The sequence below is a fragment of the Corella eumyota genome, chromosome 3 (assembly GCF_963082875.1).
Source record: "Corella eumyota chromosome 3, kaCorEumy4.1, whole genome shotgun sequence".
NCBI classification, from domain to species: Eukaryota; Metazoa; Chordata; class Ascidiacea; order Phlebobranchia; family Corellidae; genus Corella; species Corella eumyota.
Window position 1 is genome coordinate 3,019,680 of NC_137492.1, and position 274,328 is coordinate 3,294,007.

At 30.2% G+C, this 274,328-nt stretch overlaps 45 protein-coding genes, 5 long non-coding RNA genes, 1 other non-coding gene and 1 pseudogene across 61 annotated transcripts in view; 25 read left to right on the forward strand and 27 right to left on the reverse strand.

Moving 5' to 3' along the window:
• Positions 1–1,952: 1,952 nt before the first annotated feature.
• LOC145744874 (uncharacterized) lies at positions 1,953–12,028 on the reverse strand. Its single transcript, XM_082562836.1, has 23 exons — positions 11,826–12,028; positions 10,651–10,798; positions 10,345–10,430; positions 9,886–10,102; positions 9,482–9,718; positions 8,687–8,827; positions 8,433–8,556; positions 8,053–8,224; positions 7,721–7,855; positions 7,407–7,511; positions 7,172–7,315; positions 6,854–7,028; positions 6,617–6,750; positions 6,370–6,526; positions 6,052–6,221; positions 5,806–5,949; positions 5,582–5,692; positions 5,366–5,500; positions 4,946–5,212; positions 4,581–4,664; positions 4,248–4,331; positions 3,913–4,009; positions 1,953–2,750 (listed from the first exon to the last, which is right to left on the reverse strand). Exons 1-23 carry the CDS (start codon positions 11,947–11,949, stop codon positions 2,621–2,623), a joined length of 3,321 nt encoding a protein of 1,106 aa, XP_082418962.1. The 5' UTR covers positions 11,950–12,028; the 3' UTR covers positions 1,953–2,620.
• Positions 12,029–13,454: 1,426 nt separating this feature from the next.
• On the reverse strand, positions 13,455–14,408 carry LOC145746070 (uncharacterized). Its single transcript, XR_014281279.1, has 3 exons — positions 14,273–14,408; positions 13,894–13,981; positions 13,455–13,782 (listed from the first exon to the last, which is right to left on the reverse strand). It is a non-coding gene; the product is annotated as an uncharacterized LOC145746070 (long non-coding RNA).
• Positions 14,409–15,398: 990 nt separating this feature from the next.
• Positions 15,399–16,558, forward strand: LOC145745878 (uncharacterized). Its single transcript, XM_082564057.1, has 5 exons — positions 15,399–15,426; positions 15,487–15,725; positions 15,846–15,996; positions 16,180–16,270; positions 16,417–16,558. Exons 2-5 carry the CDS (start codon positions 15,493–15,495, stop codon positions 16,488–16,490), a joined length of 549 nt encoding a protein of 182 aa, XP_082420183.1. The 5' UTR covers positions 15,399–15,426; positions 15,487–15,492; the 3' UTR covers positions 16,491–16,558.
• A 1,182-nt stretch (positions 16,559–17,740) lies between these two features.
• LOC145746147 (uncharacterized) lies at positions 17,741–18,850 on the reverse strand. The gene is made up of 5 exons (XM_082564341.1): positions 18,843–18,850; positions 18,669–18,765; positions 18,257–18,377; positions 17,976–18,051; positions 17,741–17,854 (listed from the first exon to the last, which is right to left on the reverse strand). Exons 2-5 carry the CDS (start codon positions 18,758–18,760, stop codon positions 17,838–17,840), a joined length of 306 nt encoding a protein of 101 aa, XP_082420467.1. The 5' UTR covers positions 18,761–18,765; positions 18,843–18,850; the 3' UTR covers positions 17,741–17,837.
• Positions 18,851–20,145: 1,295 nt separating this feature from the next.
• LOC145745786 (uncharacterized) lies at positions 20,146–24,114 on the reverse strand. The gene is made up of 7 exons (XM_082563945.1): positions 24,089–24,114; positions 23,909–24,011; positions 23,460–23,565; positions 23,161–23,236; positions 20,704–20,726; positions 20,409–20,484; positions 20,146–20,290 (listed from the first exon to the last, which is right to left on the reverse strand). The coding sequence occupies exons 2-7, from the start codon at positions 24,004–24,006 to the stop codon at positions 20,274–20,276; spliced, it is 396 nt and encodes a 131-aa protein (XP_082420071.1). The 5' UTR covers positions 24,007–24,011; positions 24,089–24,114; the 3' UTR covers positions 20,146–20,273.
• A 771-nt stretch (positions 24,115–24,885) lies between these two features.
• LOC145746052 (uncharacterized) lies at positions 24,886–25,862 on the reverse strand. 2 transcript variants are annotated; one of them, XM_082564233.1, is made up of 4 exons: positions 25,664–25,862; positions 25,452–25,554; positions 25,305–25,380; positions 24,886–25,044 (listed from the first exon to the last, which is right to left on the reverse strand). In XM_082564233.1, the coding sequence occupies exons 1-4, from the start codon at positions 25,756–25,758 to the stop codon at positions 24,965–24,967; spliced, it is 354 nt and encodes a 117-aa protein (XP_082420359.1). In that variant the 5' UTR covers positions 25,759–25,862; the 3' UTR covers positions 24,886–24,964. The 2 variants fall into 2 exon arrangements, with proteins under 2 accessions (XP_082420359.1, XP_082420357.1); XM_082564231.1 differs by having other exon boundaries at positions 25,305–25,383.
• A 334-nt stretch (positions 25,863–26,196) lies between these two features.
• On the reverse strand, positions 26,197–27,108 carry LOC145745874 (uncharacterized). Of its 2 annotated transcripts, none has more exons than XM_082564054.1 (4): positions 26,958–27,108; positions 26,746–26,848; positions 26,599–26,674; positions 26,197–26,331 (listed from the first exon to the last, which is right to left on the reverse strand). In XM_082564054.1, the coding sequence occupies exons 1-4, from the start codon at positions 27,080–27,082 to the stop codon at positions 26,252–26,254; spliced, it is 384 nt and encodes a 127-aa protein (XP_082420180.1). In that variant the 5' UTR covers positions 27,083–27,108; the 3' UTR covers positions 26,197–26,251. The 2 variants fall into 2 exon arrangements, with proteins under 2 accessions (XP_082420180.1, XP_082420179.1); XM_082564053.1 differs by having other exon boundaries at positions 26,599–26,677.
• A 1,269-nt stretch (positions 27,109–28,377) lies between these two features.
• On the reverse strand, positions 28,378–29,188 carry LOC145746110 (uncharacterized). The gene is made up of 4 exons (XR_014281287.1): positions 29,047–29,188; positions 28,880–28,982; positions 28,636–28,711; positions 28,378–28,514 (listed from the first exon to the last, which is right to left on the reverse strand). It is a non-coding gene; the product is annotated as an uncharacterized LOC145746110 (long non-coding RNA).
• A 1,932-nt stretch (positions 29,189–31,120) lies between these two features.
• Positions 31,121–31,930, reverse strand: LOC145746108 (uncharacterized). The gene is made up of 4 exons (XR_014281286.1): positions 31,789–31,930; positions 31,622–31,724; positions 31,377–31,452; positions 31,121–31,255 (listed from the first exon to the last, which is right to left on the reverse strand). It is a non-coding gene; the product is annotated as an uncharacterized LOC145746108 (long non-coding RNA).
• A 1,381-nt stretch (positions 31,931–33,311) lies between these two features.
• Positions 33,312–34,149, reverse strand: LOC145746084 (uncharacterized). Its single transcript, XR_014281280.1, has 5 exons — positions 34,114–34,149; positions 33,942–34,035; positions 33,766–33,877; positions 33,565–33,640; positions 33,312–33,448 (listed from the first exon to the last, which is right to left on the reverse strand). It is a non-coding gene; the product is annotated as an uncharacterized LOC145746084 (long non-coding RNA).
• A 610-nt stretch (positions 34,150–34,759) lies between these two features.
• Positions 34,760–35,556, reverse strand: LOC145746149 (uncharacterized). Its single transcript, XR_014281293.1, has 4 exons — positions 35,424–35,556; positions 35,259–35,361; positions 34,987–35,062; positions 34,760–34,892 (listed from the first exon to the last, which is right to left on the reverse strand). It is a non-coding gene; the product is annotated as an uncharacterized LOC145746149 (long non-coding RNA).
• A 1,526-nt stretch (positions 35,557–37,082) lies between these two features.
• Positions 37,083–39,384, forward strand: LOC145745089 (uncharacterized). The gene is made up of 10 exons (XM_082563079.1): positions 37,083–37,221; positions 37,296–37,381; positions 37,481–37,561; positions 37,691–37,901; positions 37,987–38,134; positions 38,226–38,361; positions 38,473–38,601; positions 38,765–38,925; positions 38,994–39,113; positions 39,259–39,384. Exons 1-10 carry the CDS (start codon positions 37,106–37,108, stop codon positions 39,382–39,384), a joined length of 1,314 nt encoding a protein of 437 aa, XP_082419205.1. The 5' UTR covers positions 37,083–37,105.
• Positions 39,385–39,520: 136 nt separating this feature from the next.
• On the reverse strand, positions 39,521–41,546 carry LOC145745509 (grpE protein homolog 1, mitochondrial-like). 2 transcript variants are annotated; one of them, XM_082563607.1, is made up of 4 exons: positions 41,412–41,546; positions 40,960–41,097; positions 40,748–40,883; positions 39,521–40,249 (listed from the first exon to the last, which is right to left on the reverse strand). In XM_082563607.1, the coding sequence occupies exons 2-4, from the start codon at positions 41,043–41,045 to the stop codon at positions 39,806–39,808; spliced, it is 666 nt and encodes a 221-aa protein (XP_082419733.1). In that variant the 5' UTR covers positions 41,046–41,097; positions 41,412–41,546; the 3' UTR covers positions 39,521–39,805. The 2 variants fall into 2 exon arrangements, with proteins under 2 accessions (XP_082419733.1, XP_082419734.1); XM_082563608.1 differs by lacking the exon at positions 41,412–41,546 and having other exon boundaries at positions 40,960–41,378.
• Positions 41,547–48,101: 6,555 nt separating this feature from the next.
• On the forward strand, positions 48,102–51,733 carry LOC145745556 (uncharacterized). Its single transcript, XM_082563670.1, has 2 exons — positions 48,102–48,312; positions 50,415–51,733. The coding sequence occupies exons 1-2, from the start codon at positions 48,154–48,156 to the stop codon at positions 51,483–51,485; spliced, it is 1,230 nt and encodes a 409-aa protein (XP_082419796.1). The 5' UTR covers positions 48,102–48,153; the 3' UTR covers positions 51,486–51,733.
• A 1,120-nt stretch (positions 51,734–52,853) lies between these two features.
• On the forward strand, positions 52,854–59,136 carry LOC145746468 (alpha-N-acetylglucosaminidase-like). The gene is made up of 16 exons (XM_082564758.1): positions 52,854–53,091; positions 53,261–53,352; positions 53,817–53,975; positions 54,335–54,490; positions 54,921–55,095; positions 55,184–55,272; positions 55,545–55,721; positions 56,143–56,227; positions 56,515–56,664; positions 56,869–57,032; positions 57,155–57,322; positions 57,512–57,650; positions 57,875–58,027; positions 58,183–58,298; positions 58,413–58,561; positions 58,897–59,136. The coding sequence occupies exons 1-16, from the start codon at positions 52,858–52,860 to the stop codon at positions 58,953–58,955; spliced, it is 2,265 nt and encodes a 754-aa protein (XP_082420884.1). The 5' UTR covers positions 52,854–52,857; the 3' UTR covers positions 58,956–59,136.
• LOC145746469 (serine/arginine-rich splicing factor 12-like) lies at positions 59,003–61,446 on the reverse strand. Its single transcript, XM_082564759.1, has 7 exons — positions 61,276–61,446; positions 61,023–61,127; positions 60,019–60,122; positions 59,881–59,926; positions 59,653–59,808; positions 59,425–59,538; positions 59,003–59,348 (listed from the first exon to the last, which is right to left on the reverse strand). Exons 1-7 carry the CDS (start codon positions 61,332–61,334, stop codon positions 59,309–59,311), a joined length of 624 nt encoding a protein of 207 aa, XP_082420885.1. The 5' UTR covers positions 61,335–61,446; the 3' UTR covers positions 59,003–59,308.
• A 255-nt stretch (positions 61,447–61,701) lies between these two features.
• On the forward strand, positions 61,702–66,197 carry LOC145746484 (leukotriene A-4 hydrolase-like). The gene is made up of 17 exons (XM_082564776.1): positions 61,702–61,891; positions 61,960–62,090; positions 62,557–62,677; positions 62,861–62,929; positions 63,092–63,202; positions 63,321–63,446; positions 63,531–63,671; positions 63,772–63,795; positions 63,884–63,954; positions 64,259–64,344; positions 64,422–64,447; positions 64,607–64,751; positions 64,835–64,938; positions 65,117–65,242; positions 65,308–65,403; positions 65,469–65,656; positions 65,947–66,197. Exons 1-17 carry the CDS (start codon positions 61,739–61,741, stop codon positions 66,059–66,061), a joined length of 1,833 nt encoding a protein of 610 aa, XP_082420902.1. The 5' UTR covers positions 61,702–61,738; the 3' UTR covers positions 66,062–66,197.
• Positions 66,198–66,814: 617 nt separating this feature from the next.
• LOC145744816 (uncharacterized) lies at positions 66,815–68,688 on the forward strand (annotated as a pseudogene).
• A 24-nt stretch (positions 68,689–68,712) lies between these two features.
• Positions 68,713–71,658, forward strand: LOC145744817 (uncharacterized). The gene is made up of 7 exons (XM_082562767.1): positions 68,713–68,832; positions 68,934–69,051; positions 69,423–69,589; positions 69,805–69,953; positions 70,121–70,207; positions 70,319–70,405; positions 70,701–71,658. Exons 1-7 carry the CDS (start codon positions 68,745–68,747, stop codon positions 71,067–71,069), a joined length of 1,065 nt encoding a protein of 354 aa, XP_082418893.1. The 5' UTR covers positions 68,713–68,744; the 3' UTR covers positions 71,070–71,658.
• A 7,480-nt stretch (positions 71,659–79,138) lies between these two features.
• Positions 79,139–83,477, forward strand: LOC145744552 (transcription factor Jun-like). The gene has a single exon (XM_082562426.1). The coding sequence runs from the start codon at positions 80,577–80,579 to the stop codon at positions 81,843–81,845; it is 1,269 nt and encodes a 422-aa protein (XP_082418552.1). The 5' UTR covers positions 79,139–80,576; the 3' UTR covers positions 81,846–83,477.
• Positions 83,478–85,018: 1,541 nt separating this feature from the next.
• On the forward strand, positions 85,019–90,843 carry LOC145745269 (acetyl-coenzyme A thioesterase-like). The gene is made up of 15 exons (XM_082563289.1): positions 85,019–85,097; positions 85,397–85,480; positions 85,720–85,807; positions 86,124–86,254; positions 86,410–86,511; positions 86,658–86,732; positions 87,015–87,154; positions 87,507–87,614; positions 87,956–88,075; positions 88,728–88,884; positions 89,049–89,252; positions 89,318–89,457; positions 89,709–89,843; positions 89,941–90,067; positions 90,253–90,843. The coding sequence occupies exons 1-15, from the start codon at positions 85,023–85,025 to the stop codon at positions 90,400–90,402; spliced, it is 1,836 nt and encodes a 611-aa protein (XP_082419415.1). The 5' UTR covers positions 85,019–85,022; the 3' UTR covers positions 90,403–90,843.
• A 911-nt stretch (positions 90,844–91,754) lies between these two features.
• LOC145745419 (uncharacterized) lies at positions 91,755–96,503 on the reverse strand. The gene is made up of 13 exons (XM_082563492.1): positions 96,297–96,503; positions 96,026–96,175; positions 95,406–95,612; positions 95,120–95,286; positions 94,920–95,020; positions 94,416–94,837; positions 94,266–94,334; positions 93,927–94,126; positions 93,696–93,801; positions 93,444–93,581; positions 93,268–93,366; positions 93,004–93,182; positions 91,755–92,885 (listed from the first exon to the last, which is right to left on the reverse strand). Exons 1-13 carry the CDS (start codon positions 96,432–96,434, stop codon positions 92,249–92,251), a joined length of 2,613 nt encoding a protein of 870 aa, XP_082419618.1. The 5' UTR covers positions 96,435–96,503; the 3' UTR covers positions 91,755–92,248.
• Positions 96,504–97,418: 915 nt separating this feature from the next.
• On the forward strand, positions 97,419–103,298 carry LOC145744793 (phosphatidylinositol 3-kinase regulatory subunit gamma-like). Of its 2 annotated transcripts, none has more exons than XM_082562740.1 (12): positions 97,419–97,616; positions 97,722–97,846; positions 98,065–98,282; positions 98,481–98,559; positions 98,824–98,956; positions 99,397–99,566; positions 100,513–100,650; positions 100,995–101,116; positions 101,279–101,455; positions 101,552–101,722; positions 102,007–102,111; positions 102,440–103,298. In XM_082562740.1, the coding sequence occupies exons 1-12, from the start codon at positions 97,592–97,594 to the stop codon at positions 102,663–102,665; spliced, it is 1,689 nt and encodes a 562-aa protein (XP_082418866.1). In that variant the 5' UTR covers positions 97,419–97,591; the 3' UTR covers positions 102,666–103,298. The 2 variants fall into 2 exon arrangements, with proteins under 2 accessions (XP_082418866.1, XP_082418867.1); XM_082562741.1 differs by having other exon boundaries at positions 97,734–97,846.
• A 244-nt stretch (positions 103,299–103,542) lies between these two features.
• LOC145745326 (DNA excision repair protein ERCC-8-like) lies at positions 103,543–110,813 on the forward strand. Its single transcript, XM_082563364.1, has 11 exons — positions 103,543–103,693; positions 103,931–104,014; positions 104,277–104,384; positions 104,729–104,861; positions 105,145–105,226; positions 105,435–105,500; positions 107,007–107,073; positions 109,308–109,408; positions 109,676–109,786; positions 110,040–110,257; positions 110,405–110,813. Exons 1-11 carry the CDS (start codon positions 103,602–103,604, stop codon positions 110,567–110,569), a joined length of 1,227 nt encoding a protein of 408 aa, XP_082419490.1. The 5' UTR covers positions 103,543–103,601; the 3' UTR covers positions 110,570–110,813.
• Positions 110,814–118,253: 7,440 nt separating this feature from the next.
• LOC145745352 (heparan sulfate 2-O-sulfotransferase 1-like) lies at positions 118,254–121,776 on the forward strand. Its single transcript, XM_082563403.1, has 7 exons — positions 118,254–118,444; positions 118,598–118,686; positions 119,088–119,258; positions 119,347–119,568; positions 120,075–120,172; positions 120,240–120,397; positions 120,857–121,776. Exons 1-7 carry the CDS (start codon positions 118,312–118,314, stop codon positions 121,093–121,095), a joined length of 1,110 nt encoding a protein of 369 aa, XP_082419529.1. The 5' UTR covers positions 118,254–118,311; the 3' UTR covers positions 121,096–121,776.
• A 220-nt stretch (positions 121,777–121,996) lies between these two features.
• LOC145745099 (tRNA-splicing endonuclease subunit Sen2-like) lies at positions 121,997–123,922 on the forward strand. The gene is made up of 4 exons (XM_082563093.1): positions 121,997–122,185; positions 122,668–122,906; positions 123,071–123,269; positions 123,680–123,922. Exons 1-4 carry the CDS (start codon positions 121,997–121,999, stop codon positions 123,920–123,922), a joined length of 870 nt encoding a protein of 289 aa, XP_082419219.1.
• Positions 123,923–124,305: 383 nt separating this feature from the next.
• Positions 124,306–127,227, reverse strand: LOC145745100 (chymotrypsin-C-like). Its single transcript, XM_082563094.1, has 10 exons — positions 127,158–127,227; positions 126,867–127,076; positions 126,430–126,570; positions 125,938–126,150; positions 125,707–125,864; positions 125,405–125,502; positions 125,094–125,236; positions 124,889–125,017; positions 124,533–124,678; positions 124,306–124,467 (listed from the first exon to the last, which is right to left on the reverse strand). The coding sequence occupies exons 1-10, from the start codon at positions 127,225–127,227 to the stop codon at positions 124,306–124,308; spliced, it is 1,470 nt and encodes a 489-aa protein (XP_082419220.1).
• On the forward strand, positions 126,968–140,503 carry LOC145746471 (pleckstrin homology domain-containing family G member 7-like). Of its 3 annotated transcripts, none has more exons than XM_082564762.1 (20): positions 126,968–127,063; positions 129,307–130,716; positions 130,868–130,991; positions 131,214–131,248; positions 131,637–131,686; positions 135,134–135,220; positions 135,411–135,502; positions 135,688–135,762; positions 135,882–135,925; positions 136,044–136,151; positions 136,507–136,770; positions 137,092–137,187; positions 137,586–137,684; positions 137,963–138,073; positions 138,315–138,489; positions 138,622–138,737; positions 138,939–139,032; positions 139,164–139,246; positions 139,764–139,994; positions 140,397–140,503. In XM_082564762.1, the coding sequence occupies exons 2-20, from the start codon at positions 129,316–129,318 to the stop codon at positions 140,451–140,453; spliced, it is 3,342 nt and encodes a 1,113-aa protein (XP_082420888.1). In that variant the 5' UTR covers positions 126,968–127,063; positions 129,307–129,315; the 3' UTR covers positions 140,454–140,503. The 3 variants fall into 3 exon arrangements, with proteins under 3 accessions (XP_082420888.1, XP_082420889.1, XP_082420890.1); XM_082564763.1 differs by lacking the exon at positions 126,968–127,063 and adding an exon at positions 128,912–129,011; XM_082564764.1 differs by lacking the exons at positions 126,968–127,063; positions 129,307–130,716; positions 130,868–130,991; positions 131,214–131,248; positions 131,637–131,686 and adding an exon at positions 133,066–134,327.
• Positions 140,504–144,542: 4,039 nt separating this feature from the next.
• LOC145746473 (ATPase GET3-like) lies at positions 144,543–147,805 on the reverse strand. Its single transcript, XM_082564765.1, has 7 exons — positions 147,587–147,805; positions 146,800–147,008; positions 146,442–146,532; positions 145,927–146,077; positions 145,657–145,767; positions 145,108–145,305; positions 144,543–144,874 (listed from the first exon to the last, which is right to left on the reverse strand). Exons 1-7 carry the CDS (start codon positions 147,721–147,723, stop codon positions 144,746–144,748), a joined length of 1,026 nt encoding a protein of 341 aa, XP_082420891.1. The 5' UTR covers positions 147,724–147,805; the 3' UTR covers positions 144,543–144,745.
• LOC145746474 (lysophosphatidylserine lipase ABHD12-like) lies at positions 147,781–149,367 on the reverse strand. The gene has a single exon (XM_082564767.1). It carries the CDS (start codon positions 149,351–149,353, stop codon positions 148,328–148,330), a length of 1,026 nt encoding a protein of 341 aa, XP_082420893.1. The 5' UTR covers positions 149,354–149,367; the 3' UTR covers positions 147,781–148,327.
• A 481-nt stretch (positions 149,368–149,848) lies between these two features.
• On the reverse strand, positions 149,849–156,902 carry LOC145745105 (uncharacterized). The gene is made up of 20 exons (XM_082563100.1): positions 156,792–156,902; positions 156,598–156,690; positions 156,123–156,440; positions 155,837–155,974; positions 155,431–155,637; positions 154,954–155,238; positions 154,527–154,711; positions 154,231–154,348; positions 153,936–154,074; positions 153,619–153,806; positions 153,081–153,260; positions 152,730–152,864; positions 152,485–152,664; positions 152,051–152,293; positions 151,652–151,973; positions 151,332–151,552; positions 151,044–151,152; positions 150,888–150,959; positions 150,668–150,741; positions 149,849–150,579 (listed from the first exon to the last, which is right to left on the reverse strand). Exons 1-20 carry the CDS (start codon positions 156,862–156,864, stop codon positions 150,011–150,013), a joined length of 3,849 nt encoding a protein of 1,282 aa, XP_082419226.1. The 5' UTR covers positions 156,865–156,902; the 3' UTR covers positions 149,849–150,010.
• Positions 156,903–157,175: 273 nt separating this feature from the next.
• LOC145744673 (ATP-dependent chromatin remodeler CHD3-like) lies at positions 157,176–171,855 on the reverse strand. Its single transcript, XM_082562586.1, has 41 exons — positions 171,701–171,855; positions 170,943–171,025; positions 170,445–170,648; positions 170,213–170,293; positions 169,800–170,061; positions 169,522–169,616; positions 169,241–169,427; positions 169,013–169,179; positions 168,491–168,739; positions 168,142–168,360; positions 167,770–167,918; positions 167,239–167,373; positions 167,057–167,135; positions 166,813–166,920; positions 166,606–166,689; positions 166,089–166,289; positions 165,506–165,651; positions 165,278–165,391; positions 164,980–165,097; positions 164,598–164,795; positions 164,038–164,169; positions 163,688–163,805; positions 163,156–163,373; positions 162,716–162,854; positions 162,231–162,397; positions 161,894–162,083; positions 161,725–161,826; positions 161,556–161,635; positions 161,228–161,361; positions 161,004–161,148; positions 160,697–160,943; positions 160,495–160,596; positions 160,343–160,405; positions 160,139–160,225; positions 159,810–159,927; positions 159,317–159,449; positions 159,094–159,194; positions 158,900–158,994; positions 158,461–158,615; positions 157,837–157,897; positions 157,176–157,753 (listed from the first exon to the last, which is right to left on the reverse strand). The coding sequence occupies exons 1-41, from the start codon at positions 171,750–171,752 to the stop codon at positions 157,542–157,544; spliced, it is 5,730 nt and encodes a 1,909-aa protein (XP_082418712.1). The 5' UTR covers positions 171,753–171,855; the 3' UTR covers positions 157,176–157,541.
• A 1,226-nt stretch (positions 171,856–173,081) lies between these two features.
• On the reverse strand, positions 173,082–177,298 carry LOC145745854 (dual specificity mitogen-activated protein kinase kinase 4-like). Of its 2 annotated transcripts, none has more exons than XM_082564029.1 (6): positions 176,646–177,298; positions 176,088–176,258; positions 175,583–175,789; positions 175,083–175,269; positions 174,634–174,743; positions 173,082–174,304 (listed from the first exon to the last, which is right to left on the reverse strand). In XM_082564029.1, exons 1-6 carry the CDS (start codon positions 177,111–177,113, stop codon positions 174,032–174,034), a joined length of 1,416 nt encoding a protein of 471 aa, XP_082420155.1. In that variant the 5' UTR covers positions 177,114–177,298; the 3' UTR covers positions 173,082–174,031. The 2 variants fall into 2 exon arrangements, with proteins under 2 accessions (XP_082420155.1, XP_082420154.1); XM_082564028.1 differs by having other exon boundaries at positions 176,085–176,258.
• A 479-nt stretch (positions 177,299–177,777) lies between these two features.
• On the forward strand, positions 177,778–182,573 carry LOC145745711 (PX domain-containing protein kinase-like protein). Of its 2 annotated transcripts, XM_082563860.1 has the most exons (17): positions 177,778–177,951; positions 178,078–178,128; positions 178,311–178,548; positions 178,926–179,077; positions 179,182–179,256; positions 179,328–179,432; positions 179,519–179,623; positions 179,697–179,748; positions 179,830–179,939; positions 180,175–180,292; positions 180,430–180,560; positions 180,668–180,745; positions 180,816–180,902; positions 180,976–181,027; positions 181,132–181,185; positions 181,479–181,498; positions 182,067–182,165. In XM_082563860.1, exons 1-16 carry the CDS (start codon positions 177,856–177,858, stop codon positions 181,490–181,492), a joined length of 1,518 nt encoding a protein of 505 aa, XP_082419986.1. In that variant the 5' UTR covers positions 177,778–177,855; the 3' UTR covers positions 181,493–181,498; positions 182,067–182,165. The 2 variants fall into 2 exon arrangements, with proteins under 2 accessions (XP_082419986.1, XP_082419985.1); XM_082563859.1 differs by lacking the exon at positions 181,479–181,498 and having other exon boundaries at positions 182,067–182,573.
• A 781-nt stretch (positions 182,574–183,354) lies between these two features.
• LOC145746054 (uncharacterized) lies at positions 183,355–185,008 on the forward strand. The gene is made up of 3 exons (XM_082564235.1): positions 183,355–183,455; positions 184,155–184,379; positions 184,656–185,008. The coding sequence occupies exons 1-3, from the start codon at positions 183,380–183,382 to the stop codon at positions 184,835–184,837; spliced, it is 483 nt and encodes a 160-aa protein (XP_082420361.1). The 5' UTR covers positions 183,355–183,379; the 3' UTR covers positions 184,838–185,008.
• A 151-nt stretch (positions 185,009–185,159) lies between these two features.
• LOC145745108 (meiosis-specific with OB domain-containing protein-like) lies at positions 185,160–190,084 on the reverse strand. Its single transcript, XM_082563102.1, has 11 exons — positions 190,016–190,084; positions 189,892–189,949; positions 189,241–189,369; positions 188,496–188,565; positions 188,227–188,416; positions 187,813–187,913; positions 187,329–187,477; positions 186,654–186,737; positions 186,395–186,548; positions 185,765–185,960; positions 185,160–185,333 (listed from the first exon to the last, which is right to left on the reverse strand). The coding sequence occupies exons 1-11, from the start codon at positions 190,082–190,084 to the stop codon at positions 185,160–185,162; spliced, it is 1,374 nt and encodes a 457-aa protein (XP_082419228.1).
• A 15,490-nt stretch (positions 190,085–205,574) lies between these two features.
• LOC145744883 (transmembrane ascorbate-dependent reductase CYB561-like) lies at positions 205,575–208,679 on the reverse strand. The gene is made up of 6 exons (XM_082562849.1): positions 208,446–208,679; positions 208,169–208,310; positions 207,908–208,006; positions 207,645–207,748; positions 207,233–207,387; positions 205,575–206,400 (listed from the first exon to the last, which is right to left on the reverse strand). The coding sequence occupies exons 1-6, from the start codon at positions 208,521–208,523 to the stop codon at positions 206,202–206,204; spliced, it is 777 nt and encodes a 258-aa protein (XP_082418975.1). The 5' UTR covers positions 208,524–208,679; the 3' UTR covers positions 205,575–206,201.
• Positions 208,680–209,366: 687 nt separating this feature from the next.
• Positions 209,367–219,684, forward strand: LOC145745730 (poly [ADP-ribose] polymerase tankyrase-2-like). Of its 2 annotated transcripts, XM_082563881.1 has the most exons (22): positions 209,409–209,471; positions 209,535–209,741; positions 210,012–210,218; positions 210,497–210,679; positions 211,057–211,218; positions 211,588–211,692; positions 212,100–212,284; positions 212,622–212,805; positions 213,131–213,328; positions 213,480–213,584; positions 213,710–213,844; positions 214,298–214,531; positions 214,819–215,019; positions 215,468–215,626; positions 215,999–216,247; positions 216,641–216,869; positions 217,004–217,250; positions 217,329–217,476; positions 217,547–217,685; positions 217,947–218,129; positions 218,475–218,602; positions 218,963–219,684. In XM_082563881.1, the coding sequence occupies exons 2-22, from the start codon at positions 209,613–209,615 to the stop codon at positions 219,035–219,037; spliced, it is 3,585 nt and encodes a 1,194-aa protein (XP_082420007.1). In that variant the 5' UTR covers positions 209,409–209,471; positions 209,535–209,612; the 3' UTR covers positions 219,038–219,684. The 2 variants fall into 2 exon arrangements, with proteins under 2 accessions (XP_082420006.1, XP_082420007.1); XM_082563880.1 differs by having other exon boundaries at positions 209,367–209,741.
• Positions 218,279–218,425, forward strand: LOC145746905 (U12 minor spliceosomal RNA). Its single transcript, XR_014281665.1, has one exon. It is a non-coding gene; the product is annotated as a U12 minor spliceosomal RNA (small nuclear RNA).
• Positions 219,685–220,133: 449 nt separating the features above from the next.
• On the forward strand, positions 220,134–222,848 carry LOC145744914 (leptin receptor gene-related protein-like). Its single transcript, XM_082562881.1, has 4 exons — positions 220,134–220,272; positions 220,687–220,762; positions 221,788–221,974; positions 222,056–222,848. Exons 1-4 carry the CDS (start codon positions 220,260–220,262, stop codon positions 222,170–222,172), a joined length of 393 nt encoding a protein of 130 aa, XP_082419007.1. The 5' UTR covers positions 220,134–220,259; the 3' UTR covers positions 222,173–222,848.
• Positions 222,378–223,973, reverse strand: LOC145744913 (jumonji C domain-containing protein 5-like). The gene has a single exon (XM_082562880.1). The coding sequence runs from the start codon at positions 223,928–223,930 to the stop codon at positions 222,983–222,985; it is 948 nt and encodes a 315-aa protein (XP_082419006.1). The 5' UTR covers positions 223,931–223,973; the 3' UTR covers positions 222,378–222,982.
• Positions 223,974–223,985: 12 nt separating this feature from the next.
• Positions 223,986–226,206, reverse strand: LOC145744915 (protein arginine N-methyltransferase 5-like). Its single transcript, XM_082562882.1, has one exon. It carries the CDS (start codon positions 226,139–226,141, stop codon positions 224,234–224,236), a length of 1,908 nt encoding a protein of 635 aa, XP_082419008.1. The 5' UTR covers positions 226,142–226,206; the 3' UTR covers positions 223,986–224,233.
• Positions 226,207–226,904: 698 nt separating this feature from the next.
• On the reverse strand, positions 226,905–229,547 carry LOC145744692 (transmembrane protein 245-like). The gene has a single exon (XM_082562605.1). It carries the CDS (start codon positions 229,527–229,529, stop codon positions 227,169–227,171), a length of 2,361 nt encoding a protein of 786 aa, XP_082418731.1. The 5' UTR covers positions 229,530–229,547; the 3' UTR covers positions 226,905–227,168.
• Positions 229,548–229,861: 314 nt separating this feature from the next.
• On the forward strand, positions 229,862–237,668 carry LOC145746516 (polyphosphoinositide phosphatase-like). Its single transcript, XM_082564812.1, has 20 exons — positions 229,862–230,026; positions 230,212–230,310; positions 230,525–230,651; positions 230,770–230,926; positions 231,113–231,250; positions 231,667–231,765; positions 231,891–232,009; positions 232,271–232,371; positions 232,483–232,651; positions 233,067–233,164; positions 233,240–233,338; positions 233,627–233,775; positions 233,882–234,076; positions 234,465–234,648; positions 234,889–235,075; positions 235,645–235,822; positions 235,898–235,966; positions 236,364–236,529; positions 236,799–236,905; positions 237,226–237,668. Exons 1-20 carry the CDS (start codon positions 229,922–229,924, stop codon positions 237,380–237,382), a joined length of 2,703 nt encoding a protein of 900 aa, XP_082420938.1. The 5' UTR covers positions 229,862–229,921; the 3' UTR covers positions 237,383–237,668.
• Positions 237,669–244,827: 7,159 nt separating this feature from the next.
• LOC145746155 (DNA replication licensing factor mcm5-like) lies at positions 244,828–247,238 on the forward strand. Its single transcript, XM_082564352.1, has one exon. The coding sequence runs from the start codon at positions 244,871–244,873 to the stop codon at positions 247,097–247,099; it is 2,229 nt and encodes a 742-aa protein (XP_082420478.1). The 5' UTR covers positions 244,828–244,870; the 3' UTR covers positions 247,100–247,238.
• Positions 247,239–247,634: 396 nt separating this feature from the next.
• On the forward strand, positions 247,635–248,874 carry LOC145746157 (peptidyl-prolyl cis-trans isomerase H-like). The gene is made up of 6 exons (XM_082564354.1): positions 247,635–247,760; positions 247,855–247,943; positions 248,020–248,107; positions 248,178–248,270; positions 248,491–248,578; positions 248,699–248,874. The coding sequence occupies exons 1-6, from the start codon at positions 247,707–247,709 to the stop codon at positions 248,809–248,811; spliced, it is 525 nt and encodes a 174-aa protein (XP_082420480.1). The 5' UTR covers positions 247,635–247,706; the 3' UTR covers positions 248,812–248,874.
• On the reverse strand, positions 248,304–250,341 carry LOC145746156 (testis-expressed protein 47-like). The gene is made up of 6 exons (XM_082564353.1): positions 250,200–250,341; positions 250,030–250,117; positions 249,739–249,926; positions 249,543–249,603; positions 249,393–249,482; positions 248,304–249,184 (listed from the first exon to the last, which is right to left on the reverse strand). Exons 1-6 carry the CDS (start codon positions 250,319–250,321, stop codon positions 248,990–248,992), a joined length of 744 nt encoding a protein of 247 aa, XP_082420479.1. The 5' UTR covers positions 250,322–250,341; the 3' UTR covers positions 248,304–248,989.
• Positions 250,342–250,702: 361 nt separating this feature from the next.
• LOC145745491 (UBX domain-containing protein 7-like) lies at positions 250,703–254,645 on the forward strand. The gene is made up of 10 exons (XM_082563581.1): positions 250,703–250,863; positions 251,269–251,379; positions 251,726–251,776; positions 251,920–252,018; positions 252,239–252,333; positions 252,451–252,597; positions 252,831–252,975; positions 253,055–253,119; positions 253,192–253,701; positions 254,062–254,645. Exons 1-10 carry the CDS (start codon positions 250,818–250,820, stop codon positions 254,221–254,223), a joined length of 1,431 nt encoding a protein of 476 aa, XP_082419707.1. The 5' UTR covers positions 250,703–250,817; the 3' UTR covers positions 254,224–254,645.
• A 31-nt stretch (positions 254,646–254,676) lies between these two features.
• Positions 254,677–258,079, reverse strand: LOC145744667 (vacuolar protein sorting-associated protein 33B-like). Its single transcript, XM_082562578.1, has 9 exons — positions 257,773–258,079; positions 257,275–257,456; positions 256,837–257,070; positions 256,424–256,566; positions 256,254–256,350; positions 256,021–256,168; positions 255,632–255,843; positions 255,283–255,551; positions 254,677–255,061 (listed from the first exon to the last, which is right to left on the reverse strand). Exons 1-9 carry the CDS (start codon positions 258,071–258,073, stop codon positions 254,767–254,769), a joined length of 1,881 nt encoding a protein of 626 aa, XP_082418704.1. The 5' UTR covers positions 258,074–258,079; the 3' UTR covers positions 254,677–254,766.
• A 309-nt stretch (positions 258,080–258,388) lies between these two features.
• On the reverse strand, positions 258,389–258,795 carry LOC145744668 (U6 snRNA-associated Sm-like protein LSm8). The gene has a single exon (XM_082562579.1). It carries the CDS (start codon positions 258,697–258,699, stop codon positions 258,409–258,411), a length of 291 nt encoding a protein of 96 aa, XP_082418705.1. The 5' UTR covers positions 258,700–258,795; the 3' UTR covers positions 258,389–258,408.
• Positions 258,796–259,162: 367 nt separating this feature from the next.
• Positions 259,163–264,255, forward strand: LOC145745853 (protein SDA1 homolog). Its single transcript, XM_082564027.1, has 16 exons — positions 259,163–259,377; positions 259,720–259,824; positions 259,980–260,078; positions 260,336–260,446; positions 260,534–260,605; positions 260,786–260,944; positions 261,093–261,199; positions 261,326–261,462; positions 261,624–261,785; positions 262,005–262,140; positions 262,315–262,489; positions 262,670–262,787; positions 262,858–262,922; positions 263,211–263,413; positions 263,667–263,829; positions 264,006–264,255. Exons 1-16 carry the CDS (start codon positions 259,294–259,296, stop codon positions 264,135–264,137), a joined length of 2,028 nt encoding a protein of 675 aa, XP_082420153.1. The 5' UTR covers positions 259,163–259,293; the 3' UTR covers positions 264,138–264,255.
• A 2,959-nt stretch (positions 264,256–267,214) lies between these two features.
• The window catches only part of LOC145745852 (F-BAR domain only protein 2-like), an 11,019-nt gene continuing 3,905 nt past the window's right edge, over positions 267,215–274,328 (forward strand). Inside the window, exons 1-16 of one of the 2 annotated variants that reach the window (XM_082564025.1) lie at positions 267,215–267,409; positions 267,809–267,900; positions 268,091–268,165; positions 268,286–268,427; positions 268,827–268,982; positions 269,344–269,448; positions 269,713–269,811; positions 270,407–270,503; positions 270,971–271,196; positions 271,260–271,305; positions 271,383–271,427; positions 271,512–271,616; positions 272,198–272,275; positions 272,579–272,597; positions 272,978–273,724; positions 274,223–274,274. In XM_082564025.1, coding sequence (XP_082420151.1) covers positions 267,317–267,409; positions 267,809–267,900; positions 268,091–268,165; positions 268,286–268,427; positions 268,827–268,982; positions 269,344–269,448; positions 269,713–269,811; positions 270,407–270,503; positions 270,971–271,196; positions 271,260–271,305; positions 271,383–271,427; positions 271,512–271,616; positions 272,198–272,275; positions 272,579–272,597; positions 272,978–273,724; positions 274,223–274,274 — 2,177 coding nt within the window. In that variant the 5' untranslated portion in view covers positions 267,215–267,316. The remainder of the gene's footprint in view (positions 267,410–267,808; positions 267,901–268,090; positions 268,166–268,285; positions 268,428–268,826; positions 268,983–269,343; positions 269,449–269,712; positions 269,812–270,406; positions 270,504–270,970; positions 271,197–271,259; positions 271,306–271,382; positions 271,428–271,511; positions 271,617–272,197; positions 272,276–272,578; positions 272,598–272,977; positions 273,725–274,222; positions 274,275–274,328) is intronic. The other variant, XM_082564026.1, reaches the window with a different exon arrangement.

Sequence of the window (274,328 nt, forward strand, 5' to 3'; positions counted from 1 at the left end):
GATACGTGCTGAAAACGTATTTTTTCAGCTAAATGTTTAGAATAATAACTTCGCTTAAAAACAATGCTAAGACAATAATTGTGGCCTGTAATTATAAGCGTGATTCAGAAAAAAATTTGAAAACTGCATAATCACGATTAAAAAAAATAAAAAAACGTTATTACTTTTGCGTAGGCGGATATGGAAATTCGAATTACTTTATGGAAAAGATGACACATAAATTTGATCTCTTAATTTTTATATATTCGGAAAATAAGTGATAAAAATAAACGGTAAATTTCCTTTGGATATTGTTAAATGATTTTCAATTTCCTGTGGAAACTAATCTTCTAATTGGTTCTTGGAATTTTTATTAAATAAAGGTTACTTAGATGTAGTTTTAGTACATGCCGGAATAAATGTCGAATATTATTAAATTTAAAAAAAAAATTAAAATTTGCACAAAAAGTTTTAAAAATTGCAATAACAACAAAAATATTTTAACAACATGTCATTTTTTATCCTGTTTTATGTTGAAACTAAATTAATTTAATATTTTTGGTTTAAAACAAATTTATTTTAACAAGACTCGACTAACGGTTTACAAATATTTTTTAAACTCTGAAACAAAACATTCTAGAAATTAAAAACTTATTTACAGACCACAGTAAACATGCTTGCAAGCCCTAAATTTAGCTATAACCAAAAAGTAAAAAATTTCATTCAGAAAAATCAGTTATAACGCTTACACCCTACAACTGCTACAATCTGATTGGCTTTGTGTTTTCAAAAACAGAAAGAAACTAAACACAAACTAGCAAGAATTTTACTTCCTACGTCACAAAATCACTTTTTTAACCGGAAAGAGACAGTTATGATTGCTTAGATTATCGTGACTGTTAAAAATATATTCCTGAGTTTATCGTGTCTGTATTTTTGTTGTCGTGACCAAATATTAAAAGAAAGTATAAGGTATTGGCGTCGGATGTAGATTTTCCCGTTGTGAATGTTACCTATGTCACTTCAAAAATCAACATAAGAAAACATGTAATACCTTAAATATTGATACAAATTCTTTAAAATTATCAACAACTGCTTATTTATTATAAAAAAAAACTTTAAATTTTTTATAAAAATTCCGTTTTTAACTTTAATTTACATACTGCGAAAAATGACAAGACAACTTTTATATAAAAACGAGTTCTGCCAAGTTCTATTTGAAATGTTAATGGCTTAAAAATTGGCTCTTTTACATTTTTTACTTGATCTTTAACATTTAACTTTTTTTAACTCAGCGAATTAAAAAAATCTTTAGAAAAAGGAAAAATTTGGTGCAAGTTTTGGTTGTTATAGCAAGCAAACCTTACTAGCAATCGCTAATGTATATCGTAAATGGTGCGTATAGTGGTAACGTACATACTACGCATGTGAAGAGTGTATATTTAACAAAATGTCGAGCCAACTGCTGACTTTTATTAACGATTTGTTGATCTCTGATTTTCGGTTTCGAGCAAAGACGTAAAAAGAAGCAGACCGCGACTACAAAAAAATTTTTGACACAAAAATTTTTTCGACGAAAAAACAAAAATTACAAAAACACGAAAATTAAAGGTTATATGTAAAACTATGTACAATTTTGCCCGTGGGCAATAGTTGTTTCCATATTAAGTTGACCTAAGTGCCCTTTAATACACCTTGCGGTAATAAAAGTTATTTTTTAAATAATCGTGTGTTTAGTTCGTGTTAATCTCTAAGCTGGGCTTTTTTAAGGAGCTGGAAAAGTTATAAAAAACAGAGATAACATTTAAACGATTAAATTTGGATGGCAATTACTAGTATAGACACATACCAATGACTTAAATTTACTAACAAAAAGGTTATATAATATTTTCATATTCAGATTCTTAAAAAAAAATTAATCTTAATAAAAAAAATAAAAAAATCGTAAAAAAAATTTTACAAAATGTTTTAAAATTAACAATTTTTATTTTTACATATATTTAAGTTAGTTCAATCTAATATAGCAGCGATTTAAAAAGAAACAAAACTAACCAATGCAAATAAAATCAGATGCTTAAACTTTTAAAAAATATCAGAAAAATGATTATTTATAATCATTCTTATTAGCACCAATAGACTTAACTTAACGAACCACCAAAAAATCGTAAGGCACAAATATAAAGAAAATGCACAAAAGTACGGTTTAAGATAAAAGCTATTTTTAAAATTACAGCAACAACAGTACGTTAAAGAAATCGGCACAAACACATAAAGATAATAGAAATTGTACAACTCTAAAATGAGAAACAAAAAAAGTGAATTTTTCTTTGGTTTGCTTGCTTTGGCTTTAATTATTCTTAAGAGCGTATTATAAGAAAAGTGCATATCCATTATAAAAAAATTACTGCATACGACAATGCGTTGTGATGGCAATAAAATAATTTTTCCTAGTTAATTAAAATGTAATATCCTGTTTATTTAAATCTGTTGATGGAGCTTGATACTGGACTGACCAAATCGGTTGCTTTTACTGAATTTTGTTTTTGCAAATTAAAATTTAAAAAATTTTGGCCACTGTTTGTGTCGGCTGATGTTAAGTCCTCGCCGTCACTGGCCACGTGACTGCTGGTCACGTGACCAACTAGGTCATCATCGAGTAGGGGTTCTCCGAGGTCGTCGTGGGGGCGACTGGGTCTCCGTCCTCGCTCTTCCGGTTCCAAAACACTGGGAAACTGAACCGGGAGATTTTCCAGACTGGCCGATTGCGAATTCTAAGGCAAAAGATAAAAAAGAAAATAAGTTTTAAAGCGAAAAAAAGATTACCACGTTTTGTTTGTTTAAAAATTGAAACGCCCAGTTGGATTTTTGCTTTTGCCCCAAAATTCGCAATAACTTATTTAAAAAACGGGTCTACAACAGAACCACCCTATTTTGCGACAACTTTAAGTCAATGCACCGAACGCAGCAAATTTAGAAACGCAACAAGAAAAAATATCATGCTATGCGCGTATCATCTCATTCACGAAATTAACGTATCTGCTGATATGTTTAAATTTCCAATCGCGCAATATTATTAAGATTTCATGCCACAACACTTGGTTAGGATTTAAAACGCTTCGGTTTAAACATGTTTTAATCTTTGCAAGGTTATTTAAGTTAGGCGGCCTCTCTATCAACGCAAAGTCATATGCAGAAAATCTATACGCCAAATGGTTAAAAAAGAGATTATGTAGAACCAAAGAAGAAAAAGAATTACAGTTCGTGCATTTACAGTTTAAAAACTAGAGGTTTTAGACAACTTTATGGCCATGTTTTTCAAAAACATAACCGACTACACAAGAAGTAAAAATCTACTTCGCTAAATTATGTAATCACCGCCCACAGCACGCGTTATGTAAAAATAAGTAAAAAGGTGAAGACGAATCGAAGAAAAGTGGGCATACAGAGTCAGTGTTGTTTGAAAAAGAAAGTTTGAAAGAGTGCGGCTGATTTTTACATAACGCTGTAATGGTTAACAGCGCTATCGTTATTTTGTAAATCAACCGTATCGTCTTTTGCTTTCCAAACAAATGGAAAATTTATCTTCGTGAGCCAGGGCGACCCTCTGCGGCGCATCCTGTGAGTTTTAGAAAATAAAATTTATCCTCAAAATCGATAGGTTGGTTTAAATGTTAATGAACACTAATTCCAACTTAACTAAACATACTACATGGATCATTACATGGATTTACATTAGAAATAGTTCAACCTTGATTTTATATATACATATTTTCAGGCATAACAGCCTCAGTTACTTTTAAATTTAAACCTAAAGTGAATTACAATATCTTATAAGCCAAATCGCTTCTGCCCCGACGCAATGTCCGCGATACTTTTTACCAAACAAATATTTTTGCCTTTACTATAGAAATCTAATAAAATAAAATTACTTACGTGACAACAACTACAGCGGCAATAATGATAACAAGAACTATGACCAACACAAGAATTGCCACCAAACCTCCTGTGCCCAAACCTCCGGCAGATCCTTCTAAATTAAAAAAGGTTAAATTTAATAGATTCAATTTGGGGGTTTTTATATGTAAATTTATATCCATATTCACATGCAAAATTTTAGGTTAAATGATCAATTTTGCAAACCATTTTTTAGAAATCAAAGTACTATAACACATGCATTTCTTTTACATTCATTTCCTTATGCACCATTTATTTATAGAATAAATAAAAGACATTCAAAAGTTTAAGAAAGATTTCATGTGAACACTTACTCTTTTTTTGTTTATTTGTGTTAGATAATGTATCATTTGGTTTAGTTGTTGTTGTTGATGACATTTTCTGTGTCGCTGGCGATGCTGAAAAACACACTTCGTGTCAATATTTTGTTAGATTTAAAAAAAATGACACCAATTAAAGTTTTTTTACATTTAAAAAATGAAATACTGTGTAATTTTTGTTTATTAAACTTTAAAAAGTGTAGAAAATAACGTTGTGTTTGTGAGAACACATGCGTTTTTTTACATGCATTTCCTTATGCACCATTTATTTTTAGAATAAATAAAAAACATTCAAAAGTTCAAGAAAGGTTTCATGTGAACACTTACTCTTTTTTTGTTTATTTGTGTTAGATAATGTATCATTTGGTTTAGTTGTTGTTGTTTTTGACATTTCCTGTGTTGTTGGTGATGCTGCAAAACACACTCCGTGTCAATATGTTGTTAAATTATAAAAAAACTACACCAATTAAAGTTTTTCTACATTTAAAAAAGGGAAGACTGTGTCATTTTTGTTCATTAAACTTTAAAAAGTGTTGAAAATAACGTTGTGTTTGTGAGGTCAACTTAACAATTGTTTTTTTACAATACACCATGCTATGAAAATTCTATGATTTTCAAAATGTTAGCTGGTATGACATCACTACAACAGTTTTATTAAAACATCACCAACATCTATTAAAAAAAATACTTACGTTTTTTTGGTGGAACAGTTGGAACCTTTACACTAACACATTCTATATCTTCTTTTCCATATAACCAGTTACCATTTTGCTGACATGTGTTGTAAAGAGTGTTATTTTTTGGAACTTGTCCTCCTTTGAAAGAAGGTTTCATGGTTGGATCTTTACACGATATTGCAACTATTGACCCATACTTCGAATTACAATATAACTCCGATGCGCCTTCTGCATTAATTGCATAGGTAGTGGTATCGAGTTCAAGACCACCGCAATCCACACCTAAAAGTTGGAACATAAACTGTAAGTTGAAACAAAAAGTTGCCAAATAAAAGCTTTACAAAGCTTTCGACAAATAACTATTAAATCATTGGTCCAAATTTTTAGCTAACTTAACTCTGCAGATAACTACAAAAATATGGAAACTAAATGTACCGTGGACAGTGATGTAGAAGGTACATATCGCGAATAGACCGCCAGCATCAATTGCTCTGTAAGATACTCGATGAATTCCTTCAGTATAAATTGCTGAGGAGGTTGCGGGTCCGGTAATTTTAAGATCGCTTACAGCTGATATAAAAATAAATTCGTTTAAATTTGTATAAAAATATAAAGAAAAATGCGAGTAGAAAAATGTAGGCAAACGTTTACCTTTGTCATCTGTCCATGTAGGTGTTTGCCATTGCGCTGTAACACTTGTTTCACATTTAGAAAGTTGTAATACTTGATCTATTGGGCACGTTTCGTAAGAAGGAGGACTATCTAAAAAGAAGTTTATACAATCATATTACTCAAATGCGACAATACCTTGACCTTCAATAGCCAAATCTTTAAGAAAATTGATGTAAATAACAAAATAAAACCGAGTAGCTTACTTGATGCTACATCTTGTCGACATGCATGTGTAAGGAATGGTTTGTAGCCATCTGCACATAAACACTTTGATTCTCTGGCCGACATTGGAACACATATTTGAGTACATGCAACCGATCTAGTCTGGCAAGGTTTGGATAGTTTGTCTAGTAAGAAAAAAAATTAAATAAGAAAATATTTATACAACATACAGGCGTGGTAATTAGCTATTAGGTATAGGCATGAAAAAGTAAGAAAAATACACTTACCTATATGTTGATTAAATGTGTCTTTGCTGTAGACAGCAAGTGAAGTGATTTTGTAAAATTCGCTTGGACTAAACTCTTTTAACGAAGCAACGCCAGTTGTGACATTAAAGAATTCAATACTGTTGTGTCTTGAATCAACAAAGTAAATCATGTCTTTGTGAGCCGCGATGCTATAGAAACAAATCATAATTTAAAGTTTAAATTGTTATTTAAGATGTCACCTATGTTAAGTACAAAATAGGCTATGAGTCATAAAAATTAGCCCTTATAAGCCTAGAATTTACACCTATTTTAAAAGAACAAGTAGCAATTACTTACTCAAGCAACGAATAGCTTAATCTTGACACAGATCCAGCAATGTCGTATTGTTTGATGTCTTTACTGTTGATAGATTTAGAGTCCGAAATTTTAAATGTATCAAGTTGAACTTCATATACCATGCCGGTGCTTCGTTCACTTACATAAAGTTTCTTTCCTATATGAAAAAAGATTAATTGGATTTAGTTGAGGCAAATGTAAATATATTGTAGTTTTTATAATTTGCTTTAAGTCAACTTTAACTTACCGGTAGAATCAACAGTGATTCCACGAGGTTGCTGTAACTTGTCGAAAACCAATTGCTTCTCTGAACCGTCCAAGTGAGATCTCCACACTTGACCTTTGCCTTCTTCATTCTTTGTGTCAGTCCAATATAAATGACTGAAAATAAATTAAATTAAAATAAAAATTAAAATCCGAACGGAAATATTTTTTATTGAATTTATGAATCAAATTTGTTGTTCAACAAAAAAATGTTGCTTACTTGTTAATTGGATCAATGGTCAACATTTGAATATCAGTTGCGTTGGCTTGATCACTGCTTGTTTCCACAATTGTTTTACTAAATTTTCCGTCCGAGTTCATTACAAAAATGGATTCATAGTTGCTGTCACAGAAGTAAATGTTTCCAGTTTGAGGATGAACGATCATACTACTTGCTGTAAAAATATGATAACTTAAAATATTATGTGCAGTCTTTTAGTCCTTTTTAAAAATATGATATTATTTAATTACAATCCAACTAGATAAAAATTTTGAATATATGAAAATATTTAGCAAGGTTACAAAATGTTTTACTTACCATGGTTATTGTTAGCAAGCGACTTTTGCCTTGAACTATCTATCGAAGATCTTTTGATAGATTTAAATTTTCTATCTGACCACAAAACATAGCTTGATACCATATCAACAGCTACGGTCGTAATGTTAGTTCGAAGACTGTTACCTTTAAAAAATAAAAACAAAAAGTTAAGTCAAGTCGACACCAAAATATGTCAAAGTTTAATTATTTGTCAGCTATGTTTTTGGTAACTTACCAATGGGCAACACTTTGTAAGGCATTGATTGGTTGTTCAACGAAAATTGGAAAATTTTTCCTTGGCCAGAGTCGGCAGCAAGTAGAAAATCGTCGTTCAGTGGAGCTAAAAATATTGGTAAAGTAATTTTAAGATAAATACTGAAACATTGCTTCTAAAGATGATATAATATCATTAATTAAACATTCACCAAAATTTAAAAATCTACACCAAGAACAATTATGCTGTGGCTTTGAAAAGTTTTTAAATTTTAAATTAACATAATAATATTGAAATTTATTAACGAAATATCTCTGTAACAACTTTGGTCTTACTTGCTATGCATTCGTATCCATTGACCAAGTCAAAACCTCTTGAACATTTACATTCTCTTGGAGCGTTAATTCTTGGCAGACAAATTTGATCACAAACTGCCATGCCAGGCAAGTTGCATTCTCCATTTGAGTCAACTGCAAAATAGAGAAGGTCAAGTTTTAAACCCAACAGCAGAATTAAAGCTCTTTACATAATATTTAACATTTACATAGGCTGAAGTATGCGTTAAAAGACAATATACTACGTAGAAACTTTGCTAAACAACATACACCAAGATTTTCAAGTATGAATATAGAAAATAACATTCAAACAAGATCACGTTTTTCTTCACCTTTATCAAATGACCTTTCTTCATTCTCACTAAGAACGTAAATGCCTCTGGGTTTTCCCGATAAAGAATATCTGTAAGTTTGTTTGGTGTGTTTGATGATGACCCAAACAGAATAATATTTGTTGGCAGTTTCGCTGTATCGGGCATGCACGTCCGTTACATAAAGATAATCCTGTCATAAAAAATAGCAAACTTGAAAGATAATACTTTATTTATTTATAGATAGCGCATTACCACACTGTTACTTTATACATATCAATATTACGTTACTCTAGATTATGAGATGCTTAATATCATTTTCAACACTTCGTATATACTCCAAATACCTTTCTTAATAAATAATAGTTATATATTGTAATATGTTTTTACATGTAACTTACCAAGTAAGCAGCAACTCCCCAAAAGATTGAACCAGTTCTGTATTGGAATTGAGATTTATCAGTACCGTTTAAAGCACTGCTAACAAGCAAGGCACCATATCCAGTAAAGTCAGTCCAATACAATCTAAAACCAAGCGTTTACGTTAAAGTATCAAAATTTCTGTAAAATCATAGAGAAACAGTAACTTAATAACTGTAAAGTAATATTGAATATTCAGTTTATAAACTATTACTTCACACGGATATATGTTTACCTGTCGTCGGTGTAGTCAATGGTCAACCCAGTTACATCAAATACTTCGGGAAATTTGAATAACACTTTTTCACCCTTGCCAGCCAAATCTGTTGTAATGATTTTTGTACCAAGTGCTTTATATGTGGAAAAGAACATACGTCTAATAATAAAAAGAAGATTGTAAATACCGTTTGTACGAAGAATATTTGTAAAAAATGTGCCTTTAGTTATTTGAAAAAACATGTCTAAAGTAAACCAAGTGACTTTATCGAATTTTCAACAAAAATCAACCCTTGATTGCGAGTTAATATTTCTAACCACTCATCAGCTCTCAAAATCTTTACAACCATTTTAATCTCTTTATAATTTAATATTTACCAGCCACCAAATATTAAAAACATCAGCCTGTTTTACTTAATTGCAAGATATAAATTCCAGCACAGGATTAAACTAATCAACTCTTGTGTTTTTTTAAATTTCTACGCTTTTCAGTTTTGCAATGCTTTTTTGTTTACGATTCACGCAGCTTTTAGCCTATTGCAACACTGTGTAAACGGTAATAGTGATGCCTTTAGGCTTATTAAACATAGCCAATAACACAAAGACTTAACCACAAATAAACGGTTAGGCCAAAACTATTCTTAAAAATACACAAAAATAGAAATTTTGTTAGTTAACTTCTAAAATCTTATTGTACGATTTCAACAAACACTAATACTAAGATAAGTGTGGGGGTAAAAAAAAGTTAATCCAACTCTGTGAAGTCGACATTTCTTTTTTTAATAATAAAGGACTATAAAAATACTAAACGTACCTTTGCTTGGAATGAATAGCAAGTCCATAAGGTGGATCCCCATTCTGGGTAATATAAATTGGGGCGTAATACAAGAATTTTTCTTCAGAGACCATGATCCATTTAAAGTCCGAATCAGTCCAATAGAGATTGTTGTTTACCCAATCGTATGCCATGCTTTCAATGCCATGGGCCATACCTTGATAATGTCTTTGAGTCAAGTTTTCCTTTAAGTATCGTATTCCGATGTATTCAGACCTAGAAAACACATCAAAGTGAAAACCCAAACCATGAAAAATTTTCCACTTGGCGATTTAAGTAAAATAAACCTTAAAGCATTTAAATTAAATTTTAATACATGTTTTCGTACAGTTCAGACATAATATACGACACATGTAATTAAATGTACAAGTGTATTAACATACCTATAATCAGTGTAGAAGAGCAAGTTTCTTTTATAATCACCGGTAACCGCCCAGAATTCAGTTTGTGATCTGTTGGAGCCAACCAACACGCTCACATTTAAAATTCCTGATTTATCGGTTAGTTTTTTAACAATTTCCGGGTCAGCCTTTAAAGCCAAAATGTGTGAGTTTTCTTGAGCGGAATCGTAGTTCGTCCAAACCAAAACCGAATTGTCATCTGCAGAAATAAAACAAAAATTTTTGGTCAAAGACTTGGTAAAAATAAATAGATCAGATAAAACATGATTCATTTTTGATATAGACTTGGTTGTATTGGTTCAACCAAGCCCAAATACCAGATGTGGTAAATGAGTGGGCGTTTATTTTTACAATGTCATTACTAAGGCCTAGATAGTGTAAGAACTAAAATGTGAAATTTTAAAGCCATTTAATCGACGAAAAAGTAAATAAACAACTTACTGCACTTGGGGATATTACAATGCTGCCACCTAACGGTTTTATTTGTTGTGTAACACCAAGTTCCGTTTAAATCACGATCTGGGTTTCTAAACAAAAACAGGTTTATATAAATTTAAGCTCAATATTTAAAAATAATGTATTGCAAAATTTAAAAATATGATTTGTTAAAATCTAAAAGTATAGGCTATAAGCACATGCTAAATATTTAGTACTCAAAATCAGCCTTAAGTTGTCTTTGGCAGTTTGGAATATTCTTAACCTTGTGATTTTGTATGGTCTTTAATAAACTGATTGGTATAAACGTACCTGCAAAAATTATGATGTCCGCCATCTTCAGGTCGTTGTTTTGGTATGTGTGGAACATTGACATCCCATCTTTGGCAAGGTATTCCACTGTAGGTATGATTAATCGTCCCTCTATACCAACCACTCGGCCCAGAAATACACTTTAATTCTGTAAAAAATAAACAATAATTTAAGAAAGAGTTTTGGATTAAAAATTAATGATTTTGATGTAGGCTAAACAAGTATCGCTTAGAAATTTTTGAAAAAAAAAGTAAAAATCATATTTAATTTGTCAGAATTTTATTTTAAACTTTTAATATTTCGGTTCTGCTTTTTTGCAAGCCTTTGTTTATAATTGAGGTTGTTCTATTATGTACACGTAGCCTTACAAATTATTGCACCATAGGTGAGTAAGGCATGATTTTTGTTTCCTTGTCTTATCTATCCTATAGTGCCATGTCATTATGTGGTTTACAAAACTTAAACAAATTTGAATTAGTCGTGATATTACAAAAATATTGGTTTTTAGTCTTTTTCGGATACTTGTGAGTGTACTTAACAGGCGAAGGCGATTCTGATTTGCCTTCAGGCATTTATCTACGTCACTGAGTCAGGAAAATACGTAGCAAAAATTACCAGTGAAGTCCAAATATTTAAGTTTTTATTTTTATATAGAAACGTAAATTTAATTTTTAAGTTTGTACAGGCATGCTTAAATTACTCGTTAAGGGTTATGAATTATTTAAGCAAGTCTTTGTAAATAGAGACTTGTAAATCGGTCTGTAAGTTGTTATGCGTACAATGCATTATAATGATAGACTGCAGTTTAACGACATCCAATTTTTAGTAATTCTTTTGGTTCACTAAACTATCAAATAAGTTTTTTGATTTCTAAAACACTTCAGTAAAAAAGGCCGAAAAATGCGAAGCATTACTTAATTAGCACTTCAGTTGTCGGACAATTATATCTGTTGATTTGCCCAAAGGCATTTAAATAGCGCAGGAAACTTCTCATTTAAAGTCCGGACAGCAAATTTAATATCGTAACTAGATTATAATTATACAATAAAATATTATCCAATAGCGATACAAACCGTGTTAAATTTTTTCATTTTTTTCCAGTTATTTTACAGTAATTTTTTTTATATTTGAAATTATTTACAAATTAATAAATATTTGAAATATAAGATTTTTACCTTGCGTTGCTGGGTCTGGCGTTGTGTTAGATATTGGTTCAGAAGTTGCCTTGACATTATACAAATGTACAAAAAACACTAAAATACTTATCGAAAATAACGATTTTCGAGTTGACGGTTTCATTTTTTATAAAACGAAAACGATTTCAGAATAAGGTTCAAGTTAAAAAGCAATTTTTTATCTCTTGAATAAAATATTTTTAAAATCTAAAATAGAAAAACCATAAATTTTAAACCAATAACCAAAGACTTTAAACTTAAGACACGTGAATCAGTCTAGCTATCTATCAGCCTATCAACTTTCCGTATCGAAAGGGTCAAGACATTCGGTTACCACACTTGAAAAGTTAAAGAGTTGGGCTATGACGTCACTAAGTTACTTTTTAACGTCGCCTTGAGAGGTTTTCCTAGGAAAAGATCTTAGAGAATAAAGCGTAAATAAATACTTATTGATATTAATTTTGCGAATGTTATTTTATTGTAAGACTTTTTTTTACATTTTCAAAAACACGGCTAGCACATTTTTAAAGTTTCAACTTTATTTTGTACAAATTATTGTTCAGTAAAAATACTATTAAGAATACTATCTTTACTAATCCAAACCTTTCCTAACTGGTATGCTTAGGTTTTAATTTAACTAATTCAGAGAGCATACAACATGTTTTAAGCTCGTATCTTCATTGTTCGTATTGCAACATGCGAGCAAAAAAAAGTTTCTCGTATGTCCCGAGGGCTCAAGAATTCTGCGAAGCGTTGTACTTTAAAACGCAAATTTTTATCATAAACTCCGATGCTTTTGTTAGCTTAATTAGCGCTTCTTTTATCAGTTTTTTTTTAGTAATTGTCAAAAAAATGGAAGGCCCTAAATGTCTATATACTTTTAATTGTCTATACTCATTTAGAAAAAGGGCATTTTAAAGCCTTTCAATAGACCAATAATAAACATTTGTTTTTGTTATCCTAGCGAAGATATTACGTAATAACGTTTATTGTAATTTTCTTATGCGTCATTTTAAGACAACTTAATATAACAATAGACTGTTTTGTGTACAAAATCACCTTCAAAAATTGTCAAAAATTGTTTTAATTTTTATGATATGTGTTTATCAATGTCGTAATTTTTTGAGTCTATTTTTGTATTGATTAGAATTTCCCAATCAAGTTATTTTTCGACGAAAAAATAAGCGCAAAAACAAATTAAAGAGGTCAATGCGGTTTGAACAAATAACTTAAAATTTAAAAAATAAAAAGGCATACTGAATACAAATACAAAATTAAATTACCACACTCTAATTAAAATAATAAATTATTATAAATTGATTTAATGATATTTTCTAGAAAATCTGCAATAAAAGCCTTTAAATTCTAGTATATTTCCTTTTAAATGGACATTGATTACAGGTATAAATCAATTTATAATATATTGACATAAATACGTTTATAGGTTTTATGTTTTAACTTTTGTTTAACTGCCGTAGGCAATGTAATAGTCTTAAGGTTTAAAGTGAAAACGAAATGGTTTTAATAAATTATTATTATCAAAATTTGTTCAAAATTAGACAAAGTAATTTTTTTAACATGCTATTTTTATAAGGTCATTTATTTACTGTCTTTGTAACTGTACTTAACTAAGTAAATGTCTAAAAATAAATGACAATTTGTTCATATTTAGATTTATAAGATTTAAAACTTTAATTTTATAGCATTTATTACAATAAACATAATGTATAACAATATTTTAGTAGTAAAACTGCAATTTGGATCATGTTTTAATTTGTTTTGACCATTTCTAGTCTTTGTTTCGATCTAAAAATATGACAAAAAAGTCAAAATTTCAAGTATTAAAACGAAAAAAAAAATTCTGTTATTTAAAAAAAAATAGAATGTTAGTACAACATTAAACATCTGTTTAAGTTTAAAAGATAACTGTGTGGTCGAGCTCTTGATCTATTGTATTCTGTAAAATAAAGTATAGGTTAAAAAATAAAACTGTAACTTACAATAAAAAAAATTTGTAAAAACAAATTTGTGACGTCACTTTCACAACGAAAATACGTCATAACCAAACCTCGGCATCTTCTTCTTTATCTGCTGCAACTTGGGGTGGAGGAGGCTCCCGTTTTCGGATGATGATTGTGTCTCGCCGAGTAGTTACTCTTTAACAATAAAAATTTAGTTTTATTTTTTTCAAGCTAGTTACTTTGATTAATCTCTACGTTTTGATTAAACTTTTTATCTTGGTATAAAAGCTATTATTTGTAGTTAACTAAGTTATTTGTAAACTGCAGATATTATATTAGGCTTTTAACTATATTCCTAACTTAAATGTACATGTCTAGACTTTTAAACAAACTAAAGCTTTAAGTTTAAAAAAGGCAATAGGCCTATGTTTATTATCCTAATGCTTTATTTGACATTTTTTTTAAATTTGTTATATTTTAACTTACTCTCTTCTACGACGCCAGGCATCAGTTAAACCCAAAAGACAAAAAATTAAAATTGATATAAGTAACTTGTTCATTCTCATTTTTTTAACCGGGGCTTAACACACAATTCTTTTCACTATTTATATTTGTTTTAATTTGACGATCAGGAAAGTTATGTACGTAAAAGGATGTTACATATTAAAATCAACAGGATACATGTAACTTTGATAAGTAAGCGATAACAAAGGAAGTTAGTCATAAGGTTAAAGGGACTTGTTTCATTGAACTAAATAATTAAGAAATTTTTTCTTTCTTTTTTAAAAGTTTTTCTGGTTGGATCCGACCCAATGCCACACTATTTACACTTATGTCTAGCGTGTACAAATAGCTCCAACACGTCACAAACAGCTTACCCTTCACCAAAAAATGTAAACTTATTTTCCTGAGATACTAAAGAAAAAAAAGAAAAAAACAAATTTGTTTTTTTAACAAAAAATCACGTGATATACTTACCAGAAAATATTTTTTAAAAGGAAAACGTTTTTGGACTGTGATGTTAAAGAAAAAGATAGCACTCGTTTCACGTGTCAAGTTTTATAATGTTTAGTCATAATTTTTGCCAAAATAGTTTTTGATTTGCTATGATCTAAAAAATACCTGTTTTGAATATATCGCAGTTTCTTGCTGCATTAACCGCCATTTTTGCATGAATTAGCGGCATAATTTGTTCATTGTATTCTAAGTGGAAGGAAGCAATCGATATACATTTTCAAGAAAACGAACATTAAGAAAATTCAGCAAGTTTTGAAAAAAACCATCAATAGCAGGAAAAGGAAGAGAATGCAAACTTCTTTGAATTTCTCGTTTAAAATGGAAATTTTAATATAATAAAAAACAAAGTTTCATATTATTTACAGGAAGTTTAAGCTGAATAAAAATAAAGTACGCATTGGAATAGACAATATGATATCATATAACCTATACATCCTTTTTGAAACAATCGGGTTTGTCTTTGCATTTTGGCTTTTAAAAAATGAAAGGAGCCATTGAAGATGCTTTTTGTTCCTGGAATTTAGTCACGTAACACCCGCCAAAAAAAACTATAAAAAGGCATCGTTTACGAAATAAAAATACAACTTATTTCTTATGTAAGAGTTAAGTTTAAACGAAAAAAAGTGAGTATTTTGTAGTAACGTATAACCTAAATATCATTTATGTATTTTGTTTGATCTTAGGTTGGTATGAAGCAACTTCTGTTGTTGGTGTTGGTTGTTGTGGTGGTCAGTTTGGTAACCGATGCCAAAAGTCGTCGGGGGGGTCAAAAAAGGTACAAATCTTCCAGTTCCTATTCGAGAAGACGAATGAGTTCCTCTTCCAGTTCCTATTCGAAAAGACAAATGAGTTCAAAAAATTCAAAAAAACAAAAATCGTCGAGTGGAAGCTATGGCGGAACAGGAAGAAGATATTTATCAACGTATTTTTTTTTTGATTGTTCTAAAAGCGTTTCGATCTTTAAGAAGCCTAAATTGTCCTTATTTTAACTTTTTTTATTTTATACTCTTAAAAATGTCAATTTTAAATTATTTTTTATTAGAGTGGGGAACCTTGCTCATGGCGCTTATCAGCACTATAATAATTACCGACACCAAAATGTTGAAGAATATGAACCGCAACGAGAATCAAATTACCAGCACTACCGTTATAATCCTCATCGACAACAATATTGGAACGAACCATATGACAACGTTAGTAGTTGATGTTATTTTTTCCTAAAAACAAAAACACTTTTTCTAAATCTTTTTATGTGCTTTAAATGTTTAAAAAAATCACTTTTAATATTTAAAAAAAAAAAAATTAATTCTAAGATTTTAACATGTTAAGTATTTAAACTTTTTTTTTAAAGTCAGAAAAATATTTTTTTTATGTAGCTTTCTACTGGAGAGACCATCAAGGATATAAGTGTTCCCATCACTCGTGATGATACGGACCTGGATTTGTATAATTTGCTTGACAAACTAGGTAAGTTCTTAATTTAAAAAAACAATATTAAGTTCGCTTTTTTTTCATTTAAAATTCACTTATAAATTGTTCAGTTTTATGCATGTAGTTGCCCGGTTGTCCTTAGTTGAAAATTTTCAAGATAAATACCTTACTTTTTTGTTAAGATGAAATGGATGAAGATGATCAAAACGACGAAGGCGAAGAAGAGGCTGAAGATGATGATGAAGATGAAATGTAAGAACTTGCAAACTATGGACGGCTATCACCATTGACCAAGATTTAATTTTAATAAATTTTGCATTCAAATTTGCGTGTTGAAAAAATAAAATAATATATATAGGTAGAAGCCATTCGACTATTAGAAAACAACATAAATAAGTTTATTAGAAATGCGAAGTTAATGTTCTGACAAAGAAAAAATGTGATGTCACGTGATTTCATATTAAAAATGCCACATCATACGCTTTCCTAATTTCAGAGTAATTAAGTTGATTAGAAAAAGGTTTTTTGAAAAGAGACCATATGCCATATATTCAGAATTTCTTCTTGTTTTTGTTAAGAAAGACTGAATAAAGTGAATTTCCATATGCACCAGCAGAAGCTGTTTTCCTGTTATTTATTAAACTAATCACGATCAAGAAATATTGGCGGATGTTTTTAAAGTTTTATCGGTTTCGACAAAATAAATTTCCTTAATAAGGCGCCATAAGTTCTCCCACACAATATTATAGTTATAAACTTGATTTCTATATCTTTTTAAGTAAAACTAAATGAAAAAATGTTTTAAATTGGAACATTTTCTTTACTATATAAAAGCTATTTTAAACTAGTATTATTACACTACTTAAATTGGGAGAATCAACATTTGCATAACAGCAATATAAAAAAAAACACTTTCATAAATTTTAAATATGAACTTTATAATAAATAATATTCGTTTTGCGGTTTAAATGAACAAGTATTTTATGCTACGTTTGGTCTTTAGAACTTCGCTCTTAGTCGTTACCGCTCAAAAAATAATAAGGTAAGTTTTAATTTAAAAAAATTAAAAATTAAAAAAAAAAGATAAATAATTAAATAAATAAACCAAAATAGTGTTTAAAAAGCTTAAAATGTAAGCCAAGCTTAAACAAACAAATTTATCATTCTTATTATTTGATAAAATAATTTAAAAAAAAACAAAAAACAAAAATTTGAGTGTTATGTTTTCTCCTCTAGAATATCTTTGCCTTATGCTAACGGTTCAACATTTAAGGCATTATGTTTTTATTTTGTTTAATAACCCTTAACTGTTTCCGTTTAACTAATTAGCGAAGTCACGATATATAGCTACAGTTTCTTTAAAAAAGAAATTTTTTAGCGAGAAACGAGAATGATCTAAAATTATTTTTTGGGTGGGGCGGTTAAATATATTTTTCGTTTTTTTCTAGAATAAATATAAAACTACAAAAAACATAGTTTACCCACAGGTATTTAAAACAACACAAGCATTTACATTTGTAGGTTTATTAAAACTTGATTACATAAAGAAACTGTAAAGACATTTTCAGAGGTATATCGTCAACATTAATATATATTTTTATATTTATTCTTCTTCGTTTTCTAAATTAAAATAAAATAAATAAAATTAAATAGTTGCTTGTACCTTTTTGTATATAGATTAAATTAAAAAAATGATGCAAAAAAATAAAAAAAATTATTTACAAGTTGTTTTTTTTTATACCTATGTCTGCAAAAAGTTGGTTCAGATCTTCTTCGTCCATACCCTTCATCATTTCATCCAATTGTTCCATGTCATTCTAAACAAAACGCATTTAGTGGTAAAAACAAGTTTGTTACTGCGTAGGCATTAATTTGCCAAACAATTTTTTGTAAGAATAAGTTAAACATTTAAAAAATTTTGTCTCATGCATTTTAAAAATATTATTAACTTATCATAAGATAGATAAGTTATATTACAACCAATATTGCAATGTATAAAAATATTTTTTTGTTTTAACATACCTGGTCCAAAGTTTCTTCGTCACCTCTTGAAATTAATCCACCAACTACAGCACCTGTAAGAGGGTGGCTAGCAACTTGATTAACTACTTTTCCAACGCTGCTTATTGCTTTTTTGAACCATCTAAAATACAAAATTATTACAAAGTTGTTTTAATTGTAAAAGCCTTATACTAAAGCACTTGGTCCTTGTAAGACTGCAAAATTGAAAGTATTCTGTTAGCAACTTAAAAACAAAGGCGGGCTTGGAAACTATTAACATTGTTACGAGATGTTGTAATACTTTTACATTATTTTCAAGAACGTTTATTAACGCATAGAAGTTCGTTATGTCTTAAAGCATTGCTAGATTGAATAACGTTAACTGAAATATGTTTGGACGACTTTGATCTCAAAACATTTGTAGTAAATTGACCTTCTGCGTCTGCGAGAGCTTCGTCGACGACGCCAAGCTTCAGTTGAAACCAGGAGACCAATGATCAACATTAAGACAAGTAACTTGTTCATTTTGCCTGCAAATTTTTAAACATAAATTTAATATAATAATAAACTGCACAGGTATATATTAACAATCTTAGTAAAATACTACCTTTGTATTCTTTTCAAACAACGTCGCAAGAATGAAATAAAATATTTTTTTTTTTAATTTTTCGATCCTTTTATACCGTATCTCAGAAAAAATATTTAAAAACAGGAAAATGAGTAAGATCTATGCTGAAAACAGAAAGCTTCCTCACATAAGGCGACTGGCCAAAAAAGCAAAAAAGGCGTTTTTTATAAGTTAGGTTTTTTATGAGTTAGGCTACAAAGAGTTTTTGATTTTTACATTTACAAACCAATATAATAATAAAATATATTTAAAATAAATAAAAAGGTTTTTAGAAAAAAGTCACAAAACATCTTTCAAAACCGCTTTTTATTTAATAAACAATATACTATACAACACACTTCAATACACAAAAAATATATATTACCATTACCCAATACAAACTTTTCAATAAGAGGAAGTAATTGGTAATTCTATATACAAGTATGAACTTTTTAATTGCCAGTATCAAAACTCAGCAAAAATACACCAACTAACACAAAGGCGAACTGTCTGCGCCCGATTTCTACAAGCTGTTAACAAAAAGAATTAAGTAAAACTGATAGCCTAATATACATTATAGTTTTAGTTTTGTCTAAAAAATAAATAAAATATTGTTTCTTTTAATATTATAATATATAACAGCTTTAGCATTGCTTATATTCTTAACCTAAATTTTATTGATTCAGCAAAGATATAATTCAAGAATCTTGTTCTGTAGATAACGACCAATAACTGATTAATAATATCCTTTCTCGTTTTAATCATCATGTGAAATACATACCATTCTACAAAACTTTTCTAAGGCGCCTAATCAAAATTTAAAGATAAGGATTGTCAATATAAATATACTAACACACAAGTAATTATAAATAAGAAAAGGTGGCAACAATCGTGTCTTTCGCTTATTGAAAAGACGATGACAAAAAACAGTATTTAAGATAGAGTTTGAAAAGTTTAAAAGTTAATAATTATCTTTTTTATAGGTATTTGAAAAAGATAAAATTTAAAAAAAGCAATTTTGTGTTTTCTGTTTTAGAGTATCTTTACTCTATATGCCAACGTTGCAGCATTTAAGCCAATATGTTAAGTTCTCTACTTAAACTTAATTGTTTCCGTTTATTTAAACAAGCAAGTCACGATAACTTTAGATTGTTAATAACAACAATTTTATAAAATATTTTTTTTTAACCAACATCGGGAAAAGTGAAAGAAAATGCTTTTTTCTAGAAGCGGTGAAATATGTAAAATCTTATTAATATTTTTTTTTAATCTGAATAAAATATAACCACACAAAAAACGTAGTTTAAATGCATTTATTTTTAACAACACAAGTATTATTAATCTGTTGATTTATTATATCTTGATTACATAGGAAAAAAAAAGCTGGTGGCATCGTTATTGTCAAAGAGTATTCCGCCTACATCGAAGTATTTATTGTTCTTCGTTTTCTAAATAAAAATAAAGCAAAAACGATGAGTTTTGGGACTCGTTTAAACATTTTATATCTTAAATATAGATTGAATTTAGCAAAAAATACCAAAAATATATTACAGCTATTTTTTATACCTATGTCCGCGAAAAGTTGGTTTAAGTCTTCTTCGTCCATATACTTCATCATTTCATCCATCTGTTCCATGTTATTCTAAACAAAATGCATTTAAAGAAATTTGTTTATACTCTATATATAATACAAAAGCATTTTTTTTCCAAAATGGCTTAAAAAACACAAAAAAAATGTCAACTAATTTTTTTTGCAGTAATAAGGTAAAATTTTGGAAAAATTTGTCTACATTTTTTTATATGTCAACAATTATTTTTATAAAAAAAATTTAAAAAAATTTATATTTTTTTTGTAACACACCTGGTCCAAAGACTCTTCGTCACCTACTATATGACCTGTAAGAGGGTGGGTAATAACTTTTTTAATTGCTTTTCCAATTTTCTTGAACCATCTAAAATACAAAACTTTTATAGCGTTGTTTTTATTATAAAAACCTAAAAGTTTTGTTTTAATTATAAAAAAAAACTTAAAAAAAGGTTCTTTACGATTGTAAAATTGAAAGTTTTCTTTTGGCAACTTTTTAAAAATTTGCCGAGCTCTTAAAGTTTATCAGAATTATTTATCAGATGTTTTTTTACTAAAATGTTAAACATTAAATAAAATAACGTTTATTAACGCAGAGCAATTTTAAATATCGCTTTATCAAATTACGTAAACAGAAATTTGTTTCAACTGCACTGTGGAAGCCCAGTCTTGTTTAACAACATATCGTAAAACATTTTTAACAACGTTACCCGCTTCTTCGTCTTCGCCGACGACGACGACGACGTCCAGCATCAGTTGCAATCAGGAGACCAACAATCAACATCAAAACAAGTAACTTGTTCATTTTGCCTGCAAAACATATAACAGATAACGTTAAAATAGTTATAAAAGGTACAAGTATATGTCACCAATCTTAGTGAAAACTACCTTTGTATTCCTGTCGAACAACTTCGCAAGAATGAAACAAAAGTAATAAATTTTTGCTTGTTTGCTCGTTTTATAGCATATATCAGGAAAGAAGTAAAACCAATAACAGGAAAATGAGTAAGATGCTTGCTAAAAACAGGCTTTCTAACATAAGGCCAATGCCAAAGTATTTAGCAGGCTTTCTAACATAAAGCCAATGTCAAAGCGTTAAAAAAAGTTAATTTATATAAGGAAGGCTAAAGATGGTTTTGATTCAAAATTGATTTGTATTGCAAATTGCAGCTTCTTACATTTACAAAAATAAATTAAAATAACTGAGTTTAAATAAATAAAAAGGCTTTTAAAAAAATGCACAAAACATCATTTGCTGTTTATTTGATAACCATTAAATTTACAAAACAATTTAATTTTCAAGGTTATTCTATATTAAAAACAAATATAAACCTTCAATGTCAGGAAACCTTAAAAAAATAGAAAGCATGGTTATTTCCTTATCTTAAATCAGTCGCTAATGATAGAAAAAATTTTAATAAAAACAACAGTTATTATATTTTGCAATATCTTTATTGTGTAAAGTTAAACACACAGTAAAACATGTTACATTTTATTTAATTTTTGTTTTTAACTTTTCCGACTTTTGGGTCAGCTTCTTCGTTGTAAGCTTGATCCATCTCGTCTCGCAATTCTGTAACCAAACAAAATAAGTTAAACTTACAAGAACGTGTTTTTTAACAAACATCTTATTTTGGACCTTAAAAACAAGATGTACAAAATAAAAAAGGTTTTTTAAGCCTATCTATTAATCAGGTATAACATTTTTTAACTAAACTCTATATAGAACGACCTAGATCGCCGTTAATAGTAATATTAAAAATTAGACACAAAAAACAATCTAAATTTAGTTGGACCGTTACAATTTTGATATTTTTCTAAATATTTTTTTAAACTCACCAAAATTGCTGATCATGTCTTGAATTTCGTCAACAAGCATATTGTTCTATATACAAACATATATATTTTTTTATTATCGCAAACAATTTTAAATTTCTTACAAACAGTAATAACCCATATACGCATTATCTTAAGGTAACAGTAAACATCTAAAATGTGTCAAAGGTTAATTTGCAACACCCCTAATCAACTTTTGTTAATATATATACTAACACACAAGTAATTATAAATAAGAAAAAGTGGCAACAATCGTGTCTTTCGCTTATTAAAAAAACGAAGACAAAAAACAGTATTTAAGATGTGTTTAAAAACTTTAAAAGGTTAGCTGATCTTTCAAACAAAATAATTTTTTAAATAGGTATTTGAAAAAAAAATTTAAAAAAAGAAATTTTGTGTTTTCTATATTGGAGAATCTTTACTCTATATGCCAACGTTGCAGTATTTAAGCCAATATGTTAATTTATCTACTTAGACTTAATTGTTTCCGTTTATTTAAACAAGTAAGTCACGATGTTGTTAATATTAGCAATTTTATAGTTTTTTTAATCCACGAGCGGGAAAAATTATATAAAACGCCTTTTCTAGACTTTTTTTCGTTTTTTTTAATTAAAATATAACCACACAAAAAACGTAGTTTAAATGCTTTTAATTTAACAACACAAGAATTATTAATCTGTTGATTTATTATATCTTGATTACATAAGAAAAATAACTGGTGGCATCGTCATTGTCAAATGGTATTCCGCCTACATCGAAGTATTTATTGATCTTCGTTTTCTAATGAAAAATAAAGCAAAAGCGATGAATTTTGAAGATTCGTTTAAACATTTTATATCTTAAATAGATTGAATTTAGCAAAAAATACTAAAAATATATTACAGCTATTTTTTATACCTATGTCCGCAAAAAGTTGGTTTAAGTCTTCTTCGTCCATATACTTCATTATTTCATCCATCCGTTCCATGTCATTCTAAACAAAACGCATTTAAAGAAATTTGTTTATACTCTATATATAATGCAAAAGCATTTTTTTTTTCAAAATGGCTTAAATAACACAAGAAAAATTGTCAACTAATTTTTTTTGTAGTAATAAGGTAAAATTTTGAGAAAATTTGTCTACATTTTTTTATATATCAACATTTATTTAAAAAAAAAATAAAAATTTATATAAAATTTGTATTTTTTTAACACACCTGGTCCAAAGACTCTTCGTCACCCTTAGAAGCTACATGAATTAAAGCACCTGTAAGAGGGTGGGTAACAACTTTTTTAACTGCTTTTCCAATTTTCTTGAACCATCTAAAATACAAAACTTTTACAGCGTTGTTTTAATTATAAAAACCTAAAAATTTTGGTTTAATTATAAAAAAAAACTTAAAAAAAGGTTCTTTACGATTGTAAAATCGAAAGTTTTCTTTTGGCAACTTTTTAAAAATTTGCCGAGCTCTTAAAGTTTATCAGAATTATTTATCAGATGTTTTTTTACTAAAATATTAAACATTAAATAAAATAACGTTTATTAAGCCAGAGCAATTTTAAATATCGCTTTATCAAATTACGTAAACAGAAACTTGTTTCAACGGCACTGTGGGAGCCCAGTCTTGTTTAACAACATGTCGTAAAACATTTTTAACAACGTTACCCGCTTCTTCGTCTTCGCCGACGACGACGACGACGACGTCCAGCATCAGTTGCAATCAGGAGACCAACAATCAACATCAAAACAAGTAACTTGTTCATTTTGCCTGCAAAACATATAACATATAACGTTAATATGGTTGTAAACGGTACAAGTATATGTCACCAATCTTAGTAAAACTACCTTTGTATTCCTGTCGATCAACTTCGCAAGAATGAAACAAAAGTGATAAATCTTCGCTTGTTTGTTCGTTTTATAGCATATATCAGGAAAGAAGTAAAACCAATAACAGGAAAATGAGTAAGATGCTTGCTAAGAACAGGCTTTCTAACATAAAGCCAATGCCAAAATGTTCAGCAGGCTTTCTAACATAATGCCAATTCGACAGTGTTAAAACATAAGGCCAATGCCAAAGTATTTAGCAGGCTTTCTAACATAAAGCCAATGTCAAAGCGTTAAAAAAAGTTAATTTTATATAAGGAAGGCTACAGATGGTTTTGATTCAAAATTGATTTGTATTGCAAATTGCAGCTTCTTACATTTACAAAATTAAATTAAAATAACTGAGTTTAAATAAATAAAAAGGCTTTTAAAAAAAGGCACAAAACACAATTTGCTTTTTATTTGATAACCATTAAATTAACAAAACAATTTAATTTTCAAGGAAGTTATTCTATATTAAAAACAAATATAAACCTTCAATGTCAGGAAACTTAAAAAAAATAGAAAGCATGGTTATTTCCTTATCTTATTTTGTTATTGTATAATTTCTATTGAAATCTATAAAACTTGACAAAACCTTATTAGGTTGTAACAAAATAAACAATAGTGACGTTGTAATATTTTTTGATAAAAACAACACCTACTTTTATAATTCTAATCTAAAATAAACATAAATTAAATTTAAATTGGCCGCTTTTTAGCACATTTTTCTGTTATACTGAATATAACAAAAGAATCAGTCGCTAGTGATAGGTTATTTTATAAAAACAACAGTAATTATATTTTGCAATATCTTTATTATCCGAATTGAATGCACATAGAAAAATATGTTACATTTTATTCAATTTTATTTTGAAAGTTTCCGACTTTTGGGTCAGCTTCTTCATCGTAAGCTTGATCCATCTCGTCTCGCAATTCTGTAACCAAACAAAAAAAGTTAAACTTACAAGTACGTGTTTTTTAACAAACATCTTATTTTGGACCTTAAAGATGCACAAAAAAGAAAGGTTATTTAAGCCTATTTATTATTCAGGTATAACATTTTTAAACTAAACTCTATATAGAACGACCTAGATCGCCGTTAATAGTAAAATTAAAAATTAGACACAAAAAACAATCTAAATTTAGTTGGGCCGTTACAATTACGATATTTTTCTAAATATTTTTTTAAACTCACCGAAATTGCTGATCATGTCTTGAATTTCGTCTTCGTCGAGACCGTTCAAAACAGCTTCCAGCTGCTGAGGATCTGCCTGCTTCAAAAAATTAAAAAAGTTACAATATAGTTTCACCTAATTTCACGTTAAAATACTTTAATACTTACATCCCCGAGTGAATTGGCGTCATCTCCGACTAAAAGGCCGACTGTTTTGACTATTCCACGCGTGATAGGATGCCTAATGACAGCAGCCAACTTGGTTAACAACCTGTCATATAGAATTGATTGTAATTAGTAAAATAAAGAACTTAAATGCCGTTTGCCTTAAACTAAATAAAAGGAAAATGCATAACAATCCCTTTACGAAAATTAGTTACCTTTTGCGGCCAGATGCCTTGGACCTACGCTGACGCAAGGCATTAGTCGAAACTAAAAGTCCAACGACCAACATCAGAATAAGTAACTTGTTCATTTTGGCTAAGTTTAAAAACGACGTTATGTACTTTACTCAAATACTGTAAATTCGTTTTTGAATTTCAAATAGTTTTAGAGGTTCCTTTAAAATCTTCTTCTTCCTTTTCCTGGTCCAGCAAAAAAGGCAATTAAATAAGTTGGGAAATTTATAGAAGAATGTAAATTTCAATAAAACCTTCATAGCTCTATAGAAAATTGTGATAACTGCAAAAAGTTAAAAATTAAAAAGCATTTTGTATAGACCCTTCACATAATGAATATCCTTTCATTCTTTTAACTTTAAGCTTATGAAAAGTTTTCAGAAAGAGGAAATAGAAAATAAATGATACAACGCAGGCCTAATCGAAACTTAAAAAATTATTACGCACTAATAAATATAACGAAAGTATTAGTGGCTAATGATAGAAAAAATTTTAATAAAAACAATAGTTATTATATTTTGCAATATCTTTATTGTGTAAAGTTAAACACACAGTAAAACATGTTACATTTTATTCAATTTTATTTTTAACTTTTCCGACTTTTGGGTTAGCATCTTCGTCGTAAGCTTGATCCATCTCGTCTCGCAATTCTGTAACCAAACAAAAAAAGTTAAACTTACAAGTACGTGTTTTTTAACAAACATCTTATTTCGGACCTTAAAAACAAGATGTACAAAATAAAAAAAGGTTATTTGAGCCTATCTATTAATCAGGTATAACATTTTTAAACTAAACTCTATATAGAACGACCTAGATCGCCGTTAATAGTAAAATTAAAAATTAGACACAAAAAACAATCTAAATTTAGTTGGGCCGTTACAATTACGATATTTTTCTAAATATTTTTTTAAACTCACCGAAATTGCTGATCATGTCTTGAATTTCGTCTTCGTCGAGACCGTTCAAAACAGCTTCCAGCTGCTGAGGATCTGCCTGCTTCAAAAAATTAAAAAAGTTACAATATAGTTTCACCTAATTTCACGTTAAAATACTTTAATACTTACATCCTCAAGTGAATTGGCGTCATCTCCGACTAAATGGGCGATTGTTTTGACTATTCCACGCGTGATAGGATGCCTAATGACAGCATCCAAGTCGATAAACCGCCTGCCAGATAGTATTGATTGTAATTAGTAAAATAAGAAACTTAAATGCCGATTGCCTTAAACGAAATGAAAGGAAAGTGCATAAATGACTCTCTAAGTAAATTAGTTACCTTCTGCAGTCAAATGCTTTGGACCTACGCCGACGCCGACCAAAGGCATTAGTCGAAACTAAAAATCCAACGACCAACATCAGAATAAGTAACTTGTTCATTTTGGCTAAGTTTAAAAACGACATTATGTACTTTACTCAAATACTGAAAATTCGTTTTTGAATAGCTACTAGTTTTAGAGGTTTTTTTATAGTCTTCTTCTCCATTTTCCTAATCCAGCTAAAAAAAGTCAATCAAATTTGCAAGTTGGGAAATTTATAGAAAAATTTAAAAATTCAATAAACCTTCATAGCTCTATAGAAAATAGCGATAACTGCGAAAATTAAAAATATTGAAAAGCATTTTTTGTATAAACCCTTTCACATAATTAATATTCTTTCATTCTTTAAAACTTTATGCCTATTTTAAGGTTTTAAAAACAATAAAATTAGCTGATTTAGTGTAATTAAAACCATTGTAATTTTTATGCAAGTTTGAGTAATTAATAAATAAGTTTTGTGAAAATATAAACCAAACCATGCTAAAATACATTTTCGGTAATTACTTAAGTCGCATAAGTTAATAGTAAAAAAACATATTTGAGATTCATATTCAAAAAATCATGTTAAATAGTTATAACAAAAAAGTTATCCTATTTGAAATTGTTTCACTTAGATTTACATAACAAAATTTTAAAATGTCAAAATACAAAAAAGGAGGGGAATTATAAACAAACTTGGCGTTAACAGAAAACAAAACCGGCAGCGTTGTGTAGTTGTAAAAACATTCGCTGCACCAGATGAGATTGTAGGTTCAATCCCCACTGTTCTAATGCTGTTGCGCCCTTGAGTAAGGCGCTATAAAAGGTTTGAACTCCCGCTGAGCCATCACTCAATCAGCAGCTCAATTATCGAACAACTATAGTCTATAATATCCTAATCTGCTACAGGCAACTCGAGATAACGTCGGGGTAACGGTTGTTATTCTATGTTGAGGTTGTTACTCTATGTTTGAACAGAATATCACGTGACAAAACCTTGACGCCTAAAGTAGCTTACAAAAGTTCACGCGAACCTTTCTCTTAAATTCAAGAAATAAACAAATAAAATTTAAACTTTATAAACAAATGTGAATATTTTAAACTAAATGCCACAAATTATTTGCCAAATTATTAGTTGAAAGTTAAAAGTTAAAGCTTCAACTTTGTATTTTTTATTTAAAGCTTCAAACTTTGTATTTTATTTTTTAGGAATATATTTAAGTTCGACAAATGTCTTAATAACGCTCATGTTTCTCTTATAAAGTGTACTATAAAATAGAAAAGACTTTGCCATATAGTGTTAAATATTTTTTTTAAATATTAATAGCTATTTTAAATAATAATAGTTTTAAAACCTATTTTTCAGATCTTTGCAGTTTATATTAACAATGCAGTTTTATACTGAGTACAATATTTTTTATTTAATTTTCGCAAACAATTTTAATTTTCTTTTAAATATAATTAAACAAAAATTGAGTTCCATGTTCAAGTCGTTTTCATTCAGGGTCCTTTATTTTACTCAAGATCATCTTCGTTGTCTAGAAAACAAAAAAAAAGTATAAAATAAAAATATACAAAAAACTTTGCGTTATATTGGAAAACAATTTTACAACTAGAAAAATGACCAGGCTTTAAGTATTTAATTAGTTGTGTTAGTACCTAATTCCTCAAGAAGATCACGCAAATCTTCCTCGTCCATTTTGTTGATCTGATCCATTTCATCGTTCATTTGATTCTAAAAAAACGTAAAATTGTTTGATTTTTAACATTAGAATGTTAATAAACTAATGTTAATAAACTTTGAAAAAAATAGTAATTCAGGATTAGAATTTGATACTAAAAGCCTGTTTGGGTAAAGTTTATTTATTCAAGCCTTATAGTCAGCTTTTGTACAAAAATTTACCTCGTGACTTAATTTTTCTTCATCGCCAACTGCTCCTATAACTGCATGGGTAATAGGATGTGTCGCGATCTTTCCAACTGTGCTGACTACTTTCTTAAACCATCTGTAAAATGATAAACGAAAATATTAAGAACTGTTAACTCTTTAAACATTTAAATTTGCGTTACCTTCTGCGTCTGCGGGAGCTTCGTCGACGACGCCAAGCATCAGTTGAAACCAAGAGACCAATAACCAACATCAAGATGAGTAACTTGTTCATTTTGAATTCAAGAAAGTATTACTAACTAAAAAGTGTTAATTCTAATACTACAATCTACATAAAAAAAAATTTAGTGAACATTTTTTACACATAATTCGTCTTTATAATTTAAAAGTTATTAGCAACTAGTAATTATGGTATATGTGGTGTAATGTAGCTTTATACGAGTCTTATATTGGACGCTTAAAGTAATAAATAAACGTAAAAAAACTTTTTTTTAGCGGAAGAGCGATTCACGGATACGCCCCATTCAGGATAGAATGAGCAATATGCTAATTTTACAACGCTGATTGCCTTAAACGAAATGAAAGGAAAGTGTATGAAAGACTCTCTAAATTAGTTACCTTCTGCAGCTAGATGCTTTGGACCTACGCCGACGCCGACCAAAGGCATTAGTCGAAACTAAAAATCCAATGACCAACATCAGAATAAGTAACTTATTCATTTTGGCTAAGTTTAAAAACGACATTATGTACTTTACTCAAATACTGAAAATTCGTTTTTAAATTGCAAATAGTTTTAGAGGTTCTTTTATAATCTTCTTTCTCCATTTTCCTGATCCAGCTAAAAAAAGTCAATCAACTTTGCAAGTTGAAAAATTTATAGAAGAATTTAAAAATTTAATAAACCTTTATAGCTCTATAGAAAATAGCGATAACTGCGAAAATTAAAAATATTGAAAAGCAATTTTTGTATAAACCCTTTCACATATTTAATATTCTTTCATTCTTTAAAACTTTTTGCCTATTTTAAGGTTTTAAAAACAATAAAATTAGCTGATTTAGTGTAATTAAAACCATTGAAATTTTTATGCAAGTTTGAGTAATTAATAAATAAGTTTTGTGAAAAACCATGCTAAAATACATTTTCGATAATTACTTAAGTCGCATAAGTTAATAGTAAATAAACATAATTGAGATTCATATTCAAAAATTCGTGTTAAAAAGTTATTTCAAAAAGAAAATATAAAATAACATCCTATTTAAAATTGTTTCACCTAATTAAAAATTAAAACCAATATTTATTTAGTCAATTCCACATTAACAAATTAATTGGCCTTTTTAAAAACAGGTTGCTTTTTTGTTAAGATTCATATAACAAAATTTTAAAATGTCAAAATACAAAAATGGAGGAGATTAAAAACGCACTTGGGGTTTACAGAAAACAAAACCAACAGCGTGATGTATTGGTAGGAATACTTGTTACACCACCATGAGGTCGTGGGTTTAATCCCTAATGAGAACGGCGCTATAAACGGTGTAAACTTCTGCTGAGCCAATACTAAATCGGCAGCTCAATTATCAAGCAATTATAATCTATAATATTCTGAACTGCCACAAGCATCTCAAGACTGGGTCGGGGTAACGGTTGCTACTCTATGTTTAGGTCGCGCATTCGACCTTCCCACATCGAGGATAAAGATATATATAAAAAAACAGAATATCACGTGACAAAACCTTGGCGCCCAAAAGGGCTTACAAAGAAAATTTATCCAATCATGCGAACTAAAAAAAAACAAATAAATTTTTAACTTTATAAACAAATTAAATGCAAAAAATATTTGCCGAATTTAGTTAAAGCTTTAACTTTGTATGTTTTTTAACGTATTTATTGTTTATAAAAGTTTTTCATATAGCTGCCTTTCTTATAATATCTCATTCTCTTAAAAGGATCTTTTGTAAAAAAAATAGACGTGATAAAATAGTAATTACTCTAATTTTTTTTTAAATAAGACGCCGTTTCGCTATTACAAAGCGGTTTATTTTAGGTACAAATATTCATTTATTTAATAATTTTTACTAAAACATTATCTTTTTTTGAGAATATATTTATTCTTAAAAGCCCATTTTTCCCTTATAAAGTGTACTATAAAATAGAAAAGACTTTGGCATATAGTGTTAAAAGCATATTTTAAATATTATAAGTTTTAAAATCCTTTTTTAAAGATCTTTGCAGTTTATATTAACAATACAGTTTATACTGAGTACAATATTTTTTATTTAATTTTCGCACACAATTTTAATTTTTTTTTAAATATAATTAAACAAAAATTGAGTTCCATGTTCAAGTCGTTTTCATTCAGGGTCCTTTATTTTACTCAAGATCATCTTCGTTGTCTAGAAAACAAAAAAAAAGTATAAAATAAAAGTATACAAAAAACTTCGCGTTATATTGGAAAAAAAATTTACGGTGTAGAAAAATGACCAGGCTTAAGTATTTAATTAGTTGTGTTAGTACCTAATTCCTCAAGAAGATCACGCAAATCTTCCTCGTCCATTTTGTTGATCTGATCCATTTCATCGTTCATTTGATTCTAAAAAAACGTAAAATTGTTTGATTTTTAACATTAGAATGTTAATAAACTAATGTTAATAAACTTTGAAAAAAAATAGTAATTCAGGATTAGAATTTGATACTAAAAGCCTGTTTGGGTAAAGTTTATTTATTCAAGCCTTATAGTCAGCTTTTGTACAAAAATTTACCTCGTGACTTAATTTTTCTTCATCGCCAACTGCTCCTATAACTGCATGGGTAATAGGATGTGTCGCGATCTTTCCAACTGTGCTGACTACTTTCTTAAACCATCTGTAAAATGATAAACGAAAATATTAAGAACTGTTAACTCTTTAAACATTTAAATTTGCGTTACCTTCTGCGTCTGCGGGAGCTTCGTCGACGACGCCAAGCATCAGTTGAAACCAAGAGACCAATAACCAACATCAAGATGAGTAACTTGTTCATTTTGAATTCAAGAAAGTATTACTAACTAAAAAGTGTTAATTCTAATACTACAATCTACATAAAAAAAAATTTAGTGAACATTTTTTACATATAATTCGTCTTTATAATTTAAAAGTTATTAGCAACTAGTAATTATGGTATATGTGGTGTAATGTAGCTTTATACGAGTCTTATATTAGACGCTTAAAGTAATAAATAAACGTAAAAAAACTTTTTTTAGCGGAAGAGCGATTCACGGATACGCCCCATTCAGGATAGAATGAGCAATATGCTAATTTTACATAAGCATAACAAAAATCTCTTTTTTAATGTTTATGAATTTTTCCAACATGCTATTTTGCATTTTATTATTTTTTAAATTTATGCAAACTATATAAGCCTGAAAAATTAAATTTAAGTATTATAAATTTGCTAAAAATTAAAAAAAAATTATATAATTTTATTATTAGATTTTTACCGTGTCGTTATAGTAAAAAATAATAATTTATAGTAAAAATAATAATAATGATGCTGATATTTTTTATTTTTAATGCATCGATATAACTATTATTACAAAAGTTAAAATCAAGGAAATTAAATTGTGGTTAACTGTTGTTAATATATAAACTAATTCAATAAGTTTTATTAATTTTCGTGGGTTGGCACCATTCTTATCTTATTATTAAAAAGACAATAACAATTGCCGTGTACTAATAATACCAGAGTTTAAGATAGAGTTTGAAATATTTTTTTTTAAAGAAAATTCGATTTTCAAGTCAAAAAAATTGTCATTTCTTAGATATTTAAAAAAACGAAAATTTAATCAAAATTTTTTCAAAGAATCTTTTTTTCAACATTAAAATATCTTTGCTCTATACCAACGTTGTAACATTTAAGGCAATATGTTTTTATTTATCCTACTAACACTTAATTGTTTCCGTTTAAGTAATTAGCCAAATCACGATACTTTTAGGTTGTTAATAACAGAAATTTTTTAGAACATATTTTTTTCAAACAACAAGCGGAAAAAATTAATTAAAATGTTTGGGATTTCAAAAACATTGGGCGTCCACGGAAAAAAACAAAACATGGTGTCACGTGACAAAACTTTAGCGCCAAAATAAGGTTACAAAAAATGCTATTTAGACCACGTGACTTATTCCTTTTACTACAATAAATAAGCAAATGAGATGGGTTATTGTATGAATAAATATCAATATTTTAAATTAGATGCAATCTAGTTCAAAAATAAAATATTTGACCAATCAAGTCAAAGCTTTAACTTTGTATATGGTTTAAGTAGTAACTCTGTATTAATTAACATAGTGTTGCATATACGAGCTTTCTTATAAAGAGCCTATTTGCTTTTAAAAGAGTGTAATTTAATATAACCCTGGCAAAAAAGTGCAATAAAATATTTTTAAAAAAGACAACGTTTTATTGACATGGCAGTTTATTCTGAGTACAAATATTTTTTAATTAACTTTCAAAAAATTTTAACTTTCTTAAGAATATATTAAAATGGTGGTGCCATTTTTATGTCGTTGCCATGCAGGGTCTTTCGTTTTACTCAAGATTATTTTCCTCGTCTAAAATACAAACAAAAAACAAATTTAAAAATAGACAAAGTTAATTTCCTACAGTCTATAAAATGACAGTCTATAAAAATAACCAGGTTTAAACGTTTAATAATTTGAGCTAATACCTAATTCTTGGAGAAGATTATGCAAATCTTCTTCATCCAAATTGTTGATCTGATCCATTTCGTCATTCATTTGATTCTAAAAAAACGTAAAATTGTTTGAATTTTGATATTAGAGTGTCAATAAGCTCTCAAGTATTTTTGCGATATAACTTTTTTTTTAATACCTCAAAGTCGGCCTTATACAAAGATATATTTACTTACTTCGTTGCTTAATTGTTCCTCGTCACCTACTAATCCTACAACATGAGAGGTCACTGGGTGTGTAGCAATTTTGTGCACATGTTTAACTACTTTGCCCACCGCCTTGAACCAACTGCAAAAAATACGAGGGAATTAAAAGCTTGGGATTTTTACAATATTTACAACAATCAGCTTACTTTCGTCTGCGAGAGCTTCGTCGACGACGCCAAGCATCAGTTGACACCAAAAGACCAATGATCAACATCAAGACAAGTAACTTGTTCATTTTGCCTGGAAAATATATAATAGATAACGTTAATATGGCTATAAATTGCACAAGTGTTTATTACCAATCTTAGTAATAACTACCTTTTTATTCTTCTCAAACAACTTTGCAAGAATATAATAGAAATATAAAGAACTTCCCACTTGTTTATTCTTTTATAGCCTTATCTCAGGAAACAATATATATGCAAAGCAGGAAAATGAGTCAGAACCTTGCCCTTTAAAAAGGCTTTCATACTTGAGGTAACTAACCACCCAAGTATATTACAAACTATTTATTTATGATTGGTGTGGGCTAAATTTATCTAAAGCGTCTTTTAAAGGTACTTCCATTACCAAATGATTTTTATTATTATAAACAAACCATTAACTCACGATAGATTTAATTTGTTTTAAGCATTTTTTATCAATTATTGCCTTTTATGCAGAAAATATATTAGTAAATCTTGTGAATTATCGCTACAATTTTAAACTAAATGCAATCGTGTTTTTAAAGGAAATATTCGCTAGACCTAATTAAAGTTTTTGCCAGTACAACAGATGTGTCTGTAATGCATATAAGCCTTGTGTTGCATATAAGCCTAATACTATTTATTACAATAGGCACTTCCGTATAAAGTGTATTATACTAAAAATTGCCCCGTAATTTAGTGTAAAACACCTACTTTGAAATATAAATAGTTTTTTACTCTTTTTTAAGACAACTTTTGTAGCAATGCAATTTATTCTGTATATAAACATTTTTTATTTTATTTTTGCAAAAAATTTTAACTCTCTTAAAGTATAATTAAACAAAAATGAGTTCCATTTTCAAGTCGTTGTTGTGCAAGGTCTTTCATTTTACTCGAGATCATTTTCCTGGTCTGAAATAAAAACAAAAAATAAAATTTAAAAATTTAAAAAATATTACGTTTTTTATACAGCGTATACAGCCCATAAATATAATTGTGCCAATACCTAATTCTTGAAGAAGATTGCGCAGATCTTCCTCATCTAAATTGTTGATGTGATCCATTTCATCTCTCATTTGATTCTAAAAAAACGTAAAATTGTTTGAATTCTGACCTTGTTATGTTAATAAGCTAAAGTATTTTATGATAAATTTCCCGCTTTTTTTTTAAAAAGTGTTAAAAAATGTATTCAACACAAAGGTTTTACAATTACAAGCTTCTTAGGTTTTTTGGTTTAGGCCTTGAAGTCAGTATTTATCAAAAACATGGCAAACAAACCTCGTGGTTCAATTTATCTTCGTCGCCAACTGCACCTATGGCTGCTTGGGTCAATGGATGACTTACAACCTTGGTTGCTGCGCTGACTATTTTCTTGAACCATCTGTAAAAAATACACAAAAATGTTGAAAATTGGACATTTTTAAACATTTATAACAACTTTACCTTCGTCGTCGACGACGCCAAGCATCAGTGGAGACCAAGAGACCAACAACCAACATCAAGATAAGTAACTTGTTCATTTTGAATACAAAAGAGTATCAATAATTAAAAAGGGTTAAATCTAATACTTTTATCTATGTATAAAAACAAATTTTAGGTCAAAATATTTTAAATAAAAGTCGTTTTTTAAGTTATCAGCACTTAAAGGTTGATGCGAAAAGTGGTGTAAAGCAGATTTAAAAGTGCCTTATATTGGATACTAAAATTAATAAATAAACGTAAAAATTGTTTCTTAACGGAAAAGCCATATACGGATACGCCTAATTCAGGATGGCAAGACCAGTATGTTAACTTTTTGCAAAGCGAAAACCCTTTTTTAAAATTTAGATTTTTTCGACACGATTTTTTTATTTTTTATTTTATTTGGTCTAAACTTTTAATTTTAAATATCATAAGTTTGCTAAAACTAAATTGAAATTCGAATCTATTTGATACAAATAATTTTTATTATTACATTTAAAACACACTCAAGATAAAAAAAAATAGTTCAAAATTAATGGCGCTAACAACTTCTTGCACAACTAAATAAAAACACAACAATTGTTCAATAATTTGTAGCAAAGATATTAGTTATAATATTTATACCGCATCATTTACAAATTTTTAGTAATAATAAGAAAGGTGATGCTGTTTTAAAAAAAAATTTATTTAACTAAATCAAAACTGTGTTATATATGATCAGAATTTATTAATATTAAGGATAAACAAACATTATGTTTTAATAAGTTTCTTGGTAAAAAAATAACAACGTTACTCATAGAAGGCCTTATGTGTTTTACCGAAAATAAGGAAATGTTTTTACGGAACATTTTTTGACTAAGCCAATATTGTCGGAACCTCTACTGTTGGCATAATATTAGTCATGACATACTGTATATAAAACATCTTCCTCATCTATAGAACATCGTGCCAATAGCTTCCTTTAATTAAGTACTTACTTGCAAGTTTTTTGTGTTTTTCTTACATGAGATAACACCACGTTTGCCGTATATTGTAAACCATATTGGCCAGCAGTAGAAAAACAACATATGTAGAGTGTTTTAACAATTTTCACAAACAAAAATTTGCAAAATCATGCTTTGAGCAACCGTGGCTAATATACCCTTATGTTTTTTTTTAGTAAAAAAACATATAAACATATTTCTAAATGTTCATGTTTTGCACAAAAAATTGCTATAATTAATCATAATATAACGTAGCCTCAATTAACTTCTAAATAAAAACATTTTATTAAATGTGTAATGTAAAAGCAATATTATGATTATACATTTTGTTTATTTTATAATATCACATCATATTGCTTTAAAGATTTAAACAAGTGTTTAGAATCTCAAAGTTTGTTGACATAGTTTTTTCTAACCACATCTGATGTTTTGCGGCTAATTTCACAATTTGTTAAGTTGCAGTTTCAAGTTTTGCCTCAATGCATAAACCTTGCTTAATCCCTGTACAAAAAGCAACAAATTAGCCGATTTATTTTCTAGTTTATTATTTAACTGTATAAACTCAGTTATTTAACTTGTATTTCTAGTTTTAAAAATAGTTTTTATGTCGAATCAGTTTAACTTGTAATACGTCAAAGTTTTTTTTAGATGTGTTATCTTTTTAAAGTGATTTAAAAGGTAATGAAGCATCTTATTTTTTGTGCGGTTTTCTTTTACTTTATTGTTATCTCAAAACAGCAAACTTTTCCAAAACTAGAAGAACGGTTTATGATCAATTGTATCAAGAACAGAAACAAGTAAGAACCATACAAAATAAAATTTTCGTGCTTATATTTAAAGTTATGTATACACAATTTTATTGAACTTTTAGTACAGGAAAGATTACTGCTATGCCTAGCATCTTAAAACGAAAAAAATGTTTGAATTATATCAAGAAACTAAAAAAGGCCTCTCTAGGTATATGCAAGTTTTTCTTAAATTATTAAAAGTCAAAAACAAATCTAAAAAATTGGTCTACCAAACTTATGCCTTTTTGAAATGATAACCAACTTTTAGAACAATCAAGTTATGTCAACAACAATTTAGGATTTTGGCAACACAAGATAATTGCAAATTCAATGTTTAGTTATATTTCAGGTAACCAAGAAATCATCTTTAAATATGTAAAATATTTGGAGTTGGCTAAGAACAGCAGAATACATATTTTAACGTCTCGTATTTATTGTAATTTGTTCGAGAAAATTAATGTAAATTTACGTTTTTCAGCTTTAACAAACTGGCGAAACGAAGAAGATAGCTTGGAAAATACTTTATTAGATATAACTGCTTCCTGTCATTCAGAATCAAAAAACGTTCATCGATATTGGCGTAACTTTTTCCACCTGCGTAAAAACTCCGCGACAGTCGTTCCAGTCGTTTTAAAACAGAAATGGGATCGCACAACTGGCGTGGTTAACATTAAACGTTCTGTTATAAAGTAAGTGCCAATACATAATGCTTTGGGTCAAAGTATATAGTTTAAAACTCTGCCCATACTTTATTTTAACGCTTTTTTACTATAGGTTTTTCCAAAGCCGTTTACTTGGTGCTGAACTTGTGTTAGTTAGATCAAGTCCTGTACATTTAAATGAACAATTAGGACGATACACAACTCTTGTTCAGATAAACAACGGCCAAACCAGTCCTATACAACTACATGCTGGAGCTCACGTAACTAATCTATTAAAACATAAAATAAAATAAAAAATAACAACTTGTAAAATCATTTAAACAAGGACTTATTATTTTGTATATTTTATAGAGTTCCTGTGGCATTGCTGAAGGTACGTTAATGGTGTTGGATTTACAAAAAGAAGCAGTCTCTGACTGGTACAACCAACGACGTGACCTTGAATTGAATGTTCAAGTTAAACCTAGGATTCAATATCTTCACCCAAGTAAAAATAATTCTTATTATATAAGTGAGAAATATATGCTCTGTAGCTTCACACATAGCCTGCTGTAGAGAAGTTTACCGATAAATTAATGCCTTTTAAAATGCAATTTAGCTAGTCGTGCTTATGCTGGAATTATAAAGAGAATAGTTGGGATAGTTCTGCATTTTGAACCTTTTGATAACAGCGCAGAAAACAACGAAGATAACAACAACTTTCGTCAGCATTTATTAAGGTTTCAAGGTAATTATTTTTTATCTTTGTTTTGCAAAGTAGCCTTGCTATTTTTACTTCAATAAAACAAAGATTTTCAACTTTTTTTTATGTTACAAGAGCTTGCAGTAAAAGTATAGGTTTGGTGTAGTTTAATTTATATGGCGCAACATAACTTTTTGTTAACCCCTAGAGTCCCTTACAAACGGGGGAAATGTTAATACTACCCAAACAAGACCAATATTGCGCTCAAGACGTTCAAGCCGAAGAAACGAAATATCAAAAAATTACCCTGCGTTGCAATCCTGCCATCTTGACTCCTTTTTTGTCAAAGCTCCCTCATTTTTTACACGAGTATTTCATAATTTTTAACAATTACAAAGTAGTAATTCATTTTAATTTGTAAATTTTTGTTGGTACAGGGCTTAAATATGAGTTGGGCAGAAAATGCGAAACGAGTTTGGGACATTGGTGATTGTTTTGGAGTTTGTCATAAACCTCTTCATACAAGTGCTCCAAATCATGCTATATTACTTAAATCAGTAAGTTTTGCTATGGCTTAATAAATTTATTAACAACTAGATGGTAAAATTGTTAAATTAGAAAAACCTGCAGTCGTTTTAAATCCTACCACTAGTAAAAAAAAGATTTTTCAATGTTAAAAGACTGTCTTCTTTTTTTTTGCAGAAACTGCTTTGTTGTGTGCCTATCAAATATCGTGGACACCACTACATTAAAAGAATTGATGGTGAAATACATTCAGGAGATCAACTTATTAGACAAGTTTATGCTACCAGCTGTGGCTGCCTTTAAGTTAATAGAAAGGTAGTTTAACCTATTATGTTCCAAATAAATCAAAAATTAATGAATTGCTTGTTTTTTTGCTTAAAATGGCTAAGGTTGCTATTATCACACAATAATTTAACATTCAGATGGGTACAAATTTGCAAAATTGCTATGAATTTATTTGAATGTAGGCATATCACACTATACAGTTGACAATTAAGTTATATTTTAAGCAGCATAACTTTAACAACCTTTTTTAAGAAAAAAAGACAAAAAAAGCTATTAATAGTGGTAAACCAGAAAACTTTAATCTAAAAATTAAACCGTAAGAGTATGTAATTGGTGTATTGGTCAATACACATTAAAAATGCCAACAGGTATAACAAAACTCCTGGATAAAGCAACCTCATTTTCTTATCAGGATAACCAAAATATAAAGAATTATATTTTACTCAGCGACTTTCTTGCTAACTCCAACTTGAGGGGGTCTTATTGTTCTTTGTTTAAGTTGATACCCAATTCTTTGTAAATGCGCTATATGCCCAGGTTCTAAATCAGTAGAAGGGACTTCAAATAATGCCTCATGTTCATTCGGGTTAAATTTATCCCCGATTTCGGGCTTGACCACCAGTAGGCCGTGTCTTTCGAATACTTTGTGCATTTCTTTGTCAGTTAAAACGACTCCGTTGTAAAACGATTTCCAAGTTTCGGAGGTGTTTTTATTTGTTATCTCTTCTTTTGGAATACTGTCTACTGCCATTTTAAGCACGTCAGCAACAGTTAATAAATCTTTGCAAAAGGATTGAATTCCATATGATTTGACATCAGTGATTTCTTTTCGTAGCCGCATTCTTACATTCTCGGTTTCGGCTAAAGATCTTTGATATTTTTCCTAAATTTGAAGGACGTTGGTAAAATTACTTATTTATATTAACTTAATGAGATCAAATATAAATAATACCCTGGATATAATATAAACACCCTTGACTACAGAAAATTAAATGAAGGTTGTATATATATGTAATATTAACCGACAGTGTGGTCTAGTATTAAGAACATTTGCTACACCACACATGAGGTCGTGGGTTCAATCCCCACTGCCATCAGCTGTAGCGCCCTTGAGTAAAGCCCTATAAACAATATAACTCCTGCTAAGCCAACACCAAATCAGCAGCATAATTATCGGCGATTATGGCTATATAATGTCCCAAACTGCCACAGGCAACTCGATACTGGGTCAATATAAATGTAACTCTATGTTTAGGTCGCCATTCGACCTTCCCATATCAATAATAAAAATATATACAAAAAAAATTAAATGAATATTTCATAAACAGTTTTTCAAATATTAATTAAGTCAAATGATTTTTATGTATAAACAATATTTTACCTTAAAATCTTCAGTTGATTCTTTCAACTTTTTAATTTCTTCCTCAAGTTTGTTATTTTCTTGTGTTTCTGGTTTTGCATCCTCAGCAGATTCTTTCTTTGAGTTTGTTTCAGTTGTGAACTTTGCTGAAGGAATTCTAAACAAAAAAGGCAAAAATTTGTAGAACATTTTTTTACTTTTTTAAATATTTGTAATCTAAATTAAAGTTTTACCTCAATACAGAATTCACTTGCATTTTTGGAATCATTCTTTTGGGTGAATGTCTTAAAATCATCAAACATGTTTGAGATAAAGTCATTCTTATCTTTATACGATTTGCTAATTCTAGTCTTTAGCTATATCAGAATAGGCTATACAAAAAATATACAGTTAGAATATAGACTATTTCTTTACTATGTTAGTATGGTATTTGTTAGTAAAATTTCAACTGTTACAAGGTAAGAAAAGGTCATTAATGGTATGAAAATGTTGCGTAATTTATTGCCGTTGTTTGGATCAATATTGCGTCATTTAGTTTAAAAGTTATTAAACACAATAAATCATACTAAGGTATTGCAAACTTTACAATTGAATTTCAAACTTCAATAGCTTGATTTTTAGTATAAACTGCCTTTTTGTTAAATATTTCTTTAAAATAAAATAAACAAACGTAAAACAAACTCACGTTTTCGCTCAACTTTATTACAGTACTTGGAGTTGTACATGACATCACGTGTAGTCGCTGTACTACAACACCACGCGTGTTTTAGCGCAGCTGCATTTATCCTCGATCAAAAAATGTTAATGTTTAAAAAATTGTAAACGTTTAAAAAAAGATTATCCAACCAAAATGTTATTTTTTTACACTTAATTCTATAAATTGTAAATTAAATAATATAAAAATTCCGATGGCAAAGTTTTAACTAAAAAAATATTAAAAATATGAACAATCTAATTTAAGAAACAATTTTCACATAACATTAAAAATAAACTTTAGTTACATAAGAACCACCTCACAATTGTTACTAATTTAAAGTTCACTCAGGGCAAAACAAAAAAATGTTCTTTTAACCACAATCCCACGCAATTTTTAAACAGAGATTTGCGCGGTAAATTTACAACATTATTCTAAAATATATTTTCCCAAAAAATCTAGATCGAAAAGATTACGTCTTACAAAATACATGCTACCTTCAATTCAAAGAACTGCCACGCAAAAATTTATTTAAAAAAAATAAAAACAAAAACGCAAGTTACACAAGTATTCTGTAATTCTATAAAACTTTAAAGATTAAAATAAAACACAATTCTATAAACTTTCAAATTTGTTTACATACCTATATACTATACCACCAACGTTGTTATATACGCTGTATAATCTTAAGTTGTTAAGTAAACCACGAAGTTATTATGGTTCGAAATCTTCGATTTCGAAACATATTGTTATTGTCATTATTATGGTTCGAAATCTTCGATTTCGAAACATATTGTTATTGTCATTATATTTATTATTGTTTTTATTCTTATTTGACGAATTTTGAAAGACGATAACTTTTGTTCTTTAAAACTAAAAGTTCTAAATTTTTAGTATGTTTGTTATTATCCCAACGAATCGCAAACCTCCTATTAACGACATTTAAATGTCACTAATTACTAATTAATATATTTTATTATTAAAATTTAAAGATTAAATTTGCTGAAATTTTAATATGTTGTTGGTATTATTATTTTGTATGTTGCTATTTAAAATGAAGATTTAACTCTAGCTAAATATCGTTTAATCATTATTTAAGTTTTTTTATAAAATAACGAATCAGTGTGAGTTTAACGCTTGAATAATTTAATAGCGTTCTGGTCGCCGTCAAAAATCGTCCTTTTCGCTGTCCATTAAAGTAAAAAATATTGGTTGAAAATTTAAGTGAAATGTTAAAATATAAGTAAACAATGTGTAAAATTTTAGTTTTAATTGTTTTGTTATTATTATATTTTAATACTTGTTTGATTACTAAAAAATTAAGATCGGTATTTTGCTTTTAAATTTAGTTTACTTTTATATTACAATATCAATGAGTGCGTGTTCGCTTGTTAAAATTAGGTTTAAATATAAAAAAGTTCATATTTAAATTTATAATTTAATTAATAAACCTACTAAATAAATTATATTTATAAAAAAAATCAAACAATTTCGAACCATATTTTATTTATCAAATAAATCTAGTATTTATTATTGTTTTTATTCTTAATCGACAAATTTTGAAAGACGATAACTTTTGTTCTTTAAAAGTAAAAGTTCTAAATTTTTAGTATGTTTGTTATTATCCCAACGAATCGCAAACCTCCTATTAACGACATTTAAATGTCACTAATTACTAATTAATATATTTTAATTTTAAAATTTAAAGATTAAATTTTCTGAAATTTTAATATGTTGTTGGTATTATTATTTTGTATGTTGCTATTTAAAATGAAGATTTAACTCTAGCTAAATATCGTTTAATCATTATTTTATTTTTTTTATAAAATAACGAATCAGTGTGAGTTTAACGCTTGAATAATTTAATAGCGTTCTGGTCGCCGTCAAAAATCGTCCTTTTCGCTGTCTATTAAAGTAAAAAATATTGGTTGAAAATTTAAGTAAAATTTTAAAATATAAGTCAAAAATGTGTAAAATTTTTTTTTAATTGTTTTGTTATTATTATGTTTTAATACTTGTTATTACTAAAAAATTAAGATCGGTATTTTGCTTTTAAATTTAGTTTACTTTTCTATTACAATATCAATGAATGCGTGTTCGTTTGTTAAAATTAGGTTTAAATATAAAAAAGTTCATATTTAAATTTATAATTTAATTAATAAACCTACTAAATAAATTATATTTATAATTGTTTTTATTCTTATTTGACCGAATTTTGAAAGACGATAACTTTTGTTCTTTAAAAGTAAAAGTTCTAAATTTTTAGTATGTTTGTTATTATCCCAACGAGTCGCAAACCTCCTATTTACGACATTTAAATGTCACTAATTACTAATTAATATATTTTATTATTAAAATTTAAAGATTAAATTTTCTGAAATTTTAATATGTTGTTGGTATTATTATTTTGTATGTTGCTATTTAAAATGAAGATTTAACTCTAGCTAAATATCGTTTAATCATTATTTAAGTTTTTTTTTTTAAATAACGAATCAGTGTGAGTTTAACGCTTGAATAATTTAATAGCGTTCTGGTCGCCGTCAAAAATCGTCCTTTTCGCTGTCTATTAAAGTAAAAAAAATTGGTTGAAAATTTAAGTAAAATGTTAAAGTATAAGTCAAAAATGCGTAAAATTTTTTTTTTTATTGTTTTGTTATTATTATATTTTAATACTCGTTTGATTACTAACAAATTAAGATCGGTATTTTGCTTTTAAATTTAGTTCACCTTTCTATTACAATATCAATGAATGCGTGTTCGTTTGTTAAAATTAGGTTTAAATATAAAAAAGTTCATATTTAAATTTATCATTTAATTAATAAACCTACTAAATAAATTATATTTATAAAAAAGAATCAAACGATTTCGAACCATATTTTATTTATCAAATAAATCTAGTTATTCTTAAAATTAGAATTTTAATATAGTACTTCTTGGTAAATTATCAAAAAATTATAATTTAAAATGTATTTAAAAAACAAAAAAGGGTATTTAAAAATATTGTTAAAAAAACAATATTGATTTTTTTTTTTAAGTTAAAATAAAATTTTCTTAGGGTATATATGCACATATGTTAAATAATTCGAGAAACACAAATAGCCTTAAGAATAATTTTTAAAAAAATTCCCCAAACCAGCTATTTAGCATAATGTGGTTGCTTAACAAAATAAAAAAACATCAAGCTTCCTAAGGCCAACTGCATTCCTAATAAAAAAATCAGGCGCGCAAATTCCTAGGGCAAAACAAAGAAAAAACTGCAACCACTTTTAAGTACTACGTGCTGTGGATCACACGCCTAATGGATTAAGCTTAATTAAAAATTGTATTCTACTGGTACTACTACTATGATTTGTATACAGATCCCAATTTACATAATGATTTTATCATACTTGTATAATAATATACACAAATGAATCACAATTGGCATTTATAAATGTCAAGATTGTAATGATGACGTTTAATTTAGATTAACATAATGTTTAGGCGGTATTTTATACAAAATAGCCATTTCAGGAAACCATTCCCTTTATAAAGTATACACCTACACACAATCTTGTAAAACAACTATAAATATTTTAATGTTAAAATAACATATGATTCTAACTTAAACATTTGCTAAAAATTATGATATATTAAAGCTATACTAAATAGGCAATTTAAAAATTCTAACTTTTAAAATAAATTTTTCTCATATAATCGTTTAAATTTTAAATCAAATAAACTCAAAAATTGACGTCATAACTAAATAGCGCGCAACTTTAAAACTCCACAAACTATATTTCCACAAAATCACGCATAAAAACTACCTCCCCGCTAATTGCATACCTTAACGAACAATTTTACACACATTGCCTATTAATAACACAACATCTAACCTAAACTTCTATTCTAAATATATCTAGCAAAAATTTTGCAATCTAAAAATAATCTTTAACATTTAAACAGTATATGCTGCCTATGCAAACCTATGCTTTAGATATTTGTGGTGTCATTAAATAAATTGCTTAAAGCATTATTCTGATGATTAATTTTTGATTTTAAATTAATTGGGTTTGTGTTTCTGCGTTGGAGATATGATTTATCCAATCACGTATTGGTTAAAATGTTACCATTAATGTTGCATATAAGAATAGAAATTTGTTAAAGCGATTTTATAATTAAAAAGAATAGTCCACACCTTATTTCTTTAACACCAATAATCTATTAATAGAATTCCAAGTTTGTTACAATATCTATTTACATTTGTGTGGCACTTGATATTTCACCCACGCATGTTTTATATTTTAAAGACGATTTTAAAAAGTACATAACTTACCTTTTATGAGTGTTTGTAGAAAACTGATTATTGTTTTAAAGGGCAGACTTAATATTTTGCTACGTAGGCGTATGTCAGTGCAATTGAGATGTGATCATTACATCATAGTTTTTGCGAATGCGTCATCAGTTTTACGACAACATTTCGCAACACAGAGATTAACATTTTCAGAAATTGTTTATTTAAAAGTAAAAACCGCAAAGAAAAAAATTGACTTGTAGGATTTAAATCTTAGTCAGCGGTCCAGCCTACTTTGACCTGTCAAAGACATCAGAAGCAAATTTCTTTGTACCAGCCTAACCTAACGTCAAGTTGTTGATGTTAGAAAAATATGTTTTTGTGAGCACTTGTAATCCGATTAACAATACGCCAACTCTAGGTTACATACACTTAAATGCAGCATCAAAAAATAAAAATACAAAGGCATTCCTAACTAACGTATTTAAGTGATTTTCGGTGAAATGATATTGATAAAAATGCTCGTTTATTTTTAATGTCCACATTGGTTATGGATGTCATTGCCGTCTTAAAATAAACAATACTCTCTTTATAAAAGGCAATCTGATGAAAATGTTTACGTTTGGGCTAGTGCAAAATAAAGAAAATCCGAAAATACTGGCGGTTTAAATGATTACGTTTCGATTTTTCTTAGATATCATTATTACCACACCTTGCTAATGCGATATCAACATTAGTCCAGCCGGATTTTTGATGCACTTATACGTTTGTTTTACTAATAAAGTGACGTTTTTTGAAGTTCGGTTATTTCCATTTAAACGCTTACGGGACGTTGAACAGCCTTGCTTATCTGTTTAACTCTTCCAAAGAATTTCTGTAACAATATTTTGATGTTTATCTTTATTAGCCTTTGCAATACATTATAAACAGGTCTAAAATCCATTTTTAATTTTTTTATTTTTTTTTAATTAAGAAACTACCCAACAAAAAAAAATAATTTTTTTTAAATTTTAAAATCCATTTTTCGATTTTAAATAAAGTTTTAAACAGAAATAAATATTAGAATATTTGTTAAAAATTTTACTATGTTAATTTTGTAGTGCAACAAAAAAGAAAAAATTTTTAAAAAATAAAATAAAAACAATGTTGCAACTTTATTTAAATTTTTATATTGCGCCACATAATTTTGGTTATCTGTTTACGTTAAAATTTAATTAGGTATCAGCTACAAGGTAAATTACACCGTTTAAAATAATTATAACAACTTTAAGGTTCGTAATTACAACATAAAACATTTAAAAAAAATTATAAAAAATATTCGAAATTTGTATTTTTTCTTACATTTCAAATAAAAATATTAATTTTATTTAATGATTTCTGAAAAATTTACTTCGTTGCGCAATATTTATTTTAAGTTTAAAAATTATTAAAAAAATGTAATAAACACATATATGTTGATTACAAAATGTAATTTTTTTCTATTTTAATAATTAAATTTTTGTCATTACCTCGTGACAGAAATTTAAAAAAAATGTTTTGAAAACAATTCGGTTTAAAAAACAAGATTAATTTTAGTAATAATAATGACGAATGATTTTTTGTAAATTTTTTGTTCTATTAAAACAAATTTACTAATTTAAAAAAGTGGCCGGAAATTTTTTTAAATAAATTTCTTAATATTGACGTATTACTTACCAAACGACCTTCGAAATTTTTTTATATTTAAAACAAATTCAGAAAAGATTACTGGGCTACCCTTACAGCATTAACCATAATATTAGCCCTTTAATTGTTGGAACACGCGCTTTGCTTCTATAATAAATTGCAAAAAAATTCCAACTTTGAATGTTTTTACGATGCGGTTGTAAGATTGGCTTTTTAATACATCACGTCTTCATTTCCAATTAACTGGAATATTTTGTCGGATTTTTCGGAAAAATTTTATAAAGCAACCACTCTTGTATTTAATTTTCTTATCGCGATGCGATGTACATTAATTAACTTGATTCGAAGTATTAGATGAATTACGTCAGGTGTTATAAAAATCCTCTTACATTTTAACATTGTAATCTTTTATGTAATATCCACATAAAAAACAAATACAAATTTTAATTTTCCAGAAATGTTTGATAGAATCATGATTGTGATTTTTTGTGTATAAATTTAAATCTGATTTTTATGCAAACAAGAGCCTATTCACTTATACTAAAAAACGACTAAGCCTTCCCGTAACAAAAACAATTTTTTCGCTTTCGCGCCGAGAGAGAAAAAAAGAGAAAAATCAAGGTGAATTTTTTCCGCGGTTCAACACCGAACTGTGAGGATGATTAAGTCATTCTTAGAATCCAAAATCGCCGAGCTTTATATAGAGAACGCCTGGCTTTAAACGCGTTTTATAAAGTCAAGCACAACTTGCGTCAACTTCAAAAAAAAAATCAAGAACTTAACAATTTTTTGAAAATGTTACAATCTCATCCTCCACCGTTAGTGTATGCTTCCGACTTGTTTAAATTCACCAAATTAGAGCAAAATGATGAGCTACAAAGTCTTCCGGACGATGAATCGGTCAGCTCCGTGGGATCTTACTCCAGAGGAAGAAAGTCTCCTCCGATAGAAGAGGTCAGTTAATTTATCTTATATTTTATAGATTTTAAAAGTTTTTAATTTTCAAACTTAAGAAATTTTTATATTTTTGTAAAGAATGTATTTATATGCTTTATGTAAACATAAGGTGTACAAAATAATTAATAAATACTTAAACATTAAACTAAATAAAAAAGCAGAATATACTACTTAGTTTTTAATAACATTTAATATGTTTTTATATGTTAAAAAAATTTTAGTTGCGTCAATAATATTAAAAGTAAACGCTATCTGATATGCATCTAAATATGGGGGTTTTACAATACGTCAAAATATTACTTTTAGATAATAATTTTAAAGTTAAACCTGTTTTTTATTTTAACCTATGACCGAAATGATTTTTTTACTAAAATTAAACGACAAAAATTACGATAACCACTATTACGCCCAGAAATGTTATATTTTTACGTAAGCACTATAGTAAATAACTAAATAAATAAGTCCCTAATTTGTGTATTATGATGTTTGTAAAGAAAATATGTTTTTTCCCATCTCGCTAGCTAGAATTGTTTTTTTCTTCGTTAAATCAAATTTTTAAAAATACGATAAAAAAAAGGGCTGAATTAACATTTTATTTCGTTTTGCAATTAATTAGATAATACTTTAATTTGCACCGGAGAAAATAAAGTAACCCGTAATTACTTAATATTCTATTTTCGTAATCGAAATTGTTACGTCATTGTTTTTTAAAGTTACGACATTTCTTCGAACTTTTTTTCGATGCAAAATATTTTTGCCGCGCGCGAAAAAAATAGATTAAGAAATTTTTTGAGTTACCCGAAACAAATAAAAAACAAATTTTTATGTTACGTCATTCCGCTGTTTTGAATTCCGTCGTAATTACGATTATTTTGATCGGAATTTTACGGTTTAAAAAAGAATAATTAAAGAAAGGGGGATTATGACCTTAATTCTTAGTCAAAAAAACAGCGTCATGTAATAAATATTGACGCCAAGGTCACTAATTTTTATTTCTCGAATTGCTCAAAAAAATTGTGGATCACGTTTTCTTTGTTTAACTTATAAACATCTCGTTCATGTTAATCAAAATGGGCGCAGTTTTAATGCGATTTCAGTGTAAGGTTTACACTTGACAACCGACCCGTTTGATCAGGCTGGATTTAAAGAAAAATAATTAACAATGTACGTCCAACTTAATCTTTTCGCAGTAAGAAGTTGATGACTTCCACTTTAGCCTGTGTACTTCTTAACAAATTTGTCGCAGTTCCATAACAAAAATAAAATGTTTTGGATAAGGATTTAAACATTATATACCTCGAGGCGTTTTAAACACTTTAATTAAACAGTGATTTCATTGTCTTAAAGATGTTGTTTTTCTTGCGCAATAATCAAGGTCCTTTACGTAGAATTCTAGGCACATGACTTCAAGGATTTTTAGTTCTTTGAATTGCTTGGGGATTTTCGGTGGCCATGTTAAAAATAAAATTATGTCTTACGGCCAAATTCGCATATAGCGTAAATATGGTTAGCGATTATTTTGGACCAATATTTATTTAATCAGATATTTATTTATACGTAACTGGCACATACTTAAAAACACGGTAAATAGCCTTATTATAGCCTATTTTTTCATATAAAAACTTTCGTGCGCTCATTAAAACAAAGTTGCGTCACTTGGCTTAATCACAATACAATTTATGGGCAAATATCAAAATAAATACCTAAAAACGTGACCGTAAAATTGTCGAAGCCGCCTGGCAAAATGATTATCACTAACTTAAACAATCGCACCGTTGATAGGACTATGTATAAAACATCAAGTCGTGCGCGTAAAGAACTATGCCCGATATTTATATTCATGTTCAATAACTTCGTCGATAGATCAAGTGTAATGCAAAATCGTGTATGTCTTCTGACAATGGGCGTGGATGTCACGTTTTTATTGTTTATGTAAATCGACACAGGCATTAAACTGTAAGGCAAGCTACAAAATGGCGATCGCTTAACTTTAAATTAAGATATTATCACAATGATATTGCAAAAAGGATGTAACAACCCATGCGTTCAAGTATTACCAAATGACATCACATTAAAATAAATTTTATTTTATATTTCAGGACCTTCCCTTGAACTTAAGTTGTAAAAGAAAACGGTCGGACGACACAGAACCAGAATCCACCAACTATGAGAAACCCAGCGAAGATATTTCGACAGAATTTCGAAGTCCAACAGTCGAGAATGTAGAAAGAGCGATATTGCAATACCGAAACCAGGTCCTGGCCTCAAATGATTTTATCCGAAATTACCTGCAGCAAAAATGGAAGGACGACTTGACCGCGAAAAATCAGCAATACCAGGCTAAAACTTCACCAAGTTCGTTTGTAGAGTTAAACGAAAGACGAGCACAATGGCTTGCTATGATGAATACCTACGGACAACGATATCTTGCCCAAGAAAATGTAATGTCAGACCAGGCTAAGGAACGAATGAGTGTGATTGTCCAACCAAACTTGTCACCTTCAATGCGTTTAAGCCCAAACCAGGCTATACCTGTTGAACGGTCTCATCCAATAGCCTCCCCACCGTTCGTGCCAGCAGCATTTTTTCCCAAAAGTTTACCAACCAACCAAGGCCCAATATCCCCTATTCAACCAGCCTCCCCGCCGTTAATGTACCGACCCAGCCTTAAGTTGCCACAAACTGAAGACCAACGGTCTATATCATTGGAACAGTTTTCCCCGTTGTCAAGCAAGTCGCCTGATGTACACCCTAAGAAAAAACAAAGAACCAAGCATAACGACATGTCAACTGATGCAGGAACTGCAGCCAACATCGAATCTTTTCCATGCACAGTATGTGGTGCTTCCTACCCTCACAAGTTTGAGCTTAATCGTCATGTCAAAGTCAGTCATATCAGGCCTCATCGTTGCGGACAGTGCGGCAAAGGTTTCGGCCACCGAAACTACCTAAAAGTTCATATCGAAACCGTACACTTAGGAAGAAAGTCGCACCAGTGCCGGCTCTGCGGTAAATATCTATCAACTGGGGGAAACTTAAACGTTCATGTCCGTACTATACACTTAGGCGAAAAGAAATACAACTGTCCGGTGTGCAGTCGCAGCTTTGGCCAGCAATGCAACATGAAAACGCATATGAAAAGACATTTTACTAAAAGCGAAGAATTGTAAATTACCTTTTTTACTTGTATCTAATTCGACGGTAGACGTTATGCGTTTATACAACAGTTAACCTATTTTTGAGCTTACTTTATTTAACATACAAGACTTATTACGTTTTTTTTTGTACTTATTTAACCGACCAAACCAGTAGTGTATGTTGCCTATTTTTGGTTTTCAGCTAAACGCCAAGCCTTTTTATAGTGACGTCACAAAAAATACCCGTTTTTATTACTTTTAATTATGCCTTACCTTTTTATAATAAAATTAAAAACGTTTTAACAAATTGAAGATTGATTCATTAGATATTTTAAATTTCTTAGAACGAAGTTACAAAGTAACAAAGACTAAAGTAAAGTTTTGTAAAACTTTTGCCCTATCGGATTTCGGTTTCGTAATTTTGGAGAAACAATTTTTACATAAACTAAAAAGCAGGTAAACTGATTGTCCCCGTATAAGGCAAGTCTATACCACGACAAATAACAATTATAAATAGAGATATTATTCGGTAACGATGAAACATTAAAAACATCCCAACATAAAATTTAACCTCCTTAATATTGTATTGCACTATATTGAAAGAAAAGGTTAAAAATAAAGTGTTATTGGTAGAATGTTTTAAGATAAATAGCGTAAAAAAAGTAAACTGAATATTTTATTTTTGTTTAAATGAGCTTATGTCAAAAATTTGGTTATGCAATAAGTTATTTTCTACTCATACCAAATCGCGTAATTTTTTGAGATTTTACCCAAGATAACTTATGAGTTAAATTCGTTTGTCTCGGCTATTTCTGGTGTATTTATTTTTATGCATACCTTGATTCGTGACCAAGAGTCCGACCAAGTCCAAAAATAAACTTATTCTAATTATAGCAGTCTTAACTTATTTATAAACTTGGACTTTATATTATTATAATATGTTTTTCTTAAAGTTTAATGTTAGAATATTATAAACCTTTTAACATTTTTATAAGAGGGTAAATTTTTTGTGATACGAGTTTAGTCGCGTATCCTTAGACCACCTGTTTTTTTCCATATGCATTTAACTTGTTTAAAGGCAAACTCATTTTCACAAAATTGATTAAGTGTTTTGCCAATAGAAAACAGGAGTCAAAAATCTTGATTTCTAATTTAAGTCACTACAGCCCGTAAAATGGACATTCGTTATCACCGTGCATTAACCTAAACAGGGGATTTTCCCAGAACAAACAACAGTTTTTTGTAACATAAAATAATATGAAAATAAAATAATATTTTAACTATTTGCAAAGAACAAAATGCATAATCATGCGTGTAAAAAAATTCTTAAAAGTATGCTATTATTTTAAATAACTAACTGATAAACTAATATTTCACTTTTTAGTTGTTTAGAATGTTTAAACTTATGTATACCAAAAGTTATGTTTCGTTAATAGTTCTAATTATTGTGAACGTTACATCTTTTTCTACTGGCCATAAATTCACAACCTTGAATGCTGTAAAGTCTTACACAAACTATCAAGATCAGACTTACGCTACTAAGCAACTTATTAATAGAATTTTGGGACAAGAAAGAAATGATATTGAAGTTAAAATAGAACCCTTATTTTTTAAGGATAACGACAATGAATATGTTTATGTATGTATTTTTAATTGTCATTTTGAAATAAAACTTATTTAAAAATTGAAATATTCTTCCTAAAAATATTTAAAATACACCAAAATATATAATTTTTTTTCAACTTTAACATATTGTGTTTTTTAGTTAAAATAATAAAATTAAAAAACCAATATTTAAATATTTTTAGCTCCAAACAACCAACAACAAATTAACAATAGGAGCAAGTAATGGAGTAGCGGCATCATACGGATTTAACCACTACTTGAAATATTATTGTCGGTAATTATTTGATATTTTGTCCAATTTTTTTAAATAATTTTTTTTTAAAACCGGCAGCCTGGTGTAGTGGTAAGAACTCTCAGACTCTTGGTACACCACACATGAGGTCATGGGTTCAATCCTCTGATCCTACTAACCTCATGCTGTAGCGCCCTTGAGTAAGGCGCTTTAAACGGTAGGAACTCCTGCTGAGCTAGCACTTAATCAGCAGCATAATTATCAGGGCAATTATAATGTATAATATCCCAAACTGCCACAGGCAACTCGAGACTGGGTCGGAGTAACTTATGTTACTCTATGTTCAAGTTGCGCATTCGACTTTCCCACATCGAGGATAAAGATATATACAAAAAAAAAATATATATATATATAGTTTAAATTTGGTTGCCACATTGTGCTTTATATAAAAAATCAAATAAAACTAGCATTGATGCATAACCTAAAATATTGCTGTAATTTTTAAGTAAACATATTTCTTGGGCTGGAGACCAAATAAAAGATGTTCCTTCGCCCTTACCTCCATTACCTAACAATGAACTTATGATAAATGCCGGTGTCAAATACAGATATTATCAGAATGTTTGTACAGTAAGTTATTCTTCAGTATGGTGGAATTGGACAAGGTAAGAAAATTGTGATAACGAAAACTAAATCTTACTAGTAATGATATATGTTGGAGAAATAAGAAAATTTGGTATTGCAAAGCAATATATTTGAAATAACTTCTTTTGTAAAAAACTTCAAAAATGAAAATTATTTTTACCTTACCAACAGGGCAATTATGCAGTAGAAATAAATTCCGGTAATTTATGCATTTTTAAAGGTACAATTAAGCAGTGGGAATTAAACCTTGCACCTCTTGTATTGATACCAAGAGTGTTTCCAAATCATGTCGCATTTAAAAAAAATCAATCCATATACATGCATAAGGTTAAATTATGTTACTAAAATATTGCATAAACCAATTTTATTTTGTTATAAGATGGGAAAGAGAGATAGATTGGATGGCATTAAATGGAATCAATCTACCTCTAGCTTTTACTGGTCAAGAGGCAATATGGGATCGAGTTTACAAAAAACTTGGTTGCACCCAAAACGATTTGGATATGCACTTCGCAGGACCAGCATTTCTAGCATGGTAAATTTAGTTTTTTATAATAATAGCTTTGAAAGTTTAACAATTGCTATACTACATGAGGTCCTGAGTTTGATCCCTACTGCTCTCATGCTCTAGTGCCTCTAATGTGGTATAAACAATATGAACTCCTGCTGAGCCAACACCTAAACAGCAGCTTTTTTACCTGCTAAGACTGGTATAGGGTAACAAATGTTACTCTACATAAAAGTCGACCTTCCCACAACAAGGATAAATAAATACAAAAAAAATATATATATAAATTGTGATAATATATGGTTAAAGTCATAATTTAAAGGAATACTTTATACCAGTGCCCCAGCTAATATATTTTATGTCACTCAATTTATTAATTTATGCATTACATAAATTGTGATTGTTAATAAGATCCAAGATCTGTAAAAAAATTAAATAAACCAAATTAACTTTGCAGGGGTAGAATGGGAAATTTATATGGCTGGGGAGGCCCGCTTTCCGACTCATGGAAAGCCTCTCAACTTGCTCTGCAACATCAGATATTAACACGAATGAGGTCGCTTGGGATGATCCCAGTTTTGCCTGGGTTTGCTGGGCATGTTCCTGCAGCTATTGGAAGGCTCTATCCAAAGGCAAAAAACTGATTACAATTTTTAGAATTTTTGTATTTAGTTACTAAAAATAATTGTATTATAAGGAACATAAATTTTTTTGTTGCAGGCTGAAGTGTCAAAGTTAACATCATGGAGTCATTTTAATTGTTCCTATTCCTGCACTTTGTTACTGGAGCCTCATGACCCTCTTTTCAAGTACATTTAAAAATTTATTAACTATTTATATAAAATATAATTATACCAAAAAAAAATTTAAAAAACTATTAATGTAGAAGTGACAAACCGTACCTTCAAAAATGTTTTGTCTTGATATGGCAAGACAAACTTTATGGCATAAACATAGAGTAACATTAGTTACCCAGTCTCAAGTTGACTTTAGGTTAATATTAAATATATTTTCCCAATAATTAACCGCTAAGTGATTATAACTAATAAAACTTTTTCTTATAATTTACTTTACACTTTAGTAAAATTGGAAGCATGTTTATTGACGAACAAATGAAGGAATATAATGGAACGAATCATATTTATAATGCCGATACATTTAATGAAATGACCCCGCGATCTGATAATATTGAATACTTGGCAAATTCAAGTAAAGCAATATTTGAAGCAATGCAAGCTGCCGATTCTAATGCTGTTTGGTAATTTGTTATATTAAAGTTTATAAAATCTCTTTTATTGTGTTTTATTAAATAATATATTATTTATCCTCGATTCGGGATGGCAAACTTCGCAATTTAAAGATAACTTTTAATTTTGGATATTAATAATTATCATATTCCAGTAGTGAGCATGCCAATTGGGTTTTGGCTAATAGAAGCAGTGGGGATCGAACCCTGTACCTTATGTAGTAAAGTCAAGTAATTAACAACATGCTACTAGTAAAATTAATAGTAATGAATATAAAAATTATGGTAATTTTAAATTTATTTGTTAATATCTTTAATAGTAGTTAAAATATTATGCTGTTAGGTATTTAAAAATGTTTACTTAAAATTTATTAAAAACAAAAGTAATATTTAACTTATTAATATTTACTTTGTTAATTAAATATTTGTTTAGGCTTATGCAAGGTTGGCTGTTTCATAACGAACCTACATTCTGGAAACCTCCACAAATAAAAGCCTTGATTACTGCAGTACCACAGGTCAAATATTAATTAATACAACTTGTATTTTTGTAAATAAGTTTTTTTTTATTGTAATTTAAAAGTTAATTGCTCATTCCACAGGCTGCATTTTAATTGTAGTAATATGTTCGCAATTATTCACTATTATGCAACAAAAAGCATTTTTTAAAGGCATATATTCTAAACATAAATTTATACATTGCCTACTAAGCTTCATCACAAACAAATTAATCTGTTTTTAATATTTACAATTAGTTAGCAGATTGCATAAATATACTTTCAGTTTTAAAAATTATATTTTACAGGGTCGCCTTCTTATTTTGGATTTGTTTTCTGAAGCCTACCCTCAATATGATCGTACATCTTATTACTATGGCCAACCATTTATCTGGTGCATGTTACATGACTTTGGGGGCAACATGGGATTCTATGGCAAAGCTGAAACCATAAACAATGTAAGATATTAAAAAGGAAAAGTAAATTTACATTTAATAAGCTTTAAACGTCAGCATTTTGGTACATACATAGTGTTTAAAAAAAAAACATGGAAAATGAATAATAACATTTTTAAGGTATTGTTTCTAAATTTATGGTATTTTTTTATAACTATCCACAATATATATACCATAGTGATAAAAGTTAATAACTGCTTTTTGCAGGTGCCTTTTAATACCTTGGCCAATGCAACAAACATGGTGGGCACTGGTATAACTCCAGAAGGTATTGACCAAAATTATGTCATTTATGGGCTTATGTTGGAACTAGGCTTCACAGTAAAGCCAGTTAACGTAACCAATTGGTTCACAGAATATGCAATGAGAAGGTAAGAATTTTTTATATGCTGTATCTGAATGTTATTACCATTTATTTTATTTCATAATCAATGTGTGCACTACAGAAATATTTTTGTGTTTAAGTATAATTTACATTGAAAAAATTTTTAAGGTATAATACAAGTGATAAAAATGCGATTGAGACTTGGATGATATTGGGTAATACGATATACAATGACAATACTCCTGGTTTTCCACCAAAAACTATGATCAGAGGAGCTTTAGTAAAAAGGCCTTCACTTAGTACAGTTGGTATGCCATACTGGTATAAGGATGACAGGTAAAAAATACTGAAACCAGATTGATTTTTATATTTTAATCATAATCAGTATTACTTTGAATTTTTAGATGGTAGAGCATTTTAGTAGGCAATAAATATCTTTTAATTTTCGGCCTAGAGTATTTTTGCTATGTGTTATATGTTAAATACCTATTACGGCTTAATAATGAGTTTTTTTTATTTTTTTAGTCTTTTTAAGGCTTGGGATAGTTTTATATTAGCTCTTGATAATCTGCAAGATATTGAAACAGTCAGATACGATGCTGTGGATATAACCAGACAAATTTTGCAAGCAATTCACAGAATCATTTACTATGCTATAGTAGAGGCAAGTAACTTTAAAAAGGGGCAGATAAAATATCAGACAACCAAAACCATTAATTTTCAAAACTACCAAAGACTATTCGAGACTGTGTCAATAAATGTTACCTAATGTTCGGCATTAAAGTCAGCCTTTCTACATCAAGGATAAATAAATAAAAAAATATTTATGTTTCAATTCTAAATTTACCTGTAAATATTTATTTAAAATAATTTTAATTTTGTTGACAGGAATATGATAAAAGAAATGAGGTCAAGGTGATAGAGCTGGGAGGAATGATCTTGGATGTTCTGGATGACTTAGATCGAATCCTATCTACAGACTCCCACTTCATGATGGGATGTTGGATCAGGGATGCAAGGGCTCTTGGATCGGATGCCAACGTAATCAATTATTTAAAATGTGACAAGACTTTCTTAAACTTTAAGAGTAACATTTGTTACCCTGGCCCAGTGTTAAGTTACCCTCAGTGGTCTTGGATATTTTTGCCGTTATAATTAACCAACTTGCTATATAAGGTGTTTATTTTATGTTTTAGGAGCAGAACCAGTTCGAATATAATGCTCGAAATCAAGTAACGTTATGGGGGCCAAGCGGAGAGATTGCTGATTATGCAAGCAAACATTGGGCTTCACTTGTCAAGCATTATTACAGGTAGAAATAAAGTACTCGATAGGCACAATTACAGGTTAAAAAAGAATACAATTTAATCATTTTTAATATCTAAAACTCGATACCTAAGGGTAAAAGTTATTTCTATGCTTTTAGACCAAGATGGAGTATGTTTATGGATTACCTTAAAGATGCAATTGAACGTGGGACTCAGTTTAACCAGAAGAATTTCAATGATGAATTGTTTTTAATTATTGAAGAACCATTCACAAAACTGCAATACACTTACCCTACCACTTCAACAGGTAAGTTTATAATAATTTTATTCTAATCAATCTTGCATTTTATTCTAATATAGATAGTAAAGGTTGATTTTTTATATTTAATTTTCCTTAATGTTGAAAGACCTATACAGCCTTACAATAGAGTAGCATTTGTTAGCCCTATCCACTATTAAAGTGCCTTTATCAGTTTCAGATATTAGTTTTTATTGCATTATTTTTAACACATTGAATGTGGCATAGTTGGATTTAGTATCACCTATAGCAATAGTACTACCTTACCCGAGGGTGCTACACATATTATTGTATCAAAGAATAGCCTATTAAACTTTTTTTAAACTTTATAATTTCTTTTGTAGAAAATTCTATTGATGTTGCGAAGGAGCTGCATATAAAATGGAGGGGAACATTCAAATAATATTTTAGTTAATTTTTTGTTTTTAAACTATAATGATCATGCTGCATGTTATTCATTTATTTTTTTTATCGAACTGCAAATGCAAATGTTGATTTTTTTGATCTTTTAAGCTTTCAATAATTGCCTTAAATCAGTATTGCAAGATTTTTTTTGAATCAGTATTAAAATAAATTTATATTGATATAAAAATGTTTATTATTCTTTTGCGTTACAAAACTCCGCCCAAAAAGAATATTTTTAAAAACATTTATTTACAAAAAGTTGCCAAACCAAATAGGGTTTACTATCTGAAAGGCAGTACAAAGCATTGTAAGTTAATAAAAAGACTGAAAAAGCCAATATTCTGCAAGAGTTTAACTGCTCCCTGAATGTGCGGGACTGTGTGATGGTGTTCTGCAAAACATAATTTTTTTACTTTTTTAATGAAGAATTCTTTATACAGAATATTTTAAAAATACCAGTTTTTTACCTGTTTCCATTTTGCGGGGTTCTACTTCTTGATCTCCGAGCGTTGTATCCATTTTCAGGTCTTTTTTCTGGAGAGAAACTTTGTCTTTCCGGTCTCTCATAAGATCGTGATCGACTATAAAAATAAACTTGGTAAAAACTCAATTTAATTTGTGACTCTCACAAGCTTGGGTCTGAAGTCTTTTCAGTAATCTTATCAAAAAATGACTTTTGGTATAAGATGACCCACCGATATCTCTCGTAACCACCATTTTCTGGTGACCTCCTGGCGTATCTTCCTCTCTCATGTGAGCGACTTCTACTGTAGCGTCGTCGCTCGTACGATCGACTTCGTGATCTACTGTGACGACGTCGTGGGCTACGACTGTAAGATCGCCTCCTCGAGCTATGGAAATCCAAAAATATAATATTTTCAAAATTTAGGATATTTTTATAAATATTGAAGACAAAATGTTACCGTGGTGGCGGAGTGTCATCATCTCTAGTTCTCATTTGATTAGGGGCTAAAAATTAAAATAATTTTAAAATGGTATCTAAAAGTTTATTCCCAATTTAATACTTCATCGAACTTTCTTAGCACTGGAAAATTTCTTACTTTTTCTGTCTCCTGATGCAAACTGCACTTCTATGTATCTTCCACAGATCCACTTTCGATCCATGGCATAGAGAGCATCTTCCGCATCCCTAACATCTTCAAACGTTAGCAAAATTAAGAAAAAAAACAGCGCACAAAAAAAGGCAAAATTATATGCAAAGTAAAGTTATAGCTAAGTTTATGATATACAACTTTTTGTATGCCAAGCATTAATTTAAAAAAATAAATAATTTTTATAAGGCCAGGCTAGATAATTTTATTGCAATTACAACATATAAAAGCTTATGTCTTTTGAGCATAAAAAATTGATAACTTTTAAAGATGTCTTTATTTTTCAATCTTTAAATCTTTTTATCCACAATCTTTATCTTTAAAATCCGATCTTTTAAAATGGGCCGTAAACTTTTAATCTTTATCCAATCTTTAATTTCAGAACTTTAAATTCACAAATCTTTAGTGTGCATCTTTAATTCTTTACTTTTTAAACTAAAATAACAATATATTAACTTAATTTTGTGTAATAATTATTAAGGTTTAGATTTATCAATTTTTAATAATGTCTTAAAATTAGGTTATTAATTTTACAAAACTAATAATAGTTTAATTTGGATTTTTCCAAACTTAGAAAAATTACATTTTTTTTCAAAAGCCTTTCCTTTAAATCTTTAACAGGACTTTTATCTTTAATCTTTTGTCTTTAGCGACCGTGGTCCTTTAACATTAACTGCACAACATTAAAATTAATTACAAATTTTTATAGTAATTAGCAGTTGAATATTTATCATATTTAAGATATATTATTTAGGCATTAATATACTTATCACGGGTAAATATTAACCCAAACAAAATTTTAAAAAAGTTATTCTATTTTACATTCGTCATTTATAGTTAAAACCCCCATTTTGTTTTATATTTTTGCTTCTACATAAAAACATAAACAATTAGTGGCCTATTTTAAATTTAAAAAAAATCACATTTAATATTTAAGTGTTGCGAAAGGATATTGAATATACGCAAATCCCCTTGGCCTTCTGTGGTAATAATCTAAAGGAATATAAACATCAGAAACTGGACCGAATCTTATAAATTCTCGTCGAAGATCTTCAGGTCTTGAAAATATTAAATAATAACAGGAAATGTAATATATATAATATATACGTAAGTCAGAAAAAGCTAACAATAAAGTAAAAAATTTAAACTCGTATTTTAAAATTTGCAATAATTTGAAAATGTTTTTAAAGTAATATTAACCATTACCTGCAGGAATCAGCAATATTTCGTACAAACAACGACACATTTGGTCTTCCCCTTGACATTGTTTAAGTATCAGCACCAATTTAACACAATAAAACTTAGTTTTAACCACGGAAAAACGCTTTTCTTATTTAACGAAAGCCAAGTCAAAAATCGAATACATTTCCGCTTTAAAAAAATTCGCCGGTGAATTTCAAGGTTTCCAAATTATTTAAATCGAAAATAATCGTAGGGTACTTCCCTACTTCCGTAGTAAAGAATACTATTTTGCTTTAAGCAGCATGTTGGAAAAGACATTTTGGTTATTGCAGAGAATTCAGTAGTATTTATGTATATTTACACACATATATATGTATATATTTAATTTTTTGGGGTAAATCAAGTATTTTATTTCATTAAATTTGTTATCTTTTTTTCAAAGTTTTTTGGTGAACTTTCTGATTTTAATTTAATTAAATTTGTAAAAATGGGAGTTTATGATCCGACATCTTACTCTGATCCATCCTCTGTTAAAACTAAGCACATTTCAATTGATTGGGAAGTGGATTTTACTAGAAAAGTACTTCAAGGAAGTGCCAGTCTTACTTTTATATCGCGGAAGAACAACATTTCTAATTTAGTATGTATTTGTATATACACCTTTTAATTTTGTGGATATTTTTTAAATTTATTCATTCTTTTTTCAAGGTTTTGGATACCAAGGACCTGAAAATAAAAACGATTTCACTTAATAATAAGGAATTAGAATATGAAATTGGGGAAAAACATTCTGCATTTGGATCCCCATTAACTATCAAGTTATTAAATCCTGCTAATAAGTAATTAATATTCATTAGTTTATTTTTTTTATTTTATAATTTATTTATTTTTATATATATACTTATATTTGAAATATATTTAAAAATAGATTAAGAATAAAATAGAGTTTGTTTGGCGAAGCTAATTAAACAATCAGCAGATTAATAATTTATTTTTTTAAAGTTGCGATTGCTAATTACTGCACTTTGTGTTTACTTTAAATAATTTACAATGTAATATTAGCAAGGTAGGCACACGAAAATTACTTAAAATTCGAAAAATGAAAATTAAAACATTGCTTTCATATATTTATTTTTGCATAAGTTTTTAAACACTTCTACACATATAACTTATCAGATTTTTTTAATAATAAAGTACACTTATACCTATTTCAGAATATTTTATACGCAATTTACAATACAAAATTTTATATTTAGTGAATTAATTTATATGGCGAACCAAATTTAATTAACTAATTTTTTCTAGTGGTGATGAATTTACAATAAACATTGAATATGAGACCTCCAGTGAAGCAAGTGCTTTACAGTGGTTGGATGCACAACAAACTGCAGGCAAAAAGCAGCCTTACATGTTTAGTCAATGCCAAGTAAGTGCTCTTTATATTTTGATGTTAAAAAAATAAATTAAAACAAATAAAAATATTAACTAAATTACCCAAAAAAATACGAAAATTGACAGTAGGTAAATAAAAAGAAAATTTTACTTTAAAAAAAAAATTAATGAAAAACATTTATGAAAAATTATGATAACGTATGTTTGTATTTTTTAGGCAATTCATGCAAGATCTATTCTTCCATGCCAAGATAGCCCATCTGGTAAAGCTCCATACTCAGCAAAGGTTTAATTTATTTAACCAACTAGTTAATTTTAACTTTCAATACTTTTTTCTGTTTTATCTTTCAATACCTTTTTTTTAATTTTAACTTTCATTAACTTTTCAATTCTAGTTAGTTTTAACTTTCAATTTGAATACAAATATGTAAGATAAGTTACTTTTTAGGTTTCTGTTCCAGAACCTCTGGTAGCTTTAATGAGTGCATTAAGATGTGGAGATGAAAATTACACCAATAAAGATGGAACTAAAATGAAAATGTACAAGTTTGAGCAAAAAGTAAATTTTGAATCATTTTATATATTTGACACAGCTTTAAAATTGTACTACAACATATTTAATAGAATAAGAAAGTTACTTAGTTAAAGGGTTAAAATTGTTGTAAATTTTTTAAAAGGTACCAATGCCATCTTACTTAATTGCCATAGTAGTTGGTTTACTAGAAAGTAAAGAAATTGGTCCAAGATCTAGGGTTTGGTCTGAGGCTGAGTTAGTGGAGAAATCAGCTCATGAATTTGCAGAGGTAAATAAACAAAAAATAAATCCTTGAACTAAAAATAAAAAAAAACTTTTTAATTGTAATAATTTATTTTTTAAAATTATTTAGACAGAGAAAATGTTAGCCACTGGCGAAGAGTTGGGGGGACCGTATGTTTGGGGTCAATATGACTTGTTGGTGTTACCCCCTTCTTTCCCTTATGGGGGCATGGAAAACCCCTGTCTCACTTTTGTTACCCCAACATTACTAGTAAGTGTTTTAGCAGAAAATGTTTACATAATAACATTCAATCATTGTTCAACTAGTTTCAATTTTGCTGTAATATTTTTGTAATTTTTTTTTATTTTAGGCAGGAGATCGTTCCCTAGCAAATGTAAGAAAAAGTTTTAAAATTTCTTTTTTGTAGCATTTTACTTTATGAAACTTAAATTTTTTGTCCTTTTTGTATTTATTTTCTTTAGGTTGTTGCTCATGAAATTGCTCATAGTTGGACAGGGAATTTGGTCACAAATCATACTTGGGAAGATTTTTGGTAAAAACTTATTTTTTTTATTAAAACAACAACATTACAACGTAATTATTGGACAACTTTTTATCAACCGACTGAGATGGGGTTGCCTTGTGCAGATTTTAATAACTCTATAGCACATTTAGAGCTTTACATAATATTATGGAAGTAGTGGGTATCAACTTATGACAGCATGCAATGTAGCCAGTTGTGTTCTAACCACCACAACAACCTTTTTTTGATTTTTTTGTCAATAAATATGAAATAAAAATATTTAATATAAATCTACCTAATAGTTTATTAATTGGTTTTTGGCATTTTTGTAAAGGTTAAATGAAGGTCATACTGTGTTTTTGGAAAGAAAAATAATGTCAAAAATGTATGGGGAGAAAACAAGACATTTTCAAGCACAAAGTAGGTTGATTTAACTTATAAAAAATATATAACAATGTATGTAACATAATAGGTAATAACACTAATGCTTTATTTAGATGGACTAAAGGACCTACATAACGCCGTAAGTGTATTTTAAAATGAGATTTTTTTTTAGATTTTAAAGCACCAATTTTCAAAGAAATATGTTGTAATTTTTATGTTATTGAAACTAATGTTATTACCTTATTAAAAAAAAACATACCTTATGCAAAGGCTAATCAACAAACTAATTGTGTAACAGGTTGAGATGTTTGGTAAAGATCATCCTTTTACCAAACTTGTCATTAAACTTGATAATGTTGATCCAGACGACTCTTTCTCTTCTGTTCCTTATGAGAAAGGACATACCTTGTTGTTCTATTTGGAGTCTATTCTAGGAGGCCCAAGTATAAAAACTGATAGATTTGTAAATCTTTTTTATTTAAAATTAGAAAAAAAAATTTATTAGGTTATTTTCTTCTTGTTTTAGGCGAGTTTGAGCCATTTCTTTTAAGCTATATTGACAAGTTTAAGTATGGTAGTGTTACAACAGCACAGTGGAAGGAATATCTTTACTCTTACTTTGCTAAAAAGGTAAATCAAATATAGGCTCACAAAATTGCCAAAAATAGGTTTAAAATTGCAAAAAATATGTATAAAATTGCAAAATTGCAAAAAAATATTAAAGGTGGAATTTTTGAGTATTTATTTCTTAAAAAAGGGTGCATTCATTTTTGCTAAATTTTTGTTCTTGAATGTTTTATTGTTTTAGAAAGCAATTTTAGATGGTGTTGATTGGAATGCTTGGTTTCATTCACCTGGAATGCCACCTTCTATTCCTGAATATGATCAAACTCTTTCTAAGGAGTGCACAGAGCTTGCTAATAAATGGGACAAGGTTAAAAAATTTACAAGATTTAGTAATGTTGCTTTATTTTAAAAATTTAAACTTTACTTAATCAGGCATTGGATCAAAATTTGTCTGAATTTACTACTGGTGATATATCAACATTTTCTAGTTGGCAAAAAATTGATTTTCTCAGTCAGCTTTTACAAAAGGTAATTTAACATTTATAAATTATTAAAAAAAAAACATTTTTTTTGATTATTTTTTTTTATTTTAGGAGCCTTTAGGCTGCACCAAAATTGCTGCCATGGATAAATGCTACAAGTTTTCTGACATGAATAACTCTGAGATTAAGTTCAGATGGTTGAAACTGGGTTTGCAGGCTAAGTCAGATTCTGCTATTGAACCAGCTATTAAAATGGTGCAAGAGCAAGGGAGAATGAAATTTACCAGGCCTTTGTATAGGTAAGGACATCCAAGTTTCTTATGTAAACATAGACGAACATCTGTTACCCTGACCTAGTCTCTAGTTGTCTTTGGCAGTTTAGAATATTATAGACTAATTTTATCCTTTAGTGTTCCTGATTAAGTTTAGGTTTAGCAAGAGGTTTAACCGTTTGCAGGACCTTACTTCAGGCGCTACAGCATTACAGCAGTGGAAATTTAACTCAGGACCTTATGTAGTAAAGCCAAGTGTTCTTTCTGACCATTACACTATCCTACCGATTAATATATTTTAAATTATTTCGCTTTAGGGCTCTTGGTAGCTGGGAAAAAAGTCGTCCAGTGGCAGTTGAATGCTTTAAAAAAGGACGATGTAACATGCATTCAACAACAGCTCAACTGGTTGAAAAAGATCTTAAACTGTGATTCATAAGCCTTTTTCCCGAACAAGTTCAATTTATATTTAATTACTACATGTTATATGCAAAATAATTGAATAATCTTGTAGTGTATTTTGTTTGCTGGCGCTTTGTTAAAATGCTCTTTTAATTAATAAAGAAATAAATTCCAATAATTAGCACTGAGTTGTTTTTAGTTACTATCATATATTCTTTTAGAAAAGTGTTACTTGATTTAAAATAAATTGGAAACACTGGTAATGTTTTTTTGTACCCGCCCACTTTTCCTAATAATAAAAGCACGTGCTTACGTTACTTTATCACGTTACGCCTTGCGTCAAAACAATGATGTGTAATGTAAGGTCCCGTTTATATTACGCTATCTGTCTGTGTAATTTACTTTACTATGTTATATAACACTTAGCGGAACTTATTAACAAACCGTGTAACATAATTAGAGCTGACAGCAGAACTTCTTCCGAAAGTTACACTTTTTTGAATTTATTTATCCTCGGTGTGGGGAGGTCGACTTTACCACTTCAACATAGGGTTACATTTGTCGGCCCCACTTAGTTTCAAGTTGCCTTTAGTAGTCAAGTTGCCTTTAGTAGGTAACTTATAGATAATAGTCAAGTGCGGTACAGCATAAGGGCATTGGGGATCAAACCCAGCACCTATTGTAGTGAAGTAAATTGTTCTAAGCAGTGAACTTGAGCATTACAACACACTGCCAGCACTAATTTCTAAAGTTTATTCTTTTGCATAGATTAAGATTATAAAATTAGTTTTTAAAAATAATATTTTTGCTAACCAACTTTTGATTATTCTTGCAATGGAATCTTGCTCAGCAGAAGAAGATATGCCGGAGTTAAATGATGTTGCAGATGAAGATCACAGTGATGAATGGAGTGATGAAGCTGAGGAGATTGCGGAGGACAACAGCTTTGTGTCCTGCATCTTCACCGGAAAGCAATTCTCTGACGCACAACAATATTTTTCCGCGCTAAAATTAAATGGTTTTGATATCTGGAATCTTGTACACGTAGACTTGGAATTAGACTTTTTTGGGTATGTTAAGCTTATTAATTACCTAAGGACTAACTATAAGAATGCAGAACCTCCTACTGTTAAAGAATTACTGGATTCTAAAAGTTCGTGGTGTTGTGGTGAAGAGTTTTTGAAACCAGTTGTACCGGATGACCCATTGTTGCAGTTTTTGCTGGATGATGACAATGACAATGGTGATTATAATGAAAACCATGTTAAAAACCATGTTGATCTCAGCGAGGTCGATTCATTAGGACTTAAACTTTTAGCATCGGAAAGGCGAAATCAAAACCTGGAATTTAGTCTAACAGAGGTCACAAACCAAATGTCAGAAATGAAATCATTTATGAAAGATGTTGTATTGAAGGGAGATATTTACAGACCTGTTTCTGCTTGTAGAAAACAGAATGATCTACTAGAAGAGGAAGAATATGAAGATTCTGGATATTATGGTTCCTATTCTCATCATGACATACATGCTGAGATGCTACAAGACAAGGTTCGGACGTTAGCATACCAAGATGCCATTATGCAAAATGGTGATGTGTTTAAAGATAAAATTGTACTTGATGTGGGTTGTGGAACTGGTATATTGTCTATGTTCTGTGCCAAAGCTGGTGCCAAGCATGTCTACGCCGTTGATATGTCGGATATTGCTTATCAGGCGATTGATATTATTCGTGAAAATAAATTACAAGACAAAATCACCGTCATAAAAACTTCGGTCGAAGAATTAACTTTGCCTGTGGATAAGGTTGATATTATTATTTCAGAGTGGATGGGATATTTTTTATTGTATGAATCAATGTTAGATTCAGTTTTGTATGCATGTGATAGGTTTTTAAAGCCTGGTGGACTGGCTTTGCCTGATAGTTGTGAAATGAAGTTAGTGGCAATACATGATCAAAGTATTATAGACACTCAGATCGGTTTTTGGGACAATGTGTATGGCTTTAAAATGTCGACAATTAAGAAAACTGTTTTTAAAGAGGCATCAATCCAAGTAGTAAAATCGTCGGCTGTAGTTTCTGATCCTGCCACTGTTTTTTCTTTTTCAATTCCTAAAGTCAAAACAAACCAGCTTAATTTTAAATCTGACTTTAAATTAATAATAACTAAAACTGGCAAATGTTCTGCTATTGTTGGGTATTTTGATATTGATTTTAAATCGGGTTTGACAAATCCAATTTCGTTTTCTACTTCACCCCATTGCACTGCCACACATTGGAAACAAACTGTTTTATATCTTTCTGATGCGTTTACTGTTAAACAAGATGACAATATTACAGGACATATTGACTGTAGAAAAAACCCTAAAGATCCTAGATCGTTAATTGTGTGTTTAAATATTTTCGGTCAAAAAATAACATATTCTGTATCTTAACTGGTGATATTAATGTTATAAATGCTAAAAAATTAATTTTTTTAAGATATAGTAATCCTAAGCACCTAAAACTATTATTTTTAACACCATTATATTTACAATCATATCATTAAAACTGTCACATTAATTTGGTTATAAAAGTTGTTTTATGTTTCAAAATTATCATTGCCATCTAAAGTAATAAAAGCAGGTAATAAATACAAGTTACAGGCTATCTTTAATAACTCAACCAACTTATTCTGTCTTTAGCTTACTATAGGTTGTTTAAATAACAGTTTGAATGACTGTAAAAGATGCTAATATCTATATTTCAAAACCATCACCAGGCAAAAGACTGAAAAAGAGGAAGGAATTAAATGCTTTAATAGGTAAATTGCAATTGTAGCTTCATGTTTATATAAAGGTTTAATTGTATATATACATAATGATCAGAAAAATATATACTTTTTAATTGTTTTTGTACTTGTAGGTATAAAAACTGCAGTTCCTGATCAGAAATGTTTATTGACGAGTAATTTAAAAATGTGTCAAGATCATGAGGTTCAAATTGAACCTGATAGTTTGTACTCAAAGTTTTCTACATACAGGTTAGTAAAGTAAAATTTACTATATATATTAGTTTTTTGGTATTTATTTATCTTCGATGTGGGAGGGTCAACTTTATGACCTAAAAATAGAGTAAAATAAGTTACCTAGTCTCAAGTTGCATTTGGTAGTTTGAAATATTATAGATTATAATTGTTTGATAATTAAGCTGCTGATGAAGTATTGGCTTAGCAAAAGGGTATAACATTTATAGTGCCTTACTGAAGAGTGCTACAACATGAGAGCATTGGGAATCGAACCAAGGACCTTATGTAGTGAAGCCTAGTGTTATAAAGTTCTATTCCACTAGTTAAGATAACAGGTCAGATATAAATTTTAATTAAATATATATACATAATATTTTTTTTTATAGGAATCACAAAAGAAAAGGTTGCTTTCGGAAAGGTTATTTTTTCTTTTGTCTTCTTGTTTGTGTAATGGCATTGATAATATCTTGCGTTGTCAGTTCTATTGGAATTGTTTGGATGGAAATTCAATTGAAACATGAGGTTTTATACATAAAAGAAAGACTGAAAAAATGTAAGCATTAATTATTGCCTTGTTTAGCAAATGTTACAATATGGTATCTTGCAAAGGTTTTTGTATTTTCAAACAAAAAAATATGGTTTTGGTTTTAGTCTATATTTTTTTTAAATTTTATCGTAAATAAATCACTTGATGCTGTAGGCATTGGTATTAAGAATAAGTTATAAATTATGTTAATTTATTCACATTGTGCTTCATATATTTTACAGTGGATAGTTTTGCATACCAAGAGACTGCTGAAATAGTTGATATTAAAAACCGAGTTGACATTTTAAAAAGTGAAATTAAGGAAATGAAATCAACGGACAATCAAAGAATTAAACATACGGAAGAAATGATGGATTCATTAATAGACAAGGTACACAATTTATCAAATATATATATTTTTATAAGGTTTTAATAAATAACTTGTCAGCCAGAATTGTTTTTTAATGTTATTGTATTTTTTTTAATATTATTTATATATATATCTAAATATTTTTTTTTATTTTGCTGATAAAATTTTTGATTATTTTTTTAATTTAGATGCCTCCTAGTCGAATCACAATCTTAGAAAATGATTACAATCTTTTAAATTCTACACTGATTAAAATGTACAATGCACTTTTATTGGTAAGTATAGCATCTAAACCCTATAAAAATTTTAACACTTACAACTTATTGATTCAAATTTTTTTTTTTGTAAAATTTTTTCTTTTTTTACAACAATTTTTCTTTTTTCAGTTGAACTCTCAAATTAAACCCAGTGTTCTTCTTGAGATGGAACCCAAACAACTAAAACTGCAACAACACCTCAACCTCCTATCCAAGGTAGGTTCTATTTATTTTAAACCGGTTATTATTCTGTTTTCGTCGATACGTTCTTGTTTTTCGCAACTTGCAAATTTCCGAGTGGCAAAAAAATATGTTTTTGATCAGAATCTCTCTTTTGATAAAATGCATTTGCGTCAATAGTGGTTAAATAATATTTATGCTACCTAGAATGCTTAAGGCTATTTTGTATTTGGTTTTAAACTGCTAAAATTGAAGGCATTTTAGTTAAATCCCATTTGGTCGTGAAACTTTATTATAAAAATAGGTTTTAATTTATGAAAATTATTTTTAGGAAATTTTGGAATTAAACAATTCTGTTTCTACATTGTTACTTAATGCTAAAAATAATGCCGAAAATTCTGCAAAGGAAAACCTATTACCCATTAAAAAAACCTCAAAAACTGTCCAACCTACCACTGGAAAAACACATTCAACCTATCCGGATGTTAAAAACATTCCAAAGTTTCAGGAAAGCCAACTACCTCAAACCGCTAAACATGTTGCCATAAAAGGCGAAGTTATAGCGAAAAAAATCATGCCGTCAGTGGGCGCTCGCGAGGTGAGCGAGAGCACCCATTTGGTCCACGATACCGATACAGAGGTAGGTGACACCACAACGTCTTTCACAGCACTGCCCATTGGAAATCACGTGGTAAAATAGAATCTATGACGTCACTGCCTATTTTTAGTCACATTTAAAAGCCAATGCGAGATTACTTTTTAAAAAGGTTAGCAATAGTTTTTTTCCCTAAGTTTTAGTTGACAAATTTTTGTTTTTTGTTCGTTTTAGAAATCTGTTTTAAATCATTTTAGCAGCATAGTTTTAAGAAAACGTCATCTTTTTTGTTACCCAATCAAAGGTTTAAAAAACTATTTTAAAAATAGGTTTTTATCCAAAATTAAAACTGTCATTTTTTTTCTTCCTACGTTCTGGATAAATTTAAATATCCAAACTGTATTTTTATTGTTTTTGAAATAGTTGTTTGTGTAAAAAACTCTTTAACATAAGTCTTGTTCCAGTTGATTAGGATTTGTTGGGGCGTTTAAATTTCCCGTGTGATGATTTATTTAACTCTCTTCTCCTTACTATGTCGGCCTATTTTTAAGCAAATTAGTTAAAAAAATTTTACGTCTGGTTTTTTTCATTTTTTTCCGTCTCATTTTTATTAAGTACGATTGCTAACTATTAACAGTGTTTTTTTTAAATCAATTTTATTTTTTTATCGAATTTTATTTTTTTTTTTTTTTATATTTCTGTCGATCAAATACCGTTTGTTTTTTCTTAGTTTTTTTAGTATTTTTAATTTTTTTTTATTTTTTGTTAAACTATTTTTGTTTTTTTTTGATTAATGGCATACCGACAGAGCCAATCGTTTTGAAATGTCGTAAAACCATCTATAAGTATGTTAAACCGCGTAATACAATACCTATTTCTATTAAACGCTTAAAAAATTGTTTTTTAAAACGTGCGTTTATTACGGGCTATTTAACGAATAACAATCGGTATTTTTGTTGCTGAATTTACGAAGTTCTTTCTAAAAATTTCATGTCATTGTTTTTTATCATGACTCAAACCATGTTTCGAAAAATTTTGGTTGCCTGTTAATTGTTAAATCAGGGTTTTAAAACAGAGTGGCATAATGGCTTGTTGATTGTAAGCGCATTATTTCTTCCGGCCTTTGAAGAAAATTGTCAATAGAAAAATTCCGTAAAAGTGGCACTATATTTGTATATTGTTAAACATAATTTGATAACAATATTTTTATAAGTTTAATTTTTTTTACTAACATATTTCTGAAAAGACAATTTATTTTATTAGGTGTCTATTTTACCTTCTCATCTTACAGTATTACCATGACAATAACTCGTTTTTTTTTCGTTTTTTTTGTTGTTTAATCATTCTTTGTGTTTTTGTGGTGGGATTATTAAATAAAAACGGGCACACGGTACTAAATTACGTGTAGTTTTTGTAATTATTGTGGAGAATAGCCTAATACGAATTAGGGGTTTGCCAACTTTAGACATTTTACCATAATAGTAAATACGAAAAAATTGGTAAAATTTTCGGATTTCACAATTTTTCAAAAAGGTAAAATGATTGGCAGTGATGTAATGTTTATGTGTTTTAATACAACACAATTGTCTTATATCCAATTGCTATTTAAGTATCTAAAACAATACGATAGTTGATCATTTAACTTCAGATATGGCCTCGTCCAATTTCAATTCACGATTTATGCGACATCTCGGTTGGTATACTTTATTTGATTGCTTAAGTACCGTTCGTCAGGCGCTAAAAAGTAATTGGCCTTGTACGATTTCGCTATCAATGGTCCCAATTGTAGTCAAACCACTGTTCAAATTGCCTAGCTCGTTTTTTTCTGTATTGTTTTCCGGTCCTCTTAATTCGCGGTGTGGGACTTACGTAAACAATAATTACGTCATTTCGGTGTCGCTTTGTACTGCCGGTAATCGTGTTGCGTTGCCTTTTCGTTAGCGGTGGACCGAATCGACTTAAAACTCGGTCATTTCGGTTCAAAATACAATTGTCATATTGTTGTGTTTGTTGAGTATATAATTTTAGCGCCTAACGGTTCCGCGTTTCTAATATCATCTCTAATTTCGGTGTAAACAAAATTTAATCAAGTGTAAAAAACAACAACACACATTTCGGACATTTTTTTGTTTATTTGGGGGACAATAAATTATTTAAATTACCTCGAAAAAGGAACAAAAATACATCGAAAATTGTAAAAAATTTATATGTTTGTTATTTGACATATCGAAGTGCTTATTTAAACTAGATTCTTCAACTATTTTTAGCATTAGTAGCACGAAATAAGATTTAAAAATAGAAGTCAAATTAGTCATTAAAATTACCTTAAAAGTCGCATCGCCCAAACAACTAATAAACATCGACAGTCAAATTTGTTTTCGCCGAATATTACCTTTTTTATGATTTGTTTTCGCGTATTAAACCTGTTCGGCAGGATCTTAACTTATCCGATAATCTCTATTTTAAGTTTACTGAAAACACACAACGTTAGTTTAGGCTGGGATTTGTATACATTGTCTGATTTTAGCCACCGTGTAGAATAGTACTTGGTAATTATTAGTATGCGTCATAGGGTAGATATTCCGATGTGTATTCTTTATTGATTGATCACTGTAAACTTAACCTTGGTTTCTATATGTTATGCCCTTTTTTTACCGGATTATGGTATTATGTGAATTTCTCTTATAAATTTATTATTTAATACTGTAATAAATAATGCTCTGAATTGATATAATGGATTTAAATTTTGAAAAAATGTTTTTTTTTGCAGTTTATCGTTGTGTACGTTATGTTAATAGTTAAACGTTTATTATTGATGTTAATTAATCATCAAAAATGCCAAAATAAAACACGACCTGTGAAAATATTTATTATTTGTTGATTTTTTCAAATTTATTTATGTTTACATTCGTGCTAAGTAAGGTGTTGTTAATTAATCTCAAATTTATTTTCAAATCGTGGAAATCAGTTTCCAAATTTCGCAATTTAAAAAAAAAAATTGACACAAACAGTCTTTGTTTAAATTTGGTATAACTCGTTGTAAACAAACTGGGTTTATTTATATGATTAAAAATACATCCTTACAAAAACCATGCGGTTTGAAAACCAAAGTGTTTCGTATCCTGGTTACAGTTTTACTCGAGTTCTACTTGTTCTGGTAGGAAGTGATATCATGGTATTAAGACTACAACAACACACTTTTCCAGCTAATCTACGTTAACGCCTTTTAAACCACCCCGTTTGAAGGTGTGGTGTGGTCTTGTTAAGCGAACCCAAGGGTTGTATACTAACGAACGTGTAATTAAAATACATGTAAATCATGTATTGGGTTAATTTTTAGAAAAAAAATGAAGGATTTGAAATATACAAGTGATTTAGTAGTTATAAAACAACCTGGTCACGCGGCCGTTTTTAAAATCTATTTAAATTATTTTTTAATACCAAAATTTTTGTTTGACTTTTTATAAGTTTTTATTTAAAATAATAAAAATAAAGGCCTTACCAGTACAAAAAAACTGTAAGTGCCAAGCTGTATGTTAATTACTTGTGTTTCGAAACTTGGTAGTTTACAGATCGTGCGGCCGGACAAATTAACTTACGCAAAACCAGAGGAAACGAAAAATAACACGAGGTCTAATCGACTTTTAAATCTCGTTCTAATTGTTTTAACTTCGTGTGCCGTTTTTAACGTTTGGTTCTATTACAAATTTTGTAATATCCTGTACTATTGCGTGGATTCGGAATTTTGGTTTGTGTTAATTAAAAGGTTAAATGTTAATTGCGGTCGTTTTCCATAATTGTATGTCCGTTTAAACTGTGGTGAATTAATGTAACCAGCTATTGGTGATTAAAGTTAAATGTATATCACTCTATTAAATAATTGGTGATTTAAAACGTAATAAAATTAAACCTTATTTTGTAAAATTTTTCTTTTTTACTAGTAAATGTAAAATTTTAATAACTGCATGTACTTAGGCTTTAGACAGCTATAAAATAGATTTTATGTTATTTTTACAAACTGTTTGATTAATATCAATATATCAAGGCTTTAAAAAAATCCCAAAATCTTGTTTTTACCAAAATATGTTTACCGGTAGACTACGTTTTGAAACCAGTTAATCTGATACCCGATGATTCACAACTGTTTAAACGTCTGCATATGAACGCTGTTAAAACGGTACGGTAACATAGCACACCAGGCACCTTACATTTAAAATCAAATGCCATCTGAAATTGATTTTCTGCAAGGCCAAAAACATGTCGATATTTTTCGATTTAAAAAAACGCGCGTAAATATTGAAAAAAATAAGCTAATTAAGGGTTGTTTACGCCGTTATTACTGTTTAATTGGCCACCACCAACTTTTTAAATATAGATGTGTTCTGTAGTTTAAAATTAATGGTTAACGGAACAAATATTATTGCGTAAAATGGAAGTTTAAAAATAGAATTGCATAAAAAGCAGTTTAATTTTAATTGCAACATTCCTATTAAAAATAGAACTAAAAATATGCCAACTTTTAAAATAAAAATCAAATAAAAAATAAACCATTTTATTAAATTGTTTTTTCAAATCTATAAAAATAGCATGACAAAATATTAAATCAAATATTATGTATATACAATTATCTAAAATTATTTTAAGCACTTTTAAAAGGTTAATCCAAGCCTGCAAGCAAAGATAGGTTATATAGGGATAATCAATTCAAAAATAACTTGTGACGCATTGAAAGGGTTATATATAGATTTCTAGCTAGAACTCGCTACGACACTTAGATGAAGGCTATGATTAAGCCACGTGCTTTGCCACGGCTTATACTCGGTTAGGATATTTTTGTACTTAGGTTATTTCTCGGTGTTGTTCAACTTAACAAATGTGCTTTTAATAGAAGTGTTTTTGTTTTAAATCCAGCCCTAGGCTTGGAGTAGTTGATTAGGTATTTTTCGATTCCAAATTCAGCAGAGCATCTATAATATAAACACCATTAGATTTAAAAATATGTTTTTACTTTTAATTTTTGATCATTTTTGCGTTTTTTTGTCGGTGGAAAAATACATGTGTTTCTTTGAAACGGCTTGTCAAACCCATCACGTGACTTGTCAAAGTGTCAAAGTCACCTGACGTGTCGAAACTTAGGTATGGCGTAAAGAACTATGTCCAAATATAGACGTGAGCTTATGATATTTGTTTGTAACTCGAGCCCGCTATTTGCTTTACCGATGTTATCTCGTATACTCGCTTCCGAACGCAAAACAACGGGGCGCAGCATCTTTGAAGATATACCGACTTGATTAAAAATATCGATCATAAACGTTTAGGCTGTCAAATTGTTTCCGCTTCGAGGCCAAAATACACGCATTTTCTGCCAGTCAAAAGCCGACACAGTCTTGTTTAAGCATTACGACATGTTCGAGCATTATAACAGGAGTTGTATTCAGGGCTTTTTGTAATAAAAAAGAGCTTAATGTTTGGTATAACAACGACACTTGATCGCCGGTCCTCGATGTTACATCAACAGACACTTAGTGTGATAGTTAGTAGGGGTACTTTCCATTAAGGGCCAATTATTTTTTGGTGGGCCCTTTGTCAAATTTTTCAGACAGGAAGACAATATCTGGCAGTTGTTTTTTACTTTGTTTGTTGATCCTTATACCGCAGCAGGTGATTTATCATCTGGACCTAAACTAGATAATAATTAATAATGGTGTCCAATTTTTGGGTCTAAATCGTACATAATTTTAAAAATTTGATCAAGTAATATTTAAATTTTAAAAAATTCCGATACATTTTAGTGTAACTTAATCTTAGGTATATTTTATGGTAAACAATTTGAAGGGATAAGGGTCAGCGCGTTAGTTTTATCATACCCTAACAAGAACCACAGTTTTAGACGAAGTATTACAAACCATAAATAAATTCTAATAACGATTTGATCGTAATAAGTTAATTACATCCGCAGTAAACAAGTGTCGGGTTGTCTTTCGCGGCCAGTCCGTTGGTTTAGTACACAAAAGACACCAAAAACAGATTGAAAGTGTGTGGCCCCTATCTGATTACACTGCGACGCTTTACACGGGTTAAGGAGAAACAGAGTTTAAAACGAGACACTTCTCTGTTAAGCTAACGCGAGGTGACGTCAATTGTCACGTGACTGGAAAGCCCCAAATCGGCCGAGTACCGTGCTTATAGCGAATGGCCTCGGGTAAACAAGTACCGATTTTTAACCGCGATGCGAAATTCCCGTTTTCAGCGCTATAAGTACAAGGGTCGCTCTACTTAAAACTTTTCTCATTTCGATGGTTCCTATCACATTAAATTAGGAGTAATATTTTCTAATGATAGTCAATACACTTTGGTTATGCGTGGGTTAGTTTGAATAGCTAACCCACGCCGCCTGTTAGTTAGTTATCATGTTTTTTTTTGCCTAAACCATCGCATATTAGTTTGTGCAATTTTTTTATTTAATTTTATATTACTAAACCAACACGTGGATAATTATGTTGAACTACAATGGCCTTATGGCAGGCTATGTTGTATGGGATTTACCAAACAAAATGTACCGCTTTAAAGTATTAGCACAATGGGCCGCTGGGTTTTGGCTTTGTGAATTATTCATTGATGTCGTAATGTTACAGTTTACAGGCTGTGAAAAATTCCCGCACAGCTAAAAATCCGAAAATGCCATCGAAATAATCGTGGTTAGGGTTCTGTACATTTTTATGATTTTTCTTAACCTCTAGGTTATTTTTTACGAAATTGTTGTTGACTCGGTTAGGGTGGCTTGGCAAACGTTGTTGAGAGCTGGAATTCGTGGAATTCGGGTTTCTATTACACCATAGACGATACTTATTTCTCCTTATCTCGATGAATGGTATGTTTTTTGTTGTTTCTGTAAACGTGGCAATATATGCGCAGTACGTTTAACAGTTAAACGACTTGACATAGCCAGCTAAGAGTAAAGTTAAAATAAAGAATATACAGTAAGAATCTGCGCTTTGAAACGTGTTATTTACTGGAATTAAGGCAGGATTTGTTATAGATATTCTAACTAGAAATAACAAACAGTTAGCTAGATAAACTAATCGCGGCTAAATAAACGTTTGAAAAGAGTAAAATAATAAGAAATCTTGATCCTGGATTTGTTATTTTGGATATGGTAACTCGTTTTGGGTATGACTCATTCTAGCATCGCCGCCCAATCGCTAGCTCGAACTTCAAACGCTACAGCCCGTCGCCAGTCTTTTATGTTCTAGCCTCCCTATCCCCTGGGAGAGGCGAAAAACCTATAAGACGACAGCGTTGAGTTAATTGTGTCGAATAACTACCGTCTGGAATAAGGTTTAAACAGGAAATCAAACGGGAGTTAAGTTAAAACTTCGAATTATCTCCGGTATTCAGTTTTTTAACATTAATTACTTCACATTTTATATCTTATGTATATCTGTTCAGTAATGTAGGCTTACCGTTACCCTTTTACTTTTAGTACATGTAGCCTATGCCAGTACATGTTAGAAAGTAAAATTATAGCTTATGACAGGTTACCATTAGGTTAAATATAGATTATATGTAATCATAACCGCATAGGCAGTTAAAGAGGTAATTGCATTAATTATATGTGAGAGTTTAATATAGTTTATGAAGTTGCTAAGGCGTGTTCGAAAGCTGTTGTTGTGTTATTTTTGATTTCGAAAGATAGGCTAAGGCGTATGTCGTTGTTTTTCTAGGAATTCGTAAACAGTTTTGGAATTTCCCCCAATTTCTTCGGGTTACGCTCTGTTGAAGACATCATTTATAAGCAAATTGGCAGACTGACAAACAAATATTTACTTAATAAGTAAATTTTCCCAAAAAATTTTAAATATATTGGGTATAAAAGTATCGTTTTGTTATGTACAAAATTATAAAATTTTAAGTACATTACCATTTAAATTTTAAAACTTTACATAAAAAAAATTATTAGATGGAAATTTTTTTGTGTTTAAACTCGAATAATTCGGTTATTGGATTAAATTTAGACCGCTTTAAAATTGCGGCCATTTGTTTTTATCTCGTATCTAAATCGCGTTTACTTATATTACATTTACGTAAGCAAGTACGGCAGTGCAGCCTTCTCCTTATATTTTTACGTGCGTTTTTGGACCTATAAAAGAGAGAGGGCTCGTTTATGGGCCATCAGTTTCATACTCAGGTGTAGTAGGGTGTGCTACGCGAACAGGTAGGCTTATGTCAATTTTTGGAAAACAACAACATGTTTTTGAGGTATTGTTATGCAAGTTAGTTCGACTTTCAGTTTTTTAGGACCGTTTTTTAATAATGATTGCGAAATTTTTTGGGAAATTTTTTTTTGGTTTATGATTTTCGAATTTTTAAATTTAAATTAGGACGTTAAAATTGTTGTACAAATCGAATGATTTCCGCGTATTAGGCTATTGTAATTCGGGTTTCCGATTTTGCTTGTGTATTTTCAGCTGGCAGAAAACTATTTTAATAAAGCAGTAATAACATAGACAGCCTGACAGTTCAACTTACTCAAATTAAAAATCTGTTATTTTTTAGTTTGATTTTGGAGGTATTTATAATTGATGATAAAAAGCAGTTGCCAAAATAACAAAAATTTAAGTAAGTTGTTATTCAGTCGCGGGCCTGGGTTCTATTTTCGCCTGGCTAATTTTGGCGTTTCAAAAATAACACTGTAAGTGTCGTAATACCTGTAGGCCTTGCCGTAGTATTTGTCCGCAGCGATTTTCTCCTGTTTGCTCTGACGTCAACTCAAAGCACATGTTGTCGTAAAGAGCCATTGTAAACGAGACCTCGAAAGAAAGTCGGCTTTTTTCTCGACAGTACTCAGTCATATGATAGGCTGACGTCATTTCTAGCCAATGGTAGGCTAAAACGGAGACGTAAGGGCCTAAAATATCTCTCTTTTCGCCATCGAAGTGCGTTCGATTCCGAAAAAGGTTCGAGTGATCAAATTCGAGAAATGGTGCACATGAGGTTTTATAACGTAAACTAGACAAGACAGTTCAGTCGGGTAGTTAACTGCGAGCAGTTAATGTATTTAATTCACAGCCTGACAGATATGTATTGAAAAAATTATCGATTTTAAAATGACTGTTTAGTCGTGAACGATTTGTCTAAATTTATTTTATTTTTATTTTAGCATTTAAGAATTTTTTTAAATTCCGAAAGTAAATTGATTCAGCGGAAGTTGATGCTGTTACGCATCTTGTAACTAACTACGTCACATCCTGTACGCATCAACTTTATATTTTTAAACACCGCGAAGAAAAGAACTTTTGTTTCAACTCAACAATCGACCGAAAATTTTGACAAGAATTTTGAAATAAATTTGTCAAATTGACCGTTTCACCTTCGACTGTTAGCAGCAAATCGAAACAGTTTTGATAGCTTTGTCATCGAGTGACTCACTGCTCGTTCTATCAGCCGAAGACAAGCAGAAAGGAAGAGACTCTCCCACTCCTTCTCTCACTCCCGCTCCTCTTTGTTTCTTTCAACGCGCGTTGGGAGCGAACAAAGTACTGCCATTGTTTTGAGACCAAGCTTCGGCCGCATATTTTATACCTACACTGCAGTATACGTACTGACGCAGTTATGGAAGTAGCGTTTTATCACGACGACCCGACTAGTAGAATACCGCTCGCATACGATCCACAGTCTTCGCCAGGCTCGGTAGATAGCATAAACAGTACAGACGCCGGCCCCGTATCGGCCATAGCAGCGGTACCACCGGCCTACCGTCAGCAGTATAATTCAGAATTTAACAAATCTGTTGCTTTGAAGGCAATGAACCTACCGTTAAAAGGTGGAAATTTAGCTTACCAGCAGATCCAGCAGCACAACAACTTAGGTTCAAACGTTGATTTAAGACAAGGTACTTTGCCTAGTGGCGGCGTTATTACCACCAACCCCAGCGTAGTATCGTCGGGTTCGTTTCAACATACCGGAGTAATAACCAACTCGTACGCCCAGCAGCAGCAAGGTCAAGTCTCAAGTTCGAATACCAACAATTTAAGCGTCACGATACCTGACTACACTGTGGCTAACAACAACAACACTCTGTCGACGCCAGACTTAGTGAACATGCTTAAAGCCGGCTCGCCCGACTTTGGCCAGAACACCCAGTCGACAATCCAACACAACACACCCTTTTTCCCGCGCAACGTTACACAAGAGCAAGAAATGTACGCGCAAGGTTTTGTTCGTGAACTTGAAAGGTTAAAAGCCCACGAAGGCAGTGACCCCGATTTATCTCACAGTCCTCATTCTGAAAGTGGAAATACCGAAGTTTCGCAATGTTCGGTTATTACGTCAGGAATGAACATAGCCCAACAACAGCAACAACAACACCCCCAACATCACCCCCATCACCCACACCAGCGACCCCACCAACAGCACTACGCATCCCCTGACTCCTATTTTCACGAGGGGCCTTCCAGTAGTGGGTTTGCAGTATCTACAATCCACCACATGGGTAACCCGGGGTTACACAACCCCAACCAACCCATGGGAATGTCCCCTCACGGCCACATGGTTGGTTTGAAAGAAGAGCAGCCACAAACCGTGCCTGTACTTACGAACTCTCCCCCCGTTTCTCCCATCAATATGGAGCACCAAGAAGTGATTAAAACGGAGCGAAAGCGGATGCGCAACAGGCTTGCCGCTAGCAAATGTCGCAAGCGTAAGCTGGAAAGGATATCGCGCCTCGAAGAAAAAGTCAACAACCTTAAAAATCAAAATTTAGAACTGTCAACCAACGCCAATTTACTTCGTCAACAGGTCTCCGAATTAAAGTCAAAAGTGATGGCGCACGTCAACTCGGGCTGCCAGCTGATGATGACCCAACAACAGGTCGCATTTTGAGAAGCCTAACTAGTTCAAGGTTTTATCAATACATAAAATTGTTGGCAAAGGTCAAGGGGCTCGACTGAGTGGTTGTTAAAGAGACGATGAAATTAATTGCTGACACTGTTCCAAAACACTTTTATTTATTTATTTCTTTATCAAATTTTTTGCTGTGTTCGCGCGCTGCTTTTTAAACCAATTTACATGGACGAACAAATTTTCTTAAAAAACAAGACTTTTTTAAATGTACCACACTTTTTAAGTTATTTGCACGTCACGAAAATTCTGTTTTACTATTTGTTCTTTTTATTTTTAATTTAATTTGTGCCTTTTTTCAAAAGCTTTTATTGCCTTTTAGTACCACTGCACCCAATGACTTTAAGTCATTTTACACCGAACTAGTGGAGATGTTATTTATTTTTTTGTTTGTTCTCATATATATATCATTTTCAAGTGTTTATTTTATTTAATTTCGACACTAAATCTATCCTTTTAACAACTAGGCATGACCAGACAAATTGATTTTACTATATCTGATTGCACTACTTCTTTTTATGCATTATTTTATGTTCTACTCCGTGAATTGAATAGAAAAATTATCAATCACAAAAATTTTAGTCTTTTTATTTTGATTTTTCAGTTACAGTTAATTTAATTTCAGTTAATAAGCTAGTTAAAAGCCCTAAGCATGGACAAAAAAGTGTGGTGCATTTTTTCTAAGTTAACACCCAAAAGCATAAAATATACATAATAAGTTAGATGGCCTAAGGCTAATAATAAACTGCATTTACGTCGGTAAGATTAACCTGCTGACGCAAGTCTTTTAATAAAGTTTTAAAACCATTTGACAAAACACAACAGTCCCTTTGTATTTTAAATGTATATTTGTATGTACCCAATACATTATACGCAAATTGGAAGCAAGGCATATGCGTTCATGTTAGAATAAGCTTCCAAAAACCATGTAAATTAACATAATATATTGGCCTATACACATGCACTGCGATAGTAGCAGTATGGTAATTTTAACTGATAACTGTATCCGGCTTAGTACCGAATGTTCCATATTTCGACCTCATATAATATCCGGTGTTGTTGTGACATAACAGTAACATGTCAGCTCGCCAAAGCAACTAAGTTGTTGCATTAAGCCTGTACTTTGTATACACACAAAATATTATGGTTGTCGGTTTTCAAGCCGTATTTGTTTACTATTTGAATATTGTCGATACTGAGAAATGGTATATCGATTATGGTTTGTTATTCAAAAATAAAGCAACCCTATTCTAAAGTTTAATTTTAGCTTATATTTACCAAGCCATTTTCGATTTTTTTGTGTTTACCCATTTTATTCATTAATTTTCGATTTTGAATTGTGCCTAAGCTTTTCAAAATGCCAAACAACTTTTCCACCGGAAGTGACGTCAGCTCTTTTAAATCGACTATAGTTTCCTAGTATCACAAGATTATTGTCATGTCGTTTATTTAAATGCTTTAAATAGTGATTTATATTTGTCATTTTTTATGTTGTTAGTACCTAATACAATTTTGATTAAACAGTGTTATACTTTGTTGTTTTGTACTTTGTTTTATATCTTATTCTATAAACGTTTTATACTTCTTACTGTCTTGATAACTATACTATAAATTAATTAAATGTGTAAACCTACTTGTTAATAAAATTTAAACTTAAATTCTGAGTATTTTGACATTAAATAAATCTATCGATTAAATCGTTAGCAGCCAAATCACATCTTCCAAATGACATTTAAATATTAAGCAAAATATAGTGAATCAAGGTTTTGGTGATAAAATCTATAGAAATCATAAATTATTAAGAGTTTAGAAATAGCAATGATATATGCACATTAAGAATATGTCGTGTTTTAACATTAAGTGGTTAATCTTCTGACATGTGCCATTTCAAGCCTGTTTTAGCTGCAAATGTAGCAGAAAAAGCAAGTCCAAGACTGTTAAACTAATGTTTTTAATTAATCTTGGCTGATCTAGTCATGACATATCAGCCTAATGTTTTGCCAAATCTATTGTTTACACTTAAGACGAAATAACAAACAATCGTGATCTAAAAAGGGATGTGTGTTCAGTAATTCTAACTTTCCAGCACGTTTTGAAACTTTATTGATTGTTTAAGTTTCTCTTATAAGTTAATAAAGCGATATTTTGGACCTGTTGATTTGTAGGTAGGAGCTCTTTTTTACGTCATAAAGCATCAAATTGTCAAAACATCCGGCTGTACACACACACAAAACTAGTAACGTAAAGTTTTGCCTCTGCTTGCTTATTCATAAGTCACGTGTTTTTACAATAACGTGGTCACTGTGTTTTGTTTTGCTACTTACGAAAAACAACACAAATGTCATAATTAAAATAAATTTAATGTACTGTGTGGGGAACGAAATAACAGTTGATCACTATCATGAAAAATGGAAGTCCAAGTAAATAAATTGTGGGATTTTATGCTAATCAATAAACCTTTGTTTGTAAATGTAAATATACACGCTGCTAAAAAAATTATTTTTCTTTTATAGCTTATATTTTTTCCAATATATTTAAATTTTTTTTATCACTCGTTCTTGAATAAGTCATAAATTAAAAAAATTGGCATATCAATTTTGTGAAAAATACTTTTTCCTTTTCCCTTTAAAGTAAAGGGTTTTAAATATTATTAAGTAATGGTGTAAAACTGTGATGTGTGAGGGATTCGTGACGTGTAATTTAAAATGTATCAAAAATACTATATTGCATAAAATTTAACCTCTTACCCCCCCAGTTTTCTCGCCTTGCTATATATTTTTACCGGTGGTTGGCGTACTTGATCAATGACTTTCAAAAACAGCATATTGGGGGAAGTACCGCACAGCGATTAAAAACAAATAAACAGGCTAAACGTGTGTCGTAGTAAAGTCGTATCGATTTATTAAACTATATGTAAGTGTTGTTTGCAGTAAAAGACCAAATCTCATTATACTTTGCATTAAAATAAACTGGACTTTGAAAGATTGATGAATTCTACGAAATCTGCTGATTAAAATTTACGTAAATTGTAACGTTATTATAATTATCCAATATAACTGCACTGCGTACGTCAGGCACGTTGTATCGCACGACTGGTTTTACGCGCATGTAAATAAGTAGTTAAATTTGGTTTGGTGCCTAGGGCTTGAAGCAATTCTAATGTTCACTGTAGCATATATGACAGACGCTATGCTAGGTAAGCTGATCAAAAATTTGGATGGAGGCAAAAAACAGGTAAGTTTATTAATTTTGTTTTTAAAATAATTTTTGCATTTTTAAAATTGTGCAATTCAAATTTGTCTTGGATGTTAAATAAATTTTTTATAAAATATTTGAAAAAATATGACTTTAATTACTTTTAACTTAAGTTACATAGTGGTTAAGTGAGCTATCTGTTATCTAAAGTATGTTTGCTAATTTGGTTAAAAAACAACCACTAAGCAAATAAGAAGGTTCTGTCAAAACAAAGTAGCCGGCTAAATTCCATAAAAATTTTTGCCATATTGATAAAAAATAGGCCTTTTTTATTTTAGGCCAAAATCGAAAAGTCCCAAATAAGGATAGAAAGTCAACCAGAGGCATTTTCACCAGCTTGTACTTTAATATGCATGAGTCAGGTGTTGTTATCTTTTAATACTCTTTAAAATTAAAATAATTGTTATGTTTAAATTTCAAAAAAATAAAAATTTGTTATATACAATTTCTTATTAAAGTAGTTTTCAATTTTTTTCAATACATGCATTGTTTGTAAAATAAATTTAAAATTATGTTTTTTATTATTTGGGTTATAATTAAATTTAAACGTATGTACGTGTATAAATTTAAATGAAATAAGTGCTAACTTTTATTATTTAAGGTTATTCAATCCATACATGTTAACAAATATAACCTCTTAGAAGGAGGACAACTTCTAAAATGGGTAGACATCTGTGCTTGTCTATCAGGTAACACTATTTTAAAGCATTGAGTTTAAATAGCTGTTAAATGTGAAGTCATATACTTACCTTTATAAATATTTAATGTTGAATGTAAAATATAATTGTTTTTTTTTCTTTATAAGTTATCTTTATTTTTAATGATTATCACTTTGTATAATTTTTAATGTTAAGTAATATGAAAGTATGTCTATATAATCCCCGATAAAATTAAATAAATACCCATGTATTTTTTTAAATTTTTCAACAACTTTCAATTTTTTATCATCAGAAAAAAATTTGCATAAGGTATATATATACATTGATTCAATTAACATTGTTTCAGCTGAAAGGCTTGCAGGGCATCCATGTGTAACGGTATCAGTGGATGATTTAACATTTGAGAGAGAGGTTGAACTTGGACAAGTGTTAAGCTTGAAGGCTCAAGTTAACCGAGCTTTTAACACAAGCATGGAGGTGGGGATAAAATTATTTATTATAATTGTTTTTTTAATAAAATTTAAAGAATTATGCAATTATCACAAATATTGAAATTATTAGGCCTTTTTTGTTTGGATTTTTTAGTTTTCACTATTTATAATTTTAAATTAAAAATTTTTTGTTTTTTAAAGGTTGGTGTTACTGTTTGTTGCGAGAGTTTTGATCAAAAAGAAATTAAACCAATTTGCGAAGCGTTTATGACATTTGTGGCACTTGATTCACAAGGAAAAAAGGTAAAAAAAGTAAAATAACAATAAGTCACTGTTCACAATTAACTATTTTTCACTAATAACAAATTCTTGTGTGTTTTCGTCCTTATTTTTTATTTTTTTTAAATGATATTTTTTTATTTTTAAATTTTTTTTTGCATTTTACTTAGGTTGCCCTTCCTACATTACAATGTATGTCGCACGATGAAGAAGCTTGTTTTTCACTTGCAAGTGAGCGCAGAAAAGTCAGTAAACATTATTTTAAATAAAATTGCAATATGCTTAAAACTCACATCTATTTTTATTAAATTTAAAATTTCCTCCAACAAAAACCATAGCATGGTAAATATTTATCTTAATTTTTGGTTTACTTACCCATGTTATAAAATTGTTTTCCTAATCAACCAATGCTATAAGCAAATAAAGTTAAGTGTGCTTATCTGGTTTTTATTTACCTATTATATTGACCTATTCCACAATTTTGTGGTGTCTTCTTTATATACGATATTCTATTTTTGAAATTTTAGGTTCGAATTAGCCATGCAAAGACTATGTCAACAATACTGAAAGAATATAAATTAAGCCCAGTTAGATCACCTTCACCTAACCCTTTATCCCAAAACGAAAATAAATTCTTTAACGATTGCATCCAAGGTTCCAAAACCAAGTAAGTTTTTTTTTATTTATTTATCTTTGATGTGGAAAGGTCGACTTCATGACCTAAACATAGAGTAACATCAGTTACCTCGACCCAGTCTCGAGTTAGTTGCATTCAACAGTTTTGGATATTATAAATTATAATTGCCTTATAGTTAGGTATTGGCTCTGCAGGAGAACATAACGTTTAAAGCACCTTACTAAAGGGCACTACAGCATGGGAGCAGTTGAATCGAACTCAAAACCTCATGTAGTGAAGCCAAGTGTTTTGACCACTACGCCACGCTCCGAGTAAAAAATTGCATTAAACTTATGTTACTATTGTAATCTTTGGTAATACTGCCATATTTTAATGTAAACAGGGTGGAGAGTGTGGAACTAGTGTTACCCCAACATGCAAATCACCATGGAAACACTTTTGGAGGTCAGATTATGGCTTGGATGGAAACAGTAGCTTCAATATCAGCGGGGTAATATATTTATACATTTTAATTAAGTTTTAGATGTGTATATCCACTGATTTAGTGTTGAAGTGCCCTAGGGTCATACTACATTAAAATTGCCCGATAATTAAACTGCTGAATAAGTGTTAGCTTTTATACTGTTTATAGTTCCTTACTCAAGGGCGCTACAGCATAAGGGCAATAAGGATCGAACCTAGGACCTTATGTAAGTAAACCCAAATGTTCTGACCACTACACCACGCTGCCAGTAAATCCATGTTATTTCGTGTATTAACTGAAAAGTAGCTTCCGCACATAGGGATTTATATATGCAAAAAAAACGTTAAAAATAAATTTTATCATGTTAGACGAACGTGGCATGGTATCCCTATACTAAGATCAGTTGACATGGTTTATTTTCGCGGACCCAGCACGGTTGGCGATCGAATCGTTTTGTCATCAATCGTTAACAACGTTTTTCAAAACAGGTAAGTTAATATTTTACTAATTAACTTATTATGTATACAATATTTCGGTAAAACAGAAAATAATTTTAAACTGATGCAAAGGGCGGATTTTCTTATTGGGAAATTTTCTAAGGACATTAAAATTGCACATTTTTTGTCTTTTAATATTAAAAACTATGTCCATTTTGTTATTAGTTATTTTTCACTTTATGTGCTTTTACCTTTCGTTAATAAAACTTTGTAAGGTAATACCAGGTCAACTTCATAATAACCCCAGGTCATTTAAATAACACTGACGACAGGTTGTTAAATTAATAATAAACTTTATGTGTTGATTAGTTAATGTTTATTAGTTGACGTTTTATTGGCGATGATTAATAATTTACACATATAAGTGACGTTTGTAAAGTTGTATCGTTAAGTTTATTATATTTAACAAGTCAATATTTTGATGTTGTTAAAAAAAATATTTTTTAGAATAATTTTTGGATGTTTTTTGTACTTTATTCCGCTTGACTAAACTAAGCCTATAATTGCCTGTTTTTTGAATTTTGGTTAGTTTCTAGAGGCTTTGGAAAAGTAATTGTGATGGTGCCTATCTTAAACATGGCTACATAGCAAAATTATTATTTTTTTATTTTGTTTTGAAAAATATATTTTTCTTTTATTTTAGTTTAGAGGTCGGAGTACGGGTTGAAGCTTACAGATACGATAACGGGAAAATCGGAGCACGGCGTCATATCAACAGTGCCTTTCTCACTTACGAAAAAAGAGAGTCTTCTTCTTCTTCTAATAATAATTCTCTACCAGTGTTCGCCCCAGAACCATTGGTATGCAAATTTACCAAATTAAAAAAAAAAATTTTACTGACTTTTACCTAGGGTTTGGTACCCCGATTTAGGCTACCATTTTGACATGGAAGCAGTGGGGATCGAACCCAGTACCCTAAAATTAGTACTTTGTGTATAAAATTCTTTAAATTTTTGTTTTTTAGGATGGCTCTCGGCGCCAACATGAGGCTGCTGCTCGCCGAAAAATTCGGTTAGATCGTCGTTATATTTTATCGTTACGAAGACAGGAGAGGTTATCAGTAAAATGGACAACTGCAAATGCTCTTTATATTTGTTATGGGAATATTAAGACCTTAAGTAGGCTGGCAAATAAAACTAACTGGCACGTTGCAGCTAATACGGACAATGTAGGTGTTTACTTTCTAAAAATAAATTTTGCAATTTATTTATTTATTTTTTTTTTAATTTTCAGATAACTTTATCGACTAGAGAAGAAGACGGGGTCTTAAGTTTTAAAGTTTCGTTGAAATTAATTGAGAATTACGCGGTTGAAGATGTTTTTGATGTTATGAAAAATCCACATAAGAGAGCTATATGGGATCCATTAACAATGTAAATTAGAATTTTTTTAATGTTATTTTTATATTTGTACTACAAGGCTTAGTTAAAATTAGGATTATTGGTCAAACTTTTGACTTAATTTTATGCTGACTACTAATTTTTGAGCTTTATTTTAGACTTCTATTTTTTAAGACCTTATTTTTTTATTTGGAACTTTTGGAATTTTTTTTGGAGCTCTTTTTTCAAATTTGTAAAATCAGAAAAAAATTTAACCTTTTTTTAATTTTTTTGTCTTTTTTTAGTTCGTGTAAATCAGTAGTAAAAGTGGGCGAAGAGGATTCAATTTATCATACAACAATGCGAGGGTTCGATCCTACCTCAAAGACTCCCAACGATTTTGTTATACTAGTATCTCATCGTAAACCTACGTCTGAAAGGTAACTTAAAATCTTATTATCTTAATATTTAAATAATTATAATATAACCCAGCAAAATTAAAAAAAAAAAAAAAATTTAATTTTTTTTAATTTTTAGTGACCCGTACAAAGTAGCGATTAGGTCTGTCACGCATGAGCAGGTACCAATCACAGCCGACTATTCTCGAACTGAAATTGCGTGCGCTGGATTTTTTCTACGCCACGAAAGTGGAATTTGCAAAGAGGTAAGATCAATTTTTACTAATTTGTCATTTTTGTCCAATTTTACGCTTTAGTAAAAAGTGGTAAAATCGACTGTTTTAATACTTGAGGACGTGAGTTCGATTCCAAATGCTCCCATTTTTTTTTACTGGCACGCTATAAAATCAAAATCAATCTTTATCAAATTTATTTAATTTTTTTTTATTAGATTTTGTATTATAATGAAACCAACCCAAAGTTAGTATCCTATGTAACTTGCGACATAGCCGGACTGAATGATTTGCATTGCCACGTGTATAATTGTCTTGTTCAATATCTGCGTAAGAATTTAACGCCGGTGAATAATGTGACATCATAATTTTAATTTTAAATTTTGAAAGTCGTAAAGTTTCAATTTTAGAATATTTTTAAAAATAGGTTTAGTTTTGTAAATTTTTTATGTTTTCTTTTTCTATAACACTTGGTTTAAATTTGTTTATTTTAAAGGACTGTTTGCAATATTTTATTTTATTGTTTTTATATTTAAAAACGTTTCAAAAAGTATATTCATATTTTTGTGTATTTTTTTAAGTTAAAATATATTTATGCAACAGGTATATATTTATATAGTACTTAAAAATACTACATAAAATATGCTTAAATAATATAGTGTTCATTTTTAAATACAATCTGCTGATTTAGTAAAATATATTTTATTATATATAGGTGTACTATAGCACAATCATTTAATAGCTTTTATTTTTGTATTGTATATGTTCCAATTTTTGTTTAAATTGATAATTTGTTAAGTATGTAATGTTTTTAATGTGTTTTATTATACTGGCAGATCCATATATATTTTATGCAAAAAGCAAAATTTTGTACACTTTCATTCATCGTAAAAGCTTACCAAAATTTACAAAAAAAAGGTATTTTTGCTTTCTAAAAAAAATAATTTTCGTTGTTGACATTTTAGGGACTTAATTTTGTAAGTTACTTTTAAAAAAAAATAAAAAAATTCAGTTTATTTCACGTAATATTAGTTAAAGATAACACTTGAGCACCGCTTATAGTTACATTTCTACCAGTATTCAATTTCAAGACAGCATTTCTTATTTCTGAGGTACTGTATATCATTGACCCCACGCCGAATACAACTATTGTACTTTCATTTCGAAATGAGTAAATAGTTACGTTAAGGTTTTGGTTAGATGTTGCAGCACTGTTAACTTCAGGTAGCTGATTTGTTAAAAAGTTGGTAATCTAAAAACATAATAATTTATTTTGTAAACAGAAATACTAGAAGTCAATAAATCGGAATTCGCATGTTAAATTTTTAATAACTACATTTTTTAAAGAGCTATATTATCGGTAAGTAAGTGGCCTTAATATTTTTAAATAAAAAAAGTGGTGCTGTTATTGGTAACTAAATTAACTAAAAATACTGATATTCAAGTTAGTTAGAATAATGTTAATTTTTCTTACATCTGTTTTAACATTTTGTTCTTCTTGTATGTAAATTTCACTTGTTGAATTTAAAAGCTCAGCTTCAAACGGTTTATCATATTTAAGTTTAAACTTTTCTAAAAAAAGAAAAAAAATGTTTTTATTTTTTAATATACTAATTATTAGATTTATTTTTACCTTTTTTATTTTCTTCAGTCATAGTTGAAACGAAAGAGACGGTCACAACAATAGTAAATACAATACATCCACCGCCTATTAGAGCCATGATTATATGGTTTCTATATTTCGAGCAGTTTAAGTTGTGGATTATAGCTACCACGCTGGGGACTTTGTGTCCTACATTCCTTAGCCTTGTGCTAGGTGCTTGAAATATTTTAGGCCCCATTTTTAATATCTTTTTAACTTATGCCTATGCTTACAATTTTCTTATTTGGGATTTTTTTAATGAAAATGTATTTTGAAAAGCGTCATAATTGAATGAACTGTTACGAAATACACTATATTGTAAGATAAATTTCCATATAATAGAAATAAATTTTCATATAACAATAAAATATTAGGGGTGTCGTTGAAATTTAGTACAACATTTTTAAACAGCAATTTTGACTAGTTACTTAGAATACTATTAATCAAAAAATCGGTGGTCGTAATATGGTCGCAATACAAGTAATGTTGCACACCATAATCTGTAATTTTAAAGCTCTATTTTGATAGTTTTATCAAAAAAAAATGTTGTTAATAAGGTATAGTTTTTTGGTTTAACTTTTGGTCGATGGTGTTTCACTGCTGTCTTTTGAGGTTGAAACTTTAGTTTTCGGTGTTTCAGAAGGTTTATTAGATACAGAATTAACCGCTTTCTTTTCAGGTTTAACTTGTGTCTTTTCTTTAGCGGAATTACTGTTACCAGTATTGTCGTTGTTGACATTTTTGGTTTTACTCGATGACGCGGTTTTTGACTTGGTGACGTCACTATTACCATTGTTTTCAGTATGTTTTGAGTTTGAAGTTTCTGATTTCTTTAAATTAGAACTGTTTGAGGTATAGGTATTTGATTGGGTTTTAGATTTTGAATCACCTGCGCCATTTACTGTTTTGCTAGACTCTGAGGTAGTCCCGTTAACCTTACTAGCACCAGTTAAGGACGATTTACGGGCAGTGCTAGTTGGTTTTTCACCAGGAACCTGTCTTGGTGTCCGGGGCTGAGATTTTACACTGCCACCGGATCGACTGGTACGAGACTGCGAACGTTCGTCAGCCTCTATTTCGTGATGATGGTAATGTGAATTGCTGGTATTCAAGGAGGAGACTGATTTGACTAACACGTGTCTACCACTAGCACAACGTTGTACCTTGATTTCTTTTTTTTCTGGCATTTTCTTTGAATTAGGTTTGCCTCTGTAAATTAAAAGAAGCAAAATTAGACCCTAAGAAAGCAAAAAACAAAAATTGTAACCAAATTGCGCATATTCAATTTTTATAACGTAACCCATTTAAATATATGTTTAATATTTACTTAGATTCCATTAATCCTTTGTAATACTCCATTTGTTCGGTTATTTTGCGCAATTTAGTTTCCATTGCATCTCTTTCACGAGAGACCAAACGAATGTGCTCTTCTTCCTTTTTGCTCTTCCGTTCTCTCTTATTAATTTCTCTCCCTTTTATGTTAACTTGCTTTTTAAGTTCATCCACCTAAATCATTTTAAGTAAATATTGGTTAAAAATGTTACATGTAAATTTGTGTAGCCTACAGTTTACTGGTTGACTATTTACAAACCTCTTGTGATAAAGATTTCAGTTTTGCAGTAACAGTATGCAGCTCAGTTTGTGATGCGGACAAATTTTCTTCAGCCATTCTCAATGCTTCGTAAACATCCTATAATTAAATTTATATTAATTTTTGTATAGTAATGTCAGCCTTGGCAAACTATAATTCTTCCTAAATTAACTTACTTTGTCCTGATGATCATCAGTCTGCGTTCCTTTACGGACTGTAACTTTGTCCATGGACTTTATTTTTGATTCTAGTTTAACAATTTTTCGTTTCATTTCTTGGTGAAGCTTGTTAGCTTTTTTGGCGTTCTGTTGTATCTGATAATAAATATATTTAAATTATGACAATATTTTTTAAAATTTGTATCATAAACGTTTAACTTTTAAATTATTTTAAGATGTGTTGTACTAGAAAAAGTGGATTTAATTTACTTGATAATTTCCCTGTCGCAAAGTATCGTGATCTTCTTTCAAGGATTTATGTTTTTGATGTAATTCTTGTAGTTTTTGTTGCAGTTCAAACTCCTTGAAAACGTATCTGGTAAAATAAAAGATAAATTAGTTCTTAGTTATTTAATAAACTTTGATTCGGTTAAGTCAATGTTTTTAATTTATTTTAAACACTGTTTAGGAAAAAAAGAAAAAGGCAAAATGTAATATTACTTGTCTTTTTCTTTACTCATTCTCTCCTTTTCCTGCTCCAATTTCTTGTATTGCTCTTTTATGTCCTGGATAATCTTATGTTGCGATTCCCGTTCAGTTTGAATGTCTTGATGTTCTGACCGTAACATTTTCCATTCGACAACCAGTTTGTCGGTTTGTAAATGACTGAGCGAGTCGAACTTGACTACTTCATTGTATAGCTGTAAAATATAAATGGCCTTAATATTTTTCTGTGTTCATTGCAACATTAAATTACTAATGATCCATTATTGAAACTAATAGCTCTATAAATCATCTTTTAAATTATTATTAAACTATTGAACAAAGCTGTGTATTTACTATTAACAGTTCGTCGCAAAGTTGTCTATGTGGTGGAAACTTGGATTGTGATGAATCATCTTCTGATAACTATAATTACAAGGTTTACTTTTAAACAACAGTAAAGTTATATTTAAATTTTATTCAGATACGACAAGTTGTATTATTTACGTTATCGCAGGACATCGAGTTCTGGTGCGTTAAGTTGTTTCCTTCAGACGACATTGCATCCTGAATAGTGATCTCAACATTTCTTTGTTCATCATTTTCACCCGCGTCTTTTTTCTTCTCTGAATTCTCACCATTCTCCTCCAGGTCATCTTCCTCCTCATCCTCTTCAACGGCGGGAACTCTACCCCAGTGCCCATCCTCCCTTACCTCTTCCTTGGTATTCTCCGGCGGATCAGAAACACTTTGCTTATCTCGCTTAACCAGAGGAGAGCTCTTTTCTGCTTTACTTCGTTTGATATCAGGTGATGCCTTCGTAGTTTGTGTATTATCCTGTTTAGTTTTACCTTCCTTGTGCTTACTTCCTCCCTCGCTTCCCTTTTTAACAACTTTATCTCCACTTTTATGTGGTTTGTTTTTTTCAGCTGTAAATTATAATTGATATCAAATGTCAAAATTCAACTAGCTTAATATGCTTTAGTGTTAAATAGCTACTTAATGTTTTACTTGTAGGTGGTGCCGCTTCTTCCATCTTCTTTGTAGTTGTTGGAGAAGCCGCGGGAAGTGTTTCTGAAGGTGGGACCGGAGTTGGAGTCTTTCTAGGACTTCTATAATTTAACCAACATTTATTGTAAGAAGAGCTGCTTACAATTATTAGGGCCAACATTTTGACAATTATACAATACTACAACTAAAATTAATAATACCTTTGTCCACTTGCATTGCTTGCGGTTTCATTTGCCTCGCTGGCAGCAAGTTGGCTGCGATACGCTTCCAGTCTCTTCTTCTCTTTTTCCACCCTCTCTGCTTCCTGTATCGTTCTAGCAGCTTCTTCCAGAAGAGGATCTTCCTTGTCATCCTTTTTCTTCGGACCCTTTTTAGTTTTTCTATAAAAACAAATCCCACTTTGTTATAGATGATTAAAAAATAGAAAAATCAGTCAAAATAGGCACATTAACAGCCTTTAGTTTTTGTCTTTTTTTTAATTTAAACTTGCCCTTGATTTTGCGTTGTTCCATTTGCCGTGGGTGTATTATTAGTTTGTGCGGGCGCCGGTGTTACTTCCCTTTTTTTAGTCATCTGAGCTCTGAGTTTGTTTTTCATATTAGAAGCACCACCACGTGCATTCTGTTGTCTTGGCGACGCGCCGTAGTGAACGTTTTTACGATCTTGAACTTGAGGGTGCTGTGCCAGTTGTTCCTGTTCATTAGTGTATATCATTTAAAATACAAGAAAAAAGCTGTAAAATGTGTTTAATTTATATGATGTATAACATTCATAAGATTTAGGGCGTGTTGATGGGCCTATGGAATTTTTAGTTATACCTTATATATACCTTAGCGTGGCTTTAAAAGTTTGTTTAGTGTGTGCTAGCCCTGTGATTATAAGATATCAGATTCTTCGAGTAAGTGTATAGTCCACTTAATAAACTGATACACGCAACAATAGAATGTGCGTAATAGGATAATAGCCAATTGTATTATGTGTTGCGCAACAACTTCACAATGTCCGAAACGAATTTATTGAATTTCTAATAACTAACTCTGGATAATAAACCTTAGTAATAAACACTGTAGTCTTAAAAATTAGACTTTTTAGGATTATTTTTTTACTTGTCTTATTCTTTCTTGCTCTTCTTGCAATTTGACTTGCTCTTCGTGAACTTTGGCGAGTTCAAAAAGGGCGCCAAACGCTCTCTTTCCTTCAGGGGCGACCAAAAACCCAAGCAAGGCAACGCGTTTTTCGTAATCGGTTTCCCATTCCTGTAACAAAACAATATAAATGAAATGTTAACTATAAAAGCTCATCAAGTTAAATGGTTACAACTTTGGCTGACAGGCCATGCAAAATAATTGACTTTGTCATTTAAATAGAATGTATTACCCTCATATCGTCTAGTACTTCTTTGCTCATCATTTTAGTTTGTCGAAGTCTTTGTAAAACCCGATCTACGCCTAATTCCTGCACCAAATTCATTATATTCTCCAACTTCTCCTGCTTTTGTTTAGAAAGTCGAACCATGACTACGAATTAGGAAGTTATTCAACAAAAATATTTAACCAAAACCGTTGATTTTAAAAGCTTTTTTACTTTTTTAAATCACGTTTAGTCTAAACAAAAGGTAAACACCTGTTAACAAAAAATAACAAAAGCTTGTTTGATATAATGTTAAACTACCATCATAAAACTTACTTTAATTAGTCAAGTCTAACTTTGATTAGTTATTCAACTGTAAATATTTCGATGACACAGCACTGTCTAATAAGCCACTACCTTTCATCTTTTTAGGCCACAACATATATCTCCTTTATCCGACTGTTTTCTAGTTTACTCGTACGAAATCAGATACTACGGCTTATTAAAAGAAAAAGAAATACTCTGCCTTCCTAAATGTATCACGAATATGTTTGTCAATTTAGTCTGCTGGTTTAGTACAAGGTTCTTTGTTAACATTTCCATGTTTTGTACACGCGACGGAATGCTACAGTATCAGGTTTCAAATCGAATATTTAAGCATCTTGTTTCAATGACTTGTTATATATTACTTGGTTATTAGGCTAATTAAAGTATTGTATCAATTTAAAAGAAATTTTTTTGTAGTATTTTTGTGTATTTTGTTATTATAACTTGTAAAATAAATTTTAAGAGTTTCATTTTCTAAATTAACCCGATATTCGACTTTTGGTAATTTTCTTGAGAAATGGTATAAAAAATGACCAATCATTGTCTGGTTTACAACATTAATTTTTATAAATTTTACCGTTTTAAGATAATTAATATTGGGAATAGAAATAAAAATCAGCACAACGGTTGTTAAAATGCCCTAGAGAGGATAAGTCAAAAAATAAAATGCATGACTGTAGGCAGTCAGTCAAAAACTCTGTTTCTTTACTCTGCATCAACCAGGATATAAAACGCCTGCAAATAAAAAAGATTAATTAAGGGGTTATTTTTAAAGATTTTAGCGCACATTTTTAAATATAGACAATAACTTAGTATACTTATTGTGTTAAGGTTAGATTTAAAGTAATATGTCAACCCGTGTTACGATTATTTAGTAACTTTATTTAAATTTTGATTGGCGTTTGACAAAGGAAAAAATTCAAAAACCAAACCAACAGACCAACATCACAATAAAATTATTTTTTTAATTCAATGTTCTCGTGAATAAAGTAATAATGTGGCCACATCAACAAAGATCAGGTAAGTTTTTTAACTTAAAATAGATTGCTTACAAAGCAGAATCTTTTTATGAAATTATATAGCTGTATAGGTATGTATATTTTTATACTTATTATAATTTTTTAGTTACAAATTTAGGCACAGAATATGAGATAGAATCGGATTGGTCTCCAACAGATTTATTGAAATGCATTCCTTGTTTAAAAAATGATATAATATTCGTAAAGAAACCATATGTTTTTGAATTTAAGGTAAGATATATATATAAAATTTTGTAACTTAAATTAGTTAAATTGACGATGTTTAATACAATTTTACCAGTAAATTTCTACATTAATGTTATTTATTTAAAAAAAATGATGCTACTTTTGACATCTATTTAAAATTCCAGCAATATAGAAATATTGTTATATTGAGGATAAAGTAAAAACGTAAAAAGTTAATGGTCATTTGAAATTAATTAAACCAGGGAACTGAAGAAGAACCAGAGGATTGGTTATATGGTACTAACCAGCGCACCAACGTATCTGGTTACGTACCATCTCAGTTTGTGAGATATTTAAGATCAGTTGGCCCCGTTTCAAATTATGCCCCACCCCCTGTACCCCCACAACTTGAAGTAATATCAGAGGATGTTGTGGATAAACCCCCTAGTGTACCCCCTAGACATGGAACAATGGCGACTGGGTAAAATGAATTTTTATAATAAACTGAATTTATTGTAATTTTTTAAGTATGCAAATTTTTTTTTTATGCAAAAATTTTTTACAATCATTGCTTTATGACTAAAAGTAATGATAAATAAGTACAGCTATTGGTTTATTTATTTTTATTTTTTTTTTATCATGTAAAAGTTATATGAAATAGATTAATTTTTGTCTAAAGGTCAAATTATGTAACACTTCGGGGTCAAATTGTTAATGACAATCAACCAGTTTTGCCCATACCAACTGCCAGTTTAAAAGTAAGTTTTTTAAGATTTTTTGCTTAGCTTATGCTGTATTGCCCACATGAACATTTAAACTCTTGTCGAAAAAAAAAACCAACGGCAAATCAATTTTTAAGCAATTAAAATCAATATTATTTCAAACTGACAATAGCAATTTAAGACTGGGTAAATGTTATCCTACATTATAGCTGTGAAGCCGACCTTAAATAATATAGTATTGCATTTAACTGTTCAATCTAAAAAATTTATGATTTTAATATTTTTATATTAATTACTAAGGATCAGGAATGGTATTGGGGGGATGTTACAAGAGATGAAGTGAACTCAAAATTAGCCGACGAACCTGATGGCACTTTTCTTGTACGTGATTCAACTAACAAAACCGGGGAGTACACTCTTACATTAAGAATGGGTAAGTGTGTTAGTTTTTGATAACAACTTTGTTTTAATAATTAACATTAATGAGAGACCCACTTTATAAGTTATTTTTTGTTGTTGTATGAATTAAAAGGTTGCTTTGCTGTTATAAGTAATATATATATATAATGTTTACAAATTTGGATTTAATATTTTTATTACTTACGAATTGTAACTACTTACGTATTATTAAACTAGTAATATTTGTACCTTGGTTTGTGGTTTTTTTCACCTTGTAAATGTTAATAATTAAACGGCTTTCTATAAACACAGTATAATATAACCTTAGGTATTTTTAATTGGGATATAAAAAATGTAGTAATAATAAAATAATACAATGTTCTTAAAATTTTTCAATTAAGAAACACCTGCTACTTAGTGTTTTGTTTACATATCTAAATAACTATTTTAATACTTCCTTCTCTTTTAATGTAGGTGGAAGCAATAAGCTGATCAGAATATGTAATCGAAATGGTTCTTACGGGTTTTCGGATCCCTACCAATTTTCTTCTGTCGTTCAACTGGTCAATAATTACAGAACCGAGTCATTAATTCGTTACAACCCTGATTTAACCACTACACTTAAATATCCTGCAATAAGACAGGTATACAATCAATTTAAGATGTTTTTGTTTTAAAATTGTATTTATCAAATTATAACATTGTTTAAAGTTTGATAATTTTAGTAGTTATTATTATTTGGTGTTGTATTTTTTTTTATCTTTGTTGTGGGAAGGTCGACTTTATGACTGAATCATAGAGTAACATCTGTTACCCCATACTTAACTTGCATCAGGAAGTTTGGGATATTATGGATAAGTATAAGCTGCTAATTGAGTGTTGGCTCAGTAGGAGTACATACTGTTTATAGCTCTTTGCTTAAGGGTGCTACAACATAAGAGCAGTGGAGATCAAACCAAGGATCTCATGCCAGTATTGCTTTATTGTTATGAATTTTTGCTTGATATAATATATTAATATACACAAAATTCATTGCATGGGTTTTAAGCCAGATTTTTTGTAATTGTTAATAGAAATTTTCAAACTTTGTACTGGTTCTATAAAAATTTTTTGAATATGAAATGTTATTCTCCAGTGCTAACAAAGGCACTTTATGATATCACCATGGCTTCCTGTCAGTTGGTTAAAACTTGAATTGAGTATTATGTTTGTAAATATAAATTTTACTTTTAGCAAGGAAATGAATGTTCTAGGTCAAATTTAGTCATCATTCGTTTATGTATCAAATATACCAGGCTTAATTTCTAACAAACGAATGTGTATTACCTAATATTTATGTCCATTTTTTGTATAATTTTTTTCTATAGTTGTCAATATATAAAAAGTAATATTTTTTAGGAACAATTTTTAAAAAAAAATTTAATATTTAATTTTCTTTATTATTGCTTTTTTAACACTGTAATATTAAAGTTATATTTTTTAACACAAATTATAGCTTAAAATGTATATACAGTATATCAAAATATAACTTTTTTTAGAACTAAAAAATTCGAAAATTTTACTATATTTATTTTACTAATATTTTTACAGCAAATCGTAGAACAACCTATAGTACCTGGCCAATCGATGGACGAATTATGGACCTCATTACGAAACGCTGACAACTTATTTGTTCGAGCAAGTAGCGAATACCAAGATATTTACAAAAATTTCGCGACTAGGCAACAGGTAGATATATTTTTATTTTTACACCATAATGATAAAATTTAATTTAACTTATGATGAAAACGAAAGTAAATTAACAAAGGTCAACAAATGTCCTACGCAATGGTTATATTTATTTAAGATTTTATATCAGTATTTTATTTATTTTGTCTTAAATGTCAATAAAATAGTGATATCATCCTAGCAAGTAAAGATTTCTGCAGTTATTTTTAATTTAATTTCACTTCAGCATGTCAAACATAAATAATTTTAAAAATTTTATTATAAATTTTGCAAAATATTTTTTTTGTTTTTAATAATTTTTTTTGTATTTTTATTATTTTAAATTATATATTAATTTTTTTTAGGAAATTCAAATTAAAAGAACGGCGATAGCTGCTTATGAAGAAACAATTAAGATGTTCCAAGAGCAATGTTCAACTGTTAATATTTATGTAGATCAAGCTAAAGGCACTAGAGAAGAACAGAGGTTATAACAGTTTAAAAAAAATTACCCCAGGCCCTCACCCCCCAAAAAAAATATTCAACGTATTTTCTGTTGAAAAAAGCAACATATGGCCTTACTTTATTAAATATTGAATTTAACTATAGCATTTTTTTATCTTAAAATATTTTTTTCTTTTTTTTTCAGACTTGTCGAAAATTTTCGTAAAATGCAAGCAAGGTTAAGAGACATTATGGGTCAACTTGATAACCTTAAAAATCAATTAAATGAAGATGTAATGGAAAATAGAAGAATTGACACTGAACTTAATGCCAGCAAAGCTGAATCTTATCGTTACAAGAAATTAAGGGATGCCAAAATACTGTAAGTCATTTTAGAATTCTATTTTAAAAAAATTGTTATATTTATTTATTCAAAAATTTACTCAAAAAATTATTTTTTTTAAATCTTCCTCCACAGGTACATCAAGTCTCTCCACATCTCGGATGAGCAGATCAATCGCAACCTCCAACTAGATGATGAGGATGATGAGATGGGGAGTATATATCATCGACCTGACAGCATTAACTTTCAGGCACAATATCCAGAACACTGTATCGAGGAAAATTGGTTTTTCCCAACTTATGGAAGGTCAATAAAACTGTTTTTTTTTTTTTAACAAAAAAAATTTTTAAAACTTTTTTTAGTCTATTTAAAGTGAATTTATATTGTTTTTAAAGAATGCTAATTAAACACTTGCCCTAAAGGCTGCATTTTTACCCATTTGAATAGATTTATCAGAGCTCCACAAACGGCATTTTTTTTAAGGCTATAGACATACATATAAAATTTGCCAAGTTAACAACTGTTTATATAGAACATGTTTTTGAGATTTAAATAGCAAAAATATTTATTAAAAATATTATGATTAACAGAAAAGAGGCAGAATATGCTTTATCCGACACTGAGACTGGCACTTTCCTGATCAGACCGCGTCGACAACACACAGCCGCCGATGCCCCATATGCATGCTCATTAGTGTAAGAATAATTTTGTTAACAATTTGTGTAACTAACTTTTAAGGTTTATATCCAGGGTCTCATAACATGAGGTCTTGGGTTTGATTCCCAATGCTTTTTAAGTCATAGCAACCTTGAGGCACAAGACACAATCTTTAAAATGCAATCAGAATAGTAATTATTAGGCATTTATCATTATTATATTAAAATTTAAATAGCAATACAAGATTTGGTTGATCAATATAGCAAAAAAAAAAACAGTCATTTTAACTATTTTAAATTTTTTTATGCAAATTAAAATTCCTAATTTTTTTCTTTAACTACATTTAATTTTTTGTAAATTTTACAGAGCAAATGGCCAAGTACATCATTGCCTTATAGAAAAAACGAGTGATGGTTACGGCTTCGCAGAGCCATTCAACTTACACTCTTCACTCAGCGACCTAGTCCTGCATTACGCACATAACTCACTTATCCCCCATAACCTGACATTAGATACAACACTCAGAATACCAGTGTCATGTGTAAAACAAAATTTAAGAGGCAGTAGAGTGCAAAACTTGAATTATCACTAATTTTTTGACGGTTTGCAATATACTTTTGGTAAATCCTGGCAACCTTATTTTAAATGCACTTATTTTTTTTTTTATTTCAGCAGGCAAAGTTCTGCTTGTAATATAGTTTAAACAAAGTGAATAATTATTAGATGGTAATTTTGCTGCTAATATTTTTTGTAATTGACTGTTATGTTAGTGTATAATAATTCTCAAGTTTCATTTATGTGTTTATTGCCTTCACCTTATTGTGTTTTTAATTGTTTTATATTTTATTCCAGAATCTGAGTCTATTTAGTAAAATAAGAAAGTGCTATTGTTATGTTTTTTGGTGTAGTTTTTTTAATAATCACCCTATAATTAAAGTTTATACTATATTTTGGCTATTGTTACTTGATTTCACTAGTTTGTTCTATTAGAAAGTACAAAATTTAACAAAAATAACATTAAAAATTAAAATTGTTAATTAAAAATAATTTGTTTTATTTCTTTACTGTCTTTTTTTGAAATGGACAGTTTGCCAAATTCTTTTGTTTGCCTATCTGTACTTGCTGGCTATATATTAGTTTGTTTTTTTTTGAGTAATTTCTTTTTTTTAAGTTGAAAAGTTATTCACGTTATGTTATTCAGAAATTGCGAATAAAAATGCACAAAATTAAATTCTTTTTAAAATAAATTGCGCTATATTTAGTATAAAGGGTCAATAATATTTAAACTTTAAAGGCAACTTAAGTCTGAGTTAATGTCTAATATTCTATATTTAAACTGTAAAAACGCTACGCCTACTACGAGGACAAATAAACATTAAAAAGTTAAAAGCTCTATTGCTAACCCGTTGAACGTAAATCGGTTATAACACCTCTTGCAGTTGAACTTCAAAACATTTGCACGTTGCAAGTATGTTACTGTGATTAATTTTGAAAATTCCACACTTTCTCGAAATTAAAGTTAATAAAAATGTCATTTCTTTCTGTGTTGCATTCATTGCAAATAGGAGAATATGACGTCGTTTCATTACATCGAAGTTTCGAATACAATCGTATTTTAAAGTAAGTTAATTTAATAAAAATATTACGTTTCAAAATAATAACAATTTGTTATTTTAAAATTAGACGATTTTTCTGTCAGGCACAAAGCTCCGAATAAAAAGTAACTAGGGTTAATACACCCACTGACTTACTGCAAAATTTTAAGCAATCAATCTACATTTACTGTGTTAATATATAAAATTACTGTTTTTAATATACTTCAAAAATTTAATATTTGAATTTTTTATTTGATTTTAGTCTTACAGTATCTGAAAAACATGTCCAATATTCACATGATGCTGGTGTATCATCTATGCAATTAGAAACTAATGAAAACAGATAGTAAGTTTAAGTTTGTAAAAATATTAGTACCCGATATTGTTTATTAATTTTAAGTAGTTAAAATCTTAAACACATACTATTGAATTTTATTAGATAAATATTTTTTTACTGATAGTATATAAAAAACTGTTATTAAAACCTTGTATTTTTGTTTTAAATATTCACAAAAAGGTATTTCATTTTTTTTTTGGTTAAGTATTATTCAAAAAAATAAAGGCTTTAATATAGAAAATACCTTTTAATAAATTCCTTGTTTTGACAGTTTAATTTCAAGTGGTGCTGATCGAAAAATTTGTATTTATGATACCTGGAATTTAAGCAATAATATTCAAACCAAATTTCAAATCCCACAAGTTGCTTCAGTTGGTGGGTTAGTCATGTAGCTTGTAGGTTAAAATATTTTTATATAAAGTTTAATTAATTTAAAATAAAAAAAAATTTCTAAAAAAATGTGCCTTTATATAAAATAAATTTGGTAGCTAGATAAAATGTTAAAGTAAATAATTTTTAAATATTACAGACTGTATATATATATATATGTATGTTTTGTATATATATTTTTTAGACTGTTAGCATAACAATTTATTTTACAATTTTTGCTATGTATTTTAATGCAGTTCAAGCACATCCTTGAAATTTTTTTACTATTCACCATGACAAAGTTAACTTTAGAAAATCTATTTAATTTTGTTTACAAATATTATATTTTTCTAGGAAAGAAAGACACTTTAAATTTATGCACAAAAAAGCAGTAAATTATGTTCAATGGTATCCTCATGACACCGGTATGTTTGTAACTAGTTCGTTTGATGGAACTATTAAAGTTTGGGACACCAATCGTTTAAAAGTAAAATTTTAAAAAAATTAAAAATTTGTTTGAGATTTTTTATTGGTTAAGTGTAATAGTAGAACACTTGACTTAACCATATAAGAGATGGCTGTGATCCCCTACCTCTTGGGGCCTTAAACCACTCAGTATAATGACTTTTGGGCTAAAAAATACAAAAAAATCCCAAACTGTTAAAATCAACCCTTGACTAGGTTAAGGCAAAAAATGTTACCTTATGATTGGGCTGCAAACTTGGCCTTTCTATATCAAGAATAAATAAATATAATATTGTATTTTTCAGCCAGCTGAAACAATGGACATAAAAAATCCAATTTACAACCATCATATTTCTACAATATCAAACCAACATTCACTTATAGCAGGTAAGCAGCTATAACAAACATGCTTTAATAAAACTACTACAAAATGCAGATAATTTTTGATTACATAATTTTTTTTAATATATAATTACATAATTGTTTTGATAAATTTTGTAAATTAAAGTATAATTCATTAAAAATTATTATTCATAAGTTACTAGATTAGTAATTTTATTAAAAAAATTAATAATATTTATTTTTTAATAAACAGCTGCTTCTGCCTCGCACGTAAGGTTAGCTGATATGAGGTCAGGATCAACTTCACATATTTTAAAAGGTAAATATTTAGTTTTATTTATTTGCGTAGCAATTTGAAATCTGTGTAAATGTAAAAACTATGTTAAAATATTTGTTTAGTCAAGTTGAAAGGCTACGTTGTGGTAATACTTTTTTATATTTATTCATTATTTATTTAATATATTTTTTACAATATTTTAGTGTTGTTTTAAAAATTATTTTTTTCTATTTTTTTATATCGTTTGAATATCAGCTAGTGTAATAAGTTTGTTGTTTGTTTATTATTAGCTATTGTTATAGGTCTATACTATTGTATTTATTTACAAAATCCCCCCGTTTTTAAATGTATTGAGGATAAGTATGGCCAACAGAATGACTAAATAGGAAATTCCATTATGTAATTGTCAATTTTAGCCCAATTTAGTAAAACAATGCATTGTTAACAACTTTTTTTTGGAAAAGTTTTTTTTTAATTTTATCGGTAATATTTACCGCCAAAATTTAAACGTTAATTTTTAAATGTAGTTGTTTTTGCGTAACTACTCTGCTCAAAATTCCACGATGGTTGTAAAGTACGGTCGCATTTGATTTAATATCTTTCCAAATGTTTAACCTGATAATGTTTGTTTCTTTTAAGACGAATAAAACGTTGTTTGCTTTCTAACTTCTGTTTACGGATCGTAAATCTGTGAAAATGAAACGACGTTTTATGCGGATATTCTAGTTGCCTGAATCAACGAAAAAAACTATTACAGGTTGATTTTGTTTGTTTTTACGCACACATGCCAGAAATGTGTTTGCTTTCTTGACTCTTTGTAGCATTTGTAATAAATCATAGGCAACATATGGAATGCATATAGCCACAAAATTTAACATAAAGTTTTCTTAATTCTCTAGGCCTAACTTAAAGTAGGGAACTAGATATCTATATTTAGTTTTTTTTAATTGGTATAATTATTTGCCATTAGTTTTGATTTGGCTATCGTTTGATTGTCAAAAAACTGCAATTTTTGCTCCATTTTGCCTGCCTAGCATTGGTATAGTATTGGTGCCTATGTCTTTTAGTTTGGTTTCTTTAACATACTAGGATTAATATGTTTGTTGAACCGTCGTTAACCAGTAATCGGTATCTCTATTTGATACTAACTAAAGTTTAATGTAACCTTTTCATTGGACCACTATGGGACGATATTGGCGAAATGTCGTTAATCAGTTGATGGAATAAAAACACTTTTTATTGTACTATTTTCGAGGATTACTTTTTGTCTTTTTTGAATTATAAGAAGCTTTCGGGTAAATAGAGGTGTGGTCTTCTTCAAATTTGCCTTGAAGAAATATATTTGTACTAGTTTTGTTTTCTTGTGTAACTTATAAAAATGAAAGTATTAATTTTGTCCTTTTATTGACTTTGTATATTTCATTTTCCTTGTATTGTTAAACTGCGTGACATATCTGTTGAATCTTTTTAATTAAGTTTTTTTTCTATTTGAACTTACCAAGGGCTTGGGTGATATTATTTAATTTTAAAAATATTTGATTTTTTCAGGCCATGAGAATAATGTTCTTTATGTCAAATGGTCTCCAAAAGATGAATATATATTAGCTAGTGGAAGGTAAGTGTAATTTTATTGTTAAAATATTGTTTTATTTTAGTTATTTTTTAACCGTACTTTCCCAGTACATTTTAATGATTATTTAAAATTTTATTAAAAAAAAAATTCATTAAATACATTTTTTTAATATAAATGTATTACTATTAAAAATAGCAATTCATTTTCCAATATAAAAAACGCAACATTTTTCGAAGATACGATTTACGCTAAACAAGCAAACGAGCTCGCTAATCATTAACTTGTCTTTGCTTAGCGTTTTTTCTCTGTTACTTAAACTGTGTTATACGGACGCATATATAGCTTATTGGCGGCCTTGCCTATATTTACCAGGCTCGGTTTTGCGGTATTCATTAAAGAAGGATAGACAACGAAAGATATTCTTCATTGGAGGGTAGTTTTTGTCCGAGCTAGTAGTCTAAACTTTGACACTTTTCGGTATTTTCTAGTTTGAAATAAAAAAGATCAGTAGTTTTGTTGATCAAAATGCGTTGCAAGTTAGGTTATTAAAAGTTTAGTAAGACCTAATGTATATAGCTATTATAAAAATTACAAACAAATTTATTATGCTATTGTATAGATTGTAAGATGAGAATTCAATGGTTTACACTAGTTTAACTTAAACAACCAGTGTATGTTAATGTTAGTTATTAACTTAATCAAAACTGAAGTTGGCTTTTTAGTGCAAGGAATAGGTAGAAGAGTAATTTACAGAATTTATATTCCCTTTTGCAAACCTGATTTCCTGTTTGCTTATATTACTGGCAGGCAAAGGTGACCGTGCTTATATTGAAACCAGGCTCATGCTATGAATCATGGCGAACGAAACGCAACACAATGCAGCTGAGGCACAAGGAAGTAAAACTAGTTTAGTTTACGCGGTAAAAATAAAGCCAAAATAGATCATTTCAAACGGGAATTTTACAGTAAGTTTTTCAGTTCTTCAAGTAAGTATTAAGACAGGCAATATAGCTACAACTGTTAATTTAAAAAGTGTATTTGAAATTATTTAATAGGTTTAAAATATCAGTAAAAACAGATTTTAAAGAATAAGTATATTTATATATTTTAGTGAAGTCCGACTTTAAGACAGTCGTTTTTAAGGCTGTTATTGAAGGTAGTACAGGTCAGCCACAAGATTTGCCCTGATTGTATGCCGGGCGGATTAAATGCATTACAAGTATAACACATGGTAGCCAGTCCATAGGTAAATCAAATTTCAGGCTGTTTTTAAACATATTTTAACAGCTTGGGTTTGTTACCTACAAACTGTCGAGCCGATTACAGCATCTTTAGTTTAAGAATTCTTATAGGTTATATTGCAAATAGCTTTTTATGTAATGATAAAATTGTGTTCTGTGTTAAAGCGTAAGGAATATTGTCATAAGAAACTGCTATTTAATACGCTACTTCCTGGTGTATTGTAAATAAGTTGTATGGCGCGCTGGCTTATTTCAGATTGCATAACAGCGAGTCAATTCAATACGGAAAACCATAGTCTTAATGCAAGTGCGTTTCACAAGCATTAACCAACTTAAAAGTGCGTAGGCTAACAAGCAATTTGCGTAGGCCGAAGTGATACATTATAAAACAATTGATGTTTAATTTTTCAGTCGTTGGGTGATGACCAATTCGTAGCCTTCCTATTGGTCAGCGCGTTTTTAAATAAGGCCACGCTATAAGTTTTATGCCATCGTGGTTTGTTTGCGATATATTGTTAATGTGGGCCATCTATGTTTGCATAAGGCGTGTTCTAGCATGAGGTTATCTGTTAGCGTTTACTATCTTTATTTTAAACTAGCGCCGTTCATAAAATAGCTCTCCGGTTAATCATTTACTTGGAGTCATACCAAAAGTCGTCAAATTACTTTTAGATCTTTCCTTACTTGCTCTCTTTCTCTCTTCTTTACGGATGCTTAGTGATAGTTACATTTTACGTTCGTTTTCATTAAACATTGTCAGCAAGAATAAATAAAAGTAATAAAAATGGTCGTTTGTCAAAATTTTTATTACCGTGTTAAACTGGCCGCTCTTTTTAAGAAAAATCAAAAATTCGCGCGGTTTTTATCGAAAATTTCTTGCCAGCCCACAGGTAAATCTTTCAGCTTGTCGTGACACGCTCACTGACGGCGAGCAAAAATACCAGAAGCTGTGGGCTTTGCCTACAGGCCGACGAGAGACAAGCATCTTTAAATACCGTCATGTCACTTTTTAAAAACCTTACAATTTTTACACAGCGAAGACAATCGGATTCTGGTGTGGGATGTTCGAAAAGCAAGGGCAAAATTATTTGATTTTGATCACCATAATGGAGATTCGACTGCTAGTTCAAAAGCAGGTAAATTTGGCTATGATTTATAAACTTTATTTAATTTGAATAAGAAAAAAAATATCTAACCATTTTTGTTTTTAAATGTAAAAATAACCCCTAACATATTTGATAAAAAGATAGACAATTTATTCAATATAAAAAGGAATTATTAAGAGCATATTATTTTATTTTAAATGTAGATTTTAAATCTTAAAGACATATTTTACAACAAAGTATTATTTTTTGCGCAAGCCTTTAGTCAAACAATTTTTAATTTAAGTTTTAATATTTTAGCTCACACGGCGCATACTGGCAGTGTCAACAGTTTGATGTACAATCAAGACGGTCGTTGCCTTATTTCATACGGAACAGACGATAGGATACGTTTGTGGGATATGTGCTCGGGTAGGTTTAAATTAATGGGTTTATTTAATGATAGGATATCCTTATGTGGGTATACCATTGTTTTATTGTAATTGTTGGTTGAATTTTATAATCAATTTTATGATTTTTTTTTCTGCCTAATGTTAATATTTAAAACTATCATTTTTCAAAATAGGGTTTTATGTAGTGTAGGCAAAGAAATAAAGTTAAGTTCCTAATTTTTTTTGGTAAATAATGCAATGCTCCTAGATATTTAAATTTTAAATTATTTTAGGCCAAAATACGTTAATTAACTACGGCTTTGTTGAAAATGATTCGATCCATCGACCATTACATATGAGCAAGTACAACGGTGGACCGATGTCGTCAGTCTTGTTCGTCCCTAGTGGTCGCCACGTGCTTATGTACGATATCTATGGCGGAAAACTAATTAGGCGATTGTCGGGCCACTTTAGTAACGTGCGATGCTGCGAATTTAATTCTTCAACACAGGTAAATTGATTTAATCAACTAGTTTTTTATAAAAAATTTTGTACTAAAGCATTTTTTATTTAAAAAATCGGTGTTAGATTCTAAACTTTGTCCATTTTTAGGTAACAATTTTAACACTTGCTTATTTAAGTTACTGGCTATTTTTAGGAGTTATACACTGCTGCCCAGACATGTAGCGTTTTGGTGTGGTCGCCCCAATCTAGCGACAGAACAACCATAGTACATCCATCTATAAATCAAATAACAAACTTACCTAGCACCAGTGTAACCGACTTACTTATACAAGATACTTGGAGCGACGACGAGGGTTGAAATTTTTTGGGGTGTCGGTTTTATATTTATCGGAAACCCTGTAGTTTTGGATTGAGGTTTTGTGAGCAGAGTTAAAAAGTGGATGGTAATGTTAAAGGACAGATTATTTTTTGAGATTTATTTTTTTTACCTATTTGTTGGTTATAGTTAGTACCTTGGCCACAATATTGGTTTTCGTTTGGTATTTTACGAAAACAAAAATGTTTGAATTTTATGATTTTTTATTTGCAATTAAACAAATATTTTTATAGCACGGATGTTTCTATTTAATAAGTATTAAGTTATAATTTCCATATCTTGCTTCTCATACATCAAGTGACTTTAAATCTAACCCAATTTCTAAGATACTTACGGAAAAAACGTCCAAATATATCATTTTCCTTTTTGACTCGACATGTTATCAACTTTTGGCAGGAATTTTCTTTTAAAAACAAATATGTCTATGTCAAAGTTGTGCTACTAAAAAGAGGTATTCTTTATTTCATCCAACGACTACTGCCAACTTTTTGTTGGATCTTAGCAAATTAAATATAATCGATTTTTGCCATCCAGACAAAAGACATAAATTTTGGATTTCAAGAAAACAATAAACTAACAAATAAAACTCCATATGGCTAGAAATCCAAAGTATCCAATAAATTCTGAAGTATGTAAAGGTTATTGTTACAATAGTAAGTTAATAAGGATCATTGATTGAATAAAATATACCTCGATTTTACATGTACAGCATAAAATAAATTTAAAAATTGGACACTTATTGGTTCCTTATTTTATAGGGAGGCGTTTTTGTGGGTATTTTATTTATGTCATACATGCTACCTTAACGGATTCTTAAACGTTAATTGCTTTCCGATAGTGCAACGTCGGTCGGCAATTTTTAATGCACGCTCTTGCATGTCAGATATGTCGATGAATATCTAATTTGGGTATGTATACAAGAAGTGTTATGGCTCAGAAGGTCTCGTTAAAATCCAGAACACCCCTCGAGACCAATCTATCTTAAAAACCGACATTTTACACGGTTTTAATATGTCCTGCTGGTAATATGCACGCGCAAAAATTAAACATCGTTAGTGGCCCTCCGATTCCCTTCTGCCTACTTTAATAAATCGTATTTGGATTATTATTGCGTTACGATGACCAGGGAATATGGAATGTTTTATTTATCGCTTGGATGTATATAACCATTAATACAAGGCTATCTTTAACCTGCGTGTATTATATAATAGATGAATACGTTATGTAGGCTAGTAGAGTTTAACAAGCGTATTGCGAATAAGGTTAGTCAGAATTTGCGGTTTCAATTTTTAATTTAAATTGAGGCGCTCGTAAAATTAGCCTCCGAAAATTATTTTGTAAAATTAGCGGCCTCATTACCTTTATCGCTATTTCAATTTACGAGCTAACAGGGCATCATAAAATTAAAACGATCTGTTAAAGAAAAAATTCTGAAATCAAAGATTTTTTAAAACTGTTCAAGTTTGCAATGCAATAAAGCAAAAAATTTCTTCGTTATATGAATAATGTCAATCATAAAATATAGTACTATGCAAAGAAAAAAGTATATTAGAGTTTGGCAGGCAGATTTTATGGATTTAACTAATATGTTTTTGTATGTAATGGTTAACAATACGCTATAGTAACATATGTAGCTTAGTGCAGAAATACCTATTAGTGTATTAAAGTATTGGCTTAAATTGAGAATAAGTTTAGTTTGGATTAGAAATATAGATTTATGTGAGAGTTATTTTTCTGATTTGCTAACTTAATAAATAATGCACGTGAGGGCCCGCACCGTATATATTTCAATAACGGCATATAAAGTAAAGGTATGCTGCAATATAACGCTAAAAACCAATTAAAATTTAACCAACCAGTAGTGGGAAAGCTTAAGTTAGGACTAGTTTGCATTTCGAATATAGCCGGGTATATTTTGAGCAGGTTTAGATATTTTTTTGCAAAGGATTGTTTTGGCCTAAACAGTTTTAATGAATCCGGTAATTTAGATGGAAAATATTGTGTCAAAATTCCATTACGTTGCTTATTTATAAAACACCTTCTTTTAAATTAATTAAATTGCATTAAACTATAAAAAATGGCTCAGAATATATTTCTTTTAGCAAAAAATACCATTAAAACTGGTATATATACTAATTGTAGATATATGAAATGTAAAGAATTCCAAATTGACAGTTGCATTTAATGGTATAGTAAAATGCAATCATAGAATTTTGAAAAGAATTTTAAATAATAAACTTACATAACAAAAACATCCACGTTATTTAATAGCAAAGAAGAAATCTATAGTGTTATGATTTCTGTAACTTAGTATAGCAATATTTAAGCAACTGAAACGCTAAAGCATTGATTGCGGAGATTATAGAAACCTAATATTGGATCATAAATATCTAATGACTGCTCATTCAAAACCAAAAAAATATGACAACTCATCAAAAATCTATGCCAACGTTAAAAAGCAAACACTGTAGGACTATGCATAGTACTGGATACATACAACCCCATAAGACCGAGACCGGGTCTGCAAATTCTACCTTTTTTATACAGCATAAAGGAATGTTGTATAAAGCCCGGTCTACGGTTACCAAACGGCAGCCCCAGTTGCGATGCTCGCGAATAAATGGAAATTGCGGGAAAATAATAAGAGATTACTGCTGTAGTAAAGAGATGAAGCCTTGTTTAAATACAGAATCCCGTTATTCTGGTGAATTAAGGACAAATTTAAACGGTGATATTCGGCAAATATCTAAGGAAAAACACGAGAATGTAAAGTATACCTGCAAAAATACTCCGCTATCAGACAAATATAGGTAAATATACAAATAAATCAAAAACTTGATTTTTTCTTTTCTGAAGAACTTGAAGAAAAATTGTTATTTAATCATTTTTTGTTAAACAATAAACCTATGATTAAAGTATTTAATTTGTGTAATGTAATTTATCCACATAATGCTACTATCGACTGCATTTTTGTTCCGCTAAGTCGTTTAAAAACTTAATCGATTAATTTAATGAGAGTTAGTGCTTTATCGTTATTCGATAGGCCGATTCTCTAACTTGCATTTATATCTTTACTAGCCTGTTTGAATAGGTAAGCTACGCTATGATACTGGTTTTAAAAAGTAAGTAAGGGTAATTTAAATTTAGGATATATAGGCATCAATTTTACAAAGCAGGAAAATTAGTTTTTTTTGGACGACATTTTTATTTTCAATTTTCAATAAACATAAAATTTCAGGTATTTTTGGATGTTCGACGTTGTATATCCGTTTTCTTTATTTGAATTGCCTTTATAAATAATGCATTAGATATTCATTACTAAACATGTTAATAATGCGATAAAAATGTGTAATAATACAGTAAACCTGTAATTATGATTTGACTTCAAGAAAAAAATGTTTTTTTATCGATTTTTTAAAGCGCAAGAAAATGCAATTTCAATATTTGCAAAATTAAATTTTCTGTCACTAATTTACGTGACAATTTTCTTGCAAAATATTGTAAATTAGATTATACAAATTGGCGGTTTGGTTATCGCTTTATTGAAAATTATTTCATGTAATTGTCGATTTTCGGCCAGCAGACAACGCTTTAACAAAGAAAATGCCATCAACCATAACCAGTGTAGGATTAGATGACCCTGTTGTTTATTATTATATAATCCATTATTATTTCATTACTATAACCCCTTGTTCCTTTTTTCCTACAGCGCATAAACGATATATATATCAAAAGATAATTTTGTCACGCGAGTTGATAATATCAATATTTTTCAGAAAATTTTTGACGAGTCATTCTGTTATAATATAAAATCCATGCTCTTTGTTTTTCAGAGGCTTGCATCAAGCTAGGGAACGGCCAAATACCTTGGATTTAGGCTTTGCTGGATTAGTACCTTCAAGTCAGCGACAGAATTATCGACCTGGCAGTAGGCTTGAGAGACTGGAACAACGAAAGTACCGAATAACAAAGTGGAGTGAAACCGACGAACTGTCGTTCAACAGCAGGACTGAAAACTTTGAAACTAGGCTACACAACTCTGACTCAACATCTTTGAATTACCACAAGGCCTCAAATGCAAGTTTAAACAGGGATTACAGTCAGACAGAGCAACGGCGAATTCGCGCTTTAAGAAATATGGAAAAAATGAAAGAAATGTTACCACAAGTTGTCAAAGATGAAAATGTGTCAAAAACTGATAAACTGCAAACAACTGATAGTGGTATTTGGTGCGGTGGAGGGTCAGAGAATAACAATTTATATTCGAAACCTAACGTTGCAAGCAAATTAATAACTAAAACTAATAAAACAGAGATTACACCAATAAGTAACTTATCAAAAGCAGTTAATAAAACGTTACCACAGACGTCACAAACTCGGAATATTACAAGTCATAGAAATGAATCAACCTCTAAAAAGGAATCGCGGTATCAAAAACAATATTCAACTACAAGCAAAGACCGAAATAAAACAGGTAAGTTATGAAATGTGTATTCTTGTTAAAAAAAGGTGCATACCCAACTAGGCAAAAGAAACTTAAGTTGCCATGTTTGGGCCTATATAATATCGAAGATAATTAATTACATTCATACAATTTATAGGAGTTTAGTCTTTTGCCTTGACAATAAAAAATTTATTTTTTATTATTGCCAAAAAGGCGTAATTAATTATTGATAAACATTTTTTAAATATGATTCAAGCTATTTCCTTTTCAATTTTATTCTACCGAAAAAACGTCTTTCTTAAATTCATAATTATCGATTTTTTTATTCATTACCTTTCGCTAGATTTTAATTGAAAATCCAACAGTTTTAAATAGAAAAATTATGACTAAAAAGAACTAATGGCGTATCCCCTCTTTTAGATTTCTATTCTCCTACTGATTATGACAGTAAGTCAACTCATAAGAAAACTTATAATTCGTCGTTTCATCGGATATCATCGGACAGTAGTTTAACTTCAAGTCGCGTTAAAAATCGACACAGAAACTCTGTTCGTTCGGATTACTACCGTAGAAAACATCGTGAAACATATGACTATACATCAGACGATTCAGAAACAACGCTCGAGCAAAATAGATCTTACAGGACATATAAAAGCAAGACAAAAACTTGCAGATTCGAGGATAATTTGGATTACACTCAAAACAGTCCTTACTCGCGTAGCAAAACATTTTCAAACTACCCACTACAGCAAACTACGTACGGGTATAGCCCCCGCCAAAACTTTAATACCCCTCAAAATTACCCCCAAAACACAACTAACTACGTTATACAGCCACAACCAAACCATACAACATTTAGAGTAACTGAAAAACAGCTGGTTAAAATCCAACCTAAATCGCTGCACAACTCAGAGCTTTCTAATTATTATAACTTGAACGCTGGGAAGGCAATAATTTACCAATGTGCGTGCGGGGAATGTAGAAAGTTGTACAGTTTTCCGAGTAAAGTAACTGAGAAGCCTCATGTTAAATTCAACACGAAACGCACCAGAAGCGAACAGAGTATGACATCCATAACTTCAGGGTAAGTAAATCCTATTATTTTTATTGTATTACAATTTTAAAAGTATATTTCAATAAAAAGTTACCCGAAAAAAAACACCAAAAATTGTAAAGAAAAAAAATTATTAATCTTTTTTATTTAATTTTATGCATTTTTATGCTAGCCAGTTGATTATAAATAAGTTAGATGGCAAAGTGAAGTATGTCTGCGTTATATGTGCGCGCTATTTAGAACTAAACTTGACAGCATAGATAAGAAACATCACATAATACACTTACAAACAATATATAAACAATTCAAGATATGATGGCAATTATACCCATACGATACTTAACCATTTATTGTAATAATAAAATCTATAAACTGAAAACAATTTTATTTAAAACCACACAGTTATGATTAACTTTCCAATTTTTTTAATAAAAAAGTTTAAAATGAAGTTTGCTTTTTTAGTCGTATGATCGAAATGTTTTCGCTTTGTTTTCGATGTTTTGACAGTGATGACGACAGTTTAAGTTCCGGGGGGTCGGATACGGGTTCCTGCGGGGGCGAAGAGGGGGACGGGGAAGAAGGTAAATCATTTTATCTTTATTCAAAATTTTTATCGACAGATTTCATGTAGCGATGCCCACAATTTTTAATTTCATTTGTAAATGTCTTTTAAGCCTACAATTTTACACGTTTAAAAAGGCTTTATCTTTTTTCTACCAAATTAATTACATTTTAAATTTTTTTTTGTTTATACAGAAGCTTACGTAGAGCATGGGGAAGGGGTTAGTGTTGATGGGGACTCAGATGGGGGCGATTCGGGAAGTGATTCTGGGGGTGATGTGAGTTTAAACAGTGCTGAGCTGTTTGATGATCAGAACAACCTTTTCGATATCAAGTAAGTTTAGTTAATTTTTTTATATTTATTTATACTCGATGTGGAAAGTCGATTCCACGATCTAATCATAGAGTAACATTAGTTACCCCGAACCAGGATGAAGTTGCTACTGGTGGTTTGAGATATTATAGAATATAACTGAACCATAATTAGGCTGCTAAATATAGTATTGACCTAGCAGAAGTTCACACTGTTTATAGCTCCTAATTTAGGGGCGCTACAGTATGAGAGCAGTGTGAATCGAACCCCGGACCTTATGTAGTAAAGCCAAGTGACCACTACACCACGCTGCCGGCTTAATGTACTTTATTTAAAAATAAAGTTATTATCAGGACTGCTCTTGGTGGAGAAGACGAATCAGACGATGGTCCTGGTTCTGCCGGTTCCGATTGTTCGGACTCCCTGACCGAGCTCCGTTCCCGCTCCAATAAGGGATCCGGAAGTTCAGATGGGGAAGGAGACCGAGATACGATTACTGATGATGACGATTTTGATGATTCGTGGGATTCGCTCGCAATTTTCGAGCGAGAATAATTGTTTTTTTTTAAATATTTGTTGAAAATAAAATTTCTAATTTATAAAAATGTTGTTAATAAATTAAGCGACGCTAGAATTATTATAAATATAGTATTAGATGCTTTTAAATTAGGTTTAAATAATTTACAATTTCTTTTAATTTCATTAATATATATCAAAAATATGAGCTTCGTTGTTTAAAAAAACATATTATTATACATGTAACTTGTTTGTCAACACAAGAATAACTTTACATAAAATAAACTAAATTATTAACCAAGTTGGTTAAGTTTGAAACTCATTTCGGTTAAAACTTATGCTCGGATAAGGCTGTGACGAAATTATGACTGTAAATGTCGTGTTAAAGTTTGCACTTGTAGTTTAACAGTTTTTAGGTAAAACTTTTTTTCACATTTATTTAACTTGATTTGTTTCTGGTGATTATACAGCGTTACAAGCAAAGGAAAACGGTTTATGTTTGCTTGTATATGAACATATTAATCACAAAAATAACTGCTTAATTTAAAACGTACTAAAAAAACAAGAAACTCGTGTAAAAGCATACATGAACAGACGGAACGTTTTGTAACTTTATTTAACTTAATGACTATATAAATATGATTTTAAAAACAAAATTTTGCTAGTTACTTTTCTTCTAATAAAGGGTTGGAGTAGGGCTTATAATTAAATCACCATATTTTATCTATTTTTTGACTTTATTTATGCACTTATAATAGTATTTAAATTTTTAGGAAAAATTATTTAATATAGCCTTTAAACTTTTTAATTTTTTTTGATACATTTTAATTATTGTAATGATGAGAATAACAAGAAAATTAACTGCTGGAAAATTATCAACTTTATACATCGCAATTTTCTTTTTTTTAATCACCATCGGATATTTTGAATTTCGTTTAACAGACCTCACTGCAAAAAATATTGAATTAGGTAAAAATTTTTTACTTAATAATTTTTTTTAAAGTCCAATTATTGAATTTATTTTTTTAACAATTTTATATCTTTTTTTGGATATTATTTGGTGTTTGTAAATTAAACCATATGCTGGACCTTAACATTTGAATTAATAAATTGTTATTATAGAAAAGAGATTACAAAAATATGCTTCAGAAATAATTGTACGAAAAGAAAAATCTTTTGAACAAGAATTACCAAATTTTGTTGCTGGTTCTGTAAGTTTTTATGACAGTTACTAAACATTTTTTACAATTTTTTAATTATAAAATTAATTTAAAAAGTATGAATATGTTTGTATAGACCTATATAATAAACTGATTATATACATTTAATTTTTAAAGAATTCAAAAACAGACAACACTTAAAATCTTAACAAATCATAAGATGACATTTCCTGTTTAAAATGTTAATATTCTAAATGCCTAGACTAGAAATCCTTAAAAAAATATGTCTCAGACAAAAACAAACTTAAACTTAAATTACCATTTGATTTATAAATCAAAAAATTTGTTTTTAGAAACAAAAAAATGATCTACGTTATATAATATTGAAATATATTTTACTGGTATTGTGTTTATATAATAAAATAGAAGAGTCTTGTGTTTGATTTTTTAAGGAATCTCAGGATGTTAGAAGTTTAGAACTGATAGTTGTTTACAATCGAGTTCCGAAAACTGGAAGCACCTCGTTTGCCAATATTGTTTATTCCATGACGAGAAAAAATCAAATGTATGTGCTTCATACAAACACAAGCGATAACAATTTAAAAATGGCACAAAACGACCAGGTTATTATTAAAAGGTTTTAGTTGAAATTTAAAAATATGGTGCATTTTTAAAAATTTTTCGCATAAAAATGAATGGATGTTTTTCTAGTACGAAATGGTTAAAAATATGACCAGATGGAAGGAAAGACGACCAGCTTTTTACCATGGCCATTTTGCCTACATTCCTTTCAGTCAATTTGGTGAAGTGGAGCCCTTGTATATTAACATATTGAGAGAACCGTTAGATAGGCTGGTATCTCATTATTATTTTCTTCGGTATGGAGATGATTATAGAAAAGGATTGAAAAGGACTAAGCAAGGAGATAAAACGGTATTTTTAAAATTAAAAATTTTTAATAAATTAAATGTAAAATATCATTTTTCATTTTTTGTAAAATTCTTTTTACTAAAACGTTTATGTAATAATAGATGACTAATTTTATAATATATATTGGTATTTTCTTTGTGTAATATTAAACATTTACTTATACTGTGTTTAAACATTTGTTAACCTTCAACTTTTGTCTAGACTAAAAAATGCATGGTTAAAATTTAAATTGTAAAAGCAGGCATCAATTTTGAAAACCACAACTATTTAATATCACATTACTACCATTGTGTTAAAGTAAAATAAACACTTTAAATATTTTCTCAATCCCTTGTATATTTACATAACTTATACACCCATATTTTAGTTTTTAATGAGAAATAACTTATCTTTAAAGATTTAAAGCTAATACTTTATTAAAATCTATTTTTTAAGTGTTTTTTTATAAGGCCCTAATGTATTAAATTTATAAGTTGTAGTTTCATCTTTTAAATTAATTTACTTTTTAGACATTTGACGAATGCGTGGCACAAAACGGTCACGACTGTCAGCCAGGAAGATTGTGGCTTCAAATTCCACTTATGTGCGGACAAACTGCTGAATGCTGGTTTGTAGCCAAATTTTTTTTATTAAATTGTTATTTTTTTTAAATAATATGATATTTGTATGTTTAGGAAGCCGGGTAGTCAGTGGGCTCTACAGCAAGCAAAGAATAATATAGCTGCAAAGTACACCTTGGTTGGCGTTACTGAGAGAATGGAGGAGTTTTTAGTTGTTTTGGAGGGCATTGTACCAAGAATATTTAATGGAATTTCTGATGAATATAGAAAAGGTAATTTAACATTTTATTGATTTAAAAAAAAAATTTAAGACTAGCTTTTCACTTTTTTTAAGAGTAGCTTTTAACTTTTAATATGTCTTAAACCGAAAGTGTGGTGTAGTGTTAAGAACACTTGGTTTTACCACATGAGGTCCTGGGTTCAATCTCCACTGCTTTATGCTGTAACACCCTAGAGTAGATGCTATAAACTATATGTTCTCCTGCTGAGCCAACACTTAATCAGCATCTTAATTATCGAGCCATCATAATTTATAATATCCCCAACTGCCAAAAGGTAATTTGAGACTGGGTCTGGGTGACTAATGTTACTCTATGTTTAGGTCTCGAAGTCGACCTTCCCACACCGAGAATAAATATAAAAAAATTGGACATATACATTACATACTTTGCCGACTATTTAAATGTTATTAAATTATACCAAATAAAAGGTTACAAAATTTTTATTTTTAGGTGAAAAATCCCACATTCGAAACACTATGCATAAAGAACCACCTTCTACTGAATCAATTAAACATTTAAAAAACTCTAAAGTTTACAAATTGGAAAGAGAGTTGTACGACTTTGCTTTAGCACAATTTGAATCTGTTAAACAATTAACTACAAAAATTGATAAAAAGGGCGTTTTGAGACCACTGCCTGTCAAATATTTTTACGAAAAAATGTACGGCCCTAATGGTAAATTAAAATAAATATTTTTTTTTTAATTTTTAAATGGTATTATATACAAATGGTATTACTTTATTATGCTTTAACTTTATTATCTGTTTTTTTGCTTTAGTGTATGTGTAGTACATTATTTTTTCATTTTATTTTTTGTACGGTTTTAATAATATCACAACACAAAATAATACCTATTTTTATGCCCTTTTTTAATCAGAAAATACTTTTTAAATTCTATTTATTTAATAGTTAAATCACCAATAATATTAAAGCATATTTTTGTTGGTACATACTAACAAGACACTTTTGTTCACTTTTTTTTAAATTATTACCTATGCTTTTCACATCGTAATTTCAGTAATACTTTGTGTACAACATTTGTTGTATGATTTTTATTGTGCCATTATGATTGTTATTGTGTCTCATTGTTTAAACTTTGTGTTACATTTTACTTTTTTTAGGCACAATATTAAAATTATTTTGTTATTATTTTTACTGAATTGGCATTTTTTGATTTTTGTATAAGACAGCTACTTAAATAATTTTATTCTTTTATTTTTAGTAATTTTTTATTTGCTTATGTTATAGTTTTGTCGTTTTTTTCTATTGGCTTTATTTGATTAAAAATTTAAATAATTCCTTTTAAAATTGTACGATGCAATGCTTCTATACTAACAAATTGGTGCAATTTGAAATGATTGTTTTTGTATTGTAAATAGGATAAAAATGGTTTATGCATAGGTGACACATTTTTTTAATATATCCAATTGAGGATAAACAATATAAGTTTTTATCTTTAAATTTTATTGACAACACTGGGTTTTTCGACACGTGACCTGACGTCATTTTGCACGTGTATGCTTAAAAGTAAATACTGATCTACAGCGAAAAGTTTAAAATTCATTGAATTCGTTTGTTTTTAAGCTTCTAATGGCACCTATAAAATTCCAAAAGAAAAAAAATCAGGGAAAGCAAATGGTTAGTCCGCTTCCAATTCCCATTTGCGCTATTACTAACGAAATACCATCACTGACAAATTGGAATTATTTTGATGGAGTCTTGAAAAATGATTACGTTGAAATTAGGAAAAAGGGGGATATTCAATATATTTATACTCAAGTAAGTTTTTAATCCAGGACTAATGTAATAATAAATATGCAACTTCTATATACATAGAATTATTTACGAACTTTATAAACTTTATTTTATAAATTATTTTATAAACCTTTGGCTGCTATAGTCCAATGAAATACCGGCAGCGTGGTGTAGTGGTAAGAACCATTGCTACACCACACATGAGTTTGTGGGTTCAATCTCCACTGCTTTCATGCTGTAGCACCCTTGAGTAAGGTGTTATAAATGGTGTGAACTCCTGCTGAGCCAGAACTTAATCAGCAGCATAATTACGGGGCAATTATAATCTATAATATCACAAACTGCCACAGGCAACTCGAGACTGGGTCAGAGTAACTGATGTTATTTTATGTTTAAGTCGCGCATTTGAATTTTCCACATCGAGGATAAAGATATATACAAAAAAAAATTACCAGATTACTATTCTTCTATCAGCTTAAAATTTTTTTTAACACATTTTTAAACAGGGATGTTTTGGGGAAATAACACATGCTTCAAATCAGATTTCTGAAAACAAAGAATATATTAGTACTAATATAAATAAAAATGCATCTGAACCATCAAGTTCTAACCATACCGATATAGTGACAAATGAAACCATAGAACAAAAGGTTCTTCACTTAAGTTTTGAAGAAAGTTTTTTCTTGTCTTTTGGATTAGGATGTTTGTTTATTAAACTGAACGAAGAATATATATCCATAGAACAGTAAGTGTTAATAAAAAATAATTTTTAAAATAGTTGATGTTTATATATTTTACAAGTTTGGTGATTTTTTTAACCAACATAATTATTTGAATATAACTAAATTACAATTTACAATTAAATATTATAAACTTTCATAAAGAAAACTTTTTTTATTTTTATTTTAGACAATGGAATCATTACTGCCAGCAGAATCCTTGTTTCCCCAATAAATATGCAGCTTACCATCATTTTAGAAGTAAAGGCTGGGTGCCTAAGAATGGTGTTCGGTATGGTGTTGATATGGTGTTATACAGAAAGGGACCATCTTTTTACCATGCCAACTTTATGGTTGTTATACAAACAGTGGATAGTGTATCTATGCAGGTAAAATATTTAAAAAAAAATACTTTTTAAATATTTTTTTTAGAATTAACCTGTTTTACTATTTTTTTTAATGGTTAAATTTATACTTATATTATTAGAAAAAAAAATAACATGAACTAGCAGCATGCTGTAGTGGGTAGAAAACTGGGTTTCACTACATAAGGTTTGATCCCCACTGTTCTAATGCTGTAGCGCCCTTAAGTCAGGCGCTATAAACAACTTGAGCTACTGCTTGGACAACACTGATTCAGCAGTGTAACTATTGAGCAAATATAATTCCGATAATAACCCAAACTGCCAAAGGCAACTTGAAACTAGGTCAGGGTAATTGATGTTACTATATGTTTAGGTCGTAAAGTCGACCTTCCCACGTCGAAGATAAATAAATATAAAAAGTTTATATTTTTTAGTTAATACCGTTCAACAACATAGAAAACAGAACTTTTGATTGGAGATCAATGTCAGGATTGTTAAGGCTATCCACAACTGTGTCCAAAGAAATTTTATTTTGTTATGTAGGGGTTCCTTCAGACCTAACTAAAGACGAACAAAAGTTGCCGACGTGTTTAAGAAAATTTAACGTAACTGAAAAACTGATGTCAAGATGGTCGTCATTAAAAGAAGGGGAAAAAGAAATTGTTGATATTGGTTAAAAAAGGTAAAAATAATATTAAATTTAAGCATGTTTTAAAGAATAAAATGTTGCATTAAATTCTAAGATGATGTTAAAATTGATGCTATTAAATTAGATATAATAACCCACAATAGTTAAATCATCCTTTATTGGATATTGAAAATCTGACTTTAAAAGCAATTTTAATTTTATAAACAGTAACTAAAGAGTATTTAAAATTTATTTATGGTCAAATTAACAATCTTAGTATGAAATTCATATTTATAGCTAAAATTTAAATAGACTTGCAGCGCAAAACATTTCTAGTTTATAAACCAAAAAAAAATTACAGTCTAGCCATTGAGAATTTGCTTTATTTTGTAGATCAATTTACAAAAAACATAAAACAAACGTAAGCCTAGTTTACAATGGCGGTAAATTGGCGTCGATAAAATTTCTGAGTTCCGCAACTCTTGCGAAAACTCCTGCGATATCGGTATCGCAATTCGCTTCACCGAAACTTACAATACCCATGTGGTACCATTTGTTGTTGACGTAACAATTAAGAGGGCCACCACTGTCGCCCTATATAAAATAATACAAGTTTAATTACGTACAAGTTTAAGGTGCATTTATTTTTGACCCCTTACATTGCATGCGCCTTTGCCAGCTCCCCCAGCGCACTGCATGTCTTGTGTGGTGTCAAGATTTGCTTGTTGGTAAAGATCGAAGCAATCCTGGTCGCTCAACAATGGTAGAGGTGCTTGTTGTAAGATACTGGTACCTCTGTTTCCACCTTAGACAGTTAGTTTATCGTTAACGGCAAGAAATTGTATAAGCTTACATCTAAAACATAGTTTTCTGTACAAAAGTTGGCCTAAGGCTCTTGGGATCCAACTTTAGCCAATTATATTCGTTACTAAAAGGATGATTTTATTGCGTTTGATCTTTCAATATTATTGCGCACATCTTTGTATTTGTTTTACGAGTTTGAAATAAAACAAACCTTCTACTGTTACTCCCCATCCGGTTACCACGCATTCCATTCCTGCGGGGAATTCCCATCCGCCATGGGCCATGCAAGCTAAGTTAACCGTGTCGCTCAAAACTGCAGGTGTCTTCATTCTAACCAAGGCTAAAGAAAAACAAAATATACAAATAATACCCTAGATTTTTGCAAAAAAGGGTAAGATGTAAATGTTTGTGCTTACCGACATCGTGGCTACGGTCTGGGGTATCGTATAGAGGATGAACTATAACTTGAGCTACGTCGATAAGTTGACGACCTGGTTCTGATTGCAAATTTTTGTTGTGATATCCAAGAGCGACTTGGTCAGAGCCGTATGTACCAACGCTTTAAATTTAAAAAAAAAACTGGTTAGCATTATGTTAGCATACAAAACGTTTGGTACAGCTTTATCAAGAGCAGCACCCGCAAATATACTTGACTTGCTACTACTACTACTACTACTACTACTACTACTACTGGCCGAACCTTTATTTAAGTTGAAGATGTACTTACAATATTAAAGCAGCGCAATGAGCTGCAGTAACCACCCATTGGTCTCTAACTAAAGTACCACCGCAGTAGGCACTTCCATACGATCCTTGAAGAGAAACCTACAACGAAAACTAGTTAAACATTAATTTCTAGCCTTACTTTAGTCCCTACAACCAAAAGACGACTTTAACCTTTATCCAGACTGTTCCTATGTAGTTTCCCTTCTGTCCCCTTATGATATATATACTGTTAGCCTATTGCACTTATAGTATTCTAAATGTAATGTCCAATGTTTTAACATGAGGTTGTCACATTACGCTTACCTGCCAAGGCCAGCTGTGTGGTACAGTAGTTTCTCCATTAACAACCATGGTGGAAGGAGCTTGGTAAGATACACTGTTACCTTGTTCTTTATAGTCAAAGTTAGTAATGACTGGTTCGATGGCTTGGTTGCCGCACATACTGTCATCCTGTCCACCAGCTTTAATATAATATATTAGTTTGTAGACAAAATATGATCTTTAAAAAGTCATCAGAAGCTAAAACCTTCTTACGTGGAAAGTTGCCTCCGGAAGGCGCGCCATTGGTTGTTGTTGTTTGTGCTACTGTTGTGGTCGTTCCTACTGTAGTTGTGACAGTTTGTCCGACTGTTGTTGTGACCTCTTGTCCGACTGTAGTTGTCTGTGGGGGTTCCGTTGTTACGGTTGGATCCGTTGCAGCTTCGGTCGTAGTAGTGGGAGGGGCGGTAGGTGGCACTGTTGGAATAGCTGTCAAAATAACAAAAATTTAAAAATGAAGAATGGTCCGGTAATCTGTTAAGCGACCATGGCATCAAACGGGCCGAAAGGTTCAGGGTTCGAGCCGCACCAATGCCTCACTATACGGCCTTAGCCCGGCGTTAACGGATAGCTCACACACGTCCAAACTGCACACCCTTCTTCAATAAAAATACGAAAACCTATCACCTTAAAATATAAAAAAACTAAAAATGAAGATTAGGACAAATTTTTTGGGGAGAGTTCTATTATAAATAGGTTAAAACTTACTAGCTCCTTCTGCTACATAGGAAAGACTGAACCCTGCTCCCCTTGTCATTCCAAAACTTGAGCCCGCAGTCATGAAGGAAACTGTCATTTTAGATGTTCTCATTATACTAATACCACCGGCTGGTTTATCACAGAAGTTTTCTGCAAAAACGAAAATTATGTAGTCAAGTCGGGTAGTATGGTTGGGCGGTCATGGCAGCGGACTACAGACCGAAAGGTTTTGGGTTCGAGCAGCACCGTTGTCACACTATTCGCCCTTGAACCCGGCGTTTACAGATAGCTCAAACACGTCACAATATCACAATTCTACCCAATAAAAAAAATGTAATCAAAAATACTTTAACTCTTTTCCACAAAAAATTTGGCACCACTTATTGGTAAATTTTGTCCTTATTAGAAACCTTACATAAAAACTTTTAAAAAATGAAATTATTTACGTCCAGGTGCCATAAAGTTTTCGTCATCGTACAACGTAATGTAGTCGTAACAACCATTACGGTCCAAGTCCATATCATGAAAAGTGATTCTGTAAGATTCAGCTCCGACAACTCTTAACTTCCAGCTCTCCGAATCTGATGACTGGTAACCGTTAGGATAACCAGGACTGGTTATTGTACCAGATGGGGCGTCCAAGGTAATAACGTAATCTAAACATAAAAAAGTGTTATAGTGACATAACATAACTGAACGTACATAACTGAAGATATAGATATTATGTAAAGCCTTACTGTCGATATTATTTCTTGGAAATCCGTAAACAGAAAGGATCAAACCAAGTAAAACGTAAAAACTTTTCATAATCTTATTTTAAAGCTAGAAACGATCCCAAGCACTAAAAAAAATTTAAAAAAAGTTTACTGAAAATTTCAAATGTTGTTTTTTTCCTTTTTTTTTGAAAAATTTTAAAAAGCTAATTTATGTTTAACTGAAGGCAGTCTACAGTTTATTACGCAAAACATGATGAGTGTTGTTTTATATACAAGTTCTTAATTGTTACACAAATAAATAAATGCTTAATTAGGCTGTTAAAAATAGACGTGGGAACAGAACATGTGTAAAAATGTTTTGCTTGCATTTTAAAACTAGCTTGAACTGGTTAAGGGTTGCAACTAGCCGGCAGCGTGGTGTAGTGGTAAGAACACTCGCTACACCACACATAAGGTTGTTGGGTTCAATCCCCACCGATCTCATGCTGTAGCGCTCTTGAGTAAGGCGCTATAAACGGTATAAACTCCTGCTGAGCAAGCACTTAATCAGCAGCATAATTACTGGGCAATTATAGCCCTATGATATCCCAAACTGCCACAGGCAACTCGAGACTGGGTCGGGGTAACTGATGTTACTCTATGTTTAAGTCGCGCATGCGACTTTTCCACATCGAGGATAAATTTATATACAAAAAAATACTAAGTCGAATTCACCAATGTTTTTACAACAAATATTTGATTGGCAATAAAAAATGTTTATTTTTAAAATTTAAGGATCGTTTGTGGTAAAATAGGTGTAAATATGCTGTTAAATATATTATTTTAAATGGACTAGGTTTTTAAAGGCGCTTTCTTTTCGAATTAAATGGTTTAACTTGTTAGTAATGGTTCGATTCCTAAAAATAATTAAAAAAATAATTCTAAATTTTTAACTTACTTGCCAATAATTAAAAAAAAATAAAATAAAAAAATACAATAAAAAATATTCGCAGTTAGAATATTTGTTATAATTTGTTTTTATTAACTGTTCTGTAGTGGCCTATCCCAATTTAAATGACGTAATATTTGTCACAAGAATTTCGTGACGCAGTTAGCTTTATTTATTGCGTCATAATAGTACGTATTGTGGAATGTCATAGGGAAAACAATTAATAATATCATGAGGTCATTTAAAAAATAATAAATTTAACATTTTTTTTCATTTTTTAAAACATTTAATTTAAAATGTGTAATGCCATTAGTTACTATTATACAATTCAATACATTTTCTGTTTAACAATTATTTTATTAAGTTTTAAATCAAAGAAATTACTTACAATTAACATATTGACTTCTTTACTAAATTCAAACCTCGCTTAGTGCACCTAAATAGAAATATATTGATTAATTTCATATACTGTAGCATTATATTATTACGATAACGGCCTTTATATTGGGTTAGTGTATTAAAGAATTACTATATTGCCTAAGTTAGTGTTACTTTATATATAGCCTAAGTAATTGCACGTAGGTATAAACAAATATAATTGGGTTGTTTTACAGTATCTGTCTTTAAAAGAAAATCGTATGTTAAAAATTAGGCTCGGATAATTATTGAGTAATAATATAAATAAAACATAAAATATTAAAGAAAATTTAAAAGGGATTTACTAGTATTATGTATTGTTAAAATTTTATGCGCTTGCTTATTCAAGAGTAATGTACTAGATAATTTATACGCCGCTTAAATCGGTATGACACATCGGAGTATATTGACCGGTAAATAGGCCATAAAACAAGGTTGACATATTTAACGGGCACAACATGTCAAAACAAAATACGACAGTCATTAAAAATTGAAAGTCACTTAACTTTTGAAGTTAGACACCTTGTCAGGTAGGCCTATTGTTAATAAGGCGCTTACTGCTTTGTAATACTAACGACCAAATCTTAGAAATGATAGGATAGGAGGAAATTAACTTAGGATAAATATTGACTTAAAAAGTTCTTTTATTAACGATGTCACGTGTCAAAACCGCCATAATGATATTCCAAGTATTATATGTTATGTAAAGAAAGTACATTTATGTAGTACGTATATAAATACGCTGGGACAGATTAAAAATATTTTATTTCTAAGATTTAACCATGTTTTAGTAAAAAACGTTTAATTAGCTTATTTTAATATCAGCCAGTATAGATGAAGGCTAAAAGTCGCCAAAATGTGACGTCAAAAAATGACGTCATCCAACCACCGAGTCACTGGGACGCACTGGATGCCCTGATGAGACCGAAGGAGACCGGAAAAATAATCCAACGCCATGTCGCTCCAGCTATATCGAAACCCAATCACATTATTTCAGAGCAAAAGGCTAATAATGCTTATAAGTTGCCTAGAAAGGATACTATCAAGCCTAGAAAGATTAAAATTGGAGATTTATCCAGCATTGGGTCACGACGGAAGGCTACGTCTCATTTAACCAGTAACTTAAGTTCGAAGACTGTGAAAGACAAGACCTTTAAAAACCAAAACAAAAATGCAAATTCGAAAATGCCAAGTGTCAAAAAAAACAACATCAAGTCTAGTAGCGCTACATTTTTATATCAAAAGTCAAGCTTATTGGACGCCAATGAAATGGGGGTGAAATCTCACAGTTTCCATGAGTTTCAGAGGGAATTCAAGCCCAACCAACTTTTTTACATGAGCAGCAAACCAAAGCCTACTCATGTAAATAAAAGCGAAGAATCGGAAATTGCGCGTTTAAAAACAACTGAAAATAAAACCACAGTCGAATCAACTAATCCAAATTTAGACAAAAACAAATTTGAGGGTAAAGACTTGCCAAAAAATAATAATCACACCAAACCCACATTAATTAAGAATCCCGGCTCAAAAAATGACAAGAGGGCGTCCAATGACAGCAGCGACAATCAAAGTTCTACTTCATCAAGTATTTTAACTTCCGTTAAAACGGTAAAATTTAGCGATGAAAAAACACGTCGAGTGCCTGCCCGACAAAATCATTTTGAAAGGCTTAAAATGAGGCGTAGGTCTAATAGCGACCCGCCTGCTATTAGACCAAGGTTGAATAGAGACAAAGGCGCAAGAAAAACAACCGTTTCAACAAATGCCGAAGCGACAAGCAGCGCCAATGAAAGTGACGGTGACATACCACGAAACGCGCCTAATTTTTTGTCCAATTCTTCACCAGAAAGCATTAAATCCTCGTCTTTCACAAATTCAGGCCACGAAATAACGCAGGAGTATTTATTTGGCCAGCAGGCTTCTTTAAAAACTGACTCAGAATTGCGACACGGTTTGCTATCACCTAAGTACGATAATGCAAAAAATAATAACAGCTCTAACTCCAGCCTTAGCTTAACTATTGAATCGGCCAAAATCAGTCGCCCGACGCCTTTCCTAATCCGTCCTGAAAGGTGTAAGGATTATACCGAAAAACAAATTGAAATTGTATCGAATGCGACAGCCTTTACCGAACCTTTAAACCAGTTGAAACCGCTAAGGGAAAGGCGGTCAGTCTCCGAGCCTAACTCGCCGACCTTCAACAGAAAAAACGACAAAGTTCAACCGAAAAAAAAGGTACACATCCTTTTCAAGCATATTACGCGAATTGATAATTTAATGGCTTTTGCATGTTAGCGTGTAGAGATATGACATAAGGTAGTAGTTAGAGTAAAGTGCGTGCTATATTATCGCTAGTGTTATTCTTATTTTCATTTGCTTGTTTAAGGAAATGAAACCAGTCGTAGAAAAGGATTTTTCTAACCCGTCGCCCATTATAGGATTCCAAAGAAAAATAAAAGAAAATTTTGACACAGATGGTTATATTTTCAATGGATTACCAACCAAAAATGGTCAGTAGTTTACTTTTTTATTTGTGTACTGTAATACATTTCTTGTAAGGTCATTTAAGTGGATTTTGTATAATATCCAAAAAAATAGTTAAAAATTACATTACACTAGAGAAATAAGATCGATAAAAATATATTTTGGTGACCTTATTTAGACAAAATTGTGATCCTATAATTAGGTATTACGAGATTCTAAATTTTAATGTTTTTTTTTATTTTTTTTAGGCACAAACTCACAAATTGCTACGAAAAAATATAAGGTATGTTTAATTTTTTAACTTGCAAAAAACTAAAATTAAAATTTAGAAATAAACTTCATTTTTATATTGTTCAAAATATTTATTTTTTGTTTTTATTTTTTTTAAAACTTTTAATAGCTACGTTAAACCCTTTAGCGACTGAATGTTATAATCTGTGTTTAAATGCTTGTTAAAACACGGGTATTCGCTCTTATAGAGTTCCTTAATTATGGATAGGCGTGAACAGCTGTAAACTGCTGTGGTTTAATTTCTATTTAAATAAACAACATTATACTAAATCAATAACCATATTTGGAAAGGGGTTAAATATTGTAAAACTATAGTCAATGTTTTTACAAAAATTTATTTTAAAGATATCAAGAAAAATTAACGTTTATTTTTTTGTTAGGGTTTTGATCAGAAGTCTAAAAATATCAACGGAAATTTGCCAAACGTAGGGTAAGTGAATTTTTATTTAAGGAATAAATATCCAATTACAAAGTTACTTGACCTTTAAATATTTGGTTTGTAATTGAAAAGCGACTACGTTATTGTTTTGGAAACAGTCAACTGTAAAAATAAAATACAACAAAAGTTAGGCGACCGTAAAAGTTTGGCATTTTGCTAGAAAATTTGAAAAAAAATTAAAAATATTTTTCGACAATATTTTTCAAATTTTTTTTTGTTCAATATATTTTATTTATTACAAATAAATTACATGTTATAGTGCCCTTGAGAGTGACTCTACGTCGTAATAACATATTCTCACGTTTTATTAAGGCATAAATACCACAATATTTGTCCCCGCACTTGAAAAACGTTACGGGCTTTTAGTATAACCTCGTATGTCAATTACGCGCGCATTTTTCCTTAAATGCAAGTAACATTTCGCTAATTTGTGACGCGCGTTGGCTAAGCCTTTTTCTGTAAATTACACCTAAAACCCACACATTATCATATCCTAACAGCTGCATGTTGTATACAGTTAATACCTGAAGCACAGGCTTATGTTTTAACAGGGCACTTGTATTGTATTTGTTTGAAATTAAAGAAAAAATGCATGACAATAAGTTCTTTTATTATAAAGTTAGAGCTCGTACATAAGAACGTAATTATAAGGTATTTGTATTGCCTGCCCCAGTCGTTTAACATTTCATCTTTACGCGTGATTACCCAATGATATATAACTATATATCCTTGATGTTTTGTCTTATTATTGAATCAGAAAAGTAACTGAGTAGTAACAACGTTTACTTTTTACAGTAGATTTTGTAAAAACAAATAAAAAACAGATTTCAATTTAAATTAAAAGGAAAAAAATCCCATGGTCTTGACAGACAATAAAATTGTTGTGAAATTCCGAAGCGAAATGAACTTTACCAGAATCGAAAAGTTTGAGTCGGTTTTCTAAACAAAACGCAGTCGATCAATATCACATTTAGTTGTTCTAAAACTCCAAGATGCTGAAATTTAATTAGCAAGTCAGATAGATACAAATGTAACGTTTTCGTAGTCTAGAATCGCCCAGTTTGAGCCAGTTTCATTAAATTCAGCAAGGCTATATTTGGTAACATTCAAAACATAAACATTTTTTATAAACGTAGTCAATTGGAAAGGATATGAGTGACATATTTATCTCAAATCATGCCAAGAAGGTTATTACGTCACTGTGTTTTGCAATTAGGGACGGTAATTGAACAATAGAGTCAAATATAAATGAGTTCGCTAATGAAGGCTCGGCTGAAGAACGAATTTAATTGTTTTTTTACGATATTGATATATATGTTGTTCTGTGCTAAGAGAATAACTATATAGCTTTTTACTTTTTTACATGTTGCGAATTTAAATTAGGCTTTAGCTTAGCTATGTATTATAACAGCGCAGAGATAATAGATTAGATTAACTATAGGCGTCAGATTATTTATTTAACGTAAAACTTCCTTTTATTAATATATTTTACGCTTTGGCAGTTTTCATTAAAACGGGACTTTAAAAATTAGATTATTTTTTTTCAGGCTAATACACTTGTTAAGTTTTTTTAAGGGCGTATGTAAATTATTATTAAATATCACTAAAAAGATGTTTAAAATTAGAATTTTGGATATTTAAAAAAAGTTTTAATTTAGGTATTATAGCAAGGGTGAGAGTATTAAGTTTTATAGGCAATAAATTATTCAGCTAAATTTCAGAATTAAATATTAAATTGGCAGCATTTGCGTCGTATTAGGTATTAGTGTATCCATTAGAAGAACAACTTAAGAGATAATACAATTTTATCTGTTCCAACTTTTATGTTTTATTTCAAAAAAGGGCTTTAAGGCATTTTCAAGTGCAGGTGGTAAGGCTTTAAAGCGAAAAATAGATAATAGTTAGTAAATAGGTGTAGTAACTTGTTTGTTAATTAAGTTCATGCAAGGGTTTGTTATATGTAAAAGCAAAAATGTATGTGAAGCGGTAGTTTAACCTTTTTTATGTGTAAATAAAATATCGTAAAAATAAAAAAAAATTGATACTAATGTAGTAAAATTCAATACATTGATTGAATTGCAATTAAGATAAAGTAATCCTAGGTTATATATAGCTTAACCTTCAATATATCAATATTTAGATTAGGCATAACTTTAAACGCTTATTAAAAAAGTTAGATTATAATGAAACGCATGGGCTGGAATCGTCGTTCGAAAACTAAAAAATGTCCCGATGACATGCTAGTTAAAACTGAAGCCCGTGACCTAACATCTAGGATTAGTAGAAGTGCAAGCATGTCGTCCAGCACACCAGTAACGCTGGGTCACAAGCCGCTACAGAGACTAAACAGTTGTTACGAGGCTAGGGTGGAAACTAACTGTTTCGAAATTAAGGAGGAGAACTCAGAGTTGCCAAACAATTTTACGATGAATTCAAACTCTGATAAATCGCAGCAAAATGTCAGACTCATTTGGCATCCCCGTGACGTAATAAGCAAAGATTTTAGTGCAGGACTGACAAGAAAAAAACTCCTAACACGGTCTGAAACTAACATCAATGCTGAATACTTAAACAACAACCGAAAGAAGCAGCTTTTTCGTACAATGAGTTATGATACTTCTGGCTTATCTAGGTTAGTTACCAACACCAAAACTATATTAAACGAAATTTATTTTGGGCACATTATGTATTTATATTATGAGTTTTATAACTTATGTGCTTATAAAATAAACTTTGGATTTCTTAATATAGTATTTAAGGGGATTTAAGTTTAGTACGTTTTCTGTAATACTATATTTAAATGTCTGTCAACCGTGGCCTACAATACGTGTAGTTATTTTGTTTATTAAACTGTTTCGTTTGTTCTTTAAAAGTGTGTGGTCTGGAATCAGGAGAAACTTAACCAAAACGCCAATATTTACGTTCTAGTAGTTTAGATTTGCTGATAGACCATGTTTTAGTGATAAACACATTCAATTTTGACCGTGACTGCATTTTTCGTGCATTTTCTAAATCAGCCCTAAAGCCAAAGTAAAATTGCTTTAACTTTTAAAGAAATTTCAAAAGTTGATTTTATCTTCCATAGACACCTTCTAATACAATTACAATGGAGATTTAAAATGGATAAGATTTTTAATCCAACGCTAGATTTAATTAATTAAAACCTATAATATATATATTTTTTTAAATTTAAAGATTTTGTTAGTTTTTTTTCTAATTTTTATGTAAGCGTATAATAACCTTTATTTAAATATGAAGTTAACTCAAATGTCAAGGCTGAATAATTACACTCTAAATGTTTACAAGTAAACGTCGAAATCAACATAACAGCAACAAACATTAAGACAACTTGTGCTTTTAGTAACCATATCCTGTCATGGCTAGTTTTCTCAAAAAAATTGAATTTTTTTGTTTTAAATTTATTTTTTAATATTTCAGGGGGTCCTTTGATCGGGTTGGACTACCGGAGGAGACTAGAAGAAGATCTGAAGTTGTTAAAAATGAAAATAACTCGCCAGTTATAAAGTATTAATTTAAAAAATTTTTAAACTTATTTTACAACAAAAAATCTGAAGACCTAAACTAAAAACTGCTTTTGCTTTAAAATTAATTTAAAATTTGCCCTTTGATACAATTAACTTTTACTATATACTATTATACAAAATAATAGTACACCACTTTTATAAAATCCCTAATAAATGGATTTTTTTACCAGTGACATCAAGGACAATTTAGATTTCAGCAATCAAATTCATGAAAGTTTAAGACCGGTTTCTCGCAGAGCAGCAGTGGTTGCAACATTGCCCGGTAAGTTATAACTTTATAAAATAAGTATGAATTTTAGAACTAATTTTAAATAGTTTTGGTGGCCACATAGTGTTAAATATTATGATTTGCAAAGTTATTTGATTTTCAATTAGTTAGATTAAAATAACATTTATCAAAAATAGAAGTTTGTATTTTTGTCTGATTTATTTTTTTTATTGATTCAGATTCTGATTTATCTGACCTGTCTGATACAATTGCAAATCTTCAACGAAATCAACCGTTTGGTTACTCTTTAGTCGGTTCGTAACCTTTCTAAACAAAACTTTAAAAATATAATTGTTTTTCTAAACTTATCATACATTACTAACTTTTTTACTTAATTCTTATTGCTAACTGCGTACTATTTTATACGTTATAGATTTAAAAAGATCTAAATGGAATTTTCCCAAATTAAACTTTAAGGTAGGCAACATAATATTTATATTTATTTAAATATATAAAAAAAAACATACGTTAACTCTAATATATCATGACTACAATAATTTACTTGTGGTTTTCCTTAAAATTGTATTTTCTTCAGGGTAAAGATAAAGAACGAATGAAATTAGAAGACGTCTTGGCAAATTGGAAATATAAGGATCGGGATAACACTTTGTCGAATCGACTACAAGCTTTAAAAGATATAAAGGTGGGATATACATCCAAAATATTTAAATAAATATTCTATCCAAAATATTTAAATAAATATTGCCAAAAACTTGGTGACCTTTTATTAAAAATAATGTTTTTTTGTCTAGTTATTAGGTTGGTTATGTAAAAAATATATTACTATTTTGGCAAAACATTCAAAATGTTAAATTTTCACTTAAAACATGTTTTAAATTTAATCCCTTATTTTGTGGTAACAAACACCTATCCCTAAACACTTAACATAATATTTGCATTATTTTGTAATACTAATTACTGCATACTCATGGATTAGGATTACCGTAAGCGATACGGTATTTACTTGAATTTTTAAATCCAATTTGACATTTTTGCAGAAAAGAGAAAATCGTACGATCCCAAAAGACGAATTTGCTATCAGTTTAAAACATTTCAACAATTTTATTTCCCAATTTCCCAATTCTCATAACACTGTGCCTAATCGCGTAACTGTAAACGAATCAAAGAACGGTTTCGTCGATTCAATATCCACGAATAATATATTCGATAATACTCGAAAACAGAAAAGACTTGAAGCGGTCTGGGAGTTATTTGACTCTGAAAGAACGTACTTGATTGACCATCTTACAGTTTTGCAAGAGGTAAGTTAAGTTTATTTATATATATATTTATTGTCAATGTGCCATAGCCGACTTAAAAGGATATATATATTATAACATTTGTTATTTTAACCAAGTATCAAGTTGGCAGTTTGGGATATTATAGATTATAATTGCCGGATAATTATGCTGCTTATTAAAAGCTGGCTCAGCATAAGTTTATACTGTTTATAGCGCCCTACGTAAGGACGCTACAGCATAAAAGCAGTGGGAATCGAACCAACGACTTCATGTAGTGTTGCAAGTGTTCTGATATAATGAATGTATTTAAACCTGTGTGATAAAAAAATCGTGTATTTTTAGATATACTTGGAACCACTACAAGAATTACAATGCGACGGATTCCTGTTATCAGTGGATGCCAGATCCGTTTTCGGAAATGTTGAACAATTATGCGAGGTACAAGAACGAACAAAACAATTTTTTATTTTTAAAAATAGGAAGTAGTTGGCTATTAATAGATTTTCAGGAAATAGGTGGATGTTTTTAGAAATGTATTGAATAAAGATTAGATCAAACTTGACGTAAAACTTGACAGTATTAACCTATTTTGCCAACTTTTTTTAAAGAATTTGCAGGTTTGTTATATAATCTACATTTAATTTGACATTTACTGACAGTCTTTAATTTTTTACTATTTTTCTAACCTTTTTGCTATAACCGCGCATCTTAACGCCTTACATAACGTACCATACAAACAAAAATAACACGCTTATGTTTACAATTTCAAATCATTTTGCCATTACCCTTAACAACTCTTCAATTATGGTTAAAAAGTCTTGATTTCTATCTGACAGGTCAACATGAAGTTCTGCCATGATTTGTTGAATGTGGTTGAAGGAAGCGATGAAAATGTGTATGGAAACACGAATGCAATACTAGCAGCATTTGAAACGGTAACACATTGGTAAACTTGTATTTTTATTATTTAAATATTAAAGTTATATAACTTAATCTAACCTTAATTAAATTTAAAATTACTTTAAATGGTAAAACCATGGTCACATATGCACCAAAATAATATTAAAGTTTCTTAAATAGGCTTTATATTTTTAATGTAAAAAGTAAAAACACAAGATTTGCTAGCATAAGGTATTAAGCAAGTGTGTTATAATGTAGCACATATTTTGTACTATGCAAATTGACTAAAATTTATATGGTTTTTTGTTTTTAGTTCGACAGTGTAATGTGCCCGCCCTACCAACGATATTGTACAACCTACGAGAATTTTATGCATTACAGAGATGAACTGAAATCGAACGCGGAATTTACGACCTTTATTAAGGTATTAGGTATTAATGGTCAAATCTTTAAATTACATATTGGGATTTACACGTAATGTTAATGGTGTTCAGGCTGACAATACTTTTGCACAGTTAGCTAAGGCAGAAATTTGAGATGTTTATTACAATATTTTTCTTGATAGCGCAAAGATATTTTTTTTTAGTTTTTAGGCAAATACATTTCAAAAAAAATTTTTTTGTGATTTTCAATTTTTTTTAATTTTTTTTTTGACGTATCAACAGTGGTGCGAGAGGAATGAAAGATGTCAACGACTCCAACTCATAGATTTTCTTGTATCACCAATCCAACATATCACCAAATATCCTTTGTTACTTGATCATATAGCAAGATACACCGACGACCAGGAACAAATTAATTCAATTGAGGGGACTTTAGGCATTGTAAAAGAGTCATTAAGTAAGTGGTAATATTAAAATTTCTAAAAAAAAAATTAACCTAAAGTAGAATTAAGTTTAGTTTTTTTTTTAATTTTATGACAGAAAATTATTAAAAAATTGACATTTATTTTTGTTATGTTTTTTGTTGCAGAGGCATTAGAAGGCAAGGTTACGTGGTTAACTAAGTTTCAATTACTTCAAGATATTCAGAGTTCTGTGATATGGCCTTCAGTCTGTGAGATTGACACCAAAACAGTGTTGCCAGAGGTAAATTATATTTGTTAATAATTGTAAATAAAAAGTCAAATATAATATTTTTTTTAATTGGGTTAAAAGTGTTAAAAGATATATTTAAAAAACGCGATTTACAAAAAAAAGAGCAGTCTTATTTTTTTATATGAAATATACCTAATTTTTATCATATTTTAATATCAATTTAATATTTAAAAAAATATTGCAACATTTCAGAACTTGCGTCAAACGTTATCTCAACAACCCTGTGATAAAATGTTGGCCAACCCAAACCGAGATCTTATATTTGAAGGCTCTCTGATCCTTGTCGGTAATATCTTTTCGTTTGATCTTTTCTTGTACTTTTTTGTGTTTTAGTTAAACATACCGCCTTTTTAATATACAAGGTCCCATTGTTCTAAATCCTTATCTCTTTGATCTTATTTTTTGTTTTTTTTGCAGAAAATGGTCGTTACATTGACATTTACGCTTTACTTTTCGACGACTTGTTGATGTTTACCACCAAAGTGAAAAAGGGAAAACGGGTTAGTTATAGGCTTAAACACTTTTTTATTCCAATAAATTGATTGTGTTGTTATTAAATGTAAATCTGTAATACAGATTTAACTATTTTTGTTGTTTCTATGAATGGCAACTACCTTTTCTAATGATTTTTGGGCCTCCTATTTAATTATTAATGTGTTTTTTTACATTAATTTAGCCTTGATGTGAGAAGGTCGACCTCACGACCTGAACATAAGGCAACATCAGTTACCCTGACCGAGTCTCAAGTTGCCTTGTCAGTTTTTGTTATTATTGATTATAATTGCCGGTAAATATAAGCTGCTGATTAAGTGTTGGTTCAGCAGGGGTTTATACCGTATATAGCGCCTTACAACATGAGAGCAGTGGTGATCGAACTCAGGACTTCATGTAGTGAAGACAAGTTTTTGGCCACTTTACCCCTGCTGCCCTTTGCTATGCCTTAAATACGAACACTTAAATTTACAATAAAAAATAATATTAACAGTAAACTAACCTTACTATATTGAAAATACGTAGAGAACAGCCGAAGTACCCTCCAGCCTTAAGCGCCACGAGATATTTAAAGACGGTAGCATGCTTGTTGTACATCGGCAACCAATTGCTTTAGATAGGTTTATGATATACGACGTTGACACAGAACAAGCTGGACAAATGGGCCTCAAAAACGCGTTTGTGATGGTACAAGAAAATCGCTTTCAACAAATGACGTCAATATCAATGATACAAGCAGCGTCTGAAGAATCCAAGGTAATATATTTAAGTCAATTTTTTTATATGTTCGTTACTAATTCCTTTTTTGTATTTAATTTATGGTAATCGTTAAATGTTATAGTCATACCTTGTTCCTACTGCTTTTACGTTGCGATGCCTTTAGGTTAGGCACTAGCGTACTTAGGCATACTGCTGCAGACCAATCCGCAGATTAATGACTAAAAAATCCTAACAAAAAAGTAATTTTAAAACATTCCGTTTGGGCCAAAATAAAAAACAAATATGTTATTAGACTATAATTATACCTAGAAAAACGGTATATATATAACAAAACGAATAAATGTTATTAATTATATGACATTTTTTGAATAGTTGTCTTGAGATGGCCTTTGACTAAAATTGGAATTATTTATTCACTTTATTAATTTATTTTTTCAGCGATCTTGGTTATCTCATCTTGCCTCGACTGCTTCTCGTTGGATTGAAAATCTTTAATTTATTTTCATTTTATTATTATTCTTTTAATACAAGCAATATCACTTTCACACGGACATGTTATATTGTTTATAGGATTTAAAAATTACGTTTACACCAGAATGTTTGAAGTCGACATTTTATCGAAATTTTGGTCCAATTATTTTTTATGTACCAAAGTGCATTACAGTAGCGATTTCGGTATTATAACGTAATCCGTTAGTTCCAACTTATTCTTGAAAAGTATATATTTTTTAAAGTTACAAATATAAATTCTGGATTTTATGTAACAGAATTAGTAATAGTATTAAGTACAAACTAATAATGTTAATTTTTTATTACAGCACAAGTGTTTTAATATAACACAACCCTTTTTCAGAAAACTGTTAATTGTATTATCAGCGCGACATTCGCTTATTTGCTCTTTAGGCTAACGATAAGAAGTCATTCGTGAAACTGGTTGCTAGTGTAAGGTTTGCCCAACAGCATTATAGGAAAATTGTTTCTACTTACCAGTAAAATATAAATTGTAGTTAAACAGTTGAAATAATTTTAACATTTATGTAATTGGTAATATATGTAGAATTTATATACACAAAATTTTAAATAATTTAGTTTAAAAATATATTACTAACTTGACTATTCTATACATTTACACGTATTTAGGTTGAGTTATAAAAATGCTATAACTTCTGTTCTACTGAATGTTTTCAAAAAGTGTTTTAACTTAAATCTTAGTTAGAACTATACCCTTTCTTTTTTAATACAAGATTTCAGTTTGGGCAACTTTGCAAAAATTTAATAAAGTTGTCATAACTCTGATATATATTTAATATTTGCTATAAAATAATTTCAAGAAATGTTTTATCTTAAATTTTAGTTGAAAATCACGCTTCCATTTAAATCTAAATCAATTAAAAATCATGTTTTTATCGAAAAATAAAAAATGAAAAAAACGACTCTCGTGCATCAAATTTAAGGTTTTGAATTTTTATAAATTTGTAATAAAAATGTCATAACTTTTATGAATATCAATATTTTCGAAAAATATCTTGTTAACACGTTTATTAGACCTATGCGGTTCTAACAGAACAATTAATTTTTAATTTAAAATTTTTAATTTTTTTACAAAAAAATTTGTATGCAATATCAATAGCCAAAAATATTACGTGACCGATTTGAACGCGAAATAAAAATTAGGTCAAACTTTTGTTCTACTAAAAATTTTCGCGAAATGTTTTATTTTGAATGTTAGTTAGGCCAATGCGCGTTAAGATTTCATAAATTTTTAATAAAAGTGTCATAACTTTTATGAATATTAATATTTTTTTTAAATATTTTGTAAACATGTTAATTGAACCTATGCGGTTCTAACAGAATAATTATTTTCCGATTTAAAATTTTTTTTATTTCAAAAATTTATATGCAATATCAATGACCAAATATATCACGTGACCTAATTAAACCCAAATAAAAATTAGCTCTAACTTTTTTGCTATTGCAAATTTTCGCAAAATGTTTTATCTTGAATTTTAGTTAGGCCAATGCGCGTTTAATAAAATATAATATTTTAGGTTTTGAGATTTCATCAATTTTTAATAAAAGTGTCATAACTTTTATGAATATTAATATTTTTTTTAAATATTTTGTAAACATGTTAATTGGACCTATGCGGTTCTAACAGAATAATTATTTTTCGATTTAAATTTTCTTTTATTTTAAAAATTTATATGCAATAATATCAATGACCAAAAATATCACGTGACCTAATTAAACCCAAATAAAAATTAGCTCTAACTTTTTTGCTATTGGAAATTTTCGCGAAATGTTTTATCTTGAATTTTAGTTAGGCCAATGCGCGTCTAATAAAATATAAAATTTTAGGTTTTGAGATTTCATCAATTTTTAATAAAAGTGTCATAACTTTTATGAATATTAATATTTTTTTTTAAATATTTTGTAAACACGTTAATTGGACTTATGCGGTTCTAACAAAATAATTATTTTTCGATTTAAAATTTTTTTTATTTCAAAAATTTATATGCAATATCAATGACCAAATATATCACGTGACCTAATTAAACCCAAATAAAAATTAGCTCTAACTTTTTTGCTATTGCAAATTTTCGCAAAATGTTTTATCTTGAATTTTAGTTAGGCCAATGCGCGTCTAATAAAATATAAAATTTTAGGTTTTGAGATTTCATCAATTTTTAATAAAAGTGTCATAACTTTTATGAATATTAATATTTTTTTAAAAATATTTTGTAAACACGTTAATTGGACCTATGCGGTTCTAACAAAATAATTATTTTTCGATTTAAAATTTTTTTTATTTCAAAAATTTATATGCAATATCAATGACCAAAAATATCACGTGACCTAATTAAACCCAAATAAAAATTAGCTCTAACTTTTTTGCTATTGGAAATTTTCGCGAAATGTTTTATCTTGAATTTTAGTTAGGCCAATGCGCGTTTAATAAAATATAAAATTTTAGGTTTTGAGATTTCATCAATTTTTAATAAAAGTGTCATAACTTTTATGAATATTAATATTTTTTTTAAATATTTTGTAAACACGTTAATTGGACCTATGCGGTTCTAACAAAATAATTATTTTTCGATTTAAAATTTTTTTTATTTCAAAAATTTATATGCAATATCAATGACCAAAAATATCACGTGACCTAATTAAACCCAAATAAAAATTAGCTCTAACTTTTTTGCTATTGGAAATTTTCGCAAAATGTTTTATCTTGAATTTTAGTTAGGCCAATGCGCGTCTAATAAAATATAAAATTTTAGGTTTTGAGATTTCATCAATTTTTAATAAAAGTGTCATAACTTTTATGAATATTAATATTTTTTTTTAAATATTTTGTAAACACGTTAATTGGACCTATGCGGTTCTAACAGAATAATTATTTTTCGATTTAAAATTTTTTTTATTTCAAAAATTTATATGCAATATCAATGACCAAAAATATCACGTGACCTAATTAAACCCAAATAAAAATTAGCTCTAACTTTTTTGCTATTGGAAATTTTCGCGAAATGTTTTATCTTGAATTTTAGTTAGGCCAATGCGCGTCTTATAAAATATAAAATTTTAGGTTTTGAAAAAAAAAAACGAAACATGGAGAATAAAACGTCAAAGTCGAGCGCTTTTAGGAAATAAAAAGATAACAGTATTTAAAAAAAATAAATATTCTAAAAATTAACATATATATTTATCTTAACAACAGGTTAAAACTTTTTTACTTTTTGCCAAATTTCATTTTGAATATTGGTAAATATGGTCTTGCGTTAAAAGTATACGCGGGCTTTACGCTGCACACTCCCCGCAGTTTAATTAAAAATTTTGCAGGCCGAGAGCGATTATTCGTAAAACTTTGAATGCCTAAAGCACTTATCTTTAATCCGTTTTAAAATTAGTTTTTAAAACATAAATCTAAATCATTTAAAAATCATGTTTTTATCGAAAAATAAAAAATGGAAAAAAACGACTCTCGTGCATCATCTTTCGATAAAAAAACGAATAACAAATAATTTAAAAAAGCAATTTCAACATTTTCTTGCAAAAAAAGGCACTTACAATCTACTGTTAGTCATCCAAAATTTCACAAAATCATTTTTTTAACAAATTTTGGCGATCTATTTTTTCTTTCCAAAACAGCGGATTTTGGCATTTTCTACAAGGGTATAATATAAGCCTTGGTATTTTTGCTAAATTTGGCCAAAAACCAAAAAAAAGTTTGCTAATTTTTTTTGCAAAAAAGGCACTTACAGTCTATTATAAGTCATCTGAACGTTTTTAAATTGATCGAAATCATTTAAAAATCATGTTTTTATGGAAAAAAACGACTCTCGTGCATCATCATTCGGTAAAAAAAAAACGGATAACGAAATTAAAAAAAAAAAAACTTTGATATTTGTTTTGCAAAAAAGGCACTTACAGCCTATAATAAGTCATCTAAACGTCTTTAAATTAATATAAGATTTTAGGTTTGGCAACTTTGCATATTTTCAAAAACTTTATTTTCGTGATTTTTAGTTAAGACTATAAGCTTCTATTTTAATACAAAATTTTAAGTTTGGCGATCTTTCAAAAATTTAATAAATTCATTATAACTATAAATATACCATACTAAAATTTTGTAAAAATTTTTAATAAAATTATTTTATTGTAAGCATCTCAAGCGTGTTTCAAAATAATATTACAAAAATTTACCAAAGACTATATTACAAAACCAGTAATTAAATAAATGATTAAACTATATCAAAAAAATAGAAAGATAACTTTATAAAGTATTAGGTTAAAGGTGCCTTATAAGGTTCAACAAGATGTTTAGAAAATGATTTAACTTTTTCAACTCCCCTTACTTCACTTTCAAGTAATGGGGTTTTAACAACATGAAAATCTTCATAGAGGTCTTCAATCTACAAAAAATTAACCAAAATTTAACATTGAAATAAATATATTAAGATATTAGTTTAAAAAAAAATATCTGTATATATCACTAAAATTTAAGTAACTTTTAGAATCCTTTAAAATATAAGAGTCAAATATAAAAAAATACTCACAAAAACCGTCCCAAATTTCAATAAACGGTTTTATACAAAGTATTTTTAAACATTTATATATGCTGAGTATACAACTAAATTTTGCTTACTTGTTCTAAATACTTGGCTTGTAATTTACACCGCGATGCACATAGACCACAAGGTTTCCCAGATTGAGGAAATAAAATTTGGTTAACAATAACATTGTGCGAGTCGATTCCTATTTTTGCCAACTCTTGAATTAACCGCTCGGTTTCATATAACGATAAGAATTCAGCGATACAAACACAGACAAATGTGGTCTGGTTCTAAAAAAATAAAAATTTGATAATAAAATTGAGAAGTTTTTTATGAAAATGTCTCTAAAACTTGCTAGTGATGTGGTGTAGTGGTTAGAACACTTGGCTTTAGTATAAGTGGCCCTGAATTCGATTCCCACTGCTCTAATGTAGGAGCACTTTAGAATAAAATGCTATAAATTATTTTCTGCCAAGCCAAAAATGTTTGGCAGTTTAATAACCTGATGATCATTAACATACAAAAGTGGCCAAAGTTTTTGTACGATAAATGTTTTAATACTGATTTTTTTAAGATTTTATTTATAGAACACATAACTAACTGTTAAAAACACAAGAGCAGCATGAAATTTAATAACTTACAGCATCTTTAAATTGTTTGTTTATTTCCTGAATGGTTGGTAAAATTTTCATTAGCTTTGAGCTCATGTTTTCAGCATTCATTTCAGGGCCAAGACCAACCATACCACCAAGCTAATAACAATAAATAACATATATTATAATAAACAAATAATATTATATAGGCATACTCTATATATACTGCTACAATCTTATTAACAAAAATTTTTAAAAATGAAAAATTTTATAAAATTTATTTTTTGTTTGTTTTTTTAAGTTTTGGATTTAATGTACCTGTGATATAAACGGGCTTAAAGTGTTTTTGACTTTGAGTAACTTTCCAAGACCCTGTTCAACAACAGCAGGGAACTTAAGTAATCGTAGAGTGTGACCGGTTGGTGCAGTGTCAAACACTACGACATCAAAATTCATGCCTTGAACCAATCTGAATAGAAATGTATAGTTCTTACATTATATATACCTTATACAACGTTAGTGAATCTATATGTAATTGAGCTTGGTGGACAACACACATATAAATATGTATGTCCGACTATAACCCTGCAAAAAAAACTGCCATTTGTGGTGCTTATTGCAAAAAAAATTGGTCGAAAGTTAAACCCTCTTATGTCAATTGGAATATTGAATGTAGGGCGGGCTATTGACTAGTTATAACCAGAGGTGTTCGTAGATAGTACCAATAAAACACACAAGTTAATCAAAATTTTAGTACATTCTATTTCTGATGAATAATTTAAATAAGAGTTGAAATACAAGTTTAAAAAATGAAATAAATTATGTTTTTTCACCTCATAACCTCAGCATAGCTCATTGCTTCATCAATACCAGGAAAAGCTGATACAAAATCTGAAAGCAATTTTTTTCCAGCACCAAGAATACCTAAATCAAAAATTATTGTTTACAAAAATCAAAAAAAATCAACAATTTAAATAGTAAAATAGCAACAAAAAACAGTATATATAATAAAGTTATGATATAAAGTGTGGTTGAAAAGGTAAGAAAATTGAAAATTTTTTAAATTAGAATTATGTAATATTATTTTATATATATATATATATTTTTTTTTAGGTCAAATCTATATTAATAACTATAAAAACAAATTAAACTATTAAGGGATCAATATGCAAATTTTGCTAAACTTCCTACCTGACTCTTCATCTAACAACTCATCCGGAAGTTCAGCGATCCCCAAATTGGGATCAATCTCCATCGCAAACAAATTCTCAAATCCAGTCACCTTCGTCGGAACTTTTGAAAACTTTTGACTAAAAGCGTCGGAGACATTATGAGCAGGATCAGTTGAGATGATTAGAACTCGATCTCTACATTTTGAAAGTTGTACGGCAAGACTACAACTAAGAAAAAAAACGAAATTAGTAGTAGAAAAATATTAATCTTATAAGTATATATATATACAATTTAACAAATGTTAATAAAAAATGTCTTATATTTAAAAAAAATTAAATTCATTCCAACGGCGTCTAAAAAATATTTTTATTTATAAGATAACAGAAATATGATATTAGCACAAATAATTTTTAATTAAAGTTTTAACAGGGTAAAAATAGTTTTGGAGTATCTAAATACAAAATCAGGTGTTTAAAATTAAAAAGAAATTCAATAAGCCTATCATTTCTATTAGGTTTATAGGAAAAATTGCAACATTGATAAAAGTGTAGTAATATAAAAAGTTGTTCAAATGGACATTAATACAGTTGACAAGAAAATGATATTTAAAATAAGAAAATGATATTTAAAATAGTTGCATTGTAGAAGTATAACAATTTTTAAAGCTTAACACAATAGCCTATAAAACAGATTTTAGGAAAAAAATCTTTATAACATGACATTTTGCCTCATCTTATGCCAATTGTGTTATTCTTAAAAGTTTTGTAATACACTTACTTTAAAATATGTAGAAAAATCAAAATACCTGCAAGTTGTTTTTCCCACCCCACCCTTGCCTCCAACAAAAATCCACTTCAACGAAGTTTGATCTAGAATATTCTGAACAGTTGGATCCAGACTTTCCTCTGTGTCAAAAAATTCTTCCTCTTCTTGTGCCGACATTTATAAAATTTCAAAAAAAAATTTTGAAAAAATTCAACAAATTTTTTTTATACACAATCTGAGTAAACATAAAATAAACAGTGTAGTAAGAATAACACAGGTATATTAAATATTGAGGAATTAACAATAGGAATAACTGTATACTACAGCCCAATACACATATGTGAAGAATATTAATGCAACAGCGTAATGTAAAATATTAAATATAAAAAAATAATCCATAGCATTTTTTATTGTTAAAATTGTTCTATTGAAAAAGGTAGAATGTAAAAGTTTGGTAGAAAACAATTCATTAACAAAAAATAAAACAACTTAGAAAATCGGGGTGTAAAACTATACAAAAAATTGCACAACAACACAGCTTCATAAATATTATACTACATCAAAACTTTTTTTTATCAATTTTTTTTGATTTTTTTATGTATTTTAATGGCCTAAGAAATGCAACAACAGTATAGTCCCTTGAACAGCAACGATAAAACAGTTTAAATGACCCATTGCTTAAAATAATAACAATATAAAAATAAAAACTACTATACATACAACATTTAATGAACAATAACAATGAGTATAAATATGATGATTAAAATTTTTAGAATGTAATTTAAACTTCCACAAACATGAACTTGTTACTAGAGATTTTTACATTTTCCATTTTGCCTATAAACTCGGGATATTTTTGAGATTCGTGAATATGATTGTGGCCATGCCCATGCTCTGCTTTAAACGCTACAAATTTAACTGATTTTGCTTGGCACTTTTCGCTACCCAACATCTCGTGAAACAACTTTTCACCAAGATGATATGGAACTGTGGTGTCATCTTTCGCATGAAATATCATGAAATGATGATTTAAATTCATGATCACTTCATTCGTGTTACATTGCAGATTATTTTTGGAGATCGCTTCGTAAAACATTTCGGTAAACCATTTTCCAGGGTAAATTTTGAACCAAATTTTTGACAAGGGGTAACCATGAACCATATCAGAAAAATTGGTAAATGGGGATTCTAGAAATATTCCTTCTGGCTGCTTGAGTTCGGAATTATTTTGAATTGCTAAGCATGCCTCAGTTGCTATGAAGGTACCTAAAGAATGGCCCCAAATATACAAATCACATTTCTGTTGATTAATCTGCTCCAAAACCCATTCATAGACTTTTATGGTGTCATATATTACTCCTTTTTCACTCACTTCTCCAGTTGAGTCTCCGAATCCACGATAATCAAATGCCACCACATGATATCCTTCTTTTCTGAAAATTTCGTAAATGTTCTGCCGATGGCCATATCCTCTATGAAACGCATTGCCATGACAATATAACATTACTTTTTTTGCAGTTGCTAAAGATTCTGTCGTATTCTGGGGAGAAATATGCCATAACCCTAATTTTATTCCTTTTTCGCTGTTGATAGTGTGATTAGTAACCCCCCTGACATTTTTCCATATTTTTTCAGGGGTGCATAGTTTCCGAGAATGAGTTGGGGGGCAAACAAAATTCAGAAAAGTACCGTAGGTTATAATTTTTGGGTAGAATTTAATTACAACAGGTATCAGACAGTAAATCAATAAGCCTAGTTTAAATAGAGTGCTTGACAAAATTACATTTAGAAGCCACAACAGTGCCATTTTCCTAAATTCTAATATCTGAATATAAAAAATATATTTACGTTTTTTTCAGACAGTCAGACAGTCAGAAGTTTTGATATTCAGGTATTACAGATGATCAATTATTTATTTACTTTTAAGTATATGATATTTTTCTACATAACACTTTCGATTGCTTTATTAATAATTGCTCTTAAGAATAATAGTTCCTTATTTATTTTTATAAAAAAACACATGTCGTTAACATTACAAGCAAATTTCAATGAGTTTTGTGGAATACGGAACGCTGTTAAAATTTCCCACTTATACGTGTACATAGAGTCATGAAAATCGTAATATTTTCTTTTATCCTCTTACTAAAACTTATGCAATTTATCTTGCTTAAACTGCACTTTAACAGTTTTAGTATGGTATTTTAATAAAATAAACTAAATATTTTCTTGTTGAGTTTATATATATGGTTTATTTATAAACTTAACTAACTTAGCATTGCAGTAATTATCGCGTTTACAAATAACACTTGGTAAGCATAGGATATTGCTAATCACATTGAAAATAAAATAGATTAAGTAGCAAAGGCTTTATTGCCTATAGTACAATAACACAAATATATTAAAATAACCAAAATAGATTAGCCATTTACAAATTTAAACACATTTGGATAATAAAATTTATAATTTACAGTTGAGTACTGGGTACAAATGTCGGACCTCGTTTTGGGCCACCTTCTGTTTCCCTACTGCGCCTTGCCATTTCATGAAACATGGTTAACTTTTGTCGAAACTCTTGTTTTTGTTCCTCGCTTACAAGCTCTTCAGGAGGATTGTTATGCAGAGGAGGGGAGGGTGGAGGGGGCGGAAGAGTCTCATCTTCATCTTCACTTTCGCTAAAGTCGCGCCCCCCTAAAGTAGAAGTCTCTGCATCTGTGCTTTCGAATCCAGTAAAGGATGAATTCATTCTGGATATTTTCCGCCCTCTGTAACGTAACTTACCGGTTTTCTCGTCAAATTCAAACCGCTTGTCAGTTATAGTTGTAGTTCCTATAGAACTTACACTGGATACACTTGACACTGTGTCGCTATCAGCGTTGTGATGCGCTAAACTTTCAGCGCGGTCTAGGTTGATACCGTTCCAGGTGTTTAGTTTGGGTTTGGTTACTGGTTCGCTTTGATGCTCTTCTTCGCTTCTTACTTCCTCTTCTTCTTCTTCGTTATCGTCGGAAGAGAAAAACTCGTGGCGATGCCCCGCTTTATAAAAAAATATACATTTTTAAAAATTGATCTAAAAATACATTTTTTAAATTGGTAATATTTATGCCTTAGAATGCCCCCTTACTTTGGAATGCGGATGGTAGCTCTATAGGTGAAGATGGATGATAAAATGAGGGCGTTGGGGGTTCTGGTTGTTCTCTGTAAAAACATTTTTACTATTTAAAATTAAATTACAAATTAAAGTAGAAATTGTGTTTACTTCAAGGTGAAAAATGATGTAAAAATTGCTTTTTACCCCGTTTTGAGGATTACTAAAACACTTGATATTTATTTCCCCAACTTACTTGTTTTTTGTGTTTGCATCTTGTAGGGTTAAACTTGTTTCGTCTTCATCTTTAATACAACGGTCCGCACATCTTAAATAAATATCAAATAGTTTATTTACAAATTTAGAAAACAATACAAACAAAAATACCAAAAATTAAATAACAAAAAATTACTTAGAGACTCCACATAAACCAGCTCCGCAAAAAAGAGTTAATAAAATCCCGGCAACAAAAGAAAGTGTAAGATACAACGTTACTGGAATTGGAGACTCTAATGGTAAACCTTAAATAAAAACATAAAAAACCTTGTTAGTAAAATAGCAGTTAAATGGTTTATAAAAGAAAATATTGCGAAGTGGTATTAGAAAATGTATATGCTGGCTATCAGTAACATAAGCTAGGCCTAAGCTTTTATATAATAGTTTAAACACACTTAAAAAGATATTTGAATTTTATTCTCACCAACAACACTAATTTCTACAAATCCCGCTTCTGTATTAGAAACTTCCGCCATTTGCTTTCCCCCTGTAAACAAAATGTAAGACCCCCCGCCTCCAGAATATCCACCCTCTGGGCCTCCCCCGCCACCACTGTAACCCCCACCACCTCCTGGGGCAGAAGAGAAACCCGAACCCCCTCCACCAAACCCACCCTCAGAAAACGTAAAATCTTCAAGTTCGTATCTGTATAAACAGCAACCATTATTTTTTGACTGTTAAAACCATTGTAAGCCTAAAACCATATATGGTTTGAATTTCACAAAATATAAAATGTTTTTTTACCTTCCCCCAACTAACGGGGTAATTCCCTCCTTTTCTGTTTCATTTAACGAGTTCCCGTTTCTAGCAAACGGATTAAACCCAACAGCGGGGTAAGAAGTTGACCCCGCTTCCAACACTGCAGCTGGGATTGCAACCCCATAAAACCCGGCTCCTCCAGAGCTACCCTGAGCTCCTCGCATCCCTGGGCTTCCAAGATTTGATTTGCCCCGACCTCCTAGCCCGAATCCTGGACCTACAGAGGACGCGTTTCCGGCATTTTGATCAAGTCTTCCGTTTGGGATGTTGCTTTTAGGAAGAGTTCTAATAGCTCCTCCACCTCCAGCTAGAAGATGGCATTTCAATAATCTTTCAAAAATATACTTTTCCAATTTATTTCTACTTAGTTGTTACAACCATTACCTCCAATTAGCATCGCTTCTTTGTTATCTGGGTCAACAAATCCCAACGAACTGTATTCATCTGCCACCACAAACGTCCCTCCAGATCCTCCTCTGATGATCCTTGCACCTCTCTGCTCCCCTCTTTGGCCAACTGCAATCTGGATTCCTGATCCTTGATTAAGGTGGAAGAGCCCAGACACAACTGCTCCAATCCCACCTGGCGAATTGCTTCCAGCTCCAGCGGCAACGACTCGATACAACCCTAACAATTGAATGTAATTCTTGACGTTTTAATATTTTAAAGGACAGTGCCTTATTTAAATAAGTGTTTTAGTCATCCTTGAACACCAAGTTTGGGAGATGATAGTGTGGCATTGGTGTATCTTCACCAAAAAAATTATTTAAGCCAGTAACCCGACGTCAAAACTTTATTTATAAGTCTATTTCATTTACCTTTTACAGGTGCCACCCAACGCTGTATACCATCCTTTACTACAACTAAATTCTCAAGAGTTGAACCGGTGTAAGCACCGTCGCATAAAACCTGGGATGGACCGAATCGACCGGTTTTTCCACAGGTCGTAAACTTCCAAGTTAAACGAGGGAACAACTGTTGGTCGTTGTAAGGATCCCCTTTAAATCAAAGTATATTTTTTAATAGATAACTTTTATTAAAATTTTATGTTTATCGTACTTACAAGTTTTAAATGTTCTAGAATTGACTCCATTTATAACAATACTTTCTTGAGTGTTACCATCAGCCCCGACTGATGTGGTTATAGTAAATCTATATTCAAGTCCTTTTGACAACTCAACTTCCTTTGAGGTTTGATCTTTAAAAGTTAAATAATATTTACTTAATGCATAAACCCGTTTAACTGATACTATTTTAATAAGTAACTGCTACCCCATTTACCTAAAATAGGTAAAAAGGGAATGTAGGAAGAAAGAAGAAACCAAATTAGTGTTAAAGTTTTGTTTTTGCCATATTTTGTTATTATTTCAAAATTTAATAATATTTTAGTATTTTAAATTTTACCAACACTTACTTTTACTCAACACGTATTCTAAATTGTTAATCCTAGCATCGTTGTCCCGTGCGTTGTTAGTTAATCCAATCCTCACCACATAATTTTCAAACGAACTAAGATCTTGTGGTGGATTCCAAACAAAACGGAAACTATTCAAAGTTATTTGTTTTATCAATTTAATTTCAGGATAGTCGGGTTCTGTAAAATACGTATTAAAAATAAATTTAATTCATATAAAAAATCACGTTCGGTCGACGTGGCGTTGTGATTTAAAAACTTGGGTTCATTACATAAGGGCTAGGGTTCGATCCCCACTGCTTACAAGTTGTATCGTACTTAAGTAAGGCGATATAAACAGCAAGTTAAATATCTAGAAACATGATCAATAATATCCAAAACTAACATAGAAAACTTGGGACGGAGTCGGAGTTACTGACCTTACTTTATGTTATGGGCGTGAAGTAGGCCTTCTCACACAGGGGCTCAAGATATAAAAAAGCAGTATAAATTCATCTTATTAACAACGAATAAGCCTAAAATATAATATATATCTTACGTGTGTATACTAGAATTTGATCCACTTGAGCGCTGTAAGTAACATCAACTTGGTTATTGTTTTGGGTACATGTTTGCCCAGCAACAGTAGAGATTGTAATGTAATAACCGGTACCAGGTTTCAAACCTCTAAGAGAAACTCTTTGTAAATTTTGGGCCCTTGGCTCACACAATTCAGTCGTATCGTTTCTGTATTTAAAGTAACAAAAATATTAGCAACTATTTAAAGTTCATGACATTTTTTAAACTAGAATATTTAAAAAAAAATAATCAATTTTTTCCCTTAAAGCATATTGAAATGGCTTTAAATATACTAACCGATTAAGGCTTGATCTTGGATAGTAAGATATCATATAACTCCATGTTGAGCCAGTGTACATAGTTAACGGCACCTCCCATGAAAGGTATATTGTCCCCTTTTCTGAACTACCAACAAAACTTCTAGGTGGACGAGGATCTAAAAAATAAATGTTAAAGTTAAAAAATGTTTTCACATTTTTCACATGACATTCTTCTTAAAGTGATTGTACAAAAATTATTGCCAAAAGTGTTTTTTTTTTAATATCCTTTAAAATGTTAAGAAAATAGGCATTCCATTTTATTTGCTACTTACTTGTTCTGGCAATTGTTTCTGCTGTGTTGTTTGTGAAATCTTCAAATATTCCACCGTTACTTACAGTAGTTATGCTAATGCTGTATAAAGCTCCAGACGCAAGGGCCGTTAGAGTTACCTGTAATCAAAACGTGGAATTTAGGTAAACAGTTTAATATTGACTAAACCTGTAATGACACATAGTGAGTAGTTTTAATAATTAAGCAGTTTACAAATTTAAAGAAACAGATCTCAATAAGTCTACAGAAGTGAACAAATTTTATTACGACTGCGCTTTTATTTTCAAGCAAACTTACCTTTTTTGTTAGTTCTGCTGTTGTAACTGTTTCAGGTTGCAAAAACACGGGGTTAGTTCTTCCATCGGTTGTTTGGTAAGACACAACATACTCGTTAAAGTCACCCTCGGAAGGTAACTGGAACTCGATTTGCAGTGTGGTATCACTTCTTGACAGAACTGTTAGGTTTTGTGCTTTTTCTGGATCTGCAAAAATAAAAAGGAAGATAAAGATTTATTCATCGAGTCGGTGAGGATGGCTAAAAATAAATTTTAAGTTTCGTTTCTTAAGGGGTTAGGGTATCTTTAACATAAGACATGTTGGATACTGTCTTAAGTACAAATTAATTATTATTTGAAGATACCTGAGGTTGATTTTTTGAATCAAAAATATAGAAATATATTAAAAATAGTGCTAATTAGAAATAAATAGACTCATGCTTGCTTGCCTGTTCTAAAATAAACCAGAGTTTTTTCCGTTCTTTTTCCGAATTCACTGTTACTTCTTAACCCAACAATCACGATATTATAAAGAGAGCCCGATACTAGATTTTCGATTAATAATTCGTTTGCAGAAGTATCTGCAGACGATTTATTATCGGCTGAGTCTCCAATACGAAACCACTCGATGTTGTAACCAGTAACGTTTTCAACTTGTGGTGCGTTTTCCCAAAAAATTAAAAGTGAAGTTTCGCTAGAGTTTCTTTTAGCAACGTTGGTTGGTCCAAGAACATCTAAAAAGTTTTAAAAGACAAAATTAATAAAACACTGGATATAACAATAAAATATTGCTCTGACTGCTTCATGTACAAATTTTAAATGCTCTAGGGTTTTGGTGTGTTTTTAAAATATAATACATAACTAAAAGGAGGGTCAGAATAAAATAAAAATATACATATAAACACTGTCTTAAATCAAAGTCTTACCAAATGTTTTGGATGTCGTTAGTTTTACGCTACTAGTCGGGTCTCTTCCGTCACTGAAAGCTACCACTTCATAGCGGTAAAGAGCACCCTGGATAATATCTGACAACACAAATCTTCCTTTTGGAGGTTCGTTGGCAAGTAAAGCTCGATTCGGAAAATTCGTTCGAGTTTGAGTAGGGTATATTTGTTGTTGGGCGTCTGTCAAATCTAAAAATGAATTAATTGTCGCTCATAAAACACTAAATATATAAGTAGAATTATTTTAAAATGATAATATTAATAATTGTATTTTAATACCTAAGTCGGTTCTTTCTATGCGTAATGCTAAACAATTACAATTCCCTTAGCTTAAAAAATGGTGGGCCTTTATGAACCTAAAATAAGAAAAAAATAAAAATTTAAATACCTTCAATATAATATGTCAATACCGATCTGTCGTACACATTTCCAAATCTTTCCATTGGGACCCCATCCCAAGTTACAACAATTTCTGTTGAGTTTAGAGTTAACCTTTGTACTTGAAGATTGGACAGCATTTTAGGAACTAAAAATCATAAAACAGGGTGTAAAATAATGTATGAGTATTGGAGAGTGCTTTAAATATGCAACTTTGCCAAAACATATTAAACACATATAAATCTTATAACACACTTTGTGTTATAGTATTGTTATAGTAAAATCAATAGGCTTACTTGTTCTTGCAAAAATAACTGGAGAAGGATTAGATATAATATATTGCCCGCGTTGATTTCTGCCCTGAGTTCGCATTCTTACATCATAAAGAACCCCGCTTGATAAACCCAGAATTCTGACGTCATTTGGATTAACTGTACTCTTTGATATTTCCTGATTTTGCCAATTGTCTACTCTGCCTTCATCGCTTCTTTTGTATTCCAACAGAAATTGTGAATATCGGTTGTCGTTTATAAAGTTAGCTGGCGGCCGAAACCGAAGTCGTAAAGCATTGTCAGTTGCTATTACCTTGCCAAGTCCAGATGGAATGGGCAACCCTGTAAGCAAAAAGGTTTAAAAACACAGCAAATGTAAAGTGAGGTAGATTTATAAGCTTAGTGTCTAGACGTTTCTGAAGTTTACTCCTTTTACAGCATTACATTATTACAGTAGTTTTAAACTTAAAAAAATGGTCTAACTATAAGCAAGCCTTACTTGGATCAACTAAAGGAAGCTGGGTAGTAGTTGTAGTTACTTCAGTTGTTGTAGGCTGTGATTCGACTGTAGTAGTTTCATTAATTTGGTTGACTAAAAATAATATTCAAATTTTTAAAGCTAGAAAGAAAACTCACTAAAACTAAGTTCATATTCTATTTTTAATGAATACTTTTACTTTAAGTATAGCTCACCTGTTAATATTGATTGTGTATTTACATCAAAAGCTAACGATAATACTAAAATAACTGAATATAATTTTCGCATATTTTGTTTTTAACTTCTACCACTACATCAAGTATGCGACAAACTAGTAAATACGAGTAATTGCTGGCTTGTAGGTACTAGAAACTTTGTGATACCTGCAGGGCATTAAAGGCGTAAGAGAATCGCACAATGGCTCGAACAATAAATTATGCATTCCATTTTTAAGTAAGTTTTAATAAACAACCTTCTTTTAAAAATGCTTAGTTTTTAGTTGTAGCGGTACTTAAACTACAAGTGATCTTAATATTAGCTCTATTATTTCTTTACTATAATTGAAAACCGATATTGAAATGCTTTTTTCTATTCTTGTGCTTTATTTATTGCCAGAAAAACGAAATTATATTTAACAAAAATGGTGGCTAAAAATGTCGCCTATATTACCTAGAACATGTTTAATACAACATGGAAATAAATAGAAATTACGAATATACATTATACGACGTTTCAGCTTCTATAATGATGCAGTCAATATGTCTAAAAAGCAGCAACGTGTTTTTAACTTTAATTTAAAGCAAAAATACTCAAAAATTAACATTTTAATTATTTTTGTTTAACATTATTAGCAGCAAACATATAAGAAACCGATTATAAAACCATTTTTTCAGATTTTTAATTTTTAAAAATTCCTATTTCATCTTGAGCTTGAAACGAAATCACGTGATACTGTATCACGTGACCTAATCCTCTATTGTAATCACGACGCTTTTTTTCTTGGCTTCGGCGTTGGCGACTGCCAGAATAGCAGCAGCTGTGTTGGCCGCCGAAGTGTGGCCGCTACCACTCGACCCTTGACCTTCATTTCGCTGTAGCATCTTCGAGTAGTTGACCTTGGGGGCGGAACCTGATTGAGTTTTCTGCTCGACTGTGCCTCGACTTAAAACTGGTTGGCCTGTGTAGGTAAAAAATAAAATGTAAAAATTTAGAAACCCATTAAAAAATTCAAAGGTGCATTAGAGGTCTATAAAAACTCACCTGAACAAAAAGGTCCGTTTAACATCTTATGATAAGGGGGATGAGTACTGGTCTGGTGGCCCTAAAAAAATAAAAAATTATTACAAAAATGTTAAAAAAATAGTTGAAGGCTTAAAAAAAAATGTTAAAAAAATAGTTGAAGGCCTCGGCCTTAAATTTTATCCTTAACAATTTATTGTCAATAGATTAAAGGCAAGAGTTAAATATGCTAAAAAATAAAAAGAATTTTAAATTTTTATAGACCTTTTTCATTAAAGTGTGCAAAATATTAAGTTACATTAAATAAAACCGGCAGCGTGGTGTAGTGGTAGGAACACTTGCTCCATCCATGAGGTCGTGGGTTCATTTCCCACTGATCTCATGCTGTTGAGTAAGGCGCTATAAAACGGTATGAACTCCTGCTGAGCCAGCACTTAATCAGCAGAATAATTATCGGGCAATTATAATCTATAATATCCCAAACTGCCACAGGCAACTCGAGACTGGGTCGGAGTAACTAATGTTACTCTATGTTTAAGTCGCGCATTCGACTTTCCCACATCGAGGATAAATATATATATACAAAAAATAAATGAGTCCATCAACATTTTTCTGCAAAAATATTAACAACTTTAAACTACTTACTTGGGGGTCACCATTCTGGTGGGTGAGTCTGCTTAAAATTCCTCGCTCTGACATTCTTAACCTCGTTGCTACTGATGGAATACGAGATAAAGTTGAAGGTAAACGACCGACATCTGCTTTCATGTCAGCTAGCAATTCTTCCAATTGATTTAAAACTAAAAAAGAAGAATAAAGCTCGTTAAATAAGTCCAATTTTAGGCTGTGAAAACAGATTTATTAGATAAAAAAAAATGTTAATCTAACTAAAATCTGCAAATTAATAAAAACTCTATAGTCTGCATATATTTTAAACTGGCAAAATACTTAGCCAAACTACATAAAAAATCTAATTTATAATGTCAAATATATTACTTATAGCATAATTAAAAAGAATTTTTTGGTAAGTTTTAAAATTTTCACTACCCTAAGAATGTTTTACATTTAAGTAGGCCTACAATACCTTTATGTAAGACAGCATTAGCTGGTTTGTTCCCTGCTAGGGATTCCTTAGATAAATGTTGATGACTTTCAGCTAAACATTCAACTTCAGCAAATCTGAAAAAAATATAGTTTTTTTTTTTAAATTATTTTTTTAGATCCATGTCATAATATAACAAGTCTTATCTTGAATAAAAAATAATAAAGTGGGCTTACCTGGCATTAAGGGCCATAGCTGGGTGTTTTGGATCTTGTAATAAACCTAAATACGAAGCTCTCCTAAGTTGTTCTTCAATTACTAACGCTTGCTCCAATAACTGATTAAATATTGAAATTTAAAAATACACAAAAAAAACAATAAAAAAATTATCTACTCAACATTAAAAATTTTTTATTTAAATATGTTAATGATTCTTAAATTTTTATAATCAAAAATTACTTTGTATCTTCTGGCAAGAAATTTATTTTGCATTTCCAGAAAATTTCCTTTTTCGTGCATGGCTCGAAACGGTTCGTTTACAATTGCAAACCTAATATCATTCTGGATATCTGACCATCTACTATAACCATGTCTAAAACAAAGTCATAAGTATTTAAAAAATTACAACAAAATTGATACAACAAAAACAATGTCATAGCATTTTTTTAAAGAACACTAGACTTCACTACATGAGGTCCAGGGTTCGATCCCCACTGCACTTATGCTGAACCAGCACTCAGTCAGCAGCTTAATTATTGGTCAATTATAATCTATTATATTCCAAACTGCCTTAGGTAACTCGAGATAGGGTCAGGGTAACTAATGTTACTCTATGTTTCACATCAAGAATAAATAAATTTAAAAAATAAAAATAAAAACAGTTTTTAAAAAATTTAACAATTTACATACCAATCTAAATAGCTATAATATAAACAATACAAGTGAACCTTACACAGAAATTCCTGAAATAAGCCAGTAGTCATGTTTGCGATGCCATATTTCATTGATTCTTCCTGATTGGATGGCAGCCTGTTCTTCAGTTTGCCATAATGTATGCAACTCAGTAAAACCTAAAAAGATAAATAATGTATCAAAAACTGTAATTTATTTTATTTTTTAAATTTTTCAGCTTATTGTCATAGACTAGTAGATAGCTCTTAACTAACAATTGACTATGATAAATTACCTGTGAACCACAAATGGCAGTTTTATTTATTTTGCAGGCTTATAAACTAAAAATAGGAATGGCTTTTTAAAATAACAGATTTTATAAAAACTAACCTCCATCAGCAATATTAAACATGAATCTCTGCTTGGGATTTTCAACGACTTCATCTTTTACATTTTCAACTTTTACTGCAGCTGAATCTAGAAAAAAAAACATAATTATTTCGGTAAAAAAGTTTAAAGGTAAATGTATATTTTAAATTTTAATGTAAAATAGATTATGTTTACAGTTAATTAGAATAGAAATTGTATAATTACCTGCAGTATTGCTGTCTTGAGTTTTACTTTCGTTCTCTTTATCTTTATCAGTTTGTGTCTTGTCTGATACAAAAAACGTAAAAAATTTAAAGTTAACTTCCACTATTTCAACGACAAAAATTTAAAGTTTTGGTAACAAGTTTAATTAATACCTTGTGCTTCTACTTTAATATCATCTACATCCATTTTTTCCACTTCATTTTTCTCTTTCTTTTCTTCTGAAGGTTTGCTGGCTAAGTCAACTGGTTTAACATCTGCAAAAAAAAGAATTTAAAAAATTATTTTAAATTAAAAAAAAATTTTTAACAATTTTAAATTTTTTTGAGATTTTAATTTTAAAAATAATTTAGAAACCTTGCTCTGTGCTGACCCCTGCTGGTTCCTCTTTACTTCCGGTTAGGATCGCGGAAGAGGAAGTGGGAGTTGCTGGAGAAGGAACAGCAGAGGAATCTGCAGATTTTAGGGAGGAGATTGCAGACAATGGGGTTCCCGATCTTGAAACAGCACTGGAGGACACAACAGATGCTGGTAGAGGTTTTTGAAGAGCGGGATTAAGATGCGGTAAACTCCACTCTCCATTAATGGATTTGAACTCTTTAACCTTAAAAATTTTTTTTCAAATTAAAAAAAAAATTTTTTGGGGGGAAATTTAAATTTTTACCTTTTTATTGATAAGCGACATAACTCCTATCCTTGTAAGCACGTGTTGCCGGGAAACTCCTTCTCTTGGTACTCCATCTGAGTAAGTATCAGCATTATCCGGTCCTGGTTCACATAAATGTCTCATAAACAAAGAAGTATAAGCCCTGAAAAATCCAAAAATTTAATTTTCTTTAATTCAATTTCAAATATTACACTAGTATGATAGAATGTCTGGATTTTAACCTAAATTCTTTCTCTGACTTGCATCTTAGTTCTCTGACGAGCCATTTGGATTGAAAGTTTTCGGAAGGTGGCATTCCGTATCTCATTACAAAATTTAAATGAGTTCTGCGTTGACGGACGGTAAATCCCAAAACCTAAAACAAAATATTAAAATGTAAATTAAAGGTAAAAATACCTGCTTTATTGTATGAAAGACTTAGTAATGTAATTTGACACTTTTTGCAAATTTAATATTTTTTTAGATTTTTAAAATTTTTGGAGCAAAAAAACTTTCTCATTTGAAAAAAAATTTAAAAAAAAAAAAAAAAAAAATTTTTTTTTTTCAAACCTCTATGTTGCCTCCCACTCTAGCCAACATTGGAGGAAGAGGTCGATCCTTGTCTCTTCTTCCTCTCCTGCGTCCACTTGCTGTAAATACAAAAAATTTAAATAATATAGGGAAATTTTGCTCGAAAAATTAAAAAAAAAAAACTTAAAAAATGGCATAAAAGACCCACCATCATTATTATCAAACTCCTCATCTTCTTCTTCTCCAGGATCACTGATCCCACTGAAGTCACTTCCATTATCCTCCCAACCTGGAAGACCACTCTGGACAACTAGAAAAAAAATCCAATTTAAAAAAATTGATCTTATAATTTTTTTTTAAAGAAGATTTCAACTTACCGCGGTCGACTTCTACCGTTGAGTTCTCTGCATGATAATAATTCACTTGCTTCCGAATCCTCTTTCCCTTTCCAAGAGTCGATGCAATTTCCTCCTGCTGTTGCTCGTAATGATGTCGGAGGAGCCTCTCCCAGTAGTTGGGATCAGGTTGATCCATCGTCTCTTTAATGATTTCTCGCTCTGGCTCTGGCTGAATTTTTAAGTTTTTTTTTAAATTTTTTTTTGGTTTTTTGAAAAAATTTTTTTAATTTTTTTAAGAAACTTTTTAAAATGTCCTTCCCTTATTTTTTATTTTTAGGTTATTTAGGGCATTTTCATCTAAAAATTTGTTATTTACCTCATGGGTTTCAGAATACTGGTACGTGGCAACTTTAAACGAACTCAAATATTCATTAATTTGTGGATTTTCTTTATTAGCATCATCCCCACTGACTTCCCTTGTTCGATCCAGTAAAGCTTCAATTGCTTTATCATCATAATGAATAAAATCTTGGCCCTCAGCATCTAAAAAAATAATCAAAATAAAATCGATAAATTTTTATTTTTCTAACCTAAGATTATTCATAATTATAAACTATTAGTTGATAGTCTTGCCTACAGTCGTTATTTTAGCTGTCATAATATGGTTGCGACTTTTAACTAATATTTGCCGGCGATAATTTACCCACACACCACAAACTGCAGTTTTATTTATTCTGTAGGCCTATAAATTGGACATATATATATATTTATATATATATATATTGTCCACTGGGCTTTATTTATATATATATATATATAATTTAAACGTTTTAAATTTTTTTATTTAAAAGAATATCATACCGTCATCATCTTTAAACAAAGTTTCGGTTCCAAATTTAAGAATATCGTCAAGTTCTTGTTTGGACATCATCGTTGTTTTGGAAGATCCCATTCCAGGTCTGACAACCAAGTGAGTTAACATCATCTTTCTTTTCGCAACCTTAAAATTATTATTAGTTTAAATAATATTTAAAATTTTAAGTTACATTTTTAACATAGATTTTTTGTTGTCTTGTCATTAAGAAAATTAATTTAAATATTTATTACTGAATTTCAATTTAATTTTAATTTGGAATATATTATTATAAAGTTTAAAAAAAATTTTGACCCAAAACACCCAAATTTGGGGTTAAAATAGCTTTTTTAAAACAAATTACACAAAAAATATGCCCACAAAGTGCATAAAAACTATCCCCACATTTTAACATTTACAAAAACCCTCCAAAATTATAAAAACCAACCTCTGCTACTCTTTCTTCGACCGAATTTTTGGTCACAAACCTATATATCATCACTTTGTTGGTTTGTCCAATTCTATGAGCTCTACTAAAGGCTTGTATGTCGTTGTGGGGGTTCCAGTCACTGTCATAAATAAACACAGTGTCTGCTGTGGCAAGGTTAATACCAAGTCCACCAGCACGAGTTGAGAGTAGAAAAGCGAAATGCTCAGAAGCAGGAGCTGAAAAAAAATTATGAAAATAAATATTATTATATTTTTACTGTAAAAAATAAATTTAATTAATAATTAATAGTATTAAATACTAAACTACCAAAAATTTAATACTAAAATACCAAAAAATTTATACTAAAATACCATTAATACTTAAACATTAATACTAAAATACCAAAAAATAATAACACCAAAAAATGTTATACTAAAATAATAATTCTAAAATACCAAATAAATATTAAATAAAAAAAAATTAATAATATTAAATCACATTCTATATTTAAGGAAATTTAAATAAAGTTATTTTTAGAATATACTTGTACCATTAAATCTGTCGATAGCTTCTTGCCTCAATGATCCAGTTATACTTCCATCAATTCTCTCATATTTATATCCTAAACCTTCCAGAAAATCCTCCAATATATCTAACATTCTTGTCATCTAAAAACAAAAAATATTAAAATAAAATTAAAATTCAATAATTTTTGGGCCCAATAGATAAATAAGTGTATTAAATATGTAGTAAATTAGGTATTTATTTTAAAATATTCAAAATGTTTGTTAAAAAAAATTATATTAAATGCATTATTTATAATAATAAATAATTTTGATTACTGTTGGTATTAGTTTTAATTTTTTTAATATTTTTTTACCAAATAGCTTTTTAACTTACTTGTGAAAAGATCAGAACTCTATTTCCCTTTTCCTTTAATTTTTTCATCATTTTTTGTAATAAAATAAGTTTTCCACTCGTTTTTGTCAATTCATTAATCTCAAAAGCTCCGTTCATAGCTTTTGGGGCTTCCTAGAAATAAAAAAGTGTTAATAGGTACAATAACATATCTACTACATTGTCAAATAGTATTTTTAAAATTGTATTTGTTTTTTTTGCCCTTAAAAGAGAAATCTTAGATTTTCTATTTAAAAATAACTTAATTTATATAGAGTAGGGGTCGAACCAAGGACCTCAAGTAGTAAAGCCAAGTCCTGAGTTTATTCCCCAATGATCTCATGCTGTAGTACCTTTAAGTAAGGTGCCATAAAGGGCTTCTAATTTGCCAATACTTTATTAGCAGCTAAATTATCGGACAAATATAATCAATATTATCCCAAACTGCCAAAGGCAACTCAAGATTGGGTTAGGGTAACTAATGTTACTCTATGTTTAGGTCGTGAAGTCAACCTTTTTTATATCGAGGACTAATAAATACAAAAAATATTTTTTTTATTTACATCGGCTGCTTTGTTAAAGAGATAAGGATGGTTACAACATTTCTTTAAATCCATCATAATATTCAACAAAGACGAGTTGTTAGGGCCCCCTCTTGTGTTGAGTTGTTCGAAGTTACGAGCAAGAATATAGCGATAAAATTTTCGTTGTAACGGAGTGAGATTTACACGAACGATAAATTCACTTTTCGATGCCAGCCCCTTAAATTTTAAATAAAAAATTGAATAATTTTACAAGTTACATAAAAAATGAAAATTATATAAAAAAAATAAATTTTACAATTTTTTTTAACTGATAAAAATTTAATTTCGCAAAGAAATACTAAATGGGTGTATTAATAAAAATAACAATAAAAGTTTTCAAGAAAGCATTGGTATTACTTACAGTTAAGACATCAGCTTTTAACCTTCTAAGCATATGAGAACCTAACATCTCGTGTAATTTTTTAACTTGTTCTTCCTGAGCTATTTCAGCAAATTCATCCAAAAATCCATTCATATCACTAAAGAAATACAAAATTTTTTTAAATATTTACCAAAAAATTTATTAAAATAAAATACACATTTTATAGATAAAAATAAAAAACAACAAAAAAAATATTTGATATGTTTGCAGTGAGATTTAAACCATAGACCTCATGTGTTGATTTGAATAAGTTTTTTTATTACAGTATAAATCTTACGTGAATTTGGATGGACATAAGAAGTTAAGAAGATGAAATAATTCTTCCAAATTATTCTGTAGTGGAGTTCCTGTTAACAACAACTTGTGACCGACATTATATTCTGAAAGAATCCTAAAAAAATATATTTTTATCTTTAAAAAAATTATGAAAGACCCTCTAAAATAATTATACATTTATTACATTATACAAACACAAAAATTATTTTTTTTTAATTGGCAATCTTACTTGAAAAATTTTGACTGGTTATTTTTCAGTCTATGAGCTTCATCTATCACCACCATAGTCCAATCAACTGATGATAAAGTATTGGCATCAATTGTGCACATTTCATATGAGGTTAACAACACGTGAAACTTTACAGTACAACCACTCTGTAGAAATAAATAAAAAATAAAATAAAAAATTCCCATAACAAAAATTTATTTAGTATTTAGTAATTGTGTATTTAGTAAAAAGCTATGAGTATGGAAATTGATCCAACTTTGATGAATATAACAACAAAATCGGAAATTCCTTAGGCAATTACGCGTCACTGCTCCAAAAGATCAGAGTAAAAAGAAAAAACTTATTGGGGAAAATTATTATTTTTAAATTGTTGGTTTTGTAGAAAAAGTAGATACGGCGTTGAAAATATAGAGAAAACAAAACCGTGCCACGAGCTTTATTCCAGTTATTATCATACTTCCGTCCTTCTTAGCCTACCATTTTATTTTTTTCGTTCTTTTACACCGTCATATGTGCCTTACTGTTCACAAATCTACGAGCACCATTTCTTTTAATTATGATTTACCAAATTTATTCACCCTACCTTCATTCTGTATGCCTTATTTCCAGATCTGATGGCGCTATCGTCGAACGAAAACTCGTTTTCTCGAATTACTGCTCTCGAGTCTTTATCTCCATAATAAGAAACAACGTAAAGATTAGGAGCCCATAGATCAAATTCTCTTTCCCAGTTGATCATAGTTGAAAGGGGGACTGAGATTAGGAAAGGACCTTTTGTGTGACCCTGTGAGGAATAGGATATTAACATAAAATGGGTTTTAGATATTATATAAGCAACATGGTTTAGTTAAGAAAGAAACTTGGTTTTACTACATGATGTCCTGGGTTTAATTTTAACTGTTTTTAAGCAATAGCACCCTTGAGTTAGCCTATATAAAATAAAGTAAAGGCCAACCAAAAAACAATTATTTGGTATCAACAATATCCAAAATGCTAAAGAAACTAAAGAATGGATCATCAAAGATAAAAATAATCGATAAAGTTGCTCACATAAAAATACCAATATTGAAAAAAAATTGCATATTTTTGCAGATAAGTACCTCAACAATTAGTGATTGAACAAAGACAATTGTTTGAATTGTTTTTCCTAAACCCATTTCATCAGCCAGAATTGTATCTGTACCCTAAAAAAAACAAAAAAAAAAACATTAGCAGAATTTTTTAAAAATAAAACCCGAGTCCCAATTATTTTTTATAAAACTACATTAACTTTTGAAACAAAAGTTTAAATAAAATGTACAGAATACCTGAGTCCATGAAAATCTAAGCCAGTTAAGTCCCTCAAGTTGGTATTCATGCAACGATAAATCAAGATCTGTTATATAACTTGGTTGCTCAAAATATTTCTCTGATGGCTAAAAACATAAAAAAATCCAATTTTAAATTCAAATATAATAAAGCTTAATGGGTCCAGTATACATACCCTTTAAAATAAAGCTATGGTATAATATATGTTACTTTATGTATGAAATATAATTAAAAATAACCTACATTAGGTCTGTCTTTATCTTCTCTTCTTTTTTTCTTATTCTTCTTTGATTTGTCTCGAAATGGAGGCTCAAAAGCTAACCTTTAAATTAAATAAAAAAATTTGATTATCATCCATATTGCCTAAACTAAAAGTTAAAAAAAAAATAAAAAAATTTAGAAATTATATTTTATGTTTAACTTACTTGTGCTCCTTAAACTTTTGTAGTTCTTCTTTAAATCCGGTTATTTCGTTATCCTCCGACTCCCAAGTACATTTATCATAAGGTTGTTGCCTCCACTTTACTAAATACTGAATACCTCCTCCCCTTCCCACTTTTCTAAAAAAAAGAAAAAAATTATTAATTTAACTAAATAATGATTTCTAAACGCCCATGGGTTTTTAACCCTCAAGTTGTAATGGCAATATTTAATGCCCAATCCCCCATTAGTTTTTGTACGAATGGGGTAAGTGGTAATTGTTAAAGGGTTATTGCACTGGCGCAATTGCTGATGTTGTATGGTGGGTTAAAGGGTAGCAAACTAAAAGCTTGATAAAAAACCTGGGTTAAAGGGTAAATGTCCCGGCATAATTTTCCATTTTGTATGGTTAATGTAAGGGTGCTTATGGGTAAATTGTCAAAAGTTTGATAAGGGGGTTCAATTTTTTGGAGATAAACGGCAAATACCCAGAGTTTTTTTATATCACAATTTAATACAAAAATTAATTTTTTTACTTGGAGTTAATAATTCTATGAATCTTCATCCACTCTGGGTTGATTCCGTATCTGTAATACTTCTCGATCATCTTCTTATCAGTCCAATCATCATCCTCATCCAGAGGAGTCGGCTCCTCCATGTCAAACCTCCTAGTATACAACCTCCACTAGAAAAAGAATAATGTATAATAATTTAAAAAAAAATAAATTCAGAGAAAGAGAAAAAATAAAAATTATAATTATAATTATTAAAATAAATATCTCTGTGATAGTAGTAGTATTTTATAGGCAATATAGGTTTAAGATTTATATTTGAAGACCTAAATATTTCTAGAAGACATTTAAATTTTGATTTAAAATGCCCTCTACAGTAAATTAATGAACACCCACCTGATAAGTGCAATGGATCTCCATCTGTAACTCAGTAATCCACTCCACATCCCAATAAGAAAACTCGTGATATTTGACGAGAAACTCTCGCTGTTTGTAGCCCCATAATTTCTTCATCGAACCCTCGTGCCCGGGTCTTTCATCGGGGACTTCTGTGTAAGGGGCATCCCTCCATTTCCAGGCTAATATCCGACTTACTTTGCCTCGTGTGGGGGGACACTGGGTAAAAAAGGGTGATAATAATTTTTTTATCAACTTTTTTTGGGGGGTAAAAAAATTATTTTAGGGTGATAATTAATTTTATTTTTTTTATAATAAAACTTTTTTTATAAAAAATTGATAAATTTACCGTGCAGCGGGGGCATGACCATTCCCCATCAGGTACCATGGCAACTGGAGGATTTAGACAATTAAGATGATAAGAATGAGGACACGTGTCACAGATCAATAAATCTCCTCCATCCTTGCACACGATGCAGAACTCCATGTGGTCATCCATGTTCTCTTCCTCTTCTTCCTCCTGGAACTCATCCAGATCAAAATCTTCTTCTTTTTCTGGCTTCTCGTCACGATTTTTCGGCTTTGTTCCATTCTTAACCTAAAATATAAAAATTCGATCAGAAATCAAATTGATAATTTTTATCCTTGATGTAGAAATAATAAAACAGTTTAATTTTTTTAGCATCAAGAATTATTAGTTTTATATTTACAACAAACAGTGCCGGAAGTGGGAATCTAACCAAACACATCTGGATCGAAAAAAAATTCAACTTTTTATATCATGCTGAATTTTAAATCAAAAAAAAAAAATCAACTAATTTAATTCATTTTTTTATCACAAACCTCACAGATTAATTTTAACAAGACTTACGCAAACAGGGCAAGGCCAGCTCCCTTCTGGGGGGGTGTCTAGAGGGGGTTCAAGACAAACAAGATGGTAAGCTCTTGGACAGCCATCACATAATATAATTTCACCTCCTTGCTTGCAAACCTCACAATAATCTTGGTGATCAGTTTCGTAACCATCCTCCTCATGAGCTACATAAAAAAATTAAATAAAATAACTTTGTGATAATTTTTAAAATTTTTTTTTATTTACCTGGTTTGGCTGGCTTTTTCTTTTTTGATGCCGTTTTCTTCTTACTCTTGCTCCTTGGATTGCTTCTTCTAGATGAAGGGCGGCTGGAGGAGCTGTCGCTCATCGGTTGTTGGATGGATGCTGCTGCGAGAGTTTGCTCAAACTCGAAATCCGAGTCGTTGTCAGAGACAGAGTTCTCTTCATCACTCTAAAAATTTGAAAAAAAAAGAATTTTTTAAATATTTTTAAGTTATTAATATTTGATTAAAAAAATATTTTTTTAAAGTTTAAAGTAAACTTACTGATGCTCCTTTCTTTTTCTTTTTCATTGGAAGTCGGATTCTGAGAGGGGCAACCTTTTTCTCCTTCTTACCCATTTTAGGAGTATTGCTTCGACCTAAGGTTAATAAAAGACATTTAAATAAAAATAATTATTTATAAGGAAAATTTTAAATAAAAATGCAATTTTTATGTTGTTCTTTGTCAAAAAAACGTGCATTCATTTTTTTTCAGTATTTTTAGACAATAAAATAGTTTTTTTAATATAAAAATAACACAAAAAATAAGACACAACACTTACTTCGGCTACGTTTTTCATTAACAGGTAACAAATCAACTGATGCAGTTGGTCCACGAATTTGTCTCAAAGTCGGTTTACTTTCAATCACCTCGGTGCTTTCTTCGTTATTATTTCCAGCTGGGGCAGGGTAATTCGGGGAATTTGAGAATTCCCTCCACATTGCAGCAACAATTGTAAGTGTCCTAGAAGTTGGCAAACGAGGGTAACTGCGCGCTAACTTCGGTTTGATGTGTAGACTAAATAACTTGTAACTTGACAGTGTCTAAAAAAATAGGTGGGTTTAGAAAATTTTAATTTTTTTCCGACTTAAAAAATATAGCAATGCTATCCTATTAAAAAATTTTGTACTTTACAATGCACTTTTTATAATACAATATTAAATATAAGTTTATTATTTTATCAAAGATTCTAACCAAGTAATCTTCTTCTGTGTACTCGTAAGAAAATGGTTCTAAATTCCAATCTGCAATTAGTTCGGCTGGCGATTTTAATTCCTAAAAATTAAACCAATTACCATATATTGCATATAAAAAATTTAATACTGCCTATACTAAATGGAGTTATTAAAATTGGAATTTAATTTAGCAGGCTTATGCTTATAGCATTTTTAAAACAGTTAAATTAATAATACAATAAAATGTTTACCTTTTCTGGTTTTGGTTCAGCTTTTTGTGGATTGACTTCAGTTTCATCGAAAGAAGAACTTCTCTTTTTTTCCTTCTTTCTCTTTTTTCTCGGCTTGTCTTCTGCTTCTTGTTCGATTGACATTGTTTCAAGTTCTGCATCACTGTTCCCATCCGACATAGCCAGAACTTCATCATTTTCAACTTGGTTATCATATTCCGTTTCCTACAGTTCAAAAACAACATTTTGTTTTAATTATTTACGTCAATAATTAGTATCGCTAATACCACTTTAACCTATAACATGGAAGCAGTGGGGATCAAACCCCATATTTCATGTGGTAAACCTAAGTGTACTAACCAACACATTATGCCAATATTACCTTAAAATGGGAAGTATTTTTAGGGAGTATAAGGAGGATAAATAACCTCTAAAATATTTAATTGGTTAAAGAAGATAAAGACCAATAAATAAATAGATTAAAATAAACATGTTAATTTTATAGTGTAAAAAACTTACAGGATTTCTCTTTCGCTTTTTAGACTTTTTATTTTTCCTTGATTTCTTTTTAGATTTATCTGTCAACTCCTCATAGGCATCATCTATTGAAAAAGACAACATTTACAAATGTACACCAAAACCATATAGCAAATCTTAAATACAGCACTAACATATGTAACATAAACAAAGGTTTTGTAATATACAATTAGCAGCAGTTGCCTTTTAAGTTATTTTAAATTTTAAGTTTTGTTCAGTTAATGAACATCATTTTTTAAAAGCACGTGGTATAGATAACAACTGTAATGAACGTAACGATTTGTTACGTAAACGTTTGATGTAAAAACGTTCAAAGCTGTCCACAAATAATGGTACAAGGAGTAGTTAATAACATACAAGCAAATCGAAAATTGTTTAATGTGTAAATATATTAACGACAAAAATCTGACGCATTGTTAATAATGGCGTAATACATTATGCTTATATAACAACGCCATAATAAAGCGCGCTATAATGTGTCTGCATGTATTTTCAATTTAAGTGAAACTTACCAATGTCTACATATATTACTTGAATTTATTTTAAATTAACTGAAATTAGCAAACACGAACGATGAAAATATGATGTACGCTGCGGTTTAAATATGGCGGTTATAAACCCTTTTACTACAGCGCGTGATTTTTTCTTTCTAAGTACTTGAAAACCGATATTGTCACATGAGCGTTAAAAGATGCGTTTAAAATTACTTAAATAAATGTATTAATATACTTTTGGCTTACCTAATCCATCGTCACTTGCATATTCTTCCCATGCGTCTTGATTGGACGCCATGCTTCAAATCTAGTCTTGTCACCAAATTTTTCTAAATTACATCAAACAAACAACAAACCGACCAATTCTGATTAAAATTCGGCGCAACTTTTATTCTCTTCGTTCCATTCCAGCGACCGTGAACGGTCACGTGCCCCCCGTTTCCACTGGCAACCGGTATCCCATAATTTAAATGTTAGTATTGCGTCTAAATTTGATTGGCCGGTTTATTACAGCGATTTCCCTATTGTCTATTAGGGTACAGTTAAGATAGTTATGTTTATTACAGACTAGCTTGTATCGCGCATAATTACAATAACGCTAATTAGGTGATTTTTAATACAAAAATATCATTTAGCTTTAAATAAGGGGCGCTAGTATATCTGAGTTGCGTTTGCTAATTCGTAAAGCTATCCCCCCTGCGTGTCTATTGTAAACCCGGCCCTGCGGCTGTGATCAGTGACGTCACTGCAAAAAATGGTTGGATAATTAGGCTTAGTTAATATTACACAACTAACTGAAAAATAATAAACGGTGGGCAAAATCTTTTAACAACACGCTCATAAGGATTCTTAACCTCAAAATATTACGTACGTTTTTATTAAAAAACGTTAAAACCCCAATAAAATAAACTTGTACGCAATTAATTGTGCCCGTGATCACGCTTTCGTCGCTATAACAACCGGTATCCCATAATTGCCCTTTCGCATTAATTCTCCTATTGAAATATTTCTCCTAAATCAACAATTAGGCTAGAAATGTCATTCTGAAGGTTAAGTACGGTTAATAGCTTGCCTATTTTTATTCGTAAGGGTTTATTTAAAAACAAAAAGAAAGGGAATTTATATATTTATATTTTGTATCAAAAAGCATATCTATTTTTTAAAAGCATTGTGTGCGAAACATAGCCAACCTAATGCTAGTAAAAAATAAACGATCTCATATTTGCATATGGTTTGATCAATTATTTAACAATTCTATTTACGACTTTGCAAGCTTCATTGTGGTTTATATTACCAACAAGCAAAGAGTAGCCTATATTAAATGCACAATTCCTTACAAAACCATTAATCATATCCATCTACAATAATACTACTTCATAACAATAGCTACGTTTCACTACGATAGGCTATACCAAAGTTTAGTATTTAAAATTTGTAATTCAGGATTAATTATCTTTTACAAAATTCCAATTTGAGCTACATCCTATATTTCTTAAAACGACCAAATTACTTATAGTCTATTTTAATCTAAAATTGCAAAGGAGTTAACCTTACATGACGTCTATTTTTGTTTCTAGTACTAGTCTATTAACTGCATATTACCTCTGGTAGAAACAATACCTTGATCTCGAAAACGTTGTTAACTATTTACATTACTATAAGTCAATTTTCAATATTGCTTGTTGTTTGGAGTAGGGCATAAATTTTACAGATAGAACAGCAAAAAAGAAGAAAAACATAGGAATAATTACGGAAATATACGGAATCTTATGAGTAAATAAGATCAACATTATTGGTGCCCCGTTTATAAGATACATAACACAAAAATAGTGCAAGTTACAAAGGCATTCACTCAGAAGTTCTATTGCTCAAAATTGGTTAAGTCCTTTGCTTATACATACATATTAATAATACCACATGGAATATATAAGAACAGTCAATTACATTAGATACTTACTTAAACAACAGAAAAGATAGATGAAGAATTAAGTTACATTCAGACTAAAAAGTCCAATTACGTTATAGAAAAAACACTTAAATAATCAAATTATATAACTCATAAATTTGAAGGGTAATAGCAAAGTTAATGAACTTTATATTTAAACAAGCAAAAAAACATAACATTTTGCTTAAAATATATATTACTGTGCTTCTTATAGACATAGCACTAGTGATTTTTTTGAAATAACAAATTATAAATTTGCTATCAAAAGTAGAATTTTAAAATCGATAAAATTTGTTCAGCTTAAAATAATTTTTGCTTTAATAGTTGTCGACATTTAAAATGCAAAGCAAAATATAATATATATGCACCATTTCTTAATTCTGGATTTGTTTTAGGTATCAGTAAAAATATTTTAATTTTAAATCTAAAGATTACAAAAAATGAAAAATATCATTTTTAACCCTTTTGAATGACCCCCAGTTTTACCAATTATAATTTTTTAGGACTAAATAAATATTGTTACTTGGTTGAGACATTCAATTGGTAGGAAAAAATAAATGCAGGTATATATTGCCCAATCATAAGCTTTTTATTCAAAATCAGAAACCCTAAGCTTTTATATTCCTGGCAAGTTAAAATCCCTGTTGAAATATAGCGCCATCTTCTGCCGGGTGGCCCATTAAATCAGCCTCGGACATTCGGTCAAGAACAGTACAAAAATAATGGGCCACATCAACATTCCGGTTAGCCATATGGGTAAGATAAGCAGTAGCAAGGAGCTGGCCGTACTTTGGACGTTGCTCAGAATCAGAAATGGTCAACATGTTAACGAACCCAACATAACCATCACTGAAAATGATATTCCCAACTTTGTTTCGTAACTTTGGTGGGTCTCCTTTAACAACCTAATATATATTAAGATTAAGCAAGCATTAAAACACTATTTAAACATTCTAAAGCAGCTTAAATATTTAACTACAACTCAAATGTACTGAGCTACTGATATTACAACAAAGTCATTAAGCAAAAAAATGTGGTAAAGTGTATTAACCATGTTAAAAAAGGATTGTATTTCCATTTTTTTTGCCTTTAAATAAAAAAAACTACAGTTTGTGGTATGCTGGCAAATTACCATGAACAAATTTTAAATGCTAGTTGGGACCTTATTACAACAATTAAAATGCAGCAAGTAGGATAGAGAATTGACTAGTATAAAAGTGATCAAATTGGGTACCTGTGTTAGTTGATCAAACACGTTGTTCCACTTCGGATAAGGAAACCTTCCAGTTGAAAGTTCAATTAAAGTTATTCCTAAACTCCAGACATCTGACCTTACATCGTAACCTGGTGATTAAAAATTGACAAATATAAAACTATTAAACCAATAGTAAATGATATAGCCGTTCAATACAAAAAGAAAAAACAAATGAGTCAATACCACCGCACATATATTATCCTATGGGTCCTAAGTTTAATTACCACCGGTAGCACCCTAAAACAACTAAAATGAAGGCGCTAGATTATTTTACAAATGGCTAACTTACAAACTTATAATTTTTAAACATTTTAAAAGACAACTCGAGTCTATGTAAGGTTATAAAATTTACTATGAGGTACATTAGAAAAAACAAATTTTCTATCAAGAACAAATTACAATATTATATTCGATTTGAGCTAACTTACCATTTCTGGATCTAGAAGTATCAATTCTTTCTGGGGCCATGTATGGTCGACAACCTGCATCTCTTGTCTTAGCAATTGAGTTAACTAGATGTCCGCTTATTCCAAAATCACACAACTTAATGTTTCCACGTCGGTCAATTAGAATGTTTGAAGGTTTAACATCGCGGTGAATGATTTGTAATTTTTCCTAAACAGTTATAAAAATTATTTAAAAATCTTTTTATTATAAAGCAGGGTAGAATAAAAATGTATGTTAAATTTAATTTTATAATTTGAAAGTTATGTTTTTTTCATATACTATATTTAAAGCTAAATAAAAACAGACGATAACACTAAATTTACTCAAATGTTTACAATAAAATATATATATTAATAGACAGTCCACATAACCTATAATTATAAACAAGTCAATTACCACCAGCAACTACTATAATTAGAATTACAGTGAAATCCACACCAAAACATACCAAAAAAAATTCTCAAGCTATAAATAAACTTACTTTTAAATAGTCCAGCGCCTTTACAGTTGCCACTGCAATTTTTCCCAGGATTTCTTCGGGAATGTGAAAGTTGTCAGAATGGTAAACAAAACGATAAAACTTGTCCAGAGAGGCCGACATTAGCTCCATACAAATCCAACAGTCGCCTTCCCAAAACAGAGCACCGAAAAATTTAACAATATACGGGCAGTCGTTACTTCGCATTACCTAAAAAAAAAATTTACATTTAATAAATGCCTTGACTCAACTGTTGAATATTTCAAAAAATTAATACTCAAATCTAAAATATTTTTAATATAGAAAGGAAGAATAATTATGGAATTGAAAACATTAAAACTGAACATATTGTTCACAATTTTATGTGTAGTGATTTGAACACTTACCTTAAAAATATGAGGTCAATGGTTTAATTTTCACTGTTTACATATCAAAGCACCCTTGAGTTAAACTTTAAGGTAGGTATATAATTAATCAAGAACTAAAATAATAAAAATCAACACACTACGTCAAGATCCATAAGCAATCTCTTTTGTTCAGTTTCATCAACAGTTGATCGAATTCGCTTGACAGCCATTTCAGTTTGACTTTGTGCATGAACCATTCTGTTTACTGCACCAAATGCCCCACGACCAATTTCACCTCTGTCTTTTAGATCAGAAGCCACAAAATCAAATGCCTAAATCCAACAAAAAATATAAAAAAATTTAAATTTTTAAAAGAAATACATTAAATAACTTATAATCTTTTGTTTACATTAAAAAACTGATTAAATAAACTAGACTGGTGTAAACTTTATCAGGTTTTTATTGGGTATATTCATAAGTTTTTTCACACTTGATCTTTTATACAACTTATAAAATTACAAAAAATTTAAAATTGAAAGTAAAAGTACAGCCATACAATGCAAATAAAATATTGCCTGTTACCTTCTAGTATGTTATAAAAAAAAAAAATTAGTATAAATATATGTATAATAAACCAATGATATATTTAACTAATAAAGTTCAAATTTAACTTGTTTATAAAAGTTTAAATAATTTATTATTAACATTATTTTATTTACCTCATGATGAGGTTCTATTTTCAATTTCCCGACACTTTCCTGACTGTAAGTCCTTATAATGTGCTCAGGAGTCATCCGGGAAGAAGTACTGATGCTAGTTGAAGAAGATGATGAAGAAAGGAATCTTCCAGAGTCATTTGAATGAGAAGAGGACAATTGAGTTCGAAAATTTGGCATCTCGGAAGGAGAGCCACCGTGTGACATTTGCGAAGCTACGGGCAAAGCAAAGTTTATCCCCGGTTGTCTATTGTTTTGATGTGTTGCCCCACTATAGGGGCTAAAATGGCCTAAAGACATTGGTTGGGATTGATTTTGCCGCCTTGAAAATTGATCAATAACAGTTCCAGGAGGTGCATTGTCCTCTTCCATTGGTAAAAATGACGTGTTAGAAATATTTTGAGGTTTTGGGGGAGGAAAACCGGAGAAAAATCCAACATTTGGTCGACGCCGAGTTTTTGATGGATCCATTTTTCGGCCGATGTTTTGACGAGTTTTGTAAGTTCTTGTCGCCAATCAAAGAATCATGATCGCAAAAATTAAACAAATTATTGTTTAAAACTGATAATTTAAATCTTGAAACCTTGACTATTTAAATAACTGAAACCTTGGAATTACTAATTGCCCAAAGACACGACAACAAACAACCTAAATAATCGACATTCAGGAGTGATTGTGACATAAATTTTTCGTCAGCAAATATTTATAAACTTTTTGGATGTATGTTTCCAAAATATTATAAAAAATTTATGTCTGTAGTCAAAATTTAAATCAACTTTATTTAGGTTCCAATTCAGTTTAATAACAGAATAAATTTTTTTATTAATAAAAGTTAATATAAACCTAAAGTAGATTAGTATAAACTTGAAATCAGTGAGGTTCTGACTATCGTTCTACAAGATAAAAAACAATAAAAAAATAATATTATAGTAAATAATAACATTTGCAAGCTGTTTTAAAATAAGTTAAACATTTTTGTCAAAACAGGTTGGTTTAGTTAACATAAATAAAAATGTTTTTTAAATTTCTAATGCAAAATACGTTTATTTGCCCGTGGTTTAAAATACCTTGGCAACACTACCTGAATTCTCATCTTTATTTAAATATTGTATTATTGACATTTGTTTGTCAACATTTAATGGTGACGTTGAAATAAAGCTCGTATGTTAGCATTTCTATTAGTTTATAGTGGTTTTCGTCTATTTTCTTTAAAATGTCTGTTTTAGAGAAGACTAAACGCGAGGTAATTGATGATACAGCGCTCTTAACGTGCGGCATTATTGGTACGGAAACTGTACAATCACACACAGTAAGTTACATTTTCACTTTTTTAATTTTTAAATGTAGCATTTTCAAACAGGCAAATTTGCTATTTTTTTTACCTTAAATACAAATTTTTATATGTTTTACTTAAAGCAAATTTTACATTTTTTAGGAATTTTGTTTAAGAGTTCAAAGAGGTCCTTTAAAAGAAAATTCCTGGGAGGTAAAGTTGTAAAACGAAAATTAACAAATAAAAAAATATTTAAATTTTATTGTAACTGATAACTTAAAGTTGCCCTAAAATTAACTATTGTCAACAAAAAATGCCATTTGTGGTGCTTACGTCAATGCAATCGTAACTTAAAAAATAGTAAATTTTTTTATATATTTGTTATAATTTTACAGCTTCGTCGAAGATACAATGATTTTGTTACCTTACACGAAACACTAAAAATTGCAAGCGCTGTCGACCTACCCCTACCCCCCAAAAAACTACTCGGAAACATGGACAGAGAATTCATAGCTGAAAGGCAACAGGGCCTTCAAACTCTTGTTGAAACCATTTTATTGCATCCAATTTTAGCATCCAGTGATGTTGTAAAAAAATTTCTTGACGTCAAAAATTATAATACTAATCACACAGGTAAAAGGAATTTGCAACCTTGGTATAAAAATTAAAATGCAAGCCATGATAAGTGGTGTAGTAAATAGGCAGCGTGGTGTAGTGGTAAGAACACTTGCTACACCACCATGAGGTCGTGGGTTCAATCCCCACTGCTCTCATGCTGTAGCACCCTTGAGTAAGGCTCTTTAAACGGTATGAACTCCTGCTGAGCCAGCACTTAATTAGGAGAATAATTATCGGGCAGTTATAATCTATATAATATCCCAAACTGCTACAGGCATCTTAAGACTGGGTCAGAGTAATTGATGTTACTCGATGTTTAGGTCGTGCATTCAACCTTTTCACATCAAGGATAAGGATATATACAAAAAAAGTAACTAGTATTTTTTATTTAGAACAATCCTTACAGTTCGTATCAATGTTTCTGAGATCAGAGCCACACTGGGAAGTAATCGAAGCCTTAAAGGAAATGGGATGGAGAATTAGAAAGAGTTTTTTTCTCTTAAAGCCGAAAGATCAACCGAAACAAAGAGCCCTTCTGTCATGGGTAAGTCTATTAGCATTGGTGTAATTTTAGGGGCCTTATGGTATGAAAAATTTGGAAAATTGTAAATAAATTTGTTCGACTTTTATACATTTCGTTTATTTCAGATTGATTATGGACCAGACCGATTGCTTTCAGACAAAGACCAGGCATCGGTGATGAAACTTCTACGCAATATTCAAGTAAAGTTTGAACAGTTTTTCAAAAAAAAAAGTTTTCAAAAAACCAAGCAAAAATATTTTTTGTTTTTTAGCATCCTTCTATTTTTCCTATTGAACAAGCCATGGCTAATGAAAATGGTGCTTTAACAATCAAGGCCTTTGCAAAGGACGGTTCTATGCGTGATTACCTCTGCAGAGTATGCATTGTTTTTTATATCAAATAACTTAATTTGATCATTGTGTAAAAATAAATTTATGTAAATTTTTTTTTGTTATTTTACAGGCTAAACCCAACAAGGGGTCATTTTTAAAGAAGTACTGCAGTAAAAAAGTCAATCAAGTGTATTCATTATCGGAGATCAAACAATATGGAAGACAAATTCTGGAGGTAAAAAACAAAAATCTAAGTTTGTAAAAAAAATTAAAAAAAACTTTTTAAAATTAAAACTTTTTTTTTTAAGGTTGTGAAGTTTTTACATGACAAGGGTCTAGCCTTTCATCATTTACATACAGGTAAATATCACTGACTGATATCCCATAAAAAAATCTAACTCTTAATATTTTGAATTTAAATTTCTTGGTTAATATTTTAAGGCAATGTTATAATTGAAGAAAAGGTATGCAAGATAGTTGACATTGAAAATTACATGCTTGGCGTTCCACCCTTCTACAAGCAGTTCTACAGCCAGTTTAGAAAGATACATGTAAGTTAAATATTTACATATATTTTAAAAGAAATCCGATTTCATTTGTGAAATATATACAAACTAAATTTAATTAAAAAAAGCAATAAATTCTATGGACATAAAAATAGAATAAATTATAAAAAAAAGCTATTAAATTCTACATATATAATTTAATTCTTTAGTAATTGGAATCTATTTTGTATATAAATTCCAATAATAAAACAGAAGTATCTAAAATAATTTTTATTTTTAGAGTTCTGAATCAATTGATGTTTACAGTTTTGGTCAACTTTTGTATGAAATGGTTTACGGACAACCACTTAATCAAGCAACAATTGATACTTTGCCTTCAAACAGTCCTGCTGAAATAAGTAAAAAGCAATACAGCTAACATAAATATAACTCTTAAAAGACTTAAAGTGAATCAAATTTTTTTAATTACAATTAATTTCTACAAAACAATTTGTATACACTTATTTCAATTGGAAATTTTCTGTTTTTTTCAAAGGGTCGGTGCTAGAATCTATTCTGAGTATGGAAGCATGTAAAATGGGATTACCCACCCTTGAAGGGTTATTAAGCCACCCCCTGTTTGCCGATGAGACCGTTACAACAGTGGGAGTTAAACCACAGCTCAAGGTAAAAAAACGATAACAAATATTGACCAAATGAATATTCTGTCACTAAAATTAGTATGTGGCCACAAATGTTAAATTCTAAGTACATCTGCTATTTTTTATATTTAGATTCCAAGCAAGCTAAAAGAAACATTTCGAACTTACAAGGAACAGTTAGAACGCAAGTTGAAAGAGGAACAAAAATTGGTAAAAAATTGTTTTGTAATGATTAATTTTCTAATTTTGATTTAAATGGTATGTTATGTTTTATGAACAGATTGGGCAAGTTAGAAGATTATCAAAAGCTAAAGCCCATCATAGTTCTGATAGTGAGCGCAGAAGAAGAAAACTGGAAGCGAGAAAGGTAAAAAATAACCTTTTTTGAAAAGTTGTATAAGGTTTTGCTATAAAAAATAATCTTACATAATTTATAACAGAAATCTATGAAAAAATTAAACGTAGTGGAGGAAAACGGAACGGAGAAAAAGGGTAAAAAAACTAACAGATATAATAAAATTTCTGAAAATTACATTTTTGAACTAAATTCGACACGTTAATTAACGTTACAAAACTATAAAAATATTAATTTTTAGAAGAGGTAACTACACCAGTAACGCCTGGGCTTTCAACTGATGCTACAACGCCAGGTAAGTTTAACATAAAATACATTTTATTTTACACTAACACACATACAAATAAGTCAACTAAAAAAAAACTTTTTTATTTTTGGGAATTTTTTTATGTGTTTTTACCATTATATGCCTGGTTTGAAAAATCATTTTTTATCACACAAAAATATTATATTGGATATATTGTGTAGTTTGTAGGTGTGTTAGGAATATACTAGTTAGTAGATTATTAAGCTGTTGTTATAGTAGGTAGCCTAAAGTTTTTTAATGTATTTCAAATATTGATTTTATTGATTTCTATATGCTCTTAGGTTCCACATCTTAAATACTGGTAAGAGGCTTTTGGCCCAGATAAGTTTTGCACTTGCATGGCTTATTCTTTTAAGTAGTTTTAATACCTGGTGTAGTTTAAATTGTGCACTAGATGTCACTTACACTAAAATTTAATGCTTCGTATTTTCGGTTTCAAATTTGAGCTAAAAACTTAATATTTTTTTAATATTAAACACTTTTTTGCTATGTTTTTTGGGTATATAAGAAACATACATTATTGCAAAAAAAAAAAAAAACAATTTAACAGTTATTAAACTAATAAAATCTTTAAAACAAGTTTTTTACTAAAGTTAACCTGGCAAAACAATAAACAACGACGCATGCTTTTTTGTTTTTGCCCGAAATCGCATGTGTTTTGGTTTAACCCACCTTAGAAAATAGTAAATCACATTATTACGTTTATTTCATCGCTGAACTAACTTTTATGTTACTATGCATGGATTAGTTAAACTAAATAGCAATTTTAAATCTTGTCTTTTTAAAATCACTAGCAAGAATTATTAAAAAAAAAAAAAAAATTTAAAGTACAAAAATCAAAAAATGTTATTTTTTTTTTATTTTAACAGAGGTTAGTAACATACCACCCCCACCAACATTACTCCCCCCACCCCCCAGTTTAGCCCCAACCAGTAATGATGTCACAGCACCACCACCACCACCAACAACTGTTGGGGCAGGAAGAGGGGCTTTATTGGGGTCAATTCAAGGGTTCAAGAAGGGGAATTTAAGAAAATCGGTCACTAATTAAAAAAATTTCTCTAAGAAAATTTTTTGATTAAAAAATTTTTAAATTAAAAAAAAAAGAACTTCAATATTTATATTTTGGTTAAAAATGACATAATATTATTATTAACTGATTTCTATTTTTTCTGTAAAATTTATTAATTAGTTTAACAGCATAATTTTATATGAAATTATTTTTAATTATAAAAAAATGTGATTTTTGTATGGAAAAGCAATAACTCTTGTTTCAAATCCAATTTCACATATTACATTGTTATCCATTTTATTTGTACTCGTATAATTTTAAACAAAAACTTGTTAATTTTGTGTGCAATATATTCTGTTATTATTCGACGTTTTGATTTCTTTAATTTTCAACTTTTCAATGTAATTTTCTATATTTAAAATTATCTTACTCTTTAAATCTCTTATAATCTTTTGATTTCAGTTATATTTCAATCATATTTTACTGTAAAATTACATTGATCTTCATTGAAATCATACAAACTTTGTTTAACTTACAAAAAAGAAGTCTTTAGGCATTTATTTTAATATGAGAAAGCCAACTTTAGGACCTAAGCATAAAATAACTTATCTTACTTAAGCCAAACCTTAACTTGACTTAGGCAATTCAAAAATTATTGATGATATTGCACAAAAATTTACCTGCTAATTGGCTAGGTAGGAGTTGGTATCGTTTATAGAGCATCAATCCTAGGACCCTATGTAGTAACCAAGTGTTTTAACCACTTTGCCACGGCGATTTTTGGTAATAATTATTATATAAATTGCGTGTTTTTTTTTAATTAGGAGCAAAAAATCGTTCGACAGTAAATTTTAGTTGACTTATCAAAAAAACTATTATACGCACTTTAATAACGGTGGGAAGTAACGCGTAAGGGCAGTGGGCCTCAGTTAAAAACGCAGGGGCTTAATATAATAATAACAAGACGCATACAAGGGCAAATCCACGACATAAGTACGATTTCAATTTTTTTCGACCGTTATCCAATGGCATTTCCAGTACCCGTAAGCTTTGCGAATTTAACCAACTAGTGGTATGTTAAAGTTACGAATACCACGGGTACTTGAAAAGGGGACTACTTGTTTGTTAATAAACAACGCTTACTATACTGCTACACGTAAATAAGAATACATGGACTTCTTACCAAAAAACTTTGAAAATTACACGTACTCAGATAACAGTGTATATTGTGGAGCGAAATTAAACGGTAAATAACTTGTATCGTAACATATTGAAGTAACTTTAAGTAATAACATATACAACCACGACATTTAGATATTAAATTGGCACTTAAAAAGTCAAATAAATTTGGTTTGACATTGCAAATGCATTTAAAAGCATGTATGAAGTTAGCTTAATAACATAGGGTCCTTGGTATAATCCTCACTGCTTTCATGTTGTAGCATCCTTGAAGATGGCATATAAACTGTGCTAATCCCTGCCAACCCAAGAACCAGTTAGCAGGTTGATTATCAAAAAAAATACTGAATATCCAAAACAACAAATGGCAACTTTAGACTGGGTAAGGGTAGAGGATGTTACTCTATGTTTAGGTAATGGGTTCCCACATCGATATTAATTAATAACAACCGGCAGCGTAGTGTAGTGGTAAGAACACTTGCTACACCACACATGAGGTCATAGGTTCAATCCCCACTGATCTCATGCTGTAGCGCCCTTAAGTAAGGCGCTATAAACGGTATGAGCTCCTGCTGAGCCAGCACTTAATCAGCAGCATAGTTATCAGGCAATTATAATCTATAATATCCCAAACTGCCACAGGTAACTTGAGAGTGGGTCGGGAGTAACTGATGTTACTCTATGTTTAAGTCGCGCATTCGACTTTCCCACATCAAGGATAAAGATATACACAAAAAAAAAAATTTCATATAAAAAATATTTGTAGGTTTAAGAAATGGGTACGGATTTCAGACACAAATAGATGGTGGATTTTATCAAGGAAACTTTGCTAATGGTTTGGCTCATGGACTTGGTTATCTTCAAACATCTAGTGGACATTCCTATTCCGGAGAATTTCAAAAAGGAAAGTTCCACGGTTTAGGTTTATTTGTGTTCAATAATCAAGAAAAATTAGAAGGTGATTTTGTGGAGGGAAAATTGAATGGAAAAGGTAGGCATTTTTTTGTTTTTTTAATATTACAAAACTTTTTTTGTTTAAATTTGAGTTTGGCATTGACTAAAACTTTATTTTAAACAGAAAAATAGTTAAAATGGAATTTAAAAATCCAAATCAAGCGGTTTAAAAATTGAAACCAAAAACGTTCAAAAAACTGAAGAGTTATTAAAAAAAAATGCAAATCCAAATTATTTAAAAAAATTTAATTTCATTATCTTAAAAATGCCATTTTATCATAGCTACAGTTGCTATCCTGCTATTTTATTCCAGGTATTTACACTTCTAAAGATGAAAAATTATGTTGTAGCGGTGAATTTAATAACAACAAATTAATAAAACCCGAGAAATGTGAAAGTCTCGCTGAGGCAGTAGCCAGTGTTGTCAACGAAGTTTTAATATTAATTAAAAATAATTCAGCCCCAGAGGAAAACTTAATTGAAAGCACCATTTAAAATATATAATGCATTTTGTCTGTTAACGATATTTAAAATTTGATAAATTGTTTGCGTTTTTTAATTATTTTCTTATATCTATATTTTTATACTGCTGAGAAACTATAGTGTTAATTAATGCCTTTGTAGTAACATACATATATTTTTATTATTTAGATTTAATAAGCAACGGGCTTGTTTTTTTACCTACTACATTAACAATTTAAAAACTTTAATAAATAAATATATATTTTAAAAATAAAATTATTCTCTCTAAAAAAACAACAGAAAAATAAATCAGTGTAAAAACGTAAGAACCAGTGTAAAAACGTACTTACAGAATTTAGTACATTTGTATTAGGTCGTTATGACTTGCAATAGTGCATGCTTCTAGAATTGTAAATGGATTTCCATTTCTTGTTAGGGAACATTTTACTGTCAGTTTACATCTTTCTAGCAACCAGTTCCATTTTATAGCAGTGCGCCTCTTATAACTTAATGTCATGAAATCTTCCAGCTTTTTAAAAAAATAGTATAAGATTATTTAAATGTTTTGAAAGTAGTACTCTACTTTCTATATAGCTATTCTAGTGTAAAAAACTGTGATTATTGCTTAGAACACTTGGCTTCACTACATAAGGTTCTCGGTTCGTTCCCCATTGATCTTATGCTGTATCACCCTTGAGTAAGGCGCTTTAAACAAAATGAACACCTGCTGAGCCAATACCTTATCAGCAACTTAATTAGCGGGCAATTATAATCTATAATATTCCAAACTGCCAAAGACAACTCGAGATTGGGTCAAGGTAATACTCGTTACTCTATGTTTAGGTTGTAAAGTCGACAATTTTATTAGGGATAGTGATTTAAAAAAAGCTATGGAAGAAATCCATCTACAGTGCACAATAATGGAAATAGATGTGATTTTAGCAGTTTCAATTTTCTTACTGGTATTTCAAACATTGACTCCGATACTCTAGAGTTGATTCTACAATGACTGAGTAAACCTGTATGGTCGGCAATAGAAGCTCTTATGTCATAATCTCTGGTAGTTGCCAGATCAACACCTTGGGTTGAAGTCAAACAACTCGAGTTCCGACATAAAGTCGTGTTTTCTTCATCGACTGTATAGCCACATGAGGTGCTATTGTAATGTAAAAAAGGTACCGGAATTAACTTAAGTCTGGGAGTGTAGTATATAGATTATGGCATAGGATTATAAGCCAAAATTTAGGTTAAATTCACCAAAAATTTTTTCTATTGTATGTTTGATAAAAACAGACAGAGTAGTGTAGTAATCAGAATACCTGGCTTCATTACATAAAGACCTAAGTTCAATACCCACTGCTCTCATGCTGTAGCCCCCTTGAGTAATGCACTTTTAACAGATAAAGTCCTGCTGGGTTAATACTTAATTAGCAGCCTAGTTATCAGGCCATTATTAAGAACATTCCAAACTGCCAAAGATAACTCGAGATTGGGTCAGGGTATTTTATATTATTTTATGTTTAGGTCGTGAAGTCAACCTTATCACATTTGGGATAAATATATATAAGAAAATGGAAACATACTACTTGCCATCTATAGGAGTGTAATCTGGACGAAAAAGAATCTATGTCAAGTTGTGTGATAGCACCATATACTACAGCTCTTATACTGGCTGGTCCCTGACAATCACCAGTAAGAAGTTGTTTTATTTTTTCAATAGTCTTGACTGTAGCTTCACTATTACCTTGTTAAAAATACCTGTTTTGATTAGTTTTTTTGCGAGAAGCTTTAGTTTGATTTTAAATTAAAATTTATTTTTTTAATCATAAATTAATAGTTATGTAGTTACCATCAACTTCCTCAATATTATCAACCACCATCGTTTTGGATAATTCTTGAGCATATTGGTACAAGTGATGAGCTTCATTTGTGTCTAAGAAACAACCAAAAAAATGATCAAAATGAAATTTTTTTTTTAATTTTTATTATACTTGATGTGAGAAGAATGATTTCACGACCTAAACATAGATAACATATGTTAACCCTGACCCATTCTCAAGTTGCCATTGGCAGTTTGGGATATTATAGATTACAACTGCCCATTAATTAAAATGCTGATTAGGTGTTGGATAGGCAAGAGTTCATAACGTTTATAGTGCCTTACTCAAGTGCTACAGCACGTGGGCAATAGGGATCGAACCCAGGACCTCGTGTAGTAAACCACAGCACGAAGGCAATTGAGATCAAACCCAGGACCTTGTGTATGAAAGCATTTTTGACCACTACACCATGCTGCCGGTTTTAATACAATATATATAGTTTATTACTTAATACAAAATTTATTAAGTTAAACGACATTAGTTTTATACAAAAAAATCACAATACACTTGTACTAAAAGTTAAATTGCCAATGCAAAATCTTACTATATTAGCTAACAATAAATTTATAACCCACCTAACGACAATAAGTATATAGTTTATCAAAAGTAAATTGTGAAAAGTACTTCTATAATTAAAATATTACCTGGATTACAAATAAACACTGTTTTGGAGGTACTCGATGCTGCCACACTTTTCCTGTAGTTATTATACCCAACAAGAACATCAGTGATGAAAATAATTGTACTCATTTCCATCCACCTTTGTGTTACACCACATGCATTTTCATCCCATCTTCACAACAGTTTGTAAAAATTTATAAACCTTATTTTAAAAATCTAACTTAACAGCCTAAAAATAGGCAGGGTACCTTTTGTTAACAGGGACAGTTTTAAGTTCGCTTTTTGAACTAGGCTGGAGAATTGCAAGTTTAACTTAGTTTTCTTTATTTTAAAATATAAATTTAAAATTGGGACCTGTAGTTGAAAGCTACAGCAAAAAAAAAACGGTTGTGATTAAGTGGGTTAGGAAAGTGGATAAATGTAAACCCCACCCCAAAGAAGGCAACACTTATTTGTTATTGCCATAAGTTTTTACTAAAAGTCCAAAAATTTAGCATTTTCACTTACATGGTGAGTGGGAATGAGTCTAAAGTTTCATCTAGTAATGTAAGTTCAACCTTACACAATTCTTTTCCTTGTTTTGAAGTGATATTTTGTACTTTTCCAACCTTTAAAGTCAAAATTAATAAAAAATGTTTTTAGAACCAATGTGTAAATATATGAATAATTAGGTGGTTTAGTGGTCAAAACACTTGGGTTCTCTACATCAGGTCCTGGGTTAGATTTCCACTGCTCTTATGCATCTTTTCCTGAGGCGTTATTAACAGTCTAAACTCCTACTAAGCCAACAAACTACCAAAGGCAGCACAAGGCTTGGTCGGGTTAACTAATATTACTTTACAGTACTAAAGTTAACCTTCTTACTTTTTGTATATATATACAATACAAATATCTGTAACTTAAAAATTATTAAATTCAAACCTTTCTGATGCACACCAACAGGTTAACATATTGCGAATTTTCTTGGGCTTCACTTGCTTCAAGAAGAGTGTAAAAATCATTTTCCTTACATATTGGAGCATGTTCAAACTTTGAACGAATTCTCAAAAAATGACCAGTGTGCTGAATAATTACTCCATTATTTTTTTCACTTAAATGAATGCTAAAATCACTAAAAAAAAACAACAAGAGTTAAAGGAATATTAAACGGTAATAACTGTTTTCGTGTGGGCTCTTTAACATTTATAAACCTTGTAGTAGTAGGGCTAAACTTTGCTTCTGAATCATTTTTAAGATGGACTTGAAAATTGGATACTTTCACTAAACAAAATTAGAACAAATAAAATTAAAAAATGTTGTTTTTACTTAACCCACTTAGAATACAAATTTAGGGTATACATAATTTACATTTTATTTAGCTAGATAAATGTACAAAAAAATGGTTAACAAGTAACCAGGATAACAGAATTGTGTTAAAAATTATTTTCAAGTTGAACAAGTAGATTATAATTGCCCAGTAATTATTCTGCTGATTAAGTGCTGGCTCAGCAAGAGTTCTTACCAGCAGCATGGTGTAGTGGTAAGAACACTTGCTACACCACCCATGAGGTCGTGGGTTTAATCCCCACTGCTCTCATGCTGCAGCACCCTTGAGTAAGGCACTATAAACGGTATGAACTCCTACTGAGCCAACACTTAATCAGCAACATAATTACTGGAGAATTATAATCTATAATATCCCAAACTGAGAAAGTAAACTCGAGACTGGGTCGGAGTAACAGTTGTTACTCTATGTTTAAGTCGTGCATTCGACTTTTCCACATCGAGGATAAATACAAAAAAAATTTTACAGTCTAATCATAAAATAACTTGCTAAGGCTTAAGCTACCTTTTTAGTATCTTTTAAATATTATTGACCCGGTATTATGGCCTTATCAATACATGAAGTCTATGAATTAATATTTTTATACACATAAAAAAGACAAATTCTCTTACCGCAATCATTTATACAAAAAATTTGCTCCATTTGCTGAACATAAACTTCAGCGCCCCAAACATGAACATTTGTGGTATCTCTGCGAGAGTCCCGCAAAGTAAAACTGAAAACGCGTCTGTTTGGGCCCCCTGTGTCACAAACAAAGACTGTTAGTTATTCAGGTAAACTAATATTTGTGAATGTTTTACTTCATTAAAAAATATAGCTTAAAATTATTTTTATGAGCGTGTGCTTTTTGTATACTAGACTTTGCTTATAGTATTCTTCAAGTTTAGTTTTCATGAAAAAATTATACTTTTAGTTGCAAGAAAAGTGGAATGCGCGACTTAAACATAGAGTTACATCAGTTACTGCAATTCAGTCTCGAGTTGCCTGTGACAGTTTGGGATATTATAAATTATAATTGCCCGGTAATTATGCTGCTCATAAAAGCTGACTCAGCAGGAGTTCATACCGTTTATAGCGCTTATAGTGCCTAACTTAATGACGCTTCAGCATGAGATCAGTGGGAATTGAACCCACAACCTCATGTGTGGTGTAGCAAGTGTTTTTAACGCTACACCACGCTGCCAGTTAAAGTAGCTTTAATAACTACAACTTGAAAATATTTTTGTTTCTAATAAAATCTACATAAAACTAACAAAAACAACCTTTACTATCTGGAAAAACTCGAGACTTGTGCTTTGCTATAACTAACCCAACCATGATCTGCAATAAAACAAGTCAGTAAATTCAGGTTGTTTAATTTACGTTAAATTTAAAAAACGTTTTTACCCCTCCAGCAACCGACGAATTTATTTCATTAATTTTAACAAACGAACTTTCTTGGCCTTCCCAATCCATTTTTATTTTAGCTTATTAGTAAAAATTAGGCTGTGAAGCAGATTCTTAGTCGTAGTTTCAAAAAAAAAATTTAAATAAAATAAGGAGCGCAAAAATGCATGACCTCACTCTAGCGTTCAATTTTTTAAAAAATGTCCTCAAATTCTGACAATTTGCCAGTAAACTTTATTTCGAGACAATAAAGTATCAAATACACATAAAATAAAGTTCATAAATATACACAGCACCGTAGTTATTTTACATGCAACTTAAGTTTGTTTTTTAGTTAATGTAATATAAAGGAGTGTATTAAATGCAAAAGAGAAATTGGTGAATAATGGTTAGCAAAATATTTACAACTCAACATTTTTTCCTTTCACTAAGACATTTTAAACAATTTTAAGGAACTGTCGAAGCTGCAGCAATTTCATATTCGTTAAACAGCATCGCCGGAGTGTCATAAATAGAACCCAAAATACAAGGAACGCCAGGGCACAAAACACTAGCATATTCTTAAAACAATATTTTTTTCAATTTTTTATATTTGTTTATCCATTATGTGGAAAGGTCGACTTTACAACCTAGACATAAAGTAACATCAGTTACTTCAACCCAGTCGCCAGTTGCTTTTGGCAGTTTGGGATCATATATTTTTGATTGTCTGATAATTAAGCTGCTGATAAGTATTAGCTCAGCAAAAGTTCATAGTGTCTTACTCAAGGGAGCCACAGCATGATAGCAGTGAGTATTAAACCCAGGACCTCTTACATCGAGATAAAATAAATAAACAAGAAAATTTACCTGTTGATTGGCTCATATACTGAGGATGGGTACGGGGAATTGCCAAGATGCCAAGAAGCAGTTCAGTATTGGACAAAACTAGATCCGCAAATCCCTCTATGATATGTTTGAATAACAATTTATTAGAAACAAACAAATACTACTTTAAAATTTTGCAAAAAAAAGTTTTAAATCTTGAAATATTTATATACTATTGGTCACCAATAAATTGTAAAACTTGAAAAAGTAAATTGATGACATGCTTTTAAATTTAAAAGAAATCTAGTATGAAAACGTAAGAAAAAGTTTATAAATTTTACCACCGCTCGCCAAGTCATTTAAATCCACTAATATAATAACAACAATGTTAGGTGCGGTCGGTCTATCTTCAGCCCCAAGAAACCCCACTTCAAGAGGACAGCCAATGGCTGTCACAATATCATCCTGCCCACACTCATATGGAATATTCGTGATCTGATAAAAGAAATGAAAAATTTAAAGTCATAGTAAAAGAAAGTATCACTAGATCTACCTGGAAAGCTGTAAAAAACAATTAAGGCCGAAAAAGGAAAAGTTAATATATTTCTAAACTGCCTAATTCGAGATAATCAAATTTGGAAGCATGGTGTAATGGTCAGAACATTTGGCTTTACAACATTGGGTATGATGTAAACTACTTAAGTAGGATACTATAAACGGTATAAACTTCTGAGCCATTACTTAATCACTTAATAGGAAGCTTAAATATTGTGCAATCATAAATCTAAAACAAGTTTAACTGCCAAAAGTAACTCGAGACTGGGTCAAGGTAATGAATTTTACTCTATGTTTACGTTGTAAAATCAATCCTTTTGCATCGACAATAAATAAATGTAAAAAAAAATTGTAAACATTATGTTACCAAGTATGGCCGTCTAGCACACGAATAAACTGCACACACCACAAAAAACTTCAAGTTAATTAAAAAAAAATTGTTTTTACCAATTGGCTAAAGGTGGGGGGTACGCTGCCTGAAGTGCTAAGTTGTTTAACAACATCATTGGATAAGCACATAAAATCATTGTGCACCAGAATTCCCACTCTTGTTTTGTCTACACCAGTATTTAACATGTCAATCAAACTAAAAAAAGGAAATACTTTATTTTGATCAACAGTTAGCCCAGCAAAGTAAATGTGTTAAAAAGACTTACAAATCAAATTTTTACCTACCCTAATACAGCAGTTTTTTGTTGAAAAAAATTTGGAAAATTGGATGCTGTAAAATCAGGGTCGCCAGGTCTGTAAGGGGGTTCGGTCGAAAGACTGAGTGACATACAACGATCCAGACCATTAGTAGAATCCAAAACAAAAAACACATCCATATCTAACGAAAAAAAAATTTCTTTTGTATAAAATTTGGCATAGTGCTTTAAAAAAGTTTTTATCAGAAAATTTGAATCCTTAGTACTGTTAGTACCGACGACATGATGTAGTGATCACAACACCTAAGTTCACTACATCAAGTCCCGGCAGCGTGGTGTAGTGGTAAGAACACGTGTTATACTACACATGAGGTTGTGGGTTCAATCCCCACTGATCTCATGCTGTAGCGGCCTTGAGTAAGGCGCTATAACTGGTATGAACTCCTGCTGAGCCAGCACTTAATCAGCAGCATAATTATCAGGCAATTATAATCTATAATATCCCAAACTGCCACAGGTAACTCGAGACTGGGTCGGAGTAACTGACGTTACTCTATGTTTAAGTCGTGCATTTGACTTTCCCACTTTGAGGATAAAGATATATACAAAAAAAAGTCCTGGATTGGATTCCCACTGCTCTTAGTAAAGCACTATAACAATATAAACTCCTGCTGAGCCAAAATGCAAATAGCAGATTATTATCGGGCAATTATAATCTATAACATCCCAAACTGCCACAGGCAACTCGAGACTGGCTCAGGCTAACAAATGTAACTCTATGTTTAAGTCAAGATCAAATCACCTATCTTACATCGAAGATAAATAAATTAAAAAAAGTTAAATCTCAATTTCCGAAAAGTATTTTTTTTTACAGTAATAAACAACAACAATATTAAAATTTTTCTAATTTTTTTTTAATATTTTTATTTACTTTTAATTTACCTGGACTACACATTGGAGCAACAGTTAAGGACCATAAACCATTGGCCATACACATATTAATTTGATTATTTCCAACTATAGATCTATTTATATCCATGCAAGTATAAGTAATTTGGTCACCAACAAGGTAAGTTGGTTGTGGTGTAAATGTGACCATAGAGTTAGTGGGTGGAGAACTGCACTCTAAATCACAATACAAAATTTTTTTTAAATTTTTAATATGGCAAAGTGGTTATAGATGTGGATATAACCACATAATGCTATAAGTTTACCTTTTTAAATTGGCATGTTACAAAATAATCGAAAACAAAAACTGCCTTATCAGCAAAAAACGGCAGCGTGGTATAATGGTTAAAACACTTGGCTTTACTACATGAGGTCCTAAGTTCAATTCCCATTGCTTTTATGCTGTAGTACCCTTAAGTAAAGCACTATAAAGGGTATGAATTCCTGCTGAGCCAACACTTAATTAGCGACATAATTAACGAGCAATTATAATCAATAATATCCAAATCTGCCACAGGCAACTTGAGACTGGGTAGAGGAAAATATTGTTACTCTATGTTTAAGTCGTGAAGTTAACCTTTCCACACCGAGAATAAAGATATGAAAAATATTGTTGCTGGTACAGCTATGGTAACCAACAATGTCAAGCAAAAATTGCACAAGACATACAATTCCAATTAAACATACCTCGAATGCACTGTTGGTCTAGAGGCTCAAAAACTCCATTTCCACAAATAGAATTCACAGTACCCTGTAGCACAAACCCTGGATCACAAAAAAACAGGATGCTCTCCATGTAATTATGCTGTTCTTGAAATGGGACAAATCCACCGTTAGCTAATACAGGTGCCGGACAAGCTGCAAAAATTTTTACAGATAAGAAAATGTTTAAAAATTTTCAAAAAGTAAAATTTAAATTATGACAAAGATAACAAACAAAAATAATTATTAATTTAAATCAATTATAAATTAAGATTTTTATTTAACTTTTTTTTTATTTTAACTAAAAAAAATGTTACTAATTTACTTATCATGGAACACAGTCTGGGATCGGGCGTGGGATCAGACCAAACAGGACCACTTAAGCAGGTATTCTCTGTTGAACCCGTTTCTATTTGAAACCCAGAAGAGCAAAAGTAATTGATGGTTTCACCAATATCATATGGAGGTTCTCGACTAATAAATCCCATTATAATGCCAGGCGGGTTGCCACATCCTATCAAGAAAAAAACGTTAAAGTTTTAAAACTGGGTTACTTTAATCTAGGAAAGACAGTCTGGTAAAGTGGTTAAAATATTTGAATTTACTACATGAGTTTCTGGGTTTGATCCCTACTGCTAGCCAAGTGTTCTTATCACTACACTACGTTGACAGTTAAAATATATGTTTATATATCTTTATCCTCGATGTGGGAAAATCTAATGCGCGACTTAAACATAGAGTATGACGGTAGGTCTGAGACTGTGGCAGTTTGGGATATTATAGAGACTATAATTGCCCGGTAATTATGCTGCTGATTAAGTGCTGGCTCAGCAGGAGTTCATACCGTTTATAGCGCCTTACTCAAGGGCGCTACATCATGAGAACAGTTATTTACTCAAGAGCGCAACAGCAGAGCAGTGGGGATTAAACCCAGAAACTCATGTAGTGAGGCCAAGTGTTTTGACCACTACACCATGCCGCATGAGAGCAGTGGGGATTGAACCCACGGCCTCATGTGTGGTATTAATATATTAATAGTGTATTAATATAAAAGTAAACTTGCCTGGTCTGCATCCTACTCCAGCTGGTAGGTTTTCGAAAAAACCTGTACTTAAACATTGCAGATCAACACCAGGTAGAGATTCTCCTAGCGAGTTTACCAGTTGAAAGTCGCCCGAACAGGTAATCGTGATTGTATCCCCTTCATTATACTGAGCTTGGTTATCACCGATCATTCCATTTGTGACGGTGGGTCTGAGACAAACTGCGAGAAATATTTTTATATTGTCATTTCATTTCAATGTTAACCAATCAATAAACTTTTGGCTTGAATCAAGTAATGGTAATTGCCAACTTCTTGAAGAGGCTTATTAATAAAAATTCAAGATTTAATAATTTAAAGCGAATTTATCCTTGAATTTAGGTTGTCAAATCTTTTTTTATTGTCATAATATTGTTGCAGGTCACGACTAATATTTGCCTGCACTTATTCACTCGCGCACCACAAATGGCAGTTCTATTTATTTTGGTGACCTTTAAATTGGACATACATGTATTTTTTTTTGTAAATATCTTTATCCTCGATGTGGGAAAGCAGAAAGCGCGACTTAAACATGGAGTAACGCCAGTTACTTCGACCCAGTCTCTAGTTGCCGGTGCTAGATTGGAATATTATAGATTATAATTGCCCGACTATTATGCTGCTGACTAAGTGCTGGCTCAGCAGGAGTTCATACCATTTATAGCGCCTTACTCAAGGGCGCTACAGCATAAGATCAGTGGGGATTAAACCCACGGCCTCATGTGTGGTGTAGCAAGTGTTCTTACCACTACACCATGCTGTCGGTATTATATTTATATCGTCAAATAAACTTTATTATATATTGTTAAGGTAATATGGAACAAAATTAAAAAAAAACTTGAAAATTTTTAAGTACCTGCTCTGCACCTTACCCCAGCTGGCAAAGGATCAAACATGCCAGAAATTAAACAAGTTCTCACAATATTCGCTATTTCCATGTTGGAACTGTCCACTAGAGTGTGCGTTGAAGCACAAGAATGAGTGACCATCATGCCCACTGAATACTCACTTAGATCATCTGTTATCAATCCATTTACAAGTACAGTTGGTCTGTCACAAACTGATATAAAAAAAAGGTCAAATTTTGTTACATTTATTTATCCTCGATGAGAAGAGGTTGATTTCTTGACCTAAACACAGAGTAACATATGTTACTCCAACCCGGTCTTGAGTTGCCTTTGGCAGTTTGAAGATATTATAAAACATAATTGCTCAATAATTAAACTGCTGATTAAGTGTTGGCTCAACAGAAGTTTATATCATTTATTGCACCTTACTTATGAGCACTACAGCATGTGAGCAGTGGTGATCGAACTCAGGACCTCATTAGGTAAACCTAAGTGTTCTGACCACTACACCATACTGCTGTTTAAAAATGTTGAAAAATAATCAGCAAACTATAAAAATCTTGTTAAGAAAAAAGTGCAAATTTACCAATTCTGACACAAATTCGCATGTTTATTTCAGCCCATACAGGTAAGGCATTCATACAGAGGTTACCAGATGAACCACCAGAAACAGAAAAACCAAATGGACAAGAGTAAGTTATCATGGCATTAATATCATAAGGACCTCCAGGAGAAATTGTACCCCCAATAATAGTAGGTGGATCACCACACCCTGTTAAATATAAAAAAAATTAGTTTTTGTACAAACCACATATTCAAACAAAAAATAATAAAATAAATAAATCACTAACACCATTAAAACTATCTCGGAATATTTTTACATTTATTTATTCTCGATATGGTTAGGTCGACTTCATGACCTAAACATAGAGTAATATTAGTAACCCTAGCCCAGTCAAAAGTTGCCTTAGGCAGTTTGAAATTATAGAGTTCTGACCACTACACCACAGTAACAGATTTAATTCACACTACTTTTGTTGGAAAAACTAACCAATATTCGGGCCTTTCAGAACATTCCTTTCTTGTTATAAATTAAAAACTAAATACAGGTATCAATTTTATTAAATAAGTTATAAACCGGCAGCGTGGTGTAGTGGTAAGAACACTTGCTACACTACACATGAGGTCGTGGGTTCAATTCCCACTGATCTAATGCTGTAGTGCCCTTGAGTAAGGCACTCTAAACGGTATGAACTCCTGCTGAGTCGATACTTAATCAGCATTATAATTATCGGGCAATTGTAATCTATAATATCCCAAACTGCCACAGGCAACTCGAGACTGGATCGAAGTAGCTGATGTTACTCTATGTTTAAGTCGCGCATTCGAATTTTCACATCGAGGATAAAGATATATATATACACATACAAACTAAAAATAGCCATAAATTTTGAAAAACTTACAAGTTACGAAAAAAATTTAAAAATTACCTATGGGATCAACACAACTTCTTTCACTCGAATCACTCCACAAAAAGGTTTCTCCACAAAGGTTGGTTAGGCTCCCAGATACAACCATTGGAGAGGGGCACTGATAGGTAATAGAATCACCTGGGACATAACCCCCTTGAATCGGGACAAACGAGCCCCCAGTTATGCCAGGTGGGGGGTTGGGACAAACTGCAAAATTAAAAATTACTTTTTAATTTTTTTCGCAACCCTAACATGGAGTAACATTAGTAACCCCGACCCAGTCTCGAGTTGCCTGGGCAGTTTGGGTTAATATACATTATAATTACCAGATAATTAAGCTGCTGATTAAGTGGTGGCTCAGCAGGAGTTTATACCATTTATATCGCCTTACTCATGGGTCCTATAGCATGAGACCATTTATTGAAAAAGGTAATATTGATAAAAAAAATAAAATAAAATTTTAGCATTTTGTATAATGTTGAAATAAACACAATATACTTACAACCCAGCTGGCAAGTTATAGGACTTGCTTGGCTCCACACACCAGAAAGTGTGTTAGATGGAGATGAACAAGTGTTGATTAAATTTGATCCTAGTACAGGTTGTCCATTAAAACAAGAATACATAATACTGTCTGGTCCATCAAACACACCAACCCCAACCGGAAAGTAATCAGGTCCAGTTGCTGGTAAAACAGGCTCAAAACCTGTGTCAGAGGAAGTTGGTGGAGAAGGGCAAGCTAAAAAAAAAATAATTCATTCCATAAGCGGAATATATATAGTGCCCCATAGTATAATATTCAGCGTCTTAACTTTTGTGCAAAATTACAGCACATTTCTACAGCACTATAAAGGCCCCCACTAGCATAGAAATGCTTGGCTTTATGCATGAGGTCCTGTGTTTGAATTTCAAAGAAACTACAGTATTTTTAGGAAAATATTTAAAAAAACTCGGGCCTATATTAGGAATGATTAACATAAAATGATTCAAAAAATCAAAAAAAAAATGCGCAAAAAATACTTTTATTGAAAAAAGCTTATTTTAATTTTTTAGAACAAATTTCGTGGACAAATTACCTTAAAAAAAGGAAAAATGGTATTTCTAATATAACAAGATCGTAAAAATTACCAAGTATACAGGCAGCATCCATTTCAGAAAACTCCCCACTTGATAAGCATTGTGAGGTAGTTACAAGTCCCGAGATTCTAGTTACCGGGGTACTGAGACAAAAGTAACTTAGAACAGCACCAACCGGATATGGTGGATATACATCAGATGTAAAGTCACCATTCAACAAAGTTGGTGGATTAGTACATAAAGTAGTAGAAGGCTCTGTTGTTGTAGCTGTTAAAACAGATTTAAATATATTAAAAAAAATTATTTTTTTGCTGTTATAAAACACTTGCTACACTACATAGGGGTGCGGGTTCAATCCCCACTGCTCTTATGCTGTAGCACCCTTTAGTACAGCGCTTTAAACAGTATGAACTCCTGCTAAGCCAGCAATGAATCAGCAGCTTAATTATTGAGCAATTATTTTCTATAGTATGCGAAAGGCAACTCCAGACTGGTCGGGGTAACTGATGTTACTCTTTTTTTAGTTCGTAAAGTCAACTTTCTCACATCAAGGATAAAGATATATATATATGCTTTAAATCAATCATGTAAAAAGGTAATCACATTATGTAACTACATAGTATCAGTTAAAGTTCACGATTTGTTTCCTACTGATTTACTGTTGCAGTGAGTTACAGTAATGCAGCAAAAAAATTTTAAAAAAATTTCAGGTTAATTAAATATCAGAGAATGAATAAAAAATTATCTTATTAAGCGACACTCACCCATACAAAATCCATCTAGAACTGGAAAATTGCCACTCGGTAAGCATTGTATGCTGTAAGCTCCTACAATGTCATAACCAGGAGAACACATATAATTTACACTGACTCCAGGTGAATAGATGGGTAGTGGGTTAACAATAAATCCATTCAGAAGAGAAGGAGGGTTAGTACAAGACACTGTAAACAACAACATGCTGTTATAAAATGTTAATTATCTCAAAAGCCAATAAAACTTTAAAGTTTAGGATTACAGGTTTTTGGGTTTGATTCTCGCCAACAGCACACTATTTACCCTTGAGCTCGGCATGTGCAGATAGTTTAAACGCTCACAATCCCAAATCGGCGGCGTAGTGAAATGGTAAGAACATTTGCTACACCTCCAAAAGGTCATGGGTTTAATTCCCACTGCTCTCATGCTGTAGCGCCCTTGAGTAAGGTGTTATAAACTGAGCCAGCACTTAATCAGCTGCATAATTACTTGGCAATTATAATCAATATAATATCCCAAACTGCTAAAGGCAACTTGAGACTGGGTCGGAGCAACTAATGTTATGTTTAAATCGCGCATTTGACCTTCACACTTTGACGATAAAATTAAATACAAAAAAATATTTCACCCTTCCCGATACAAAAAAAAACATAAAAACCTATTCCATCAATAAGACATAAAAAATAATACAAAAAAAAACTGCAAAGGAAAACATTTTATTAGTTTATAAAATCTAACCCGATACAACGCAGTCTTCGTCAGCTAGTGGATCTATACACACACAACGATGACCCAGAACTTCATCCACACATTTTCTACCAACCCCACAATCCACATCAATGCAGTCATTTATATCTAAAAAAAAAAATAATCATATTATTTAGCTTTTCTTTAAAAAAGTTATGCCCAGCAAGCAGTACGTGGTCAAAATTATTATTAAATATTATCTATTCCATATTTTCTTTTTATAAAATAGCATTTAATTTTGTTAAAAATTGTAATTTTTCCAACAATAAAATAAAAGGCCTTTGTAACAGATTCCTAAAAGCAATCAAATGTAACTTTGAATAATTTTTTTTGTAAAGCTTACCATCACATCGAGGTGGATTTTCAAAACCAGGGGCACAGTCATCCCTTACAGTTATAACTAAATCAAAAATATAATAAACATAAAATTTTTATCTGCAAAATTTTAATTTGTAAAAAGCACAAGGAGTAAATTTCTTCCAACAACCTGGACCTAAGTTACCTTTGGCAGTTTTTGATATTAGTAATCATACTGCTTAAAGTGCTATATTAAAGAGTTTTGCAATTTTGTAAGTGATGTATATAGCATGTTAGTATCGTTGACACTGAATCAAAAAATGCCTTTAAAACCTCTAAAAAATGCCGGTGATACTTACAATTTAGTTTTCAAAAAAAATGTAAATGATGAACACCAAAAACCAGATTACTATGTTTTTTTGTGTAACGTAGAAAGTACTAAGTTAGCGTAGTAAATGTATACAAGATAGTATTTTCTATGTCATCACAAACAGGGCTTCTCTTTTCCCTTTTTTAATTAAATAAATTTAATTTTTTTTTAAAGTTGTATAACTTAAAAAGTAAGTTAAAATATTCAAGTTAAAACGATTTTTGTGTTCAGCGACACCAACTTTATCAATTTTTAGGTAAAAAATATCGCCAATATAAGACTTAAATGGTTAATTATAACGCCTTACTTAAGGAAACTTGCAGGGGGCTAAAAAGCAGGGGCTAATATACTTAGTTTTTATACAACATTACAAGGTAAATTTACCTTCATAGTTTGGGTGATAGCAGGTTCCTAACAGAGCACTCCAGCAACAAAAACTTCTAACACAGTTTTCTCTGAATTGCAAGTACAGATTTTTATTATTGCTTTAAGAATATTTCAACCAAAAGTTCAACTAACGTATTCCATAAAAAAAAAAATTTACCTTTTTTTTTAATTTTTAAGTTAATTTAAACTTACGCAGTCATAAACGCAGCTTGGCCACAAATGTTCCCAATATTTGCTAAATCACAAGTTCTTTTAATCGAAGTCCCAGGATATCCATCTTCACCCCCAAAACTCACCTCGGGGTTAATAGTCGGTACGAACGTGTCACCCCCACCAAATTGGTCTTCCGTTGAACCTTGAATTCAAGTAATTGTTATGATTTAAGGCAATTAACATAATTATACGCCTTTACGAATTTAAAGGGTAAGCATAGTGTATTGGTAAAACACTTGGCTTTACTACAATCCTCACTGCTCTGATGCTGTAGTGCCTTTAAATAAGGCGCTTTAAGTGGTATAAACTTCTGCTGCGTACTTGATAAGCAGCTTTAATATTGGGCATTTATTTTTTTTTTTATTATCCCAAACTTTCAAAAACAAGTCAGGGTAATAATATTACTAATTTTTTCTTATTTTTAAAAATTATTACTTGATAAAATAAACAATTTTAGAAATTCATCAATTTTTATACCTGCTCGATAGCATACATTTTGGTCAAAACAACATCCCCTGAAATAAAAACAAAAAATTTAATTATAAAATATATGTTATGTTACATAAAATTCTATTGTGGACATGTTATATATTAAATAAGTTAACATACGCTGCTTGACATTGTGCTGCTCCCATATTTCTATCTCCACATAACTGTCTTGAAAATAATGATATTTGACATTCCCTAAAAACAAATAAAAGAAATAATTTAACTTATTGCAAATAAAAGACCATTCTCTTCATAAAAAATACAATACGCCTATTAAACAAAAAGAAAATCCAAAAATTGCTGTGATATAGTATAATGTAATAGCTTGCAATTGGAATATAGCTAAAATTAAAAAAAAAACTAGGTCCATAAATTATGGATCAAATTAACAAACAAATATAAATACGTAAAACAAAAAACTTTGGTTAAAAATAATTAAAAAAAAAAAAAATCAACTTACGGACACAGCTCATCATTGCATTGCTCCGTTTCTTCTTCGTTGCAGCTAGAATCGGAGGAAGGGCAAACCCGACTCCTGGTACTTGTTCCTCCACCGCACGATTTCGAACACTCGCTCCATTCACCCCATTCTCCTTCTTCACTTGCTAATATATTTTTTTTTTAAATAAAAAATTTTTTAATCACAAAATATTATTTTTTTTTATTTTTTTTGATACAACAATTTTTACCTCGCATACTCTCGGTTGGGAACACAATATTATTACAAGCCAGAAATGAGGCTTGCAGTGGAGAAGTCGTTTTTGTCAGGGCTTCCAACCTATATGGCCACCTTGGCACTTCTGGGTCACTTGTAATTGACTCCATTCCTTCACTATTACAATCTGGAAACTCGGGCCTAATGAAGTAACAGAATTTTTAACCTATTTATATAATTTAACAAAAAAGGTTAATAAGAAGAATAATAACAAAATTAATAACAGGTATAACTTAAACAGCTGTTTTGTAACCAATACACCAAACCCACTGCTAGATTTAAAACATTTCACAAATATTAAATTTAAATTATTAAATCTTTAAACTAGCTTAGAAGGAGTTCATATCGTTTAAAGCGCCTCACTCATGGGCGCTACAGCATAGGAGCAGTGGGGATTAAACCTACGGCCTGATGTAGTGTAGTAAGTGTTTTGACCACTACATGTTGCTGCCGGTCGATATTATAACCTTGTCAAAAACCGGCCTTGATAATTGGGTAGTCCTACTTGGAATTATTGTAAAACATAAAATATTACACTTACCCACATACAGTATGTCCCTGAACAAATTGAAAAACTGAGGGATAGTCCACTGCCATTCTATTATCAGGCAAAGCAACTTCTCTGTTATTACAAGCGGTATATTGTTGAACAACTTCCGAGAATGGAAAGTAAGGCTCAGAGCCAGCAGGTGTACAAAGTCCTAAAAATTCATTTGCATTTTTATGCAGTTTCAAAATGTAATAAGTAGCCTACCACAAAAATTTTTTTTTAATTAATCTTTACTTTCATTCATGATATTTGTCATTTGCATTGTGGGTTGAATAACTCCTCCTTGTCTTGATACAGGGTCTCTAGAAGCAAATTCTCTAGCTACAAATAAACACGTTAATTAGGCTATTTAAATTATTAATACAAAAATAGTAAGCTTATATGAAGACTATTTGCTATACTACTATTACAATGTTAAACTGTAAATTATTACTAAAGTGCTGTAATAACTCTAGCAAATCACAATCTTTTATAGTTTTTATGACAATCAACTTGTGGCTATTATCTATGCAATGTAAATAAGCTAGTTGCTATATAACAGTATAAGTCTATTTTAAGACTGAAGTTTAGATACATTTGTTCTAAACTTTACCTGTTCCATCTCTAGTATCTTGTGCATATTGTAAAATACATTCTTGAGTTGGATCATTAAGAAACGAATTTTCCTTGAAATATTCCCTTAATCGGCCGATCCAACAAACAGTTGAATCGTCGCCATCTGACGAACTAAATTCGAAATTTAAAATAGTTTAGAACGGTTTTGTTTAATCCAAGGTGTCAAATATTGTAAATCTATCTGAATTTAATTGATAGGAACTTAAAAGACAAAAGCATAAGGGCATTACTATAAAAAAATAAACTATTTTTAGTTGTTTAGTAACCAGTTAACCTGCAGTTGGATGTGTCGCCGTTCTCATACCAAAACGTATCCAATATTGTAACATCAACAACACTATTCCAATCCCATAGCTCACCAACCTACAAATAATCCATATGTTGGGTAAATATGCAAATAATTTCTTAAAATTAAAGTTTTTCCCGCCAATTTGTTTTTATTTTGACGACATCTCCCCGCGTGTTGCATGATTTCGCTCTCGGAAAATACCCTGCTATAACGTGACGTCATTAGTTTTTGCGTTTTAAAAACATAGGCCATCTGAAGATCTTAATAAAATAACGTTTTGTATAAATATTTATGTTTGATATGTCCAAAAAATTCCACTTACGCTGTCCTGTAAACATAACGAGAAATACCGTCGCAAAATCTCAGTTTCGTCAACGCTAATGTTATTGTCTTCCGCTGTTTGTCGTTTCTTTCGTTCATGTTGCGATGAGTGGCAAGCTAAATACAAAAACAATTTGCAATATTGAAGTTGTAAGATGTTTTTAAAACTATTTTCTTAATTTGCGATAATTGATACACTTATTTAACTGATCCTTTACGCAAGGACTTCACTCTACAAATGCGTGAGAAGGTTTAGGGCCTACGATAGCAATTTGCATATTAAAATTTAAATCAAACAAACAAATGGGGTTTAATAATACTATTAACATAGCAACTGTTTATCTCAGTTTTATTAAAGTATATACGTTATACTTTTAGCTAGTGCGTTTCCATATATCATTTTAACTCTTATGTCTATCTAATATTGACTTACCATGAACTGCGTAGTAACACAACGTTATAGTTAAACATAGAAAAAATGTGTAATTCAGCGTCTGCATCGTTTTGGCCACGCTATTATACCACTACCCCTTTTTAAATAATTTTGGCAGTGCCAAGAACAAAATTACAAATACCGCTTCGGGGTATATTTATATTACCTAAACACCAGGCTATTTCAAAATTAGCAGGCATATCATAGAATGCTTTCGATGCCAAAATTAATAACAAAAATATTACCTTTTTTATTTTTTTGACCTAGTTTAAGGGTATCAAGTGATTGACAAATGACCAAATGATAACAATTTAGACTTGAACGTCCAGCAAAGGTAGCGGAATATTATGTTTTGACCTGTAAAGAATGTTATCTGACACTATTTAAAAATAAATAAGCCAATCGCCGGGTGATACAAGATCCCACATAGGTATGCCGTACCTAAAATAACAAAAAAATATTTTCTAAAATGTTAATTTTCGAAATGGTAACACTTCTAAATTTTAGCTTGAAAAATATCAAAATAAATTTTTAAACGACTCTCTGTTTGAAGAAATGCGACAAACAAAATAAAGACAACAAAGCGAAAAGCACAGTAGATAATCATATCAAGAATGTAGGAAATTCCAATAAAAATGGGAACATATAAAATGTGTTTTAGTTAATAAATTTTAACTTAATTACAAGTAATCTGTTAATGGCAATTTAAATGGTTTTACGTATATTAAATCTCTATAATAGTACCAAATAATAAAATGCCATACCAACATAACGTTCAGCAATAACTTAAAAAAACATACAAAAAATTGCGATAATATTTTAAATGTCTTACAATAATAATTTTTTAGCATAACTTTAAAAAAAATGTCAAATATTAATGGTAAAAAATATTAAATTGAATTGACGAGGGAGATATAAAGAATAAGAAATTTGAAATTTTTTTTCTAGTCCCTCAAGCCAAAAATCGATAAAAGACGTCTATAATCAAAATATAATTTAATTGAATTCCTCAGACACCTCACGTCGATAAAATAAAAGAATAATATATATTTAAATATATTAGATTCGATTTTTAGTCTAAGGAAATAAATACTAAAGCAATAAAATATCATCGCTTGAAGTAATACATCATTTTTAAATTATTATTTAAAAAATGAATAAAATTAATATAGTTTACAGAATTTTAATACCAAATTCATAATTTTACTTTAAAAAATAAAAACTAAATGTACTTTATGGTAGTATAGCATAGATAATGGCAATATAAATACGTTAACCAAAAAAGTATTACTAAAACTGCACCAAAAATGCTATTTTGTCATTTAAATATATTTAAAATTGTGAATTTAAGAGTACAATCTCATATAGAATAACAGAAAAAATACAAAAATGGCAGCAATACATGGACAGTTAGCATGTTATTAAATAAATAGGCAAATAAAGGAAAGGGCCAAAATAAATATAGTGTAAAGAATTTGGTATGGTTTATAACCTTATTTAAAACAAATTACTGTTATATTACTGAAAACAAGTTTACCATATTGACATTTGACTGACAAATATATGCTTGCAAATGCCACTTTGCCTACAATAAGACATTTTTTATTAACCCCAGCCTAACTCAATCCTTCTCAAGTAAATCCCCTTTAATTTAAAAAAAAACATGACCTTGATTTTGGTAAAATGTTGTTTTCTAATTTTAATTTCCGTAAAAATGTCCATTTAGATAAATGGTTTTTAAATGGTAGGTAAATATGGTTGGATACTATGCAAGACAACCCTTAATACTTATACAAATATAGAATACCCTTTTTTTAAATTACTACCTCAATACTTCATCACAAAACGAAAAAAAAAATTGAAACAAAAGTTAGTCTGAGTCCTCTGATGACCTTGAAGTTAGGGTTCGAAAATGAACGGAAAGTTGTTCCCCATCTGTGGGTGATTGCCGCTTCCATTCCGGGCGTTGCACAATAAATAAAACACAAAGTATAAACGCAATAATAATCAGGCCACAGATATTGGCAAGTACTGCATCAGGGGGTAACTTTTGATAACCTGAACTCTTTCTGTAACAAAAAAATAATTAGTTAAAAAAATAATAATTTTAAGAAATTTTTCGAAATTTTAAACATTAAACAATATTTGAGTAATTGATACTAGACCATATTTAGTTTAAATTAACCATTAAAAATTAAACCCCATAGCAAATAAATATCATATTATTTTTTATGTGCTTCATTACATTTTTAATAATTAAATTATCGCAAATCAATTAAATTTTAATTTGAAGCTTATGCATAATTCATGGTTGCTTTTAGTTAGGCCCAGCATCTTTATTTTTATTTTGTTTTAAAACGTGAAATTTCTATCAATAATTTACGATAAGAATATAAGCATATTACATATGGTATAATTATAATAAACAAGCTCTTGAAAGATAATACGCCATATTTTAATTAAATTTAAAAAAATAATTAATTAATGATTATTTAAAAAAAAATCATATCCGGATTATATATTAAAAAAATAACACAATTAATTTATACAAAAAATAAATAAATTTGGTTCCTTTTTACTGAACATGCTGTTTTAATTTTGTAAAGTAATTTGTAGCCTGTTTAATAACTTCCTAACTAGAATGATTTATCATTATTTTAGTATCACTACGCATCAATAAATGATTATATAGCAACAATGTTATTTAAAAGCAACACAACTAAATGCATACTGTATATATCTTTATACAAAGTTTGTAATAAACATTATAATAAATACAACCAAAGTGATATTTAAATATTAATTCTGTAAAAACTAACTTAACAAAAAATCATAAATGAACTAAAAATATTCCAAAAATTGGTATAAAAATTTTAAAAAATAATTGTTTTTTTTACTTACAATTTGAAGAACATTTTTTCGTTAAGTCCTGAGATGCAACTGATGCCAGCAAGAACAAGAATAGCTCCTCCCCAATATTGGTGGATCGGAAGATAGAAGGATCTTAAAGTTGCTCTTGCTCCGGGAAGAAGAAAACACAAAAATCCAAAAAGCAACTAAATTTTTTTAATTAAACAAAAATTACATTTTCTGATTAAAAAGATTTTTTCTTGTTAATAAAATTTATAGTTTTATAGATTAAATAGACACCTAGATTTTTACTAATTAATTTAATAAATAAACACCAGTCAAAATAATTTTATTTATTCAACCATTATTAAAAGATTTTATAACATTCTTCTAGACACTGTTGATAAATTAAATATTACACATTATGTTAAATGCATATTTTAATTGAAATTTAAAGTAATACCTGAAGACCAAACAGTAGAAAAGTTGTCATTCCAAACCAACTGTGCAGACTGTACATGTTGGTATAATTATTAGCATTGTGGAATTGAAATACCGCGATCAGACCTATATTAAAAAATATCAATATTATTAATTTCTTAAGTAAAAAAATTGTGCAAAAACAAACCCCATGCATCAAGATTTAAAAGCGTTTTATTAAAAACAATTATAATAATAAATATATTTTGAACAGTTTAAATTAACAATCTAATTTAAGTATTTTACCTACAACAGCAGAAAAAAAAGCTAACAACAGCAATCCAAAATGAATTAACTTCGTCTTTAGTTTGTCAGTTTGTCGAAAAACTCGATAAATCATTATAGCTAAAACATAATAAAAAACAACTTAATATTTATAATAGTAAAACACAAGCTATACCATATATTACAAATTTTAAACTATACAAAAGTACAGACAATTTACATTTTTATACAACTATTTATAATGAGGTACTTATTAAGATAAAAAATTGTTTAGTTTTCTACCTTCTCCGTACAAAAAAACTATTCCACACACCATACAAAGTGGGTGCATATTGAATTCCTTTCTCGAACCATCCCAGGCAAACCCACCAAAATACTGGTTCAATAAAACACCAATTAAAACAACCATTGTAATACCAATAGCCTGAAAATAAACACAAAATACTTTAAAAGAAATGGTTTATCTGCAACTGTAGTTTAATTATATGCAAATATACCCATTTTAATTGCAATAAATACTCATTTTTGTACATATTTCAACCCTTAATGTATTACTAACCTGCGATAAAGCTATCATCCATGTTAACCCTTTCAGGTTATCTGGGTCTTCAAATCTTCCACCAGATCCAGAAGCCATAATCAAATTTAGCAAACAAACTGTTATGCTATAATAATTAAAAAATTATTAGTTTATTCAAAAATTTGCGCAATCTTTCATGAGTTGCCTGAAAGGAACCGCGTTTAAGTCAAATTTAACTATAATAAATGAAGTCGAACTTCTAATTTAACCAAAAAGAGAAGTCGGATTTCCCCGGTTCAGTATTTTGTTATTCAGAATACGGTTCCCGATTTGTTATTTAGCACACGGTTCCCGGTTCTCAAGTACATTTTGGTACCCGTTTTGAATCGCAATAATGTAACTCAACTATTTTGAACTTATTTTATTATTAAGTGCATCAAATTGTGTATATTTTTTAACTTTATTATCTATTTAATCGAAATTTAACATAAAAGTAACTGATTGTGCCGTGGCGCGCAAAATTTCGTGAGTTGAACCAAATTTCGACCAGTTACTTGTCAACGTGGTTTAAACTGCTCTTTAAAAGTAGAAATATATAATTACGGAACACTTTTGCATAATAAGTTAAACGAACTTAACAAAACGTTGTAGAAATGTCAGAATTATCAAAAAAATGGTTTGGAAATTGTGGTGCGCAAAACTCTAAAATTGCAATTATATTACGACATGCGACTTTTTATTAATTAAAGAAAAATTAAAATTTATAATCTTGTGTACTGCTAATGCTGCTACCAAGTTGTGCATTGTTAAAAATTCTAAAAATGTTTGGTTATCACCAAAATTTGAATTTTTTTAATATTATTTTTTTATTTAATGAGGATAAAGCAATCACCATTGTTAACAAATAAACTGACAGATCCGACGAGACGATAATAACAAGGTTTGGTGTCTGTCCTGTTTATTTGTTTTTTACTTTAGGAAACGAGTGGGTTAATTGAAGGTTCTGTTTGCTATCGGAATAAAGTGTACAGTTATTTTAAAATACTTAAAGGTTTAAGTATATCGGTAAGTTGTTTTAGTTATTAAGTTTGTACGATTGGAAAATAATTAAAAATTGCTAATTTTTAGGATTTTTTCTTAAAGCGTTCAGAAAATTAAAATCTGATTAATAAAATTAAAAAGCAGAGGTTAAAAATTGAGGCAAGTATGTCTTCACGACATAACATTGTGGCTGGAGGAGCCTATTCTCTTCCAGTAAGATCGGAAAGATCTTCATCATCTACATCTGTTGCTAGGGAACTCTTTGATGCATGTCGTAATGGAGATTTGATTAAGGTGAATATAAAATGTTAAGACATTCTTGTTACTTTATTATTGTATATAATAAAAGAAACTAATATAAAAAAATGCTGTTAATTTTAAAATCTTTAATTTGATCTGCATTAAAGTGTAGTGTTTAAAACAGTACATTAGATTTGGGGTTGGATCCCCACTGCTTTCATGCTGTTTTTGAAATTGGTTCAGAGTAAAAAATGTTACTCTATGTGTAGGCCATAAACCCCACATCTAGAATAAATTTTAAAAAATAACACTTGTTTATTTCAGGTGAAAAAATTAGTAAATGTTCAAAATGTTAATGCTCGCGATGTAGAGGGTAGGAAATCAACTCCTCTACATTTTGCCGCTGGGTTTGGTCGCAAGGATGTAGTTGAACATCTTCTACAGTGTGGTTCTAACGTTCACGCTCAAGATGATGGTGGTCTAATTGCTTTACATAATGCTTGCTCGTTTGGCCATGCTGAAGTTGTCCAGGTAATTGGATTTTTAATTTTGTATATTATTAAATGACTTGTTTTTCATAGGCCTATTTGAAATTTCAACATAGGCTTATTTGAAAACCTATTCTTACATAACCCTTAAAAAATATAAAAGTTTAGAAATAAAAAAAGTTTATATAAAAATAAAAAAAGTTAAAAAAAGTAAAAATCTATAAAAAAATTAAAAAATGTCTAGATATTAAAAACAATGAGATTGTGATTTTGGAATTTTTGTTTATTTTTTAATAAACATTTTGCCAATATTATTTATAGCTTCTTTTGTCTCACGGAGCTGACGCAAACGCCAGAGATAATTGGAATTACACCCCGTTACATGAAGCTGCCATCAAGGGCAAACTTGATGTTTGTGTTGTATTGTTACAAAGTGGAGCTGATTCCCATATAAGGAACACTGATCATAAAACTGCACTTGATTTAGCTGAGCCATCAGCAAAAGTAAGTTTAACATTGTTTCTGTCTTAGTGAATTGTCATTTTTACCAATAAGTTATAACCGTTACATACCAAATAACAATTTGCTTTTGCTTTTTATTTGTCTGTTAAAATATGGTGTCCAATTAAATATAGAGTTTAAATATACAAGTGTAGGGTTTATATGTATTAGCGGTTTGTTTACGAATTTCGGTAATCAATATCATAATGAAGACAAGAAATATGATTAATCATTTTTAAAATGTAACTAAAAGATATAAATCATTACTGTATAAATCATTTAATAATGGGTTTTTGTTTACCTTTTTATGTTAAATAAACTGTTTATCTTGATAAATTATTTTATTTAAACAAAAAAAATTTTTTTTTTATTTTTCTTAGATTGTGTTGTCTGGTGAATTTAAAAAGGACGAGTTGTTAGAAGCAGCAAGAGGAGGAAACGAGGAGGAACTGATGGATCTTCTGACTCCACTTAATGTCAACTGTCATGCTGCCGATGGAAGAAAATCAACTCCTCTTCATCTAGCAGCAGGATACAACAGGGTAAATGTTTGTAAAAGTAGCTTAATTATGTTTTGTTTATTTTAAAAATTTGATGTAAAAAAACAATGTATTAATTTTTAAGACTAATTTCAAGATACTTGCCTTACCAAAGTGTTTTAGTTTTCTTTTAATGTCATTTATTGATTATTTTTGCGAAGTAATTAAATTATTCAATGGCCTAATGCATTGCAGCTAAACCTTATCCAAAGAAAATTTTTTACTTTAATTCTTTTTAATTTATAAAAACAAGTTCTTTTTATTAGGTTGAGTAACAATTTTTTTGTAACAAATCAATTTTTTTTCTATAACTATTGGGCTATAAAAATACTTAAATTATTAAGTGTTTTATGCATGTTTTTATTGATTCAGGTTCGAATTGTGACTTTGTTGTTACAACAAGGTGCTGATGTGCATGCTAAAGATAAAGGAGGCCTTGTTCCTTTACATAATGCTTGTTCATATGGACATTATGAGGTAAGTCTGTGCATTTTAATACAAAACCTCGTTAAAATTGATTGAAAATTAATTTTTCGAAAGGTTCCAAATGTTATAATATTTAAAATTAATTCAATTATATCCTATTTTTAAAATTTTGTCAAACTTGGTAATTTAAGAATAATTTCTTGTTTAAAAAAAAAATTTTTAAATCTTTTACTTTCGTTTTGTTGTTTTAATAAAGTTTTTATAGTATGCATAAATTGTCATAATAGCTTTGATATTTCAATATCATTATTTTTGATTTACTAGACATTTTAAAATAAATAAAGTTTATAACACTAAAATATTAAACAAACAGACTGATAACTTTACAATTTCTAAAGAAAAAAAATACAACTTTTTTCGAAAATAAAAAAATTAATTAAAAAAAATTTTATTTTAAGGTGACAGATTTGTTAATTAAACATGGCGCTAACGTTAATGCCATGGACCTGTGGCAGTTTACTCCACTACATGAAGCTGCCTCGAAGAACAGAGTAGAAGTCTGTTCTTTATTGTTGGCCCATGGAGGTGACCCTACAACTGTTAATTGTCATTCTAAGACAGCAATTGATGTAGCTCCAAATCGGTAAGTATCAAAATTTTGTGTAAACCTTTTTAGTTGTGTCCTTTATGTAGTTAAAGAAAATACAACTATATGTAAAAATAAAACATTTAAAAATTTATTCGTTGCTTTGACACAGCCTAAAGTTTCCTTTTTTAAATGTTTTGATTTATATGTTGTGTGTGTTTGATTTATGTCTGATAATTATCCTTCTAATTAGCTCTTACTTAGGGGCATTACAGCATGGAAGCAGTGGGGATCAAACCAAGAACATCATGCTAAATGCCAAAGTGTTCTTACCACTACACTACACTGTCAGACTGTAAAAAAATCTTACCATTTAAAATGTTTTTATTTTCAGACAACTGCAAGAAAAGCTCGCTTACGAGTTTAAAGGACATTCGTTGTTGGAAGCAGCAAGACAAGGTGATCTGACCAAAGTGAAGAAGAACTTGACATCGGAAAGTGTTAGTTTTCATCATCCAGAGACTAATGAATCTGCTCTTCATTGTGCAGTGGGATGCCCTTGTCCTAAAAGAAAACAGGTAAAGAAATGATGTAGTAATTTTGATAAAAAAAATGGACGTTGATTACCTGTTTTTAGATTTATTTTCGGTATATAATTACACAACTGTAGCTAAGTTATAAGCTGCATGAGCTATTTAAAAATATTATAGATTAATATTTTGAAATATTTTTTACACTTTTACTATTCGGTATGTTGGATTATAGTTTTAAAATTGTCAAAAATTACCAAATTAGTTTAATAGTTTAAAACATACCACAGTTATTATTTTTTTGAAAAGTTTTAAATTTTTTATCACACTATAATTAGAAGACCTAACTTTATTATTTTATATTTAATCAAAGGTGACAGAACTGCTAATAAAAAAGGGTGCAAACATAAATGACAAGAACAAGGAATTCCTAGTTCCCCTGCATATAGCAGCTGACAAGTCACACATCGACGTCCTTGAGGTATTATTAAAACATGGAGCTAAGGTGAATACCCTGGATTGTTTGGGGCAGACCGCGTTGCATAGAGCAGCCCAGCTAGGTTTACCCCGGGTGAGCGAATTTTTTTTAAGTAAATTTAAAAATAAAAAATAAAAATAAAATATTTGATTTGACAGATTTTATTTCAATTTTTTTTTCTTTTTTTGTAAACAAGTTTTTAAAAATTAATTCTGTTTTTATTAATTTATTTACCTTTTTTAAGGTTTGTACAGTTTTACTGAATAATGGGGTAGACTCCGGAATTGTGTCCATTCAAGGATTAACCGCTGCTCAGATGGCAACAGAAAATATTCAACAACTTTTACAGGTAGTTAGAAGCACAATTCTGTAAATTAAAATTAAAAATGTTGTTTGTTTATTTTTAATTAAAGTTAAATTTTTTTAAATCTCACTTAATTTTTAATTTTTTTTATTTTTTGTGTTTTACTCCAGGATGCGATTGCATCGGCTGTGAACTCCGCTCCTCATCCGGAGCCAGTCCCACATCCAGCGGCACCACCTCCCACTCATCCCGCATCAGAGGAAACTTTAAATTCTGGAAGAACCACAACTGATGTAGAAATGCAGGTAAAAAAAAAAAAATTATCGTGAAAAATCTGAAAATAAGCGCTGAAAAATTCAACTTTTTTAGAGTATTGTATTAAACTGTATTTATACCAATGTATGGCTTTATTATATTTATTGATTATTTTTGGCTGTTTTCATTGAACTCAACCTAGCACTTGACACTACTTTGAAGTACTCTACCTTAATGGTAAAAACAACATTGTGGTTTTGGCTTATTTAAATACAGGACACATCAATATTACATATATATTATTATTTCCAAATACAAAATTTAGGTTTGTTAATGAATATACTTTGTGAGATTTGTAGATTTTTCGTTTATATGCCTCGACACTATTTCACAAGAAAAATAAGGACATTTTTTCAGGATACCGTTTAGTAAAATACTGTTAACTAATTTTAGAAAAAAAATGCTGCATATTTTTTAAAAATTTTATTTACACTTAACTACAGCTTCTAGAGGCAGCAAAAGCTGGTGACTTATCCATTGTCCAAAGTCTCTGCCAGGTCCACAATGTTAACTGCAGGGATATGGAAGGTCGGTTGTCGACACCACTTCATTTTGCTGCTGGGTACAACAGAGTGGCAGTTGTAGAGTTTTTGTTGAAGAATGGAGCTGATGTTCATGCTAAAGACAAAGGTGGACTGGTGCCGCTGCATAATGCATGCTCTTATGGCCATTATGAGGTACAATAAATCGAATAATCAATTGAAAAAATATAAATTTGTTTTAAATTACCTGTGCAAAAACAGAAAAAAATTAGTACCAATTTATGATATTTAAAAAAAATACTAACTTATTTAATATGTGTATACAAGCAAGAACAATAATTAATTTTTTTATAAATTGAATAAAAGCGTTTAAATTTACATTAACTTATTTAAAAAAGTAAATTTTTTTTTTAAAAAAATCTACATTAGAAGTTATAGTATTTATTAAAAAAATTATAAAATTAAACATTTTTACACTTTAGGTTACTGAGCTTCTAGTTAAACATGGTGCTGTAGTCAATGTTGCCGATTTATGGAAATTCACTCCTTTACATGAAGCAGCCGCTAAGGGAAAATATGAGATCTGTAAACTTCTTCTCCGACACGGGGCTGATCCTCTAAAGAAAAACAGAGACGGGAACACTCCTCTGGATCTCGTAAAAGAAGGAGACTCTGATATTCAGGTAGATTTTAATAAAAAATGAAAAAAAAAAATTTTTAATAAAAAAATGAAAAAAAAATGTGATATTAAAAAAATGAAAAAAAAATGTGATATTAAAATTTTTTTAGGCCTATATGAATTGTATATTTAAGTGGTGTTTGATGACTTGTAATGTCAATATAACACAGACTACAGTTAAGTGTGTATTGTATTAGTCATATATTCACTTCAGACAGCTATTAAACACACTTAATACATAATAGGAGCCCCTATCTAGCCTTATTACATAACTAAGTGCATAGGCTATTGATTTTTACTTTATTTCTCATTACCTTAACTATACCATTAATAAGAAAACCATGACAGAATTTAAGTTGGACAATTTAAAGATTTTTGACAATTTTAGTTTTTGTTTTAAAACATTTTTATTTTTATTTATTCAATTTTTTTTTCAAATTTTTTATTTTTAGGATCTACTTCGAGGTGATGTTGCTCTATTGGATGCTGCAAAGAAAGGTTGTCTGGCCAGAGTCCAGAAGTTGTGTACTCCTGATAATATTAACTGCAGGGATCAACAGGGTAGAAACTCAACACCTTTACACCTTGCTGCAGGGTACAACAATTATGAGGTAAATGTTATTACTACTGGTTAATAATTCATTTCGGATTATAATATATTCTATTTAGGCCTTTGATTCAGTTGTATCTTTTAAACCAAGGTATAGTGATATGACTGGCATAGTCCTTATTGTATTGGTAAGAACACATGGTTTTACTACATAAGGTTCTTCATTTATTTCAGATTTTTCTGTGTCGAAGCATTCTCAAGTAAGATGCTAATGGTATTACGTTTGCCAAGCTAAAAGACTGATAAACTGGTTAATAATAATTAAACTTACTCAGAATGTGAAGTCAGCCTTCCCACATCGACAATAAACAAATATGAAAAAATGCCAGATAATTTAAATTTTTTTAAAATAACTCTTTTTCTTTCTTTTCAGGTTGCTGAGTATCTTATTGAACATGGAGCTGACGTTAACTCACAGGACAAAGGGGGTTTAATCCCACTTCACAATGCCTCATCATATGGTCATGTTGAAATAGCTGCCCTTCTTATTAAAAGTAATGCTTCAGTTAATGCAACAGATAGATGGGCGTTCACACCACTTCATGAAGCTGCGCAGAAAGGAAGAACTCAGCTCTGTACTTTGTTACTTGCTCATGGTGCTGACCCTACAATGAAAAATCAGGTTTGAAATTTTTTGTAAAATTCAAAGAAAAACTTTAAGTAGAAAAGATAGGAATACCATTTAGGGTGTACTATTTGGTTATTGACATTAGTTTTACCTAGTTAATGCCCTAACAGTATATACCTGTTTATATATATATGTATTGTCCATTAAGTTTCATTATATATACTTTGGTCTATAGCCTAACCTATGGGCAGCCGTTTAATTGTCATTATATGGTTACAACTCTCAACTTACATTTGCCTGTGATAATTTACCCACACTACCATTGACAATTTTATTTATTTTATAGGCCTATGAATTGAGCATACATTTATATATTGTCCACTTAACTCCATTATATATAGAATAATAACTTAAGATAAAATAATAATTTGTTGTTTATTTTCTTAGGAGGGCCAAACACCGCTTGACCTAACTACACAAGATGATGTCCGCTGTCTGTTGGTCGATGCAATGCCACAAAGTGTTGTGCCACAGCCAACTTCTGATGGTAAGTCAGCCGGTCCGTCTGCATCGAACTCTGGCCTGACATCTGGCGGTGATGGTTTTGCCAAGTCATCGGACGATGCTAGTGCTTCAACAAAACTTTTGTTTGAAGTTGCTGATTCATCAGCAGCAAGTAAGTTTTAAAAAAAAAAATTATTGATCATATTGCTTTGTAATTAACCTGCAGGTATTTTATAATTAACCTATCTTGGTATACTTTTTATCTATTTTGTGTATTAATTTGAAATATTTTAATTTTTAAAATAGATGAGTCTGCAGTTCTTCAACTCTTAGCTCGTCTCGGCTTAGGACAATATCGCGAGATTTTCGAACAAGAAAAAATCACCACAGATGTACTAGCAGAAATGGGGCACACAGATTTAAAAGATATCGGTGTAGGAGCATACGGGCATCGACATAAACTCATTAAGGCTGCTGAGAGACTAGCGCTTGCTGCTGCAGATGGAGCAGTTGATCCAGTAGAAGAGATCACGATGGCATCAATTTTGCCACGGTATGATTTTTTTTAAATTATTTTTTTAGATTAAAATTTTCGATTATTTTTTTTAATTTCAAGTTTTGATTTTTTTAGCCCCACGCAGCAGGGGTCATTCTTGGTGGATTTATCAGTAGATGACAAGGAGTATCAATCAGTTGTGGAGGAGATGAAGACCACAATCCGGGAGCACAGGGATGGAGGTGTTGCTGGAGGAGTCTTTAAAACCTACAATATAATTAAGGTGGAACATTGTTTTAAATTTTAAAACTTTGTGAAATTTTTAAGTATATTTAACAAAAAAATTTGTTTAGGTTCAAAAAGTCCACAATAAAAGACTAAGAGAGAGGTGGAATCATAGAAGAAGGGAGGTAGGAGAAGAGAATCACTCGCACAGCAACGACCGAATGTTGTTTCACGGATCGCCTTTCATCAGTGCTATTGTACAAAAAGGTAAAATAATCCAAATATCTTTAAATATTTTTGATATATCTTTTTTTAAAAAGTTAAAACACACTATTATCAAGTTAAGGCCTACAGGATTTCCTACCTTTACCTTTATAAGATTACTGCACTTTTTTATGGACTTCATAAGATTACTATGGTTTAATTTGGACTTCATAAGATTTCTGTACCTTTATATGGACCCATGTACTGTTATATAGGCTACAGGGTTGACAGACTGTTATCTGATAGCATACTTTACTCTCTTAGGTTTTGACGAGAGACATGCTTACATTGGTGGCATGTTCGGAGCTGGAATCTACTTTGCTGAGAATTCTTCCAAGAGTAACCAGTATGTTTATGGGATAAATGGGGGCACAGGCTGCCCCATGCATAAGGATAGATCGTGCTACATCTGCCACAGACAAATGATCTTCTGTAGAGTAACTCTAGGTAATTATAACAAGTGCTATCATTATTTATATTGGGTGTTGTAAATTTAAGATTTTTTATAAGTTTTATGAAACAAAGAATTTTATTAGTCACCACAAATAGAAATATATTTTGTTGGTTTGGGCAATTCTCCCAGAATTTTCGTGGTTGTGCCGTAAACTAATGAGTAAGGAAAATAACGATTCCAGTTAACGCTGGCATCTTCAAGGATCTTCCTTGTAGAGATTTTTGTGGGCAGAAGATTTGCTCTTCTGTGGAAGCTCTACTTCGGCTATCTGCAGATTTGCAAGTCTGCCTCTTTCTTTTTGTAAAAAAATATTAAATTTTTTTTTAATGTATTTTTAGGAAAGTCTTTCCTACAGTTTAGTGCGATGAAAATGGCGCATGCCCCTCCAGGACATCACTCTGTGATTGGTCGACCAAGTGTGGGAGGATTGTCGCATGCTGAGTATGTAATATACAGGGGAGAACAGGTAGGTTAAAAAATTTAAATATTCTTCAAAATATAAAACAATTTGATGATTGATTGAAAAGGACAAGCCTAAACATTGTATAACATTTGTAACTGGGACCCACTGATAAATTGCCTCTCGCAAATTAGGAAATTATTGATTACATTACTCCCTACATTGCCGACTATTTATTTGTTTGGCAAAAGTTTGTACTTCCCTAGTTCCTTCTTTCTCTAAGGATGATATGACATGGAAAGCGGTAGGGAACAGCACAAAACTTCCCATAGTGCAGTGAAGCATTCTAACCACTGCCATATTTTTGTAACCACACTTAGATATCTTTATTTTTAATCCAACCCTATTAATGTTAACTTTTTTTAGGCCTACCCAGAGTATTTGATCACTTACCAAATTGTCAAACCAACAGACAATGCACCAGCTAGAAGCAAGCATTAAAAGTACATTTCTGCACAAAAATAGTTTAGTAATTTGCATCCTATTTTTGTCATGACAACTTTTGCCCAACGGAATTCAGTCTGATTGTTTTTATTGTGCTTTCTGTTTTTTATCATTTTTGACAAGGCTTTTTGCTTATAATAAGTGTACTACTATGGCTTGTAAAAAATTTTGTTCAAAAGGCATATTTTAAAAATGCTTGTAAACTTATAATTGTTTCGGTCGTTGGGCAATTTCATAAAATAGGATTCTTTTAAAGCATATTTAAATATACAACATTCCAAACTTTTTAATTTTAGGCAAATTAAATAAAGTTTCAAATTATGTGATACTTAACTACATGTAAATTTCTATAGGTTTTTACTATTTTTAAAACATTGTGTGCCATTTAAATCAACTAATTTTTCCACTGTGTTTAGTAGTTACAAATAGGCTTTGCTTGGTTAAAACAAAATTAGAAATTAAATCAAATTCTTAACTTTTTGGCATAAATAATTGTAAATTATATATTTAAAAAAAATCAAACTAAGCGTACTTAATTTAAACTATACAATTTGTTTTAATTAACCTGTATTTAATACAGGAGTAGAATTGTTAGAGTATTTTGTTGTGTGTCGTTGCATGGCGGTAGTATTCGTTGTTTCAAATTGTTTTCAAAATAAAATTTGTTTGAGGTGTGAACTTAAGTATTTTTGATATCTTTGATAAAGAAAGGTCGACTTCACATCCTAAACATAAGCTTAAGTGACCTTAATTTTATCTTGAATTTCTTTATTTGATATTACTGTATTTGTTATTGACTTCACTTTTTAGGTAAGCAATAGTCATAGCATAGTCTATACATAAGTATGAATATCCCCTAGTAGCTGTTTTAGGCCATGGTCAAATCTACAAGGGATCTTGGACTTTAACACATGCCTAATATCACTGGCTAATAATAAAAATTAATACTAAAAAGCACAAAGTTTAAAAAGTGTCTTAAATGAATTTATTTTGTTTTAAATAAGATTTTCAATTTTTTATTTGGAGGATAAGCAAAAATATCCGCCGATGCGTGACAATTTTTGATTCCTACCATTTTGGTAAATAATTTAATTAAATTACTCGAAAGAAACAAATCTAAAGTCACGAGACAGATTATATTAGATGCATTGACTAAATATTTTACATATAGAACAACCACAGACACCAACATTTAAATTGACATCTATATTTTCGAAAAATGACCATTAAAGGTAGGTTAATTTGTCGTTTAAGCAATTGTAGCGATAATATTTTTTTTATCTGTCAGTCTGTTTATTTAAACATTTGTGAATATGTAAAAACATTTACTAAATACGGCCTATCTGTTTCCATATTTAAAGTAATGCACAAATAGTACCATTATCTTATTATATTATTTGCTCATTTTTATATGTATTAACTTAAAATAAATAATTTTTTTTTATGATTTCTTTTTGACAATTTATCAATCACAACCTAATAAAAGGGTAAGCAGAATACTTTTGTTTGAATATATTTAATCACATTCTATTTTAAAAACTAATGTTATTCAAAATATTATGGTTAATTTGAAGATAAGCTTTAAATACCTTAACATAGAAGTGTAAAATAAAAGTAGAGGTAATAATTTATTCATTTTTAATTTAGACTTGTACTGCTGGCATTGGCAGGTTCAGCATCTCTCACTTTCTTAATGCTTGCCTGTGTTCTTCCACAATTTGCGTAAAACTTTTCTATTTTAGAATTATTTTTCTTAAATTATATATTTTGATCTGACTTGTTTACTTTTTTTACATTTATTTATTCTTAAAGTGGAAAGGTTGACTTGACAACCTCAACAGAGGACGCGGAATTTGAGGGAATGGAAAATGAAGGAACGGAAATTGAAGGAACGAAAAATAAAGGAACCAGAAAATGAAGGAACGGAAAATGAAGGAACCGGAAAATGAAGGAACCGGAAAATGAAGGAACGGAAAATGAAGGAACCGGAAAATGAAGGAACGCAAAATAAAGGAACGGAAAATGAAGGAACGGAAATTGAAAGAAAGTAAAAAAAGGAGAGGCGGAATCCTAAAAAAATAAAACGCGGAAATTCCGTTCACTGTTTATTTGTATTTAAGTCAATATTATTTTAGAAATAAACGGGCATTTTATAGAAGAGGGTTAGGGTATGCTGGGGTAATAAAAATTAACTCATTATCGCTTATCAGTTCTTGAATAAATGACAGTAAACCTAAATAAACAGTCAACGGTATTTCCGCGTTTTATTTTTTTAGGATTCCGCTACTCCTTTTTTCACTTTCCTTCAATTTCCGTTCCTTCATTTTCCGGTTCCTTCATTTTCCGTTCCTTCATTTTCCGGTTTCTTCATTTTCCGTTCCTTTATTTTCCGGTTCCTTCATTTTCCGTTCCTTCATTTTCCGGTTCCTTCATTTTCCGGTTTCTTCATCTTCCGTTCCTTCAATTTCCATTCCCTCATTTTCAGTCGACCCCCTCAACATAGAGTAACATTAGTTACTACCCCAGTCTTGAGTTGCTTTTGGCAGTTTGGGTTATTGTAGATTACATTTGCCTCAAAGCTGCTGATTAAGTGTTGGCTCAGCAGGAGTTCATACCGTTTATAGTGCATTACCACAGCATGAGAGCAGTGAGGATCGAACCCAGGACTTCATGTAGTGAAATCAAGTGTTCTGATCACTACACCACGCTGCTGGTATATTATAAACATTGTTTTGTTTTTTCTGCAGGTCATATTGGCCCCTATTTGTGCTATTGTTTTATTTTCTTTCCCCGCTACCAATATTTATTGCACGAAGACTAGGTGGTGACATTGATTCTAGCAGCACGGCTTGCAAAGAGCTCTCAATATTTTTCACAACAGGAATAGTGATTTCTGCGTTCGGGTTACCTATCATATTAGCTCATACTAATGTTGTAAGGCGATTTTTAGAAATGTATATACTTTTTCTTTATTTATTTGTGCAAAATATGTAAAAACAGTAAATATTTTAACAGATTGTATGGGGCCAATGTGCATTTACTTTAGCTGCCAATGTCATCGCCTTTTTAACAATTATGGGATTTTTCATGTATTTTACACAAGATTCAGAATATGAGTTTCAGCGATGGTAACCAAAAATTATTCTTCATTTTTTTTTAAATTTTTCTTTATTGTTATATTGTATAGGCTTATTATTTTGGTTGAGCTGCTATAAGCTAGGCTTAAATAACTTAGTCAGAAATTAATTGGTTTATTGGCTACTAGTTATCTATTTTGCAAATCAGTTAAAATATTAATAACTTAACCATTATTATCTATAAAAAATGATGCCCACTGTTATTCTTTGTCTGCTATTAAGCATCTTATACCCATTTAAGCCAATTTTTTTTCTTATATACTATAAAAAACAGGGAGCAAAAATATTTTGGGGGCTTGTTCTGTAAAATGATTGTTTAAAAATTACGTTTAAACCAGATTTGGTTGTTCATGGTGCAATTTGGTTTAAGATATATGTTGGATTTAAACATGAAATAGATATATTAGTTAATGATTAGATGTAAATATTTTTTCTATTTACATTAATGATATCAAAAATTAATTTTTGTTTTGTTGTAAGAAATGATGTATGTAAATATTATGCAGTGTTTTTTAATATGTTTTACATAAGTGATATTTGCTCTACATAGGCCAGCAATTGCAACACATTATAAATCTTTGTATATAAAATTATAATATAATTCCTATTTGCTTTGCATCCGTTTATTCCTATAAAAAAACAGTAAAATTTACACTAAATTGCACTTTTTAATCTCTTATAGGCAGTATAACGCAATAGTAAATCTATACAGTGAAAACATTACTTAATCTCTATTTATTCTAAAAATTGTTTTTTTTTCATTTCCTACAGGCTGGTAAGAAACCTTTTTTTCTTTTTTGATTATTTATAGCAGTACCTCAGATGCCGTCATCCGATGGCCTTCGCATTTAATCTCAGACGGTGACTCCTTCCTTAATTCCGCAAACTTTTTATTGTACCCGACAATGTCGTAAATATTTTCCAAACCGTCAAAGTTGAATACCTCCATCCAGATGTTAAAACCAATGTTAGGAGAATCAAAAGACCTAACGTGATGCCACCAGTACTCAGGGACATACAACATATCGCCAGGTCTTGTTATAACCTCTGAAAATTCAATATCAGCAGCTAAGGGATACAGAGATAGGTCAACTGCTTCGGGGTTGATAGGTGATAGACCTGGTTCTACATCATAATCATTTGCATAGGCCATCTCACTGTATGTGTGATTGGCCATAATCCATCTCTTACTGCCAGATATCTGAAAAAATAAATTATCAGCACCATCTTGATGGAAAACAGACGATGCATTGTAGGTTGTGTATAAAAGATTAGATGATGAAATAGTTTCGTACAACTCAGGGCAATCTATGCTGTAGGGAAGAGGTATGTATTGCAACATTGTACTCTGTAAAGGAATTAAAGAATCCCAATACAGTTCGTTGGGCAAAGTTGAAAGAAATTCGCTGAATTTAACACGAACTTCTAACGGCCAGTTCTTTGTCCACGTCAAGCGCTTGAATGCTTTTCCATAATAATCCCCAAGATGTTCCATCAAAATATCAGTGTCATTCCAAGCTTTTAGCATATTCCACCACGACTTCCTGTTTGGTCTTATCAATACTGGAACACCTGAATGAATAAAATCCCGATAAAAATCTTCAGGTCCAGGTTCATGATACAGTATCTGAATATCATGTCGTAACTTTTTATGTTCTCCTAGAGGTAGGTGGGTTTGCGAATCGACTTTTAATATCAACAAACTCAAAAATACTCCCACTCCAATGACGAAATAACTTTTGTAGAAATCCATTACCCAATTCTGCAGTCACAGTGTTTTAAATAAGAACCTATTTAATTTTTTTGCCTGTTTAAAGAAACGAATATACAGATTAATAAAGGTGGACAAAAAGACATTTTAAATTTCCTAAGCACCGTTATACATTAAAAAACCTAATAGTGTAGCGAATTTTATTATAAGGTAGAATTTACAAAAAGGTTACTACTACCCTTAAAAAAAAGAAATGAATTTACTAAGGACAAATTTCGATTCCAGCATTTTTAAAATATAAAAAATTGAACAATTTGTAAATACAGTTTTTATTGAGTTAAAGTGTTAGAGTCCAATGGTGTATGATCTGCCGCCAGGGTTTTGAATGACAGTTACACATGGCTCCGTTATAGCCCATTCATACCACACTTTCTGTTGAGAACATTTCCTCCACAATTCTATCTCTACTTTGTCGCCCTCCTTCACACTCACAGGGTTGAGCAAGGGTAAGAATATCGGAAACCAGCTAAACATACCCGTAGAGTGGGTTTCAGGTACGATACTTATGTTTACATCCTTGTATAATGTGCAAAAGAAATATCCCGCAAAGCCATGAAGTAGACTAGTGCATGGTATATCAAATGATAGAGTAGTGTGTCTGGCGTTGTGTAGTGGGTCAGTTATAGGTATTTGGTTTTTCGATTTTGAATTTTTCTCCTGTTTTTTGGGGTGGGTAAAAGTAAATACACTTTTTGCTTTGCATAGTTCATGGTAGTTATGTAGACGAACTACATATGGTGTCTCAAATGCTGTTACCTTTGGTTTATCTCTGTCTAAATGCGATGCATTTGTTACTTCATTATAAAGCTTCTGTGACGATACAGGCGACATATATGATGTGTATGAGCACGGTATGCTGACTGCATCCGGCTTAAGAAACCTTTCAGCACCATCAAGACATTCAGGTGAGAGCTCGTTGTCACCAAACGAGCCAAGTAGTTCCGATACAATTATATCTGCTTGCTGTGGTGCCTCCCACACTCGCATATCACACGACACAACAGTTACATCATCATTCACCCATTCAGTTCTTTTTAAAAGTTGAAGTGTAACTGAGGCATTGGCGTTTTTTTCCACTGCATAACATTTGATCTTGCGACCAGCCAACTCAGCTGCTTTTAATGCAGCTCGGACCAAAGGACCTCTTCCAGCTCCTAACACCATTACAACAACTGTAGTATCACTTGCTTGTGAGTCTGTTACACGATCAATTAGACATTGTTGTATTGCATCCTGATAGTTCTGATACTTTACTGGATCTTTTTCAAAAACTTCGTAAGTTGCCGATTCCAGGTTATCCATTAATGGTTGTAAAGGTGACTGGAGGTAGTCTTCGTAACCACGTGCAAATAACTCGTATTGGTCCAAAGGAGGCCTCTTATCAAACAAATATGACATGTATTGCTGGTATACCCGCATTCCAGCATTGTGGTCATTGCTTCCTGTGACTAAAACCTGGCAATTTAGTCGATAAAGTTGTGTGATAAATGCTTGGTGCGCCCTTGATAGCACTGGGTACCCTTTTTGGTTGGTTAAAAACACAGAAGTGTTTATGATTATCAACCTAACAGGTTCGCCGAGCCATTGTTTAAGTACGAGTTCGTCTGGTAAGTCGGCTGTTATCTCAAGAGCTACTCCGATTCGGCTGTGGTTATTGCAAAGATTTCGTAACTTGTTCCACCAATCCCATGTTGTTTTATGGTTGCCTTTTTCTTCACCATGTCCATTACAAATCACTGTGTTGTTAATTGGAACATGAACCCACATCATCATACTATGGTGGCAGGTTAGAAGATGACTATAAATTAACCTAGCAAGATTAGAACACTGATAACTTTTAAGAGTCAACAGTACTGATGGTAAACTTAAATATGCTGCAAAATCAAGCTCGGCGCATGCGGCATTTTCAGCTTCTGCCTTTTCTAAATCAGAACCCACTTCCAAGCAAAGCCATTGTGAGACTCGACCCACCACTAGAGTGCACCATTCTTGGCTTTTCAGCATAAAATCCCGTCTCGAATCATCCCCAATACGATTTCCGTTTTCACTTTTTTGGAAAGTGGTTTTACTTTTTGGGTTAACAATGTCTGTACATATAAAATCATAACCCTCACCACATGCTCCCTCAATTGCATTTTCCAAATCACCTTCAAAGTTAATGGACAGTCCACAAGAAAGACGTTTTGCATTCATTTTAACCACAAAAATAACTCTCAATATTATTTAAAATAATACCCAATAAATTCAACTATTCTTATATATTTATCAAGCCTACGAAATTAAATATTAACTAAGTTATTATAACTGTAAAATTATAAACAAAACATGATTTCTATTTATTTGGAAAAGCTGACATATTGAGCTAGTTACAGCTTTGAATGTCCGCGGAAGGAAATGCAAATACCCATGTGTTCAGAGTCATCATAGTAATTGTTTTATGGCCTATACTAGGGTTGTCACAAAAATTTAAATAATACCACAAAATAATATGCAACTGAAGTTTTTAACATGAAAATAATGTTGTTTAGCGTAAATTTGTTATTTAACTTAAATTAATTATTTAATGCAAAAATGTGAAAAAAAAATTTAATTCTATAACCAAATTAAGTGGTTTGTTGTTTAGGTTCTAAATAAACATTTCCAGTAGGTTATTAACTAAATTCCACAGATGAACATTCTTAACAGTTCACTTTATTTAACAAATAGTAGCACAAATGTTCTATACGGAAAATAAATTTGGTGTAAATATAATGCATAAGTATTATTTAAGTAAAATGTAATAGATTAATTTTTTTATACTGTTGCAATTTTAAAACAAAGTCATAAGGTTAATGTACAAAAGATAAATATTTAAATAAAATAAACTATTTTCCATTAATACTACTTTAACTTATATGCAAACACTTTTTAGTAAATTGAAGAATAATGTATATAAATAAAGTTTACATAGGAAGCATTTAAAACCATATAAAAAGTAACAAAATGTGCAATATAAAAATACAATACGTAACATAGCTTTAACATATAATGAATTTATGTAGAATACATCAACTACAACAATAATTAGTTATTAATCAAAATTATAAATTGCTAATGAAATGGCAGGAAGTAATGAGCAATAAAAATAATAAATTGACATATATAGTACATGCTGATTCATCTACCTTAAAAAATAATAACATGCATACAATCAATTTCAAATTTTAGACAATCATTTTTTTTATTGAATTCGTCTTCTTGGCAGCCTAACAGTCTTATCTGCAGATGCAATTACACTTTTATACAGATCCACTGCAACAAGAAGAAAACACCACAGCAGTGGCCCCAAAATAGCTCCCTCCAATCCAAATGTATAAACACCGCCTGCAACTGCCAAGCCTGTAATGTATGGATGTGCCCCGCCAGTTTGGGAGATATCACGATAAATTGCAGTGTCAACAAACATTGTGGGCAGTAACTGAAACACAAACAGGCCAACTGCACATGGTAGGTTACCTTGTAACAGCCATATTTCTAGTGAAGATAAAAGGCATACCCAGTATGTGGTAAGGATTGGAACAACGGCAAATATAGCAGCAAGTACTGAAGGTATATACACGAGGTTTGAACCGAACATTGAATGGTTCAGCCAAGTGTATATTCCGTAAAAACAAAACATTCGCAATGATGCACCGAACACTCCACTAAGTGAGTTTTGAATTGTTGTTTCAAATAATCCCTCCTTTATAAATGGCCTTACAATAGAGCCTACCATTTGAATAGGCTTGTATTGTTTGGCACTGCTTGAAAGCGCATAGAACAATGCAGTTAAAAACACAACCAATGATAAAACAAAGTTAAGAATATATGTACCGCCGTTAAATATTGCAGAGAGTATCGATGTAATTGTGTACATTATCAAAGCAACATTACTTTGTATGACATAAAGGACAGATTCGCCGATTGACATTAGTTCTTTGACGTTATCCTGCAGCCACTGAATAACTTCATTCATACTTAACAAATCTACAATCCCATTGAAAAGTTCATTGGACCCTTTAAAAGAGGTCTGCCTTCTTAACCGTTTTTGAGGAGGCTGTTTCTTTTTTGTAAACCAACCATGGTACATTTGATCCCACATTTTTAAAACCTGCTTCTCAACTTTGTTAATATTTGCAGTCTGGCCAACTGTTGTTTGTAACTTGTTTGAAATCCATTCTCGGCCTTGCAGGTATGCAGTGTCTACCAAAGAATCTACAGTTGTATGTATAGTACCATTATCAGGTAGCCATGTCCTATACTCAGGGTGTCTTGAAACAGTTTCATTAATGACATTTGTCGTCAGCTTAACAACCAAAGTGCTTTCTTGTTGAATTTTAACAGCCAAGAACATGCTTGTTGATATGGAGAAAATAAAAAGGGAAAGAATAATAATGACACTTGTCACCATTGGAAGATATGACAAAATTCCTTGCAGTACCATTCTGTCTCCTCGCATTAGGACATTTACAAACTTTTGAATGGACATGGGGTACAACACTTGTTTGTGTTTATTGTACATCTGAACAAGACCTTGATAAATTGTTGCCATGTCCTGGTTAAAGCATTTGTATAAAAATAAGTTACACCATCCCAATGTTTTCTCATGAAAAAAGATCTTCTTGCAAACCCAAAACGCCAATGGAATTAAAATAAAAAGGAGAATCCAGAAATGTAGCCAAATTAACACAACGGAAAACAAACCAAACAAAATGTTAAGGTAGATTCCAGAAACACATGTTTCCTCATTCTGGTTATTACCAACATCTTGAACATTGCTGTTTTCATTATCTTCTGTATTATTTTCAGGGCTTACTTTACTAAACAGACCAATCAAGGTTAAAACAAGGACAATTACAAAAATAGGAATTTGAAATCTTCCAGCAATGCTCATAACATACAGAAATAGAACTAACCATATAACTACTGAAAACTTATTTAGAATTTCTGCTTGGAATATCAATGAAGTAGCAAAATAGACAATAAGCACTGTAAGAACCACCGAGTTATAGGTTTGAATGTAGAAAAATATAGATAATCCTAATTGTGAAATAAAATTTAAGGTGGATACACCGCATCCCAACAACCAAGTTAGGTAATTAAGTTGGTTTAAAATATAAATGGGTAGAAGAGCTGCAAAAATAGCAGCCAGGAATTTCCATCTCTGCATGAAAATGCCACCCACCCAATCAGAAAGCAAATTAAACAACGTCCATGGAAGAAACGTAACCGTTAATAAAAGTGGTCTTCTTTTGTCTAAACTATCCGTTAGCCAACTATCCAAAATTCTATGGAGTCCATGTTTTAGTGGAAACAAAAAAGAGCCGCATAGTACAGCCCAGAATAAGGGCTTAATAAATATTTGCAGCACGTAAAACGTGGTAACGCCCACGCTACAAACTATAGCGAAAATCGCAAGTGTGGCGACAGTATATAGGGCTTGTTTAACCGGTTTTTCGTGGCCCTCTGGTATTAATTGAGTAACGCTGTCGAAAAATACTGAGCCCTGCCTGTTCATACGACTAGTGGGTCGAATTGGTGTTTGGTCTGGAATGGTTTCCATTGCGAAAATTATTTTCAAAATTTGCGGAACTGTTTTTAAAGATTATTAAAGCCAGTTGTTGTTTTGTAACAGCGTTTATGATAAAATGTGACCGCACATGACTTTGAACAAAAAAATAACATTCCTCCTAGACAAAGTTAATAAATTTTGTTAAATGGTTATTAAAATAATTGTTTAAATTGTATTAAATTTTTGTTTAAGATCACATTAAGTTACATTTCCATGTTTACATGAACTACTAATTTAAATCGTGTATTTTTGGAGGATAACCTAAACCTATTTACGAATCGATCAGCTGATTTTTAACAACAACATAGCCATGGAATTTTCTTGATACGTTCACGTTCTTAATTTTAACGTGTCGGTATTGCATTAAAGTATTAAGTTAAAACATGGATGACCTAACTCATCTGAAAGATCGTACTTACATGCCTTCAGAGCTTAATGTATTTAAAATTCAATGGCTGCAAAAGTTAAAGATATATAAAACACAAGCGGTAAGTTGTTCGTAATCAAACAAAAATAGTTTTTTTTTAAACTACAATTAATATAAAACGTACGTACTATAAATATATATTATACGTTCTATGTTGATTTATTTTAAAATTAAGTTATGTTAATACATAATAAACCTTATATATGGGAACGGTGTTTAAAAGTTTATGTATAAATATTTTTTTAGAGATTTTTTGTAATTGGATCGAATGAAGAAGAAACAAAATTTCGAATTTTAAAAATAGACCGAACAGATCCCTGGGAATTAATCATTTTAGATGATGGGGTTTGTAAATTGTTTTGTGCCTAGAGTAAACATAAAAAATAAAACAAAATAGTCCAAAATATAAAAGTGAAATAACTTGGTTCGATCTTCACGGCTTTTATGTTGTAGTGCCTTTAAGTTAGGCACTATAAATGGTATTAACCTATGCTTAGCTTTTTTTTAGTATTATGGTATCTTTTCGAAAATTGTTTATGATTTTTACGATTTTTTATAGATTGATTATAATGCTGACCAGATATCAGATATATTGGAAAGATTACATATGGGAAATAATGTAAACATGATGGGAAAACCACAGAAAAAGGGGTTTCAACCCAGTTACATTGCATTTGGTATTATAGGTAGTCAAACAAAAATTTAAAGCAAATATTTTAACTTAAAATATTGGATGTTTTTTTTTATTTGCACTTTTATTTTTTGTAAAATGATTTGTTGGTTTATTAATTTATATTTTTTTAGGGTTTGTTAGATTTGTTGAGGGATACTACATGCTTGTGATTAGTGTGAAAACGAAAGTAGCTGAAATAGGAGGTCATAGTATTTACAAAATAGAGGATACTTCTATGATCTATATTCCAAATAGTTCAGTGAAAATACCTCACCCAGATGAAGCAAGGTAATTAAAAAAAAAGTTATTATTTTCATAAATCAAAAAATATAAATTTAAAAAAAATTTTACTACAGAATTGGTTTGCTTTCTTGGCTTTTGTGATATTAACTTTTTTAAAAAAATTAAATTCCATTTTTTTTTCTTTTTTTATAGTTTAATCCTTTAAAAATTTAAACTTGTGTTTTTTTCCAGATATTTAAAAACCTTTCAAACAGTTGACTTGTCAAGTCATTTCTACTTCAGTTACAGTTACAATTTAACCAACACCTTACAAAACAACCTCTTAACACTCAGTCAAAACCAAGAAAAATTAAAGAAAAAAGATTATCAGTAAGAAATAAAAAATAATTTTTATTTTCTGTTTTTTTAAATTTTTATTTAAGTTAAACTATAAATATTTATATATAGATAGTTAATATGATAATAAATCAAACGAAAAAAAATTCCTACATGAAATGTTCTAGTCATCAAATTTCGGTTAAAACTAGTTCAACAGGATGTTTGGTGGTGTGATATAATAATGTAAACGCTGTATTTATTAATGGATGATTTGTCAATATACTGTAACTGGTGCTTGTAAAATATATTCAAAAGCTTTATTAAACATGGTTTATCATAAAATACTTTTTTATTTTCAGTTTAGTTAACCCATGGTTTTCTTATTTTTCATTTTTCACATCTATTATAAATATATGTTTATATATGTAACTAAAACTAGGTATTTTAAATATTTTCTGGATTTGTAGAAAGGTTGACCTGGCTAAAGAAGAAGAAGAAGATGATGACAACATTTCAACGCCTGAATCTTGGATTTATGTCAACAAATTTGGTTTGCCTTCGAAAAAGTAAAAAATAAAAATATTTAAGAGTAAATAATAATATTCTAATGTTTAATAAAATTAGTGTGGTGTAATATATATAGATTTCAACTATTTTTTTTTAAATAAAATTTATTGTTCATATTTTTCAGAGCTATAAACTCAAGATCTTGCAAGAGATTTGTCTGGAACAATCATTTACTTCATGGTTTAGAAGAAGTCAGTTCACTGTGGACCCTAAACATTATTCATGGTCATATTGGACAAATTTGTATCTTTTACATTATGTGTTATAACATATATTAGTTTTTTTATTACGCCAAATTATATTTATATTAAGATTTAACAAATATTCTAGTTTGATATAGAAAGACTGTAAAGTTGGCCTTTTCACAGTGGGGATAAAGAAATATATTTGATTAGTTGTTTTTAGGGGCTCACTGGCTATAGTTTTTAAATAACTAACTTTAATAAATGAACATTTTTAGGTTTTAAAATTATATTTTTTCTTAACAAATATTTATTTGGAAAGGTGTAAATGTTTATGGTAAAGCAATCTATATAACACTTATTGGAAGACGTTCTAGTCTGTATGCTGGAACAAGATTTATTAAAAGGGGCTGCAATATAAATGTGAATACAAAAAAAACTAAACATAGAAAATTAATTTTTTTGTAAAAAATTTTTTTTAATTTAAATTTTCAAAAATATTTTAGATTTTAAAAACAAATTTTTTTCTTCAAGGGTGATGTAGCGAATGAGGTGGAGACGGAGCAGATTGTTCACTGTGCAATGACATCCTCAATCCATCATACCTCCTTTACATCCTACGTGCAACATCGAGGAAGCATCCCTGTTCATTGGGAGCAAGATATGTCAGCATCCGTTGTACCAGCTAAACCTCCAATAACAAGTAATCAAGTTTTTTTTTTTTTTTGAACTTTTTTTTGGATAACTATATGGCTAAAAAAATGTAGAAATATCCTCTTTTCCCACCCCTTTATTATTTTTAAGGTATTATATTATTAACCTGTAGATTTGAACAGATACTACTGCGCTATACATGTTAAACTATATAACTTTATTTAATAAGATTTGTCCTCGTAATTAGAAGTCTGAAGTCAAAGGCAAATTATAGGGTAACTTCAACTTCCGTTGCTTTGTTTCAAAATGCTGACTTACTGGTATTGTCAAATTTTCCCAACTAACAGTATATTGCTAGATGAGTAATTTAGCATAGCACGAAGCATTGACAGTTTACATATCACTTGAAAAGCTGTTAAACCAACTTGCAATATTTTATTATAAATTTATGATTTTTATTTTAGTATCGACAGACAATCCATACTCGCAAGCAACCGGAAAACATTTTAAGAAAATAATGAAAAGATTTGGAAGCCCTATAATTGTCCTCAATCTTGTTCGGGTAAAAATGATTTTCTAGCAAACAAATCATATAAACTTTAAAGAATTCTAAAATGTGCATAAATATTTATTTTAGAAACGGGAAAGAAGATTTAGAGAATCAGTTCTTGGTCAAGAATATAAATTAAGCGTTGATTATTTAAACCAATTTCTACCATCTAAACATCAGATTGTAGTAAGTAATGGTTTAAGTTTTTGAAGTTATATTACTTTTGTTGTATAGATTTTTATTTTCGATGTGGGAAAGATAACTTTGATATCTTATTGAATAAAATAACCTGATTATTAGACTAACAATAGGTTTTAATCTTGGCTAAAGTTTAAAATTTTCACAGCACCTTACTTGTGGGGCTATGACATGAAAGCAATGCTGGTCTAACTTAGGACCTTATGTTGTAAAGCAAAGTGTCAATTTACCTAAAATTATATATTCAACTTCAATTTAAAAAAAAAAAAATTGTAGTATCATGCAATTGATATGGCTCATTTGTCAAGAGGAAAAAAGTTGGATGTTTTAAACAGATTAGCAAATGTAGCTGAACATTCACTTCAAAAAACTGGAATTTTTTTATCCAAACCCAATTTATTTAAAACAACATTAACAGATCCTAGGTTTGTTTGTTTCTATTTTATTAAAATAAATCATTTTAAAATATTTTTTTTATTTTAATATATTAATTTTTACCATATTTAATTCTTAATTTTTTTTTAAATTTAGATGGTTACAGTTAGGTGGTAAAATGCTTGCAGGTTACAAGGTTCAAACTGGTGTGTTAAGAAGCAACTGCGTAGACTGTCTCGACCGCACAAACTCTGCCCAATTTGTGGCCGGAAAGTGTGCACTAGCATACCAACTTTATTCTCTGGGTGTTTTAAGTGAACCTGAGTTGGATTTTGACACAGATGTTATGAGGTAAAGTGAACTTTTGTTCTTCACTGGCAGTGGGGTACAGTGGTAAAAAAACAGTTATTCGTTTTTTGCTGTACTGGGTCAATACTCACAGCTTCTATGTCATTTTTGGGTTACCAGTGCTAATGTACTTTGTGTTCCTTGGGTACCAGTTGTATTGGTCTTTTTTTCTGCCTGAGGTACCAGTGGTAATGACATTTTTGTCTTATTAAGGTACCAGTACTAATGGTACTTTTGTCTTCTCAGGGTACCAGTGCTTTTGGTACTTTTGCCATTTTCGGGAACCAATGCTAATGGTGTTTTTGCAAAGATTACATAATATTCATTAAAAGATACCCATTAGCTTTTACAATAATCCAACATTGTTCATTATGATTTTTTTTATTTCAAGACTTTATGAGGAGTTATTCGAGGGACATGGTGATGTCATAGCCCTCCAATATGGAGGCTCTCAATTGGTCCATACCATCCAATCATATCGCCGCACAGTGGGCCCCTGGATAACCCACAGTAGAGATATTGTCACCACTCTGTCACGATATTACACAAACACTTTTTCGGATGCAGACAAACAGGTAAAAAACTTATAAGAAATAGTTTTAATAAAATGAGTTAATAGTTTAGTGTTCATAGTATACAACATTTCCAGCATTAAAAAAACTTATTTTAAATACAAATAACCACTTAAAAATATATATATAGAAAAAGTCTTATTATTGTAAATAGTTTTACAATGGATGAATTGCTAATATTTGTAAAATAGTTTATATATTTGCTATATTTTCCTCCATAATTTTTCTTATAAATATTTACAGAATGCAATCAACTTATTTCTTGGTGTTTTTAAACCCGATGTTACAACTGATTCGTTATGGGATCTTACCACTGATCATTATCTTCATAATAACGATGCTTGTGTATTAGCTTCTTTCTCCAAGAATAATTTAACTTGTTGGGTGAAACGGGAAACTCTGCAAACCTTGCCACTAGCAATTGAAACAAGTTAGTTTAGTAAATGTTTTTTATTTTGTTATTGATTTATTTTAAGTGTATTTTGCTATTTAAACATAGAGTAACATGTGATGCCCTAAACTCAGTCTAAACATAGAGTAACATGTGATGCCTTAAACTCAGTCTAAACATAGAGTAACATGTGATGCCTTAAACTCAGTCTAAACATAGAGTAACATGTGATGCCTTAAACTCAGTCTATACATAGAGTAACATGTGATGCCCTGACCCAGTCTAAACATAGAGTAACATGTGATGCCCTGACCCAGTCTTAAATTTTTTTTTACAGTTTTAGATATTATTGATATTATTCATCAATGATTAACTTTATAATTTTTTTTGGCTTAGCAAAAGTTTATATTATTTTAAGTACTTTAGTCTAGGGTGCTACAGCATAAAAGCAGTAGGGATCGAACTCAAAACCTCATATAGTAAAGCCAAGTGTTTTAACTACAACCTTGTCTTTCATTACAATGCCTTACTTAGGTTCAGGACAATTTGGAAGCAGTCCTTATAGTTTTTACATATCCAATAGCTGTGATTTTTTTTCTTTTTTGTAGTTGAATCAATAAGAGAAGATGAAGAAAATGAATTCGATGAATGTCACACTTCCACCCGATCAAGTGACCTGAATCATTGTGAAGATTGTGTTGATTGGTACAAAGATATTCACAGACCCGACATTTTCACTTCGTTTGATGATTTATTTGCAATTGGAATCACTAATACTTTAACTAGGTATTTGCTTTATTTTTTAGTCAATTTAAAAATGCAATTTGTTATATTATTAATGTGAGTTTTTTTTATATTTAGATGCATATCAGCTGGTTATAATAATCTAAGCCCTTTTACGATACGAAGTGAGAATTGGCAGCAACTAAAGTAAGATTTTGTCACTATGTATTTACAGGTTGAGGCTAGAATAACGTAGGTTAAATAAGATCAACAATATCTCATAATGCTAAAGTATACTAGAGGCTGGGCCGGGGTAACTAATGTTACTTTTTTATACTTCATCATCCTTAATGTGGGAAGGTTAACTTCACAACCTATACATAGAGTAATATTAGTTACCCTGTCCCAGTTTTGAGTTATCACAGCATGAGAGCAGTGGGGATCAAACGCAGGATCTTATGAAGTAAAGAAAAGTGTTCTGACCACTACACACTGCTGTTAGTTGTTTTATGTTTTGGTTTTATAGTCGGCCTTATTAGAAATAAACTAATAAAAAATGCGTTATACTAACAACTAGTTATAGTATCTCTTTGTATATATATAGACATGAAACTTCACAACCTGATAGTATGACGTCACAGAACGATGGAACGTCTAATGATTCGACAGACAGTGATGTATCTGACCTGGGAAAATATGACTCGTTTAATATGATGGAAAACTCAGAACATAAATTTAAGTTTCCCTGGCTTCGAGAACCAACATTGGAGGTAAAAAAATAAAAGTTATTTTCACTTTAGTGTCTTTAATTAAGGGCACTTTTTTAATCTTTTTTTGAGAATTAATTTTTGTATGTCAAGATCTATTGGTCTTGTGTTTAATCCCCATTATAAATGTTACCCTATCTAATATATTGGAGGTTTATTTAAAATAAGAATGTTTTTAATAAAAAATTATACTAATTTTGCATTGCAAAAGTAAAAAAATCAAAATTATTAAGAAGTTTTTTGGTTTATATTTTTTACATATTTTGTTTTAGGATTTTTCACCTGAAACTTTGTATGGAATTAATGATGATCCTCCATCCCTATCTGATGTGGAAAAATATCAGAAATATATAAGTGGTGAAGACCTGTTAATCCCTTAGTAAGTTAAAATTCAAACAGAAACATTTATAAAGCATGATCTTTAATTTTTAATAACCTACGAAACAGGCTTATCATCTTATATATAAGCCTTTGCCAGTTATAATATTTTTGACCTTGTAATATTGCTTGATTATTATTTTGCTTGTTGGGTTAGGCCAAAATTGCCTATTAAGGATATTTACTAAACCAGTGGTAATTAAACCTTGGATATTACATAGTTGTACCTATTGTATATGCTACTACCTATTGTATATGCTACTACAGAGACAATATTGCATAAATATTATTTTAAAATGCTTATTTATTTTTACATTTTAGTCGTCCATCCATCGATGAAAATGGCAACCCCATCTCAATACTGCCACTTAGTGTAGACGAACACTCACTGCAAATATATAAAGACAGTGAGAGTCACAACTACCACGTGGACAAGCAATTCTATATTGACTACATTGCACAGTATAAGCAGGGATAACATCTTGTCCAAAGATTGTTTTTCTTTTTTTGTCTGTTTTTACACAGTCTAGGCTAGGGTGATCACCATAATTTACGTTTTGTATTTTTGTTAGGTGTTTTACTAAATCTTTTGTGGAAATCAAATTATGTTCCCAGATTTTGTGTTTTTTTATACTTGCCCTGCAATAATTAATAACAGTTTATATATTAATAGGTTTAGTGTAGTAATAGTTTGATATTATATTTTAGTTCAAAGCATTATGAGATTTACTTATATTTTTTTTGTTTAATAAATACAAAAAATATTATAAATTTTACTATGTTATTGTAGGTGCTTTTTAAATTATCAAAAAGCTAATTTATTAACAAATATTAAAAGAAAATAGAATAGATTTGTATGAAAAAGTTTAAACTAAATTTTTCTGTAGTAACATGTTATATATATCAAAGGAAACAAGGGGTTTTAATATTTTTAACAAACTAAAAAATGGCGTATAGGTAAAAGAGAATTTTTTTGTAATAATAGCACCTGCTATAAAGCATTGAAAGCTCAAAATTTTCCATTCGGCGCGGCGCGAGGAATGCGACGTCTTAATTAGTGCGTCTTTTCGCAAAATTCCGCGCTGTTACAAATTTTACAAAACTGAACTGCCCAAATTTATTGCCAAATAAGGTTATAGATTGTGTTGCAATTTTCTTCATAAAGCGAGGAACGTGACGTCATGATTAGTGCGCCTCTTCGAGAAATTCCTTTATCACGTGCCCGAGTTGTTGCAACATAATCAGCGTTTGCTAAGCACGTGTTAGATGTTAAGTTGTGGTTTAAAGCTTTAATCATAACTAATAGTAATAAAAAAATGAATAAACATTAGGATATTAGAACAGGTTATTATGGTTTATTAAAATAACAATGTTTTAATGATTTGTTTAGAAGATTTAAACAAATATATTTTGAGTAACAGTTTTAAAAGCGCCTTTGCAATACAAGGCGGCGTGCAAGTACGCGCGTTCTTCCACGTGACCAGTGACGTAGAGCTCCGTGGCAAATTCTAGTTTGAAATCGGAGTTTTAGTTATTTTTAGTTGGACATAGAGGTGAGTAGACATGTTTTTGTTAATGGTTTCTAGTTATTTTTTGTAAGTCATTTACCTTATATAGATATATATTAGGGGAATATTTAATAAATACCTATTAGATTTGATTAATAATTTGCATTTTTAAACAAAAATATTTTCTTAAAAGTTGTTTTTTTTGCCATTAATAAACATTTTGGTTTTTTAATGTTTTTTTTTATAATGAACAGTTAATGTTGTAGGTCAAAATACAGTACAATGTGTTATTGCGGATTGTATTTATTAAAAAATACTTTTTTTCTAGATCGGTAATGAAAGTTGAACTTGCTCTGGTGTGACAACTTGTGAGCAATATTTCTCACAACTTTTCCAGGTGATATTTTGTTGAAAAAATTTACCTTTTTATTGATGTATAGTTGTATAATATAAATAAATTTCTATATGACACTATTTTAATTTTTAAACTTACATAATACACAAGTATATACCCAAAATTAAACCTAAAAGTTAAGTTTTATTTTTAATAAAAGTAAAAATTTATCCTAAATATTTATGGACATTATTAAACCTGTGTTGATGCACAGGTACCTCTACAAAGTAGTCGATGAGGTATTTAAACTAACTCATAAAATATTTAACATAAATTTTGGCATATCTTAGATATTTGGCATATCAAACTTAAAAATTGGCATTCATAAAAAATTTTGGCACTTTTTTCCCCAGATATAAAAAAACAGCATATCATAAAGTATTTGGCACAAAAATTGCAAATCAGCATATCTTAAAATATTTGGCACAGAATAATTAAAAAATTAAACAATCTTATTTTTTTGACACAAAAATTTGCATTTGGCATATTATAAGTACACAAAGATTGACATATATTAAGTATTGGGGAAACTAATTAAGATAGGGTTTAGTGTTCCTTATTTTTTGCTAAACAATTTTTTTTGTGTAGCAAAAGTGGATTATATTTGGATTAAATAATTGGAGGAAAAAGATAATGGCAGGAATTGGAGGAATGGAAAATGGATGGAATCTTCATAAGGCTTCTTTGCAACTAGCAAAGGGGATGTTAAGTTTTAAAAACCTCAGGACCCGAAGACAAACTTTTAATAACTCAGGACCTTAGGATGAGGTCTGTAGGGCTGTAGGTTTTCACGTGTCTATTTTTTTATATGTACTGCATAATAAAGCGCTTTAAGATTTTCATGGGTTAAAAGATTATAGTATCACGGTCTATTTTTCTATTATTTTGTGACTGGTTAACTACTCATAATTTTGCGCATTAAATGTTGTATAGTTGACACAGTCCCAAGTGTGTTTAGGTTTCTGTGTGATCATAATTATATTAAACGGGACTGTTTAATGGGTTTTTAGATGTTTTGGCGCATGTAATGTATAGAGAATATAGAATAGGATTTATAAAACTAGGCTTAAGTGTGTGTTATGTGTATTTTACGCAAAAGAAGAACTCCAAAAAAGTCTCAGGACCTCACTTTAACTTGGTGAACTTTAAAAAAAAAGTCTCAGGACCTCATTTAAAGGTAGGCTGTAGGGATGTACCGAAATATAATATTTATTTATGTGTGTTTTTAATGCAATTTTATATGTGTGGTATGGGCGTTGCCCAAACCTAAATATTATCTAAATTCGTGGGAGGTACCCGAACTAAACTTTTTTGTCAATGTGTGGACTGTGCCCAAACTAAACTATTTAAATAAAGTGTGGGTGGAACCCAAAATAACTTAGACGAGAATACAAATTTAAATTTAGACATGCAAAAAACAGAAAACATACAAAAATTTTGTAACAGGCAGTTCTTAATTCTTCTACTTTTAAAAACAACCACATATCTTTTATTTTTTGCAGGCGTTTCTTAATTTTTCTGCTTTAAAAAGCATCCACATATATATCCCTTTATTTTTTGCAGGCGTTTCTTATTTTCCACTCTTTCCAGATCTATTTTAATTATTAACTTAAACCATTATTCCAACAGAGGCATTTTAACCAATTATTTTTTTACAGGGGCCTTACTAAACAATTATTTTTATACAGGGGCCTTACTAACCAACTATTTTTTTACAGGGGCCTTACTAACCAATTATTTTTTTTACAGGGGCCTTACTAACCAACTATTTTTTACAGGGGCCTTACTAACAACTATTTTTTTACAGGGGCCTTACTAACCAACTATTTTTTTACAGGGGCCTTACTAACCAACTATTTTTTTACAGGGGCCTTACTAACCAATTATTTTTTACAGGGGCCTTACTAACCGATTATTTATTTACAGGGGCCTTAATAACCAATTATTTTCTTACAGGGGCCTTAATAACCAACTATTTTTTTACAGGGGCCTTACTAACCAATTATTCTTTTACAGGGGCCTTACTAACCAAACTAACTTCGTAAAGTTTTTTTTTCCACAGGCTAGATTACCACAAACAAATTTTAACATTATATTTTTTTATTTTTAGATTCTGGTTGCTGTATTTATGAAGAGTCGTCGATTTGTTTTTGGCCAATTTTAATTTGTTCTTTATTTTTAGAGTTCCTGCTAAAAGAAAACTTCAATTTAACATTTTTTTCAGCCAAACCAAATAACCAATTATTTTTTCAGGTTTTTTTCTACAGGGTAAATTACCATAAATAAATAAATACTAACTCTGTTTTTTTATATTTAGATTCTGGTTGTCGAGCAAAAAAGTTTGTATAAAACCAAGTTTTACTATATAACAACAACAACATTAAATACAAATTTATTTACTTTTTATTAACTTAAACACTGTAAATTTAAAAAAAACAAAAGACACACTATGATAAAATTTCTCTACAACATTTTAATTATTATTTTTTTGTAGATGTATGTAAACTGGAATGTATGTCTTCTACTCTTACTGCAAGGACAAAAACAATTTTTGTGAATCCTTATTGCAAAGTACAATAATTAAACATTTTGATCAAATATGGGATTGTGTTTTTGTTTTTGCTGAACCAAATTACCAATTTCATGTTACATTTTTTGTGTTTTAATATGTTTGATATTTATAAAACATTAGTGTAACTGTACCTTTTTCGTAATGCAAATTTTACTTTTGCTGTAAAATATTTTCGAAATTATTGTGTAACGTAAATATATTTTTTAAATAATTCATATATACATTTATTCTTAACATATTTGTTTAATTTTTTCATTAGCATGCTTTGATTACGTATTGAAAAATTTAAACTTTTTTTATGTAAAAACACAATTTATCCTTTATTTTCTCGTACATTATGTGTCTTGTAGTTCTTATTGTTTTGTTATTTCTTCTGTGTACTTTTCGCAATATTAATAAACCTGTAAAAATATTATTGTATACTTGCTTTTAACCTTTTAATGTTACATTGACCAATGCCTTAAAAAATAATTAAAATTTTGACATAAGATATAATTTTTACTTATACTTTCTAAAATATTTAAAACTTTAATACCATTAGATATAATTTTACATTGTCATAGTACCATGAATTATAATTTCACATTATCCAAAACTTTATAAAATAACTTAAACTCTGACATTATACCATGTGATATAATTTTACATTGTCCTAATAACATGATAAATAATTAAAACTCAGTTCTATTATCATAAGAAGTAATATGCCACAATGTCCTATACCAAAAAAGTTAACCAATAAAAAAGAAAATTTGTTTATTAAAACGAATAGCTAAAGCTTTCCAATTACTGATTAAGGTCAGAAGGTACGAAGCACTGTGAAACTGTTCTTATAGCATATTTTTTGTACCAGAAAGTGCGTTAAAGAAAACTTACGTAGTCCTTAGTCCAAGAATATTGAATTTGACTCTTACTTACGTAGTCCTTAGTCCAAGAATATTAAATTTGAATTGTTCTTAATTACAAACGTTTATTGACAAATTTATTTTGAGTAAACTTTGGAAAACCTATCATGACTGGACTAGTACGAAGTATTTTAATAACACAAAAATAATACATTTACATAAACTGTAGCTCTATGTTTAGTAAACTCACGTTTTTGTGTCTTGCATGCAGTTACTCAGTTTCTATAGAAAATATTTATTTGTGGATTTGTAATTTATTAAAAAGCCAGTTTAACTGCTAAGGCTAGACAACAGTTGACTATGGATTTTAAGATAGCTTTATTCGGTATTTTAGGTAAGTTATTTTAATAGTATTTTTGGTTAACAAAAAAAAATTGTTTTTAACTTTAAAATATCTGTTCATGCAGCCATTTTACAAATCCAGTACTGCCTTACCAGCATTACTTTTGCAAATCCTAGTGGGAACATATTTTCGTATTTCTTGTCTCGGTTAACAAATAGACGTATTATTCATGTTGAACATACCACGTACAACTTTACAAATGTGGCAGATTACAACGTTTTTCAGCTCCGAACTTACTACATTAATTCGCCTATGACGACGGAAATCAATTATCCAGACGGTAAATACATGCTTTAAGTATATAGGCTTATAATTTGGTGAATTTATGACTTTTCAACTGAAATATAGAAATGGCTATCTATTTAAGCCCAAGTTGTATTAATTAACATAACTTATTTTTCATTTCTATAAATAAACATGACAATTAACTTGGGGTAATTATATATATTTTTACAGTTGTAATTTAAAAAAATACTTTTAATTGATAATGCAGTTAACTTATTTTGTTTACAGGTAGCTTTAATGAAGAACCAGTCCGAACACAAAATAGAATTTGCAACATTTACATAAACCCTACTGAACAAGAAATCGACTATACACGTTGTTTTTCACCCGCACAAAGTAGCCTGTGTTCAAGTTCCGAAAATCTTAATATTAGCGTGGCAGAGTCTTGGCCACCTGCATTGGCCATCTCAACTTATGCAAACGGTGAAGCCTTTTTAGAGTACGACTTTTTTAGGTGTCCAGTTATAAGCGAAACAGCAGCAACGACAACAGCGACCACGACTACAAGTTTAAATACAGACATCTTTGGTTTTTTTCTTAACAATGATTTTTTTGACCGTGAAGATACTCAGATCCTTTCAAGACCTGGTAGAAGACCACCTTCCAGTCCTGAAATGACAAGTTGGTGGCCTAAACTTTTTTTGTAAAACTCTAAGTCATGTTTTTAAAAATTTAGCTTATTTGTATGTTTTTGTAGCAGCTTGCAGGGCGGAGATTGCTAGAAACCAGCAAAACACTAAAATTGTTTCAATTGTTCTTGGTGTCACTGGTTTGACTTGCGGAATTATTTTCATTGCGTTGTGCATAAGGTGGACCCAGCATACTCTAATGATTAACATCATTTTGTCGTTAAAGTATTGGTAAAACAATTTTTTTTTAACTCTTCTTTGTTAAAATTTGCAGATCGAAAAAAAGTACCAAAAAATCTGTGAAGGAAAATACCAGCAGCCAGAATGTTACCGTCGTTAGTAACGCGTCAAACAGTGCAGAGAGTTCCCAACCCGCCAAAACCTCGACACCTTATTACGTTAATGATCCAAAAAGTAGAAATCATTACTATTCTACTCCTGCCGATAATTACGATACAGTTGAAGATGACGAAGGTTATGTAAAACTTAACCATCGGCCATCAGGAAAAGCTTTCAAAGGAAGTGGTAATTCGGCCTTCCTCGATCCTGCGGCGAATAAAAATCCCGTTTACATTGAATTTAATCAATAAGCAGTGGCAATTTTTTTGATTTTGTTTGTATTTAAAGCTATTGAATTTCTGTTAAGTGAATTTATCGTGTACAGAATGAGGAAAATAAAACATAAAATATATTACAAGAATAATGCGTGATGTGATACATTTTGTAGTATAAAAATAATTAATTAAAAATAGAAAATAAATTATCACGCCACAAACAATAAATGTGTTTCTTTATTAATATATTGCTAAAAATGAGCTAAAAACAATTTAAAATAACTGCAAAAAAACTTTTGCGGTAAACTTTAGTTATTGTTGTTTTGACTGGCGGGAAAATAGCATGCATGGCGCGAAGTTAAAGATTGGATAACGTCTTTGTGTTTATACAGTCAGCAGTTTGTGAAATTGTGTAATTAAGGCAATTTTACACAAAATTTGATAATATAGAACAATGTTAATACTCGTGTTAATACAATGTTAATACTAGGGGGCATTTTTTTCCTTTAGTTGGGTATTTTGAAAATAAAACACGATGTTTTCCTTGGATTTTGAAAACTGCGTGTACGTTAAGAGACAGAGTGGGTTGATCAATCTCTATTATACTATAGGTCATTTATTTGCCTTCTTTAAGATCCAAAAAGTATATATTCACCGTCATTACGCCAAAATGTTTCATTAAATTATGTTTCTATAATTGTTGATGTGAAAACTTTTTTTTTCTACAGTTTTTTTGTTATTTCTGTTAGTTTGTTAATTTTATTTAATTTTTTAAAATGGCAATGTCAGGATTTGATGATCCTGGCGTGTTTTTTAGCGACAATTTTGGTGCTGATGAACAATCAGATGCAGCACAGGGACAAAGAACAACAATCAAGAAAAAATTCCGGGATTTTTTGAGGGAATTCAACATCTCTGCCACTGCGAGCGGAGTTTCTTATATTTACAGAGATCAACTACGAAGACATTACAACCTCGGGCAGTTTCATTTAGAGGTCGATCTCGGACATTTGGCTTCTTATGATGATGAACTTGCTGATTTAATGTACCAACGTCCAGCTGAATATTTAACTTTGTTTGAGCAAGCAGCAAAGGAAATTGCAGATGAGGTGACTCGACCTCGTCCTGAGCTGGAAGATGAGGTCCAAGACATTCAGATCATGCTAAAATCATCAGCTCATACTGTGTCCGTGCGAAGTTTAAAAGCATCAATGATGTCAAAATTGGTTAAGGTTCCAGGTATTGCAATATCCGCCTCAACTGTAAAGGCAAAGGCAACTAAAATTGCTTTACAATGCAGAGGTTGTAGATCTACCATTCCAAATGTTATGGTGCGACCTGGTTTGGAAGGGTATACCATGCCAAGAAAATGTGCCACAGAGGCGCAGGGTCGCGAGCCTTGCCCCTTTGATCCTTATTTTATTCTACCTGATAAATGTACTTGTGTCGATTTCCAGACCATTAAACTCCAGGAAGCACCAGATGCCGTACCCATGGGTGAAATGCCTCGTCACCTTCAAATGTACCTGGATCGATATTTATGTGATCGTATTGTACCAGGCAATCGCATCACAATTATTGGTATTTATGCAATTCGAAAAGCTGCAAAAGGAGTTACTGCCAAAGGAAGAGAAGCTCATGGTAGCAGAGTTGGAGTGGGAATCAGGACTCCTTATATCAGAGTCTTGGGTGTGGAAGTTGACACAGGAGGTCCTGGAAGATCAGTTGGGGGAACTTTTACCTCTGAAGATGAGGAGAAAATAAGAAGACTATCCTCATCACCGAATATTTATGAAACAATTGCTAAATCTATTGCCCCATCAATTTTTGGAAGTCTCGACATAAAGAAGGCGATTAGTTGTTTATTGTTTGGTGGATCACGAAAGCGATTACCAGATGGGTTAACTCGTCGTGGGGACATCAACTTACTTCTTTTAGGAGACCCGGGTACTGCAAAGTCACAGTTACTCAAGTTTGTAGAACAAGTGTCCCCAATTGGTGTTTACACATCAGGAAAGGGTAGCAGTGCTGCGGGGTTAACTGCTGCTGTTATGCGAGACCCAAGCTCTCGTAATTTCGTCATGGAAGGTGGAGCAATGGTTTTAGCTGACGGTGGTGTTGTGTGCATTGACGAGTTTGACAAGATGAGGGAAGACGACAGGGTAGCTATTCACGAAGCTATGGAACAGCAAACAATATCCATTGCAAAGGCAGGCATTACTACAACTCTTAACTCTCGGTGTTCTGTTCTTGCTGCAGCTAATTCTGTATTTGGACGTTGGGATGATAGTAAGGGAGAACAAAATATAGATTTTATGCCAACTATTCTTTCTAGATTTGATATGATATTCATTGTCAAGGACGAACATGATCAAAGAAAGGACATGGTCTTGGCTAAACATGTAATGGGTGTTCACATGAATGCAAATGTTACGTCTAAACCTACAACTGAAGGAGAAATCGACATTTTAACTCTGACGAAATATATTTCTTATTGCAGAGCCAAATGTGGTCCTCGGTTATCCAAGTCAGCTTGTGATAAGTTACAAAATCGTTATGTTTTGATGAGATCAGGAGCAAGATCCCACGAGAATGAATCACAGAAGAAGACCTCGATTCCGATCACAGTACGTCAGTTGGAGGCCATCGTGCGGATTGCGGAATCTTTGGCAAAAATGAAGTTGCAAGCTTTTGCTGGGGACCTGGAAGTAGAAGAAGCTCTTCGTTTGTTCCAGGTTTCCACCCTGGATGCAGCGCTCACTGGAGATCTTTCTGGAGTTGAAGGATTTACATCAACTTCCGATCAGGAAGAACTGAACAGAATTGAGCGCCAGATAAAGCGAAGATTTGTTGTCGGCTCCCAGGTGTCTCAGTTTGCAATTGTCCAGGACTTCACAAAGCAGAAATACGAGGAGAGAAAAATCTACAAAGTTCTTCATCTAATGATGAGAAGAGGAGAAGTACAACATCGAATGCAAAGAAAGATGTTGTACAGAATTAAATAAATTTTCACCTGTATTTTTTTTTCAAATTAAAAACCATAAATTTTCTATCATAATTATAAAATTTTTTTCAATCATATTATTTTGTTGCAAAATACTAATAGCTGAAGTTATAAATTGAAGTTAGACAATCATATTTGTTTTTTTTTTAAAAAAAGGTGCTTTATGACTTACTTTTTTGGCTGCTAAAATCTTTTGTTTGTGCCTTCTGATTTGTAAATATATGTTTTGTATAAGTTCTTTTTTTGTGTTTTTGTAAATATGAATTAAACCCGTGTGGGCCGAATTCTGACACTGCCATGTCTTGTAGTTAAAAACTTTGCTAGTTACCAAACTGTACATATACCTTGTAAATACCTGTACATAGTTTAATCTTTTTGTTACCGGGAAAAATGTAAAATGAGTTTTTGTTACGTGTTTAGTTTTTTGAACTTGATTTTTTTTGTACAAGAGTTTTTTTGTTTTTTGAACGATAATGTCATTATGCTGCTTCTTGCTTCACAATATTGTTTACCCTTACATCAAGGTCCCAACATTGTGTTTGCATTCTATATATTTGTAAATATTTTTTGTTTGTTTAGAAAGTGATAATTAGTAAAAATTAATAAAAATGTCTGATCAGAAAAATCCAATTGTTTTTATGGATGTCTCTATTGGCGGTCAGGTAAATTTAAAACAACTTATTTTGTGTTTAAACTGCTCATAAGGAATAATTTTTATTATATTTTTTAATTTAATTTTTAATTCCTTTTTTGCAGCATATCGGCCGTATAAAAATAGAGTTATTTGCAGATGTAGTCCCAAGAACGGCTGAAAACTTTCGACAATTCTGTACAGGAGAATACAAGTAAATATTATCACATTAACAAAACATTTCAAAGTTTAAAATTATTTTATATTTTGTTTTTTAAATAAATTTACAGAAGGGATGGTATTCCTGTTGGCTATAAGGGTGTTTCTTTTCACAGAGTTATCAAAGACTTTATGATACAAGGCGGAGATTTCGTACAAGTATGCTCTAATCATAAAAAAATAATATTCATTTTTATAGAAAAAAAAATTTTAACTGATTTTTTGTTAGGGTAATGGAACTGGATTGACGAGTATATATGGGGGAAAATTTGAAGACGAAAACTTTAAAATGAAACACACTGGACCTGGGTTATTATCCATGGTAAAACATAACAATAATTTTACACCTGTTGTTTTTTATTGGGCACAAACACAAAACTTACAATTTAAAGTCAAAAAAGTAATTATTTTAGTTAAAAGAATTTATATTAGCTAACAAAAAACATATTAATAAAAGTATAAACACAAGGTAAATATATAGGTAGAATTCAACAAATAAACACTTTAATATAAAATAATAAAAACTTTCTAAATTACTACAGGCCAACAGTGGAGCACACACAAATGGTTGTCAATTTTTTATCACTTGCGCTAAATGTGATTTTTTGGATGATAAGCACGTTGTGTTTGGTAAGTTATAACACAATTGCAATATTACTATATTTTAACAGTCTTTAAGTTAAATTTTTTATGACATTGAAATGCAATAAAAATTTTTTTTTTTTGAGATTATGTTTTTTGTTGCCTTAGGTAAAGTATTGGGTGATAGCTTATTAGTTGTAAGGAAAATTGAAAATATTGCTGTTGGTGCCAATAATAAACCAAAACTTCCTATTGTTGTATCAGAGTGCGGTGAAATGTGACAATTTTTTGTGTTTTTTACCTTTCTTTTTTATGTAATTTTTGCAATAAATGCATTTATATTTAAGAAATCGGCCCAAATTTATGAATTGCTTTGTTTAAATTAGGTAACAACACACTTTAGGTAAATATAAAGGTAGGTATTTAATACCACAGTGTTTTAAACCTTTTTAAGACATCTTATTTAATATTGTTGGCAATATTTTGTGATATTGGCCACACTAATTCACTGCTGAGAACAGTGTGAAAAGGTTGCTTAAACATCTGAAGAAATGTTCCTGGAGATTCAAGTTCGGGTCGGTCCAATAAAAATCCGATCTGATCTTGTGGGATCAACAACTCTGGGACTGACTCGTGTAAAGAATCCATTTTCACCTAAAATTTATTTTTTTCGATAAATATTCAATTAAGTTTATATGTAAAGTGAAAAGCACCTAGTCTTTGTTAGTCTTATCTCTTAAGTTCATGCCACGCTGCTGCCTGAAGCTATTCCTAATTACAATGGTAACAAGAAATTCTATAGGGGCTATTAAAAACAACAAAAAAATTTTATTTTTATAACCATTTTATGTTTTGTACTTACATTTAGTTTGGGTGTTTTCAGAATATACATTCCAAGTTTTAACAAACAAGTGACAGCATCCACCACCAACTCGTTTACTCCCTCTTTACCCTTAAAAACAATCCATGTTTAAGATATAAATTCTAACTCTTAACAAGGTTAATTTTTTACCTCATACTCTTCCCTTCCAGAGGAAATGTTTAACACTCTGTAACTCCATGATTGATATAACCTTTAAAACATTGAGATTGTATTTGAGTTTTATTATGGTTAAGGATAATGATTAAATTTATCTCTCAATATAGCAATTTTTTTCGTTTTTATGTAGACAAATTTTGATTATTTATTATCTTTTATACTGACTAACCTGGTAGGTACATCATGGCTTATTGTCAATATCTTTGGAATACTAATAAGGTTGTTGCCATTAGATTGCAGCTGATCCAAATCCTTTATAACATCATGAATTATTTCAGTTGAGCTCTCAATAAAATGAACTGCATACCCAGGGTATATTAGTAATATCCCTGAGACTCCTTCTGCTTGGTGCTGTTCCTTTACAATTAAAAGAAAAAGATTAGCTTAGGTAATCATTACTCCATCCATGTATAAATTTTAAAGTTGTGTATAAATTTGTGGTTCTGAATGTTATGTGTACCTGCAATTCTTTAAACAATTCTTCATAATACGCCCCCAAATCTTTTTTATCTTGCAACTCTGGAGAAAGCTTACAAATGTACACAAATCTTAAAGAAAAATGATATTTCACTTTAGAAATTTATTTAAATTATTATAATATCAAAGTTTTAAAAACAACTAATAGTTAACCTGTGAAGCAACGCTTTTTTACTTAAAGCTCTTTGTTTTTCCTCTAGCAACATCAAGAACGAAACTCTTGTTTCGTAAACTGTAGAGTCTGGTTCATTTTCTTGGATTGATGTCATTTTCATAAAAAAAAAATTAAGATAGAAAAAATTTTAAAATTTAAGAGGTAAAAGTAGGGGGATTCCGATTGCCATAGCAACTTAACGCATGAATAAAACTTGATCATAGAAATTGTATATTTTTTTGACTATTTATTTATTCTCGATACGAGAAGGTTAATTACTTTTAAAGATTTATTTCTAATAAATAAGTTGGATAATTGTATTAACAGAACATTTTATTTGTCATTTAGTAATTTTTTGCTAATAAATCTTAAATTTTTTCAAAGTTTTCGTTTTCGTTTTTCTCCCTTTTACATAATTCGTCTAGAACGGAAATTATGCTCAATACTCTCCGTTATAAATACAGTTTGTTTTGTTTTTATGTTGTTTGTTTAACTTAGGAATAAACTTATATAGTTTTTATTTATTTGTTGGGTAAAACGCTTGTTGGAATATATATAAACCAAAACGATATTAAAGAAATAGATAAAGTAAACCGTTTACACCAAAAAAAAACGAAATGAGTGAAAATGGAAATCTTATCAAAGAGTTTATTTCAATTACAGGTAAGAAATCTATAGTATTTACCTAACAGCATAATTACTTTGATTTTTAAATAGTTGCCTACCCTACTTCCTTACTTTGCAATTTGTTACATTGTTTTACTGTTGTTGTTTTTCTTAAAATTTTTATCCTCAACATGAGTTAACTTCTCAGTCTGAACATAGACTAACATTTGTCACACCGATCAAATCTTAAGTTATATCGGACCGTTATAAATATCATTGCCTAGTTGTTAAAGATTTTGGTTTAACGAAAGTTTAAACCATTTTTAATGCTTTACTAAATAGTGAAAGTTTAGGATCGAACCCCACACCCCGTGTTGTAAAACCAAGTGACTTAAGCAATATACCACATCACCGGTATTTAGGTATACCCAGTTTTTAAGAACCTTTATTTTAACTTTTTAGGGAGTAACGAGCTTACAGCACGTCATATGTTGGAAGCTTGTTCAAATGATTTAGAATGTGCTGTTACAACCTTTCTTGATGGATCAAAGGCAAATAATTCTTCAAAAAATGGTGATCTACAATTTATGATGATGGTTTTTAACAGGGTTCTATTGAAATTGCTACACCACACATGAGGTCGTGGGTTCAATCCCCACTGAGCTCATGCTGTAGTCCCCTTAAGTAAGGCGCTATAAACGGTACAAACTCCTGCTGAGCCAGCACGCTGAGCCAGCAATCAGCAGCATAATTATTGGGGAAATATAATCTATAGTATCTCAAACTGTCACAGGCAACTTGAGATGGGTCGGAGTAATGTTGCTCTATGTTTAAGTCGCACATTCGACTTTCCCACATCGAGGATAAAGATATATACAAAAAAAAATTATTGACGATATTTTATTATTTTGATTTACAGAACAAAGTTCAAAAGAAGAAGAAATTAGAGCACCCATCCCCCAAACACAAGGTAATTCTTTTTTCACAATATTTTTAAATATTTTCAAGCATTTATTAGCATTGACAAAATTTTACTAAATTTTTAGATTTTATTTTTGCTTGTACAATTTATGATTTTTTTGTGTTTTGTTAAACTAAAATTTTGGGGTTCAGGGGTGTTGGTGGAAGGTTATGCCAATCCAGGACAATGGAACCAAAGAAGAAAACCACGATCAGTGTTCGATGCTTTTAGAAACTTTAAAGCTGAAGAAGGTAAGAATTACTAAAAAAGCAAATAGTTGGAAATTGATAATTGAATTCGTTGGCCAACTTTATTTGACCCTTTTTTCTAATGTAGGAGTTTACAACCTAAACATAAAGCTTTATTATATATCTAGTTTCAGGTTGGTTTGGCATATTGAAGTATTTTTTATCTTACTGCCAGATAATAAACTTATTTCGTGCTTCAAAAACCAAAATTTTTGTTTAACAGGATCTTTTAAAAACAATGGAGACAAAAAATTAAAGCGTCTTGAAGATTTATTTCGTCCACCTTTAAATATTATGCACCGTGGTTCATTTGATTCCGTAAGTTAATATTTAAATTCCCCCAAAAAATTTTAAATTATATAATTCCCATATGGATCTGTCGACAGAAATTAAAAAACAATTTATGCTTTAAATTTTCGTATTGTGATTTAACAGGCTAAAGAGGAAGGCACGAAACTTCACAAATGGTTAATGGTTAATATCCAAAATGTTAGAGAATTTTCCTGCCAAGCTTTAAACAGGGATGTATGGAGCAATTCAAATGTAAAAGATCTGGTTAAGAAACACTTCATCTTCTGGCAAGTAAGTAACAAACTTTGAGTTATATTTGCAACCCCAACCAAGTTTTGAACTATTTTCGGCATTTTTGAATATACTTGCAATTATTATTTTTGTTGCCTTACTTAAGATGCTACAGTAGAAACCAGTGGAAATTAAACCCAGGACCTTATGTATTAAAGTCAAGTGCTCTAACCTACACCATACTGCCAGGGCGAGTACTTTTGTAACCACTTTTTATTTACTGTTCCTTATAGGTATACAGTGATAGTTCAGAAGGAGAAAGATATAAGACTTTTTATAATATAACAAGTTGGCCGTATGTTGCGATACTTGATCCTAGAACCGGTGGCCATTTGTTTACTTTTGAAAACATCAATGTCGAAATTATCCAAAAATTAAGTAAGTTTATTTAAGTTTTGCATAAAATTAAAGTTTTTTTAATTTTTTTAATATTTATTGTTTTTGTTTTATTTTTTAGTTAATGAATTTATTGAAGACCATGAGTCTCTTGACCCTGAAGAACCACCAAAAAAGAAAAGAAGGGTAAAATATATTTAATAGTTTTTAATGGTTTCTTTAATATATGGATAAGGTTACTAAAGGGCGATATTTTAGACTGGAATTTGGGATTCAAGCGAAGACTCCCAATTAGCTGCAGCAATTGCTGCTTCGATGCGAGAAACAAAATCCAACGACTATGATTCATTTTCTGACCAATCAAACGACTCAACATTCAGTGATAATGACGAACAAAAAATTGAACCCAAAATTTCTGAAAGTGTAAACAAAGTTGAAAGTAAAACAGACAATTCAACGAAAGGTGTTGATAAAATTACATCTCCGCCGAAAAAAACTTTTAAAAAAGTGTTTCCAGAAAAAATAAAAACCACAGGTGTGGATCCATTTTTAGCGGCAAGCAAGTCAAAGTATCACAAAGAGCCTGCCAATTCCACAGTCATTAATTCTTCACCAAAAACTTTTGTAACCGGAAAATCTTTAATTTCAAATTTGCCAAAACCAAATAACAATGTTAAAAATTCAGTTTCTGATAAATGTCGACTGATGTTAAGATTTCCCGACGGAAAAAGAGAAAAATTAACAATGAATGCCGATGACACCCTTGAGGTAAAAATAAAAAATAACCAAACATGATTTAAAACTAACAAGATAGTAACCTTCTGGGTTTGATTTTTATTGCCTACATGCCATAGTGCCCTTAAGTAAGATACTATAAACAATAAGACCAAAATTAATTGATTAATGGTTAAGCAATATACTAGGCCATAATAACTAAACATAATTAATAATAGCTACATTATACTTAGACTGTAAAGTTAGCTTTGTTATTTTAAAAATAATGTAAGTGTAAAATGTATGTCTAAATGTGCAATTAAGTTAAACTTTTTTTATTTGATAAAATTTTAACAACTACCAACATTTTGCAAATTTTTTAGAAATTTATTTTAACTTTTTAATAATTTTTAGGATTTGTCATATCTAGTTTCCAAGAAGGATTATGATTTAAAAGTCTTTGAGCTTGTCACCAACTTTCCCCGACGTCATTTGTCCTCGATTTCCACAAATACCACCCTGAAAGAAGCTGGACTTTGCCCACAAGAAACCGTTTTTATCCAGGAAAAATTATGACAGACTTGATATTTTTCTAATAATTTTTTGTGTGTAAGTTTAATACTGCCATGCCTATTATTGAATTTAAGTATTATAAGAAATCACAGTTTTAATAATGATAGGAAAGAAAAATGTAGGAAAAAAAACTAAAATAATTTTTTTTGTATTGGGTTTACTCAGACCACTTTTAAATATCTATAAAATATATTAATTTTGTTGGTTTTTGATATTTTGACAAATTTATATGCAATAATCCTTTTTACATTTGGTTTTGTTAAAAAATTTTAAAACTTAAATTTTTTTAATCAATTGGTTGTTAAATAGTTTATGTTTATTTGATTCCATATAGGTTACTGATCAGTAAACCTAGTTAAAATTTTATCAAGCAAATTTTTTAAATTTAATTTCTGTAAACTAATAAATCTATTCAAATTCATGCATATATATTCTGCTTTATTTATATATCTGGTGTAAGCAACAATAATTAAAGCACAAAAAGTATCCACAATTAAACAAGTTGTGCAGCAAAAAAAAAGATTACAGAGAAAAAAGGATCACTATTTAAATGCTACTTTCTTTAAAAGAATCCAGCATTCGGCTACCGTTGATAATAGAAGTAGTGGCAATAATAATTTTATAGCCTTGCTGGCTGCCTAGGAATCTAAGCGCCGCAATTTCTGAATATGTGACACCTCCGATAAAGTAAACTAAAACCACTCTTGATGCGGGGGTGAGTAATGTTTTTCCAGCTTTTGCCGATTGTGCTTCTTGTCGTTCGAAGTTGTCTCCTGGTAAATGACGGAGCACGTCTTCTAGACCAGTCCAACCTTTTCTTTTTATTGCTTGTTCAACAAGTCTAACATAAAAAAAGAAAAAAATTTTATAAGTTTTGAAACAACATATTATTTTTCAATTTTAGTTCAACATTTTTGGCTATAAATCATTAGGTCCCAAGTTTGATTCCCACTGCTTACACTTTGTGGTACCCTAATGTAAAGTGCTATAAAAGGTGTAAACTTTCGCTGACCGCTTTTTATTAAATTCTGAAATCAGCTAAAGAAAAAAAAATTAATTTACCTGCATGTCAGTGGAACATAAGCTCCTCCCATAACATAAGACATATCAGTTGGATTTTGTAAGTTCATCTCCTCATTAGATTTTGGAATCAAACTTAACTTTTTGCTTACGGTTCGGAACCAATCTTTCTTCTGTAGAGCCGCAAGTGAACTTGTAACATAAGATACCGCAGAGCCTACCGCCCTGTTGTCTGCTAATTTGTTAAGGTTTGATTCAATTGACGCTGAAGCAGAGTCCTTACTACTTTGTGCCTCAGTTAATAATCCAGCCTAAAAAATAAAAAGAATGTTTGATTAAAAAAAAAATTAAATATTTTTTTTAGAGAAATTTTTTCTTAAATTTGTCTTACCTTTTTTAGATTAAAAAATGTGATCATGTGTTGAAAACCATAGCTGTGCAAAAATTGTCGCTTAAGATTTTCGTAATCTTTCGGTAGCAAACCACTAGTAGTGCAAGAGAGTAAGCATAGTAACCGAAGGGTTAGTAAAATGTCATATTGTCGATGAATGCATTCTTCTATATATGCAACACTGTCTCTAAAATTAATTCCTTCCAGTAAACCTAAAACAAAAAAATACAAAATTTAAGGCTTTACAAAATTGTAAAAATAAACGGCTAAGAAAATGTCTTAACAAAAAGTTTTTTTTTTAAGTAAATTTGTTTATATTTTAGTATTCAGTGGTTAGCCCAAAAATTTAGTTCCGAATTTTTTTTTAATGTTCAGTAATTTTTGTTTACTGTGTTCTACTCTCAGCAAATCCTGGAGGTCTCCTCTCTTTAAACCTCCTTTTGTTTTATGTTTCATGATAGCTTCACTTGCGCCAATGTGTAAAGTCAACGACCGATGTTCTTGTTTTAAACCTTTAAGCTCACCAGAAACGAAATTCTGTAAAAAAAAAAATAATCTAAAATTTTTTTGCTTAATCAAAAAAAATATTTTTTTTAATTTTGTAAAAATTATTAATGTTGACCTTAAGGTCTTGGAGTTCCATGTTGTGTCTTTTGTCATAATTTGCCTGAATTTCCTTTGCTCTTTTACTCAGAAATTTAAAAACAGCAGTGAAGTGCCTTTAAAAACAAACAAAATTTTTTTATATTTCATTTTATCAAACCAGGCCTAAAGTTCCAATTCATTTTTTACCGATTTCTGATTTCATGGAAGACTTTGTCCTCAGAATTGAGCATCGTTTTCACGTTTTTTTCTGTACCGGTAATTTCAGGGCCAAACTCAATTACCCCACATTTGATTTCAAACATATCGTCAAGCAGTCCTTCGTACGTAACCTACAACAACAAAAAACATTTAAAGTTTTTTACTTCACCTGGCAACCTTAACAAAGGCCCTATAAATGGTATGAACGGTATGAACTCTTGCTAAGCCAATACTTAATCAGTAGCTTTATTATCGGGCAATCATAATCTATAATATTCCAAATTGCCAAAGGCAAATCGAGAATGGTTGGAGTAACTGATGTTACTCAATGTTAAGGTCATGAAGTCGACCTTCTCACATTGAGAATAAACAAGATAAAAAAATTGTATTTTTTAAACAACCTGAGAGCAAAGAGGAGTTACATAATCCACATCCCGATCAAGAAGAATCAAATGTCCGATCTCGTACGACAATGGCGACTTTTTTTCTCCAAGTTCGGAGGATAAAGTGTTTACAAGTTGGTCAACTATTTTTGCCGAGTGACCTTGTCCATAAACATTTGGAATGGTTCCAAAGTTAGCTTGGATGTTTACAATTGATTTTGCGACAGTGTGGAGCCAGGTAAAATCACCTTCCTATAAAAAGCATTATTAACAATTCAGTTGTTTTTCAGTGGTTAGGCAGTTGGATATTTTTTTTACAGTAACAATTTTTAATCGTTTTTTTTAGAAGTACACCGAAAAAAAGTAAGAATGTACATGAAAATATTAGTGCATCAAATTAATTTCTTTAGCCACAATTTACTTCAAAAAATTTATCCAGTTTTTAAAATTTTTTACCATGAACACTGAGTTTAACAATTGTGGGTTCTCCAGCGATATAATATCAGAGTCAAGTGGAATAAAATCGATGTGGAGGTCCTCGATTAAGACTCCTCCTAAAACTCCTTCTTGCTCCAGTACCATCTCACAAACATGAAGTCTTCGTGGGACCATCAGTAAACGATACTTTCTTAATTTTTCTGTGGATAAAAAAAAAGCTTTTTAGACTTTTACACCCAAAAATAATGTTACTGTCAATCTAAATTTTTTAAATTTAATTGTCCAACTAATGTTAGAACCGCAACCATTGACATGGTGTAGTTGTTAGAACACTTGGGTTTACTATGAGAGGTCCTGGGTTCGATCCCCACTACTTGCAAATCATGGTGCCTTTAAGAAAGATGGCTATAAATGGTATAAATCCCTGCTATACCAAAATCAATCAACAGGTTATAACTATCAAGTAAATAATATAAGAAGAGCAAAAAATAAAGAAAATGTCCATGTGGTTCGTACTTGCTCTTTTGTCTGATTGAATATGAGCTGCAATTTGTTTCATTATCTTAACAGTTGGACGAACGATATACACCCTCTGATCGCAACCCCCTAAAATCTCTTTGTGTTCGAGTTTAAATATTTTGTCCACCCCCTTTTGTTTCAAGAATTGAACTCCTGTAAGTCGATCGAGAGGGGTCATTAAAACGGGGTCAATCACAAGGTCTTTTTTGCCATAAAAGTTGCCCAGTAGAATTGTTAATTGTTCTCTTGCCAAGTCTTTTATCACTGATAATCGTGGTATCGATTCCATGCCTGCCATTTTTAGTTTTGGATCAATAATAATTAAAAAAAGTACAGATCATCGATATGTAATTTATTCTAAAAAAATTATGATTGAATTAAACCTAACGTTGTAAACTTAAAAAAGTTCAATAAAATTAAACAGAGACATAGTTAGCTACTACTCTTAATATAAAAAGATAATTAAAAAAGGACAATCGGTTAATTTCAACAAAAATCATTAAACACAAATAAAAATTGAAATTACTTGTTCAAAAACAAAATACAACCTTAAATAATCCCCCAAAAATAACTAAATAGTTTCTAAAATCGTCAAAAATTTAATTCAAGGTCTAAAAAAAATCCTTAGAAAATTCAGTGCACAACAGCATTTAAAGGAGTAGCTCTTATATTATCAAGATCCAGAGCAGCGTCGACCGCATCATCTACTTCCCCCACAACAGCCACGTTATCCCCCCTGATAATATAAAGTCCCAGCATCACTTGTTCGACCCCCTGCCCCGAAGAAAACACCCTTTCATGGCTTTCATCCAATACGAGGTTCACTGTTTGGTCGAATCCTTTAAGAGTCCCGACGATCATTCTTCCATCAGAAGTTATAACTGAGACAATTCGATTGACAAGAGGCTCAAGCGCTGATGCCATTTTGTTTGTTTATTTATTTTTTACTCCAATAACAGGTAAGCTTCAATTTGTATTACTTTGTCAATATCAATATTTATATTAATAATAAAATTTTTTATCCCCTTAAATGTATGTAAAAAATAAGTTTATTTAAGTTAAACATATTGGTTTAAAACTGTTGTGAATCTGTTTGCATTGACCCCATGGTATTTATGATTTAAATACGTATTTATACAACCAACGAGCTAATTTTAACAATCGTTAACAGTACCATACTAATTTATTAACAAACATATCAAAGAATATAACTTGAAGCCTACGAAAACCCGTAGCATTACGCACATTTTTGTCTCGTCAATTTTTTCTTTTTTTGTCTTATTTTCTCTCAAATTTTAAAACGATGCAACAACTATACGAGAGAGAGATGCTGGAAAAAGGGAGAGTCGTGAATCATCAAAATAACACATGCTTTCGTGTCGATGTGTGAATTTTTTTATAGTTATATTGGTTTTATTTAACAAAGTAAACTTTAATACATAAATAACTAAAATAGAACTATTTACTCTGGACTTGGGGATTTATAGTTCAATAATAACTTAGGTTTAATGATTTAAAATGGGGAGAACTAGTTTGTTACCGGATAATTTGCCGCAGCTTCAGAACTTAATTAAAAGAGATCCAACGTCTTACAAAGCGGAGGTAACTCCTTTTATTTAAGAATAAATAATTGTCAAATTTGACGTTGAATAAATATTAAAAGCTACTCACTTTTTAAATTTGCGATTTTAAAAATGTAAATACCACACTGTCAGACTGTTATTAAGGCAGAGATACAGGGTTTGATTCTCACGGCTGTCATGTCTATTGTATGGCAGTTTCAATAAATGTTAGTTTTTCGTAATATTTTAGTGCAATGTAAAAAATGCCCGGTTGTTAAAGTTAATTATTACTAGGTTTTTGTTATGATTAATCTATTTTGGCAAATTTAATTTAAAAAAATTATTTTCACATGCTATTTTGTTTACCAGTTGATTTTTTTAGTTTGAACAACAATATCGACGATATGAATCTAACTTGCAAGTTTTTCTTTTACAACCAAATGATGATGCGACTGGTTTATCTGAACTTATTATGTTTATTGCACAAGTAAGTAAGCTTATACATTGTTGTAATCAATTGTAAAAAAAATTAAATAATATAGTAACTGGTGTATAAGTTAACATAATTGTGAATATATATGCAGAATATTAAACATTGATTTGATATTACTAATTTATTATTATTAATTTTAATTTTTCTAGGTATCCCAGTGTTATCCTGAATTAGTTAAAGAATTTCCTCAACAATTGCGAGAAATCTTAAAAAAATTTGGGACCACTTTAAATCCAGAAGTTCGAATGGTATGTATATATCAAAAACTTGAAAAAAAAATTTGATTAAAAAAAATAGAAAAAACATTCTAAAATATCTATTTATGTTTTAAAATAAAGCCATTAATTTTGGATCACTTGTACTTTATTGTTCTTGAACAAAGTATTTTACTTTAGGCACTTCACCAATTTTCTTTTGTACTTACTGGTCCTAAATTTAGAGGATCGAATTGTGCATTTAATTTTTTTAAAGAGCTTTTAAAATCAATATTTCCTTTAATTTTTAGATGTTGTGTAGAGCCTTGATGCTTTTACGAACTAAAAATCTTCTCACAGCCTCATCTTTGTTTGAATTATTTTTTGATTTATTTCGATGTTCTGATAAATTGTTAAGAAAGGTATAATTATTTGATTACTAAATTTTTCTATAAAATCCACTTTTTAAATATGTAATTTAATAATTTTAATTGCTAAAAACTTTTTAGACACTTTATAACTACATTGTTCAAGATATTAAAAAGTTGAACACTGGACATAAAGATAACAGACTGAACAAGGTATGTAAACTTTAATTTTTATGTTTTAACAAAGATAGCTTTTTGGTATAGTAAACTTTTTGGTTATTTTGACAAATGGTACATCATGTCAAGGCCAAAGAAACGACCTTTTTCTGTTTAAGAACAAAGATATAAAATATAAAAAGTTTTATGTTTTTGATTTTGTGTATTTTATTTCAGATTTTGCAAAATTTCATGTACACAATGTTATCAGATAATAACTCAACCGCTGTCAAAATGTCTCTTATGGTTATGACCGAGCTTTATCACAGAAAAATTTGGAATGATGCAAAAACTGTTAATGTTATTAGTACAGCTTGCTTCTCAAAAGTCACAAAGGTAAAAAGCATGTAAAAATAAAAAGTAAAACAACTAACTGATTAATTTGTAAAAAAACAAGTAAAAACTGTTGAATGTCTTATAAATTGACATTTTGTAATTTTCTTTGATTTGACAATGTAGAAATAATAGGCTATTTAATATTCAGGTGATGTCAACTTCGTTGCGCTTTTTCCTTGGTCAGGATGAAAGACCGGATGACTCAGATTCGGATTCAGGAGAAGAAGGACCATCAGCTCGCGATATTATTATAAGGTACTGATCTTATTACTAGATAATTAAATTGTCTTTTTTGGATTGGCCACATTATCATTTAAAGCACTTTACTTACAGGCTTGCTTGTGGCAAAGTTATGTTTTCTAACTGCCATGTCTTTTCTAGATTTGCTGTAAAGAAAAAATCTACAAAAGCGAAACAGAAACGAGACAAGGCATTAAAAAGTTTAAAAAAACACAAGAAAAGTTTAAAGAAAGCTAACACTGATTTTTCTGCTATCCACTTATTACATGACCCAGAAGGTAAACTATATTTTAAGTTTGATTGGAGATCAGATCAAAATTTTTAACATTCACAAAATTAGTTTATGAAAAAAACTTTCACTAACAGTTTAAACATATTTTTTTATCCAAGTCTAAAAAAAGAATTGAATGGTTTTATATTTTTGTTACTTTTATTCTAGGGTTTTCCGAAAGACTTTTTAAGCAGCTGCAAAAATCGAACGAGAGTTTTGAGCTGAAACTTTTAATGATTTTGGTTTTGTCTCGAATTGTTGGCGTTCATAGTCTATTCTTGTTTAATTTTTATCCATTTTTACAAAGGTTTTTACAACCCCACCAGAGAGGTTAATATATATATTATAAAATTTTTGTTTAAAAATATGTTTCTATGACTGAAAAACAAATGACTTTTCCATTGCTATAGTGCCTTAAGGCACTTTAAATGCATTTACCTGCTACTAAGTCAAAAACCAATCAACAGAGTATCTTAAACTGCCAAAGTCAACTGTGGACTTGCTTGGAGTATATAACATCTATGTTTAAATATATGGTTTATTTTTTAGATGTTACAAAGATTTTGGTTGCTGTGGCGCAAGCAAGTCATGAGCTAGTCCCACCAGAAATTATCCAATCTGTGATTATGACTATTGCTAACAATTTTGTAACTGAGAGGAATTCAAGTGAAGTGATGGCAGTAGGGTAATTATACATTTCATATACCTCTAACATACTTTTCAGTTATTTAATTGTAGTATAGAGCCTTTCTGAAAAAAATTACAAAATAGAAGCATGAATTATTTTATAATTTGTTGCACAAACATTATTGCTCTTAGTAATCTAACCTTTAAAAATATGTTATTTTTTTTTTTTTAGCTTGAATGCAGTCAGGGAAATTTGTGCAAGATGTCCCTTAGCGATGACTGAAGACCTCTTAAGAGACTTAACTTTATACAAAACTAAACACGATAAAACTGTTACTTCAGCTGCTAGGTCTCTTATACAACTATACAGGAAAACCAACCCAACTATGTTACATAAAAGGGACAGGGTAAAATAATGTTTAACAGCAAATTTTTTTTATTTTTAAATAAAAAAAATAGGTTTATATTTACCAAATTACATACTAGTAGCTATAACTACTATACTTTTTTAATATTTTTAAAGTTATGTTCAATGATTTTATTTACTGATTTTATATTATTGGTATATATTTATTTTTTATTTGTAGGGAAAACCAACAGAGGCAAGTGTTGACATACAAGCCACAAACTATGGGGAAATTGTTACAACTGATTATTTGCCGGGCTCTGAAAACTTGACTACAGAAGTGTCGGAAAATGAGGAAGGTAGTTACACTTTATTTTTATGAAAATAAAAGTCAATTAAAATTTTTATTGATTAATTTGTATTTTTAAGATGATAAAGTCTCGGATGTAGAGAGTGAGGATGGAAGTTGGCAAAATGTTTCAGATGAAGAAGAGGTAAATGTAAACTTTTCTGTTTAAATAAAACTAAATTGTTTTAAATATTTTTTTTGTGTAAGTTAGATTAATTTTTATTTTCTGTACATGTTTATAACATTCTGTTCTTTCAAACAAGATTTTTAAGTAATTTTTTTTGTTAAAATGGTTTAGCACACCCACCACATCAATAATATTTGTACATGCTTAAGGCATGTGAGCCTAAGTTAGGGTAACAAAAGTCAGTCTTTCTACCTCCATATTGAGAATATTTGGATAGAAAAATAACTCGTGTCTTTTTTTTAAAAGGTTAAGCCTGATGAAAATGAAAAAGAGCAACTAAACCCAGAAGAGAAAAAGGCAAAGGCCAAAGCAGTCAGCCAAGCTCGCATATTCACACAAGAGGAGTTTGGAAGCATGAAAGCTGTTCAAGCTGCAAAAGAAGTGTTGCCTTCGTTAAGCAAGAAAGCGAAAAAGAGAAAGAGTTTAACTTTAGCTGAACCCAGTGAAACGTTTGTCTTTTTTTTGATGATCCTGAAACAATTTGTATAATACTTACACTTGCAAATTATCTTTAATTACCTTAAAACTTTTTCTTATTTAAATATAAATAATTAAAAAAATTGACTTGGCAGCATCAGGTCTTTTTAACTTAAAGTTGGCTTAAAGCTGCATTCACTTACTTAATTTTTTATTTTTTGTTTTATTTATGTATAATTTGTAAAAATTCAAAACAAAATTTATCTAATATGTTTTGCCATTTAGATCTGGTGAATTGGTTGCACTTGGTGACATCGAAATGGTTTACAAAAAGCGAGCTCATGATCGTGAAAGTAGAATGGCAACTGTGCTAGCTGGTAGAGAAGACAGGGAGAAGTTTGGGCGCAAAAAAACTAAACTGGATCCATTTGCAAGTACCACTAACAAGGTTCGTTTTATTTTTTTATTAGTTCACTATCAATATAAGTAAAGGTTATGTAAAGAAAGGTCATAGGTTCTCAAAATGAGACTAGGTTTGTTTCCCAAATGTTACTTTATGTTCCCAGTAGGTTGTTTTTCATGTTTATGTTGCTTGTATTGACTTATTATATCTTTATTATTTAGCAAAAATTAAAGAGTAAGCCATTTATGATGGTTCGTCATAAGATGAAGAAGAAAAGTTCTGGAAGATCGTTCAGAGAAAAACAAATTGCTCTTAGAAGTGCTCTTGTTAAACGTGCAAAGCATTACAAATAAACTAGCGTAAAACATTGCCAATCTAATGTTTACTTTTCTTGAATTGTCTTATAGAGGACTAATGCGATTTCTTTAAGACCAAACATGTGGTTTTGTTTTCTTGCAAATAAATTTAACAATGGTACCAGGATTTTGTAACCAAATTTTTTGAGGATTAGTTTAAGGAATCTATTTTGATTTAAGGGTGGTACTTAAAATTGCTAAAATTTTTAGAGGTTTGTAAATGCTTGCCTGTATTTTTAACTTTTAGTCCTAATGTAGGAAGAAACACAATAAAGGAGAGAAGGTAGAATATAGTTTTTAATTATATTGATCTTATAGCCTAATTTTTAACTTGCAGTTTGGTTTTTGACTAAGTACCAGGTAGTGCCAATTGTTTTAAATCATTTTTATTAGCAATTTAACATGTAAGCAGTGGGGATCGAACATAGTACGTCGTGTTGTAAAGCCAAGTATTCTAACTACTACGCAAGTTAAAACAATTATTTTTTTAGAAAACGTAAATTAATGTTTTTCGCTGTCAATCACTTTTTGGCGTCAAAATAAAGATAAAAATTTTGCATTTTGTGCAATTTTATTTTTCACAAAAGTAATTACTTTTCGGTAAATACCAAAATGATTTTCTTCGTGCCCCAGTGACGTCAGAAAAATGTGTATACTTATCGCCTGACTGCGCCAATATTGTAATATTGGGGTTTAGTTAGAGGAGGGGTTATAACTATTTTTTGGCGGTTGTCGGTTGTCGGGTTGTCGGGTCTAGGTTGTCAGGTCTAAGTTGTCGGGTTGTCGGGTTGTCAGGTCTAGGTTGTCGGGTTGTCGGGTCTAGGTTGTCGGGTTGTCAGGTCTAGGTTGTCAGGTCTAAGTTGTCGGGTTGTCAGGTCTAGGTTGTCGGGTCGTCAGGTCTAGGTTGTGGGGTCGTCAGGTCTAGGTTGTCGGGTCGTCAGGTCTAGGTTGTCAGGTTTTAAGTTGTCGGGTTGTCATACCCAGGTTGTCAGGTCTAGGTTGCTGAGTTGTTAGACCAAGGTAGTCAAGTTTAGGTAATATGTTATATGGTGCATGCATGAATTATATAAATATTTGGTCAGGTTGTTAGCTATCTAGGTTGTTTGATTTTGGTCAATAGGTTGTTGAGTGGTTTAACACTCTACTATCAGATTTTATGCAAAAATGCATCTATCAATTATTAATGCTATTGAAAAAAGGTCACATAACAAAAAAACTTGTATAATTTTTGGGTTATTTGTAGGCAAAATTGTTTACTATTATAGAATATAAAATGTTTGCTTTATAACCAAATATCAAACAAAAAGATGTTAAACATTACAACAACCCAACACCAGACAACCCAAAAGCCGACAACTTAACCCATGGACAACTCAATAGATCGAATGAAATCAAACGGATATAAAATTAAACAAAAATTTTGCATGAATTAAACCCTAACCCCAACCCTCACCCATTCAGATAACCCATTAACACACAAGTTATGTGTCTACATGGTCAGTTATCCTTGGGTTGAAATGTCTACGGGTTGAGGTGTTCGTTGAGTTGTCTGGTGTTAAGTTGCCAATGGGGTAAATTGACTGACCACTTATATTTGTATTGATTGTTGTATATTGTCGTCAAATAAACTCATAAATGGCTCTTTAATTTTTTTTAAATATATATTTATACACATTAACCATATATCTACCCTTAAAGGATTATATAAAATAAAAACAAAGAAAAATAAAATTCCACCCAAAAAATATGAATTATAAAAATATGTATTTATTTTTAACTCAATATACATCCCGACAACCGAGACCTGACAACCCGACAAGGACAACTTAGACCTAACAACCCGACAACCTAGACCTGACAACCCGACAACCTAGATGTGACAACCGGCAGCGTGGTGTAGTGGTCAGGACACTCTTCTACCATACACAAGGTGCAGGGTTTAATTCCCAGTGATCTTATGCTGTAGCCCTTGAGTAAGGCGGTGTGAACTCCTGCTTAAAATTGTGAACTCCTGCTGAGCCGGCACTTATGCAGCAGTGAATTACTGGGCAATTATAATCTATAATATCCCAAACTAGCATAGGCAACTCGAGACTGGGTTGGGGTAACTGATGTTACTCTATGTTTAAGACGCGCATTCGACTTTCCCACGGCGAGGATGAAGTTACATACAAAAAAAACCTAGACCTCACAACCTAGACTGACATCCCGACAACCTAGACGTGACAACCTAGACCTGACAAGCCGACAACCTAGACCTGACAACCCGACAACTTAGACCTGACAACCTAGACCCGACAACCCGACAACCTAGACCTGACAACCCGACAACTTAGACCTGACAACCTAGACCCGACAACCCGACAACCTAGACCTGACAACCCGACAACTTAGACCTGACAACCTGACAACCCGACAACCGACAAAAAAAGTTATAACCCCTGTAGTTTAGTTATCTGTAAAAAAAATAGACATTAACTAAAATGAAAGGGAATTGCAAGCTTGCATAAACTAATTTCGCATTCTTTAAATTTTATAAAATTTGAGTATTATATAAGTCTCTAAATGGAGATTTACTTAGTTTAATTTGTTTTTCTAGCGAGTTAATAGTTTCGTTAATAAGTCAATTTATTTAAATTTTTATATTTAAGGAAAATAAAATGTACTCTGTCAGCTAAAATCGGCTAACTGAAAAAATTACATATAAATATATAAAATAAACTAAAAATTTCTTAGTTTTTTATTGTAGATCAATTAATAAAACGTCAATATTTAAAGGTTAAATAATAAAACAAAATACTATCAGTTTTATTATATGCTAAATAGTTAAAGCACAAGCTGACAGAAACAAAGAAAAAAATATAAAAAGAAAGTGGATACAAACTTCCAGTCAGCCCATCTGACTGTGGTATAGATATTTTTGGTTAACATCTACAAAATCCCTACAATACTACAAAGAAATCTGTTTTTATTCAATTTTAAAACATACTGACAGCTAACTTCAAACTTAAACATGCTTAACATCAAACATAACTTCTTTAAAATATAACAAAAAAATTATATTTTTTAGATCAGGTTTTGTAATATTATAAATGGACCTTCTATATAAGATTTGTCTTTAAAAAAAATAAGTTAAAAAATTTTGGAATACATTCGATACAAAAACTTTCACAAAGATGGTAGATGATTTATTAAACAGCGGCGTTTCGTTTGGAACAACAGTGGCACCAACGATGGTGGATAACAATCTTTTTGCAAAGCATTTTTGGGTAAGTTTTTGTATATATAAAAGTCTGCTTTTTTTAAAAAAGTTTTTAAAAAAGTGTTTTTTTTTATTACCTTTTTTAACCTATTAAAAGGAAAATTAAAGACATTCATTTGGATAATTTTTACTTATTCTCTATATTTGTTTAAAAATTCTATGAAATTTTTATTTATTGAATGAGTAATATCAGTCCCTAAAAGCTATGATTAACTATTTTTAGAAGATTGGCATATTTATTGCTATAATAAACAACAATTTAGTTTTTCTACAAAGCAATATTAAAAGCTAAAATATAAAAAAGAAAAAATAATCTGTATGGGAATAATTTATAACTATTAACATATAACTAACAAAAATAGAATTATTATTCATTTATTCATCAAACGTTGTTGTTTAATTTTAGGGTGAAAAACATAATGGATTCGATGTCCTTTATCACAACATGAAACATGGTCAAGTTTCAGTTAAATTCTTACAAGACTTTATCCGTGATAGGTAATTTAGTTAATATTAGTTTATACTTTCTAAACAAATGGTACTGAGAGCTTTTTAAGGTGTTGGCAATATGTTGGTAATAAATTATCAAGTAAAACTGTAAAAAAAGGTCCACTAAATCTGCTTGCAGTGGTCATAAATAGTGGCTTTTAATATTTATTTTGTTTAGTTCATTTGTTGTTTTTTTTAGTGCTAACATACAAGATATTCATTCCAAACATTTAACTAAGCTAGCAAGGCAAGCAGCAAGCTCAAGCACAGTTGGGTAATAATATCTTTCAATTTTTGTTTCAATGAATATGTTATAATTATAAAAAGGAAATTATTTATAGTTTAAACCCATTATTTTTTCTTTTTTTGAAAAAAATGCAATTATGATTTTTAGGACGTTTTATCCACTGTTCGATGTTCTTAAAGTAACAGCAGAAAAATTGTCGAGTTGTCATACCGATATATATCACAAACTTCATGAAATTATTAAAGATCTTAGTAAATATGTTGAAGAACAAAAGGGAAAGCATAAGCAGGTGGGCTCTTTGTTGTTTAATTAACATTTGGTATTGTAACATTGATTTTTTGTATAAAATAAATCTGCTATATATTACCGAACATATTTTACCTAAAATTAACAAAATTTCTAATTCAACTAATATAGTGTCAAGTTTTACATATAATTTATCTTTTAATTGAGATTTTGTATTTTAATTTAAGATTTGTGCATTGACATTTTTATGTGTACAAGAATGTTAGGAAAAACCTTACAGGTTTTTTCATTAAACTTTACATCTCTTGAGACCAACTATTGTATTGATTTTTTGTTCTTAACACTAATCAGTAATGTGCAATACACTATAGCTAAGAATTCAAATTTTAATTAGTAATTAAAATTTTGTAATTTTTTTCTTTAATTTTGAATTTTTCTTTAGGTTAAAGATGAACTTAGTGGAACAGTTAATGCTCTTGCGATGATACATAGCACCAAAGCTGCTGTAAATAAAAGCAAAGAGAAGTATCACAACTCATGTATGGAACATGAAAAAATGAAAAACAGTGCAACCCCGATACCAAAAGAAATAGAGAAAGTAAAAAAAAATAATTTGATTTTAAGCGACTATTAATATTATATATATACTTTTTTTTTGCAAAAACTAAATGATATTTTTTTAAAACTAATCAACTGTCCACCCTACAGGCTATATTTTTAACTGATAACATATGGTTGCAGTAAATATTTGCTTTTGGTAACTTACCCATGCACACCACAAACAGCAGTTTTTAATTTTAAATAAAAATGGACATATATACATATTATTGTACAAAACTATGTTATGTATAAATTATAACAGTTATCATTATTTTTGTATGTATTTAAATACTAGAAACTTTAATCAATCACCCGATTTTATTTTATCATTTAATTTATTTAATTTTTTTTAACAACAGGCTGAAACTAAAGCTAAAAAGGCTGGTGAGGAATACAAACATTTAGTTGAAAAATATTCGACCGTAAGAAATGATTTCGATCATAAAATGACGGAAAGTGCTAAGGTAATATTTTGTTTTATTGTTTAAATAGCAGTGAGTCATGTAAGTAATACATCTAATAAGATTGAATGTTAATATTTATTTATTGATTTTTTGTAAGTTATAATACTTAACACTTAGGAGAAAATGTGTTTTAAAAAAATTTTTAATGGATAATTTAAATTTATATATAAAAAAAAATTAGCACTTATTTTTTTTTAATCTTATATTTTTAATTATTGTATAATTTTTTTTATTTTTAACTTAATTATATTTTAATTTTTAAAGCGATTCCAAGATATAGAAGAAGCCCATTTAAAACATATGAAATCTGTTCTTGATTCTTATATTCTTTCATTTGAAAACGCAAACGTTTTAATTGGACAGGTTGGTATATAGAATTATTGATTACTATTAATTTAACAAAGATTTTACTATAGCCAGGTTTAGTGTAATACAAATTTAAATATTCTGTATTGTGTTTTGGTCAAAATACTTATTCTACTTGTTATTGGGAATATTGATTTTTGTTATTTACCTTTCTTATTTACTGACCATCTGGACATTGGTATAACTAGTCGATGGCTGTTCAGTGGCATTTTATTTGTTATTAAATGGTCGCAACTAATGTTTGCTTGCAATAATTTACCTATGCGTCACAAACATCAGTTTTATTTATTTTGTAGCCTATAAATTGAACTTACATAAATTGAACTTAAATCGTCCAATATATATATAGATGGATAGATATAGACTTTTGATAACTTTGATGTTATATCAGTGGGAATCTAACCCTTGTGATATTATTATTAAATTGTTTAATTCATAAACTACTTTTTCAACTGACATTTTTATCTACATTTAAGTGGTTGAATAGTAGTTCATACTGTGTTAAAAATAATAAATGGTTGGCCTTTTGATTAAGCTGTAAGTGTGGCCTTCTCACATCAATGATATACAAATAAAAAGGCATGTTTTTTAGGTTCATCAGGAGTTTAAAAGGCAAGTAGATGAGAGTACCATCAATTCATTGATTAAACATTTCAGTGAAAGTAAAGGAACGGGAACGGAAAAACCTGGTAAATTAATTATAAATTAAAATGTTTTAACTTTACGATCTAATCTTAGAGTTAACTTTAAATTTCTTGTTTTAGTTTTAAAAAGGTTTAAGTTTTAAAATAAAATGTGAAGGCCTATTCAAAAAATTAAAAAAAAAACATTCAAAAAATTGCTAAAGTAAAAAAATTTGATTGTATTTCTAAATTTCCAATTTCAAACCTGCAATTTTTTAATTGTCTTAACTTTTTCTGAAATGTAATAAAAATTCACCTGACAAAAACAAAATAAATTATTCATATACTGGTAGTAATAATGCACAATTCAATGTTATAGTTGAAAACAAAGAAATGGTTTACAAATATAAAAAATATGAAACTTGCTTAAATAATAATTTAATATTTAACTTAATTGTTTTTGATAATTTATATGAAATTTTTTCTCGATTTGTATGGAAACTTTTTTATGATATCTATGAAATTTTTTTTAGCTCCAATCATTTTTGAAGAATGTGATGTTGGCGCGATGCTTGTTTCCATAGACACTGTGAGCACAAACGGAGCTGTAACCGAGGACAACAACATCCAAGCTCCTCCGCCTGCGACCAAGGCGAGCAGAAGACCGATCAATCTTCCGTTTCGGAGGAAAAAGGGAAGAAAAACTCAGAAAGAAACTCCGACTCATGGGCCTGCAAAAGAAAAAGACACAGAATCAATGTAAGTTTTAATATTACAAAATTTTTCAGAATTTTTACAAATTTTTTTTTATTTATTTTTTAGTGAGTCACCTGAAAAAGACACCAGCCTAGACAAAGACAAAAATATTGTAAGTTCATTTCTAAACAGCTTTTTACAATAAGCCCTTTGTACTTAATAGTAATATTTTAATAACATTTTGTTTAGAATGTTGATGAGGAAGGGTTTACAATACGACCTGAAACACCAAAAGTAAGATCAAAATTCATATTCGAAAAAAACGTTTTTTTAATTAAAAAAATTTTTAAATTTAAAATTTTTTTTTTTTTATTTCAGGGTTCGAAAAGTAGTTGGGGGTTTGATTCCAGTAATGATTCTGACTCTGATTCTGACGACATTTCTGCCAGAAAAATTCATGTCAAAATTAACCCAAAGGATCATGTAAGTGAAAATTACCTTATTTAATTTCATTTTACCTTTTTAGTTTAAAAAATGTTTCTGATAAAAAAATACTTTAAAATTATTGTGTCTAGATATTTTTTTTGCTTTATTTTTTTGTTATTATTTTGGTTAAAAAAATAACTTTAGTTTGAACCTATTTTTTAGTATATACCATTTTTATAGTTTTATCTTATGTATATTAATAAGCTATGTTACATTTTTATTAGAAATAAATAATGCATAAGCTTGTAATATAATACTTTTTTTTACATGGAATATCAAAATCCAATATTTTGTTTTTTAATGCATTAAATTTTATGTTTACTATTTTAAGTCTGGAATTTTTAATATTTATTTTAGGCAAATCATTAATCAAAAATAAACAGATAAGACAATATGGTCACAAATTAAATATTAATGGCATCAAAATAAATACATAAATTTTTATTAACTGAAAATTTAACAAAATTAAAACAGTTTTAAACTGTATGTCAGAAAATTACGGAAATTATTTATTAAAAAATCGAATTTTTTTTTAGATACTATAAAATCTTAAATTTTTTATTCATTTTATTTTTTAGGTGCCAGCTGTTAACAATGATTTAAATGCATTAAACGAGATCACAAAAAATCTAACTCTCAGTTCCCCTACACCATTGGTAAGTTCAAATTTTTATAATTTTTAAACTTTATTTTAAACTTAATTATATTTTTCTGCTGCTAGAGGAAAATCTACATTTATGAAAATGTGGTAAGAAAGAGTGTAAATGTTTATATGTAAATTGTTTAAATCATTATTGAATATAACATTTTATTGTTTTATAAATTCATTTTTACCAAAAAAATGGATGTGCTGTGTAATAAAAATTTTTATGTCATATCGGTAAAAGTTCATAACTTAATTATTTGTAAATAAATTTACATGAAATTTTAATTTTAAATTTTTTTTATTGTTTTTTAAGGGTGGAAAAAGAGTATCACGTAAGTTTTACAAAGTTCCTATTTTTAAAAATGCCAAACAATTTTTTATATATTGAATATGGTGTATTGACTTAACAATTGACAGCTTGTTTTACTAATAGAGTTTGTTAAACTTTGTAAATTGTATATATGGTGTGGTGGTTTTTTAGTCTAACATTACAATCTTTGTATCATTGTTGGCATTTTCTTAAATATGCAAATTAGACATTTATACTTGGAATTTCCCTATTGTTTATGTGTATAAGTATTCTTATGTAGTTAAATTAAAATTTAAGAAAGTATAAAAATATATTATTCTAAAATTTTCTTTTTTTTCAATTTCGAATTTTTCGGCTAACTTTCACTTTTTTGTGGATTTTATTTTCAAATACTAAATATAGACAGGGACAGGGCTAGAACCCCATCATTTAATTCAACAAGGGAGTCCTCCCCTCAGCTTAGAGCCCCCAGTGGATCAATTTCTGAAGTTAGACAACGACCTGCTGCAATATACTCATCAAGCGAAAGTTTGAACATTGAAACGATTAACAAAACTGTCGAAAATAAGCCAGAGACAAAAGAAAACTTAATCAGAAATGTAATTTCACCAAAAAAGAGAGATGTAGCTCCCGATGTTGTTGCAGCTCCCCCAGTGCCTGCTCCGAGAAAGTTATCACTTCCTAGAAGGCAGAACAAATCTCAATTGTCATCAGTTAAACAATCGCCGAGTCATCTTCGTTTTTCGACGATGTTTGTCGCTTTTACTGAGAATGGAAATAAAGGTGATATCAGCAGTGGTGTGAGTGTGGAGAGCCTCGATAAAATCGAATCCCGTTCTTATGACAACAAGTCATCCACACTAAGTTATGACTCCTCCTCCGAAGAAACTAGGTCCAACAGATCTCTGGATGACCTAAGGGATCTTTCAGGATCACCGAAGATCAAATCTCCATCTATGATAACTGCAAAGTCTTCGCTTCGAAGGCAGAAGATTTTACCGATCGCAGTGCCAAAGATTACTCTTCGTGAGCTAGTTTCTTCCCCCTTGTTTCAAAATAAAACCTCGAGTCTCGATGACATCACTGAGATTGATGAAAATAACGCCAAGTCGTCGCGAGATAACTGGGCAAAATTTGAGACAAAATCGAGTGAGAATTATTGTGAAATGCTTGGAAAAAAAGCATGTCGCGTTTGAACAATTTTTTTTTCGTGTTTTTGTTAAAGTTTAAATTTTTTTTGGAAAATGTTTTTTTTAAAAGATTATAATTTATTGTTTGAGTGTTCAATTTTTGTTTGAAAATTATTATTTTTTCTGCTTGAAAAAAATTGTTTTTTTTTTAAATTTTTTTATGAACTGTGTTGATATAATTATATTTAGTTTTAGTGTATAAGAATTTTTTTTTCATTTTTTATTGGTTTGGGTTTCCTTAAATTTTTGTGCCTTTTTTATTATTTCGTTTAAAAAAATTTCTTTGATTACTCTTTGTGATTTTTGTGTGAAAAAAAATTCAGTTAAAATTTAGTTTTGTTATTTTTTGCATGGTTTTAAAAATCTTATTACAATATATATTTTTGGATTTAATTAAGTTATTCCTAACAGTGGAGTTTTTTAAAATTTTGATGTAAAAATTATGTTTTATTTTTAGCTGGTGAAGCACGTGCACGAAGACATCGAGATTCACCTGCTACAACTATTTCGTGAGTTTTTATTTCAATTTTAACATTTTTAATAGGGTCCTAAGTTTGATTCCT

Coding starts and splice junctions, on each gene's coding strand:
- LOC145744914 (XM_082562881.1), top strand. Junction 220,763..221,787: donor TGTGTTCTTCCACAATTTGC/GTAAAACTTTTC, acceptor TTTTTTCTGCAG/GTCATATTGGCCCCTATTTG. Junction 221,975..222,055: donor TATTAGCTCATACTAATGTT/GTAAGGCGATTT, acceptor ATATTTTAACAG/ATTGTATGGGGCCAATGTGC.
- LOC145744692 (XM_082562605.1), bottom strand. CDS start 229,529: ATGGAAACCATTCCAGACCAAACACCAATTCGACCCACTAGTCGTATG.
- LOC145744793 (XM_082562740.1), top strand. CDS start 97,592: ATGTGGCCACATCAACAAAGATCAG. Junction 99,567..100,512: donor AATATCCTGCAATAAGACAG/GTATACAATCAA, acceptor ATATTTTTACAG/CAAATCGTAGAACAACCTAT. Junction 101,456..101,551: donor TTAAGGGATGCCAAAATACT/GTAAGTCATTTT, acceptor CTTCCTCCACAG/GTACATCAAGTCTCTCCACA.
- LOC145745099 (XM_082563093.1), top strand. CDS start 121,997: ATGGCACCTATAAAATTCCAAAAGAAAAAAAATCAGGGAAAGCAAATG. Junction 122,186..122,667: donor TTCAATATATTTATACTCAA/GTAAGTTTTTAA, acceptor ATTTTTAAACAG/GGATGTTTTGGGGAAATAAC. Junction 122,907..123,070: donor GAATATATATCCATAGAACA/GTAAGTGTTAAT, acceptor TTTTTATTTTAG/ACAATGGAATCATTACTGCC.
- LOC145745105 (XM_082563100.1), bottom strand. CDS start 156,864: ATGCGAAAATTATATTCAGTTATTTTAGTATTATCGTTAGCTTTTGAT. Junction 156,441..156,597: donor GCTTCCTTTAGTTGATCCAA/GTAAGGCTTGCT, acceptor TTTTGCTTACAG/GGTTGCCCATTCCATCTGGA. Junction 150,960..151,043: donor GGTTTATGTGGAGTCTCTAA/GTAATTTTTTGT, acceptor TATTTATTTAAG/ATGTGCGGACCGTTGTATTA.
- LOC145745100 (XM_082563094.1), bottom strand. CDS start 127,227: ATGAAAAGTTTTTACGTTTTACTTGGTTTGATCCTTTCTGTTTACGGA. Junction 126,151..126,429: donor CTATGTAGCAGAAGGAGCTA/GTAAGTTTTAAC, acceptor TTATTTTGACAG/CTATTCCAACAGTGCCACCT. Junction 124,679..124,888: donor ATGGGGAGTAACAGTAGAAG/GTTTGTTTTATT, acceptor TAACTGTCTAAG/GTGGAAACAGAGGTACCAGT.
- LOC145744552 (XM_082562426.1), top strand. CDS start 80,577: ATGGAAGTAGCGTTTTATCACGACGACCCGACTAGTAGAATACCGCTC.
- LOC145746054 (XM_082564235.1), top strand. CDS start 183,380: ATGGACTTCTTACCAAAAAACTTTGAAAATTACACGTACTCAGATAAC. Junction 183,456..184,154: donor TTGTGGAGCGAAATTAAACG/GTAAATAACTTG, acceptor AAATATTTGTAG/GTTTAAGAAATGGGTACGGA. Junction 184,380..184,655: donor GGGAAAATTGAATGGAAAAG/GTAGGCATTTTT, acceptor ATTTTATTCCAG/GTATTTACACTTCTAAAGAT.
- LOC145744673 (XM_082562586.1), bottom strand. CDS start 171,752: ATGGCGTCCAATCAAGACGCATGGGAAGAATATGCAAGTGACGATGGA. Junction 168,740..169,012: donor GCTGGCCTTGCCCTGTTTGC/GTAAGTCTTGTT, acceptor TTTATATTTTAG/GTTAAGAATGGAACAAAGCC. Junction 160,226..160,342: donor TCAAGACAGCAATACTGCAG/GTAATTATACAA, acceptor TTTTTTTTCTAG/ATTCAGCTGCAGTAAAAGTT.
- LOC145745326 (XM_082563364.1), top strand. CDS start 103,602: ATGTCATTTCTTTCTGTGTTGCATTCATTGCAAATAGGAGAATATGAC. Junction 103,694..103,930: donor GAATACAATCGTATTTTAAA/GTAAGTTAATTT, acceptor ATTTGATTTTAG/TCTTACAGTATCTGAAAAAC. Junction 110,258..110,404: donor AATTTAATTCTTCAACACAG/GTAAATTGATTT, acceptor GGCTATTTTTAG/GAGTTATACACTGCTGCCCA.
- LOC145746155 (XM_082564352.1), top strand. CDS start 244,871: ATGGCAATGTCAGGATTTGATGATCCTGGCGTGTTTTTTAGCGACAAT.
- LOC145744667 (XM_082562578.1), bottom strand. CDS start 258,073: ATGGCAGGCATGGAATCGATACCACGATTATCAGTGATAAAAGACTTG. Junction 256,567..256,836: donor TAACTCCTCTTTGCTCTCAG/GTTGTTTAAAAA, acceptor TTGTTGTTGTAG/GTTACGTACGAAGGACTGCT. Junction 255,844..256,020: donor TTTGCTGAGAGTAGAACACA/GTAAACAAAAAT, acceptor TTTTTGTTTTAG/GTTTACTGGAAGGAATTAAT.
- LOC145746474 (XM_082564767.1), bottom strand. CDS start 149,353: ATGGCACTGTTGTGGCTTCTAAATGTAATTTTGTCAAGCACTCTATTT.
- LOC145745878 (XM_082564057.1), top strand. CDS start 15,493: ATGAAGCAACTTCTGTTGTTGGTGTTGGTTGTTGTGGTGGTCAGTTTG. Junction 15,726..15,845: donor GGAAGAAGATATTTATCAAC/GTATTTTTTTTT, acceptor ATTTTTTATTAG/AGTGGGGAACCTTGCTCATG. Junction 16,271..16,416: donor TAATTTGCTTGACAAACTAG/GTAAGTTCTTAA, acceptor TTTTTTGTTAAG/ATGAAATGGATGAAGATGAT.
- LOC145745853 (XM_082564027.1), top strand. CDS start 259,294: ATGGGGAGAACTAGTTTGTTACCGGATAATTTGCCGCAGCTTCAGAAC. Junction 260,447..260,533: donor CTGATAAATTGTTAAGAAAG/GTATAATTATTT, acceptor AAAACTTTTTAG/ACACTTTATAACTACATTGT. Junction 262,788..262,857: donor AGTGTCGGAAAATGAGGAAG/GTAGTTACACTT, acceptor TGTATTTTTAAG/ATGATAAAGTCTCGGATGTA.
- LOC145744668 (XM_082562579.1), bottom strand. CDS start 258,699: ATGGCATCAGCGCTTGAGCCTCTTGTCAATCGAATTGTCTCAGTTATA.
- LOC145745711 (XM_082563859.1), top strand. CDS start 177,856: ATGTCTGTTTTAGAGAAGACTAAACGCGAGGTAATTGATGATACAGCG. Junction 179,078..179,181: donor AAAGAGCCCTTCTGTCATGG/GTAAGTCTATTA, acceptor CGTTTATTTCAG/ATTGATTATGGACCAGACCG. Junction 180,746..180,815: donor TGAAAGAGGAACAAAAATTG/GTAAAAAATTGT, acceptor TTTTATGAACAG/ATTGGGCAAGTTAGAAGATT.
- LOC145746473 (XM_082564765.1), bottom strand. CDS start 147,723: ATGTCGGCACAAGAAGAGGAAGAATTTTTTGACACAGAGGAAAGTCTG. Junction 146,078..146,441: donor AGCTATGCTGAGGTTATGAG/GTGAAAAAACAT, acceptor ATTTCTATTCAG/ATTGGTTCAAGGCATGAATT. Junction 145,768..145,926: donor TAAGCCCGTTTATATCACAG/GTACATTAAATC, acceptor TATTGTTATTAG/CTTGGTGGTATGGTTGGTCT.
- LOC145746157 (XM_082564354.1), top strand. CDS start 247,707: ATGTCTGATCAGAAAAATCCAATTGTTTTTATGGATGTCTCTATTGGC. Junction 248,108..248,177: donor AAGGCGGAGATTTCGTACAA/GTATGCTCTAAT, acceptor ATTTTTTGTTAG/GGTAATGGAACTGGATTGAC. Junction 248,579..248,698: donor TGATAAGCACGTTGTGTTTG/GTAAGTTATAAC, acceptor TTGTTGCCTTAG/GTAAAGTATTGGGTGATAGC.
- LOC145746471 (XM_082564762.1), top strand. CDS start 129,316: ATGAAGGCTAAAAGTCGCCAAAATGTGACGTCAAAAAATGACGTCATC. Junction 137,188..137,585: donor ATGTTGAACAATTATGCGAG/GTACAAGAACGA, acceptor TCTATCTGACAG/GTCAACATGAAGTTCTGCCA. Junction 139,247..139,763: donor AAGTGAAAAAGGGAAAACGG/GTTAGTTATAGG, acceptor GAAAATACGTAG/AGAACAGCCGAAGTACCCTC.
- LOC145745108 (XM_082563102.1), bottom strand. CDS start 190,084: ATGGATTGGGAAGGCCAAGAAAGTTCGTTTGTTAAAATTAATGAAATA. Junction 189,950..190,015: donor ATTCGTCGGTTGCTGGAGGG/GTAAAAACGTTT, acceptor GTTTTATTGCAG/ATCATGGTTGGGTTAGTTAT. Junction 187,478..187,812: donor GACTCATTCCCACTCACCAT/GTAAGTGAAAAT, acceptor ACTGTTGTGAAG/ATGGGATGAAAATGCATGTG.
- LOC145745509 (XM_082563607.1), bottom strand. CDS start 41,045: ATGACTTTATCTCAAACATGTTTGATGATTTTAAGACATTCACCCAAA. Junction 40,884..40,959: donor CAAGTGAATTCTGTATTGAG/GTAAAACTTTAA, acceptor TTTTTTGTTTAG/AATTCCTTCAGCAAAGTTCA. Junction 40,250..40,747: donor AATCAACTGAAGATTTTAAG/GTAAAATATTGT, acceptor CTTCAAATTTAG/GAAAAATATCAAAGATCTTT.
- LOC145746484 (XM_082564776.1), top strand. CDS start 61,739: ATGGGAGTTTATGATCCGACATCTTACTCTGATCCATCCTCTGTTAAA. Junction 63,447..63,530: donor CAGCTCATGAATTTGCAGAG/GTAAATAAACAA, acceptor AAAATTATTTAG/ACAGAGAAAATGTTAGCCAC. Junction 63,672..63,771: donor TTGTTACCCCAACATTACTA/GTAAGTGTTTTA, acceptor TTTTTATTTTAG/GCAGGAGATCGTTCCCTAGC.
- LOC145745491 (XM_082563581.1), top strand. CDS start 250,818: ATGAGTGAAAATGGAAATCTTATCAAAGAGTTTATTTCAATTACAG. Junction 250,864..251,268: donor AGAGTTTATTTCAATTACAG/GTAAGAAATCTA, acceptor TTAACTTTTTAG/GGAGTAACGAGCTTACAGCA. Junction 252,334..252,450: donor ACCGTGGTTCATTTGATTCC/GTAAGTTAATAT, acceptor GTGATTTAACAG/GCTAAAGAGGAAGGCACGAA.
- LOC145746147 (XM_082564341.1), bottom strand. CDS start 18,760: ATGAACAAGTTACTTGTCTTAATGTTGATCATTGGTCTCCTGGTTTCA. Junction 18,378..18,668: donor AGCTCTCGCAGACGCAGAAG/GTCAATTTACTA, acceptor TTTGTATTTTAG/ATGGTTCAAAAAAGCAATAA. Junction 18,052..18,256: donor ACGAAGAAACTTTGGACCAG/GTATGTTAAAAC, acceptor CGTTTTGTTTAG/AATGACATGGAACAATTGGA.
- LOC145746052 (XM_082564231.1), bottom strand. CDS start 25,758: ATGAACAAGTTACTTATTCTGATGTTGGTCGTTGGACTTTTAGTTTCG. Junction 25,555..25,663: donor AAGGCATCTGGCCGCAAAAG/GTAACTAATTTT, acceptor TCTATATGACAG/GTTGTTAACCAAGTTGGCTG. Junction 25,045..25,304: donor AGACATGATCAGCAATTTCG/GTGAGTTTAAAA, acceptor GTTTGGTTACAG/AATTGCGAGACGAGATGGAT.
- LOC145746516 (XM_082564812.1), top strand. CDS start 229,922: ATGGATGACCTAACTCATCTGAAAGATCGTACTTACATGCCTTCAGAG. Junction 234,077..234,464: donor TTTGACACAGATGTTATGAG/GTAAAGTGAACT, acceptor TTTTATTTCAAG/ACTTTATGAGGAGTTATTCG. Junction 235,823..235,897: donor ATCACTAATACTTTAACTAG/GTATTTGCTTTA, acceptor TTTTATATTTAG/ATGCATATCAGCTGGTTATA.
- LOC145744883 (XM_082562849.1), bottom strand. CDS start 208,523: ATGGCTTCTGGATCTGGTGGAAGATTTGAAGACCCAGATAACCTGAAA. Junction 208,007..208,168: donor AGTTTTTTTGTACGGAGAAG/GTAGAAAACTAA, acceptor ATTATGTTTTAG/CTATAATGATTTATCGAGTT. Junction 207,388..207,644: donor TTCTACTGTTTGGTCTTCAG/GTATTACTTTAA, acceptor AAAAAAATTTAG/TTGCTTTTTGGATTTTTGTG.
- LOC145745089 (XM_082563079.1), top strand. CDS start 37,106: ATGAAGCATCTTATTTTTTGTGCGGTTTTCTTTTACTTTATTGTTATC. Junction 37,222..37,295: donor TGTATCAAGAACAGAAACAA/GTAAGAACCATA, acceptor TTGAACTTTTAG/TACAGGAAAGATTACTGCTA. Junction 37,562..37,690: donor AATGTTTAGTTATATTTCAG/GTAACCAAGAAA, acceptor TACGTTTTTCAG/CTTTAACAAACTGGCGAAAC.
- LOC145745419 (XM_082563492.1), bottom strand. CDS start 96,434: ATGGTTCGACTTTCTAAACAAAAGCAGGAGAAGTTGGAGAATATAATG. Junction 95,021..95,119: donor AGCAATGCAAGTGGACAAAG/GTATTATTAATT, acceptor GTTAAATTATAG/AAGTCCTAGAAAGACTCCAA. Junction 94,335..94,415: donor ACTCGATGTCCTGCGATAAC/GTAAATAATACA, acceptor TTGTAATTATAG/TTATCAGAAGATGATTCATC.
- LOC145745874 (XM_082564053.1), bottom strand. CDS start 27,082: ATGTCGTTTTTAAACTTAGCCAAAATGAACAAGTTACTTATTCTGATG. Junction 26,678..26,745: donor ACGCCAATTCACTTGAGGAT/GTAAGTATTAAA, acceptor AATTTTTTGAAG/CAGGCAGATCCTCAGCAGCT. Junction 26,332..26,598: donor AGACATGATCAGCAATTTCG/GTGAGTTTAAAA, acceptor GTTTGGTTACAG/AATTGCGAGACGAGATGGAT.
- LOC145745854 (XM_082564028.1), bottom strand. CDS start 177,113: ATGGATCCATCAAAAACTCGGCGTCGACCAAATGTTGGATTTTTCTCC. Junction 176,259..176,645: donor AAATAGAACCTCATCATGAG/GTAAATAAAATA, acceptor TGTTGGATTTAG/GCATTTGATTTTGTGGCTTC. Junction 174,744..175,082: donor TACTTCTAGATCCAGAAATG/GTAAGTTAGCTC, acceptor TTTAATCACCAG/GTTACGATGTAAGGTCAGAT.
- LOC145744915 (XM_082562882.1), bottom strand. CDS start 226,141: ATGAATGCAAAACGTCTTTCTTGTGGACTGTCCATTAACTTTGAAGGT.
- LOC145746156 (XM_082564353.1), bottom strand. CDS start 250,321: ATGAAAATGACATCAATCCAAGAAAATGAACCAGACTCTACAGTTTAC. Junction 249,604..249,738: donor AGCCATGATGTACCTACCAG/GTTAGTCAGTAT, acceptor AATGTTTTAAAG/GTTATATCAATCATGGAGTT. Junction 249,185..249,392: donor TGAAAACACCCAAACTAAAT/GTAAGTACAAAA, acceptor AATAAATTTTAG/GTGAAAATGGATTCTTTACA.
- LOC145745269 (XM_082563289.1), top strand. CDS start 85,023: ATGTTCACTGTAGCATATATGACAGACGCTATGCTAGGTAAGCTGATC. Junction 85,481..85,719: donor CTTTAATATGCATGAGTCAG/GTGTTGTTATCT, acceptor TTATTATTTAAG/GTTATTCAATCCATACATGT. Junction 86,255..86,409: donor CTTTTAACACAAGCATGGAG/GTGGGGATAAAA, acceptor TGTTTTTTAAAG/GTTGGTGTTACTGTTTGTTG.
- LOC145744817 (XM_082562767.1), top strand. CDS start 68,745: ATGACTGTAAAAGATGCTAATATCTATATTTCAAAACCATCACCAGGC. Junction 68,833..68,933: donor GGAATTAAATGCTTTAATAG/GTAAATTGCAAT, acceptor TTGTACTTGTAG/GTATAAAAACTGCAGTTCCT. Junction 69,590..69,804: donor AAAAGAAAGACTGAAAAAAT/GTAAGCATTAAT, acceptor TATATTTTACAG/TGGATAGTTTTGCATACCAA.
- LOC145745786 (XM_082563945.1), bottom strand. CDS start 24,006: ATGAACAAGTTACTTGTTTTGATGTTGATTGTTGGTCTCCTGATTGCA. Junction 23,237..23,459: donor ACGAAGAGTCTTTGGACCAG/GTGTGTTAAAAA, acceptor CGTTTTGTTTAG/AATGACATGGAACGGATGGA. Junction 20,485..20,703: donor ACGAAGAGTCTTTGGACCAG/GTGTGTTACAAA, acceptor CATTTTGTTTAG/AATAACATGGAACAGATGGA.
- LOC145745352 (XM_082563403.1), top strand. CDS start 118,312: ATGATGAGAATAACAAGAAAATTAACTGCTGGAAAATTATCAACTTTA. Junction 118,687..119,087: donor CAAATTTTGTTGCTGGTTCT/GTAAGTTTTTAT, acceptor TGATTTTTTAAG/GAATCTCAGGATGTTAGAAG. Junction 120,398..120,856: donor TTCTGATGAATATAGAAAAG/GTAATTTAACAT, acceptor TTTTATTTTTAG/GTGAAAAATCCCACATTCGA.
- LOC145744874 (XM_082562836.1), bottom strand. CDS start 11,949: ATGAAACCGTCAACTCGAAAATCGTTATTTTCGATAAGTATTTTAGTG. Junction 8,557..8,686: donor ATTGACTACACCGACGACAG/GTAAACATATAT, acceptor GCTTGGTTTTAG/ATTGTATTGGACTGACTTTA. Junction 7,512..7,720: donor TGGATACGAATGCATAGCAA/GTAAGACCAAAG, acceptor CAATATTTTTAG/CTCCACTGAACGACGATTTT.
- LOC145744913 (XM_082562880.1), bottom strand. CDS start 223,930: ATGGATTTCTACAAAAGTTATTTCGTCATTGGAGTGGGAGTATTTTTG.
- LOC145746469 (XM_082564759.1), bottom strand. CDS start 61,334: ATGTCAAGGGGAAGACCAAATGTGTCGTTGTTTGTACGAAATATTGCT. Junction 61,128..61,275: donor AATATTGCTGATTCCTGCAG/GTAATGGTTAAT, acceptor AATATTTTCAAG/ACCTGAAGATCTTCGACGAG. Junction 59,349..59,424: donor ACCCCGCAAAATGGAAACAG/GTAAAAAACTGG, acceptor TATGTTTTGCAG/AACACCATCACACAGTCCCG.
- LOC145745730 (XM_082563880.1), top strand. CDS start 209,613: ATGTCTTCACGACATAACATTGTGGCTGGAGGAGCCTATTCTCTTCCA. Junction 211,219..211,587: donor TAGCAGCAGGATACAACAGG/GTAAATGTTTGT, acceptor TTATTGATTCAG/GTTCGAATTGTGACTTTGTT. Junction 214,532..214,818: donor GCTCTTATGGCCATTATGAG/GTACAATAAATC, acceptor TTTACACTTTAG/GTTACTGAGCTTCTAGTTAA.
- LOC145746468 (XM_082564758.1), top strand. CDS start 52,858: ATGTATACCAAAAGTTATGTTTCGTTAATAGTTCTAATTATTGTGAAC. Junction 55,273..55,544: donor CCTCATGACCCTCTTTTCAA/GTACATTTAAAA, acceptor TTTACACTTTAG/TAAAATTGGAAGCATGTTTA. Junction 56,228..56,514: donor TGATTACTGCAGTACCACAG/GTCAAATATTAA, acceptor TATATTTTACAG/GGTCGCCTTCTTATTTTGGA.
- LOC145745556 (XM_082563670.1), top strand. CDS start 48,154: ATGTTACAATCTCATCCTCCACCGTTAGTGTATGCTTCCGACTTGTTT. Junction 48,313..50,414: donor AGTCTCCTCCGATAGAAGAG/GTCAGTTAATTT, acceptor TTTATATTTCAG/GACCTTCCCTTGAACTTAAG.